General features: G+C 41.4%; 1 protein-coding gene across 1 annotated transcript; it reads left to right on the top strand.

Annotated features, from left to right (window-relative positions):
• The first annotated feature begins 26,625 nt into the window (after positions 1 to 26,625).
• Positions 26,626 to 135,693, top strand: PHEX (phosphate regulating endopeptidase X-linked). The gene is made up of 22 exons (XM_075720467.1): positions 26,626 to 26,737; positions 30,521 to 30,589; positions 33,491 to 33,652; positions 49,849 to 49,935; positions 51,008 to 51,234; positions 54,492 to 54,560; positions 58,965 to 59,081; positions 64,368 to 64,451; positions 64,753 to 64,898; positions 71,041 to 71,134; positions 75,836 to 75,964; positions 79,542 to 79,643; positions 99,357 to 99,434; positions 101,078 to 101,181; positions 109,108 to 109,166; positions 120,635 to 120,689; positions 123,918 to 123,985; positions 126,050 to 126,180; positions 129,201 to 129,266; positions 129,359 to 129,463; positions 131,860 to 131,936; positions 135,591 to 135,693. The coding sequence occupies exons 1-22, from the start codon at positions 26,626 to 26,628 to the stop codon at positions 135,691 to 135,693; spliced, it is 2,244 nt and encodes a 747-aa protein (XP_075576582.1).
• Positions 135,694 to 260,864: the final 125,171 nt, after the last annotated feature.

Raw genomic sequence — 260,864 nt, 5'->3', positions numbered from 1 at the left:
TTTTTTTTTGTTTTCCACCAGATTTCTTTATCTGTGGTGCTTTTTAAGAATGGAGGGGGGTTTGTTTGATTTTTTTTTTAAATGAACGCTGCAGTGCTTCCATATAGAGAAAAAGGGTATAACTGAAAAAAAAGAGGGGGGGGGGGAAATCTTCTGAAAGGATATCCCAAATCCTTCATTGCAAAGAGAAGAAAGCTAGTAGTCTTAAATTTTTATTTACTATAGTTTCATTCATCATTGCTGTAATCTCTTCTGCAGAAGAATCTTTGTCCTTTCACCTCATGGAATTCTTTAGCTGCTGCTGTATTGATTATTTGGATTTTGGTATGGATTTAACAGTAGGCTATAGAGGCACTTTGAACTCTATTAGCATGGAAATTAAAGCTGGTTTTCCATCCCACCACAGTGCAAGAAATTGAGTGTAGTGAGGTTCTTGTGGGCATATACTCCTCAACCTTATGGGAAGCACTAGGTTCATGGAGAAAGAAAGGTCCCTTTAGAGGGTAAAGAGTTATGGGTGTGATTTAGATTCATGTGCACCAGTATTGAATGTATTGAGGCAAGTATGTATACTTCAGTAGGGTAAGTCCTGGTCATATTGCCACAGATTGACCGTGTTGTGTGGGGCTCTTACTGAATTAGATTTACTTGCAGTGTAAAAATCAGTGGAAGCTAGGTTGCATTGTAGTTTTGCTCTGAAAGATAAAAGTATTTTTCTTTTAACTGTTTCTCATGTTGTCACAAGAGTTATATTTTTGAAAGAATGTGCTATGTACTGACTAAAACTTTGCTTTCAGTGTTTAAAAGATCCCACTTGAAAGGAGGTTGGAAGGATGTAACCATTCTGTGAATTTCTGTACATTTCCAAGGTAGAAAAAAAGGTGCAGTATTTCCATAAACACTCTAATCCTGAACCATAATGATGGTTTTTTCCTTCAACACCTAGTATCAACATTTTCTTAGTTTTTTTGGAGGGGGTTGATTTCTTCCAGACACACTGTTAATGAAAACAAAACAAACAAAAAAGGCACTTCTAAGATCTGTATTCTTAAATAATATGTAAAGAAGAATTCTACTGTCCCCCACATACATCAACTGTTCATGAAAGCTGAGTATCACAGAATAGTTGGGGTTGGAAGGGACCTCTGGAGATCATGTAGTCCAACCTCCCTGCTAAAGCAGGTTCACCTAGAGCAAGTTGCACAGGATCTGTCCAGGCAGGTTTTGAGTATCTCCAGAGAAGCAGACTCTACAACCAATCTGGGGATCCTGTTCCAGTGCTCTGTCACCTTCAAAGTAAAGAAGTTTTTCCTCATATTCAGGTGGAACTTCCTGTGTTTCAGTTTGTGCCCGTTGCCCCTTATCCTGTCACTGAGTACTACAGGAAAGAGTCTGGCCCTATCCTCCTGACACCCACCCTTAAGATATCTGTAAATGTTGATAAGATCCCCTCTCACTCTCCTCTGCTCCAGGCTAAACAGATGCAGCTTTCTCGGCCTTTCCTCATAAGAGAGATGCTCCAGTCCCCTAATCACCTTCATAGCCCTCCACTGGACTCTCTCTAGTAGTTCCTTTTCTTTCTTGAACTGGGGAACCCAGAACTGGACACAGTACTCCAGATGTGGTCTTACCAGGGCAGAGTAGAGGGGGAGGATCTCCTCCCTCGACCTGCTGGCCACACTCTTCCTAATGTGCCCCAGGATACCATTGGCCTTCTTGGCCACAAGGGCACATTGCTGGCTTATGGTTGACTTGTCCAACAGGACTCCCAGGTCCTTCTCTGCAGAGCTGCTTTCCAGCAGGCCAACCCCTAACCTGTACTGGTGCGTGGGGTTATTTCTCCCTAGGTGCAGGACCTTACACTTGCCTTTGGTGAACTTCATTAGGTTCCTCTCTGCCCAACTCTCTAGCCTGTTGAGGTCTCACTGAAAGGCAGCACAGCCTTCTGGTGTATCAGCTGCTCCACCCAGTTTTGTATCATCAGCAAACTTGCTGAGGGTGCGCTCTGTCCCTTCATCCAGGTCATCGATGAATAAGCTGAACAAGACTGTACCCAGTACTGACCCCTGGGGAGCACCACTAGCTACAGGCCTCCAACTAGACTCTGTGCTGCTGATCACAACCCTCTGAGCTCTGCTGTTCGGCCAGTTCCCAATCCATCTCACTGTCTGCTCATCTAACCCACACTTCCTGAGCTTACCCAAAAGGATGTCGTGGGAGATGGTGTCAAAAGCCTTGCTGAAGTCAAGGTAGACAACATCCACTGCTCTCCCGTCATCTGCCCAGCCAGTCATGCCATCACAGAAGGCTAGTGGATTGGTCAAGCATGATTTCCCCTTGGTGAACCCATGTTGACTACTCCTGATAAGCATGTGGAGGAAAAGAATGTTAGAGATGGCATCCAGAATGAGCTGTTCCATCACCTTTCCAGGGATGGAGGTGAGGCTGACTGGCCTGTAGTTTCCAGAGTCCTCCTTCCCGCCCTTTTTGAAGATTGGAGTGACATTGGCTTTCTTCCAGTCCTCAGACACCTCTTCTGTTCTCCATGACCTTTCAAAGATGATGGAGAGTGGCTTAATAATAACATCCAGAGTGATACTGGAAAACATGCAAAAATTTGCTCTTCATTTGCTGTATAATTATTTTTGTATTGTACAGTTGTGCTGTTAAAATGCTTTCAGTTTGCAGAGCCAATAGAAGTGTTCTTCAGTCTGTTGTTTTAAATTATTACAGTTAATGTCCTTTAATATACAGGGGGCACAGTTCTTCCATGGCCTACAGCTTGTGCATCCCTAAATACTCTCAAAGAGCAGAGCCTCCCTCTACACAGGAGGAGAGGAAACTGTCTTGCATTTCCCTGATTGTTTTAGCTCTGTATACATCCCAGAAAATACCTTGATATTATTGCCTATGACCTAGTAGTGACCCTTCATTTATGATAACAGGAGTGCAGTCAGTATATTGTATAGCTGCAAATGAATGCAGATGTTCTATAAACAGCGTGTATCCTTAACTTTGCAAGCATGAATATTCCCATTAATTCTTAGTGTGATTACTCATGTAGGTGAAATTAAGCACACAGGCATTCACTGGAACAGGGCTTACAGCATATATGTTCCTGAGTGAGCTTGATAGATATAAAAATCAGTCACAACAAGTGGGGGTGGTTGTTTTTTAGCGAAGAAACTTGTGAACTGGAAAGTGACTTAATATGCTTGCTGGCTTGCTGTAGCAAGCTTTTCTTTAGTGTTGCTGCACAAAGCTGCCTGAGCACAGGGATGTTGGGTGTGCAGGGATGTTCTGTCATCGGCTCCTGGAATGACCAGGGGACCTGAATTATATGTTGATAGGTGAGAGGCAGCAGTGCTCACAAATCTTTCCTTTTCAACTGATACAGTATGAAGAGAATTGGAGGATTTTTTTTTTTTCTTTAAACTTTTTTTTAATGTAGGCTTTTTTTAAAGTGATAGATGCAGTATAAAACAATTCAGCAAACACTGAACATTATATTTCTTAAGTTGCTGAATTGATTCTGAGCAAATATATACACACCGTCGGTCTTCATTTATTTGTTGCTGCAGTGTAGATTTTTTTTTAAAAAGGAAAACAAGTCTCTGTGTTAGAATTTTCAAATGCAAACTGCTATAGCTGATCAGTTTTCTATGTTTAAGGCCAGTTGGGAAAAAGCTATGATTGCTGCACTATGCAAGCAGTTCCCAAGATGTGGTTAACATTAGGGTTTTCTTAACTGTTCTTTACACTAAATGCTGCTTCCACCTAGAAATGTGATTTAAATATTTTAAAACTTGATTGATAGTAGTTTGTGCAGAGAGAAGACTGCTGGCATTGTATCTACTGCATCAGTGCAGTGCACGTGTTAAAATAAAGGTACGCTATTATTACTTGTGTGTTTGAATTGTTAAACACATCATGCATGCAGTGTTAAAATGAGAGAATTGATGGGTATGATGTACCACTGTACCTCTTTTTTTCTTTTCCTTGTCACCTAGCAAACATAAAGGTACTTAATGGTCCTTTTATTGAGTATCTTTTCTGTCTTTCTCAGATTAATAAATTCAGTTATTTTCCATATAATATATGCTCAGATAAGATAGCCTGTAGTATGGAACAGCACATGTTTGTGATGATGTTTGTGATGAGGAGGATCACTTGAGGCTTCAGTGATCTTTGCCTAGAAAGAATTAATTTTCTGTAGAATACTGTAGATGTGAATTCTTTGGAGATCTGTAAGTTTGAGTCTGCTGAAGTGGCAAGCTGGCTTTGGGTGGCAGTGTGACTCGTGTGGCATAGAGAAAAGGCAGGCTTAGGAGGAATAAGAGGCATTAAGCATGATGCAAGCTTTGGCACAGAAGTTTAAGCAAGAGGGAGAAGGGCATGAACAGGATGGGCACATTGAAGAAGTTACCCTGGGGTGTGATTCAGAAAAATCACTGATGTCAAAGTAGTATGTGACTTCTAAAAGAGATTATAGAGTGATTTACATGAATTCCAGCTAACTGGAAAGGAGAAGTATTTACATCTGTCTTAAGTACAGTGATAACAAAGGGCTTGGTAGTTGGGAAGAAGAAGGGGGAAGGCTTAACTTTTTGAGAAAAAAGTCTCACATACAGACTTTGAGGGTAAGATAAAGAGTAATTTTAAAGAGCCTACATGCATGACAGGGAAGATAGGTATCTCTTGCTTTATTTTCACTGTTTAGAGTTTGAGGTGTTGACAGCTTGCTGGAAGGAACAAGGCGAGGGGACAAGTGAGAAGAGTACTCAATTTCTTATTTTAATTTAGGAATAGGAGACTGCAGATGATGTTGCCTGCGGGTAATAGGAGGAAGCTGACAAACCTTGCCCAGAGAGAAAAAAGCAGTAGCTGTAATCATTAAAGGAGATGCTGAAGGAGCAAGTGAGAGGACTCGCAAAGGAAGTAAATGCAGGAGTGATTAATAATAACTTTGAGCAACATAGAAGTGCCTTTTTGAAATGTGGGATGCTTTAGGAAGCAAGGAGTTAGAAATGTGGAATGGGAATGGTGGAAGGATGTGAAGTGAAGAAGTTCATACAGTGGTCATACATTTTAGTGAACTTGAGCTTCAGGGGTAGCAATGGAGAAAGTAGAAAGGAAGGAAAGAGCAGCATGAAATGTGCTTAATAATTGGAAGCATGATAACAAGTACTCCTGTGCAGTGTCAAGGGAAGAGAGGATGCAGGAGCAAGAGCAGTTAAGGTGGGAAGGAACTAGGGGAACAAGCCAGGAGGAGGAACCAGAAGCAGGACAGCATAACAGATGTGGTGGGGTTTTGGGGACCACATCTGGCCATGCAAAAAAGGAGTGCCAGTTGCACTGCCTAGCTTGTGTTCTGTAGGTATAGGAGGGAGAATGAAGACAGATTGGAAATGTTTGGGGTTTTTTGGTTTGGTTTTTTTTTTACTGAGTAATGATTGGAAGATAGCTCCTAAGTATTTTAGGAGGAAAAGAACTTTGCTGGAAATTAAATGAAGACCAAAAGGAAACTATTCCGATTAAGGAGTGTTTAGGGTAGACAGATTACCTAAGCAAATAAATACAATACATGAAGCCCAAAGGAAAGGGAACTGTGGGATTTAACTGTCATCGGTTGTCATTGTGAGCATGGAAGAGTGGAAGGCAGAAGCATATGAGTGGCATCTCTGCTGTCTTCAGCTCATGGAATTGGTAAAACTGGTCAGAACTGGCAAATGTATGAAAACAAAACAAAAAAACCACCTGCACTGCTACAGCCATTATAGGGTTTTTCATCTGCCTTCAAAATGCCATGACAACTTTATTGTATGTTGCTTGAGAGGATAATGAGTTTCATGACCTCAGTGATGAATGCACAACACATTGTGTGCCATATTGCCTGTGCAGCACTATTAGTATGATTTTCTTTGAAAGACCCAAAGACAAAAGTATTTTACTGATGTATAATGGAAACATCTTGGTGTGAGTAGTCTTTGTATACACAAGGACAAGTGGCAATGGAATTTTAAAACAGTAGTTATAATAGATGAGAATAGCAAAGGTGAGTATGTACAGCTATGTCAAGCTTTTTTTTTGTTCTGGTAGCTGCTAATGTTATCTAACACTACCCTATTTAATTTTTCTTTAATTATCAAAACTGATGGGTTTGGGTTTGGTTTTTTTGTTGTTTGGTGGGGTTTGTTTTTTTTTTTTTTTAATTATTTTATTCCATGCTTTGTCCAAATTCTGCTCTTAAGCTTCACACTGGGACATCCTGGAAAATTACTTCCTAATGATTGGCATTTCTTGTAACACTTGAGTGTTTTGATGATGTTTTATAACCACTGGTTAGTTATTTGGGGTAGAAGGATGACTGAGTTTTTTTTCAGGCAACAAGTTTTTGATAGTTCATTGTTTAAAACCCCAGTGAAGACTGATAGAATAATTAAAGGAACATGCATTGACTTCTATTTTTAAAAAGGATAGCATCCTTTTTGAAATTTTTACCTGTGTCCTGTAGTAAAAAAGTTTCTACTACCATTATAAAATTCTTACCATATATATAACAGTTAAATACTAGGGAAAGGGAAGATACCTGCTCACAATTTCTGGAATTGGTTTTCAGATGGCCATGTGCCTTAAGTTATAGTCAAGAAGCACTTCAAGGCTACTTCTTTGGGATCTTGACCTTCCACATGGTGAAGCCCTGTGTGCCTTTACCTCTGTGGTGGCTGGGATCAGATGCCACACCTCTGGCTATTTGAAATGAAGAAATGGTTGAGCATACCTAAGACTGCAGCAGATACTAGGCAGTGCGAAGGAAAGCAAAGACAATCTCTCCAGCCTCTACATGCTGACACATGAACAGAGTAAGCTACACCAAAAACACGGAGTATGGGTAGCTTGTAGTAACATGGAGTAACACGTAGGTAACGTGCATGTGCTCTGCTGTTCAGGAACCGCACCTAGCAGAACTGTTGCCTCCAGCAATGGTTGTTGATTTGCTAGCCTTGAGCTTTGGGCAAGTCTTTGTCGTGTTGATTGTTTATCTTTGCAGATACAAAGTGAGCTCAGGGAAGACATCCACATCTCCTGGAGACCCGATAATCTTAAATACATAGGTGGCATGCTGTGTATTCATTATGCACGTTTTTTGTTGTCCCAGACACTGTATGTGGTGTGAGCTAGGAACTGCTGAAGGTACCTCAAAAGCAGAAAGGCTGACCCAAGGTAGCCCAAAACCTTACAGTGCATGGGAGATGGGGTTAGCAGGTGGTGGACTGCAGCACAGTGCCAGATACCAAACCACTTGCTCATCCGATCACATACACTGACTTTTGCATCAAAACCGTCCAGGCTGTCACTTGCCTGTCTAATAGCGCATGTTACATTCTAGCACCCCCCCTTCATCTGTACCAGTTCTGACAAAAATTACCTTGCCTTAACATAGAGGTGCCTTACAGCCAGTGTAGAGCCCTGACCGTATATGAGATATGGAGAGCTTGCTTCTAAGTACGATCCAAAGCCATCAGCATGTAGAATGGGAAGTCACCGTGTTTCTCTATCACAACCTGTGTGCGTGCCGTTGGGCCCTTTTGCTGCATTGTGTGGCAGGCTTGCTGTGGGTGCTGTTTGCACCTGGGTGGTAAGGCCAGAGTAGTCTGGGAGTGCTGGATAAAACAGTTGGGCCAGCTCAGCTGTGAGGTGCAGTGCTCACCCAGAAGCCTCCCTCCTAGGAGTGCCAGGTGAATTGCACAGAAGACATGGGAGACAAAGCTGTAGAAGAGGGAGAGGGACAAAAATGAGACTGGTAAGTGGGTAAGCCACTGTTCTAACCACAAAGGCAATCTGCAGCCCACAGCCTGTTTATGGGTTCCCTGCTGGTAGGGGGTGGGTGAGACAGTGGACACTGGTCACCTCGATTCTTCTGGAGGACCATGTGCAAGCTGCAGGAACACCTTCCTGGAACACCTTCAACCTGAAAAAAAAAAAAAAAAATTGTGATACTTTAAATGTGAGTGACTAGGAAGACAATAAACAGGGCAAGAGAGGAATTCAGTGCTGTTCAAGGTAAGTAGAGAAAGTGACAGCCTCACTAAAGCTGAAGAGTCCCAACTGTTTTTAAGTTGCTGACTGCTTAGCCTGGACATGTGAAAATATTGACGAGTTGGAAGTTTTATCCCTAATAATGAGGTTGGTTGTTCTTTTGAGCTAAATCTAAAGAGTTGAACTGCTGTCAAAGCCTTTCTTATGTAGTGTGTATCTTTAGTCTATGGGTCATGCTAGAACTATTTTAAGAGCTTGCTCACAAGACAGACCTAACTACTAGGTTTGCTGAGACTAGAAGGTATAGTCTCCCTCGTCCCCTGTCTTTCTGAACTTCTATTTCTAGATGTGCTGCAAATGCACATGAATATGCAGAGATGTATGAAAATTTAATTAGCCATAACTTCTCAAAGATCAAAAATAGTTCAGACTTTCTTGACTGAATGGAGTGTGTTCTAAAATCTACTCAACCCAGTTTGCTTAACGCTACAGCTTGTGTGAAGGGGTTGCTGCAAAGGCATTTCTTCTGGTAGCTGTGCCATGTAAATGGTCCCAGCTATCTTCCCTACACTCCCCCCTCTTCATTCTCACCCTGCATTAGCTCCTCTGCTGTGAGAGTTGCAGCTCTCCTGTGGCCATGTGGCAAACTGATTAGGCTAAACAAGAGCCAGCAGAGACATTAAAGGGGGATGGGGAGCCGACCTCACTTCAGCTATGCTGCTGAAATGAATGGATGAAAAAGCAATCTGTGTTTAAAATGAACCTGTCTGGTTCATCGTGTTGCCAGACAAGCAGTTGTGCTGGCAGACCTGAGTGGTGTGCAGGCATGGGAACAGGTGATGGGGGGAAGCAAGTCAGAGGAAGGTGTAGGATAAGGGAAAAACGTTAAAAGTGAAGGCTGTAGTATCATTGTTTATACCTGCTTTAGAAATACAGGAGATGAATTAAGGGAGTTACCCCTTGATTTTTTTTCTTGTTACTGTTTTTCTCTAATTGCATCTACTGAACCATTTATGGGTCTCCCCTCCAACTTGAGATATCTTATGATTCCATGATTTCAATCATGCAGAAGTTTCAAATAGTTAGAATTTTTTAGGAGCAGCTAAAAAGTGATCCAGCAGAAACCACATGCCGCTTTGGTCTAATGGAAATTAAGAGCTTTATCTCTGTCAATACTCTGCATGTAGCTTTTTTAGGGGTGTGTGGTGTTTTTCAATTATTTGTTGCCATTCATACCTTCAGACACAGTAAAATACATTTTATGTCATGCCAATCAAAATGCATTTTAATAGCCTTAAATGTTTCATAGTGCTTCCAGATTCATGCAATAGTGGATGCGTTTCGTTCAGTATTTTATGTAACTTAAAATAGTGCTTTATCGTTGCTTTTATCCCCCAACAGAGTGAAGAAAAATAGATGGTTAAAATAAAAACGGCAAGCCATAAACGGTTTTATGAAATGAAGTTGAAAACAAGTGATTCCTCTTAAGCGCATGTTTTCCAAAGGCAGAGGCTGCAATGCCTTAAGAAAATGCAGTGACAGCATCACATATGAGAGCTTGGATGGGACTCCGAGTTTACCAGTGACCCAGAAGGAAATGAGCTGTGTTTGCATCATTCCTGATAACCTGTTCTGGTGCTCCGAAAGGAGTGAGTAGTTGACTGTAAAGGGAATGAATTAACTCTGGTGAAGGCCAGCAGCTGGGTGGAAAGCTGGAATGTGACACTGCCTTTTCTCAGACTGCTTTTCTAGGGTAAGATTTGGTACCAGATAAAGTGAGGAAGTGCCTGTGTAAGAGGAGCAGGTCTTAAGAGTCTAGGAGGTGTAAGAAAAACCTGTGAGGAAATGGAGGTCTTCAACTTAAAATAGTTGATAGCCTGGGCTACATCACCACATCCTGGCTGACTACAGCACAGCCTGGGATCCTGATCTCTGTTGCCCCTAACACACTGCGATACTCATCAAGTTCTTGTATCGGTGTTCTGTCCCTGGCCACCTTGATCGTGGGTGGGTGCAGGTTGTGCCCAGATGCGGAGTCGAGTCATATTTGGGAAGCCAGTAGGAAATTCTCTTGTGTCCAGATGTAGTCTGGATGCAAGTGCTTTCTCTCTGGCTTGGGAAGGTGGAAAATGCCCCTACAGGCTGTTATTTTCTCTCATTCATGGCCTTTGAAGCAGCAATCATACTCCTAGCTAACTTTTGGAAACATTGCCTGGCTGTGGAGTCTTGCCTGGGGAAAGCAGTTACTATTAGTATGTTCTGGCCAGTCTTGTTTCTGTTCATAGTCCAAAGTGCAAGATAACTTATGACTATCATTTTAAGTGCAAATTGCAAGATACTTATCATGACTATCACATTTTATTAGAAGTACAATCTTCATGAAAGTTTGACTTGGGTCAAACAAAAGTTGTAAAATTAATAACGAATTATTAATGAACATTTCAGTCAACCAGTTCAAGCAAGGAAGGGGCTGATGATGTTTCCAGTAATTTCAAAGAACTATGAGCAGAAACAGCATCAAACTGTTAAAGATCAGTGAATTCTTCAGCATCTTTTAGTGGACTAAGATTCTGTCATTTGCTTGAGAAGTGCATATTAAAGAAGCTAAGGAAACTTCTTCAGAAGAGTGTGATTCCTTCTGCAAGCTTTAGAAAAGGATTTGGTTTTGGTCAACATGATTTTTCCTCCCCTATAAGCATGCTTGATCATGACTGCTTTTGTTGTTGTTAGCTTGGCTAGCAGTAGTGCTAATTTCATTGCAGTTATTTAAAAATCTAGGAGTAGCTAGTTAGAGCCATACTGAGGCAATTCCATCAGAGGACCCCTAGTCCAGCTACTTGTTCTCAGGTTCTAGAAAAATTTTATTGGGAACAATACCACGTAGTGATCTAGCTTTTGGTATCTAACAAGTATTTTGGATGCATTTGACACAAAGCTCAGTACCAAAATCCTCATTCTGGTGACCGTTTTGCCTTTCACTTTTTCCTCAGGCACAGATAGACAGTGAGAGTGGATTGCCACTGACTTTTTCATCCTGCAGCCTCTCAGCAGCTGCAGCTTCACACCATTCTTTGACAGAGCTTCTTTTCAAATTTTCGTTATTTCATTTATACTTCTTTTGACCTGTGATAGCTAAGAAGGCAAAGTTGTGGGTGTCTTCAGCACTGTAACATCCCTGAGTCTTTTGATCCCCTTACAAGCTTCAAACGCCTTTTCTAATACTATTTTAACTTTACTGTTAAGTTTCTTTTCCATTTTTGGCTTTTACAAACAAAAGTATGAGTGTTTTTCTTAATTATTCTGCTCAGAGCAGAAACAATGTTTGATGTTTTTGCTTAAGCCGCTTTCAGATTTGTCCTCTCTTCATGCAAGTTTTTTGTGGCACTAGAAATTGAAACCAAGTAATCCAGAACACCTACTTTCCCGCGCCAGTGTATGCAGATAAGTCACAAAAGAAGAAAATTGCTACATGTTTTTCTTTGGTCCTAGATAAATCTTCTACCCAAGCACTGCAACAAGCTTTAGGCTAGTATGCTCTTCATTTCAAATGTAGTGAAAATCTGAAGCACTGACTTTGAGAAATATGTGAGTACAGCAAATAGTCCATGTGAGCGTCCACAAGTTTTACTCAAAGTTTTGCTTTGGTTTTAATCAGGTTTGGATATAAATCCGTAAAAATATAAGGCAGTGACAAAACAAATGTGTGTGTGTTTCATAGCCTTGTGTCAATATGAAAAAAAAATAAACACACAAAGCTTTATTTTAAATAGAGACGTTAGGAACTTCAGGGATGGGCTGTAAGAGACATAGCAATTTGGTTTGCAAAGATAATTATATTTAGTGCCTAACTGTTTGGTTCTTGAGGATTTCTGGGACTTCAGGAAAGCAAATGTTTGGTCTTGCCGATTCTGTCGTATGGGGCCTCATGTTGTGGTTTTAACCTGATCTGTCTCTGGTCTCTCCTTTCCAGAGAACTTGGTGATCAAATGTATTTAAACCCTCCTGAGATGCTGGTGTATGTCATTATTAGACATGGGCATAATCACTGGAATAGCACCAAGACTGGGACACGAACAGATGATACCAAGAAATACCTGTGCTGAACAAGAGAGACAAAGTGTCATGTCATTGTAGTTAAGGCATCATATTTAATGTGGGATTTTAGCTTTTAACTGTGTGCAAAGTTAATTGTAATCTCATTTTGAGATGAGAGAGAAGAAAAAGAATCCACTTGAGTAAAATGCATTCAAATAAAACTAACTTCAGGAAGATCCCGAGCTGGCTGTAGCAATACCCTGGAAGAACAGGGATTTTTTTTTTTAGCCAGCCTGTCCTCCTCTGAAAACAGGTTATGCAGTGGTGCTTTTCCTAGCTCTGTCTCCACTCCCTCCCACCCAGCCTTGCTCAGTAACCCTTGACCTTGTCAGCCAACTTCAACCGAATTTGACAGAGAGGATTTGAGCTCAAAGACATCAAGTTCTGACAACTTTTTGCCTGGGTGGAAAGATCTCATGTTTCTGCTACAAAGGCTTCACTGTCATTGTAGCCCTTGGTAGGCACAGGAGAATCTGTTGTGCAGAGGGATGTGACTGAACAGCCCTTGTGCGAAGAGAGCTTTCACCAGAGCTGGTACCTCACAGGACTGCTGAGCTCTACTGCCTTGGGTAGTAAAGCACGTGGAGGAGTTTTTGGTCTGCTTTTGCAGGTTTTCAACAAAGGTCAGCGCAAGCAAGTGAGCCGATACCCTCTTGCAGTGACAAGGAGCCCCTAGTTACCTGTTCTGCAGCTCCTTTGTGGAGCAATTGCTCTGCTCCTGGCTTCAGCTGTCTCTGAGCTCTGCTGCTTCTGAAGACAGATTTGTGCTTCTGTGCTAATACCTTGGAGATCCAAGTAGGAGAGTAGGCAGGAGCCTTGCTTTTGCAGAAGCAGTCATGCTTCTCAGACAGGAGGACACAGTTAGGGGGATCTCCTTGGTAGAGGCTGAAAGCAGCTGTGTGCAGGCCTGGTGGCTCTCCTCTTTTGATTTCAAATGTTAGTGAATATGTGTCTCATTACACACCTGAAAATTCATCCATGAGACACAAACTCATTGGAAACCAAGCTTCCTTGCTTCCACTGTTTATATAAATAGTCTTTGACAGATGTGAGTGAACATCTGGACAGAACAAAATAAGTGGGTAAAGCTCCAGTGGCCCTGATGCAATAGTTTAAAGAAACAACAGACAGTTGTGTCCTGTCTGGACCCCTGCACCCACTGCTGTGGCCATTGGAAATGTCACATTTCCCAGCAATGTTTTTTTCAGTGCCTTTTCACAGATCATATGAAAAAAGCAAAAAATTTACTCTGAGTTACTCCAGAGTATTTTATAGATTTCATAATCCCCAAGTAACGTGCCTTTCTACAGTCCATGTCAGCATGTACACCGGACACAGACTTCAGGTTTAATCTATACAGTGGGATGAGAGATGAGGAGTACGCACATGTGATGGTTATAGGTAAACACGCTCTTGTTATAGTGTGAATGTGGCCTTTTGAAGAAGTAGTGTTTTGTTTAGCTATAATTTGATCTGCTTCTTGAAGAAAAATTGCCAGAAGACCTAAAGCAGTTCTTTCTGCTTGAGAACATCTGCATTGTTTCATTAAAGTGCTTTTTCAAAAGCAGCTCTAAAAAAGCTGGCAAACTTGAGTGGTTTAACTTTAATCATTCCAGATGTTGGCTTTCATAGTGAGTTGCTGTTTGATTTTGATACAAGTACCTTTTGGTCAGAGAAAGCCATGTTTCCTGTAGCAGGTACAAGTTTTTCTTGGAGTAATGAGAGAGGCTTAGCCTACTTGGAATTAAAAAAGAGAAAAAAATTGATTTGGGGAATTAAGTGTTGGAGGACAAAGTTTCCTGCTTTGCAGGGTGTTCTCTCCACAGTTGCGGTTATAGTTAGTGGAAAAACTTGCCACCAGCAATGTTCAGAGCCCTGCAAGGCCTGTTGGCTCTGTGTTGGCTCGTAATTAATGATCCACATTCTCACAGCTGCACTGAGACCTTCTGTGATGTGGCTGTACCAGTGGAAAACAATGGAGTTAGTTATTTCCGGCTGTATCTGTCACATGAATAAAGGACCAGTTTGTGCCAGAGGGTGGTTGCTGTTGGCTGCAGCATGGAAATTTAGGGGTTTTTGTAGCCAAGAGAGTATCCTTTCTAAGATTCAGAGATCTGAGGACAAATGGTCAAGCTGTCTTCAGATGCAACATGTTGGGTTTTTCTCAAGCACATAGTGTGTACGTAAAGCCTACTTGGCCGATTCTGGCTACAACAGCTGCAGAGTTTGAAAAAAACAGCTCAAAGCCCTTGAAATGAAAAGAAATATGGCCTTTACTCTGACCCATGCTAATTAATCTCTTTCAATGAAGCCAGCATATACCTCTGAATACACCCTTAACTTCACAGGCTGTACTTCTGTGCTTTATCTGCTGAAGCCACTCAAGCTGTATCTGGTGGCTCTGCCTCCAGCAGTGTGGGAGTGGCTATATTCTTCCTTTTACCATGAGCTAAAAATGCTCAATAGGCCATAATCAAAGCTGTGATGCTTTGACTGTGAACTGCTTCTGTCAAGCTTAACTAATTCCTTTAAGGTAACCTGTCAGTTACCTCCCAGATAGGGCAAGTCTTTAATGTGCACCACAAGGACAGCATCTTCTGAGGAAATGTCTTCTGTAACTAATGTATTAGTGTAGCCTAATATGTTTTACATGTGTTATTGTGGTTTTTACACTTAAAACTGAACTGTTTTTTCTGTCTGCATTAAAAGTATCAGTAATTATTTTAATATATTTTGAAGTTACCTAAATGCAAGAAAGACAAAATGTTTTATAGTGCTGGAACTCATTACAAGCAGGCCTTTCAGCAAGCTTGCACTGAACGTGTGCTGACCTCAGGCTGTTTTGTTGTTCCAGATGTTCAGCAACACCTGCATAGCTGTGGTTTTGTCTGTTGCCAGTGAAAATTAGGCAAAACGTGGGGGTTTGTGTGTCTATTGAATAATCAAACCTCAAGAAATGGGAACTTCCTTGAACCAAACTGTGGTGGAAGAAGTTGGCATAGTACTATTGACTTTAGCTCTGATCAAGCACTCTTGCCTGACTCTGGCATAATCAACAGAAGTAAGAATTGTGTCTGCTTGTGAAGCAGCAAGGTAATAAGCATGCACTTGTATTTGCTAGTGGACTTTCATGTGCATGCATGCACACTTGCATATGCGGACAGATTTTTTTCTAGAAGCTGGGACACTTTTCCTGTAGTTCAGCCTGGATCATGTTCCAGAGAGTTTGTCAGCTCTTCTATATGGGTTTGGGTGGAAATGTTTGCTCATTGTCCTGGTATTGTTGTAAGTGCCAGAGTGATCCCATTGTTTGAGTGGAACCTTGATCAGAGGCAATTCTGAGTGAATGGAGATTTAGAGCATGCTGCATTTAATTATTACTTCTTTTTTTCCCGCCTGTGTCTGTTCAATGTTTTATGAATGTTTAACAGAGTCTGTGCACAGCCTCACGAAGTGCCGCTTTGGACTATAACAGCAGGAGTGCTGTTAGCAGTTCCAGCAGTAAGCATGGCCACGTATCGTGTACCTACCAACGAGCTGCTGGAGTTATGATGAGCAAGACAACCAAATCCCAGCACGCTCATCTGAAACACGTGTCAAATTCCACAAACTTCTGTTACTGATCAGCAGTATCAGAAGCTGATTCACATGTGCTCCATGCACTTTTTCAAATACTGCCAGAAATGGACCTCTGTAGCTGTTGCCTGCGGCTGTTTGTGTTTTAGCCCTAATTTCATAGTTCTGTACATGCAGGAGAAACCAAGATGGGTTACTGACTACAACCAGGTTCTACAGCCAGAGGGAAGGACACTTACACTATGCCACAATGTAAATAAGCCCACAAACCTGAGTGTAGAGAAGTCATTCTGTTGCTGGCAGCTGATTGTGGTTTTCTTGCCAGATTGATCATGTGCTACTTGGGGCTGACTCTCCAGAGGAGTCCTGTAGTTGGAGCTTGCTGGTTCTTCTTGGGATATCTCCATGCTCCCATAGCCATCACCTTTGCTTTGGCTAAGGTTCCTATTTGGGAGAGGAGACTGAATTGTCCAGTCTCTCCCTCTTATCTGCTTCTTTGTCTCTCTTTTCCCTCCTCCCCACAATCTTCCTAAGGGAAATTACCCATTGCTGCTTTCCACTGTTGAAAGCTGTTCTTGGTTTCTGGCCTGATGTTGTCCTAGAAAGTGATCATACCTTGAAAGTAAAATGCTGTTAGTGAAACACTAATAGAGCATGATATTCAATACATGCTAGGCTGTAGTACTTCCTTATGGAGCAAAACTTTAAAGTTATAAAGTGTGGGGGAATTTGAGTAGGGATGTGATCATTTAGTGTTGGCTAGGGGGATGTAAAGCTGATGGACAGCATGCATAGGTTTAATAATTGTTCAGCATTTGTACTGTCAGCGGTTCAATACTGACATAGAAGGAAAACCATCAGGCAATCAATAGCAAATGCTTGTCAAAGGGTCCTTTTGAGATTTACTCAGTGTTCGGATTGTGGGCAAAGTTGATTAAGTGTTGAGATCACAGCATGTCCATGCATTTTCTGTGTCAACACTTTGCCCTTTCAGCAGCCCCTTTGAGACTCCTAATGATTTCTGATATGAAGACTCAAATAGCACCAATGTCACTTAAATACCTTTTCAAACCTGTGCTGGTAAAAGACTTGTGCTGGGGATTGTTTATAACCAGGCATCTGCTCACACCCATGGAGTCATTCATGCATGAATGGGAGCTCTTGTACTGGGAAGTACATGGTCCTCCTGGTTCTGTGGCATCATTTCCCTCTTCTTCCTCAGCTGATGGATGTCACAAATTGTGGGTTAAATGTGAGACAAGTAGGCAGGTAAAAAGAAACAAATGCTTTTTTCCTGTTCTGTGCCAAGCAGAGATGAGAATGCCCTCCTGGAGCTTGCTGGCAAAGAGGGACAGGAATAAGAAATGAGGGCACTTTGTTTGCAAGACCCCAGCCAGGCTGTAGAGGGGGTTGAGTGAGGGGTTTCAGGACCTTCAAACTATAAGTCTTGTGGATGGAGTGGGTTTTCCCTTTATGCTCATCTGGGATCCAGGACAACTTGTGTGCAGGCGCTCACAGGGAAAAACAATTCCGTCTCCAAACTGATAACTTTGCCATCATGCACACCTTGTGACACATGCGTTTCTTCTCTCTACTTGTGCAGTTTTTTATCAGTGAGGGTGGAGGCTGAGACAAAAACTCCTAAACCCACATAGAATTAACTCAGACACGTAAGCTGTTGTTGGGAACATGAGCATGTGTCCTGGTTTCAGCTGGGATAGAGTTAATTTTCTTCCTAATAGCAGCCATAGTGCTGTGTTTTGGATTTAGTAGAAGAATGCTGATAACACGTTGATGTTGTAGTTGTTGCGAAGTACTACTTATACTAGTCAAGGACTTTTCAGCTTCCCATGCTCTGCCAGGTGCACAAGAAACTGTGAGGGGGCACAGCCAGAATAGTTGATCCAAAGTGACCAAAGGGCTATTCCATACCATATGACGTCATGCTCAGTACAGAAACTGGGCGGGGTTGGCTGGGGAGCAGCGATGGTTGCTTGGGAACTATCTGAGTATCGGTCAGCGGGTGGTGAGCAATTGCATTGTGCATCACTTGCTTTGTATATTATTATTGTTATTATCATTATTATATTGTTATTATTATCATTACTATTTTACTTTATTTCAATTCTTAAACTGTTCGCATCTCAACCCAGGAGTGTTTCTCACTCTTACTCCTCTGATTCTCTCCCCCATCCCATCGGGGTAGGGGGAGTGAGTGAGCAGCTGCGTGGTGCTTGGTTGCTGGCTGGGGCTAGACCACGACAGTCCTTTTTGGTGCCTAACATGGGGCACGAAGGGCTTGAGACAATAACAGATTAACCAGAGTGTATTCAGGAATCTGTTAACAGTTGTTGGTCATGATATTAGTTCATCTGATCTGTACCATGTTCTTTTCTTTGCTGCACATGTTAAAGCTTGGTGTTGGTTTGTGCAGTGTGCTGTGCTCTGCAGTGATTAATGATGTTTTGCTTGGGAGGTTCCTTATAAAAATCCTGACCTTGAGCATTGTTTGGTATCTGGGTTTCATACACGAGTCATTACTGTACTTCAGGTACCACCTCCTGGAGAGTTAGCAATTATACCTTTTCCTCAGAGAGGTTTGCTGTGGAGGAAATACAGAATAGCACCTTCACTATCTTCTTCTATAATGCTTCCTCCATCATTACAAAAAGTTTTCAGTATTTTGAACATCCCTGGGCAGTTAAGATACCTCTATTGATACTTCTTGGGAATATTGTTTCGGTTTTGACAAAGGTTAGTAAGCAACTTAAGAATATCATCCAGAGATCTGCCCCAAGGCTGGAGAGTTATGAGTGGCAGGGTGTGTGGGATAGTATGGGCAAGTACCTAGGGCAGTGGGCACCTCCAGTGTTTTGGAACTTCACCCCTGAACAAGTGCAGAATCCTGAAGAATTAGTAAAGTATTTGAAAAAAGTATGTTGTCACCCTGGCAACTCCAGAGAGACACAACTCATTGCAACATGCTGGGGGCTGGCCCATGCCTATCAAGCCCTGTTCAACACTATTCAGTACCCTCAAGGGAAAGAGAAGGTCTCTGGATCTGATGACAAAACAACAGGCACTGTGGCTACTCCAACCACAGCCATGGGCACTGCAGCTACTCCAACCCTGGTGACAGGCACCGTGGCTAAAACAGAACCAGCCCGTGCTGGTATCAGTTGCCCCTATACGGAAGAAAAAATACACAAGAAAATCAGGTCATTTAGTAAGGGGTGAAGATGAACCAGGGCCTTCACGAGAACCAGAGGAGGAAGAACCCATAAATGAGATGGTGACCACCCGATCCCTGTCCCTGAGTGAGCTGTGAGATATGCAAAAAGACTTCAGTCATCATCCAGGTGAGCACATCATCACCTGGCTGCTCCGATGCTGGGATAACAGGGCCAGTAGCCTGGATTTAGAGGGTAAGGAAGCCAAGCAGCTGGGATCCCTTTCTAGGGAAGAGGGCATTGACAAAGCAATTGGAAAAGGGGCAAAAATGCTCAGCCTCTGGAGGCGACTTCTGTCAAGCGTGAAGGAAAGGTATCCCTTCAAGGAGGATGTTATATAGTGCCCAAGCAAATGGACCACCGTAGAAAAGGGTATCCAGTACCTGAAGGAATTAGGCATGTTGCAGGTGATTTATAGTGACCTGAATGATGAGCAGTTACCCAAAGATCCAGATGAAGTCAGGTGCACATGACCCATGTGGCGGAAGGTGGTACAGAATGCACCAGCATTGTATGCCAACTCTTTGACAATACTGGCCTGGAAAGATGACGAGGCACCAATGGTGGATGAAGTGGCTAGCCAACTCCGGGAATACCAAGAAAGTATCTCTTCCTCCCTACAGGCCTGTGTCTCAGCTATGGAAAAACTGTCTGAAAAAATGTGCCGAGAGTTCCAACAACTCAGAGAGGCTATGTCCTACTCCCCACCTGTACGGACCAGTATCTCAGCCATTAGGAGTCAACATCCTTATGCTCAAGAGAGAGGATATAGAGGATACACACCACAGGGCACCCTGTTGTTTTACCTGCATGATCACGGAGAGGACATGAGGAATTGGGATGGAAAATCCACCTCAACCCTAGAGGCACGGGTGCGTGAATTGCAAGGAAAAACTATTACAAAAGGCGGTTCTCCCAGGAAAACTGCAGCTTCAGTTTCCAGTGAGCAGTTCCCCAGGCAGAGTAAGAGGGCTAATTTTACTTCTGATCTTAATCAAGGGACTTTTGATTCACATTTACAAGGATTGAACAATGAATTCTATGACCAGTGTTAGAGGGGCCCTGCCTCCAGCCAGGTGGAGGAAAGGGACAACCGGGTTCACTGGACTGTGTGGATTCAATGGCCTGGAACATCAGACCCATAGGAGTACAAGGCTCTAGTGGACACCGGTGCACAGTGTACCCTAATGCCATCAAACTATAGAGGGGCAGAACCCATTTGTATTTCTGGAGTGACAGGGGGATCCCAACAGCTAACTGGATTTGAGGCTGAAAGGAGCCTAACCGGGAACGAGTGGCGGAAGCACCCCATTGTGACTGGCCCAGACACTCCGTGCATCCTTGGCATAGACTACCTCAGGAGAGGGTATTTCAAGGACCCAAAAGGATACAAGTGGGCTTTTGGTATAGCTGCCTTAGAGATGGAGGAAGTTAAACAGCTGTCCACCTTGCCCAGTCTCTCAGAGGACCCTTCTGTTGTGGGGTTGCTGAGGGTCAGAGAATAACAGGTGCCGATCGCTACCACAACAGTGCACCAGCCACAATATCACACCAACCGAGACTCCCTGATTCGTTGACTGGAGAGCAAGGGAGTGATCAGCAAGACTCGCTCACCCTTTAACAGTCCCATATGGCCAGTGCAAAAGTCTAATGGGGAGTGGAGACTAACAGTGGACTATCGTGGCCTGAACAAAGTTACACCGCCACTGAGTGTTGCTGTGCCAGACATGCTAGAACTCCAATACGAACTGGAGTCAAAGGCAGCCAAGTGGTATGCCACAATTGATATTGCTAATGCATTTTTCTCAATACCTTTGGCAGCAGAGTGCAGGCCACAGTTTGCTTTCACTTGGCGGGGTGTTCAGTACACCTGGAATCGACTGCCCCAGGGGTGGAAGCACAGCCTCACCATTTGCCATGGACTGATCCAGACGGCTGAAGCTCCTGAATATGTGCAGTATATTGATGACACCATTGTGTGAGGCAACACAGCAGAAGTTGTTTTTGAGAAGGGAAAGAAAATAGTCCAAATCCTTCTGAAGGTTGGTTTTGCCATAAAACAAAGTAAGGTCAAGAGACCTGTGTAGGAGATCCAATTGTTAGGAATAAAATGGCAAGATGGATGTTGTCAGATCCCAATGGTTGTGATCAACAAAATAACAGCTATGTCCCCACCAACTAGCAGGAAGGAAACACAAGCTTTCTTAGGCATTGTGGATTTTTGGAGAATGCATATTCCAAATTACAGTCTGATCATAAGCCCTCTCTACCAAGTGACCCAGAAGAAGAACAATTTCAAATGGGGCCCTGAGCAACAACAAGCCTTTGAACACATTAAATGGGAGATAGTTCATGCAGTAGCCCTTGGGCCAGTCTGGGCAGGGCAGGATGTAGAAAATGTGGTCTACACCACAGCCGGGGAGAATGGCCCTACCTGGAGCCTCTGGCAGAAAGCACCAGGGGAGACTCGAGGTCGACCCCTAGGGTTTTGGAGTCGGGGATACAGAGGATCTGAAGCCTGCTATACTCCAACTTGAGAAAGAGATATTGGCAGCATATGAAGGGGTTTGAGCTGCTTCGGAAGTGGTTGGTACCAAAGCACAGCTCCTGCTGGCACCCCGACTGCCGGTGTTGGGCTGGATGTTCAAAGGGAGGGTCCCCTCTACACATCATGCAACTGATGCTACGTGGAGTAAGTGGGCAGCACTAATCACGCAACGGGCTCGAATAGGAAACCCCAGTTGCCCAGGAATCCTGGAAGTGATCATGGACTGGCCAGAAGGAAAAAACATTAGAATATCACCAGAGGAGGAGGTGACACGTGCTGAAGAGGCCCCACTGTATAATAAATTGCCAGAAAATAAAAAGCAATATGATCTGTTTACTGATGGGTCCTGTTGTCCTGTGGGAAAGCATCAGAGGTGGAAAGCTGCTGTATTGGAGTCCTATACGACAAGTCGCAGAAACTGCTGAAGGAGAAGGGGAGTCGAGTCAGTTTGCAGAAGTGAAAGCCATCCAGCTGGCTTTAGATATTGCTGAAAGAGAAAAGTGGCCAGTCCTTTATCTCTATACTGACTCATGGATGGTAGCAAATGCCCTGTGGGGGTGGTTGCAGCAATGGAAGCAGAGCAACTGGCAGCGTAGAGGCAAACCCATCTGGGCTGCCACATTGTGGCAAGATATTGCTGCCCGGGTAGAGAACCTGGTTGTAAAAGGACATCATGTAGATGCTCATGTACCCAAGAGTTGGGCCACTGAAGAACATCAAAGCAACCAGCAGGTGGATCAGGCTGCTAAGATTGAAGTGGCTCAGGTGGATCTGGACTGGCAACATAAGGGTGAATTATTTATAGCTCGGTGGGCCCATGATGCCTCAGGCCATCAAGGAAGAGATGCAAGATATAGATGGGCTTGTGATCGAGGGGTGGACTTAACTATGGATGGTATTGCACAGGTTATTCATGAATGTGAAACGTGCACTGCAATCAAGCAAGCCAAGTGGTTCAAGCCCCTCTGGTATAGTGAATGATGGCTAAAATATAAATATGGGGAAGCCTGGCAGATTGATTATATCACACTCCCACAAACCCGCCAAGGCAAGCGCTATGTGCTCACCATGGTGGAAGCAACCACTGGATGGCTGTAAACATATCCCATGCCCCATGCCACCACCGGGAACACCATCCTGGGCCTTGAAAAGCAAGTCTTGTGACAACATGGCACCCCAGAAAGAATCGAGTCAGACAACAGGACTCATTTCTGAAACAACCTCATAGACATCTGGGCCAAAGAGCATGGCATTGTGTAGGTGTACTGAGGGAGCTGGCAGAGGAGCTTGCCAAGACACTTTCCATCATCTATCAGCAGTCCTGGTTAACAGGGGAGGTCCCTGATGACTGGAGGCTTGCCAATGTGATGCCCATCTACAAGAAGGGCAGGAAGGAGGACCCAGGGAACTACAGACCTGTCAGCCTGACCTCAGTGCCAGGGAAGATTATGGAGAGGTTCATCTTGAGTGAACTCAACAGGCAAGTGCAGGTCAAGCAGGGGATCAGGCCCAGCCAGCATTGGTTCATGAAAGGCAGGTCCTGCTTGACCAACCTGATCTCCTTTTATGACCTGGTGACCTGCCTGGTAGATGATGGAAAGGCTGTGGATGTCATTTACCTGGACTTTAGCAAAGCTTTTGACACTGTCTCCCACAATATTCTCCTTGGGAAGCTGGCAGCTTATGGCTTGTATGGGCGTAGTCTTCGCTGGGTAAAAAACTGGTTGGGTGGCTGAGCCCAGAGAGTAGTTGTAAATGGAGTTAAGTCCAGTTGGCAGCCTGTCATGAGTGGTGTTCCCCAGGGCTCTGTTTTGGGGCCAGCCTTGTTTAATATCTTTATCGAAGATCTGGATGAGGGCATTGAGTGCACCCTCAGTAAGTTTGCAGATGACACCAAACTGGGTGGGAGTGTCGATCTGCTGGAGGGTAGGACGGCCCTGCAGAGGGACCTGGACAGGCTGGACTGATGGGCTGAGGCAAACTGTATGAGGTTCAACAAGGCCAAGTGCCGGGTCCTGCACTTGGGTCACAACAACCCCATGCAGTGCTACAGGCTTGGGGAAGAGTGGCTGGAAGCTGCCTGGCCGAAAAGGACCTGGGGGTGTTGGTAGATAGCCGGCTGAACATGAGCCAGCAGTGTTCCCAAGCAGCCAAGAAGGCCAACAGCATCCTGGCTTGTATCAGGAATAGTGTGGCTAGCAGGAGCAGGGAGATGATTGTCCCCCTGTACTCAGCGCTGGTGAGGCCGCACCTTGAATACTGTGTCCAGTTTTGGGCCCCTCACTGCAAGAAAGACATTGAGGTGCTGGAGCGTGTTCAGAGAAGGGCAACAAAGCTGGTGAAGGGTCTGGAGCACAGGAAAGGGTGGTCAAGAATTGGAAGAGGCTGCCCAGAGAGGTGGTGGAGTCACCATCCCTGGAAGTGTTCAAAAAACGGGTAGATGTGGCACTTCGGGACATGGTTTAGTCTAGTCTACCCTTGATTGACTTAGAGTAGACTTGGTAGCGTAGGTTAATGGTTGGACTGGATGATCTTAAAGGTCTTTTCCAACCTAAACGATTCTATGATTCTATGATCCCTTACCATGCACCAGCCTCCGGGAAAATTGAGCGATACAATGGATTGTTAAAGACTACCCTGAGAGCGATGGGTGGTGGGACATTCAAGCATTGGGATACACATTTAGCAAAAGCCACGTGGTTAGTCAACACCAGGGGATCTGCCAATCGAGCTGGCCCTGCCCAATCAAAACTTTTATGTACTGTAGAAGGAGATAAAATCCCTGCAGTGCGCATAAAAAATATGCTGGGGAAGACAGTCTGAGTGACTTCCCCCTCTGGCAAAGGCAAACCCATTCGTGGGATTGCTTTTGCTCAAGGACCTGGGTGCACTTGGTGGGTGATGCGAAAGGATGGGGAAGCCCAATGTGTACCTCAAGGGAATTTGATTTTGGGTGAAAATAGTCAATGAACTGAATTGTATGATATTAATTGCTACATAATACTGTATGTTATCTCTTAACTGTATGTTAATATAATAACATAGTATAATGTTAATGTAATAATATAGTATGTTAATGTTAAGTATATAATACTGTATGTTATGGTTGCTATATGCCACATCAATGATATTACAGTAAGAATTGCCCAGCTTAATGAAAATGAACTTTGATGAAACTGTGTTGGAATGAGAACTGGCTTCATCATGCAACAGTCCAACACCACATACCACCTCTCCTGCTCTGAAAGACTGGGATGATGGATGGAACCCAAAGTCATGGACTATATGAACTCAACGGACATTTTAGAGGGATGGCCCATAGACGAAGGGAATGATATCTATGTGTATATATCAAGATAGGGAAACTGGTGGTGATTCATTAGAACGCACTGGAAAGGGGTAGGACCTGTGCATGACGTAGGTGGTATAGAATAAGGGGTGGATACTGTCCTGGTTCTGGCTGGGACAGAGTTAATTTTCTTCCTAGTAGCTGGCACAGTGCTGTGGTTTGGATTTAGTATGAGAATAATGCTGATAACACGTTGATGTTTTAGTTGTTGCTAATTACTGCTTATGCTAGTCAAGGACTTTTCAGCTTCCCATGCTCTGCCAGGTGCACAAGAAACTGGGAGGGGGCACAGCCAGAATAGTTGATCCAAAGTGACCAAAGGGCTATTCCATACCATGTGACGTCATGCTCAGTATAGAAACTGGGGCGGGGGGGGGGGGTGGGGGGTTGGCTGGGGAGCAGCGATGGCTGCTTGGGAACTGTCTGAGTATCGGTCGGCGGGTGGAGAGCAATTGCATTGTGCATCACTTGCTTTGTATATTATTACGATTATTATCATTATTGTATTGTTATTATTATCATTACTATTTTACTTTATTTCAATTCTTAAACTGTTCTTATCTCAACCCAGGAGTGTTTCTCACTCTTACTCCTCCGATTCTCTCCCCCATCCCATCGGGGTAGGGCGAGTGAGCGAGCAGCTGCGTCGTGCTCGGTTGCTGGCTGGAGCTAAACCACAACAACATGGCACTGCCTCTCCCTGCATCCTTATGTTTTGCATGAGGGTCCAGCTCTGGAGGAAGTGAGAGCTCCTCAGAGGGCTGAATGTCACAGTCAGCTCAAAGAACTCACCCTGAAATGATTAATTTTATTACTTGATGGATGGGGAAACCTTGCCACCTGGAGAGAGGATGATCAAGTCTAAGCCAGAAACCGAGAAATCCACATAAATAAGGCTTTTTTTGTTTTTTTCATTCTCCACTGACTTGAAGTGCCAAATAGATACTTTCCACTAAGCTCATAGTAGTATTTGACCTGAAAGTACAGGATCATCTCCTAAGATTCATTGCATATCAGCAAGGACTGAAATATCTTGCCTGGGAGAAAAAACCCTAGCTTTAAAGCAGCACTCTTCTGTAGGTTGTGCTGATTATTGCTTTGTGCTGCATGACTGTGATTTTTGGCACACAGTGTCACATACCAAATTCCCAAAATAAAATGCTATATGATATTCTAAGAGCTCTTAGGAAGCTTTAAAAAGGGATTTGTCCCCTGAGTGGGTATCTCTTCTAGTGAACCCAAATGATGCAGCAGGAATGGTTTAAGAGGAGGAAAGCTTAGTCAGCAGATAATTAGTCTTTTTAAATAAGCGCGAGGGGAAAAAAGAAAACCTTCCATCAGTCTAGTGTTTGTAAAAGTTGTCAGTAATCCTGCTTTGATTGCAAAGGGTTTTACAGCTATATGTTTGAATAGCTAAAACATCTGTTCAGCAACGTTGTGAAATCCTCATGTTCGGCACCCCTGATAAGGGGCACTGCTGAGCGATTGGCTCATAGAGGCTCTACAGGCAGCAAGGGCTGTACATGCAGTGGTCACCACTTGCCTTTCCTCCTCCTGGTCAGCGGAAAACGTAGGAGACGGCTACTATTTTACGCATGATTTTCCTTTGAGAGGGGGAGAGCAGGAAGTGCCTAGGAAATGGTTCACGACAGAAACCTGGAGTTGTAAGTAGGAGAGAAGAGGAGGAGAGCTCATGGGTGCAGTCTGTGAACAGTTGAAATACTGATACCACAGCAGCAGAGGAAAACCAGACTTCTGAGAGACAGAGCGCATCCCAAGCTGTCCCGATGGAAGGAGAGACGGTACCCGAGGCCAGGAGAGCAGCCAGCAAAGCCACACGGATCGCCCTCGGCATCTTTGTGAGTGGCACCGTTGTGCTTGGAACCGTGCTTTTCTTGGGTAAGTAAAAAGGTTGAGGCTAACCTGAACGCAACCCCCCCCAGCCTGTCTGTTTGGTGCCGGTGTTTGTGCTGCACAGTGTGTTTTGGTGAAAATCTCGGTCTCTTCTTCTTTTCCCTCCTTTTTATATTTATCCTGAAATGGAAATGTGTCAGGAAAGGGATTTGTTGTGGGAACACTAGAGCTGGAAGATGCAACGTGAGCTCATGTAACTTTCCGAATACTGAATTTAAGTTTGGATACTCAATTGAATGTGTTCTAGCCAGAATTGGGTTCTTTCACAGAACAGGGAGAAATGGGTAGCATTATGCCTATCAGTAATGCTGGTTATGAACTAGCAGATTGTGACCAAGCAGGGAAGGGAAAGCAGTATTGTATCCTGTAAGAACCTGCAGAGACAAATCCTCTTTTGGAATAATTGAGCCTAACTTTTCATTTCTTTAGACCAACGCAGATTTCCCTGGACTGGAGGGAACTTAGAATCTAAGCATGTCTTGTGCTTCCCTCTGATCCTTTATGATCTTGTGATCTTGTTTGAAAGGTCTGCTTCATTTATAATTCATGACAGAGAAAATTATGCCAGGTTTTCTATAGAATATTTAAAGTACCAGGCTCGCATTCAGTTAGTGTTTTTCTGCTCTAGAGCAAATCCTACAAACATTTGCAGGCAAGCAATATTTGTGTATGTGAGTAATCCCACTGAATTCAACAAAATTCTTTATAAACATGAGCAGGATTGAATCTTCAACTTGTTAGCGCAAAATATTATTTCTAGGTAAAATGACTGTTTTTCACTGAAAGAATACAGTGTCAAACACCAGGGAGTAATGGAGAGACCTTAATTTTATTTTTGGCACTAGATTTTTTGTTTATTGCTTGTATGCTTTACCACCATAGCTTGTCAGAGATGGAAGTGCTGTATCCGTAGACCAGATGTGAAAATTCAAATATATTAGTTCTTAGAGATAGCTTTCTAAGTGTGTTGAGGCCTATTCCATAGCCAGAGATTCAGTGTCAAAATTTTCATTGGCATAACTGCTAAGAAAATAAAAATGCTGGCCTCGGGTCAACCAGGATGTTTTTAGGATTTGTTTGGAAATTGTCTGAAGTTTTCAACCAAAAGAATAAAGGAAAGTTGTTAAATTGTTTTGATTTAACATTTTGTCAATGCAATGTTTCCATGTTTCATTGTGACACTGTGTTTTGTTTATAAGTTTGAGTTTAACTCTTTTTTAGTTTTGTTAAACCGTAGAAAAGGAGACAATTATTTCTGGTCATGTGAAACACTTCAAGCACATCAAGACGACCTTTTTTCTTCAGTATTCTTTTAATCTGTAAAACTTGCTGTTTCTGGTAGACCTAAAATAATTTCCCTTCAATTTTCCAGCCTGAGGAGTGAAACGTAGCCTTCTCCTCCTTCTCTTGTTTTTTCTTCTCAGAGTTCCTACAACTCTAAGAAGAATCTGGGAGAATCACATATTTTTATTTACTGTAACTTGCTCGTACTGGCTGTAGCCATAGCATGACTTTGGCGGGGAGCTACCAGGGGAGTCACTTGGCATCATGCAGGGTCCTGCCTGCAGCTCTCTGGACAGTGGTGTGGGCTGTGGAAGGACAGGAGCCACCTCCTCCTTGGGGACCTGGGTCAGAACAAACAGAAGGAGATCGCTCTCCAGTTCCCTCGGGCAAGAAGTCAGGCAGCTTTGAACCTCAATTTGTTAGCCTCTCCTCCTGACTTGGTAGCCCTTTGGAGTTCTCGGATTATAGCAACATCTACATTATTTGCACCTGGGTATTTGTATGCCCTTTCCCCTTTCAGATTTTTTAGGGGAACTTAATTAGGGTGTATATTTGCTTAAGAATCTGGAAACAGGCTTATAAAAGAAGAAGCTGGGACACCGAGTGTTATAACCACAACTGTAGGTTATAATGTAATGGTTAGTTCTCTTAACAACAACAAAAAGGCAAGAGAACAAAACCAGGCAGTTTTTCAATCAAAATTAGCTGTTAATTAAAAGGGAAACGTTACTGCCTAAGATTTTTTTTTTAACTTCTTGTAATAATGAAGTTGTAAATGGAACAAAATCAGTTGAAATGGTATTTTGGTTTTTTATGAGTATCAAAATCACAAGGGCTACTTTACATTCTTTACTGATTCTTTTTCTTTGTCCCTCATTTTCCATCAAGTGCAAAAGAATTAAATGGTGCCTGGGATTTCCCCTCCTTTCTCTGTTTTGTTAAGGAAAAAAATCTAGCAAACTTTCAAGACATGGACAGGTTCTAAAAGGCTAACTTTGAAGTGGGGAAAAGGTGAGTTGGGAGGAGGGCAACACTTAATAGGCACATTATCCATCATTTGTATTTCATGTGGTTCAAAATCATACTCTGGAGACCTCCACTTCCCTATTTTGTACTGTTCTTCGATATTCCAATTACAATCTTTATATGCCTCAAAATCTCTTGTATTTCTTGGCTAATTTACAAAGGTGGTTGAGGTGCTGTGTTTCACTGAGTCAGTGCAAGCTTTGGTAAAGCTGTCCAGAAATAGTTTTACATTTTCAGTTTGTAAGAAAATTTGATTGAAATCCAGCTATTTCTGTCATTAACTCTCATTAAAGCTATGAGGTTGGAAGAGATGAAACAGCTTTATATTCAGTTCTAGCTTTAGGTTTTTTTATAGTAATATTTTCCTGTGCTGAAATACCATTTCACATTTTCCTATCCCTTTTGAACAACATATAACTATGGGAGAAATTGCCTTATAACTATCAGCACTGGTGAAGCTACAATACCTTAATATATTCCACTGTTGGGTTTTTTGTTTGCTTTTTTTTTTTGCTTTTTATTTTTGCCATGGACTGAGTTATTTATTAAGATAACAGACATAACGAGACATTTCTTTATGTCTACTGAGCACATCTACTGAGTCTTCTTTCATCTACCCCTTGGGATTCTCCCATCCTCATCCCAAGTATCAATTATCTGCATATTTGCTGCCTGACAGCAGTGTCTGAAATTAGCAATTCCTATGCTTAAGTTTCGGTGGCAGCTGTAATACACATTTTTAAAAGATGAGCAAAATTAACCGACAATTTCATAGTTCTTGTCAGCAAGGTTTTTGGAAGCAAATACAATTACAATACTTTTGGGAGCCAGTTGAGACAGAAACTATGCTGTGCCTTATAAACCACAGTTATCCCTGTGCCCATTGCTATCTGGTTTATTCCAGGCTGGAATAAGGGGACTCTCACAGTGTCCCATTGGTGCCGGGTCGTGCCGGTGGGACCAGGCAGTGCAACAGTGCTGCAGGAGGAGGTGCAGCAGGGCAGTGCGAGCCCTGCAGCTCAGGAGGAGCTGTGGAAACCCTGCAGAAGGTGGCTAGATAGCTCCATGTTGCATTGCCAGCTGTGAAAGGTGCACCTCTGGAGGATGATAGCAGCAAGGATTAATTGTTTGTATCGTGGTGGCACTTGCTGTCAGTGAGTAAGGCTGAAGTGTTGTTGCTCCAGGCATGGTGCAAATGTATACTGAGAGACAGCCCTTACTTCATGCTGCCTATGAGCAAAGACAGAGGAAGGAGAAAGCAGGCACAGGAGGGGAAAATTATTTGTTACGAGCTGCAGTATTTACTTAATATGCATTCTAACTGTTTTAAATCAATGTAGTCAGAGATACATTAAAGCCAGAGATTGCACTGACATTTGAATGATCAAGTACACAACACTTGGCTGCAATGGTCAAAATTCATTACAAATGATCTCACTACGGTTTTCCATTTTGCAGTTAGCCAAGGTCTTATAAAGTTTCATCCGAAGCAACAGTACTGTTTGACCTCAGAATGCATTGAAGCTGGTAAGCAACAATTTTATCCTCTCCATTATATCATGATTATAGTATGCTAATGAGATATTTATTCTGTTTAAATTTTTTTCATGATACATTTTACTCAGAAAGCTTCATTAATAATGGGGGGGAACCAAACTTTTAAAAACAGTCACTGTTTAAGTTGCTGCAGATCTGTTTATTTTCTACAATTAAAAATCATGTTTTAAATTGTTTTAACTCTATTCTACCCAGGTTAACTCAAAGTTTCCCATAGGGTTTGTTTTTTTAATAGGAAACAAAATGTTGGGTGACTTGACCTTCGGGTGTATTTTGTTGTTTCCTTCCCAGTAGCCAGAAAACTAGCAAGTAAATCGTTAAGCACAGCGATGCTTTAGGGCCAGGCCTTGCACAGACTTGCACAATTGTAATGTGGTGACTACGACTCAAAATCTGCAACTAATTCCATACTGGCAGGCTCTTTTCCCCACGCAGAGATACATGTGGTAACCCTTATAGAGCTGGGACATTGTCCTGGTTTCATCTGGGATAGAGTTAATTTTCTTCCTCGTAGCTGGCATAGTGCTGTGTTTTGGATTTAGGATGAGAATAACGCTGATAACACGCTGATGTTTCCGTTGTTGCTAAGCAGTGCTTATACCAGTCAAGGACTTTTCAGCTTCCCATGCTCTGCCAGGTGCACAAGAAGCTGGGAGGGGGCACAGCCAGGACACCTGACCCAAACTGGCCAAAGGGCTATTCCATACCATATGACGTCATGCTCAGTATAGAAACTGGGGGGGTGTGCTGGGGGGCAGCGATGGCTGCTTGGGAGCTGTCTGGGCATTGGTCAGTGGGTGGTGAGCAATTGCATTGTGCATCTCTTGTATATTCTATTATCATTATCATTATTATTATTATTTTCTCTTCCTCTTCTGTCCTATTAAACTGCCTTTATCTCAACCCATGGGTTTTACTTTTTCTTTTCTGATTCTCTCCCCCATCCCACCAGCAGGGCAGGGTGAGCGAGCAGCTGTGTGGTGCTTAGTTACTGACTCTGGTTAAACCACGACAGACATCTGTTAGTATTAAATGCGAGCTAAAGGGAAGGGGCTTGGTAGGATCTGAGACACACCCATTTTTCACTGGTCAGTTTTGACAGAGTTTTGTTCGCACTAAATCAATGAGAGTTTTATCATTGAGTGTAACGAGAGCAAAGATCAAGCAATAGTTACCACATCTGGAAAACTGCCCCTAGAGCTCTTTTACTTGAAACAAACTGGACATCGTGTGAACTTACAAGAGTACTTATTTCCATTCTGAACCATATTAAGCTGATACTGTGAGGTGTTGGGCTTGTGTTTGAAATCCTGACAAATTCTGTGGGGCTCCATAAATTGAAAAATTTGCAGATCTCAACATTTGCCATTCTGCTTCCGCTCTGCGCTGCACTGACAGTGCTGGGGGCTTCATCTTGAGCTTCAGAACAAAAATATGTTACTTAAGAAGTTTGAATCTGAATTAGATTTCTTCTTCTCACATGCACAGGAAATAACATGGATTTTTTGGTAAGCTCAGCAGAAGCTGGGATTTTGCACCAATGCCGACTTGGACACCTACATGATCTGACTGTTTTAGCTCAGAGTGCTCTGTGTAGTGACTACATAGTGTCTCAAGACCTGAGCCTTGTCTTGCTGAACAGCTTTTCAGGAGTAATAAAAAATTGCCAAGAACCAAAATGTCTTCTATGTAGTCAGTTTGAGAGTTTCTAATGTAAGAGAATTACAGCTGAGACATAGAAACATTATAGGAAGAGTTACTCAAAGTGGATGAAGAAGAGGTATTGGATGCTAGAAATAGTACCATAAAGTCTGTAAAAGTTACCAGATTTCCTGCTAGGATTTTTAATCTGTTACTTGGATAAGCCTCAAAACACATGGTCATTTAGCCAAAGAATATCCAGTATCCACATATTCCATGTTACTCAACCTGTGTAGATATAAGCTGCAATCACTATAATGCATAAAAGGGGTAATGGTTTTAAACTAAAAGATGGTAGATTTAGACTAGATATAAAGAAGAAATTTTTTACAATGAGGGTGGTGAAACACTGGAACAAGTTGCCCAGAGAGGTGGTAGATGCCCCATCCCTGGAAACATTCAAGGTCAGGTTGGACGGGGCTCTGAGCAACCTGATCTGGTTAAAGCTGTCCCTGCTCATTGCAGGGGGGGTTGGACCAGATGACCTCTAAAGGTCCCTTCCAACCCAAAGCATTCTATGATTCTATGATTAGATACTCAAAAGCTATTAAATCTCTGCCTTGTCAGACTGATCCTTCTCTTACCAGTCTCACCTGCAACAGCAACTGGTGAGGATGCAGTCACAAAATGAGCTGAAAAATACTACAATTATCTTTTCCAATGAATGGCAGATCAGAACTTGATTTGTTTTCTTGTGCCGCTATTCAGCTAAAGGTAAATAGTGCATAATTTCTGGAATGCTAATTACAATCTGTTTGATATGTATTGCTACTAAATTCCTCGGGCAATTAATTCTGTCATGGCAACAATGGACAGCCTGTCTTCAGATGTCTGGTTCCAGCAGTTCATGCTCCTGTAGTGCTGGGTTCAGTGGTCATTGCTGTACAGCACTCAAAAATGTTCATTGCAGATATTTTGTCTTTTTTTTCCTTCTCATGTAGGCACTGTTAGATACTAGTGCAGCTGGGTGGCATTCTTGCTGCTCTTTAGAAATGGCAGAGATCGGGGCACACATCAGCCCTAGAACAACAAGTCTTAGGTTGCAAGTGATGTCAGCATCACGTTGCAGAGACTGGTAAAATGTTAATCGTTGTTTCTGGACTGTGGCCTCATGTAATTCTCTGTTTAGGAAGAATTGTTCCACAAAATCTATGTGCTGTCTTTTTACAGCTGCTGGCATCCTAAGCAACATAAATCAATCCGTAGATCCGTGTGAGAACTTTTATCGATTTGCGTGTGATGGCTGGATATATAATCACCCTATTCCTGAAGACATGTCAAACTATGGTGTTTATCCTTGGCTGCGACACAATGTGGACCTCAAACTAAAGGGTAAGTATGTAATTTCTGAAAGTGTTTGGTTGGCTTGTCACTGTAGCTTGTTAATTGGCTGGTTTTGAAATTAATAAAAATGCCATGCTGCTTTCTGATCATTGGATAATATCCAACAGCCCAACTTGATGTTCTCTTTCAAGTAATTTTTTGTTTTTTTTATTGAAAATAACATTGAGAGATAGTGAATTATAACAGAAACAGAATTTGTGAGGAAGAATACAACTGCTGGAAACTCTACCAGTTAATAATGAAGGGATGAAAGGGCACTCCTTATACCAAAGGAAAAAGTGAGGGGATTTGAATTCTCCCCCCCTTGCAGTGGATGGGTAGACCAGAGTGCAGGAGCATGGCACGCACACTTAAGAATGTCCCAGATCCAGACAAACATCAGTCTAGGACAGCACTCTGTCTCTAACAGTGGCCAATAACAGGAAAAGAATATAATAAGGCAAAACCAGAGTGGTATTTTCTAGTATACTTACCTGGCTTTTGGCAGGAGGTAATTTACAGACTTCCGAGAGGGAGGTTGTTTGGGTATTGTGTTTCCTTCACGTTGTCATTCAAGCTGCCATTGAAGTATCTGAGCTATCATCAGTGAAACAGAAGGCTGCTTAAGATTGTGTGTCTGGAGGAAAAAATAGCCCTGGGGTGGAAACGTGTAGGAAGAGAGGTATTTTAATCTGCGTGTGACTTGACTTCACGCTATACTCTGCAGCAAGGCCACCTCATCAGGAAGCCATGCAGACCAACTGGGGAGAAAGGGTGATGATTATTGTTAGGTAGGAAAACCCTGCCAGATTCTTACAATCTTTGCTAAAAGCAAGTCATGCAAAAGAAGGGAGTTGTGCAAGACTTACTGTTGTTGCTGCGCTTGAGCACTGCACACCTTGAGCACATTATTGACCTATTAGTTGACATAAGAGCCTGCTTTGAGCTCACCACAGAACAAAGGCCAGTTTGAGGATGTTGGGATTAGATACAGCGTTTCTTTTTCTCTTAGATTTTGTACATATGTGCGTGTGTAGGCATCAAAGCCCTTCTCCACTTGCTTTCTTCAGTCATATCATATTCAATTTTCACATCGTTAAGTATTTTAAAAGCTGCATTCGGTTTCAGAATATGAGTTTGGAACTTCAGCACAGGATACGATCTGATGACTGCTGTTTTAAGTCTGCTGAAGATGCCACAACCAAAGGAAAAAAATATTGCAAGAGTCTGTTTTAAGTTATGCTTGCATTCTAATTGTTCTGCTGCCAGAATTGGGCTGTATTAGATAACTGTACATCCTGCATGAACCACAGCCACAAAGAAGCCAGTCCTAATTGAATATAGAGTAGCAAGCTGTGACTCTCATCCTTAATTTCCTCTTTTTACAGAGCCTAATGAAGGATGTCATGCTAAGCCACATTTTTATATGGTTTTCTTACTGCAGTCCCTTTAGAAGTTGCTAATCCATAGCTAGGAAAATACAGACAAAGAAAGAAATATCTAAGTGAGAAGTAATTGCTTAATGGAAACTCCATATCAAAAAAGGGGTGTAATGAAGAGCCTGATAACTACTTTAATAAGAGGCCTAATCTGCTCCTTGGCATGGTACAGACACAAAGATGTGAAATGTTGTGTGGTGTAGAAGAGTTGATTTAATATAACATTTGTCATCTCCTCCTTAACTTTGTACTTAATAAACTTTCCAAAATATATTCTTGGTAATTAAAAAAAGAAAAGGAAAAAAAAGTGTTGGATATCTGTGTTGGTAGCTGAAATAACAAGGCATAACTTCAGCCTCTAAGTATGTTTGTGTTTTAACTTGAGTTACTTCAATAAATTAGCTTGACACTGAGTCATTCATTTGTGGATGACCACAACCTTGCTATCAAAAGTTTTAGCAAGGTGAAGAACTCTTGCATACAGAGACATATATATGGCTGACTAGACCTTGGAAGCCAATTTAATCTCTCCTCCTTAAAAAACTCTTAGTGGAACTTTGTACTTCATTGTAAATGTCCCTATTTGACACTCAGTAGATTAAAAAAGCTCCAGTCTTTAAAGAGCTGATTATTACGCAAGTTCTATGTTCTGAAATATTTATTGTATTAAAGAAAACTATTAATCTTAAAGTGATAACATGGCTCGGCCAGAAAGCCACATTTTTCGTATTTGATATTCTTTGATGGTGTGATATAGACAGAAGTATTTATTCAGGCAATATATTAAAAAATTCTGTTTACCAGTCCCTGAATGTTCCCAAGCCTTAGGCAGAAAGGGAATTTGGGTATTTGTGCAAAGACCCGTGTATGGCCTTGGTTACACAAGGGTATCTTTGATCTTCTGGAAGCTTTATTTTTTGTTCAGGGGCAATTGCTACAGAAGATCTTCCAGTTACTAATGTGTAGCAAATGTAAGAATTAGTTTTGCCTTACCAAAAAGTGGTAGGTGTAGCTGCATAATGTACTGAACCCTGCATTAAGTGTTACCAGGTTTGAGAGCAAAGCTTTTTTTTTTATTTTTCTTCCTTTTTCTTTTTTTTGAGGTTGCAGACACACAAAAGCATACGACTTTGCAGGTGTCAGCTTCAAGAAAGGGTAGAACATTTTCTGTATCAGTGAAGGTTTTTGGTGCTTTAATGAGGAATTCCAAAGAGAGGAATGGCAAGGGGTCAATGGAAAATATCTGAGAACTACTGAGTGGTAGATTTTTTGCCTGCATATCTCTGGTTGATTGAAGGAACAGGACAGGAAACGTTCATTTTAAGGTTCTTCTAGATTTGTAAAACTTAATGGGATAGTTAAAAATCCTATTTTTTGTAAGATTTGGGTTTAGAATGGAGTAGGAATATATATTAAATATATATATATATTTATATAATGCTCCCATGGCTTTCTCTAGCTGTTTTAGGATGGATTCACACTAAAATTATATCACCATTTCCCCCTTAATTTCTTTTCCATCCTTTGTTTGAGGGTCACTTGGATTTCTTTTTCTGCTCTCAGAGGAATCCATAAACTACATGTGTAACTCACTTTGATCTCCTGGCTATACAAAATGGATAAAATCCCAGCCTGGTGAAACCAGTGGTAGGTCTTTCCTTGGACGTCAGCAACAGCAGGATTTCATGCGATGTGGAGGAATGTACAGAAGACAATTGTAGATAGCCAAAGATATGTCAAAAGCAGAGACTTGTGGTTTTGGTTATGACCCAGATCCAGGTAATGGACATCTAATATTTAGGTTAAAATGTCTTGGCTCTTTATAAAACTGTCCTGGGAAGGACTGAGGTACTCCTACTTCCAGTTAACCATCCCTGGCTGGACCAGACTGTCCCTTACTTGAAGCCAGCCTTTCATTTGCAGATACACTGCAGGCATGTTAATAAGTAGCTCTCATCAGTTAAGAACAAACACTTTTAGTGCTGATAGGCGTCTGAGAAAGCTCTTGGAGTCCTTCAAAATAGAAAAAATAGTTTGACTGTGGCACCTGTTGTATGAAGAAAAGCTATCTCAAATTGCAACTGTTTCAGCCTTATGTCAGGTCAAGATTGCAATGTCTCTGTGAGTTAATAAAAGCTTTTCACTTACCATAAAATTTCCTGCAAAGCTATTTGTGTTCCTGCTGAATTTTTCCATTTTGATTTGCAACGTTAATTAAAAGTTTAGGAGCACTATTGTCTTACCATTGAAAAATATAAGTGGCTTTTTGTGAATAATTCAGAACTGGAATTCTGAGGCAGGTAAATCAGTGCTTATTACCTGTGGTGAATGTTGATTGTGAACCAAGCAGTTTCTTTTCTTTTCTCTGAAGTCTGCAGAACAGTGATATACAGCTGGGTTTTTTGGTTTAGTTTTTTTTTTTTTTTTCCCCAAGTGACCATGCAGGAAGCAATAAATTAAAAAAAAAAACCTCCAAAACTATGCAAACATTCCTAAACCTCAGCACTGCAAAGGAGCTGATTTAAATTATGTGACTCATTTGTGAACATGTCTTCCAGGCCTTTTAAATTTAATTTATGTCTGTGGAAACTAGTTTACAGATTAAGTCTCCATACTGATCCTGGCCCAGTGAGGCACCTACCTTGGACTAATTTGCTCCACTAAGCTTTCTAGTAAGCCTATCTTCTGAATGCCAGTCAATTTAAAGTGAGACATTTCCAATGTGGCAAAGAGAAAGGACAGTCCTTTCAGACATTCACAGAAGTTGGTGTTGAGCGGCTGCTGTCAGTGTTGAGTGGCTGCTGCCAGGGTGTGCCACAGGGCTCTTTAGGGCTGGTTTCTCTTCTCCCACCCTCTGACAGGTGCTCAGTTGGGACCACTGGGATGGCTTGGATGTGGCACATGAAATCTGTAATGTAGCTGCTAACATTCATCCCTAGTTTTCTGCATTAGCTGACATGTCTTTTGTGATTTCTTCTTTCAGAGGTAGCTGGTTGAGAGCTGTCCCAAGTAAGAAGGAGAATACTAACAGTAATTTAAAAAAATCTCAGAGGGTTATTTGGGTTATTGCCTCTAATATCTTCTTGTTGATAGCTGCTTCTGGATAACAAGATAGCAGGAAAAAGCAACAGTGCTTAACACTGTTTTTTCTTGGTCTTTTCTACTAAAAATGGATCTCTCTTTAATGGTGTAGACATTTTTTTCCAGTGGTCCAGATCTTTGCTATAATTACTTATTCGTCTAATTGTAAGAAATAATATAAGTGGCACAAGTCAGGTAAATCTCTCTGGGCAACAAGTTAATAGCTTGTCGGTAAAATGAAGTACCTGAGTCAAAGGTGGAGAAGCCAGGACGTTTTCCAGGCTTTGTGGCTGCTTGAAATGAAACTTGTATTTGTAATGGGTGATTTTGGGAAACAGTGAGTACAGAAAGGACATAATTTTGGTTCCTAACTGAGGTTTCAAGGCGGCACAGTAACTGAGCCACAGGATTCCCACAGCATCTCCCTGGTCAGGAGACCAGAGCGGCATCCTCCTGTGAGCCCTGTGCTGGAACGGGAGTGGGGCTTATGGCATGCTGCTGTTCCACATGCAGCACAATAGCACCCCCGGATTTACAGTGAACCTCTGTTTTGGCTGTTGCCTGCAGAAGGATGATATATTCATATCTGCAGATATTGAATTTCAAAAATACGATACGACTGTACTTTGGACAGGTAATTTTGCAGAAAGAGAGTTCATACCTTGGAAGGCATAGCAATCTATGACATCTGATTTCCCATTTTCTGACTGACAAAAAAAAATTATGCAAGTACATGTTGAAAGTATTAATATAACGAAGTAAAGATTAATGCTGCCATTTAGTACGGAGCTCCACCTATATTGTAACAATTGGGGATCTTGCAATCCTCTAGTTTAAACGCAGTTTAAACTCTTGTGCCTAATGTTACAATGACATGTGTTATCCCCTACAGCATCATCATACTGGGAGGCTAGAGGGGTGGGGTAGGGGAAGGGGGAATATTGCTCAAAAGGTTAAGATTTATTATTGAAATTAGGTTTATGAACAGAGGCCCCCACATCCCCGTAAGATGATTTTAGATTTTGCTACAGTTTGTGTACAGTTAGTTGACTTTTGGAGGAACTCATATGATGTGCTTATCTTTTCATACACAAACTTAGAGAATTTACAAAATGCCGCAACTGGAAATGAACAACATTGTCATTTAGGAAACCTGCTGTATATTAGGGCACTGAACAGCATTAGGAAGCATTTATGTAAGCACAGCTGTTTGAATGCCATTTCCATGAGAACTTCCATATTGCTAAAATGGATATTCAAGAAAAGGATTGGGGAATTTCTTCTCAAAGGGTGAGGGGGAACCCTAAAATGTCAATATATTAGTTGGGTTTATTTGTGTAAATACAGCATCCTTTCATGAAATTGGTGTTTGGGAACATTTGTTTGATTTACTTGATCTATGTTCCTTAGGAATTAGAACCTTTATGAATTCATTAATTACTAAATCATCATTAATTCCTGCGGATGTGCATATTAGTTACATCCTCATTAATGCAAAATTAATTCATAATGATTAAACATGCTATCAGGATGTCAGAGAAACTAATAGTGATGGACTGATTATTTTCAAGATTCACTAGTCTAACCACGGTGAGATGGACACTGCCATCAAGAAATAGGCTGATGGACATTAATTGTATCAAGTATGAAAAACGTTTGCCTGAATTGATTAATGGTGTGTTGATCATCATTAAATGCCTTTTAAAAAACCCAACAAAACAACCAACCAACCAACCAACCCTCTCCCCGCAAACCCACAAAATAAAACAAGGGGTGGGGGAGATGTAGTATATCAAAACAGGGCAGGCCAAGATTAAGGCATCAGCTCCACAAGACAATTCTGAGGAATGAGCTCCTGGAGCTGCAGAATACACTGGTAATTTATATTTAAAAAAAAAAAAAAAAAAAAAAAAAAGAAAGGAAAAGAAAAGAAAAAAATGGTTAATGGTGTGAAAATATGGAAACTATTGTATTTAAGGCATATCTGTGGCTGTATAAGCCAACACATGGCCTTCCAAAAGGGACCAATAGCCCCATTCATTGGCACCCTGGATGCTTCTTCCTTTCAAAGAGGTGCGAATATACAATAAGGCAGGTAGTAGGACAATCTGAGCTGTGTCTAGTAGTCTGCATTATTGCATATTCCTGTGAGAACAAGGAGTGTGCCTTTATGGAGTGATTATTTTGAGTCCTTATGTACTCCAGTAAGATGATTCTGGTGACCTGATTATTTACAGTGGGGCACTGAGAGAAAAAAGGCAAGAAAGTATTAGAAGGCTGATTAAGGAGGGAACACAAAATACGTGAAAGTGGAAATAACACATGCTTTGGTAAAATTTAAATCTACATTATAAGCACCAGAAAAGTGTATTGACTTGCTATTTTATTTTATTTTAGACTCAAATGGAAAAGCTTTATTTAGGAAAGGATAGTTTTAAGCATAAGGAGAAAGATTTTTGCAAGCCTTTGATACTCATTTGTTTTTCCATATATATATTTAGCAAACAGTAGAGAAATCTGGACCATAATGCATTAGAAATTCAAAATAGGTGTTTATAAAATGCATTTAAATAATTTTTGTAGTGCATTACGCTCTGACTGCTTCCCTTCCAGTCCTCTGAAACTGACCAGTGTTTACAGCCAGCAAGAAAAAACAAAGGAAGAGGAGCTGTAATGTCAGTAAGGTGCTGGTATTTTTAAAAATTATTTAACTACAGTGGTGAGAAAATTTTTCATTGTTTGTCTTTTTAGCTGCGAGGGAGTGAAAATTACATCTTTAAACAGTGTATTTTCTTATTTTGGAATCCTGGAAACAAACTTCTATTTAAAACCCAATCATTTGCAGCTCACTTCTTGTAAAAAAGTCTGGTGGGGATGAGGACGCCAGATTGCACGTGTCAGACTGTGCACCAGCCACATGAACTAGCACAAAGCATTGCAGAACAATTAGCAGAACTGGTAGTTTACAAAAATAAATAAATTTATGTTGGTTCACATTTTAGGGAAGCATCAGAAAAACAAATGTTGCTGTCAATTGTTAATAGAGGAAATGTGTTGTACTGTACAGTAAAGTTGCATAGCAGGAGAAATTCTCAGAACTTGTCTTTTAAAGGCATAAAGGAATTTAATCAGGCCTTGAAATTATGTATTTGAAATTGGGTTACACTGGTGTCAGAAGAGAGCTGTAAGTAGGCTTCTGTGTCCTCCACTGAAGTTTCTCTCTGTGGTGTTTTCCAGGCAGGCAAGAACTTGTTCTGTTCTTCTCCTGAGGCTTCCAGATGCAAAGCAGCTCTGAAACAGAAGCTGAGCAGGTGCATTAGTGTGGGAGTCTGACCTAGGCTAATAAACCTGCTAAGAGGGATAAAGTTGTACTGAAACATTAAACGTTGTGTCCTACAGCAGGAGATGTCTATGTCTTTTTCAGGACAGTGCTCTGAGAGAACAGATTTAACTCTAAGAATAATCTTGGCTTGACTATACTTGTCTTGTTCCCAAGAAATATGTTCAGCTTTGAAATATGTCACTTAAGTCTGTCACTTCCTTTCAGAACATATATATATATTCTTCAACCTACCCTCTCTCCAGCTATAGGGGTCAGGTTTCCAAACTGATGAGAATAAAAAAAAATGTGTCAGATTTTCTTCTTTGATGATCTTGTAACCAGGACTGTTTATGTTGCAGTCTATTAAACTCATATTTTCATGTAGCAGGACAGGGACGTTACCATTGGTCAAATGATCACAACAGTCTGGTGTATAATTTTAGATGCTGTGGCCAGTGCTTTTATTTTGAGGTAGAACATTGTGCCCCTCGTAGGCCTTCATCCGTAAAACTTACCACTGCCAGCTCTCCTTCACTTCACTTCGGGCTCTGAAAAAAAGGAATTGGAAACCAGATACTCTAAATGAATGTCAGCTGACCCCAAACCATTCTGAAATAATCACTCTTGGAACATGTAAGCTTGCATTACTGTAATTAAGACTGTACATTTGCTAGCTGTGATTTCCGTAGCAGCAATGCGGTTCTGAAGTTTTTTTGTGTGCCCTTTGGTATCCTGGCTCCATGAACTGTACTGAACTTGACTTCTTAAATCCAGTGCACTGGGAGTTTGAAGAAAGGGCAGTGCCTTCATGACACAGTTGGAGTCCTTAGATACCCACAGTCGCACAAGTGCAGTTGGCTACTTGGGTTTTAGGGGTTATGGTTGCATTTCAGGAACTCTTTTGCCTCAGCTCTTTAGTGTGAAGAAACAAGGGGATTTAAGTGTTAGACATTCTTGATGAGGACTAGATTAATCATAATTATCTTATGGCTCAGGGACCTCAGGGAATGACATTCTGCACACAAGTGTTGTGTGTTTGGTTTGATTGCCAAACTCAAACCAAGGTTTGAGTAGGCTTTTCTCTACTTTTAAGCTGAAATTCCTCACAGGACATCCTTAAAACATCCTGCTGCTGGCATCAGAGGATCTACTGCAAATTTCTAAAAGATGACTTGGGGTTTGCACATAATAGTGCTAACCTAGGAAGGAAACAAAGCTTGTGACTGATAGCTGGAGATGGGTCAACAGCTCTTTTAATTATTCTCATCAGTTTAGAAACCTGACCCCTATAGCTGTAAAGCAGCATAGAGGGGAGGGTGAAGAACAGAGTCTTTATTGCTCAAGAACTGAAAGAGAAATCCACTTTCTCTGTCATCAGGTATTTGCAAAGAAACTCGCTTTCCACAAGCAGAGTTCCTGTATTTTGGTCTGAGAAACTGAAGCTCATAAACATGCAATATGGAGCAAATATCTGGTTGCTAGCTACTGCTAGCATGCTATTGTGTCAAGCTTTGATAGGGCCTTACTGTGGACATAATTGACAAGAGAGCATCTTCTGCCTTTGGCCCAGTGAATGAGTAGGCATGGGTTTCTGAGAAGCCCTTGGGCTGCTTTCTGGATCTGCTCCTGAAAACAATGCATTACAAATTGCTTTCAGTTGTAATACTGAGCATCATCTGGACAATGCTGAGCAACTCCCACTGTCACTGACATTGAAGGGACTGAGGGGCATTCACCGCCTCCAAAGGATCAAGCTCTTTGAGTGTTTGCATCAAGTTCATCAAGCTTTATGCTCATAAAGGAGCACTGTTCCAATCAATAGGACTCTGACATGGGTTAGATAAGGAGGAATTAATCCTCTGTGGCTCACTTTCTTTATCTGCAACAATGGATAATGGCTCTGTCTCCTTAGTCCCACATATCTAAGAGTGCTTTGAGATCCTTATCCTAAATGTACAGAGTGCAATGCCAGGAGTAACCATTAGATTATCTCCTATGACCTTTCTTGTATCACAGACAATTACATTACCCATGTAATGCAACTCAATAGCTTGCACGGGGGCAAAACATAATTCACATTGGGCTAAAGCTTATCTTCCAAAAAAGCATCAAGTCTTGAAGATGTTAAGGGGCAGAGAAGCCACTGTCTCCTCTGGTTGCTTGGCTCCAGTGGTTAATCACTGTCACTGCTGAATTTGTCTTCATCTTCGAACTGTTGGCTTCCTTTGTGCCTTTTTCCAATAGACTAAAGACCTTTTCAGCACCAAGCATTTTCTAATGGTGAAGTACTTTCATACTGCAATCCCATCACCCTTCCACTGTATTTTGTGAGACAAATCATGCTCCTTCACTCCATGGCTTTTTTCCCCAGCTTCTATTTCTCAAGTCACTCCACCCAAAGAAAAACCCAAATGCTTGTGATGTTTTTCTGTACCCGGTCCAGCTGTCCAACATTGTTTTTAAAATATGGACAGCCAAAGGGCAGGTAGTGTTCCAGTCTGTCTCACCAGCCTGTGTACAACAATAAGATCATCTCCCACTTTGATACTTGTCTGTTTTTGCAGTCCAAGACTGCTGTTTGCTCTAGCATTTCCCTGGGAGTTCATGCTGAATTACTTGTCTGCTTCTAGCTTTTCGCTCCTCTAGGGTTACAACTTTCCAGGAAATGGGATGTCCTCTTGGGGATCTTGTATAGCTTTTTTTGTTTAAAGTCTGAGCATATTCCCACTGGGATATTTGCCCATGCAGTTGTTTTTCTTCAAGATACAAAGCATTATAATATGTTTCAAATCATCATCAGATATCACCGTGCAAGTGCTTCAGTTTGCATTTTCCACATATAGCAAATGTTTGTAAAAGGATAAGGACAAAAATGAATGGAGAAAAAATGTTACTGTCTTTACTAGCACAATGTATTCTCTGGATCTAGGATTGGAAAGTGCAGAGAAAATTTACATTTTTCTCTCTAGAACAAGAAATAAGCTTAGTGAATCACATAATGTCTTTCAGGAAGGCAACTCAACTGTATACATAGAAAACTGTCTGATAGCATACAGAATATATACAATCTGCAGATCAGGACACTGATAAATTTAATCAATATTCCTAATCTGAATAAATAATATGCACCTTCTTTTTCCTGCAAATCTGGCTGTACAGTCTCTTTTTCATGCGCTCCAAGTCAGGAGACGGAAAGGTACAAGATTTCTTAGTGCCATAAATAAAATATGGTGGCTGAAAAACAAAGTGAAGCTGTGTAAGACAGTAGGCTGGAAAATCAACAAGGGCTAGAAATGGAAAGTAAGATTAAAGGTAACACTTAGCCACAAGACTATCCTTAGCAGCTTTAGAATAGTATGCAGTTAAATAAACACAGACACACTAGCAAAGCTTACTTTGTAAAGTGCCTTGCTCTCACTTTTAACGGCAGATGATTGCTATTTACTGTAGGGTAGTGAACCACACAGGAAGGCAGCCTTTTTTAGCCCTCTTGCCCTGGAAAAGCACCTTCTGAAGGCAACTCAATATAAATCTCCTTCCTTCCCTTTCCAACTCCAGCTCCCTGCCCCCACCCCGATGGCTTTTTTCCCCTGACTGTCCATCTGAGCATCTACAATTCAGACAACCGAGGTTCCTTGCCAGCTATGGCGTGTTTTTTGTTGGCAATGCTGAGTCTTTGTGTTCTGTACAAGAGCCAGGGAGAGTGGTGATGCAAACCTGCCTGACCTGGGCTGCCAGAAGTACAAGAACTTTGATTTGCAATGGGAACCTCCCTGCCCTCAGCCCATTGGTAGAAGAAAATGAATGATGAAGCAATTGGCAACCTCAGAAAGTTTAGGATATCATGAACACCTTTAGCCAATTTCTGACTGTGCGAGTGGTAGTTGCTTGATGAGATATGTTATTTCAGCACTGCAGAACAGAATTACCAATAGGTTTTGACACTTGCCATAACTATGTTTTATGTGAAGGGAGACATAAATCTTGTGTCTGGGCATGTGCATACAGAAACATGGCCAATGAGGTGTTGAGATCAGTAGTGCAGGACAATATCCCTTTTATCCTGAAAAGAATGACTTTGGAATTAATTTGAAAGTGAAGGAAACAAAAGACATGACTGAAGAAGAGCTGCTTTGCTAGAACAGCCATTCAAAAAATGTACCTTATATTTGGCTGGGGAAACATGATTGCAAGACTGTATATTCAAGGGGGCTTAAGCTACACTGGTTCACTTTGCTTGTCGTGGTGATTTTTGGCTAAGATATTCTGCTTTGCATTTGCAGCGGGCTAGTGATGTAAGCTAGTAGCAGCAATAAGTTTTTAAATTACGGTTGTTGTTAATAATGATCCTGTGCTCTTTCAGAGGGTTGTAAATCATCTTAATTGTGGTCTTTTTTTAATCTCTTCAGCTAGATTGCTGTTCCATCTCTAGCACTGTAATGTTTAACTGGGAGCTAAAAAATGAACTATTATTTCAAGGGTTTTTTCTTAATAATGTCGGAGTTCTATGTGTTTCCTATTGTGGTCAAAGCAGTTTGTTCCTGAAAAATTTTTTTTAAAGATGAAGCTAAAAGATGCTGATCAAAGATGGATAAAATTTCTTTCACAATCAGTGAATATGGAGAAGGTTATATTTTTTTGTCTATTGAAACTGTCTATAGATTCAAGTTGAATTCAGTTAATCTTTGGAGTCCTAAAATGGAAGATTACTTTAGGGAGTTGGAGCTTTTCATTTTGAAACAAGAAAACTGAGTTTTTTTTTTTTTTTTTTTTTTTTTTTTAAAAAAAAGAAGCAAGCTGCATGTAGGACAAACTCAATGTCCTTTTTTAGTGCTGAGTGAGCTGCTTTAGTCAAAATGCTGGTAACCTTGATCTCCCTAACTTGGCCACAGTTTTTAATACCAGCTGCTGGACTTTAAAAAAAAACTATTAGACTGAACTTCTCAGTGGATTGGACAAATACATACAATCTAAGGAGTGAGAGCAGGGCATTTGGAAAGGCAGGGTGGGGAACTAAAGAGCAGGTCTGTGGGTATCTCATCAGGCTGAACATTAACTGATCTGGGGTGGTCTTTCTCTTCCTATCCCTTGGAAGACCTCATAAGTTTTGCTTTCATTCTGGTGTCCAAACAAAAAATATCTGAAGCCATTAAAATTTTTCAAGGTGGAAAGACAGTCCTTCCAGCCAGCTATAGTTAAGAGTTGAATTTTGGCAGAGGGGTTGGATTTGCTCTCTGTGGGTCACCGTCTGGCATTTTCCTCAGTGTAAATGAAAGCCTGAAATGCCACATCACTTGTCAAGAGATGGAGCACTGTTCAGAGAGTGCCTCTCTGTGCTGGTGAGAGCGCAGGATAGCCCTGAGGCACGTCTGCTTAACTTGCAGAGGTCCTCAGAGAGCAGAGAGACTGACCTGCAGCCCTTCAAAATGCTGCGCTGCAGAGCTCAGTGCAGGAGGGTAGCTGTTGCAGCCTGCTACTATGGCCACACTACTCACAGTACCTGACATTTTTAATTTAAAGACAGCTTGATGTGTCTCCATTGATTTCAATCACAGCAGTGACTTTCTTTCCATGGACACAGCAACTTGTAGATAGACTAATTGACTACCCATAATTTTGATTAGTATGCATCGCTTTTTGCCTTTTCTTGCTCTTCTTCTTTAAGAAGAATTTAAATATTCAAGGACACGTAAAATCCATATATATTTGTGAGTTAAATAAGAAGAGAATTTCTAAACCTTGTATTTGGATTTTATATTAGCTAATGCAGAAACCAGCTGGATCTGACCAGTGCTCCAGGTTTGCGCTCCTAAATCTTTCTGGAAGCTTGAGGCTAAGGATGAGGAACCTCTATAGCCTAAAGAGCACTCACTCATGGATCACATCCCCCGTTTCAGTGTTCACAGGATTCAGCCATCTTATTAAGGTTTTCATGTTTGATCACTGGATTTTTCTGTCATCAGAAGCAAGAATTTTCTTCATAAATTAATTCTGCGCAAATTGGCAGCACCTACTCCACCTCATTCTTTGCAATAGTGGAGTGAGTGTTACAGCTTCGTTCTGTCCCGTAATGAGAGGGTTTGATGGGAAAACACCAGGTCTGACTTTAACAGGATTTTATGTATTCCTAGAGTTGATTTTATTTTATTGGATCTCTTCCTCTGTATCTCTCCTGAGTTTTACCTGGACTTTAGTCAGTGAATTTTATTAGCTTCAGAAATTCATAGCTGTGCAGCTCACTGGCAAGGAACAGAAGGTATTGCAATGGCTTTAATAGGGGTGTATTTTTTCATCCTTAGTTTTATGTAGGTTTCTTTTACAGTTTCTTTTAAAATGCCATTCTTAAAACATGAACAGGTCTGATTATTCTGCTAAGAACTGCACACTGGAGATATGTGTCAATGATTGGTATTATATTGTATTTAACAAGCTGAGAAATAATAACAATTTGAGGAGCTGAAACCAAAGCTATTGGGAATCCTGTCCAACAGTATTTTTAGGGAAAAGCTTATCCATAACTAAAAGGGAATGCTGTCATTACATTTCTCAAAGATCCAGACAAATGAGGCCTGGGGTTTTTTTTAAGGCGAAAAGTATTTGGAGGGAGAGAACAAGTGGTATTTGTTCATCACTACGGTATTATTTGACTAATAAACAGTTTGATGTCAGCAGTATGGTCCCCTGAGTGCTCATGTGAGCATAGGTGGGGAACATCTGAGAGGTGCAGTATGGCAGGATCTTCAAGGCTCTAGGGAAATCCTGGGAGATAAGTGTCTTTAAATCCTACCTCCAGCAGTGAGCTCCTAATATCGAGTGGAGCCACACCAACCCAGACCATTCTCAGCTACAGAACTTAGTGGTACCACCCAGCTGGACTCTTGCTTCCCATGAGAGGTGACACTGGAGAGAGGACTCTGGGGAGCTGCTGGAAAGGGCAGGGGCTGGAGAGTGAGCAGCTGCTGCCCGTTTGCAGGAGGGTGCTGCTCTTGGATGGCAGCACCACCACCTCTTCAGTACTCCGTGTCACCCCAGCCAGTACTGGCAGAGAAGAATAATGTTGCATTGACACCTGATTAAGCTCCATGTGGAAACGGTTTGGTTTTGCCATGGCTGGTGTTATGAAGTTCCAGTGGTCCTCTGTGGACTTTGGCAGGCCGCTGTGCCTCCTGGGTTGTGCTTTGTTACACCTTTTGTGTGGGGCATGCTTCTTAGCTCAGGCACAGCACCACACAGGGTCAATCTGCACTGTGCCATTCCTCATTTGAAACCCAGAGCACTGGGGAGTATGGCATAGAGAAGGCACCCTTGAATTTTTCAAGGCTTTTTAGCTCTGGCTGAGCATGCAGCAGGAGGCACTTGGGATGGTTCCAGCCAAGCCACTCTCTACAGTGGTCGCAGCAACAATAAGGTAATGCTGTGCAGGACCTGTTTGGGTCTTACAAAACCAGGTGAGGTCTGACAGTGTTTGCTAGCCCTGTTTCTGTGCTGTGCCCAAGTACTACCCTGCTTCTCTTGGCCGTGGAAATGCACATGCCGTGCTGCACCTGAGCTAATAGATCTTGCTGAAGTTAGCTGCCTCTGCATTTAGCCATAATATGTGTATCTGCAGCTGCATCATGGCTGATTTACAACTTGGATAAAATGGCTTGAGGCAGCTGAGAGTGGACTGCTGAAATTCAGATGCACTTTTCATGGTATTTCACTTCCATAACATAATGTGAGGAATGCAAGGAATGCAGAGAGATGACAGCTTAGAAAAGCTAGTTTGGCTTTCAGACACCAAGGGGGCTGACACCTGTAGCGTGAGGAGCTGCTATATAGAGCAGCTTTTCAAATAGCAGTTGGGCACTTGGTCTTCTGTGTCATTTACGAGACTGAGGTTGTGGGCATTTGGCAGACAATGGGGCAGTTCTCCACTGCTTTCTTTCAGCAGCAGCAGAGCTGGCAAATGTGAACGCCAGCAGTCTTGCTCCTTGCATCCTGTCACCTTCTTCGTTAGACCCCGATTTCACAACATACCAGCACCAGAGGCTGAGCCACTTGAAAGAACTCCCTGTCCTGTGCGCTGGTTCCCACCTTTGCCCCACGATTCCCTGTCCCTTCAGTTTGCTGAGGGTGGCTGTTTGTGAGGATGAGTAATAAACAGCATCTGTCAACTGGCTTTAAAACAGTTCTCTTAAAAATAAATACATAAAAATTCCTTCTTTGTTGGGGATTGAAAGAAATGCAATTATGTCTGTGTTACTGCTCAAGAAAATACATGTGGAACCTCATCCTTAATTAAACAAATGCTATGATTAAAGTAAGGGCTGAGAAAGGCAAACAGACTTTCCGACCTATTGAAAAATAATTCCTTTTTTCAGCATTGCTTGAGAAACCCGTCAGCAAAAGACGAGACAGTGAAGCTGTACAGAAGGCCAAGATCCTTTACGCATCCTGCATGAATGAGAGTAAGTGGCCTGATTTGAGGGGGACACATATGTGTTACTTGTGTTCATAAAGGCAGGCTTTTTTTGCTTTCTGCTGAGCTCTGTGAAGCTTTGTGTAGACACACGGGTTTCGCTGATTTGGATTCAGCTGAATGAAGAGGGTCTTCTACATATTTCTGAAGTTGGCTATTAAGACTGAGGTACACCAAGGCACAAGAAGTCAGTTTTACAGAGACCTCTGCTTGTCAGGGAACTGTGCAAAAGGATGCCAAAACTGTGCCCCAGGGGTGTGAGGGTAGTGCCTGGTAAATCAGAGGAGCCCTATGATGAAGTTCTCATACTGACACTTTCAAGAGCCTGTCGCTCAGTGCCTTCTACCTTTCTCTAAATACATTTAATCAAAACACTTCCACAGGGCTGGGCATAGAGCGCCATGGACTCTTTAGCTTTGAGTTATCTGGGTGTCAAGCAAGTTTGGATGGGGAGCACTATAGCTACCATTGCCGAGTGTTTTTCCTGAGCTTGTAAATGTTCTTGTAAAGTGATGTACACTAGGTTGGGACACATCACTACCTTTATGTAGCTGCACGGGTGAAAGATGAGTTGGGAGGGAGTGGACTTTGTCCTTCAAAGTGCCCTTTATCCTTTGGACTGTTTCAGACTTTATTTCCTGAACAGTTTTCTTCCAGCACGGCCTGAGACTGACTCTCAGCAACTGAGCCTGCCCCTCAGCCTTGGTACTGACATGCTGACCCCTCTAGTTTTCACTATGTACAATAACCCCTTCTCAGAACCAGTGAAGTTTCTGTGCTAGTTCCTAAGCGAGGAATGTTTTTTTTTTTAATTGGCTTAATTCCAGCTCTTTGCCTTTTTTGAAAGGAACTGATTTGCCTCTCTTATTCTTGATTCAGATAAACTGGGTTGGACTCCCATGCTTCTGTGCTCACAGGCAGAGCAGAGGCTTTGTGTTTCAGCTATTGTGTTTTGTCTTGCCTAGAAATCAATCAACGCCGATAAATCTTTGGGTCTCGTGTGGCTGCTGCTGGATTTGAATTGTCTGGAATGTAATTGTTGTCACACTTTGACATTTCAGATAAAATTGAAAAAGCCGACATGAAACCCCTGTTAAGTATACTGAGGCATTCACCTTTCCGCTGGCCTGTGCTGGAATCCAACATTGGACCTGAAGGGCTGTGGTCAGAAAGGAGGTTTAGCTTAGTCCAAGCCTTGGCAAGCCTTCGTGGTCAATACAGTAACTCTGTCTTCATCCGTTTATATGTGGCTGCTGATGACAAAATCTCCAATCAGTATATCCTGAAGGTACAATATAGCATATCTAATAGGTTGCTTTGTATGGTATTTTGTGGTCTCATGTTTTTAAAAACGTGTTTACATGCTAAATGTTTACACTTGATTATTGTTGCTATTATCTACTGACTTACAGATGTAAATAGGTGCCAATTTATGGGAGTGTAGAAGCCACTAGGAACCACATGCTATTGAAAAATATTTCTGTACAGGGTATTTTCTCCTTTCAAATGGCAAAAAAAGGTAAAATATCTTCCCCATGGACCAATGTCCAGGGTCTATGTGTGTGAAACAGAGAGAGGTGGATATGCAGTCCTGAGGGTGTTCTGGGTGCTGCTTATGACTCATCAGTTTAATGAAGAATGTTTTTTGTCTGTGAAGATGAAGAATGGTGCATCAGTAGCAGATATTTTGAACTTGAGCTACTTTTCTTGAGATGGAAACACATTATCTTGTGCTTATACAGCACCTTACAACACAGATGTATCCCAAACACTTCTAAACCTGAAATACAGAATTTACCTTTTTACTGAAATGCTGTTGCTTTTGGACCAAAACATTGCCAGTTTGTTAACAGTGCATGGCATTACACAACAGTTTAGTGAGAAAATGACCCAAGAAGTGTTGCCTTACTGTAGTCTGACAAAACTCCAGAGAGAATTGTAACTATTACTGTGAGCTGTCACCATGGCAAGACTGAGTGCCTGGGCCAAATGCATTGTTGTTGTTTAAGAAGTAGAGATGAGCAGCCAGAGTAAACCAGCCGTCCGCTGCTACAAGAAAATAGTTCATGAAGGCAAGAGAGAAGGGGCAAAGAAGGAAGCTATGATGCCATTCATCACAGCAAAATAGGATCTATGATCCTTACGTTGCTAGTACCTTGGCTAGCTGTAGGAATAGAGCCAAGAATACGTTGTATTTGGGGATCAAACAACAATTAACTGTGGTGGTATTGGAGTGGGTGTCAATTCTGAGTCAGTTCTTTAAAATGGCTTTTGACTGAGGCATTTAACTGGTATAAAATTGAAGGCTAACTTTTCCCCATCTCTAGGACATTTTCCTGACTAGTCAGCAGCAGATCAACAGTTTGCTGTATTAAAGATGTCATTCTGCTAAGATGCTGTTCAGATCCTGTCAGGATCGCTTTGGCTGGAGATTTGTTTAAAAGAACTGAAATGGTAGAACACAGGAGAGATATTTAGGTATCTCCTGTCATAATATTTCAGTCCAAGTCACCTGTCATTGAAGGCCTGGGCAGTTATATCCTTATTGCTGGTCTCTTGGAAATGAATTATACCTAGCAGTATGTTCACTCAGTATGCTTAGTACACCTTAGAATTAGGTATCTAAATAACTGAAGCACTACATACTACAAATAACCTATTATTCTGTAGGGTATTCTGTTGTTGTTAATTTGATTAAGAACTTGATCTGCAGAATGCAATAGCCAGTATTCTACTTTGTCTGTGTTTTAACAAATTCCCAGGGGTGCAGATGTACCATGGAGTATTTCAATCTGCTTGTGAAAAAGGCTCTTGCAAAATTCTTTTTGTTCAGCATTGCAAAACCATGAATGGATCAGAAAAAAAGTAGAAAACCAAATAAAACTTTGTTCAGCATTCAACATGATCTTTTTTTCTTGAGGGCTAACGAAGTTGATTAACTTTTTTGTTTATTTCTCATATTTGTGTTTTCTTGGTTTCAATGGGTTGTCAAATCTAACTCTGAAACCAGGAAAATCTGGATGAGCATTTCATGTGACAGTCGCATAACTGAGATAGCCCAAATCATCTGAAGTTAACTATTACCAGGACACACATATGCAAAGCATAAGAGTATATTCTTTTGGTTCAGTATGCTAAAAAAAAGAAGGTGATACTGTTTTTCGAAGAATCAGATTTGTGTTGAGCATCACAGCTACTCCCCTTTCAGTGTATGGTTTGTTTTATTTATTTATGGTATATTTTAAAGGTTGAGAATATCAGCCAGTAGAGAAAAAGATGACATTTATTCGTTCATTTTAGATTCTAAGTCATATTTATTTAGGTCATTTTTATAAATGTAGAAAATGTAAAATATAAATGGCATATGATTTAGATTAAAATAGACTTATGTGAAATTGTGTGAATAAACATAATCTCTCTTCACTAGACTTATCTTTTAAAAACAAATACAGCATCAAAATAATAATTTTAGAACATCAAAACTGTTGTTTCTGCTCCAATCAGTACCTTATTCAGAGTTTGGAAGCTGGTTAAATTATGTTTTCAGCTTCAGCTTCCATACCCTAACCTAACCTGATCATGTTGAAGTGTTTTGGGAAATCTCAGTTTCCAGTAGTAATTTTAAGATATATGCTGCGCTGTGAGTTTTGCCTGGTTAGGAACTTGAAACAGTATGCAAATACTCCCATGTAGTCATTTCACTCAAAAGACTAAGTGCAGATCTCAATGAATTTTCAGGACTGGTTTAGAAACTACCTTGAGGACCTTATTCCAATATTAGTGTAACTGTAGACCAACAAATTTGATCCATGTTTAGATCAAAAGGATAAGCGAAAGTCAAAGATCCACCTGGACCTACCAGACATATCTAGCTAATGTACTGGAGGCATAACAATTTTCTGTGCATGCATGCAATCATTTCTGTGGCTGGTATCCAGCTGTTTCAGTACATCTGTTCAAAAAACCAAATACAGCACTCACTGCTGGTCTAGGGTGAAGCTCAGAAGCATAACCTCAATTTCAGTCAAAGGCAGCTAACGATGCTTTCCAGATACCTGGCAGCTAACATGCTCCAGCACCTAATGAGCATTTGGTCCATACACTAGACTAGTGTTTGGCTCAAGCTGGCTGTTGTGCCTCTGAAATATGTATAGGATGAATGGTCGTCAGCACCAACTGTTTGTTCCTGTAGACCCAGTCCTATTGCATTGCCTACTGTTAATGGAGCCATAAACACATAAATCATGTAGGTGATTCTTTGCTGTACCAGGCGGCTCAGATATTGCGGGGGCTTCTGAGATCTGATCTGATCCCCAGATCACAGAATTGTGATTTAGGTAATGTCTGTCAGCACAGTATAGCATTCTTCTGTTGTCTTGAAATCCTGTGGAACTCAGGCCGGTGCAGTGTATTATGTATTAGATATTTACACACATCTATCATAATTGCCAGAAAAACATGAACATTTCCAAGGTTGCTTATAGGGCTACCTTTGAATTCTGATGAATTTACCTATTAAATGCTGCTTCTTGTTATTTTTAACAGCTTGACCAAGCAAGCCTCTCTCTTGCATCTCGAGAGGATTACCTAGAAAACACCACAGAAGCGAAATCTGTAAGTATTATTAACTGGAAATCAGAGTGACCATTTTCCCCCTCAGTTCTTTTCATTGTTGCTTTTATTTTGTTGAGCTCCAAACTGAGAAAGGGTTGTGGTTTGTATGGAACTGGATTTTTCAGGATATCTTCTATCAGAAAGCACCACCACTACAAGCATCACTACCACAAACACTCTTGCAAAGTTTTTCAAATGAAGATTTTTTTTTTTTTGTAAGATTTGGGGTGCCCCCTGCTTTTCTTCCCCCTCAGAAGGGGCCTCTGGAGTTCATCTTGTCCAACCCCTCTGCTCAGGCAGGGTTGATCTCTGAAGTATACTACTAGTGACTGGCCTCCAACTGGACTTTTTGCTGCTCATCACAACCCTCTGGACCTGGTCACTCAGCTCATTTTCAATCCACCTCACTGTGCACTTCTCTAACCCGTACTTTTTCAACTTGGTGAACAGCCACAACTGCTGTCCCCTCATCCACCAAGATATTAATGTAATTGTAGAAAGTTATCAGGCTGGTTAAGTATGATTTCCCCTTCATAAATCCATGCTCACTACTCCTGATGACCTTGTCCTTCATGTGTTTGGAAATAGATTCTGGGAGGATTTTCTCCATCACCTTCCCAGAGATTGATATGAGGCTGACCAGCTTGTAGTTCCCTGGATCTTCCTTCTTGCATTCCTTGAAGATAGGGGTGATACTTGGTCTCCCAATAGCTATGACCTTCCAAATATTATCCAGAGTGGACTTGCAGTGGTATCAGCCAGCTCCCTCAGCACTCATGAGTGCAATCTATCAGACCCCCTGTATTTACTTATGTCCACTTTGCACCCTGATCTGGTCCTCTTCCACTGAGGATAGGCCCTCCTTGCTCCGGACTTCCCCTCTGGTCTCAGGGGCCTGGGATTCCTGAAGGCCAGGTCTTACCAGTAAAGACGAGCAAAGTTGGCATTGAATGTCTTGGTCTTTTCAGTGTCATTTGTCACCCTGCTCCATTTAGCAGCAGACCCATGTTCCCTAGTCTTCCTTTTGCTCTTATATATTTGTAGAGTCTTCTCACTGGTCTTCCCATCCCTGCCAGATTCAACTTCAGGTTGGCCTTGGTTTTCCTAACCATATCCCTGAAAAACTTGTCAGCAACTCCATACTCCTGGGTCACCTGTCTGTGCTTCTACCTCTTATACACTTCCTTCTTATGTTTGAGTTTAGTTAGGAGCTCCTTGTACACACATGCAGGCCTCCTACCACCTTTGTTTGATTTCATGCTTGTCAGAATGGACCTTTCTTGAGCTTGGAGGAGCTAAGGTAGAGCTTCATGCATTCGCACTGGTCTCTCACATAAAGGTGAACTCCTCCTCCACCTTCCCAGCCTGTCCTTCCTAAAAATCCTGTATCCATATATTGCAGCTCTGCAGTTGTGCAAGCTATCCCACTATGTTTCCATGATCCCAGTGAGGCCATAGCCCTGTAACTCCACACAGACTTCTAACTCTTCCTGTTAGAAGAGGAAGCATTTTAGCATTTAGTATTTTAGGAAGAATGTTAGAATTCCCCATGCTGTGTGTATTAGTGTAAAGGTATTTCCAAGGGACACCCAGTCATGCTGATTCTTCAGGATAGCCTTGAGAGCTTTCCTTATAAGGCTGTCCTGCAGGCACTTCTTTCTTTACATACCTACCCTCAAAGGGGTTCCATTTCAGCTCTGTTTTGTTGATTGTTATGTCCCCTCTTTTCCCATCACCCTAGGCCCTTGCTTTGCCCACCCTACCTGCACCTTTCTAAGTTGTTTCTTGAGCAATCTCTCCCTCTGCCATTGTTTCTGGTTTAAAGTTCTCCTTATGATGTTGCCCAGCCTGTTGGCAAAGATAGTCTTGCCCTCTTTAGTCAAATAGATCCCGTCTCTTTCAAGCAGCTGTGAATTCTCAGTGAGCGTCCTGTGATCATAGAAACCAAATCTCTGCTGCTGATGTCAGCTGCGCAACCAGATGTTAACCCACAAGATCTGTCATGTCCTCCTCAGGCCCTTGGCCCTCACCAGCAGGATCAAGGAGAACACCACCTGGGCCACACGCCGTTGACATCTCTCCACAATAGCCCTGTAGTCATGCTTGATACTTCCCAGGTCACCCCTGGCAATAATATTGGTGCCTACCAGGAAGAGCAGCAGGGAATTGTGGTCAGAGGGCTAGATAAGCCTTGGTGGCCTCTTCATAACATCCTGAATGTCAGACCCCCAGCAAACAGCAAACCTCCCTAGATGACAAATCAGGTTAGCAGATGGGGGCCTCCATCCCCTGCAGCAGTGAGTCATTTACCACTGTCACTTTCTTCTTCCTTCTAGTGGTCCTGAGGGTCTCAGGCTCAGCCACAGTGCTCCAATTGATAGTACTCCTGGGTCCTCATCAGCCACAAGAGCAGTGGATTTGCAGCCTTCATTGTGATGGGAGTTCCCACTTTCCAGTTTCATAGGCACAGGCTCCTCCTGCTCTTCTGCTGCAGCTCAAGGTCCAGGCTTTTGAAGCTGCAGGGTCTCAGGGGAGGTCTGGTTGATCATTCTCATCTTCTCTGAGGATGTGTGATCTGCTGTCCTCTCACAGCTCTCTCACTTGGCAGGTCCTCAGCAACTGTGCAGCTCCTGCATGCTAGAAGACCATGTGCCCCGGCCTTAGTGAGAGGCCTCAGGCACTCCTGAGACTTGCAGAGCTGCATCCTTCCTTATGAAGCACCATCCAGGTCCAAGAGTCTGATAACAAAGAGACAGTTACACCAGCGGTGCCTGGGGATCATGTCCTGTGGCATGTGACCACTAAGGATAGCTATGCCAGACAAAGTTTGCTGGTCTTTTCTCTGTGAATTGCTGCATCTGTTGACAGCCTCTGGGAGCTGTGCTCTGGGCCCGGCTCTTATGTAGGTGCCTCTCTGGCACGGGCTCAAAGGGTGGTCAACCTTCCCTGATCAGGAGTCAGCTAGAAGAAAGGCTGTGGGCACCCTTTGATCAAGCACAGCTGCCAGAGTTAGCAGCTGGTGGTGCTACCCTCACCTTAGCTTTTACCTGACCTGGTGGCAGCAGGAGCCCTCAGGTCCCTCAGAGGGGACCCGGGAGTTCCCAGATCATGGACAAAGTGTCCAGAAGCTCAAGAACATCTCAACAAAGTGGAGACCAGAAGCTGCCATGTCTGCGGGCTGCCTCAGTGAGCTGCCCTCAATTAGGCCAGAAGGCTAAGCACATTTCAAGGGCCACTGCAGGTTATTATCAAGTTAACCTGAATTCATTTAATGAAGAGAAAAAGAGTTCCTCAACAGATTTCAAGTATTCATTTCCTCTTCCCCCCACCCCCTTTATGATTTCTCTGCTACAGTTTAGTTTCTTGCCACTTTTCTATGGACAACAGTCATGAACCAATGACGTTTATCAAAGGCTTTAATGTATCAATACTTAACAATGGCAGCACCATTTTCCCCTCACTCAATGAAGGCCTGTGGGCAGTATCCAGCACATGCAGCCCAAAGCTCAAAGAACACAACCCCCTGGGTTGTCATGGGGGACAAGTTATCGCTACTGACTAAGTTTTCACAGTGTTGCTTCCCTTTTGAGTTCCCTGAGAGGTTAGTAACTTTTTTAGCCCCATCTATCAGACTAGATAATGCCAGGACACAAAGAATTGTATTTACTGAAAGACTAAAGGTGGAAATGCACTAGGATATGTTTTCACTTTTGTTCGACTGTGGGCCAGTAGGAGTTAAAGAGCAAACTGATCCCTCCAAAATCTCTGAAAGATTATGCTGGGGGCGGGGAGGTAGCACAGAAGTCACTACAGTATCATTACATACAATGTATTTTTCTAACATTTGTGTATATACACTGAGACTAAAATGTGCTTTATTAGGATAGCCTGGGGAGAGCAGAGCAGAGCACTGTAGCAGGGACGTGTTGCAGTGCCATGGCAGGAACAGAGGAGAGAGCTCAGTGGAGTGTCCCTTTATCTCCCTATCTTCTCAGCCACTAAGCTTGCACTTGTATACAAGTACTTCTTCAGTCCTACACTGATTGCTGTATGAGTTGGTGTAAAATATTGGTGTACATTCATACATGTTGTCTAATCCCATTGTAAGAGCTGTAAGTGCTGTCAGTCTAATCCAGAAGTGTCATTTGCATTTCCTGACATTTATACTCCATGAACCACAGCAGGTATCTGTCTGTCATGCACAGTATGTTTACAGTGTTATTTCTCCTTTTTTTTCTTGATGACAGCAGGCATTCAAGGTAAGGCAAGCACAACTTTGGTTGCTAGGTCATGAAAATCCGAAGTATTATATTCTTTGCTATAGCTGGGCATTTCTGGTCTACTGCTACAGCTGTGCTCAAGAGCAAATCCCATGGTCATTTCACTCTTTTTGTTTCTTTACAGTACCGAGATGCCTTTTTGCAGTTCATGGTTGATACAGCAGTGCTTCTGGGTGCAAACGCTTCACGAGCCGAATCTGATATGAAGTCAGTTCTAAGACTGGAAGTTAAGATAGCTGAGGTAGGTAATCTAACATCACATTGAAGCTAGCTTTTACAAAAAAAAGCACAATCCTTTTTCAAAATGGAAAGCCATTATATCAACAGCCTTAGCAATAGTGTTTTTTGGAAGCAGAAGGAAAGGAACAGAACCTGATGAAGAAAGGATGAACAATATTCCTCCCTTAGTTAATTGTTAAACTGATTATTTTATTCTCGGGGAAAAAAACCTTAGCCAAATACTCTTGGTCCTTTAAATTGTTACTATGTCAACCACGCTCCCTAGAGGTAAGTTTGGGGGCGGCATGCCAATGTTTGAAGGACAGTGTGCTAGTGAAGTCCTTCAGTCTGCCATCTCAGTGGAGGTAGGGGATGGAGATCCATGCAACAGCAAAGACGCAAGGGTTATTGATGTGTTAGAAACAAAGGAAGCTCCTTAGAATGTAGGAATTAGGGCTTCTCCCCCCAAAAATGTGGCGGGATCAACAGCCCAACTGAAGTGCATCTACACCAATGCACTGGAAACCATTGTGCGGCTGGAAAACTATGATATAGTTGCAGTCATGGAAACATGGTTGGATGACTCACACAACTGGAGTGCTGCAATGGATGGCTATAAACTCTTCAGAAGGGATAGGCAAGGAAGGAGAGGTGGTAGGGCAGCCCTGTATGTTAGGGGATGTTTTGACTGTCTAGAGCTTAATGGTGGTGACAATAGGGTTGAGTGTTTATGAGTAAGAATCAGGGGTAAGGCCAACAAGGCAGATATCATGGTGAGAGTTTGTTATAGACCACCCTGTCAGGATGAAGAGGCAAATTAAATAATCTATAAACAGCTGGGAGAAGTCTCACAATCGCTAGCCCTGGTTCTTGTGGGGGACTTCAACTTACCAGATGTCTGCTGGAAATACAATACAGCAGAAAGGAAACAGTCTAGGAGGTTCCTGCAGCGTGTGGAAGATAACTTCCTGACACAGCTGGTGAGTGAGTCAACTATGGAAGGTGCCCTGCTGGACCTGTTGTTCGCAAACAGAGAAGGACTTGTGGGTGATGTGATGGTTGGAGGCCATCTTGGGCACAGCGATCATGAAATTATAGTTTTCAATTCTTGGAGAAGTAAGGAGGGGGGTTAGTAGAACTGCCACTTTGGACTTCCAGAAGGCAGACTTTGGCCTGTTTAGGAGCCTGATTGACAGAGTCCCTTGGGATGCAGTCCTGAAATCAGAGGAGTCCAGGAAGGCTGGATGTTCTTCAAGAAGGAAATCTTAAAGGTGCAGGAGCAGGCTGTCCCCATGTGCTGACAGACAAGCTGGCAAAGAATAAGACTGGCCTGGCTGAACAGAGAGCTTTGGCTGGAACTCAGGGGTTAAAAAAGAGAGTTTATGAACTTTGGAAGAAGGGGCAGGCAACTCAGGAGGACTACAAAGATGTTGTGAGTTTATGCAGGGAACAAATTAGAAGGGCCAAAGCCCAACTAGAACCTAATCTGGCTACTGCCATAAAAGACAATAAAAAATATTTCTAGAAATACATTAGCAACAAAAGGAGGGTGAAGGAGAATCTCCATCCTTTATTGGATGTGGGGGGAAACATAGTGACAAAGGTGGGTGACAAAGGAGGAAAAGGCTGAGGTACCTAATGCCTTCTTTGCCTCAGTCTTTAATAGTCAGACCAGTTGTTCTTGGGGTACCCAGCCCCCTGAGCTGGAAGGCAGGGATGGGGAGCAGAATGAAGCCCCCATAATCCAAGGGGAAATGGTTAGTGACCTGCTACACCACTTAGACACAAACAAGTCTCTGGGGCCGGATAGGATCCACTCAAGGGTACTGAGGGAGCTGGCGGAAGTGCTCACCAAGCCACTTTCAAACGTTTATCAGCAGTCCTGGCTAACCGGGGAGGTCCCAGTTGACTGGAAGTTAGCAAATGTGATGCCCATCAACAAGAAGGGACAGAAGGAGGATCCGGGGAACTACAGGCCTGTCAGTCTGACGTTGGTGCCGGGGAAGGTTGTGGAGCAGGTCATCTTCAGTGCCATCACACAGCACATACAGGACAACCAGGTCATCAGGCCCAGTCAGCATGGGTTTATGAAAGGCACGTCCTGCTTGACTAACCTGATCTCCTTCTATGACAAAGTGACCTGCTTAGTGGATGAGAAAAAGGCTGTGGTTGTTGTCTACCTGGACTTTAGTAAAAAGCCTTTGACACCATTTCCCACAGCATTCTCCTGGAGAAACTGGCTGTTCATGGCTTGGATGGGCATACTCTTTGCTAGGTTAAATGCTGGCTCAATGGCTGAGTCCAAAGAGTTGTGGTGAATGGAGTTAAATCCAGTTGGTGGCCAGTCACAAGTGGTGTTCCCCAGGGCTCAGTTTTGGGGCCAGTTCTGTTTAATATCTTTATCAGTGATCTGGATGAAGGGATCGAGTGCACCCTCAGTAAGTTTGCAGATGACACCAAATTGGGCAGGAGTGTTGATCTGCTTGAGGGTAGGAAGGCTCTCTTTTCCAAAGGAACAAGAGATAGGACAAGAGGAAATGGCCTCAAGTTGCACCAGGGGAGGTTTAGATTGTGTATTAGGAAAAAATTTCTTCACTGAAAGGGTTGTTAAGCATTGGAACAGGCTGCCCAGGGAAGCGGTTGAGTCACCATCTCTGCGGGTATTTAAAAGACATGCAGGTGCGGTGCTTAGGGCCATGGTTTAGTGGTGGACTTGGCAGCGTTAGGTTAACGGTTGGACTCGGTGATCTTAAAGGTCTTTTCCAACCTAAACGATTCTATGATTCTATAATTTTGAGGTTGGGCAGAATCTGAGTCCATGCTGTGCACCTGTGCTGTGAATACATTACCATGTATTTAAGAAGCAGACCGTGCTGATTCTCTGAGGAACAGTCTAAAAGCAGTGCAAGACTGAGGTAGGATTTTGGCGCTTGGTAGTGAGGGGGTGGTGGTTACAGTAGCACTACAGTTAGCTTCTGAGCTGCTTTCATGGGGCACCCTGGGAGACAGGATGAGAAATTCCATGAGTTTTAATTTAAGGCACCAACTGAATTTAGTAAAGCCAAGCAGATTTAAATCTAGTACTTGGTTCTGACCAATTTAGTTGGTGACATTTTTGCCCCTTTGTTGAGTTTAATTTATGCATTAGGACTGTTGCAGGTTGAAGGAGTGTTTCTGCTTCCCTGTATCCCTGTTTCAGTACAGCTACTGCAGGAATCCCACTCCTGGGAGCTGCAAGTCCACTATTGTTTCCACTTCTTCTAAAGCTAGAGAGAATAGTTAGCCTCAATGTTGGGAAACCAGCAAAAGTTAGGGCCTCAAAGCTGACACTGATTTGCAGGACTGCTAGCTGAGCTGAGTATTTCTTCATATTGCCAAGGAGAGAAGCTATCCCCTGTGAAATGCTGTTAACAGAGAAGCCTGTTGCATGAGACAGGTGATGCAGCAGATGACTTTTTGATGGGTTCTGCTTGCAGTCTACAGGAGGAAAGGCAGTGATGATTCTTAATGGTGTGCGTGTGCAGAATTGAGGGCCATCCATAACAGTAGTAAATCAGTGTTTTCATCTCTGCTGAAAGAGATGAAATTTTGTCAAACCTCTAAATAAAACCCAATATTCAGCTTCAGTTACCTAGCATGGATAGACTAATAAGTAGATACTTCTTTGTGACCCAGTAGACTTGAAAAAACAGAAAATGTTTCTTCTGTTTATCAGTGATGTGATAAGATGCATCGCTACCTCTGGTAGCTCTGATGCTTTACTTAATGAATGTCTTACAGAGCTTTAATCCTCAAGGTATATAGGTGAAGTTGCCATATAAGATGACATGGATCATGTTACAGCCCTTAGGATCAGTAATGCATACTGTTATGCAACAAGCCGTAATTGCTCATGGTTACCTAATTTCCCTTTAGTATGAATAATCCTCCTAAAATATATCCAAATATTAGGCATGAGTCCAGCAACATGGATTGTTGCATAATCTCTAATGAGCACAATGATTTATAGAAACATCTTACTATGATTTCAAAGGAGATAGTCCTGTTTGTTACTTAGGCTTTTACTGTATCCTATGTTCCTCTGCATTTGTTTTAAGTGAACATATATAACAGAGAACTTGTGTGCTCAGGAAGAGACAGCAAGAATAAAGGGAGGATACATTGGATATAGGAAGGAGCGGCATGCTTTGAGAAAGCTTGTTGTGTACAGGGAAGATTTCAATTAGGTTAGAATTACTGGAGGAAGAGGGAAAGTTTTGAAAGGAAGGGAGCAAACGGGTTCAAGAAGAGTTTAAAGATTTGTCAGAAAAATGAAATTTGCAGAACGGGAGAAGAAAGTGATTTTTTTTCTGTGTGGCTTGAGCAATAGTAAAACCGCAGACACTGGAGAATTATGGTTGGAGAACTGCCAGCTGCCTGGTTAGTCTGGCATCAATCTCTGTCCTCTTCAAACTGCACAGCATACAGCCTGTTGTATAGGATTTATGTTAAAGTGGGGCTGGAATTGTCGGTGGGAATTCTTGTTTCTCTTGAACACTGAGAAAATTTTGAGCTATATCTTGCGCTTTGTTTTTATGTTATGAACCATACTGCAATGTTGGAATCTGATTGTCCTTTGTCAGTTGTAAAAGGACTTGCTTTAGGATTTAGGATTTAGGATTTCTTTTTCCTTGGACTTTGACACTACAGAGGATCCTGAGGTCTGGCTCCTCTGGTCACCCAGATGAGAGACCTGGTTGGAGAATGCTTTAGTTCGTGTCTGGCCCATATACCCAGGTTTCCTGCTGTGGAAATGAGGGTGGTAAAATGAGGAGAAGCGTGTGTGTATCTGGCTCTTTCCTCAGATGGAGTCAGGCCATAGCAGGAACATGTTCAAATCCAAGAGATGAGATGTGCTTCCAGCATAACTATCTCAGATTTGACCTTTTAAACTATACATCAGGCTTCTGCCTGATGAATAAGTATTAATGGTCTAGGTGTGCTTTTCTCTTTTATGAATCAACATGCATTTCCTTAATATAATCAGAGCTAAAATTGGTCTAATATGTTCAAAGAAGACATACAGTTCATTAAATTCCCCAGTAATGATTTATACTGACAATGAACTGTGTTCCAATTCTCCTAGTTAAATGCCATCCTTAGAAAGGGAAGTTAATGCCATGAATGCTTGGAAAACAGGTGGTGAGATACTTCTGCACTGGGATTATGATGGACAGTAATGATGTAAGAGCAGGTCCCTTCAAGATAATCCTTGTTTTAATGTTTTTCGGTTTTGATTTTGTTTTTTTTTTTTTTTCCCCCCCCCCAGATCATGATTCCGTATGAAAATCGAACAAGTGAGGTGATGTACAATAAAATGAACATATCGGAGCTCAGTGCCATGATTCCACAGGTTGGTTGGAGTAACGGCAAAACTATTCTTTAATGTCTGACCTATATAGTTGCCTTTAGTGCACAGAGCAGCATGTTAAAGAAATATCATTAGGAATGTGTGTACTCAATTACAATATATGTTCCTTTAAATACTATTACGACTTTACTGAGGTTTGAAAACATGTGTAATGACAAAGTGCAATAGTTACTAAATTTTTAATCATAAAGCTTTGAAACCATTAGTCTCAAAGGTGCAACTTAGTTAATACATCATCTCTCTTCATAATCTGCTTTAACCAGCCTTCTCTTTGTCATTGCAGTTTGACTGGCTGGGATACATCAAGAAGGTGATTGACACCAGACTCTATCCTGAGCTCAAAGATATAGGTCCTTCAGAAAATGTGATTGTCCGCGTTCCCCAGTACTTCAAAGATTTATTCAGGATACTAGAAAATGAAAGGAAAAAGTAAGGATCCTATAATGGTTTCACCCACACTTATGAGGCGATATCAAATCCTGGGTTTTTCAGGTGTTTCAGATTTTCTTGGAATCAAGTCTTTAGGCAAAAGGTCTGTTTGGTTTTGTCTGAATGAGGATATAGATATTAGCTTGTGTGTAGCAGGAGAATTTGCAGTTTCAACACCTTTTTTTACAGAAAACACAGATTGCAGTAAAGCTGCTCTTTCCAGATGCGTTCAACATCTCTTAACTTGTATAGGGTCTTGTATCTTGTGAAATCATTTCCACCTGAAAAATGCAGGTAGCTCAGATTAAACATAGTAGATGTGCTTTGCACAGGGAAGCAAGACAGCTTTGGGCACTGTGATGAAAAAGTGTACGTGAAGATGACATCCTATTTTGAAACATCGTTACTGATGACATCTAAGTGATTTCTGTGGTAACTTGCTCTCTGGGCGTGTTGCTGAACTTTTAAAAAAATACTGTTAGGCTGTTGTCTCCAAAAATCATTCTTTGCTGATTGTACAGTATGGCCACAACTAAATTTACATTTCAGAAAAAAAGACTAATTCAGAAGTATTATTCTTTTATTGTTGCTCTATGTCTTCAGTGACAGAATGCTTACGTTATTTCGTAGTACCTGTAGAAATACCACCCAGATCAAACAATAAGAAAAATAAAAATGATTGATCTGGCCACAGATCGTCAAACATCCTTTAGTTATAAAATTCAGACAAATATCGTTAGTGAGCCACCAATCTTAATGTACTGAAGACAGTATTCTAAATGGTTTGGGCTGTCCATGCTTTGTATCTCAACGTTAGTTATGTCAGCGGGGATAAAGTGGTGACTTAGAGGATGCACATGTAACAAGACAACAGAGAATTAGTTATTCCCTGCGTACAAATACACTTACATGCAAATATATTCTGTAACTACAGATTAAACACCTGGAGACTTTTTCCACTAGGGTCTTATTCAGGGAAAATCTGAGCATTCAAGAGGAGTTAAGCCAGCCTATGTGTCATGGCAGAGGGAGGCTGGAGTAATAACCAGAAAGAATGGCAATGCCCATCTTCAGCAAAGCTCAAGACCAGCTTCCTGACCCCCACCGGTGAGGGGCATGGGCAAAAGCGGTGTCCGATTTCTGGTATATTCATGCTGCAAATCTTATAGCAGATAATGGGTTAGGCATTTTCTGCTCAGTCTTAGCCTAAGAAATTTGCATCATAAAATGTTAGAAATGGCAAATGGTCCTAAACTCAACCCAAGCAGACTTCAAATTATTGTACATAAAATCCATCCAAACAGTCACTGCATGATAACAAAGATCATGTTTGTCTATTAGATGATAATGTTCATTACTTAAAATGTCACAGTCTGCTCCAGAAGTAACCTTGTTATCTGGCCTGAGAAAATTAGGAGATCATCTTAATGCAAACTCCTAACAATGAAGTCTTAACATTTCCCTGTAGGGTGAATTCTGAAAGCTTAACAAGGATATTTTCTTTTAGGTAATCTCATTGTCATCATCATATTAAAAACTGCTCCCTTGGAGAACCTGCTGAACAATCTTGAATTGTGAAATGATTCACGTCGCAATGTTACTAGAAAATAGCACTTTGGCAGGTTGTAGAGTGAATTTAGTATACTAAGGCTGTTATTTACTTGACAACCCTGCTGCATATAATCAAGTTACTGTGTGGAGCTTGAAATATGTGCAGCAGCGTGGTTCAGAAGTCTGTCTGAAATTCCCAAGCCAGGGCACTGCTATGAGTCCAGCCCAGGAGCATGGCGCTCTGTAGCAAGCTGCCCAAGAAGCTGAGTTACTAGCCTGCAGGAGTTTCCATCAGCCCTGGGCTAGCTAGCCTAAGTCATGTCAGATGTTCAGTGCCAAAGTAAGTCACACCTTCTTTGTTGGAAGCCCTCAGGGATTCCTTCAGGTTTTAGTATACCAACTAGTTTTTAATGGAGTTGATATCTATTACCGGAAGAAGAGGTGTATTTTGAAAACATAGATGTAGCTGTGGTATAAATGAGATAATGGCAGAGCTCCAATACAGATGTGCCATATGAGGGGGGAGACGGGACTGTGCTGGCACCAGCTAGGAGCACCTTATATCCTTTCCTTGTTACCTGTGTGCTGGTTCTTAATGTGTGGACATAAATAGGATACAGCAAATTGTGTTCTTGTTGGAGATGTTTGCAGCTGTTGAAGGAAGCAGCTTTATTGTTCTCATGGATGTCAGAATGAATAACTGGTTTCCTTTGCCTTACTTTACCTCATCTTTGCAGTATGGGACAATTAATAGAGAAGTACTCTGTAATTCCTGCAGCATAAGAGGAATTTTATCTAGAGAGGGGTGGGGGCACTAGATCTCCTTTCTGGTCTTAGCCTGCCTCTGAAAAATTAGAGAGAGAAGTTACAATAATTTGACTTGAATTAGTGCCTCTAGCAATAGAGGCAGAAGTTTTTCAGTACTTATAATTTGATTCATGACTCAGTTCTGAATACAATTTTCAAATAGATCTCAAAATTTGTGAAAGGGATCTTCTTCTTAAAATGCCAGTTAATTTCTCCATCTTAATCATATTAAATCTATCCTCTTTAATTGCCACCATGTCTGTTGATTAAAATATTACAAACTCATGGAATTTTACATGAGCAGCCTACTTTATTCCCAGACAGGATACAGAGTTACTTAGTAGATATTCATAAGCACTGGTATAATTTTAACTGTCCCAGAAAACAAGCTCTCTACCACTTCCTTTGGGAGTGTGTATCACAATAAAGGTCATATTGGTTAAGAGCAAGCCTACACTTCTTTCTGTAACAGTTGTTCTGAAGTTAAAATAGGGGACTATGTACTGTACTCTTCTGAAAGGTTACAACAACAAATGCTCTGGTTTCATCAAAACAGCAAAGAAGATTTGTATGTTTTATATGTGTGTTGGATTTTGCTCCATGTGAAGAGGTTAACTTCTCTGAGCCTCAGTGAACTTACTTGTGAAATCGGGATGAAAACCACCCCAAGATATGCACTGGAGGCATTTCATAACCAAAAAAGTGTCAGTTTTTAAACGAAATTAAGATGACCAATTGATTTTAAGTTTGTATAGTTAGCCAAAAAGGTAAAATGATCATCCCACAAATAAGTAAACAAATTTAGATGAAATCTGATTTTGTTTTGGTTTTCAAAACAAACCAAAGAACACAGCCCCTCAAACAAACAACAACAAACACCCTCAATCTTTCCCTCCTGTTGCCCCCCTCTCCTCCCAAACTACCTCTGGGCTTTGAAGTGAAACCTTCCTGTTGTTTTATGCATGTATGCATCAGTGGATTCTAGAGTGATTACAATCAGGAATTATTACAGTCTCATCCAATGGCTTCGTTTTAGGATGTGTCAGCCTTCTTTTCCTTCCCAAATTAAAACAAACCTCAATTAATTGTGGGATATTTCCTGAAACTGACAGTTGCCTTCATTACTTATGCCTGATACAAAAGTTTTTGAATTCCCAATTTAGTGTCTCCTAATAAGTCACCTTTTTGAGACACATCCTTTACAAATTTCAATCTTTCATTCACTATCAGTTTGACAGAGGTTCCCCAGGACAAACACTGCTGGACGAGAACAAGAAACACACAGAAGGGAGAATTGATTTTTTTTGTTAGCAATTAGGTACTGAATTGTAACACATAATTGGTTTATGATAGCTATCTATTTAGCTGAGGTTTTTTACCTAAGACTTTTGATCAAAATTAAATCTTTAAACCTTTTAGTCTGTAGGACTTGCATAAATACTGTTTTAGATCCACAGAGTAGTTACTGCAGGAGCACGGATGCTATTCAGCTCTGTTGAAATACCTGAGGCAGATAGTTGTGAGGCTTGTGGAGTTTGAGTCATTTACAAACCAATGAGAGCTGAGCACTTTTAGGGTGCTTCCATTGCCATTGAGTGAGGAAATTCCACATTTTCAGGAACATGTTAAGGGGAAAATCTATACTTTCTGGTATTTCATAGGTTGGAGTGAATTTTTAATGACCCTAAGCATTATCTCAAAATGGTTTAATCATCTAAGCAGAGCTAACTGTTTTGGCTTTTGTAACATGTACTGTGCAATAAATGTACATTATTCATGCTAAAAAGTTCTTTCAGATATGTTTTACAATAATTGTGGGGATTTATGTGTACTTGTATGATATATCTGTATACTGAAAGAGGGAATATACCCAGTGTGAGAGATGAGGAGCATAAAAGGCAAGACTTATAAATCATAGCAATTCTCTACTTCCCTGTAGAAGTTGCCACTGGCCACAAAGACTAGTGATTATCAGGCCTTTGAGGTGACAGTTGGCTTGAGATTGCACCCTCAGGTTTTCCTGCGTGAAATGAGTTGACCATATTTCTGACCTATAAGCATATGCAGACTTAGCTGATGAGTAAAACAGGCTTTGCCGACGCTGTCATGGATGCACAACTGCCGAGCAGGTTCACGTGAGTATGCACACTTGTGCTACCTTCGGTTCAGCTGGAGCAGCCTGCAGGGACAGCCAAAGCCAGGGCCACTGCAGAGTGCCTGCTTTCCCTGGCCACTGACTGCTGTGCCTGACCAGGCTGCTCCCCAGTGCATGTCTCAGCCAGCCCGCGGAGAATGCACAGCCACCCATCTGCTCTTGGTGTAGTGTCCCATTTGGGTGTGTGCATGCTGCTGGAGTTACTGGGTTATCATTTGCTCAGTCACTAATAGACAATATGTAGCTATAACTTGCCTTAAACCTCTCCATTCTCACCTCTTTATGACCTCCCCAGCTGAGTGGCCAAGAGTGTAAGCTTCCAGCAGTAATGTATCTTGAGCTGGAGGCTTTGTGTGGGTGGACTGGAGCTTGGTTAGAGGCAAAACTCAAGTTATGGCTCAGGAAAATGCTGCTGTGAAGACAACATGCCCACAAAGTGTGTTTATAACCTCTTATGATTCAGAGGAGGGGACAGTATGGGATGTGTCCATGAATGAAGCTAATGGAGTGACACTGTAGCAACAGCTACGCTGCTTTACACCTATGGCAATGGGACATTGCAGAAATAGGATTTTTAGAGATGGGGGAGTTGTTCAGACGGTCCATAACAGCATCTTCGGTTGCAAAGGAGCAATTTTCCTCCCTAAGGAGAAGTCTATGGCCTGCCCGAAATCTTATGTATATCCTAGTGTGGAGCAAACAACATTTGGGTATCTATAGCTTTAGAACAATTAATATCCTTGAAAAATATGTCATGTATAAGGTAAGATGAGAATAATGGGTGTAGGCCATTATTGGACTTGTTTTGAGACTGCTTGAAGTTGAATCTTGTATTTAACAATGCACCTTTACTTCGTACAGCCACTGCTGAGCATGGAGAGAGCTCAATCTAGACTAGATAAATCCTCCAGTGAAGTGCTTGAAGTTTTAGAAAAGGGGCATGGATGTCAGGTCCCCTTGGAATTTTGAACAAGTTCTTCCTGGATCTCTCAGCCTCAGTTCTTACGAGATTCTTCTTACTGAGACTTCTCTTTTTTGGTGTTTCAATTATCTATCTGCAAAATAAGAGTGGTAATACTTTAATAACTCTGTGGGTAGTAAGAACGATTAAAAGCATATTGATAACTTCTAATGAAAGATACAAATATGAAATAATGATAGTATATATGGGATGGACTGTTATCTATTCTGTTTCATAGTTACAATTTATGTGCCCTACTAATGAGGGGAGATAACATTCACTTTGATTTACAAAAGAAAAAACAGTTATTTTCTATCTCTGGATAGAACTTTTATGCAACTATTATTATGACACGGTTCTTGCCACTTCTATGGAAAATGAAAACTGCCTTTTGAAAAAAGCATTACCTAAAAATGACATACTAAGAGATGGACTCATTATAAATATCCCCTGGAAGATAGTTATCATGGTGCAATTACATATTAACTGGCTGCAATCATACAGATTCTTCTGTGTAATAGTGATTTATCAATTTGGTCATCACTCATTAATTTTCAAGGTGAATTTTCCACCATTCAGTTGAAATGTTTGTAGAGATATTTATGTGAGTGCTTTGTGGTATATCACATGCATTCAGATGTCTGATAAAAATATGTCTGATTTAACAGGACTCTTGCCAACTATCTGGTGTGGAGGATGGTTTATTCAAGGTTATTTAACCTCAGTAGACGTTTTCAGTATCGGTGGCTTGAATTTTCTCGGGTAAGTTAGAGTTTTTATAGCATTTACAATGGTACTAGTGTTGATACTATTGGTTTCCCTTAGAGTTACATATATTTTGCAAAACATGAAATTTTTTTCTGTGATGGATAAATTTCTTGAATAAACTTTTTTGTTGAAGACTCCCTCTAAAACAATTAAAACATACATATTTTGGTATATGACACTAAGGAAAAATGTCTTTTAGAATATATTAATGAGTTTTTGAGACCTCCCCTTTAAAAACCTTAGTTTTCTTATGCAGAAACTTGAAAGCTGGAAAGCTTTTGAGTTACATGCCAGGGCTGTGATCTGTGCTATTCCTGCAGGCCAAACCTGTTTGGCCAAAATCTAAGCTTTTGAAAAAAACTACTGTTTACACATGTGTCACTCTGATGTTGGTGCCGGGGAAGGTTGTGGAGCAGATCATCTTCAGTGCCATCACACGGCACATACAGGACAACCAGGTCATCAGGCCCAGTCAGCATGGGTTTATGAAAGGCACGTCCTGCTTGACTAACCTGATCTCCTTCTATGACAAAGTGACCTGCTTAGTGGATGAGAAAAAGGCTGTGGTTGTTGTCTACCTGGACTTTAGTAAAAAGCCTTTGACACCATTTCCCACAGCATTCTCCTGGAGAAACTGGCTGTTCATGGCTTGGATGGGCATACTCTTTGCTAGGTTAAATGCTGGCTCGATGGCTGAGTCCAAAGAGTTGTGGTGAATGGAGTTAAATCCAGTTGGTGGCCAGTCACAAGTGGTGTTCCCCAGGGCTCAGTTTTGGGGCCAGTTCTGTTTAATATCTTTATCAGTGATCTGGATGAAGGGATCGAGTGCACCCTCAGTAAGTTTGCAGATGACACCAAATTGGGCAGGAGTGTTGATCTACCTGAGGGCAGGAAGGCTCTACAGAGGGATCTGGACAGGCTGGACCAATGCACCAAGGCCAGTTGTATGAGGTTCAACAAGGCCAAGTGCTGGGTCCTGCAGCTGGGTCACAACAACCCCATGCAATGCTACAGGCTTGGGGAAGAGTGGCTGGAAAGCTGCCTGGAGGAAAAGGACCTGGGGGTGTTGGTCAACAGCTGGCTGAACATGAGCCAGCAGTGTGCCCAGGTGGCCAAGAAGGCCAACAGCATCCTGGCTTGTGTCAGGAATAGTGTGGCCAGCAAGAGCAGGGAGGTGATCATTGCCCTGTATTCGCCATTTGGTGAGGCTGCACCTCGAATACTGAGTTCAGTTTTGGGTCCCTCAACTACAAGAAAGACGTTGAGGTGCTGGAGCGTGTCCAGAGAAGGGCAATGAAACTGGTGAAGGGTCTGGAGAACAAGTCTTATGAGGAGCGGCTGAGGGAACTGGGGTTGTTTAGCCTGGAGAAGAGGAGGCTGAGGTAACACCTTATCGCTCTCTACAACTACCTGAAAGGAGGTTGTAGTGAGGTGGGTGTAGGTCTCTTCTCCCAGGTAACAAGCAATAGGACAAGAGGAAACAGCCTCAAGTTGCACCAGGGGAGATTTAGGTTGGATATTAGGAAAAGTATCTTCACTGAAAGGGTTGTTAAGCATTGGAACAGGCTGCCCAGAGAAGTGGTTGAGTCACCATCTTGTGCAGATATTTAAAAGACATGTAGGTGTGGTGCTTAGGGCCATGGTTTAGTGGTGGACTTGGCAGTGTTAGGTTAACTGTTGGACTCGGTGATCTTAAAGGTCTTTTCCAACCTAAACGATTCTATGATTCTAATATAGCTCTGATAAAACAAAAGTGTAAGATTTCAGGTTTTCTAAGCTTGTTCAAACCTGTCTCCATGCCCTAGTGCCAGTTTTACATGAGTTTTGACACATCCATACACCAGCCATTTCCACAGAGAAGCCAATCAGGTGCCTTCAGCTTGGGGTTGCAGAAGCCCCAGAAGACATTAGTCACTACCCAAAGCTGTTAGAGCAGAGCTAATTATCTATTAAGTAATATGGGCATTTATGTAAAACACATGTATTTGATTAAGTGAACCCTGAACAGAAAGCCACCCTAATAATCCTGTGGACAGTGTGAGGGGTCTTTGAGCAAACCAAGGATGAAACTGAAACTGAAAGGTGCTTTGTCTTGTTTCCAAGCCACTTCAGATGGTGAACTTTTTCTTTGTCATATAGCCAGGTACGTGAAGAAAACATTGAAAGACTAGTAAAAAGTCATGACCATGAGACAGATCAGTGACCCTTAAAACAAAGGATATCTTTTATTCATTCAGTCAGTCAGTCAGCCAGCCTCACCCATCACAAGCATAGTATTTTTTTCACCATGTTCTTGTTTTCTATTGGTGGCTTTTACATCTTACATGTAGAAATCTTGGCATCAAGACACTTAAACTCTTTGCAAAGAGAGGGAAGAAGACATGATGAAACTTAAAAAAACTTCAGGTTGAGAAATAGGACAAACCTGCTGACTCTAGAGAAAGTGCTTTGATTACCACATCAGCAACTATCAGCAGCTCCTCTGCAGTGGTGCTTTGAGTCCTAGCAAACATGCAGTGGCACCTGTGGAAGAGATCAGTTAATTGTGATGTGGAGCTCTGAATGGACTGGGAGGGCTTGAAACCTGCTGTTTATAGTCACTGTTACTACCTGCAGTACTCTATTTTAGAGTGGTACATTAATATTAGGAGGACCATTTTGAGGGAGTTCTAGTTGGCTGTTGTAACATAAATATCAGTAAACCAGATGTGAGATATAATCTATTCCTCTCAGCTCTATTTTTATTGGTCTCACAGCCTGTGCTGCCTTTCTGTCCTCCTTACAGTTAAGCCTCCCTCAAAATAATGATAATTATTATGTTGTAATAATCATATGTCACAGTCTAAAAGCCAGCTCTGTCTCCTGACTCTTTCTGTGGTTGATGTGTCGTCAGAGCTTTCGGAAGGAATTTGAAGCTCTGATGACTAATGCCATGACTCCCATTCTTCCTCTCTGCATCAGGAAAAAGCACCATTGTGGTTTTACTTGGACCCTGGAGAGAAATTTTCTTCTCTCTTTTTTTCCTCCTCCTCTTCTTTATTTTTTTTTTTCTTTTTTGAGTGCTGTGTTATATGAGGGTTGGATAATTTGGAAAAAGAAGGAGGTTTTTTCAAATTCAGCTCTATTTAGGAAACTATTACCTTATTATGTATTGGTTTGCCTAATGTGGTTTTCTTATAGAAGCAGTGTTCTCTCTGTCATTGAAAACCTATTAGCGAACATACAGTATTAATAAAAAGCGTTTGAAAATGCAATTCACTGGTGTATTTAAGTATGAGTCATTGATTAAGCTTAATTACAGATAATATGATGGAGAAAATCAATCTTTGAACTACCAAAATATCTGACCTTCAATAGCTGAGGGTTAAGCTACTCTGGAATTTTCCAGTGAAATCTTTTCCTCTTGGAAAACAACAAATCCAAACCCTTCAGCTTTGCTAGAAATTTAATCTTGGGCTCAAAGGAAGAGAAGACTGGGAAAAAGAAGAGGCTCAGAAACTGCTAGATCAGTGCTTAAGAGGCTTGTATAATCTGCGAGAGGCCAAAATCCTATCCTGCCTGACCTGGTCTGGTGTTGACTGTACTCTGCTTTTACACAGCTGACAGGTGTTAACTACTGGACTGGGATTTTGCTTATTCTCTGTGGAAAAGCTTAAGAAGTTCCTTAAGTGGAAAAGGAACTCTTTGAACCTTGAAAACAACAAATGTTTCTTAAATCAGGACTGCCATTGCTTGCGTGGACCCATCTTGTGGGTTTTTGTGTGTACTTTTTAAATTTTAAATTAACTTCTACTTTGATGAGAAAATGTAATGTTAACTGGGTAAGTGACCACGGTAAAAACATTCTTCCCATAGGAAACAAAAACCAAGGCAGCAATGTGCTTGAGCTCTGTTTTGCCTTGTTCATTAGTGTGTTGACCATTCTTGATTATTTATCTTTTGAAACTCATGTATATTGGTGCAGGGACATCACCAAAGCCTGGAACTGTGTATTTAACCACCAATCCTTTAATAAAATACACAAGCTATTCTACCAACATCTTTCTACCACAACATGGAACAAGATTTTTGGGGGACAAACATGTATTTAGTGTTCTTGATGGTTCAAACCTGTTTTCTCTTGAAAATACGCTGTTTGGGAAAGGGACTGAAAGCAACTATTTATTTTACATAGGCTGTGGTAAGAGTAGCTAGACAGGTAAATGGCAAAAAGGTGTGGACATGTACCTAACAAAGTTAGACTCGTTAGTTAGCACAGATAACTGCATGGCAGTGGAGGGCTCTGTAGGAGGTGTTTTATAAGGACTGATGTCATTTTCATGAGGATGATCTCCCTAGGCTTCTCACCTAGTCGGTGGAGAGAGAGAAACTTTTTCAGGAGATAGAGCAGAGATTTTCTAGAGGAAAGTGTCTCTCCACTTAATACAGAAAGGCTACCAAAGCCTAACCTCTCTAAGTCATTGCCATTGTACTGTTTCTAAGTTTAAAATCTTACAGCTATTTTGTGGGGTTCAAAAGTGTTCAAAAGTGCTATTTGTCATAGCACTTGAAAATAGAAGTAACTGTAAAGTATTGTTATTGTTTCCTTTTGGTAGCTCTTTGACAAATATGCTTTAGACTATACTGTACATGGATGCATACTTGTTCTCCTTAAACAGTATGATGTTATGACCTGCTACATGCACCTGCCCACAGGTCATCCATGGAACCACAACTTTGCTGCCCCAGTGGGAAAAATGTGTGGACCTTGTTGAAAGCGCGCTCCCTTACGCTGTGGGCAAGATGTTTGTGAACACTCATTTTCAAGAAGACAAGAAAGAGATGGTGAGTCTTTTGAGATCTCTGTCTAGAAACTTTTAATTAATGGCTTCCTCCTCACAAATTGTCTCTGATGTTAGGTTGAAGTTTAAAAAGAGACAAGATTTTTAAAAATGCTTTAATTGAATAAAAAAAAAAAAAAAGGCAAGGATAAAACAGAACAAATTGAAAGAAATGTCACCTTTCTGTCCATCTGGGCACTGCCCATTCTTTCTATATGCAGCCCTTCAGACAAATATGTAGCCAGATCAAAAACAGGCTGAGCAGCATTAATTTGCTTAACTAATGGCAGCCAGGCTGTGCAGGAACAACAGGGTGGGGCAGGGGGTATTGGTGAGAAATGGTTTAGTAGAGCTAGTGTAACTCTTTATAATAAAGTTTTTACTGACTAGTTAAAGATTAGCCAAGACTTCTCTGCTTCAGGACTACCCTTCTAAAGCTGACTGTTCTACACCTGTAGTCTAAGCAATAAGTGTAACTGATGTCTGGCCCAAATTAAGGGAAACTTAGAGCCATATACTGAGAGTTTATATTTGTGATTTGGATTTTTTTTTGCTCAACAGTGAAGGAAAGTATTCTTCCACACTGCTGAGTCCAGAGAATAGCTTTTAGCTGGACGTTCATCTTCATTTTAAAACTTCAAACATAACTACATTATCACTTCCCATAATAACATATTCAAATGATTAATTACTCTTCACAATAATTTATGACTTATTTTCAGTTCATATTTTTCTCATAGAGTTTTCCAATATCTGCTTTTCCAGGCATTGATTTTTCCAACAGTTATTAGTTTAAAATTAAATAATTTAGTCATTGAACTCAGCTCTTGGTGCAAGAGAGGCACAACCATTTAGGAAACACGTGAAAGAGCATCCTGCACTAGGAGCGACAGCTTTGTGATAGTCCTGTACAGCCCTGGCTCAGTAGCCTTTCTTTCACTTCATCTAGTTTGCGTGTTTGACTTTATCTAGTTTGACTGTTTTCTCAGGGAAGGACTCAATTTTAGACAGACCAACACTCTGATTTGTCTTGTCCAAATCTTTATGACAAGTATTTCCCTCTCAGGTTCTGCTTTTTTTTTTTTTTTTTTTTTTGCTACTTGCCTTCAGCTGGAGTTTACTCTCTGAGATCCAGCTTTTCAGTCCCCTGATCCTTGATCAAGTATTTAATGTGCTATTTGGCAATTTAGTGGCAAAAATATTTCTGGGATATTAAACAGTATGATCTCTGTGCAAGATAAGCAGGAAGAGAAGGACTATAAGAAATGTACACTTTATGGAGGGGATGAAAGTTTTTTCATGTTTGTGTATCTAAGGGAAAATTATGAGAAGCTGATAGAGTAGAGCATGGTTTTCTGTTGAAATGTGACCTAATTAAAATATTTCTTGGCATGCAAATTCCTTTCAGACCAAATCTTTAAAAACCTATCTGAATTCACAGTAGCATCCATAGTAAGAAACGCATATAAAATTTATACTGCACATCACAGGATTCAGACTTATAGTGAACTGCCCATGGAGATGAAAATTAAATGCAGGTGAAATTAGTTGCAGTCCACTTAGAAGTGTGCTTTTCAAGTTAATAATTTGTGGTGTTGCCATTTTCATTTTGCTGGTTTTCAGTTCTGTTTCTCTTTCTTAAGCAGTAAGAAAGCACTTGAGAAAAGCACTCTTATTTGTACAGATTTTTTTTTTCCCTGGCTCATGGCATATATCTGTCTATGATAAGCAAATCCTGAGTTATGGATAATATGGATTCTTTTCCCCCCATGTTTTGTCACTGATGTTTCATACCTTAGATGCTTCTCTCCTTTTATCAAGACAGACATTATTTGTGTCTAAATATAGCACTGTTTCTAACCCAGAGTGCCTGCAGTGTTTCTTACAGCTATGCCTGAGCAGTTTCGGTAATAACTTTGATAGCAGGAATAGGTTTCTCCCCCTGCCCCCTGCAGCTACAGCTGGTGCATAAAGCCTAAGTATACACCAGGGTCCAGCTGCAGAGCTTGAATTTGAACTTGTAACCTCCAAATACAGGGAGTTCACCTCATTAGTGCACTAAGTTAATTGAGTCAGTGCTCTGTCATCAATATCTTTAAGTTATCCTGTTCCCTGGGATGCAGTTTACTGTGAATATGGACTGTTTAGTCATATTTAATGCTAGACCTGTTCTTGTTGTCCCATATTGTCTCTAAAAATAAGAAAATGTTTTTTGAAAAGGGTAGGAAAAAATGAATAATCAAAGGAGCTTTGCTATGTTTTGTCTGCCTCCACTGCAAATAAAGAACAGTTCCAGATTAAAATATATATCTGATACATAAATGACAATTTAGCTAAAGGTAACATTACTTTCCAGGGTTTAGTCCCCACTTTTAAAGACATTTCAGAGCTATGAAATCTATAGAATAAAATTATATAAATCTCTGGTACTTGACATTTTCATTATTTTTAAATGTAACATAACTGATAACACAAAGATCCAATAAGTTTTCATGTAATGATTGTCTGTCATGTCTTGTGCTATCTCAGCTCTAGTTTGGTCTGTGCTAAAGGACTCAAGCAACACCTGGATCCCCTGAATTGCCTCACTCTCACAGTATTCTCAGTGGCTATCTGTCATGAGGTTCATCTGTTGATATAAATAGAAGCAGCTGATCGCTTAGACCTTTTTGGTCTGTGCTGCCAGAGGGATGCACAGGCAAGAGGACATTTTTGCTCTTTAGACCAATATAATGCATCTCTTAGACATTAGATTTCTTGTTTTCTGTCATTTCAGGGTTTTCTTAGTGTCCATACTCACTAAGCACTCCTATTATTATATTTTTTTACTTGCTTGTGATATGCTTGTGGCTTTGTATAAGTGTCTGAAGAAGCAGCCAAGCTAAAATGGTTGTGGGTTTTCCTAGCTTTGCACAGATGCAAGCTGTCACTGATGGTTCAAGACCACAGAAGCAGTTAAGGCTCCTCAGTGTTGTAAGCCATGGCCTCTATCCCTGCAGTAAGTAAAGGGTAGGAGTACTTCACAAATACAGCTAAATACAGACTAAATATTTGGATACTGCTTTGTATTTGGATCATGAGACTGTCAGTCCAAATTCAGTCCTTTGAAAGTATTAATAAGGCGTGTCTCAGTCTGACATAAACCAAACAAGGCTACAGATGCTCTCTCTGCAGAGAAGGCTTTATTTGTGCAAATGCCTTGCAGCCGGCTCCTTCTGCGTGGTCTAGTGATCTAGAACCAAAGTGTCAGAAATCTCCCCAGATCACTGTAAATCTCCCAGTATTTTCTATGATTTCAAGACAGACATTCTCACAATTGTGACATGAAAGGGTCAGCAATGCACAGGTTGTGTGGTACACCTGAAGGAAAAGAAAATGGCAAGAAACTTATTTTCAGAAGAAGCGTCTGAGGATTGGAGAAAGAAGAAATCAGCCTTCAAGAAAGAACAGCAGATACTGTCTGATTTGGAATCATTCATGGTCTAACCAAATCTATCATTCCTGCATGCACCAAGTCTTTTCTTATAATGATTCTGCCATGACATATTTTACTGGGGAGGGGTTTGCTACATGTTTTGCAGATGGAGGAGTTGATTGAAGGAATTCGCTGGGCTTTTATTGACATGTTGGAAAAGGAAAATGACTGGATGGACTCTGAAACAAAAAGAAAAGCTTATGAGAAGGTAACAAATATAAATGTTCAATGGGTAAAATCCTGTTATGGTGGAGACTTGACTTGAGTGAGAACAGAATGTCACAGACTGTACTTGTAGTTCCAGTTACTTACCCATCATTTTGTTTGTGAAGGGACACGTGCCACTTCTGTTTTGCTAGAATTTGAGCCGTCTGAGCTCCTGCTTCTCTGCTGAAGTTATTTTTCCTACCTTGTTCTTTCTCTCTTGCCTCCATCTTTCCCCATCTGGCTCTGGCTGATGTAGACTGTGAGCTCATTTCAGATTTGCCTGTACAGTGGCTTTTCTTCACAAGGTCTTCATCTTGATTGGAATGTCAGGGACACACCAACCTACAAACAGAAAACAGTGTCTAAAACATCTGGGACAGCTGAGGGTGTTTGGTGTGAAGATGGAGGATCCAGCCTAGAAGGGGATATGAGAATAGTCCAGGTCTTGTATCTTCTCCAATATCATGGTGGGAGGCCTACCTTGAAAGCCATCTTCCAGGAGTGCAATGACCATCCCAGCTGAACACCCATCTCCTGATAGAATAATGCCAGTTATGAAGTGTTATGATCAAGGATGGCATTACTGATCCTGATTACTTTCAGATGGAGTGACAATAAAATGCAGGAGGTAAAGGTGAAGGCAGGAGGAGGTACTCAAAGCTCCGTTTTCACTGTATTCCCACGTCTACAGCATGTGATATATGGAAAGGGAGCTTGTCCAAATGCAGAGCTCTGCCCCCAGAGCAGCAGTTGGAAGAGGCATAAACAAAGAGGAGTGGAGGGCAGTGTGTAGGACTATCTTTTTCTTTGTTGAGGCAATGGGATATCAGTGAATTAGTAAATACCCTCTTTGAATAAACTGACATGCTAGTGCAGCTGAACTGTTCCTGCTGGCTCCGCTTGAATAAAAATAGCGGTGTTTTGATTTAAAAACAAACACGGACTTCAAAGTTTTCTTGTAATTCTGATGAAAAGGCTGTTGAGACATTTTATCTTTGAAAAGTTTTAAATTCCATATACAGCCCATTTACATTTTATACAGCAGTGCTCTTCACAGATGTGCAAATGAAATAAAGCTGCATAAATGCACCAATAAACTCTATAGCAAGAGAACAATAGTAAGACACCATTTATTTCCTGCTAACCTGATAGTAAATGGACTGCAGTTATTACTTCTTACTGGCTGTTATGCTTGGTTTTTTACTAGATATACCCTTAGAAATATAATGATCTGTAATTTAGATATTTGATAAATTTGGTGCAAAGTAAGAGTAGGAAGACTTTTCTATTTCCCTAACAGAGAAATTTCTATATACCTTTACAGGCATATGCAAGTCTGATGTTGACTTTTCTAGCAAACAGTCTGCTTAACAATTTTGTTCAAAATTTGCTACCTGCCTTTCAGCAGAGAAACAATACAAGCATTGCTGCAAACTAATAAACTCCCTAAAAAGCTCTCCCTTTCCCAGTTTAGGGAGAGTTTTGTTCAGAAGGTAGGTTAGATCTTTTATAGATAGAGATGCCTGTTTCCCTCTGTTGACGTATTTAGGAAGGTTATGGCACTTTGTTCCCAGTTTTGGCACCTCATTTAAGTTTCTGAAGTTAATGGGGTGAGTCTGGGCTGAACAATGCATGACAAGCTAAATTCAAGCACAACAATAAAAATAGTATTACAAACTATAGTACTACAAATAGCAAATGGTATAAATCCATTCTCACTGACTTGAACAACAATTTTATAGTTTACTGACATAGGAACCAAGGTCAAGCTTGTTAAGACACAAGTGTTATGTAATGACTTAGAAACTGCAGCAACAATTATGTGCTAGGTCTTATGACTGTAAGTGTAAGACCAGAGTCACAGAAATGGCTACTTGGCTAGAAGGAAAGAGTCTAGAGAGACATTTTGATAGATTTCCAGACATGGAGTTCGTGCACATTTATTAAATACTATTTATTGCTAATGATAGATATTGGATTTGTCCTGGGACATTTGGATAGACATGTTTTTAATTCAAGAAATAGATTCATTGCATGTATGGTCAGATAATTCACTGGGGAAATCTAAGATTTATAATAAAATAGAACCTTCAAAATCTGATACTCTGTTCCAATTAATTCTCATGAGCCCAACACATTATGTTGTCACTTTTTTGACACTTACACTTTAATAAAGCAGCACAGACAACAGGAATTTTGGAGTGAGGATTGTTTGGTTGTTTAAAAAAAGAGGATTACTTTATTACTTTATTATATAGAACTGTAAAATTACATTTCTTCATCAATAAGTGTCACCCGCATCTGTGGGGATAGTGCAAGTGCCGTGGATTTCACAATTTAGGAAGGAGCTTAGTTTGTTCTTGAATTGAAGAGCAAGTTGTATCATCCTGGGGGTCTTCTCAGGTTTACTCTTCATTTTGGACCACTATCAAAATATAGACTAGCGTTATGACAGAGCGCAGTGGGATGCTGCAGGTACCTTCTTTCAGATGAAGGCCAGAAAGTGCTCTCTGCTTTGATCTTCTGTATAGGCAAACTGTAGTATTTTAGCCAATTATTCCTGGCCTGGCCTGATAACACATAAAACAACTGTTCTAGTTCTCTGTGGTTACTAACACCTCCATGGAATTTTTTTATTAGGGTAGGACATTCTGCTTGGAAATATATTTCAGTCCTTTGTGAGCATCTTCTGCTTGTTTCTATTTCCAGAACAAAAGATGGCACCTGCTTCATTATTAATCTGATATCCTTCTATGATAAAGGTCACCTGTCTAGTGGATGAAGGGAAGATGGTGGATGTAGTTTTTCTGGATTTTAGTAAGGCTTTTGATACTGTCCCTCACAGAATCCTTCAGGACAAGTTATGCAAATGTGAGATGAGCAGGTACATGGTGTGCTGAGTGAAGAACTGGCCGAACAGCAGGGCTTAAAGGGTTGTAGTGAACGGAGCTACATCTGGCTGGTGACCAGTCACCAGCGGTGCTCCTCAGGGCTCAATCCTATGGCCAGTTCTGTTCAATATTTCTATCAATGATCTGTATGCAGGAGTTGAACGCACCATTAGCAATTTTGCTGACTAAACTGGGAGGTGCTGTTGACTCTCTGAAGGGACGAGAGGTCTTGGAGAGGGATCTATGTAGATATCTATAGATATCTCTCGATATCTATCTAGATGTCAGAGCATTGGTTGATGATTAATGGGATGAAATTCAAGAAGAACTAATGCCAGATTCTGCCAGATTCTGGCTCAATATGAGTCAGCAGTGTGCCCTGGCAGCCAAGAGGGCAAACCGCATCCTGGGGTGCATCAAACACAGCATAACCAGCCAGTCAAAAGGGGCAATTATCTCACTGTATTTGACATTGATGCAGCCTCACCTTGAGTACTGTGTGCAGTTCTGGGCCCCACCATTTAAGAAGGATGTGAAGGTCTTTGAATATGTCCAGAGGAAGACAACAAAGGTGGTGAAAGGGCTTGAAGGTGTGTCTTATGAGGAGCAGCTAAGGACCTTAGGCTAGTCTAGTTTGGAGAAAAGGAGGCTGAGGGGCAACCTCATTGGTCTCTACACCTTTCTGGGGTGGGGAAGTGTAGAGGGAGGTGCTGATCTCTTCACCCTGGTATCCAGTGACAAGGATGTATGGGAATGGTTCAAAGCTGCCTCAGGGTAGGTTTAGACTGGATATTAGGAAACATTTCTTTACAGAGAGAGTGGTCAAACACCAGAACAGGCTTCCTAGAGAGGTGGTCAATGCCCCGTACCTGTCAGTGATTAAGAGGTGTTTGAACAAAGCCCTTAATAACATGCTTTAACTTTTGGTCAGCCCTGAAGTGGTCAGGAACTTGGACTAGATGATCGTTCTAGGTCCCTTCCAAGTGAAATATTCTATGTTCTATTCTACTATATTCTACTCTTATTGTCAATTAATTAAGGAAAAAAACTTATTAGTTAGGTAAAGAATGTCTTGGTCTTTTATGTTTTCATCAGTAGCTGTCACATTGTCCCTTATAGCAATGCAGAGTAGAGTTCCTGCCTGAATTTCTATGGCAGAACTGTATGCTGCATGGAAATGACTGCAATTCATATATTTTGCTATTCCTCTGTATTTTTAATCTCATTGCATTCTTGAATTCTTTGAATACTCTGGAAAGAAAGAAACTGTAGAAACCTGGTGGGTTTTGTTTACTGGACCTGCTCCATGTGATGCATTTAATTTGTCATTAGCCTTTTCTTTAACTTCAGGCATATTTGGGTCATTAACAAAATTTTTTACTCATTTCCTGAAAGAAGAATAAGATCAATGTCGGATGTGGATGTCTGGACTGTGAGCATGGAGAGACTTCCTAGAAAAACACTTCATCTTAGACTATTCTTTTGTTCCTTACGATGATTGTATCTTTAGATGACAACACTGTAATGCAAATGACTTGGCAGGCTTTAAAGAGAATTAGCTGCAAATCCTCTCTGTGATTTGGATACTGACTGTTTTTTGAGTTTTCTGCTGCCTGTTTTCTGACTGATGCCCACCCTTCTTCTGCACTTGGTTGAGGCCAAACTTGTATACCTTGCTGTCAGCCTGATGCTTTGCAATCAAAGGGACCATTGACCTCCGAAGGACTTACAAAAGGCCCTCTGGTAGAATCAATGCTTGAATTTTGCTTTAGGCAGCCTGTCAGCTCCATCTAATCACTGAAATGTTTCTCTGTCTGTGACTTTCTTTGTTCTGTTGTTTTAAGTTACTCAGAGGGGACACTACTAATTTGATGAGCCCAAACCATATTAAAAGGATCAAATCAACTAGTCCATGTGATGTAGGGAACAATTGTCTTGCAGCCTTGATTTCTGAGAATCACCCTTTTAGCCCTTATGTACTTTGGAGTTAAGGTTTGACTTTCCCTCTGTAACAAAACAGTGTAATGAGATAACATCTAATAATTTCCTTCTGTCCTCCCTCCATTCCTCTTTCTGTGATCGAAACATGGATTTAAACTAGACCATCTGAAAGCCAGTCTTGCAAAGAAAATTTTTAATCAGCGTTAGGTGACTAGGTCTGTCTTCACGTGCAGTTCTCACCTAGCTCTCTGGATGGAGCTCATGCTGCTTCCAAAGGAGCTCTGAGTTGGAGTGAAGCATTCGGCTCTGTGCTGTGATGCTCGATTTTCTGCCCTGTCCTTCCTCCTCTGCTCCGTGCAAACCTTGCTTTGTTGCTCTGTATTTGACTATCATCTGAAATGCGCTTCAGTTATGCCTGCTAATCTCTCGAATTTTCAATGGAGATCTCTGACTGAAAAAAAAAAAAAAAAGCAAGCAAAAGGTTCCTCTTCTTGCCCTTTTAGCCTCTTTTTTTGTAGGGTTCGTTAAATTTTGCCCTCATTGGAAGAACAGAGAAATTATATTCAAATGAGTGCAGCTCCAAGGGTGTGTCTGGCACCAGTCTTCAAGTATGTGGTCTGTGAGTTACAGAAGCTGCGTGGAAAGATCACTCGTCAGCTGCCCAGGCACCTGATGAGTTCTGGGCCACCTTGCAGCCCCTGAGAAGGATGGCAGATGAGGAGTGGGGGGAAAGAGGAGAGCCTTTTGTTTTCCTTACGATGAAGGTGCAGATTGCGGCCGGCTATGTCAGCCAAATGGTATTGACAGCTGTGTTTTGTAACGGTGGGCCACAGGGAAAAGGGAGAACCCGCAATTGAAACTCCATTGACATGACTTGTGTGACCAGGGCTCTGATCTTTAAAATGGTAATTTATTGCTGCTGCTCTTCAAAGGATAATTCAGTGGAAGATCATCACTGAGATGTAAAATTATTCCCTTTCCTGGGCAGGAGTTGTTATTTTATTAGTCACTTTTTTCCGTCCTGAAATGCCTTTTGTGCTTGGGTTTAACTGGAGGCTTGAAAAAGGGACTTTTACACAAAAGCCTGTTTTCTGAAAGTTTGCAGATCTCCTGTAAAATAGCCTGTATTGTAGGAAGGGTTTTTTTTCTTTTTTTTTTTGCTTTGCAATACTATTTTTAAAGCATGGATGATAAGCCAAAAAAAGCTTGTTTTTCCTCTAATAAGATTTTTCTGTAACATTATTAACCTCTTTAGGTCACGGAGCACAAATCCCAAGGTCACTGTGCAATCATTTTTTGCCTACTGAACTTGCCTGCTGCTTGGCGTTATTTCTCTCTAAGGAAGCTGTATACGCAACATTTGTTTTCTCCACATCTCTCTGAGTCTGAGGACTTGAGGCAAGAGGACCACAGGAAAATATAAGGACAGTGTCTAGCCATAGGTGTCTGTCTCAGGCAGTGTTAGGTACCTTTGTTAAGCCTACAGAGTTTGTTCTGCTGCTTCAGAGAGCTACAGCGAACCTCCCTAGATAACGCAGTATAATTTAGGCCAATAGCCCTTAGGAAATCAAGAGCCATCTGTATAAGCCCCGATTTAACAAAGTGTAGGTACTTTAAATGAGGTAGGTGTCCATGGGTTATCCCTCTGAAGCCATTCGCTGCTCAGCTGGAACTTACCGGCTGTATTCAGCCCTCCAGTCAATTAGCTGAGTCCCTGCCATCTTTCCCAGTTCTCTGTGGTCTCTCTCTCTTCACATTTGGGTGATTTCACTACGAACATGACAGCCATAGTGCTCAGACCAGGGGTCCAATGTCTGGCTCGGGCAGTGGCCAAACAGTAGCAGATGTTTAGAGATGAACAGAAGGACGGGGCAAGCATAAAGGGATACATTCCCGCTATCCTCTCCTGGCCTCTGACAGTCTGCAGCTCAGTTGCTTGCTGAGCCAGAAGTGGTGTCTTTGTATTTATTCATATTTTTCTGTTGTGATTTTGTCTAATAACTTTTTGAACTCACAATTTTTATCATGCACAGCTTCCCATGGCAATGAGTTCCACTGCCTCACTCTGCTCTGTATGAGAAAGCATCTCCTTTTGCTTGTCTGGAAAATGTCACCTTCTTCCCCTACATTCTTACAGTGGGGAAACCAGAGAATCAGCATGGTCTGTTCTTTTCTCATGCCCACTCCTGCTTACATATAACCCTGGCACAGCAATACATCCAGGGAGTATGGAGCCTCTTGCATTTGTTAAATAGACTGTCCAGGGCGTGCACTAGATACAGTTCTGAAAAATAACTTTTCATTAAGATCTGAGGCATACCCAGACAAAAAGGCCAGACACTACAGCTTCAGGAGCTGAAATTAATCTTGCTTAATGCCATGCTAATTTTTCACAAAGATGAAAAAGCATCCAATCTTGAGAATTGGCACCCAGCTCTGCAAAAAGAAAAAATACCTTTTGTGCCTTGTGGGGTCTGTGGACCCATCCTATGTAAAACAATGCAAAAATATGACAGAGAAACTAGCCCTGAGTCTCAACACCTCCCACATCTCTGGTGGGCTCTTGCTGGTATGAAGGCCAGCACAAGACCAACAGAACATCACTTCATAAAAGGGGGGGATAGAGTTTCAAAACTGAAGATCCCAAGACACCTTTTACTGGTTCTTTTAAGATGACTTTACATCTTTGTTTCAAGGATCTCAGAGAACTTCACAAAGTGTAAGACTGCTTCAGAACACTAAGAGAAGCTGCCAGACTTGCTTCAGAAGAACTATGAAAAGAGGGAAAAATTTCCAAAGGCTCTAATTGCATTTAGGCACTTCATTGCTGTTCAAAAGCCAATGGGGGTGACTGCTGACTTCTAAATGTACTGGTTTTACTAGAAAGTTTTATTCAGACCTTCTTGAAACAACCTTGTCATTTCTAAACCAGAAAGCATACTTCTGCTTAGTGCCAACTGAACCTTGGCCACACTTTTCCTTTGTGGAAGTGAACTTTCTGAAATTAGGGTAGTCTCTGTCTGGGCTAGTGCTTGGATGCAAAAATTTAAGGTCCTGCCTGTATTGTAGCAATTGCATCGCAGGGAGCAATGAGCAAGTCTCCTGATAAAGTTGAAACATGGGCTGGAGTTCAGAAGAGGCAGAGTCACATTTTAACTCTTTTCCTACATGTCTACAGTTCCCTTGGGCATTAAATGTACCACCAGCAGCTTATCTTCATGGTGTAACTCATCGTTATCCTACCCTGTGCATGGACATGTGAAGAGAAGGGGACAGCTCCATAGGAAGCAGGAAGTGAAGTAGATGCTATGCAGCTCGGAAATTATGTAGGGAATTTGAAAAGTTTGCTCTACTTACATAGTTTGGAATTTGGTCAGGACTTTGAGGCTACCATTCTCACACCATGCCTGAGATAGCTGATTGGAAAATGCCAATGTTTAGGATAACATTTTTGACCTGGAAAATACAGAGAATGCAAGGTACTTTCCTTCTAGTATAGAAGTGTTCCACACTGTCCTCTGAATAAAAATAGGTCTTCGCTTTCCATCAGATCAACAGCACTTTTTCTTTTCTTTTTTTTTTAAAAAGTAAAATGTTTATTGCCCATCATAAACTTTAATTTTTGAACTCAAAGAATAATCTCTCTCACATCCTGAATTTAATTTAACCTTCTCAGGAGGACTGGGCTTTCCTGTTCGGTAACCACAGGAAATGTTCTTCTCCATTGGCCAGAGTTGAAACTAATAGCCCTGGCATGTTTGCTTATCTCTTATCTCTGGGGTTAGATCTCTGCTGTCAGCTTGTTATCTGGCTGCTGCTACTGCTCACTTGGTTGTGCAGGGATGTCAGTTCCATTAATAACCTGAGCGCTGTGCAAACAGGTAGTGGAAAACAGGTGAAGGGAGAGGAAATTGTATTTAACCCCGATCTTGCAGCTGTCATTTTTCAGACTCCACCATGACTCCATAAGGCCAGAATGGGTGTGTGACATCAAAACACTTGTGACAAATCTCATGCTTCAAGTATGAGGGAGACAGATGGATGGACACACCTGCAGATGCTTAGGGCCTGGGGTGATCTGAAGCTTTTGTGGCAGAAGTGCAACATGAAAGCATTGGTATGCTCAAGGACAGATTCATTCTTCCAAAGAGCAGGAAGTCTTCTACTGTCCCTGGAAATCTCGGGCAGTTTCAGCTTCAACTTTCATTATCTGTGTTGTTTTGCCAAATAAAACTACCTTCTGTAGAGAAAAGTTACAAAGATATAGACCCCCAGCTCAACCGTAAAAGATATTGAGGTATGGGAGACCCATTCTCTGTACGGAGGAGGAGCCTACAAGGGTGTGCTCAGGTAGCTACTTGTATTCTCTCTTTATTTCCAGTGAATGTGCATTTCCTGGCTGTGGTATTCTCCATGTCCTGCATAAGCCTGCCTGAGCCACAGAGAGGAAGGCTGCCTGCTCACTGCAAGCAGCCAGGAAGCAGGGCAATGCAGGGCCATGGGCTGGGGCTCTGGCATGGACCCTCAGCTTTGGGCACCGAGCTGTCCAGGACCAGGAGCCTTAGCAGCACTTTAACTTGCTCAGGTATTGTACTAGTCAAGGAGGTCTGAAACAAAGTTGTGAAATATTTAAATGGCTTCAGGTACTGGTATTGCTGGAGTTTACTTTTAAAGGACCTTTAACACAAGGAGGTCATCAGACTCAGGAATTTGCTCCTTTAGTGGCCTTTCAGAAGCCAGGACACTGTGCCCAAGAATAAAGGCTTCCTCAGCTGCCCTCCTTTGTGAGGGAGCTGTGAGGTGTCTTGTGCTCAGTTTTCTGGGTAAGTGGTGAGTTCCATCAATGTGAAAATAAACACATATATAAATAATTTATTTAAAAATAAAAATATGTAAAGATTTGGAATAGAGAGGGATTTGGTCTTGAGTAGAAAGTAGAGCATTTCCTGTATATGTTTTTTCTGTGTTCTGCAGCCTGCGTTTTTGTCTATGTATGCATCTGCTTTCCCCCCATGTATTATAAGGCATGGACAACTGACAGGGACATGCTTACTGGTAAGCTGCTGGTTGGCGTCCCTGTTCAAGCAAAAGGAATTTCCCCCTAGAAAGAAAACCTGCAAGTCCTGAGCCAAGTAATGCTTTTGTTTATGTCCTCAGTCCCTATTTCAGTTTTAGAGTAGTGTAAGAATGAGTCTCTGCCATTGTCTGGTCTCAGCTGTATCTAGACAGTCTGAGGCTCACTTCTGGCTAGAAATGAAAAGAGAATTTGTCACATTCTATTCATTAAAAGTAAAAAAAATGCTCTGCAACCTTTGCTTAAGCAAAGGTAACCTTGAAAAAGTTAAATGAATATAAACTGATGCAAGCAGAGGCTGAGGTCAGAAGTTGTCCTTCTCTGGAACAGGTTATTCAGAGTTTTGCATAAAACTGCCAAAAGAAACTCTGTGGTAACTCAGCTGTGATGGGGAGAGAGGTTGCTTGCCCTTCCCTGGTCCCTGAGGCTGCCCCTCTCACAGAGTGTTACAGTGTTTGGTGCCTGAGATTTCTTCAGCACACCGGGATTTTGGGGTCCTTGGGGACTTTTATTTTGTCAGCGCAGTGGTTTTGGTTAAACCTGCTAGCTGCACTAAACCAGAGCTAAAACAAAAACAGCAGAAGAGATTTTACAGCAAGGTGGGTGTGCTTCCAGCAAGAAGTGGCATGACAGTGGGAGTATGGGTCAACTGATGAGGAGCTTTGGCGGTGAGCAGTGAAATGAGTCCAGGAAGGAGTTTCAACAAAAAATGCAACATAATAATTTCTGCAGCTCACTAGCATGCTAAAGGCCAGTTGAAGGTGGATTTTTCTTTGTGTCATTGCAAATCCTTAGAATTCTGGTGCAAAATTTGTTGGGTAAGGATATCTAGTGTAATTGCAAAAGACAGATAAAGAGAATTTTGAGTTGTGGGGAGGTTTTTGTTTGGTTGTTTGGGGTTTTTTTTGGTTTTGGTTTTTTGTTTTGAGAAACAATTGTATTGGAAAACATAGAGCATTGCCTGAAAATAAAGGCATGAGGAAGTGCAGCCTTCTAAAGTGCTAAGGATGTGTCTAAGCTTAACTCAGGTGCATGAGCTATCAGAGCTGTGTCAAAGGCAGCTTAGCAGCATATACCACAGGGCATATATATGCCAGCATGATACTAATGATGGTCTGTGCCTTCAGACCACAACACTTGCTTCTGGCTTTTTTGAAGTGCAGCTGGAGGAGCGCCTACCTGTCCGCACACACCCCAGCGCAGTCATGCCCTAAGTGATCCACAGGTACGTGTAGAGGGGAATCCAGTGGAGAAATCCCCATGCTGGAGTGGACCTGCCGCTGCTGGTGTGGTGATGTGATGCCATAGCTGGACCTAGTATGGGCTGAGTCAGTTTGCATATGTGTGCACCATCCTTCCTTCTGGTCTGCAGGCATGATCCCAGCTCCACTGAGAACCCAGAGGCCCTTAAAACTGGCTGAGGAGCTTTGGACAGTGATGGTTAGATGTTAAATATATCTTTCCCAGGTACTCAGTTGTGCTGGTCTGCTGTATAAGTGCATTTATGTGTCATATAATCACAGAGGAAGATTTTTGCTGTGCCATGAAGACATGTGTTTAATTTACAGAGCTGTGGTTCTGTTCATGAAAGACAGCAGTTATGTCTGTCATATATAATATTCTATGTATAAAATAATGGAATCTTGATAACTGTCATACAGTTCCATTACAAATGGAAAATGAAATTAAAATAAAATGGACAAAGGAATTCTTTTTCTTAGCAAAATTAAAGTGTTGCTGGCAGCAGAATGAATTTGGAACCAAGCTGGTAGGAGAAAATATAAGTAGGTCTATTATTTATAGGCTGCATTAAACTAAAGAGTTATGCTTGTGAAAATATCACAGCGAATTTGTATTTTTATATAAGTAAGAATATTTCAGGTTTTCTGTGATTTAGTTCAGTTTTGCTAAAAAAAAAATAATGCAGGATTAGTTTAAGCTGAAAAATTAATTCCAGTGAAATTACCATCACAGTGCTCAAACCAATGATTGAGTCTTTGTCTTCCAGAGAGTGAGAAGCAAAAGGGATTTAGGACAGGAAAGAGTGGCACCAATGTACATTGTTGCTTTTTCTGACTCTCTTCTGTGCATGGCAGTCCTACTAAACCTTTAGGTGCTTGCAGCTTTATGGTTAGTAATAATAATATTATCTTGATATCTAATGGATATTAAGGCTAAACATATAATCTCAACTAACAGTTTGCTTAGAAAATTTTTTGTCTCTTTTTCCCCTCCTTTTCCTAGGAAGGTAATGCATGGCCCCTTTGTAGGAAGGTCCCTTTATAGGTGTACTACATAGTATTTTCTTGTTGGGAAGTTTTGTTTGAGTGAGGCTTTGGTTTCAAAAGACGATTCAGAGAAAGGAGTAAACTGATGTAACACATAATCCATTTGCTGTTCCTTCTCCACTTTCCCACATTATGTGTTCCCAGCACTTATCTTGTGCTAGTTCCAGCACTGGCTGGGTCTCTCCATGTAGTGAGTGATTCAGCTCACTGATCTGGCAGCAAATCATCTGCAGAAAAACTTGGATAGATTTCTGCTACGTTAGTGAGCTAAGCAATTTCCCAGAAAGATGTGGCAAGGAGCTGAGGCAGCTCCTGGAGATTGTGGGTGCAGGCAGCATGGGCAGAAGTATGAACAGAGATGGGAGGAGCAAGGGAGAAGAGTGAGGACTAGGGCATTTTTTTTTTTTCATTTGGCAGCACAAAGCTGTGAAATGGACTCAGCTACTTCTGAAACCACAGTGTGTATTTAACTGACAACAATTTTATATGTACTTCATGGGTGTGATTATTCACATAAGTGACTTGATTTTTTTGTTGTTGGTTTTTTTAACCCCTGGGCTCAAGCTATTACAAGAATGGATCAATAGCTGTATTTTCCATCTTCATAGTTGATTGATGTAGAACATTTCAGAACAATTATTGAAATATGGAGGGGAAGGTTATGGTGCAGTGTGAGGTGGTGGTATGTGAAATATTATTAAATGAAAGTCTAGCTCTGAAAAATCTTGAAAAGTCTACACAGTTGTATTGTTGTGATATGCCAATGTAAAAGGAAAGTTAAAGTCAAAGTTTAAAAATAAATAGTTGGGTGATTAGCTATAGTCTGGAGTATGGATCATAGCCAGTTTACTGCAGATCAAGTACTCTTAAAAATTATCATTTCAGGCCAAATGTTTGTGTTTGAGTTGTCACTGCACTTTTGATTGCAGCTGATGATGTGCAAATCCCTGACATTTCATGTGGCCCCTGCATAGGAAATAAAACACATCATTAACATGGGCCCAGTCCATCTCCCACTCAGGTCAGTGGGTCACTTCCTACTGATATCTGTAAGACTGGGCTTTAGCCCTGTGATGGAACTTTTCTGTGTCTTATCAGGATCCATCACTTTATTTTCCTAGTTTTTCTATACGTAAAACCTAAATAGATGCAGTGGTATTTATGCAGCAATTTTACCAGATGGCTCTTGAATCATCTGTTTTCAATGAAAAATGAAAAGACCAGACACGTACATAAAGGCTGACTTAATCTTTGTAATTAAATGGAACATTACTTTGCCGTGAATGATTTTAGCTTTCAGAATGTATTTCATGCTAATTTTTCAGTGAACTGTAATTGTATTAATTTTTTATATTTTTAGAAGCTTGAAAATGATCTTCACAAAGTTTTTGTGAGTCAAGTTGTTACACAGAAGATCTGTGTCAGACTCATAAAACTTTGTCAGGGTGAGATACATGTTTTGTTTTGTTTTTTTACAGTAAGGACAATATGTCACTACTTGGTATTGCTAGCAGGCCTACAAAATATCCAGTCATACTCTGATGGGCAAAAAAGTTTCTCAGAAGGCTCACATGCCCAGTTTGGTTGCCAAGTGAGAATTTGTCTAGACTGGAAACTGGGATGCTTTGTAGCATTGAAAGGCACGTTTGTGGTCCTACATTGGCAAGTTGTTAAGTCAAGAGTGAAAGGTCATTTATTATTTTGTCTCTGTAGTAAACTGACTTGCAATGCTCTCATCGCGACACAAAGACACGCTGATGATAAAATCCTGACTGTGTTGAAGTCAGTGGGGAAACTTCCTTGTGTAATCAGCAGCAGAGGGAGTAGTCCCACTCCTGGTCCTCTGCCTTGGAGCCTGCTCTCTGGCTGCTGGGATAGAAAACAGTTATCGTGACGTTAAAGCATGCTGCTGCTCTGCATTACCCCCTGCAAGAGCCTCTTGCTTTCAATGGCAGGATTGGAAGCCTGCAGAGAGTTTTCTTAATTTACCTGACAGCCTAAGGCAGGCTGAGTACTTAACGATAGCTAGGGGAAATACCCCACTGCCCCTTTTCTTCCTGTACACGTGGTTATTTAATATGCAAACTAGAGATAGGAATTAAATGAGCCTTTAAACCATAAAAAGTTGTGCATGGTGCGTTTACAGCAGATTCATGTGCAGTTACCACATGGTTGGTTCCTGAACATTTGTCACATTTCATTTGCTTTCCCCCTGTGTGTGTGCATGCCTCCTGGAAGGCTGGTCTCTTAAACATAATTTTCATCTTATCAAGGGGAAAATACTGACTTCATTATCAAAGAGCAAGACAGTTGTAGAAGAGTTTTCCACTTTCTTGTGCTGTATGAATAAGGAGTCTTTGAATTGCTGTTAAATATTACTCAAGTGAACAGAAAAGATAGCCAAGGAAGCAAGAGACTTCCAACATGCAAATTTAGGAACCTGCTCTTAATACAATGCTTTCTAACTTGTCTGTTGTGTAAATAAATTGGGCTGTGTGCTGGTGTTGTGGTTTAACCCGGCAGGCAGCTAAACACCATATGGCTGTTCACTCACTCCCCCACAGTGGGATGGGGGAGGGAATCGGAAAAAAGGTAAAACTCGTGGGTTGAGATAAAGACAATTTAATAGGACAGAAAAGGAAGGGTAAAAAAAAAAAAAAAAATAAAAGAATATACAAAATAGGTGATGCACAGTGCAATTGCTCACCACCCACTCACTGGTGCCCAGCCAGTTCCCGAGCAGCAGCCATGCCCCCTGGCCAACTCCCGCCATTTTTTTTGTTCAGCATGACATCATATGGTGTGGAATACCCCTTGGGCTGCTTTGGGTTAGCTGTCCTGGCTGTACCCCCTCCTAGCTTCTTGTGCACCTCCAGCCTCCTCACTGGAAGGCAGTATGAGAAGCTGAAAAGTCCTTGGCTTAGTGTAAGCACTGCTCAGCAACAACTAAAACAACAGTGTGTTATCAACACTATTCTCACCCTAAATCCAAAACACAGCACTATGCCAGCTACTAGGAAGAAAATTAACTCTATCCCAGCTGAAACTGGGACAGCTAGACTCATCTGAACAGGCTTGGACCTGATGCAAAGGCTCTGGGAGAAATCCAAGTTGGAGGGATTCCCAGGGACCACAGAGGGCTTCTTGTGTCCTCTCATGGGTTTTCGTTTGGCTATAGGAAACAGTCCCCTCCACCAGGTGCCACATGTCCTTCACTGCCAGCATCAAGCAACCTATTGGTGTGCCACAGCCTTCTGGCCTGCCACTCACGCTTCTTTCCCTAAGTGCCTGCGTGGGCTGTATGGGCCTGGACCTCATCCCAGGCTGGAGTCAGGATGCTGGACGTGGCCCTTCAAAAAGAGAGATGCATTTTGTCCTTCAGATCAAGCAAGCTTATTCCTCTGTTCCTCCCACACCAGTATGTGTTACACAGTGGAGATAAGGTGGCCCTGGGCCACTAGCTTGGTAGGATCTCAGGGGAGCATGGCACATCTCTAAATTTTTGGCCATGTCATGCATACCATTAGGACCAATTTAAGACACATTCTTTTTCTGGGAGAAGCTGTATAGTGAGATGTGGATTGCACATGGCAACCTTGTACCAGTTTGCTCTCCATCAGCCCTTGCTCTAGATGTTCTCAAAAAGGGTCCTGAAGGATGTTGTTCTGTTGTGATTTTAGATGGTCCGGAAGCTTTGTAATGGTGTTTAAGCATGTACCTATGTTTTCTAACAACAAATTAACTTGGTGGTGTAGTAACAAAGTGTGTACTTTTCTGAATCTGTTAGCTTACATGACTGGTTGAACATTTAAGACGGCATTGGAATTATAGTGGTAGTAAGGTCTACACAGTGCTAGTAAGGTCTACCTTAGAGTTTAGTCATTACAGAGTATATAGCTGTCTGTGTGTCTTGCTCAGACTTCTAAAACACACAGACTGTGGTAAAAACTTCTAAGTAACAGATGCAAACCCCCCCATATTTCATATCTATCTATCTATCTATCTCTTACAAAATAAAGACTGCTTTAGCCATTGATAAAATATCAAAGTACTAGGAGCAGCATTACCTTTTGAATTTACTTTCAAAAAACTCTTTGAGACAAATTATTATTTCCTAGGGTTTTGTATAGGTTTTGTAACAAAATATTTCAGTAATGCCTGAACATTTTTTCCTTGTACATGGAAATCTTAAGCTCACATCAATTGTCAAAGACAAAAAGCAAGAGTATGTGTGACCTGACAAGTGAGCCCAGCTCTCCTGAGGTAGTCTGGTTGGGAGAACTCTTCCCATCTTCCTTTTCTAATGCATCAGGGCCATGACAAGACTAAAGGACTTAAGCATCACTAAAATATAAAATGAATGTTAAATATTAATTATATGATTACATATGACATTTTAAGATTATATATGATATTTAGGTCAACCTAAGTCAGACCGATTATTAAGGAGCCTGGAGGAATCATCCTCACCCTTGGAGATGTTTGGTTAAGGAATGGGGTCTAAAAGGGCCAAAACATGGCAGTTCCAAGCTGCCGCTCTCAGTGGGCTGCTGTGGAAGAAGAGACTGATGTGGCAGATATTTGTTTTAATGAGGGTGGTGACACACTGGAACAGGTTGTCCAGAGAGGTGGTAGATGCCCCATCCCTGGAAACATTCAAGGTCAGGTTGGATGGGGCTCTGAGCAACCTGATCTAGTTAAAGCTGTCCCTGCTCATTGCAGGGGGGGTTGGACCAGATGACCTTTTAAAGTCCCTTCCAACCCAAACTATTCTATGATTCTGTATTCCACAAAGACTCCAAGATGTCCATGCAGTGGAGATAGACATATTGTGGTCACAACCAGACAACTAGCACCATGGGTTCGAAGGCAGGGCCCATCTCTGCTTCTTTCAGCAAAGAAGCGCTGCCAGATCTAGGCTGGCTTCATACTTCTCTGCATTTACAGCCAGCGAGGTGTGAATTTATTTGCTTTTATTTGGAAGGCATTCTAGAAATTGAGTGTTTTTAAAGGATATAATATAGCTCAAAGCCAAAACTGTTCTTTTATGTACCAAAACATGATCAACATTTTTGATTGACATCGTACTGGCTAAGGCATTCTAGAAATTGAGTGTTTTTAAAGGATATAATGTAGCTCAAAGCCAAAACTGTTCTTTTATGTACCAAAACATGATCAACAACTTTTAATCGACATTGTACTGGCTAAATCATTGGTGAAATGACAGTGTACTTGACACAGTTAATCCTTACTTTGTCTTTAAAAGCCACTGTTTTTTGCAAAGTTGCACTATAAATTGTTTCTAAAGAGTTTAGTCTTCATCATGTAAGTTCGTTTTTAAATTAAATCTGTTTAATCAAAGTACTAAGGGGCTCAATTAAGTAGATTCAACACAGAGGCTACTGTAAGTGATTCAGATGGGTACTCCAGAACACATGCAGAACATTCAAGGTTAACTGAACTTGTTTAAGCAGCTGACTTAGTAAAAAGTAAAACTGATGAGTTTTGTACTTTGCTTTTTCCAGACTAATATAACAACTAGGATTGAAACATTTGAAATGGAAAATGGAAATTTTCCAGTTCCTTGCAAAGTTCAGTCAGCTGGACCTGACAACACCACCAGGAAAAAAAATAGACACTTTTGAATATAGAATCATAGAATATATACAAACTTTCAGATGAACTGTGCTCCCACCACTCCCTGCTTTTTATTTCCCCCCCCCCCCCCAGCATTTAAAATATCTTCAAAGGCTGCTCTGCCTTCTGGGAAAATGAGAAAACATTCTGCTGAGAGTTAATTTGGCTCATTTCATATTTCCTGTTCAGCATTTGTCTTCCATTGTTTTTTTTATCACTACGGATATTTGCATGACAATGGGATCTTTCTTGCTTAAGAGTTCATCTGCTCCTGCTGCTAATTTCCTACCTGAAGTTGTAATCTTCTGTTTGTGACATCTTAATTATCTCAACTGCAACTAATTGTGATGTCACAAATGGGGGATTATGACTTTGGGTTGGAAATGAGATTGAGAAATTGAAGGAGTTTGAAGAAGCAAAGAGGCCTTTCTTCTTGAAAAAATAAAAGAGGAGACAAAATAATTTTGGTTAAACAAAGGGAGTCCTCCATCAGCTTCCTTCTTATAGTTGTGAAATAGAGGTTTCTAATTCTTGCGGTCATAGGAGGCCCTGTTGTATTGAGACACTGTGGAGGGGAAGAAGGGGGCAAGGATTTCATTGTGGAGAAAGGGGAATCTTCCCCTGAACAGCCACCCCACGTAGCAAGAGGGAAGTAGAAGTCAGTGGGCCCTGAGAAAGGTCTGGGCTCTGCTCGCAGAGAGCAGAATGCAGGATTGGTATGGCTGCAGGTGGTTAAAGGCCAATCTATTTATTGCATTTCATGTCTTGCAATATTCACTTGAATTTAAACATTGGAGTTTGAAGAACAAATTTCCAGAAGAGGGGGGGGGAATTCCAAATACTTAAGGAGAAATTACATTCAGTATCCTGAAAACATACAAAGTGAAAGCTTTGTGTTACCCTAGTCCATCATGGCTTTAGATTTATTCTATGGACTTGTCATATTCCACTTCTTGATATGTAGCCTTATCCTTTTGTATCCTTCTGCTTTGCTTCTGGAGACACGTTGTTTCCACAGAGATTCTGGGTGGCTGGGCAGCCTGCTGGTGTTTTTGTGAGGACATTACTAAGGCTGTTTATATACTTATGCCATGATTTACGAAGTGGGAGTACTCACCTACAGCTGTTATCACTTCACACCAGAATGTTTACACAGATTGCACATAAACACTGGGACCAAGTCACGACTGAAAGAGGAAAAAACCCAAAGTTAATGAAAGTGAAATGTCTTATTTTAACACCTTTCCTGATGTTAGGGAAAGTGCATAGACTGCAAAGTAGAGGGATGAAAGTGGAGAATGAAACAAAGATTAGCCACGTGGTTTTCGGAAATACATTGTCCTTCAGAAAAGTGTGCACCCATCCTCAGGTGTAAATGGAAGTGACCCTCAGTGGAAATATGCCAGTCTGCACTTGCTGGGACACAGGTTCATCTGTATCTGTGTATCAAATCTTTTTTAACGGTTGGATGTGTACCAGCTACTGTGCCATAGCAAAACAGGCCATTTCCTGCCATCTTTTGGAAAACGTTGTAAAAACAGGCATTTGGCCATCTGATTAACACAAAAACCAGTAGGGAAAATCAGCTGTTAAGATTTTGCGCTCAAACACATTGCTGTAAGTCTGCAAAAGCTCTGCAGGTGACAACAGACCCACTGTGATAATCTGACAACAGAACCTGGACCCTCCATTTTGTGATGCAAAGCTCATGTGTGACACCAAGTTTACCTTGTAAGCAAGTTGGTTTGAAGTTAAATTAGGATGCCTTCAGGGAGGCACAATAATACAAAGTGGAAATAGAATGGGAAAAAAAAATAAAAGGCCATATGCTGAGAAATGGTTATATCTGCTAATACTTTTTTTCCCTTTTTTTCTTTTCAAAGGCAAAAACAGTTATGGCAAAAGTGGGTTACCCTCAGTTTATAATGAATGACACATATATTAATGAAGACATCAAAACGGTAAGTGTCAGACTTGCAGCTTTCTTCTTTTACTTATTGCAGCCATTCTTTGCTCTGTTTTAGTGCTGCTGAGAATCAAAGCTCTTCTTTTGTTTGGCATGCATCTGGAGTTCTGCTTGCCTGGTTATTTTTAGATGTTGAATTAAGTATGCTAGCTCCCATGTCTAAATTTTCAATGCCAGTGTGTCTAAGCGAGATGACCATGAGGCCTGCTGGGAGTAAAATTTGCCTGGGAACAAAGAACCCTCCTGCTATTAAGCATTTTAAAGGTTAAATATACGCTGGCATAAATTTTGCATTCAGCTATAGAAATGAAACAAAACAAAAAAAAAACATTTCTCCTCAAAGTAACAGTCTTCAAAAATACTAATGCATTTTTCCTCAGAATATCACAATTTATGGTGCCTTATATAGGCTGTCCCCACCTCTCCAGGCTATGAATTTATTTATGCTTGTTGGTTACAATCGTGCCTAGAGGTCCTAACCAATGTATAAGCTTACCATGCTGGCTGCTGGACAAGGACACTGTGGGGAGGACTCCTTCCTGACCCAGTATCTGCTCAGCCTAACTAAAGCAGGAAGGCAGATGATGAAGATAATATATTTTACCATTTTCCAAAGGGGTAACTGTGGCACGCATGTGATTAATTGTATAACTGAAAGTCACAGGCAAAATAGAATCACAAAATTAATCCTGAACTGGCAAAATACAAGAGTGATAGTCGTCTTTGCCAGAGAATGTGAAAGAACACTAAAGAGAGGCATAATTTATTGAGAAAACTTTGAAGAACTAACTCTGCAAGCCTCTTCCTTGTTCCTGGAAAGAGTAGGGTGGGATGGTGCTGTGAAGGCAGTGTAATGAGATGGAGGATGTGACCAAATTACCACTCAGTGTATGGAATTCCTTGCCCAGATAAGTGGTAATGTCTAGTGAAAAACACTTGTTAATCACGGTTGCAAAACCATAGTTTAAATCTGAAGTATAACTTCCTCAAAAGCTGTAGAATTGCTTGAAACTGGTGACAGGGATATCAGCTGGATTTATAAAATATTAACATCCCTTTTTCTTGCATGGTTAGTTGTGTGTGTGTGTGTGTGTGAGGGTTATTAGATTTGGAGGCTTATGGAAGCATGGAGCCTTATGTCTTTAAGCATTTAATGCGAGAAACAGTAAGAAAGCAGTGGCAGAACCCTTGGAAGGTACAGAGTACAAAGTATTTGTAATAAAGTGCAAAAGAAACTGAAAAAAGGGGCTTTGTTACATTTTTGAAAGTGGTTTTAAAATGCACTTTTAAAAATGAAAGTAGACCTACTTCTTTGTATAAAAGAGTCTGCCTGGATAACAGCCTTAGAAACATGCAGTCTGCAATTCATCGTTGGGTACTGATTTCCTCAGTTGTTCTCTGCACAGGGAAGAGCTTTTTCAATGTTCTAGTCCCTTGTGTTGATTTGTTCAGACACTGTTTTTTTAACTAAGCTCACAAAGTATTTATTCTTCCTACCAAGTGTGAAAACTTCACTTGCTTTGACAATGGCTAAAAAATTAGGTGATTATCTCATTTAAAATAAAAGTTGTGCTAGTTTTATGTCAGCTTTTGTTTCCTTGGACATGCTTTAAAAATGTCTGTGCTTTATCTATACAGCTGAAGTTTACTGAAAGTGACTATTTCAGCAATGTGTTGCAAACTCGCAAATATGCAGCCCAATCTGATTTCTACTGGCTTAGAAAAGAAGTTCCAAAAACAGAGTGAGTAGACAAAAGGCAAATTTACATAATCTTCTAACGATATTTTATTTTCTATTATTTAATTTATACAATTTATGTTTTAATAAAATTACATATAACGCACATATGATACAAAAAGCCTATGGGCAAACCCCCCCGTTATTCAGAAACTCCTGTGGATATTTTTTTTGGTAAGCTCTAGGTATTCCCTGCACAGTAGTCATATGCTTGCAGCTTAAACTTAATTTAATGAAAAAAGGGGTAATTGAATCTCAATTAAAAATGGATTATGTCTCTTGGTCACAGTTAGAATTTGGAATGGTACAGCAGGGATTTATGAAATAAATTTTCTAAGAATGGAACTATCAGTAAGAGATAATGTTATTATTAGTAATAGCAATCAGCATTGTTAGTTTCCTGCTGTTGATAGCAGTGATATGGAATAAAACATAATTTAATTTACATATGTTATTTTTATTTATTTGTAAACATGAGAGTGCAGACTGTGTCACATACTGTCATAAAATACATGAGAGAATCAGTCTCTTCTCTTACTGGTGGGTAATCAAATCCTTAAAATGCAAATTAAAACCTAAACAGAACTTAATTAGTCTAATCATGCTACTTAAAAAATGACTCCTTCTACACAGAGACTTTGAAATTGGTGGTGCTGCTTAGCTCCTGTGGTGGTATTTCCTTAGGGCCCCAGAAATTCCTACTCAAACTGAACCATACCTTGTTTCGGTGGTGGCTCTGTGTTGTCTGTGAGGCAGATAGAGGATGTCAGCAGGACAGGCACAGGCTGTTCCTGGTTAGTGTGTTGTAATTTGGCCCCATATCTTTGAGGGGTCGTTTATAGCTTAATTTTAATTGTGAATTTTACCTTCTCGTCACTCCTTTCTCTCACGTTGCAATGGTTAATGCCAGGGGATGATTTTATGGGCTTTCCTGCAGCCCTGGATGCCAGGGCTAGATGATGACAGTATATTCTATCCAGACCAACAGTTTTCATGAGAGCAGTGAAATAACACTTGCCTCTCTATAGCAAAGGTGATCAGCAACCTCTTCCTCATGAACAGCATTAGGGCAGCACTAACGCAGACCATGCAGATTCTTGGCATAATGGGAAATCTCCCCCGTAAGGAAATTAATTGGCAGGTAATCCCTGACTGTATGCCTCAAGGGCTGTAATCTGAGAACTGTCACATGGGTAAGCTTAAAAAATGAAGGTTTTACCCGATTGCCCACTACAAGACTGAACCCTTTCTCATGCTTGTCTTTACCACCTTATTTCAAGGACTACTTAGCAGCAGCCCCCTCATCACCTTTGTCTTGCTCTTCTTGTCGTCCCACAGGACACACTCTAGCCTGGGAGATCCCAGTTTGGTTTTTCAGTCTCTTTCCTTTGTCAGCACAGCTATATGCTCTGCCTTCTGCAGAGCTAGGGGTAACACCCACCTGAGCCTTCAGTCATGATTATTCCTGCTGGGAGATTATTCTGCCTTTGCACCTGCTCAGCAATAGAAAAGGGATCTGAAAGTGGTGTCACACTGTCCACTTTTGCTGTGTCTGCTGAGGGGTACCAAGGCACAGAGAGTCATTGGCACCTCCAGTAATTTTTTAAAAATTTATTATAATAAATCAATAACTCCCACCCACCAGTCTGAGGCATGTCAAATCTGGCCCTAAAAATATCAGCACTTGCCACATTTTAACTAGCAGACTCCACTGCTTTCTGATGCATTTACTTCTATTTTTTCTTTCTTTCTTTTCTTTTTCTATTTTTGCTTTTTTAAGCTTTTATATATTTCATAGAACTTGGTCTACACTGAAGCGTGGCACTGTTAATAGAGAATTACCCTTGGGGTTTTGTTTCTGTTTGCTTCATTTCTTTTTTTCCCTAGTTCAGTAGCTTTTAGCATAATATTTATATTTAGAGATAGACATTATAAGATGGTCCAAGTTGTGGACTGCTAAATGAAAAAACGAGTGTTTAAGGAAATAAGTTACCATCTAGTAAAGTTATATTAACCCTAAAAGGTAAAACACTATATTCATTTAGCAGACAGTCCAGTTTCTCAGCAACATTATTTCAAACTGGACTCACTTTCCTCAGCATAGCCAACTAAATGGAAAATCAAAATGATGGTGCTAATAACGCCAAGTTCACAGGATCAATCCCTGCTTACTGCAGGGGGGTTGGGCTCGATGATCTCTCAAGGTCCCTTCCAACCCAAAGCATTCTATGATTCTATGATTCTAGGGTTCACTCAAAGCACCAGGGAAACACCATCAGGGGACAGACAGAGGAGCTGGCAGGTACAAGACCAAAGGAGTTTGATAAAGCAAGGGGGAATGTGGATATCAAAGTGGAAATTCACCAGTTTTGTAATCTAAAAAGAGGAAAAAATATCCCCCTAAGCAGGAGTAATTATCAAAATTCTTTGTCCTCTGTTCTGCTCCCTCTCTAGCAGTTATTTGCCTTAGAGGAAAAAGGAGCATGGAGGAAGTCAGGCAAGGCACTGCTCAGGGTATGGATGGGGGGATGTACCCAGCCCAGCTGGTACCAAGAAGCTGTGACAAAGCACCAGGGTGCCAGAGCTGCCTGCTTTGCAGGTCCTGGGACCAGGCTCTCCCACGGGCACCGCAGCTGCGGGAGGTGCAACTTGCTGTCCTCAACACCTGCTTTGGATGCCAGCTGCAATCCTAACAGCTGGCTGGGGAGATGGCTGTTGTCTTCACAGCTGGCTCTATTAAACAAGAGAAAAAGTGCTCAGGTATCAGGAGAGAGACGTACGAAAGGGATTTGTGGCAAGAGCTGAGGAATATGATGCATGAAACAGTGCAGGTTGGGTCAAGAGGGCTGAATGGAGGAGGCGAGGCTGGAAGCGGGGAGTGCGGGAGGAAGGGGACCAGGCATGAAGACAGTTACAAAAATCTAGGTGAGACACAACTAGAGCAGAGGGAAGTGAAAAGCAGGGCATGGGGAAGTGATGGCCATGTGGAAAGGAGAGAGACAAAGGAGAATCAGGGTTTTAGTGCTGTTTGCTTACCCATTCATGGAGCCATATGCTTTCATACATACATATATACATACACGTGTGTGTATACATGTATGCATATATAAAGACATACCCACCCCTTTTTAACAGTGGTTGAATCTATGCTTCTTAATGCTGATATCATACTTGCAAATAGCAGGGGATCAGAGGACTTCTCGGGCATATCACTTCATTATTATTAAATCTTTCTCCTTTGAAGTCAGGACATCTCCTCTATGACTTTTAGACCTGGCTAAATCTTTCTTCACTTTTCACTCAACTTTCAGTACTGGAGATGTAGGCATCTAGTAGCCCTATAAAAGGACACAGAAGACATGTACTATGAGAATATTTCTGGGTCTCCTCCAGGACCTATTCCAGTTTCTTCACCACAGGGGAGGGCAGCTCTGAGAGGTGCTGGGTTGGATGCCACTAAAGACAGTGCAAAAGCTCTTTCTGCAAAAAAGGAAAAACAGCGATGAAAGACACTAGGCAGGCTGTTGTCTGTTGGAGAATGCTGCTGGAAAAATTTCTTCATGGAAAGAGTGGTCAAGCATTGGAACAGGCTGCCCAGAGAGGTGGTGGAGTCACCATCCCTGGAGGTGTTCAAAAAACATGTAGACATGGCACTTTGGGACATGGTTTAGTGGGCATGGTGGTGTTGGGTTGATGGTTGGACTGATGATCTTAGAGGTCCTTTCCAACCTTAATAATTTCTAGTTTTTCCTTTCATGAAAAAATAATCCAGCCACCAAGCCACGAAACATGGAATTACTACCCTACCCTTAATTGGTTTAGTGGTGGACTTGGTAGTGTTAGGTTAATGGTTGGACTGGATGATCCTAAAGGTCTTTTCCAACCTAAATAATTCTATGATTCTGTGGAGAGCTCAGAAATCCTGTGGGTGGACCTGCCCTGGAGAGGCTGGAAAGGAGCCTCCTGGAGCCTTTTCCTGGTCTTTGAACCTCATTTTAAGCAGTGATGTGTCACTGGAGGCTGGGCCCAGCCTTACCTTCCCAGTTTCTTGCCCAGCCCCAGGGGAGGCAGATGGCAGCCTGGCCTGGGAGGCTAATGCTCTGTTTCTACACGGGAAAATGTGTAAAACAGACTAACAATGAGAAAAGGAAATACACATTTGAATTCACCTTGAAGATTGCCTTCCCTTTAGAAGTTTTTCTTTATAGCCTTTCTTGGGAAAAGATTTTCCAGATTTCAGCTTCATTAGCAACTTTGTATGGCCTTTCACTTCTAAACAGCTTAAGTACATTATACATTCACAAGTTCATTTTCTTTACTTATATGATTTTTTTTTTTTTTTTTAATTCTTACTTGGGACATTGAACACTAAATTCTGCTCCACCTGAGTGATTTTTTTTCAACTCAAAGAGTTGAGAGAACAAATTGCATTCAGTTCATGCTTTGCAGAGAATTAAATAAATTAATACAATTTTCTCTGTATTGTAAGTGTTCCCAGTCACCCCTCTTCATGACTGGCAATGTAGCACACTATACTCTTAACTCAGAAAGGAAGATATCATAGAAAAAACTGTAGCCTAAAGATACACAAACCTAGGAGAGTATCTGCCCCACTTACTAGCCCAGTGCGGGTTTCAGATTTTATTTCTATAAGAGAAATCTCAAACTTACAAGTGTCAAGTCCGCAGCATTAGGTTTTGTGTGCTGCAGTAATTGGCAGGTAATGTTACAGGACATCATTCAAAGCTGTCCCTTCTTCACATGCTAATAATAAATGGAAACAGTATAAACAATTCTAGATTTTTTTTAATTTAGTTTGTAATTAATAAGAGCTTAGAGTTTGTTATGCCCTTCTGTTTTTTTCTATCCTTCTGCTAATAGATCAAATGCACTGAAATTGTAACCAGACCTGCAAATGCCCAGGCAACCTGACTTCAAACAGGAATGAGAGAGCTATTTCTAAATTTGCTTCATCTTAAAATTTAACAGCAACAGCTATTTATTACAGACCTTCATATAGTAATTTAATGTCTAAGGTCTGTCACTGAAGGTTCAGTCATTCCAAGGAGTTCCCTGAAAGAGGATGGCAGATAAGAGGTGAAGTTGTTCTGCTAGTCTGAATGAAAGCAGTCTTAGTTATTTCTGCTCTTTCATGGAAAATGCTTCCTAACTCTTTTTGAGAGTGGCTCAGAATGGTACAACAAAATGCTGGAGTGTAAATATGCTCCTTGCTGAGTGTCTAAACATCAAATGTGAAATTCAGCATTGCTTGTCACTAGAGAACTCTTGTTCTTCCTGACTCCCCGGTACGGCTAAGTCTCATCTTCCTAGCTGCTTAAAAACAAACCTCATACGGGGTCATCCTTGAGGCCTCGTTATAAAAGAGTGACTTGGAAAGAATTTAGTTCAGTTTTACAGTGAGAAAATCAAGGCTGCTATCAGTCTTTGGATCATACTAAGCTCAGGAAACAGGATGGGCTCTGTTATTGCAGTGGTAGATCGTGAGGAAAGAAGCAGTCTCAGGATGGCGATCTTGTGATGAGTCTTAGCAGCTAGTCTACAAGCTACGAGTCTATGATTACATAGGTGTGAAAGCATGGCCAGCAGTAGTGTGATGTCGTCCCTCGGTAGCTGCAGACCAAATGGCAGCAGCATTTGCAGTTGCTCTTGGGCAGAGTGAGGTGTTGCTGTGGTGACAAGTACGTGCATCACTGGTTAGCTCCTCACCTAATAAAAATGGGTGCAAACTTGTACTGTTAGAGAGGTGTTGCTTGTCAGTGAAGAGCCCTTTAACCACTGCTTGTGGTGGTTCCTATCTTGAACTAGCTGCGGTGAGCCCCTGGGGCTGCAGCAGCAAAGAGGATGGGGAGAGGAGCAAAGCACATTAGTCTGTTTTGAACTATCTGTTATCTGTCTCAGGCCCTTGATCCTGAGACTGGAAATGAGAGGCCCTGTAAGACACTCGCTCTAAGAAGGATTTGCAAAAATGGAGGATTTGTTGTTCCTGAAGCCTTTTTCATGCTTAAAAGTTGCTGTTTGAGAGAACAGAAAGGCCGTTGTAAGTAGAACAAGCCAATAGGGTGAGGTGGAAGTCACAACGCTACATGTCTTTGTTCAAACTTACAGTAAAATCTAAATTAAAGTGTTGAGCGTTTCAGATGGGTCTCTTTCAGATGGGTTCTCTCCTTGTCAAAAAAGGGACAGAGTCCTCCAAAGCTATGGCTAAGCCTAGAGAGCAGGTCCCACTGCACAAGTGGCTATCTTACATCTTTCAAAACAGTTTAGCTGATTGCTGCTGTGAACAAACATGAAATTGAAATGTAGTTAATTAAGACCCCCTAATTTTTTCTTTATCCCCTCACCATAAGGATTCTTTCTTCAATTTTCCATTATCTCACTACATTACCTCTAACATTTAATCTCTTTATTATAGAGGAAACAGAAAACACACCAGAAAACAACCTCCCTCTGCTCCTCCCCTCCAGAATCTCCTAGTAAACAAAACAGGGAGAGTTATCTGTGGCAATTAGAGCCTATAATGTGATAGATGGATAAGATATTTATGTGACATCACCCTTTGCTTTCATTGGTTAGTTTTTCTGGTTGCTGCACTGTAAAATAAGCTGCTCAGCTTTGAAGATGAGAGAAGCAGATAAATTTATTGATAAAAGACAGAATGCTGCCATTCTAAAACTCTCCCCTTTGTTGCATGGTTTACATGAGGACATCAGTTGCCAGCAAAACAGTCAGGATCTGCAGATAACTCATTCATTTGATGGTGCTATTTTAAGGCACAGATTGTGTACGTGAATGTCACTGACATCACATACTTTCCATGTTCTGATAGATCTTCCTTTGTCTTACTCTTTGTTTTGCAGCTCCCATCTCTTCTCTTTGAAAGAAATTCTCCAAAGCAATTGCATTGCATTCATTTGGCTTTACAAAACTTCCTAGTAATGCATAGTTAAATACATCAGGATGTTCCTGTTTGGACATTTACTAGAATTGCTTCTAATTTATTATGAATTAATGAGTAATTCTTATCATCTTTATTACTTTTAACACAGTTCTTCCTTATAAAACCATAAAATGAAATCCTGGACTCACTGAACTCAGAGTTTCAACTGAGGGAATTTGCATGTTGCTGATACTAGTTGAGATTTTCTACTCATATGGGTGAAACCACTCTCAATATAGATGAGCTTAGGCTAAGAAAATTCATAAATCCTATTTGCTATTCAAATCTCGGTTTCCCTCCAGCATGTATGAGAAATCTAACTGTGAGAATAAATGCTAATATTCCTTTTTAAATTTGTTTTGCCTTGCAAGAGGTCCATTTGTTTATGAGCACGCTGATAGCCACGTTCATTGTGTAGGGTAAAGAACGTGAAGCTGTTTATTTTGAATTTAGGTTCCCAGAAAGCCCCTGCCCATGTTGCTGACATCATCCTAATTGTTCAAGTAGTTGTTCAGCAAAGCATCTGAAGCCACTTCACTTGTTTCAAAATGCTCTCCTCTAATTTCAAGAGGGAGTTTCTCCACACATGGTTGAAAGACAGCTAAGAGAGTTTTCACAGCTGCCATCAGTGTTCCAGCCTCTGTTGGGTGAACTTCAGTTTGTCAGCATGGAAGACCTCACTAGCACAATAGTCACTTAGAAATAAAACAGATTAGGCAATAGGAAGCTTAACAATTGCTCCTGTTGAACATTCATTGACTGTATGCACTTAAAGCCATTAAACAATAGATTTCAATGTTCTAGAAAGTGTAGGTAGCATGTATTGAAGTGGAAAAATACTTAAACTTTTACATATCCTAGGTCTTTCACATTTTTGCTTCCTTCCACCGGGTTCACTTTTTACCTTTGCTCATTCTATTCATAAAGACATGTAAGTGTACTGACAGATGATTTCTTTTGCTCTTACTACAGGTGGTTTACAAGCCCAACTACTGTAAATGCTTTTTATAGTGCATCTACCAACCAGATCAGTGAGTATCTGACTTCTGAGCTTCCTTATAAAGTGCCTGTTTGGGAAATGTATGTATCAAGCTTCAGATAATATCTGTACAGTTTGTGTGTTTGCTATTGAAAATCAAGAGCTCAAACCTGGTAATTCAGCTGTGAGACATTTTAAGTGAGAGGATAGTTCTGGAAAAGCAAGGGCTCCCACAAACTTGAATTACTGTTGCTTAACATGTTATCCCATGTCAGCTGAGTTGCAGTGACCGCTTGCGTGTGTACTCTGTCCATTGCAAATGTTAGCTTAAATCACTTTTTTTTAAAGCCTGATGTTTCTGTCTTCTGTTTTCTGTAGCAAAATAGCTCCATAAACATCCAGTAACCCTTTAAGTGATAGCAACTCAGTCCTCCAGTATTAAAAAATACGTATCGATAAACGTGACTAGAGGAGACTGTAATATAGACCAGAAAACCTAAGAAGTGGTGTCCAGAGGGTTTGTTCAATACCTTCAAGGACAAGGAATAGTATCTGCAGTTAACTTAACATTCTTACCTGTATAGTTTGATGAAATTATCTTGTATGTACAGTACAACCTGTCTTATGCTAATTTTAGTTACTGGTTGTTTTTCAAGAGCGTAAATCCTGGTTTGGAAGCATATGAGGTAAAAGAGCTGAGCTTTTCAAAGATGTGTGTGGATTTGGATGTTCATGCCCATTTGCTTTAATGGGACTTTGCATAGAAAATATCTAACGGGCTTTAAAAGTCTATACCAGTCTTTCTGTGTACAACAGTGTTATCTTTACCCTGGCACTTCGCTCTTATTAGCTTTGCAAGTTAAATCAGCCTTCTTGTTCTGTGCCATCAGGGTCTGGAAGGCAGCTGCTGTAACCTCTGTGGTCTTGAACCCTAAGGACAGGTGTGTCAAAAATCGCTGAGTGACTCCCCCTTTTTCTCCTGAATCCCTTTTAGTGGCGGAGAGAAGTAGTTTTTGAAAAGAGCAAAATGAATGTATCACACTGAAGAGGTTACAGCAGAGGACTGGCAATGTGGGTCTACTGGTATCTGCCGCTACTGATTTCTGTAAACAATTTTTGCCTTCAAACCACTCACTTAAATTCTCTTTTGTCTAAGTGAGCTCATTTGTAAAGTGTGTGTGGTAATTAGGCAGTTCTTTTGATTAAAATTAGTTCTAGGCCTAGACCACTTTACCTTAATTAGAAGGCTGCCATCACTAAGTAGCCACATTTTTGTTGATCATCCAAGGGAGCACTTGAGGCAGACTTCCCGAAGCTGATCACGGCTCTGAGGTACATATGAAGCATGACAGCTGCTGTTCCTGCTGAACTAAGCACTGGCCACCACTGCTGCTTCAGATATCGTGTGAACAGAGAGGAAGCCCAGTCAGCACAAAATGAGAACCATCGCTGTTATGTCATCTTTAATATTGGGTCCTTTCAAGTTTCAGCAGTGTTCAGCTCTCTCAGCCTCTCTGCCATGGCACATTAGAGAAAGCTGTAACAAGAGGCTGGAGTCACTGAAGCTAAATTTCACACTCGCTGTGTCTAACAGTGTCATGAAACAGAGAGCTGTCAAACAAGCAATCAGTCGTGGGTGTAGAGGCAATTGTATTTTCCATCATAACTGCTGACCTTCTAGTGCTGCTGGTATCTGACCTTGAAGTTTGGATAGTGCTGCTCACTGTCCTTTTAGGACTGTTCCTAAGAGGAAAAGAATTTAGGTGGCTCTTTCTGAAGAAAACCTTCTACTCCCTGAGAGAGAGGTACAAATGTAATCGTGCCCTAAAAATGATATGCAATAGAAGGGAAGATTCACAGAAAGGCACAGTACAAATGGTCTTCCACTGCTGGTCAGTGTGATTTGCAGGGGAAGAGGCCTTTGTGAAATGTGTGGGGAACATGCCCAGGTTTGAAGTTGCTGATAAGTATTTGTCACATCACAACTGAGTTCCCATTAATGCTGCCGGGAAAGAACTGCACTGAGGGAGACTGAAGTTTGTGAGCATATGCATATTCATATTGCGTGATGTATCTGCTGGGCATATCTCACACCCAGTGGTTAGTACCTTACTGCTTTGCAGCTATGTTTTCAGTAATAATCCATAGAAAGTTCTGTAAGGGCTGGTGATATGCTACAAAAACTGTGGCCTTTTTAAAGGCCCAGTTAACAGAAAACAAGTTCCGCAAAAGAGAGTAATTTCAGAATAGGAAATAAGCATGAACTTTAGCAAGTTAAATGTAAAGAATATATAGCAAGTACATAGTAAGTCCACAAAGACTTTGAGGACCAACTTTCTAAGAGCATAAGAACTAATATTAAAACCTTTTTCCAAATACACACTCTAAGGCATAAAAATGATAATTCTTTGCATTGGAAGAGTTTGGGAAGTTCTTATCCTGGAGCTTTTTCTTACGGGAGGTAGGTCCCAGGAAGAGTTTCAAATTTAGTGTCAATAGAAGGTACTTCAGAAGAAATTCATAAAATGAACTGTGGCAAATATAAGGACCAGATAATATTCTCTCAGGTAAGTCAAAGGAACTCAGACAAGAAATTGCCAGACAACCAGCTTATCACTTACAGTGGCCTTAGCACAGGAAGAATAGGTGTGGCAAGTATCAAATCCTTTTTTTCAGAAGAGAATCCGGAGGGATCTGCATAAAAAGTCATTCTAGCACCTCTATGAAGAAAACTGGTTGTGACCGCAACATGAATGAATAAGTATATGGTATAATGACGAAGAGTCAGGGTTTAGGTGTTTTTGTTGTGGGTTTTTTTTTTTTTTTAGGAAAAAATAATGCTTTCTTAGTCTATCAGAGTTTTTTTTTGAAATTCAAACAAGTATGCTTTATATACTATGTTTTTTTCCATAGAACACTTTTGATGAGATTCTTTCCCGATGCTATTAACTGGAAGTTGTCATAGGACAAGAAAGAATGTCATTTCATAAATTAATTAGTGATTAGACATAAGAAAAGGAGGTAGGAACAAATTACTTCTTCCAGAATAGTTGGAGGGGTGCGTTATGAGAATCTGTGCTGGTCACTGTATTAGCAGATGATCTGAAAAAGAGGGCGCTCTGTTCTGAACAAAAGAACAGACAGATACAAACTTGCTCCAGGAGGACTGGTCTCTCTGCTGCTGATTGCTGGAAGGTAGAAAGATATACTAGTAGAAAAATTACCTCACAGATAGGTGCCTGATGCTCTTTCCCTACACATCTACTGGCCACTGCTGGAAATAAGAGAATGAACCAGATAGGCTCTTCATCTGCTTGAGTGCCCCTGCTCTTCAGTGAGCAAACTAGATTTTAGTGTGTTCAAGGCCCATCTATTTTTGCTCTTGGTAACCGAGTTTACTAAGAAGGAGAATCTGAGAAATGAGAATTTTAAAATGCATAATAACAATTGTTTCTGGAAAGTAGCTTGTACATTAACTGGAAAATACTTGGTTCCAAAGTTGATTCTAAAAATTAAGACTGTCCAGCTTGGAAATGGAAATGTACTGTGTGATGTTATCAGCATAACCTCAGCAACTCCAAACTTGATTAGTCACTGAAGGCTTTGTGAAAGAGTTTAGAGAAAAAGCAGCATCAGTGCCTTGAACCATGGGTTCTGAAAAAAGTTATCATCAGGTACCTGCAGAAGTGGAGGAGAACGTGGAGTTCCTGATCACTTCTGAACTTTAGGAATATGCTTTTGTTTTCTGTACTCAGAGCACAGGGACGTCTCTGACACACCTGATGGAATGATTATAAATTCTTCTGTCTCTATGGTCTTTATCACTGACATAAACATGAAACAAGAAATCACTGCAATCTCCATACAAGTCCATGCAATCTTCATATACAGGCAAGCTGTTAGTGTTTTTAACTTGACTTCTTTACTCAGTTACTTGAAAGAAAAAGTCTTTCCTCACTAAAAGTGAAAATGAATAGCGAGTAGAAACTAGATGATTTAGAAAATTATTAAATTTGGGAGAATAAGACAAAACTTGCATATGCAGTAGACTGTAACAAATTTTGCTGCATTTTAGTGCAAACATCCTTATGTTTACTATTGCTTCATTTAATTTTCATTACTAAATTATTGATAACTTGAATGGCCAACAATTCTATTAATATCACCAAAAGAGAAATAAGTAGATATATCAAGGTAAAATGTGCTGCAAAGAGCAGAGTTATAAAATATGGTACATATAATTTATCTTATTATTATACAAGTTCACTCCTAATGTCCTCTGTACATGAGTTCTATTTATTTCCTCTTTTTCCATAATTCAAAGTGTCTTAGATTAACAACCATGCCTGTTTCTAATGGTTGTTAATAATTTTTCAGTTCTAGTTTGAATCATTTTTCAATTTTCTTTGTATTTGCTAGTCAATTTCCCCTCAATTATACGTACTTAACAAAGACAACAGGTACATGTCATAGCCTTTAGATTCTAAAAAAGTATCTAAGCACACTTCACATAATCTAAGCAGCATGAATACTATTTTTTTAATTATCATCATTGGAGCACAAAAACGCTTTCCCAAAGACTCTTTATTTTAATGAGCTGTAGAGCAATCAACAAATACATGCTGAAAATAGATATAAGTGATGATCAAAGTATGCTAGCATAATTCTGTTGATGAAAAGGTTTTATTTCATTACAACACTAAAATATTGGCCCTTGAATATGTTAAGAAGGGAACTGCTCATTAGACATTTGGTGTATTTAATTGTCTTTCCAAGTGTAAATATGTATGTCTCTAGAATATATAAAAAAAAGTAACATTTGTGGGTTGTGAACAGTAATGAAAGGGAGATTTGCAGTGAACTGAGGCAAATATAAGCAACGCACTCATGAGGTGTAAGCTTGAATAGATGTATTGGACAATTAACTACTGTTGATACTATCTCTGTAAGTTTATATCCATGCTTCTTCTAAGTCATTTGTGCTTGTACTGCAGTTCTCTAGTGAAAGTCAAGAGGCCTCTTTAGAGAGCAGCTTCATTACATGTTACAGGAAGAAGATACAATCTAAAATAGAATTTTAAAATTACATTTGAATTAGCATTAATAGAAAAAAAACAGAGATGGGAGCTCATATTAACCAGTAATTATCTTTATAAAAAGTGGCATGCAGATATTGATGCTGGCATCTTGCTGATACTGTGAGTTGCAAGGGAGAACTCTTATCTTGCCAGGAGCCAGGGAAGTGCTGGCAAACAACACATGGTGCTGAGGCAGGGGGAGGATGAGGGGACTGTGCATAGGGGTACTTTCTCTTCCTTTAAGAACTGGACTAATTGAAAGGCTATTGATGAAGTAGTTTCAAGTGTGCCATTAGTTTCCAGGAGGTTAATGAACATAACAGATTTGGACTGAGCACTTTCTAAGCCCTGTTATTAAGTAAGCTTTAAGTGTTCTTAAGTAAGCCCTCATTTTCAATTTTCCCTATTTACTAATGACTGGTATTCTCTCTTACTTAACTACGGTCACAAGTGAGATGATGCATGATCCTTACATGCATTTTTTTATTTCTTCATCCTAAAATTTTTACCAATAAAAGTATAAAATAGGAGGTTCTTTGTTCTTTTCTTTTTTTCTGGGGAATCTAGTGAGTTGTTTCCTTTAGAAAATAAAGATTAAAGTTTCTTGTAAAAACAGGTATTTTCACATGTTTCCTAGTCCCTTACCATACAGCATTCCTTGGCCCCTCACAAACCATCAGGTGTTTCTCCTCACATTGCCCCACTGAGTTTGGGGAATGATGGGTTCTCTCTTTTTCATGAGCAGCAAAGATCCTCTTGTCAGGTGAAGCAGAAACTGAGCCAAGAATTGAACCAAAGGTTGCTGAGTTCTCTGCTTAAAGACCGTCACTTCTCTTTATCTGTGAATGAATTTATTCACTACTCCTCAGAAAGTTAAGCTTTGTACTCATGCAAGACATGGAACAGTTACTGTGCCTTACACAATTTATGTTTTCTGTCCTCTTTGTCCACAGGATAAAACTTGAAATTAAGCATAAGATTCAGGTCCATGTTATGGCAGAGAGTTTGATCCTAACCATCTATGTGTAGGTGTTCAAAGCTGTCTGGGATGCTCTACAGCATCCAATATGTTTCCTCATGTCTGGCATACCTGAGAACTTGAAGAAGACCTTTGCCCATTAAGACTGGCAGCTAGAGCCCAAGCAGGACATGCAAAGTCACCTCAAAAGGCACTGGGAAGAGATTCAGTTGTCCAAAAAGAAATCTGTGGAACCATTTTAAAGAAATGTATACTGACCTTTGTGCTGTGTTTAGATAACTAACCAACACCCTAGTCAACTTCATGTTCAATCCCTTATGTGAATTCAATATCCTTTGTTTACTGACCAGCAGTTAGTGTTCTGCTTATATCTTATCCCTTTAAAACTCTCCATCTGAATTGATTCAATGACACCTCAAAAACAAGTTACAGCTTTTAAACACATTTGAGAATTGCCAGTACAAAAATCGGCAGAGTACCCTGTATATCACACAATTTATCACAGCTGTCTCCCATATCCACTATTTATACACTGGATTCACTAGCCTGTCAGAAGTTGCTTTAAACAAACCAACTAATAATTGGAAATTGTAAATGCACTGACTTGGAATAAGGCTTTACTAGATCTTGTCTTGCTCAGTTAAAAATATCATGCAATATAACAGAATAATGCAATTGAACTGTAGAATTTGAATTAATATTTAGATTTGAACTCCAAATTTCCTCATGATTTGGTGAGCCATCTCATGTGTTTCTAGTTTACTTCATCCATAATTAGTCTGCATCATTTCAGTGAACTATCAGATGAAGTGTGATTGCTTGTGTCTCCTCGGTGAAGTAACAATATTACACTGAGTCTTAGGTCGTTCATCTGCAAAATGTGTATAATACCATAAAGGTATTAGCTGGTATATGGATTCATTAATGGCAGTAAAGCCCCTGTAAAAGTGTGTGTGTGGGAAAGTTTCAAATTTGTAATGCATTCTAAGAAGCTTTATAGCACCTTGCTGCGGAGAGAGGCTGAAAATTGATATAATGGATAAAATGAAGGTAGAAGCCTTCAATGAAGTTAAAAGTAGTCCTATGCAGGCAAAGAGTGCTGTCAGACCTTCAAGATCAGCATAAACTCAGGATGAAATATTTGAAGGAAGCCAGATATACTCTACTGCTTGAAATGCCCCTGTGTTCCAGAGCAGGAAGGTGAGTATGAGGAAAGTTCAGCAAAGAGTCACTGTTCAAGGGTCAAGACACAGGGGTTAGGAAGCCTAAACCCTATCTGGAGATGAATCTGGTGAGGGGTGTGAAGGGCAACAAGAAATGTTTCTTCAAGTGTAGCAGCAACAGAAGAAAGTCTAGGGAAAATATGGTTCCACTGCTGAATGAGGGCAGGGGACCTGGTGACAAATGACATGGAAAAAGCCACAGTACTCAATGCCTTCATTGTCTCAGTCTTTACTGGTAAAGCTGGCTTTCAGGAATGTCAGGCCCTTAAGACCAGAGGGGAAGTCTGGAGCAAGGAGGCTTATCCTCAGTGAAGGAGGAGGTTAGGGAATATTTAAACAGGCTGGGCAAGACTCAAATCCATGGGCTCTGACAGGGTGCACCTACGATTGCTGAAGGAGCTGGCTGACCTCATTGTGAGGCCACTCCTGATTATCTTTGAAAGGTTGTGGTGATTGGGGGAGGTTCCTGAGGACTGGAAAAAAGGAAATGTCACTCCTATCTTCAAGAAGGAAGATCCAGGGAACAACAAGCTTGTCAGCCCCACATCAGTCCCTGTGTACATGATGGAGTAAATCCTGGAAACAGTTTCCTTGACCAGCCTTCTATGATGAGATGACTAGCTTGGTGAATGAGGGGAGAGCCGTGAATGTGATTCATCTTGATTTTACCAAGCTTTTTGGCACTGTCTCCCATAATATTCCCAAATACAAACTGCTGAAGAATGGGCTAGACAAGTGGATAGTCAGGTGGACTGAAAACTGGTTGAACTTAAGCTTAAAGGGCTGTGATCAGAACTGCTGGGCTCTAAAGTGCTGTGATCAGTGGCAAAGTCCATCTGGAGGATGATCTAGCTTGGCTGTCCCTCCTTGCCACCTGTAAGACGCATGGATGTAGGGTATCAGTGCTATTCTGTGACAGCTTGAACTCAGCTGTCCACAGACCTCCAGTGCTCTTGTGACATGTGACACCAGTGCCTCTCTCAGAAAGATGCTGCAAGTCTTGTGACATTGCTCCAAAAGTAGGTAGGTTGTAAGAAGGTAGGCAGGGCAGATTCTGCAAGTGCAGGTCCTGCATATGGCAGATGGGTTTGTGTGGGGTCTGTAACAAGACAACACAGTTTTCTTACCATATGCTGTTGGTGAGTAATGGCCTCAAGTGTAGGCTCCAAGCCTGCACTAGCAATAAAGTGTATGGAGAGAGAGCCTTTCAGCCCATATCCCTCTTCTGGGGCTGTATAGAGGGAGAAAGCATGAAAAGATGCACTACAGGCTGAATTTATGGTGAAACGTTAGCTTAAAGTACCTTCCCAGTATTGGTATCCACTCTTTCAGATGTGAAACTCTCTGACATCTGGCTGACTTACTCCTCCAGATCCGTGCTTTGCTTGCTTGAACTCTAGTGGCATATAAATAATCACATTAGTATTTATTGCTTCTACAGCCTACTATGAGCTCTCTGAGTTTTGTTATTAATTCTTTTAGGTACAATATGCCAAGCAAGCAAGAAACAGACTTCACAAGGAAATTGCCTAAATTGAGGGATTCAAAACAGCACAAAATAAGAAACTGTCAGGTGATCTATCTCCTGTTATAATTTCAAGGAGATTCTAGGTCTAGGACTTTGTTATCCTTGTTCCCTCCAAGGATGATCCGGTTGCTTCTTGCCTGAGGGACACATTGCATACAGAGGGATGCCCTGTGCTGCCAACTCCCAATCTGCTCCTTCTAGTGTTGCAACAGTGGAAAAGCACCCTCCCCCATTTAGTGTTACTAATCTCTGGAGAACAGGACACCTTTTCTTTACTAGCTGCCCAAGAATCACTTTCAAATCTAGATTTTTTTTTTTTCTTTAAAAAAGAAAAAAAAATTCTATTGTAGGTAATACATTCCAGTTCCCTGAGTTTTTCTTAAATGTGTGTTACATTCTAGTGGCTTCTGACTCTGCTTTGGCCTGAAAATACTTCCTAAGCTTCCTTTAGTGCAGTGAAACTACAAAGGTGTTTCACACAGCTGCCCAGAAGCAGAAACCACTCCTTAACAAGCTCTATGGTCAGGCATGTCTTACCTAAAATGGATCCTGACTTTGAGTAAAATAATTATCAACCTGATATATGGATTCAGGATGGGAGCTTCTTCCTGTTAATTCACATGACTTGTTCAGTGAAAATTTTATCTCATGGCTTAACTCACTTCTGACTGTGTTTCAGCAATGTCCTATGAAGACACCTTTATATTATATTTCTTAGATGGATGAGCCTGAGTGAAGATTTGCACTTAGTTTGCTGTAAATAATGTATATTACCCCTACCTGGCATACAGACAAGTGCAAATTCACTACACAAGTCTATACCTGGACAAAATAATTGCAGGTCCTTACAAGATCTTGATAGCCTCTTGGTGTGGTGACAGGCACACAGGATTGTGTGATCCCTAAACATGATTTGTGGGGTGACTGTTCTACCTTGGTTCATACCTTCTTCAGTATGGGCTCATTTGTTCATTTCGGCCACAGTTCCTCTCATCTGCTGTTGGGGGAGAGGATCATTCAAGGTTAGTGGACCCTAGTGATTCCTTCATTAAATGGTCTCTTTGTCATGTCCAAAAAGCTTTCCTGAGGTTCAATATCTGGAAGGAAAACCAGGCAATATAGTTCAGACTAGATTTACAACTCTTAAAACCAGCTCTTAACTTAGTGTACTAACAAGCAATTTTCATCAGGTTGCGTGAGTGTACCATTGCTGTGAGATATTTAAAAACACACATAGTAAATACTCTTCTGTGGGCGCTGGGAGGCAAAGAGAGTTAGATCAGGAAAACTTTGTCCTTGACATAAGTACAATTGTGTTTTGTAGCAGTGGAAAAGCAAATGATAACATGCTTGAAACAACAAAACAACATCTGGAGAAGTAAGAGAAAAAAACAATCAGAAGATAATTTTGAAAACCACACTTTTTGTAAGCTAATTACAAATAGGTAGTCAAGGCAACCAGGGAGGAGCAGAAAAAAGTACATGGGCAGGCCAGGAGGACATGCCACCTGCCACATCATTTGACATGAATTACACTCAGCATACTGTCTTTAAAGACTTTGTAAGGAAAGGACAAAAATCCTGCCTGACAATTTATCTCAGATAAAAAGAAATACATGACCTATCTATTAACAAAAAAACTGAATAGGGTAAGAATCAAGTGAACGTGTTTTTTGTTTTGATCTGAGTGGCCAGGTGATTTCTTGAAGAGAGACCCATAAGCTGAAGCAGAGATTCCTGGGAAAGCAAGCAAATCACCCAAGGAAACTGGTTCTTCCTTGACAAGGCAATGTCCATGTAGGGTAACCTTCAAAGTAGGTGTATGCCCATGCTTTATAGATGAGAATTCCTGACATGAAGACATCAAATTCCACTTTTGGGCCTGGAAGGATGAACACTTTTCACCAGCATATAAAAACTTTGACCGTAGGTGTCTGTTTTATTTAGCAGTTCTTTGGGCTGTTAAACTGTTACCATGTTCAGCTCCACTGTCTTCAGAATCATGGCACTGAAATGCCATCCAGAAATTAGAAATAGACCTGTGACTGAATTTGAGGAACAATTTTGGTTCCTGTGTGCAACATCAGTAGATCATCACTCACTAGAGTATCTCCATTGACAGGTTTTTGGCAACTAGTTAGTCTTCCAGAAGCAGCCAGATAATTCCTGTAGCTAGACAGACTCTACAGCTCTCCTTTACCAAAGTGCCTAAGTATGTTCATTTACCTTTGATTTTCATAGACTATAGAATTAGGCTTACATTTTATGGCTTTCATATGTGTCTTGCTGCACTGAAACCTCACTAAGCTACCACTTTCCGAATTCTTGTGTATTTTACCTATATATTGTCTGTTGATCTGTCAACACATCTGAGGGAAATCCAATAGTTTTCTTCACAGGAAACACTAGGTGTTTTTTCACAGGAACACATGTGCTTAGACACACAGATATATGTGTAGCCATGGAAGAAAATAAAGTCCTTGCAGTGCAGCATCTTGTTGCTGTTGTGGTCCTGAAGGAGGGAGGATCTCTGCTTCTTCTCAAAGATCCTCTCTACTCCATTCTGAAACTACCACCTGAGCAAAAGCTTCTTTAGCAAAACCTTCCAAAACTAAACAGAAAAGGTCATAAAATCCAAACCTTTGGGCCCTGTGACAGTTATTCAGCTGTACTGAATGAGGGACCTCACTATTATTGTTTTTGCTTTTGCAGGATTCCCAGCAGGAGAACTACAAAAGCCTTTCTTTTGGGGAACAGAGTATCCTAGGTAAGTACTGCACCAGGGAATCTCATACACCTGGAAATGAGGAATAACAGAGAAAGGTATTGGAAATACATATAGACAAAGAGGAGGGCATGGAGAAGAAGGCTACACTGCTGAAGGTGACCAACAGGTAGTGCACAGGAATACTGTGTTGTCCTTCTGTAGGGAAAGCTTGGCCCCTGGGTTGTGTGTTCTTCCCTGCTGCACCCTGCTTTTACTATTGAAAAAACAGACTTTGAAAACTACTCCTTTGTGCGATAACTCTTCTTACCCTTGGGAGCTGTATGTGTTGCTGTTGTCTTAAACTGATGACTGATTTCTCACAGGAATTGCTAATTAAGTGCACCTGAGTGGAAGTGTTTCAGTGCAATAGCATGCAGATGCAGCAGTGTGCACATGGCAGGTATTAAAAGGAATTGTAAATCAGGTAACTAAAACTTCCTGAACAGAACTGAATACCCTGAGAAGCCATTTATTACCAGTTTACTGTTCATTTTCTGCTACTATCTAAGATTAACTGTGGGCCTTCGCCTACGCCTGTTGAGGTGCGTGAGAATATCTCCATGTGCATAAGTGATTAGCTGAGCAGGCCCATGTGCTACTGTAGCTGAGAAAGAGTAATTGTGGGTCATATATTTAATTTTGAAAAATCACTGCTTTTGTGCAGTTCAATAACTTTCTATTTTAGGGCAGGTTAAGACCATGAAAAGTTTCTGATGGCAGTTTCTGAAAGTTATTTTGCAGTTATATAAAGCCAGTTACTGGTCAAACATATCATTAATAAATCTTTGTTAAAAAAAATCAAACTTTCAGAACATTTTGGATTTGCTGTCTTCCAATCTGGATGTGTCCTTGTAAACAGGAAGTTTGGCAATCTATGTGGAGAGACACATTCAATTTAGGAACAAATGAATTTGCATTCAGAGAGAATTCTTATGAGCCAGGTGACTTTCTAAGTGGTAATTGGGGATAGAAGAAAGTCCTTTCTTGTTAAGGTGAATTTATTTTCTGCTGTGGTTATTGCAGACCTGTTTCCAGCTTTGCTTTCTGAAAAGATTTCTCTGTACCCTGACCTTCTGCCGTAGCGATAAAATTGTGGTTCTTTCAAAGAATTGTACTTTGCTCATTTCTCTTCTTTAAAGGTTACCTTAGCTTAAATTGGTTTTGCTTGAGTACGTATCAAAATGAAATTTAGTAAACAAATGTAGCTGGTTTATATCAGACAACAGATTTCTTTTGTCCTTGAAATATTCTGGAACTGTTTTCTGTCTGCTTAAAAGAAACAGTGTATGGCACTGGAACAGAAAAATCATCAAAAAGTCATCAGCACTTGCTGGAAAATGGATTTAGCAAATATTTAACATTTAGTGGCGTTTTAGTGTCCAGTTCCAGCATAACCATTATCAACCAGTGGCATCTGTTTGTGTAAGGGGAAGCTAAGTTAGCACACAAAATAAAATACCATTCAAATGCCATCATTCATAGTTTTGAGTCTTCAGTGCCAGATATATTGAAATAGAGACCTCAAACTACCTGAGTAGGTAGCTTTTTTACAGTCCACTGAGCCTCCCCAGTCCCAGAAATCTCCCCGCTAATATGGTACCTGTTGGGCTGCACCTAATCCCCTCCATCCCTGTCCAGCTGTACAACCAGAAGTGAAGGGCATGAACAGAGCTGGGAGCATTTCTGGCAAAAATGTTGTTGAACTGGACAAGATGCTGAAGGGGGTTCACAGAAGCAAAGGCCAAAATTGACCTGAAACTTCACCCCATGTTTTGGAGCTAGGGAAAGCCCTAGGAGTGCCCGGGCACCAACCTGTTCTTTGTCCCTGCCACTCGTGGTGACTAAGAACCTTAGAGGAAAAATAAGATGTATTTAGTAATAGGGCTTATTGGTTCTTCTTGACCTCTTTACATGTTTTGTGCCATTCTTTTTATACTTCTCCAGCTGCAAATGATCCTGTATAACCCCTTTACTTCAGATGTGGAAAACAAGTTTGATATAGTACATTTAGTATGGATAATTATCACTGTGTGCTACACAAGATTACAAATTTGTCACACAAAAGGACGATACTTCCATTGGTGAAATGTGTAATTTTAACCAGCATTTTTTAGTGAAGGTTTGTGATAGTATTTGGGGGAAAAAAAAAAAAACAACCAGTAGGGAAGATTTTTATCATATGCAAATTACCTTGCAGTAAAGAAAAAAACAAAGTGAAGGATTGTCATGGGAGCAGTGGGAATTAAATCATATAATACTTTTTGGGCATGACTGAGATAAGCAATTAGTGTGCTATGGATCATTAGGTCCAGTAATAACATGTTACTTTGAAACCCTCTGCCTTTCTCCTATTTCAATACAATGTGTTAGAAATACTATAAGCTGCTTTGAAGTGTGGCATCTTAATAACTGAAATAATTAAAATCACAAAGAACAACTTAACAAATGAAAGATGTATTTAGTACATCACTTTCCTGCTGCAATATCCACTGCATTTGATATAAAAAATCCCTGAACCTTTCCCAGTGCCATCCCTGTTTCTCCCAGATGCATGGTTATTTGGATATAATGAGGAAAAAATAATTAATTGTCAATCAGGAATACAAAATATTTCATTCTATTAGGATTCTCAGGTACATTAGATCTGAGTGTAGATCATGTCCTATTCCTGTGCAGGTGCAAGGAAATTTTATGACCTCTCTTTTTAAAATGGAAAGGAGATCTGCTTAATGCTTTACAAACTAGAGTCAGTCATTTGCAAGTCTGTTGCATGCCAGTGAAGAATGATTGGAGCTGGCATTACAGAAGACCATTTCAGCCTTTGATCTATTCTTTTTTCATGATGATGCTAAGAGAATAATTTCACCTATAACTTTGTCCTGTTCTCAGTTAGAATACACCCAATGCAGTCAGCTGAAGGAGACATTTTGGAGCCCATATGATGCTAATAAGAGATTTGGTTAGAAGAGTGAACCATCATGATGCTTTTTAAAGTTTTATATAAAACTTGGGTTTTTTTAAAACAAGTAAGAGTTTAATGTTCAGACTTTGGACAACTTTAAGTCAAAAGCGTGCAGGTCTGATTTTTAGTGCCATTCCACACCCCACCACCAGCTAAATAAATAATGATCTTTCCTGAGGTAGAAATCTGTTTGATTCTTCTGTCTTCTGTCTTTGATGCTCATGAGTGTGGACACTTTCTGAGGAAACTGTTTCTTTGTGTTACAGGTCATTAAGCTACGGTGCCATAGGAGTAATTGTTGGTCATGAGTTTACTCACGGATTTGATAGCAATGGTGAGTATTTGTCCATATGTTGATAACTTTATATTTTTTTTAACAGAGTTGACAGATTAGAAAGCTGAATTGTATATGCTTTACCTTTTAATTGTTTTGTTTTTTAACAATGCTGAATTGTGTGAAAAAAAGTATAAAGTTGTATTTTTTTATTTATTTACATGCAATCTTTCTTGTCTGAACCGGATTTTTTTTGGTAAGGAATACCACAAGTTTGACACTTCCTGATCATTTTGAATAGAAACTAAATCAACAAAAGATTCAGAAAAACCTGGTTGGGGGGAGTGGGAAGGGCAAAGGGATAACTTCTGAGTGATAAAAATTACTTCCAAGAAAACTTTTCATTTCAGTTTTTACTTTTTCCAGAAGACAATTACGTACAAATACTAAAAGATGATACTGGAACAAAAGTGGAACAGAAAATGTATTGCAAAATATTAAAAGAAAAAAAAAAAAAAGAGAAAGAAGAAATGGTCTGAAAAAGTCAAACTAACCTGACTAACCTGAAAACCTGGGTGGAGTGGGTCATTACCACTGTCTAACTTTGGCTATCTCAGTAAAGTGCTTTTTAAAATCAGGCTCCTGAGAGAGAAACACAAACTTCTTCCTCCAGGGAGCAATTCTGAGTGTCTGACTGACATCCCACTGTGACTCATTGTCTGGAGAATCCTCTTTCCACTGAAAATACGGGGAGTTTAAGGAACAGCAGGCTTCTAGCTCACTGCCTAACTGAAGCTATGTTGCTTATGTTGCATTACTTTGAATACCTTTTAAAAAATAAAAGGAAACCCCTGTATCCTGTTGGCGCTGCTCCACAACATTTTGCATAAGCAAACACTCCTGAATAGTGGAATGTTTCTTTATAAACTCCCATCTGCCTTACCACTTCCATATCATACAGATTATGGTGTAGCAAGTACACCCACACTTGAGTATATAGTTTGATTTGATAAAGTTGGCTTCTGGAATGGACCTTCATTTGAGTTAATCGTTAAGGCATGGTTAAGAGGCGCTGCTACAGAGGATATTACAGCACTTGAGTACTGGCTGATTTTTTCATCCTGCAGTGTGATGTGGAGGACCTGGACTTAGTCTTCAGTGCTGAGCCAATGTTCCTAAAAGTCTGGCAGTCAGGTCTTATATAGCCTTTTGTTGTGGAAAGATAGACACAAGACATGTTAGGACTTTTTTGAGAGCAAGTTTAGGTGCCCATGTGGATGCAGCTTTGCTCTGTGATTTGATTCTTCATTATGGCTGCAGGAAAGAGAGGTAGAGAGCAGCCAGTAGACATGATACCAAGTACTGAAGATATTTTCTTTCATCTTTTTATTTCTTTATTTTTTCCCTGTCTGTTGTCCTGTTCAAGATGACAAATTCCCTAGAGATGTCTTTATTTCTATATTTGGAAGGTAAGAGCCTGGGCAAGAGATAGTTGTCTGGTTAGGGAAGCAAACTTAGGTTCCTCTCTGACCAGCTGGAGACATGATGGAGATTAGATATTCTCCTACAAATGAGAGGGAGCAGGGACCTGAGGCTGAATCTTCCATCAGCCATTGCTGTAACCGTCAGCCTGGGGAATAGGATGTATGTATTCTCCTTCTTCCATGAATAGGGTTCAAATGTTCTGGTTTTGCTCCAAGGCAAAAAACGAAAACTTCAGAAGTTTCTGTGAAATGGATTTTTTTTCAAGTGTATAATTAATTAATAATAACTCAGTTATCGTCCAGTTTGCAGAATCAAAGACATATGGGCTGAGGTTGAAAAATACAATTATACTTACAAGAAATCTCATATGTCTCTTGCATTATGTAATTATAAAATGTACTATAGCACTCATTAGTCATTACTGTTTTTTTCTGAAAATGGATATTGTGACAATAAGTAGAATGTCAGTTTGTCACCACTGACTTGAGTGGGATCAAGATTTTGCGCATCAATCTTATCCATTTTGTACACACACTTGCATGAGTACATTTACCTCTCATTTCTGTGCAGATTCCAGAACTGAAAAAGTATGGGGTTTTCTTCTACAAAAACATTTGTTCTCTTTCTTTCTTTTTTAAGGTCGGAAATATGACAAAAATGGAAATTTAGACCCTTGGTGGACAACTGACTCTGAAGAAAAATTTAAAGAGAAAACAAAATGCATGATTAATCAATACAGCAATTACTACTGGAAAAGAGCTGGCTTACATGTATGTAAAACACCAGTGATTGAAAGCAGTAGTGCTTTAAGGTTGGGGTTTTTTGGTTGTTTTTTTTTTTTAAGTTTTTTTTTTATTGGGATATTAGGCTACCAGCTTCATTTCTCACAACAAATCTTTTTTTTTGGAGTGAATAATTGTGATAAAAATTGTCTGTCAGATTTGATTAGTCCAGTCAAATACCACTATCCACAGCCTGGTGACAGGGTTAAACTACTTCTTCTCATCACATCATATTGGAATCAGAGGAAGAAGATGAAGCCACTCAGCAGGGCCTATCTAATTACTCTGAGCATGTTAAATGTCTTCTGAAGATATGTTCCATAATGAAAACTGAGCAGCCACTCTTTTTAAAAAGAAGACTATAATAGCATGTTTTATAGATTCCTTTAGCAATTCCGCCTGTTATTTATTACAGCTATAAAATGGATGCATAAACCCTACTTTATTTCACATTCATTCAACTCTTTCTATTTCTTCCACGTATGCACGCAGACCCAATTTGTATCTCAAATGAAGGAAGTATGATAGCAGTAGCTCATAGAAAAGGACTGAGAAAGAAAGTGCAAAGGAATGGTTTCTGTTTCATTGTCTATCAGAGTTATGGGCTTGCCTGAAAATTTGAACATTATGTAAGTGTCCAAAATGAAGGATAAATAAGACAAATCCCAGACCTTCCGAAATCAATAGCTAAAATTCCAGTAATGTTGGCTGGGACACGATTTGAATCTTAATTTTCAGGAAAAAACACATGCCCCACCCCCTACTCAATTCTACCACCTCTACTTACATTTTAGAATCAGAAATACAATTACAACTTGGCCTTTCAAAGAATAGAAAGGTCACACTGAATGCTTAGCAATAATTTTAGCACCTTCCCCAGGCTGTTTGTATTAGTCTCAGAGATAACAAGGCCATGCTGTAGTCCAGTCTGAAGTCCAACAACTCAGAGCTGAAGTACTTCATATGAGCTAATTTACAAATAAAAATTCTCAGGCTCATTGTCGAATATCTGTAGGACAAAAACTGTCAATACAAAAATGCCACTTAAAGAAGGTCATTAAAACCTTTCCCAAGGCTGTGACTGAGCCCTTCCCATGCTCCTGCCATTGGCTTGGCCATCCCCCTTACCTTCTACAGTGTCTCTTGAGATGGGGTAGATCTGAATTTCCCTCCAGTGTAGTTATTGCCTTTGGAGTCCGTGGATGGGCTTACTAGAGAGATCCTGTTACCCACAGCTTTGTCATCTGTAGGGCTTTTTCCTCCTATTTCCGTGGGATAAACTAAAGCACTTTTCAGATGATACAAGAAGAATCTTGGTATTTTCTGCCATATTTTATAGCTTCTGTATGAAGAGCTATGCATACAGAGAGCTTTTTTTTGCCTGCCATTTACATCAATATTTGTATATTCTGCAGGTTTTTCATCCCTGTATGAATATTTTACATGGATCAAGAAACCTATTTACTCTTCTTCTTTCTCATTCAGTTTACAATAAAAATATCTCCAGAAAAGAAGCATAATGAAAGAGACAAATGGATGTAGAAATAGCTTCAGAGTGCAGTAATCACATAAAATCATCTGATCAAATAAAGGGCTTATCATGGTCCCTGAGCCCTGTCATGAACTGTCTGTACAGAGTAGTCTCAGAAACCTGACCTGAGATCAGCAGAAAAACTTCTTCTACTTATTAAAATGACCTGTAGCCCAAATGCCACTGCTTTGTTACTCTCATCTTATGCTCTAAATCAGTCTACTTTACAAGCCCATTTCAAGAAAAATGTGTGAGTAGGTAGACCAGAAAAAAAGCCAGCTGATGTGTGTGCATGTTCCCTGGTGTCCCACCATCTTTCCTCCTAAAAACCTCTCTCCTACCTCCATCTCCAGCCTCTTGAGGGGAGGGAGGGCTGGAAGGAAAGGGGTGCACTTTCCTCTACTGCTCCCATTTCTCCTTTGTTACACCCTTGGGTGTATCTTGCATCAAGCAAGATACCTTGGGTTCAGTCAGGGTGCTCATCTGTACTGAGTGATGGGGCTGTGCACACCTAGCTGGGTATCCCCTAGGTCCTTTTACCTCTTCTCCCCCATTTTCCCTGCTTTTACCATCCTGAAACTAAGGTGGGTCCTGACTCCAACCCTCCTATACTCATCCCTGCGACATGGGAGAGCCTGTTATCTGAGGATTTGCAGGACAGCATTGACCTTGAGAGGTCTCCTCAAAAATGTGCTTAATTACCTTGCTCATTCGAGGCATAGTAGATAGTAAAACTGCTTAATTACAAATACAGTTTGATAACACTAAGACCCTGGTAGGTTAGGTGATCAGAGATAATGCTGCTCTTGCAGAAATGAGGGTTTCTTCATAATGATATTGCACTTGGTAATACCAGGAGACTGGCTTTTTCAAAAAGTTTAGATAGCACTGCTTCTCACAATATATTCTTGTTGCTATTGCTCTTGCTCTTGGAATCAATACTGGGGAAACATGTCGTCAATCTTCTTTGCAGATATTTTTAGAGCACTGAATATACTATCAATTTCAATTCTGTCTCTGACAGTTATTTTTAATTACGCTGTATTATGTTATGACTTAAAAGTTGTTTTATCATCCCAGTAGTGTATAAAGAGTTATGTAGAGAAACAGATATAACCTTTTAGATAAAAGTTTAAGAAAGGGGCTACTGGATCTCACATGTAACCAGAGCAAAACAGTCTTCAGGGGAAAATTATTGATGTTCAGATCAAAGATCAGGGACTGGATTCTTGAGTGCATTTTATCTACTACATTTTGTGCTACAGAGATCTAGTACCAGAGCCAGGATAACTCATCACAGAGAATTGTTTACTGACAGTTTTCACATTGAAACCCAGTTTTCTTAACCAGAGATATGATGGTTGAAATTGGCTGAGGTCATTCTTGCCTTGTGTTATTTTTTCCCCTGTTCCTTGAAGTTGATCAAGAAGGAAGTTCAGAAATGGGTCAAATGACTGATGTTCTTTCATTCTGCCAGGTGAAAGGCAAGAGGACTTTGGCAGAAAACATTGCAGATAATGGAGGTTTGCGAGAGGCTTTCAGGGTAAGTAGATGAAAAATATCTGAAACATAGCATTATTTTAAAAAGAAAAAAAAGAAAAAGCTCTAAGGCACTTTGAATCTCTTTCTTATCAGGCGTACAGGAGATGGATTGCAGAAAAGAGGGGAGGGGAAGAAGAGCCCTTACTGCCAGGCCTTGAGTTCACACACAACCAGCTTTTCTTTCTGAGTTATGCTCATGTGAGTAGTACAAATGTGTTTCAAGTCCCTATTAACCTGCACAATGTACAGTGCAGAGATGAGACTGCTTCTTTTCAACAGTCTACACCAGCCAAACCCAAACTTTTAAGGGTATAAGCAGAGACTTCTTCTCCCATGACTGTTATTTCTTTTCTCTTTCTTTGCCCTCATCTATCTAGTCATGGTTCCAGAACTGCTGAAATTATTCTTGGTTTTGCACAGTGTTGTCATGGCAGCTCTCTTTCTTCTTGCTGCTTACCTCCACTGCAAGGCTCTTCTTGCACATTATTGACTCCTTAACCTCTTTCTGTTTTAGCTTCCCGGTTTTCTGGTGCTTGTCATATGCAGCAGCTCCTGACTGCTTCCACCACAGACTCCTGTTGGAAATGTAGCATCACTATTTGTTACTGAGTATGTTGGTCAAGGAAACTAAGCAGCAGTGAAGAAAATCTTATTTTTTCCCATCTTTGTTTGCTGTACACTAAATATGGTGTAGTAAAACTTTGATAGGGGATGTGAAGTTTTTTTATAAAAACCTGTAGAACAAGGGAGAGAATGAGAAATTATTTATTTGGTTAAGAGAGTTGGGACAAACTCCCTATATGAGGAGTAAAAGTTGGGCTATAAAACTTTGTGCACCAGTTGAAGGAATGATTCATCTAAAACTGAAGAAACAGAACCCAATGCAACCAATGCAACCAACCCTGGCTGAAAATCATTGCTCTGCCAAGAGTCAGTGTAGTAGTGTATGGCTTTATGGCCACTTAAGTTTGACAATATTGACCAATGAAAAGACTCCAGTTCTGTCATTTATGCTGAGCTGAGTTTTACACTGTGTCAGTTTTTCTCCAGGAAAACTTTGAAGCCACTGGAAGATCTGGAGGTCTTACAGGACTGCTGCAGGCATTGTACGTCCAGTGGACTCTCTGAGGGGAGGCACATGCACAGTGAGAATAGTGTATGCCAGGTACCCTTGAGCTCAGCTTGTTTCCACAGAGCTTAAGACACTCAACAGACTCACTCAAACTGCAAGGGCTGTCTTCAACCAGACAAAATTGCATTGAAGTTCACATATCCTATGGGCAGCCTGTCTGTGCTGGTTTTGCCTGGGATAGAGTTAATTTTCTTCATAGTAGCCAGTATGGGTCTATGTTTTGGATTTGTGCTGGAAACAGTGTTGATAACACAGGGATGTTTTAGTTACTGCTGAGCAGTGCTTACACAGAGCCAAGGCCTTTTCTGCTTCTCACCCCACCCCACCAGTGAGCAGGCTGGGGGTGCACGAGGAGTTGGGAGGGGACACAGCTGGGACAGCTGACCCCAACTGACCAAAGGGATATTCCACACCATATGACGTCATGCTCAGCACATAAAGCTGGGGAAAGAAGAAGGAAGCGGGGGAAGTTCCGAGTGATGGTGTTTGTCTTCCCAAGTAACTGTTACACGTGATGGAGCCCTGCTTTCCTGGAGATGGCTGAACACCTGCCTGCCGATGGGAAGCAGTGAATGAATTCCTTGTGCTGCTTTGCTTGCGTGCGCAGCTTTTGCTTTACCTATTAAACTGTCTTTATCTCAATCTATGAGTTTTCTCACTTTTACCCTTCTGATTCTCTCCCCCATCCCACTGGCAGGGAGTGAGCGAGTGGCTGTGTGGTGCTTAGTTGCTGGCTGGGGTTAAACCACGACACTGGCTTAAAGGATTTTGTCGATAAGAAACATTCAAGACAGGGGCTTAGGTAAGGTAGGGGCTGCTTAAATGAGATTTTTCATGCAGTGGATACTGTATAAGAGGGATTATTTAATTGTGCAAATATTCTCTCTACCCTGTTTTGTGGTCAGTTACAACTGGGTCAAGTATTGTATTAGGAATAGTGAATTTGGGACCACTGATGGAAACTTGAAAAATGTGTAATTTCAAAAGAAACTGACATTCCAACATGGAACAAATGTATCAGATAATATAGCTGCAATTCTAGGGATGATAAGCATCATTACATGTACCTTTTATACACATTACATAGCTTCGAGACCAAGAAGTATGCTTGGTAATTATTAAGGCATGAGATGCTGTAGCACAAGCTGCAAAGCAAGCTACAATTATAGAGAACCTCAAAAAAAGAATGAGTAAAGTGGCTATGATTAGACGATGGGAATGAGTGGGTGGAGAATAACAGTGGGTGGAGACTGGATCCATTAAGGGGTTTGAAAAACAAGAGAATATACTAACAGAAAACTGCAAGTTAGCAAAGGCGAAACAAAATAGGAGTTTGTGGTGTCTTTCTATTTCATGCATTCTGTAAGTAATAGGCATCTTAAGAACAGTGACATTACATTCTACTTTACTTCCAAAGTCATCCCAGACAACGTGCCTATTTCTGCTTTTTATCTTTTATTAGGTAAGATGTAACTCCTTTAGACCAGAATCTGCGAGAGAGCAAATATATATTGGAGCTCACAGCCCTCCTCAGTTCAGGTAGTGCAAATAATGTATTTACTCGGTATACATACAGAATCAATCACTGTAGCAGACAAGTGCAGAAATTTAGCATGTTAAGAGGGGTTTAAGAGCAAACACAAAATCGGACTGTGCTCTTTGGCTTAGATTGAAATGGAACTGTTTTTATTAGCTTACCTTTCACTATTACAAATGCTCTTCTGCAAAAATGAGGGGCTTTTATCTACCTTCAAAAGCAGCTGAACCAGAACACATTCTGATCCCTGTGATGTTCTATAATCATAGCCTGAGTATCTAAAATGTCTAATCTATCACTTCTTTTCTATGCAATTGTACTTTAGAAAACAATGACTATTAGGAGGGTCCTTGACTTAATCTGCCTAAGTTAATTAAAAGCTTTAAAGTGAGTATCTTGAATTATATTGATAATGCAAAGCAAAACACGCCCTCTAAGTTCAGCTCAAGACTGAACTCTTAGTTGCCCTTCAAGAGACACTTTGCTTGAAGGAGCTGTGGTAGCCCAGCTGTAGCGTCGTGTCTGTGTCCTTGCCCAAAGGGCTTCCCACAGGCTTTCCTAACCACAGACACTCCTGAACCTCAAGAAGGAAAGGCTGGAAAAGGAGGAAGGTTTAAAGACTTCGTAAGAATTAGGAAGCCAGAGTTTATTTCTCTGCTTCTCCACAGAGTTTGTGTGACCAAAAGCAAGTCGTTTTCTGTTGGGATTCATGTTGGTTGTATTTACTTAACTAAGAATTGTGTGTTTGTCCTCAGTCAAATGCTACATTACCTCTGTGTTTGGGGAAAGGGTGTTAACTCCACCAGCTGATTCATAACGGAGGTGTCTCCAATACATGGGATTAGTTGCCTTCTGGAGATTCCTACTGCTTTCTGTTGACTAAAGAGGGAGCTGGGATCCCACCTTCTCCACAGCTAAATTTAGGCGATATGAGCCCCACTTTGCCTCAGTTCTCTCTTAGTAAAGTAAAAATAGCAACACTGCCTTCACAGGGGAGTTGTGAGGTTGCTTCATAGGTACTTTGACATATTCCCTTGACACGGCCATGCCAAAGCTGAAGATACAAACATGGCATGCATAACACACCTTGGGCTACTTATAACCAGAATGGGTTAAGAAATAATGGAACTGGAAACACGATGACACAAATTAAATGTAAGCTAGCATTGCAGACATTTATGCTTGTTCTTGGTAGACTTCTGTACTCTGCATTGAAACCTGCACTACTGTACCTTTGCAATACCTGTTACACCAGCTAGCTAGGGTAAAACTACTGCAGTATGCAAATCGGCATGCCTTTTAACGATTGAAAGTACATCATGACAATGAGGACAGGAGTATCAGGCCCATCTTTAGCCTACAGAGCAACATATTTTTAGAATTCCTACTCTTGTTAAGATTTTGGTAAAATAGCCATCTCTTGCCTTTTAAAGTCCTCAGATTTATTTACCTATATGTATATTTATATATTCTGAATCATTACATAGATACATTTTCATGAGATGGTGCAAATTACAAAACATACCAGGAAGCCTGTGGATAGAGAATTCATGAAGAAAACTCATGAAGGAATCAGGCTAAGAAAGAAAATTCCAGAGAAGATTAGAAGAATTTGGGGTCTAGAAAATACAGACAAAATGTTTTCCTAGTTTTTGTGTGAGATACTCAGAACAGGCTTCTGTTTCAGACCTGAACAGAAACTGTGGTGCTTGTCTCTTCTTGGAAATCATATCAACTGGGCTAACAAAGTGTACTATTTCCCCCAACTTTGCTTCATTTATGTCCCAAGACCATTATAACAGCATTACAGCTAGTTTCAACATTGACAGCTCTTGCTATCCAAAAAGCCCAAACAGCCCTTTTTTAAGTAATTATAAAAAATAACTATAAAAGATGATAGAAATGAGCAACACGTATCCTGAGCATAGGTGTGTGCATCTGAGCTAGTCACCCCAGGTTCTCTTCACAGTCAAAAAAGAATAGGCATTTTGAAATTGTACATGTATATATATGTAAATATATATATATATATGTAATCCTGCTGTAAGCAATAAATTTGGATTGCTTAGACTCTGCAGGTACATCTTTCTATTGACAGCCAAGGGAGCCCAGGGTGATCCGTTCAGGGGAAGGTGTCTCTAATGTAGTTCAGTGGGATGAAGTCCAGACAGCCCACTCTGATTCCACAGTTAATGTGTGGCAATATCAAACCATGGGTAGAAAAGTCACATGCATGGACACAAAAAGATCTTTTGCTGGCTAGATTCTGGTTTTATTTATTTTTAATTGGCAGATTTTCAGTATTAGCATGTGTCTTCACTATTTTTGAATGACGATTTCAGAGTGAAATCCCTGGCATGGCAGGCAGAACTCCCACCAACTTCAGCAGCAGTTCTGCATGACCAGCTTTTGCTGTTCTGGTCCCGGAATATGTATTCGCAATGTTTTTACAGTAAAGCTGTGTATCTTTTTTGAAGCCTAACATAATTTTGCAATTCTCCCTATAAAACTGACCTTTAGACATTTTTGCACCAGCTCACTGCTAATTTTCTTACCCACAGAAAGTGTAATCAATGTAATAAGAATGTTTTCCACCATGCTGAGCTACGCTGAGAAGCTGATTGTCTGCAATGGAGAAAAATGCCTTCCCACTGCATAAGAAAGAGAGTGGAAAGGCATACAATTAATATCTCAGTAGATACTTTTCTGCTTTTAACTCAGGATGCTGTTTACTTTAATACAATTGAAAATTTCAGGTTAGTAAATTCCAAGATACTTAAAAGCATCGGAAAAATCAGCAAACACCACAATCCCAATCTAGCAATGGTAAAATAATAATTTCTGACAGCATGAAATAATACAGACATGAAAGCAGGAGCCAAGGATGGCTGCATACAAAGAGCGAGCTCTTCCCCTATGCCTGAAGGTGCCAGTCTGGGATGCAGACACATCGTCCAGCTTGTGTGAGGCAGGGGTGTGCTGCTCTTTCAGTACCCACCACCTGTGGTGGAAGCCAGAGAGCTTGGGAGCTGCTCAGGGCAGAAGCCTCAGAAAGTCTATTTCCAAACTGCCAAAAGAGCTGAGATGCTCACTGGTGTAAAGCTGAGCTGGCCAGTAAGAGAGGCTCTGCCTGCCCCCGCCCCCCACCAGCTTCAGGCTGCAAAGTCCCAGGGAGCCAGCGTGTGTGGGCGTGTGTATGTGGGTGGGCAGAGGGTGTTGTGACTCGAAGCCGGCTGGCCTGAGCCAAATCAAATCACTTCCAGCACAACAACATGCCTACATGCTCCTGCCTGCTGGACTGCAGCAGTTTGGCAGCTGCTGGAAGAAGAATTCCACCATGCATGGCTATCGCTGATCCACCTTTGCTGCCAAGGGTTGGATTAGAAAATGGTTCTAAATGACATAGTATCCACAAAAGGCAATTGGTTTTGGCTGAGTTTCTAGCAAAGTAAGATGCTTCTCAAAGCACTGAATGAAACAAGATTGTCTTCACATTAACTTTAAATGGGAGTTCTTCTGAACTTTTTGGTTTTATTTGTGGAAAAATGATATGGGAAGCCTGAGAATTCAACCTGCAGTGAGCACACTGAAACACTTACAGGCCTGTAGTATTTAACAGAAGGCAATCTGCATGTCGATCACTTTTCTCTTTGCAGAGTTATTGGTGCCATGAGCAACTTTGAAGAGTTCCGTAAAGCTTTCAATTGCCCAACAAACACGACGATGAACCGAGGGGCAGAATCCTGCCGGCTGTGGTAGATGTCCCTTCCAGGTCTTCTGTCGAGAGAGGTCTGCAATGTGAACTGCCGCACCTGAGCTCAAGCCCACTGCTAGAGTTTCAGAATAATGTTCTGCAATCTGGAGAGGTGTTACTTCAAATCATCTTTCTTATCCATGCTGATAACATGCATGGATCTAATCACTCTCTATCCAGAGCATAGAAACTTTTGAAATAGGAGGAGAGGATAGGTTTTCTTTACTAATAATTAAAAAAAGGAACTCCTTTTATCCATAAAGCTACTCCTGTTAATCTGCAGTTGCATTGCTGTTGATCAGTAACTGCCATTATCAATTCTAATTCCTGATTTATAGTTGAGCAAGAGGTAAATGCTAAAAATCCAGTTTTAATCTATTGCTCTGCAGGGGTATTATGCAGAATGCTCCCACACAAAATTCATTCTTTCTGGATGAAGAAATTCATGAGACCTACTATAAAGCCATCTCTGATCTGCTGTGTGATACAGCATTTTCGTAACTTAAACTGTTGCTGCCCAGCATGCCATAAATGATGTTGCATGATGTAAAGACACAAGACTTTATACAAATTCGGTTTAATATGTCAGATTAGTGCCTCAGGTTTTGGAACAGTTTCAAGCTGAGAAAGCACCTCATGGTTTCCATCTGCTAGGACTAAACAGAAAGGATACTTGTCAGATCCTGGCCTTTTCTAATTTTAGAACAGCTTATGATAAAAATCAATGTATGGTGAAAATCGGAGGCTTGCAGGGGGAATTACCAGCACCATGATGCTCAGAAATATTACAGCACTTATTCCTTTTTACAGTGTGGGCAGGTTTTTTTTTCCCAAGGGGTGATTTTTACCTTGTGCTGAAGATAGCTTCACCTACATTTATTTTTAAGCCTGAAATACTATACCAGTTTTAAGTTAGGGATTTCTTAGTGTCTGGGTCTTACAGAGGAATGTAAGTAGTGTGCATGTTTGTCCTCATATTCTGGACAGGGCAGGGTGACTTGTGATTTTAAGGAAAGAAGACTATGTGACTGAAAAACAGAGTACCAGCAGCATTTGACTTGTCTGGATAAAAAGAGAAATTCAGGAGTAGAGGACTTTTAAATATGTGCAGGCCAGTTGAGTTTTTCACTTGATATCTAACAATATTCATAAAAAACTTTTTATTGCAGCAGAAAAACTTTAACACATCACTATTACTAAGGGCGGAAAAGCCAAAACAGCCCTTTCTTCCCCCATGGAAAGATAGATATTTAACTGGTATTTATTTATACCTTATGCATTAATTCATTTTTACGTGTTGGAATTGTTTCAAATGGAGAGAGAGTTTCTTTAAACTGATTTAATTACTGCAAATCTATATAAGTCTCTATGTGTATATACTTTTTTATATATATGCAAAAAATACATAAATTCTTCTATTTGCTTACATTTTATTTTATCAGTATAGAAATGTTAGTAGGATAAACTTTTTTTACAAGGATTGGTCAAATATTTTCCAACAGTCAAGGAGGAGGAAGGTTCAACTGAAGCTAAGTTTTTGCAAATGGGGTTAGTTTCCTATGTTTCTTTGTAAAGAAGGGGGACATCATGGAAACATAATTTATGGAAGGAGACAGGCCCTCAAGCTACCTTCCAGAGAGAAGGAAGCTGAGACTCCTGAACTCAAGGCACTGTTGCCACTTCTTAGAAACAAAATATTATGTTTTGGGACCAGGACTTTCTTTTTTCAATTTTTCCCTGAAAAAGTCAAAGTTTTCTTAAGAGGAAAAGCACTTTTGCTTCCTTCAAGCCAGCTCTATTCCTGAGTTCCATGGATTATAGTTTGTCATTTGAATTGCCACTACTAAATTCTTTTCCTGGAGATATTTTTCACTTAAACATTTTAGATGGCAATATTTTCTTAGAGACTTTCTTCAAACAAGCAGGTATGGATCTTGAGCAAAGTGATACTGTTTGTCTACTAATGGGAAAGTTCCTTAGCAGATTGAGTACTGTACTGAATTCATTCCTGTGCTTATATGGGCACTGACATGACTTGATGTTCGCTGCTTTGGATCAACAGCACTAAGTTCAGGGGTGACACCCTGGCCCCATTAAAGGTAGTACCAATACGGTCGTTGTCCTCAGAAAAGTCAGGACAAAAACTCAAACACTTATCTGAACTTTCTAAATTACTGGACTATGCAAAGCCGGTTTCATGACAGTCAGCTTTGAGTTTTCCAATTTTATCTCTCAGGTCAGAGGTGCATTTGCAAGAGCTCCTCTCTCATGGCTATTTTCCAGTGGGGTAGATTCTGTCATTTTGTGGTTTATGGGATTGTTTCTCTGTACTGGATAGTGATTTCTTCTGAACTGCCTGATATTCACTGCCTTAAATGCCACTCTTGCTGCTCCTTGCTAGGCTCAGCTCTTTCATGTTTAATACCAAGGATTTTTGAACTGGGGTATACATATTCCCAACAGCACAGGAACCACTGCAAAACTGTCTAATCCTTGCTAGGGCACCTCTTGCAGCAGGCAGGGGGCCAGGTCCTAGGCTGGGGGCATAGAGGGGAGCTGGAGGGTTTGGGGGTGATGCACTAGGAGGGAGGAAGAGAAGGCATGGCCAGATTTTTGGACTCTGGATTTAGCAGTTGAGAGGGGGCCTACACACTGTCATGAAAGCCAGAAGCCCTTGCTGCTGACCAGCACATTCATCGGTAGTATCCAAGTTTGAGGAATCCTTGCTGTTGGCTCGGGTTTTCAGTGCCTTGGGCTTAGGTCTTGCATACGTTGACATGAGGATCCTGGCCTGCCTTGTTTGCCCACTTTTTACCTCAAACCAAACAGCTGGTAATGCAATTTACAGTTCATGTTGGAGTCAGCTATTTGGGTACCAGTTGGTAAACAAAGCAGAAGGTAATTAAATGCATTCTTAAAACTTGGTCACCAAAGACAGCTAAAGCATAGTGATGGTTTGTGAGGTCTTGTCCCGTTGCCTCTGTTTTATGAGACTCCCTGGCCCTGCTTTGTTTTCACATTGTGCCTCCTGGGTCTAGGCTAGCAATGCCTTGCTGTGTTGCTATCAGGCTCACCTACTACATCTATGCAAACAGATCCTTCATCATATATATTTTTCTCTCAGAGCTTTTAAATTTTTTTTTGGTTTTTAAATTGCCAGTAATTGCGTCAACACTCCTTTTCCTTTAAGCATATTGTGAAATGTTCCTTCCTGTTGGCTTGGTAATCTCTTCCAGTGATCAGGTGGGGAAGGATCACCTATGAACAAAACATTTTTACCTGTGCAAATTTGGAGATACTTTTCTACTGTGTAGACATAAAGAAACAACCCCTACTCCTGTCCCACATCCCCTTCTTTGGGTCCTGAAAATATGTAGACCTTCTTTTTATAGCCAAACCCTGAAAACACTAAAACACCACCTTATACACTGTGGGTATTGCTGCTGATTGCATTGTAAAAGAGTTAGCTTTACACACGAGTAACTCTCTGAAAAGGCAGCTGTGCTATTCACCTGCGTAAACTGCTTAGGTATATAAATAATGTCCAAGCTGGGTCTGGATGCCGAAGAACCAAAAAACCCAGTTGCATTATAAAGCTCTGCCTCATGTCCTGTGCAGGGGGACTTCAGCATTCTTTAAGTAGGTACACTATTATCACACTAAATGTTTGAATTATTTATAAAATAATCAGGTGTGTTTATGTATAACTTTTCATTGGTTATTATTCAACAAATTACATACTTAGAAGTATATCTCATAGCAATGCTATATATATACGTCTCCAAAGAAATATTTAATGCCTGACAACTCAAGAGGCAGAACTATAGTGAGTTAAAAGGTCTTTTGTGTTTATGTCTTTTTAATCTGGATTTTTATTTTGTTAGTCAGTCTATTGTACTTTTAAATTTTTCTTATTGCATAATATGTTGATTGACTTTTTAAAGACAATTGTGTTAGCCAATAAAAGCCAAAGTGATGAAGAATTTTCCTATGCTTGCAGTATGGCAAAAGCTGCTTGGCCTGTCACTGTCCAATTCTACAATGTTACTTTTGTAATATATAGTCTTTATAAAATGTAATAAAGAGCATAATGGCATGGTCCCAGGTTCTCAAGGCTACTGTTACTGCTTCACAGCCTAAGAAGGACCTCCTCTCTCAAACTCATCTAGTCATCTTCAGCCAGAGTTTATTAAACTCCTCCTGCCCCCACTAATCTGCTGGAGGCAATTAAAATGAGCATAGGACAAGCTACTGTAGGTGAGGGCTGGATGCTGCAGAAATTGCAGAAGGGCAGGTGGCAGAACTATCCCAACCAGAAGCCGCTAGAGCATAAGAAGGAGTGGGAGAAGATCCACCTGCCTGTCAGCCTCACTCTTCTCCTCTTGCCCCAGTCTGTTCCTGTCCCAGCCCACCCTTTGTAGCCTCACCCATTTTTCAATTGCTTTTAAGCATTTTCCAGAAGTGTTTCCAACAGGATAAACTTAGCGCCATGCCTGAGTTTGAACTGCAGCTCAGCGACAGCAATTCCCAGCCGGCACAAAGGAGTGGTTTTGCTGCCTTCCCACCTCAAGGCAGCATGATGCCTGTGAGCAGTGAGGAGCAATTGTACCCCTTGGGGACGACGGCTGAAGTTGGACTTGACGCATCTTTTGAATGATGCTCTATGGCGACACAGCCTCTCAAAGCCTATAGGTTTGTGCAGGCAACTCTCCACACAGCTCTTGGGTTTGGGCTGGAAGGGGGATTTTATCTTTGAAAGCCTGCATCAGTTCCGTCACCTACTTTACTGTGCAGCTTTATCAACATTTCTACGGGCAAAAGCAAAGGTTTGCGTGGAGCCAGATGAATGAACAAAGCAAAGGTTGGGGTTGGAGCATGAAACCAGCCTCGGTAGAAGGAAAATGTTTTGCTTAACTCTCACAAGGTTTGCTGAGCTTGCTGGCATCTTGGAAAGATGCTTTAACAATGGCTGTAGATTGCCCTGAGGAATTCAGGGTTTATCTGCTACAGCAAGAGCCTGCTTCACTAATCAGACAATTTAATCCATTTGAAATGTAATATATATTAAAAAAGAAAAGAAATTAAAGATTCCCGAGGGATTCCCCAACACAGTGTTATGTTTTATTAAACATAACATCAAAGTTGGAAGTTATTGAGAATCAAGATAATGTGTTACACTAATTTGTGATCAAAGAGATATAACTTTAATCATCCATAAACACCACAGCTGAAACAGCTTTACATACATGATTAGACACATACACAGACGTATATGTTAACTGTGGGTGTGAACTTAGACACAGGTTTTTAAAAATGTATCTAAAAATTTTATCACATCCATATCTTCTGTTTGAACTGGTGAACAAGTGACCTGTTTAACAAAGATTGGGGAAAGGCTTCAAAAGGCATTTTAAAACTTTTTCTACCACAAAGTTTATTTAACATAACATGTTGCTGTGAGCAATGACAGTGTTGGTTGTTTTATATGGACAATACATGCTCCCCTTCTAAAATGAGTACAGGAATCTGAAAAACTCTGAGGTCACATCCTCTTACTTCAACACTAAGAAAGTATTTGGGTAAAACCAGTAAAAGAAATTATATTCTGAAATACAGCAATTACAGCAAAATGCATATGTGAATATATGCCATGGCATGCAATTAAAAAAAAAAAAAATGCTCTTGTAGTACATGCAATTGCCCAACTGGGCCAAAAGAATGGTTCGACTTGCCACATCATTTCTGCTGGGAGAAAAACCTGAGCACAGGAGACCTGTCTGCCTTTGTAACTCACTGGGAAGCGTGTGAGTATTAAAGCTCAGTCCTTTGTGGGGGTCCCAGCACTGAGCCTGCTCAGAGCTTGCCCTGTTGGCCAGTGGGCTGGACGGTCTATCTGCCTTTTCTAGGGTGTCCAGAACCCCCAGAAGGCTCTGTCTGCAATTCTGCTACTGACTCCTAGTTTTATGCATCCTTTTTCCCTTTCCCCCACACATATGTAACAGGAATATAAATTAGCCGATCTCCATATCATGGCATTTTAAAGGAAAACAATGGTGTCTTTATAGGTCCATGCTGCAAAACAATGCAGTGCCACTGCATCTTAAAAACACTGGCATGTTTTGTGGAATAGGGCTGCTCTTAAATCAGACACTTAACGCATATGCTTTCATGTCATTCTGCTAGAACGGGACCTCAGTGGTTTGCAGAGGAAAGAGGAGAGTAACATACAGAGTGACCTCTGAATAGGATGATAAAGAGAAATTAGAAACTCTTCTTTAGTGTTGTAAATCATTAAAAGATTTTACAAAGCATTAGTGCAAGTACTGCTATAAAAGGTAATATATATATATGGGCACAGCACAGGAAGTCTGTAAGTCTGTGCTATGTAAGTATATATAAAAATGTCAGAAATATGAATTATTTTTAAATAAACAGAGTCTCAGAGTAAAACCCTGACCTCACTGACTTTATTGGGTGATTAACATCTGTGGGCCAGCATTTTACTCCATCTGGATAACTGCATGTAGATTTTGCTGATTTAAAACTATTTGGGACACATGTTTTCTTCTAGCGAGAAAAAAAAATTCTAGCCTTTGGGATTTTCAAAAGCTGCCCTGTCCTCCGTCATTTGCATAGGACTGACTCTGTTTACTCTTACCTAGCAGGTATTGCATTTTCATCTTTTTAAAAACTTCAGGAGTTTCTTCATCACTGTTTCAGAATTGCAAAGTAGTTTTTTCAACTTGACTTTCCCAGATAAGGCTCTATTAACCGTTAAAGTAAACACGGTATGTCCTCTTGAACTAAGTGTAGGCTTATTTATGCCACTGAGGCATTTTTGTCTCCATGATGAGGCAGAAAAGCTTCCTGTTACCAGAGTGACAGGGAAACCTGGTGGTGCTCTTGGCAGGGATAGTGCTGCCCAGGCACGGGGTGGCCGGGGAGGAGGTGTGTGGGCCACTGCAGGCAGGAAAAAGTCGCTTGGCGAGAAGGCAGTGAATGCTTTCCCTGTGCACCTTGCACTACTTCCAAGACATTTAAATGGTACTGCCTAGCAAAACAAAGACATCTGTTGTCCTGACCAAGAAATTAAATTTCTTATGAAAATCAAAAAGGTGGGAAAACTCAAGCCATCATACTGACTGAGGCCAGTAATAAAAGCACCCATGTCTTGCTTGTGCATGCTCCAGCAGTGTTATAGCCATGAGCATCTGCAGAACTGCCTCTACCTGCAGGTGTGTCTTTCCCTTCATTTTGAGATGATGCAAAAGGCTGGATGGGCTGAGCAAGGAACAACCCCACCACCACCATGGGGAGAGCTGTGCAGAAGGAGGGCTCGGTAAGAAACAGGGCACCTCCCATGCTGCTCAGACAGGGATCACCAGCAGCTCCAGGACCAGTTCCTGCTTCAGCAGTGGATGCAATGCACCTCCTTGCAGAGTCAGGTTTAACCCCATTTGGTTAAACCTCCTTCTTCCTCAAGGAAGCCTGCCTGTGAAAAAACAAATGAAATGGGGAGGGCGAAGGGACTGGGGACAGAGAGATCTGGCTTAGCAGTTGAGCACACCTTGGTTCACACAAGCGCTAGTGCAACGACTGGCGCAAGAGATCCTTTCCAATATTAATGATTTCTAGTTTTTACTTTCATTAAAAATAATCCAGCCACCAGGCCAGGAAACACAAAATTGCTACTCTACCCTTAACTGGTTTAGTGGTGGACTTGGTAATGTTAGGTTAATGGTTGGACTGGATGATCTTAAAGGTCTTTTCCAACCTAAGCGATTCTATGATTCTATGTTTCTATTCTAAGCACAGGTGTGCCACCTAACCAGCTGCCAGGGTTCATGTGTTTCTCCTCCCTCTCCACCATTTCACAGTCAGATGCCAGGCCCCTGCTTGCCTGTTGTCACCATCAGCTCGTTGGCAGCAGTGGCAGCCCGGCCAGAGCTGGGCCCTGCCAACAGGGAGGGGGTGTGCAGTGTGTGTATATGTAATGTGCATACGTGAAGTGTGCATATGTGTGGTGCATATGTGCAGCATGCGTACGTGCAGCGTGCAGCATGCATACCTGCAGTGCGCATGTGCGTGTGCACTGTGTGTATGTACATTGCATGTGTGCAGTGTGCATCCGTGCAGCGTGCATCTGCAGTGCGCTCTGTCTCCAGCCTGCTCACCAGCTTCTCCTGATCTGCTCACCATCCTGCAGCTAGGCAAAACAAGACCAAGCTGGAGCGGGAAGGAAGCAGCGTGGCCCCTTCCCAAGCCATCCCAGATGGGCTAATCCACTGGAAGGCATAGCTTGCAGCAGCAGCACGTAGCAGCACTACCTGGTCCCAGCCTGAGACGGTGGGAATGGTCAGGTCATCTTAGAGATAGTATAGGAACATTTCTCCTCCTAGCCTGGGCTGAAGTAAGATGTCATGGTTTATGATATTCAACCTAATAATTATTATTTTAGCTCTTCAGCATGTGATAGAAGAGCAAAATATGGAGCCTTCCTTTAGTGAACACTTTCATTAGTTCAGCTGGGTTTTCCTTTGTTTCTGCAGTCAGTTCAGCAACAGCCGGCAGTTCAGACCTGCTAGCACAGTACTCCTTGCAAGAACAACATGTGTTCAGGCAATCACTGTGTCTGTATTCAGCATGCTTATTTGGCTTTGTTTTAATAAATCCAGTAATAGGCTTTCAGAGGCAATGAAGGGAAAAGAATAACTTGAAAACAAAGCTGTTGAAAAGAATACAATGCACACACAGTAGAGAAGAGTGTGATTTTGGAGGTCTGTGCAGCTGTTTTATTTCTTTAGAGGATTTTAATCAACCTGATTACACAGGGAAGCAAAGGGATTTTTAAAACAGTGTGGTGATAATCAGCCTGAAGAGAAAACAAAGGGGTGTTTTCCCTCTCCAGTATCCCTCAGTTTTATTTTCTCCCTTTCATGTGATTTTACAAATAAAAGTGCCACATTAGCTTATTTTAATTAAAAAACTATCCATGCTGGACTTTTGCTAGGGAAGCAATTTCAGTCTTTTCCCACTATATCATTTAATCAAAAATACCCTAAATGCTTTCAAGATTGCCATGGCTGCACCAATCTGATTGCCATCAATGTAATGGCTTTCCCAGTGGAATGGAATAAACATGTAATTGGACATGAGCCCATCCTTTCAAGGGGGATTAGCAGCTCTGCTGCAGTCTCCCCCTAAATTTCAGGGTCTGACGTTCTTGTCTTGCTCCTTGTGTACTTACTGTCACTGCTGCAAAGCAACTCTCCAGTGCCATCTTTTGAGCTGGGCTATACAGGTGCAGCACAGGGAAGGAGCGTGGAGCTGCACTGCTGCGAAAGTCTTCCTCTCTGCATTATCAGGAGCAACTGGTGGCTGGCTAAACCTGGGGGGGGGTGACCTTGAAAAAGAGAAGTGTGTGCATGTGTGTGGGGTGGGAGTTTGCCACTTGTCACTCCTAAAGGCTTTCAGATGGATTTGTCCAACATCTTGCTCCTACCTACATTCTCTCCCGGACAGCGTGCATGTCAGGGCCCAAAAGCAAAGCACCAGCAGCATTTTCCCTGCCTCAGCAGCCACCTTCTGTATATCCCGCCTGGAGGTCTGTGGCTTGGCTCCTCTCCTATCCTCCAGCCCTGCATCATGCATTACCCCACTGGCTGGCTCGCACAGCACCTGCTGCAGACTGCCTGCAAGCAAGGCCTTCCACCATGGTGCAAGGCAGGGTGACCTCCCCATGGTGCACCAGAGGAGTAAACAGCCTTCAGGCACACCCCTGTGAGCAAAGGATCACAGAAACCTTGAGAGAAGTGGGGCTTCATGTGCTGCCTTGGGCTGCCCAGGACCAGCCTTGCTTTCTGCCTGCTTTTATAGGTGTAGGAATACTGACCATAAACACAGAGAAATAGATGCCTTCTGTCTGGAATCCAGAGCCGTCCCTGTAGATACCATTTTTGCTCTGCTCTGTGTTAGATGGAGAACTGTAGTTTGAAGTTTAACATTGTCTTTTCTGCCAATAATAATGGTTCCCTAATTTATTTCCTGCTCTCCTAGGTTACCCTGTGTTCAGCTGGAAGTGAGGGGGATTGTTCTCAGCAGGACTCATCTCTGTCTTACCTGCTTCCCAAGTCTGAGCACTTGTGCTCTTCACAGCAAATGGTCTCTTCTAGGAGGTGTAAATGGTCCAGCTCTGATGGGAAGTTGAACATTCATTTTAAAAGATTTCAAATTACTTTAAGTGTCTCTATTAAAAAAAAAATTGCCAGGGGGAATTGGAGAGAGAAGTGGCATTTGCTAATGGATCAAATTGGATGCCAGTCTAAAACCTGTTCCTTTGTTCAACTACAAAGTATGGCCTTAATGGAGGAATTAATGTGGAAAATTCTGTGGCCTGCCTTATTCAAATGCTCAGACTTGATATTCATAATGGTCCCTTATGGCCTTAAAATCAATGAACCAAAGAATAATTCCTGTCATGCCTTTTCTTATCCTTTGGGGAATCATTTTGTTTATGAAATTCTATGCATCTGAAAAATCAGTTTTTCTTTTTTCTACAGAGAAGAACATTTCCACCAAAATGACTTGGAGCTAGGCATTTTTAGAAAATTAAGTGCTTTTCTTAGCCCTCCCCCTGTGTCAAAACTTTTCAGAGCCCACCATTTAGTGGACTGGTGTTTCAATGTTATTCAAGTGCTTACATTGCCAAAAGCACAGGGAGTTCCCAAAGAGCAATGCGTAACTTGGGTAGAGGCAGACCTGCATCAGCACGGAGACCACAGGCATACTGTTCATTTTCTGCCATACCCTGTACCACAGCTGGGTCTCTGGCAGCAGATTGCAGCACCAAAGCACCTATTAACCAGCTGGCAGTTCAGAGGAAGTGCGCAAGGGATGTTTTAGCCGACGAGAGGTGATTTCACACATGAAGATATGGGCTTACGAAAATGGCTTATCTGGGTTTGATGCCTGCTGTGGAAAATGTTTATTTTAAGACATCTCCAGATCAGTTGGGTGGATGGGTGTTATATCAGTCAACAGCTCAGGATACAATGACAGATCAGGTGGAATTGAAGGTGACAGGTCTCTGTCCAGGTCCTTCTCTTGGGGTGATTGAGTGAAATGCACAGTGTAGGAAATCAAGATGATAACAGTCATATCATCCTAGAAGAGTATTTCATAGGGGCAATGGAGAACAGTGCAAGAGATGATGTATAAATGGACAGCTTCAAAGCAATGCACTGTTTTGCCATTTTAAGTTGGAATAGAACTGGAGACCTGCTGCCTCAGGCCCCTACCATGGAAAGAGCAGTGTGCCTGAAGGCAGGGGCTAAAGAAGGAGCCCGGCTGGCTCTGGGCATTAATACAGTAAGTAGCAGACATAAATGTGTCACTAGGTGTGTGCTTTGTTTTAGTGGAAAATGAAGTGAAACTGGAACTCTTCCCTTATGCATCACTGCAAAAAGTTAAAAAGAAAAAGAGATAAAACATTTGCTATCAAAAGCAAGAGGAGATAATTTTGGCAAGATAGCTGATATCAGTTCTTCTCTTAGCTTTACAGTGACAACCTCTGTCTGGAAAGTCACTTGAAAAAAGGAAGCAGTCCAGGCAGCACCTCCTTTGATGGTCACTGTTTTCTTTTCCTGCCATCTTCACACCTGATGTATTTCATGAGAAAAATGTCACAAATTTCTGGTAGCGAAGACAGTGAGTATGCTGAACCCGCTATAAGCTACAGCATAGGTCACAGGAAATATGAAGATTCATGCCTGGCAGCAAACTAAAATCTTTAAATGAAAGATCAGGAACACATTGTATCTCCTCCTCGGGTTTTCATATTTACATGTTGGAAACATTGTCATCTTTCATTGTGAAGACAAATGGGAATATAACCCTTATTGTTTTCCAAAAATTTGTTTGCACCAAGATTCTTCTAGGAAGGCCGTAGGGAGTAAGGATTTGAAGGACACAGTGCTTTGTCCCCTGAGTGTGTGCTCAACCATAGATTTTAAATTTTTTTTTCCAGAGCTGTCTTTCATCTTTCCAAAAAATGATGTCTCACACTTGACAGAAGTGGTAACACTCTCAATCATCTGAATCCAATTCCGGGCAGCTTAATTAATAAAGTGCTTATCTTAATGCCCTATGGGGAAAAACCAGAAGTTTTCCAAGTGAAAATAGATATAATGTGTTGGCAGAATGTTAAAATACAACTGGTAATTAATGTGTATTGTGAGATAAAAAATATAGAGCAAGAGTCAGAGTCTGGGAAAGGATTTGAGATGCACAGTAAGAAAAGAGAACAATGAATTTTCTCTCTCTCTGACATCTCTTATAAGATGAATTTCCTATGAGCTGTTTTCTTTGAGGATTTGAAATCTTCCATGGAGGGTTGACATCTGGAAATTATCCCTTTCCATCTGGGTGCTGCTTCCAAGTCTTGAAAGATTTAGATGCATTTGGCTAGTTCCCCTGTGTAAATGGCTCCAGTGAGTTCTTCCTTAGAGTTTTTCTTCCTACCAATGGGGTGAATTTAACTAATTTACTGTAATATGAGAAAACATAGAGATATCAGAAGAGCAGCTGGAGTTTAAATTAGCAAGGGATGTGAAGGGCAAGAAGAGCTTCTATAACAGAACTGCAAAAGGAAAACTAAAGGAACTGTGAGCCTGCTGCTAGATACAGCTAGAGATCAAGGGGAAAAGAGCATGGAAAAGGCCAAGATAGTTGGTACCTTTTTGCTTTTTTTGCTACTGAAGACACCTTCAGACATCTCATGCCCTTGAACCTGGTTTCAGAGTCTGGGGGAGTGCAGCAATATCCAGAGGAGAGGAAGATAGAATAAGGGAACACTCAAGCAAGTTGGACATGTACAAGCCAGCTGGACCAGATGGGATGTCTCTAGGAGCACCAGGGGAGTGGGTCAACATCACCGTGTGGATGCTCTATAGCAGCTTTGGAAGGGCATGACAAATTTTCTGGAGCAAGTTCTCTTGGAGGTCCTGCCCAGGTGCTTGAATATCAAAAAGGTGATCGGAAACAGCCAGTATGGAGGTACCAGCAGCATATTGTGCCTGATGAAACCGATTGCCTTCTGTGATGAGATAGATGACTCTCAATGAGGAAGGGTAGTAGCTGTTGTATATTTTGACTTTGGCAAAGTCTTTGGTGTGGTTTCCCATAGCATCCTGGTAGCCAAATGTGTGAGATACGGTTTGGCTAGGTGGACAATAAGCAATAAGGTGAATGGAAAATTGTCTGGACTACCAGTCTTAAAGGATTGTAATCAATAGTACAATGTGCATCTAGTTGGTGGTTGCTAGTGATGGTCTTCAGGGACTGATACTTGGGACAGGACTGTTTAATGTATTTTTTAACTCTCTGGATGATGGGACAGTGTACACTCTCAGAAAGTTCATGGCTGACACCAAGCTGGGTTCAGGGAGATCTTGCTAGACTGAAGCAATGCATTGATAGGACCCTCATGAAGTTCAACCTGCAACAGTATGGGCTGGGGACTGAGTGGTTAATAGGAGACCTTGCAGAAAAGGAGCTAGGGGTCTTGGTTTTACAAGTTGAATATCAGTGAGCAGTGTGTCCTTGTGGCAAAAGCGTACCATTTTAGCAAAAACATAGCCAGCAGGTCCAGGGAAGTGACTATTCCCCTCTATTTGTCACTTGTGAGGCTGCATTGAAAGTTCTGCATCCAATTTTGGGCCCCCCACTACAAGAAAAATACAGACTTTCTGGAGCAAGCCCAACTCCAATCACCAAGATGGTCATGGTTTTGGAGCACATGACATAAAAGAAAGACTGGGAGAACTGGGTTTTTCTAGCCTGGAGCAGACAAGGTGAAGGGGAGATCTTATTGCTGTCCACAACTATCTAATGAGAGAGCGTAGAGAAGACAGAGCCAAACTCTGCTCAGAGGGGTGCAGTGATAAGAGGCAACAGACAGAAATAGTTATAAGGAAAATTGTAAATAAATAGTAGGAAAAAAATTCTTCAGTGTGAGGGAGGTCAAACATTGGCACAGATGCCCAGGGAGGTTGTGGAGTCTCCATCCCAGGAAATACTCAAACCTTGACTGGAGGCAACCTAGGCAACTTGCTCTAGCTGGTCCTGTTTTGTGTGGGAAGTCAACTGGAGACTGCCAGATGTCTCTTCCAACCTGAATTACTCTGTGAGTCTCTGACAGTGTTAGTCCTATAACAGGAACACTGTGTGAAACTAGAAGGTGGTGGATTAGAGACCACCATCAGAGCAACAGTTTTGATTAGTCAATTTAGGTATGGGGTTGCTGACAACTTTTTAGATGCAAGCGTATGTGCAAGAGCACTTTGGAATTTGTTTGATGAGGCGAGCCAGTCTTGCAAGAGGTAGGGGAAGGAACTGATGCAGGGGCCAAACACAATGACTGTAATGCTATTAAAAGCCTTATGGAGAATTCTTAATAGTTACATGCTTGTGAATGTTGTGCACATAAAATTACGAGTGAGCAATATGAGCACCCTTCATTAGGGAGATCAGCATTTCATGGTTGATAACTGTTCCCAGAGTGAGCTGGACCAAAATGCCCTATAAAATGCTCCAGAGCTTTGAAAGAAGTTCAGCTCTAGACCTAACCAATATCTTTGAGAAAGAGGAGGTGGCGCTTTCAGCTGTGCTCTTGTATGAATAGTTCTTCCCCAAAAAAATAGGAAGGTGAACAACCTTAAAAGATAGTTTACTTAGTGAAGTTGATCTTTAGAGTTGTTATTTGAAGTACAATGATTTTTAAGCTGACTCTGAATAAATAGTTTGTGTGGCTATTTATTGTGAGCTGACTATAGTCAGTGGCTTGTTTACCATAGCTTTAGCTCAGACATTTGGCTATCCGGCATGACACCCAGCCTGTGCTCAGTGACCTGAATTTATGGTGCTGATCCTCTTCTTTGGTAGGAGGCTCTAATTAGTACTGCGTTTCTCCACAAAATGCTTTTTCTTTAATTGCAGAATAAAATTAATTAATACTGGGCACTCATTTTCATGATCACAAGTAATATCTCAACATATTCTTAGTTATTATCTAGATAATGTCTGCCAGCATCATGTTACAGGCTAGTTTTTTAAGTAAACAGATTTGCTGCAACTTACAAAATTCTTTTTTGAGGGAGGGAGCTAATGCACTCTGGCTCTTATTACATACCTAATAACTGCAAAGGACATAGCTACCTGACTTCAGGATTTTCATTAATAAAACTGCTATTCTCAAAATTCTCAAAGGGCTGTGTCAAATGTCATCCTAGAATGCTTCTCCACAAGCTCACAATACTGTTTCTGCCTTTGCTGACATATATTGATCCTAAGTTCTCACGACAGAGATAATGGCTTTGCTAATGGCACAGTAAGTATCACAATTTACATCAGCTATAAATCATCAAGCATCTCAAGAGTATACAATCTACCATGAATGAGCTGAGCCATAAATTGTGACCCTGTTACATTTATGCCAGTCCAGCAAACCTATATCACCTATCTCTCTCCAGCCCCTACATTTCAAAGTGCTACAGGGAAAAAAAAAAAAAAAAAAGATGACAACAGGTAACTCTAGTAATTTATTTCCAGACATGTAACAACACATGTAAGAAAGGTCAGCTAGTAAACTCCTTGGGGTTGTTGGCAAAATAAAGTAAAATTGACACAAACTTAAAAAAAGGGGGAGACGCAAATTCATTTATCTACCCCCTGGCTTTCAAATACACCTGTGGTCTCATCGTTTAGGAAGAAAGACATGAAGCCCAGTGAGCCATGCACATGGACAATGCATTAAGCTGGACTTTTTGTCCTTCATCATGAGCAGGTGGGGTTGTCTTCAGAAGTCATGTGGCATTTTCCCAGCCTGCTGTGGAGCAGATCTTCATGGGCAGCCAAGGAGCTTATTTAAATGATGTTCTCTCTGCTCCCTGCCAGAAAGATGAGCAGTATCAGTTTTACCTAACTGCTTTTAAAAATTTAAGCTGTCATACTTCAAGATGCAAGGACATGACTGAATCTAGGGAGCAACCCTTGGCCAGTTTTCCACTAATGTCTGTCCTGACTGCCTTGTGTTTTATCTATGCCTGGCATTGACAAACACAGTAGTTGTAAAAGGCTTCAGTAAAAGGAAAATATTGAGGTAGGGAAGGAAATTAACAAAGAGTTTAGCCTCAAGATGTTCTCTGCTAGATATTTTCCTGGCATTCTTTCTGCTGGGGCAGTGCTACTTTGGGACTCGGGACTGTCTTTGTGATGCGCTCTGCCATGTGGGCTTTTAAATTAGTAGGTGTCTGGTCAGACTCTCCATTTGTCTCTCACATGAGCACTAGTAGTTGTGAACAGTGCACTTGTCAGGGTTTCTCTTTAGACTTTGCAAAGCTGTGCCTAAACTGTTTAGTACTTAGCCTATATTACATCCAAGAAGTCACATAGGGCTCTTGTACCTTTTAGCTTGGGGGAAAAAAGATCAGTCTGCTGGATGGTTTATCGGCATTGCAAAAATGAATCACTCTCTTTTGTGGGTTTATGTAAAGACTTGGTGGAATTAGCAATCATAGAATAATTTAGGTTGGAAAAGACCTTTAAGATCACCAAATCCAACCATTAGCCTAACACTACCAAGTCCACCACTAAACCAATTAAGGGTAGAGTAATAATTAATTTCATGTTTCCTGGCTTGGTGGCTGGATTATTTTTTTAATGAAAGTAAAATCTAGGAATTCCTAAGGTTGGAAAGGACCTCTAAGATCATCAGTCCAACTGTCAACACACCACCACCATGCCTACTAAACCATGTCCCAAAGTGACACGTCTACACGTTTTTTGAACACAGTGCAAGCCTAGTTCAAATGTTTTGCTGACCAGAAGCAGTAGTAGAACAAAGCCTGACTGTTTGCATGAGTCACAAAAACATTTGACATGAATAACAAGAAGGGACTCTACAGGATAGTCGGTTGTGGTACTGCCTTTTAGTGTAGCTTGAATTGCAAGCTGGTTCTATGGAGAGTATTTTTAAATGTTGTGATATCATTCTTAGACAAGGAAAACCCAACAGATCACCCCATCTGTGCTGCAGAAAGGTCTTCAGCTAATTGTAGAGGATACTCATTTCAATTATCAGGCTATAGTATGCATACTGCTAACACTAACCTTGATATGAACTGAACTAAGATATTTTGTAGAATAGGTGTTTACAAATAGCAATTACATCTCTTGGTCATTGCAAATTTCTCATATTATTAAGAAATATTTCTAATGGAAGTTGTGGCTGTTAGCATAGACTATGCATGTGAAAAATTTGCACATAATAACACAGATACAAATTAAATTGTTGAGTCGTGAAACAATTGGCTAATTTTGTGCAATGTCCTTTGCTGAGGCCCAGGAAAACCATGAGAACCCCTGTGCTAAACCAAGTTACCCTGATTTCCACAAAGTCATCCTAAGATCATTTGCTATTCTGACCAGACAGGTGAAAGCTGAAGTATGGGATTTTCTTATTTCAGACAATGCAGGAAGTTGAGTAAAGATACTATTCTGAAGACAATGGTAAGCAGAAACCCAATTAACTTTCACATTGGACCTGTGCAGTCATTTGTTTGGTATTAAAGACATTTCATAGGAGTTTTTTTTCTAAATATTCCCACGTAAAACCTGCTGTTGAGGAAAGGTTTCTTGGAAACAGAACGATTACTAGCTAGAATGCCTCCAAATTCACAACTCATTCTTCTGTGGGTGAGAGCGGGTGATAAAGAAGTATGTCATGACAGAGTTGTCTGCCCTGCTGTGTATGTTCCATTTTAGAGTAATAACTCATTTTCTTCATAAGTGAATAATATATGATCTTTAATACTTGAATAGTCCCTCAAACTGTAAAGTACACTGTCAAATGTTTTACTCTTAAATAATGCTATAATTAGTACATGTTTCATTACAAAGTTTCTCAAGAGCTTTCCTATTCCTTTTCCTAAGGAGTACTCAATCAAATCGAGCTATTCTGGGGCTGGAACTTGAGAACTGCCATGTGATAAGATTGTGAGGCAGTGTGCTTGCAGTGGAATGGGAGTATCCTAGCTCCATAGAAAGCCATTGTTAATTAAGTAGAACTGGTCTCTTCACAAAATGCTTTGAATCAAAATCTATGAATCATTATACAGATTTATTTTCTTCTAAAAGCCTGATCATTTGGAAAAAAAACTAAAGCATTTTTTTCAGCAAGATTGTTTTAAGTAAAGGCTATATTTCAATAAAACTTTTTAACAAAGAAAAAACAAACAGTTTTTGTAATAATTGCCACCTCTGTTTTATCTTCAAAGTCACATATTTTACTTTGGGTCTTTACCCACAGACTGCTATGATAAATAATAGATGGTATACTATTTGTTAAATGCTATTTTTCTGTTCTTTCTATTTCAGCAAATCCTGCCCTTTTCTAATGTTAGGAAATCTCCATGGTTGGCATCTAAAATATTTCTCAGCATAAAAAAAAAAATCTTCACTTTCCTTTATTCACTTGGTCTTGACTAAAGTTATGGGTGCATTTCAGCTGAAAAGAAATTAATACCAGGATTGGGACTCCCTTGATATCACTGCAAAGGTCTGTGGGTGGGAGGAGGGAAGAAGAGAAAGGGATGATTGCCTCTATAAATAGAATATTTTCTGCACATCACTGATCGTGCACAGATGTCTGTCAATGACAGAGATGCTGCTTCAGAAATTACTTAAACAGCTGCATTCCAGGCAGAGAGGAGACAATTAACAAATGGATTTGGGTTGCAGAAACATTTAGTTTGGTGACAGATGTTTGGATACAATCTTACTTTTTATTTATGGAATAAATGCTTTTAATCTGATTCCCTTTTATTATTTGTTGGAAGAACATAAGAAATTATTCTCTAGGTGAAAATGTTTATATCACAATTTAAGAGTCATTAATTTATTATTTTACTAGGAGAAAGTAGATACCTTTGAAGTACTATTTGACTAACCACAGACCTTGTCTCTGGGTGAAGGACAAGCACGATGTTTGATGAAGGAATATACAAAATCTGAGACACAGGGGCTCCTTTCCATGAAGAGTACAGACCTTTGCATGGAGCACTTCTCTAGGAGTGTGTTGGTCCACTCCTTCCAAATGTCCCTTACAGGGATGTATACTCAATTTTTCAAGTTTCCGTGCCTAAAGTAAATTTCTTTCTGGAAGTCACTGGTAAATTAACAAATCTTAAATTGTTATATAAACACTTTTGCCTAGAAAATAATTCCTTACAGAATAATAAACTACTGGATTTCCCAGGGGAACAAGGGCCAAATTCAGTATCAAGGACTATGCACAAGATCAGATTAGGTAACCTTCTGGTGCCTCCTAGTCATAAAATCTATGCATCCTTAACAATTCACTGGCTGACTTTCAGACTCTGATAATGAATGCCATCATGTATTTACTGTTTCAATCAAGTAGTTCAGAAATACCCCAGATCAGGATTTATACCGCTTGGTAGTTCCCCCTCATTCTACCAGTGACTGAAAGAAACCTGGAAAACTCCTAAAGGGACTAGGATTGAGCTACTTATTTTTGCAGTTATTTGCCTGAAACCTTTTCCTTTTTTTGACTTGCTTTGCCTAATAATCTATGCATTTGTTCCAGATCAGTTGGCATTAACACAGCGGGGGTGAAGGAGACAAGGCATGGGGAACTGGAAAGATATTCCAGGGAGTGTGGGGAGCGAGGCAAGCACAATGGGAAGGAACCCGTCTGCTGTGATTTGAGATGTGTGGTACATGTTAGCATGGAACAAAATACATGCAGGGAGCTAATGGAGTTGGTGTAGTCTCTCAGAGGAGTTAGTTTAAGCACATTGGATATTTTAACTACCTTTTTTAAAGCCTGAAATCATTTGGTTCTAATTTCTGAGCAGGGACTTGCAGCCCACACAGCAGCGGGTCTTGGTAATTATTAATTATATGTTTTTCCTCTGTTCTGTATGACCTTGTTTGTAAAAGCTGTGTGGTAAAGCGAGAATATTAAGAGGTTTATGGGCCCTGGCATGCCACCTAGCTGGAAAAGAAGAAAAGATTTAAAGAACAAATGGATAATCCAAATTATAACCTTGAATTCGCACCTTTTCAGAAGGCACTGCAATCTGGAGTGCACTCTTCCAATGCACACGACAACCGAAAGAGCAAGTAGGTGATTTTTCTGGTTTAGGTACAAATAAAATTCATACACAGTCCCTTCTGACAGTCTGATCTAAAATGGCAGCAGTCTGCAAAGGCAGACGGCAAACCGCCCATGCAGGGAATTCTAGCTTGAAAATCTGCATTATCACTAGCTGTAGAGACCCAGACACCGTGGCTTTGGCCCAAGTATTAGAGTGTATTACAAAAAGGAAAGACTCAGGTACCAAATTAAATCTGAAGAGGAGAAGCTTTGGTATGAAGTTTTTGTCTCTATTTTGTCTGCATCACATTGTAAGGAGTTGCACTACCCTCCTACTACAAGATCACTGTGTTCCTCTCTGAATGTGTATGTTAATCTAAACATCCAGCCTTCTGTAAATGTGAATGGTTAGATTGGTTTTTATGTTGTACTTACTTAAAGAAATGCTGCCATCTGATCTTTCTCTAGTTGCCCAACTCCTGCAGAAATAATTTTTTTCCCATTAGAAATAATGAAGTAACCTGACTTGCAACAGGAGAAAAATGTCCTGGAAACCCTGAAAGCAGCCTGTTTGCCCAGTTACAAAAATAAAAAGTATCATTGAACCTGGATTTCAAAACACTGAAGAGGTACATATTACTTTTGCCTTCTCCGAAAAATCAATTGGCCTTCAAGCCTTGATGCACACACAGAAGAAAACATATTTCCTTATTACATATGTTTTGGTTTTCTTCCACAGGTTTGGAACATAACGTCATTCTCTGCATGGCAGCTCGTACAGTAAGTGAATTACTACTGTGATGTTGGGAAGAGGGCCTGAAGAGGTTCACACACTATAAAACCAGTGTCTGCCCACACTTTATTTTTAATGTTATCGCACAACACAAGCAGAGAATACCTCAAATTAAGTTAGAAATCTCAAACCTTTTTTCTCCTGCTCTTTTGACTAACAATGTAATGTGTTTCTCAGCTCTTTAAATTGCAGAAAGTGGTCTCACTAGAATAGCAAACTTCTGTGATAAAGATTTATGTACAATTATGACTAGTAAGAGAGGAAAAAGAAAAGCAATTTCATGAAAGCATAGATGTCTGCTGCAAAAGGAGGTAGATTGGCTGGGAAAGTTAGGACAAGAATATGACACCCTTTCTCATCTGAATAATATTTTAAACACAAGTGGCGTCTGTGAAGTCACTGCTCGCAGTGTGATGAGCGCTGCAAAGAGGTCACAGTTGGCTCTCGGAGCTGCTTGGAAAATGGAAGAAATGATGCATTCTGCTGTCAACTTGCCTTGTCTTTGCCCTCTCCAGATTTGTTTCATCTATCACTTGTGCCTTTTTTCTGAATCCATAGCTGCATTCTCTCTGAGATGAAGAACTGCCTTTTTACCTGACTGGAGTCTCTAGCTGTCAATGTACATGGGAGCAATGTATATGTATAAAAAGACAACAGTGGCTCAGCTCCTCCTGGTGAGGACTAGAAGCTGAAAACTGGTTAGCAGAACCCCTGATGCTCAGATTAAGTGCTGCCAAAACCAGCTGTCTGGGTAAGAGTTGAAATAGATTGTACCTGGGCCATTAATTTCATTTCACAATAATGTAGCTAGCTAATGTGAGAAAGTAAATGTTGGGTAAGAATGCTGTGGGAAGCTAAGAGACCATTACCATGCCCATCCGCTGTCAGTCAGCTGTGAGGCATCAACCCCAGATACAACTCCTGCAGCTTATGAGCACATTGAGGGCAAAAGCAGAAGCACAGGAGGAAAATCTGGCACCAAGGAAAAGCAACAGAGTCTTGACACTAACTTTGGTGTCAGCCATGGTTTGGCCCTCAGTCCTCAGAAGAGCAACAGTTATTATTGCAGTCTGTATGGATAGGCTTTAGAGAGTAGGAAATCTCAGGGAGAGCCATTTTCCAGGTGGAAAAAATCTGTCCACAACACAAAATTAGGTCTGAGTGTGTGTATTTCTGGGTCAGTTCCTGGGGACTTGCAGAGATGAGGTTGCTTTCCCCTTCATAGTGGTTTATAGGAACACAGACCACCTGGAGCATCAGGTCTGTTCTTCTACTGCTTTATTCTCAGTGCCCAGCCATCACTCCTTTCCTTAACAGCTACTCATAAGACTCCAGTGATTCACAGTTTCTTGTCTCCCTCTCAATTTGGTTAGATTATCATTTAGAAGCCTGGATGCAATTTAGGCAAAAGAAATTACAATCAATGTACCATTACTTTATTTGTAATCCCTGCTCCCGATGTTACATTTCCAATTAAATATTCTGATAAAATGCATAAGTGCTAGAAATGTTAGCACAGGACTATGTAAACAAAACAGCTGGCACAAAGGAAGATTCATCCTGCTACAGTCTGTTATCATATGGATTTTGCTCGATTAAATTGAGCATGCGGTGAGACCTCTGTCCACATTGATGAAAGAAAATTCCTCAGCAAAGGGAAAACACCAAGGAACAAATGCAACATATAACAACCTCTTTACACAGTGTGCACTTCTGACTGTAGTCACCTGGACTCAGATGGATTTTGAACAGTGTGCCCTATTTTTTTATAGTTCTGTTGTATGTTAGGGAGATTACTGGTGCTTTTAATCTTGTGATTTTTACAGCAGTATTGTACAGAATCACATACCTGTCACCTGACAGTATAAAAACACATAGAGTTAAGATGATAAGATATTTTCTTAACGTTCTCTTCAGGTCCTGAAACTGCAGTGCTTTAGTGATTTTTTTTTTGTTTTTTTACTAAAATTAACGTATTTCTTACATTGTAGTGCTAGAGTGCCTATAACTACAGCTGTCCATAATAGTCATCTGTGGCAGAGGAATAAGGGTTATTCAGCTTTGATGTATGATTCAGCCATGAGAACTTGGATATCTGTTAACCACATTGATGCCAATGAAAGTCTACTTTTAAAATAAGCCATTTACATCAGTGAAGAAAAATGGCAGTGTAGTGAGAGCATATTTTCTGGGACAACAAGACCCTATTAGGTCTGGTTAGGCTCAGCTATAGCCTTCCTATGGTATTATGAGCCAGATAGCGAATCCCTCAATGCCTCTGTTCCTCAGCTATATAATAAAGGTGATAAATCTTTGCCTAACTATTCCTTTTTTCTAGTCTCTTCAAGGCACATTCTGCGTGGTGTAGGACCATCTTACAGTGTATTGTTTTTATAGCATTAGTATGTTCAAACACCAAACATAGGCTAAAGCTTCTGGTTTTGTTGTTTTTACTATAGTAAAATAAACCCTATTTTAGATTTAGCAGGGGTTTCAACACAGAATATAGCTGCTAAGTGAGCCATCTATTTAGAGTTACTTTTGGATTAATATACATCAGGTTTTAAATAATTCCAGCATTCAAATGAACTGTGATGGTATCTTGCACATGAAGGGTAAAACATTCAAGATTTACCTTTCTAAGGTTGCTTGCCTGGCTAGAGCATTTTAGCACATGGTCTCTGTTGCATTAATTTTGGCTATGCAAAGCATGTAATGTGTTGGTTTTTCTTTGCCAAAAAGAGAGACATTCCATTTCTAAGCAGAGAAAGAAGATGCTATTGCTGTGAATTGCATGACATCGCTTAGCCTCACTTGTGTTTAGCACCATTTGCCACCCCACTGGAACTGGGATTGTGGAGGGGATTTTCCTCTGCTAGTGTGTTACAGGGGGACATGCTGGGTGAGGGGTAGCTGTTTTGCAGTGTTAAAACATCCAAAGAAGAAGTAAGGCAGAAAGTGGAAATGCATAAAAGTGTGAATTGAGGGGAATTAAGAGTGAGCAGCAGTGCAGCCTGTCCCACTGCAGGGCCGTGGCAGTGGCAGGGGGTAAGTAGTGAGAGGCATCAGCAGGAAGATGCAGGGAGGTGCAATGGCCCCAAGTGGGATTCAGCCATCACCACAGCATGAGGGACTGTGCAACACAGGGAGCTTATGAAAACGCTTTGACCTGCTTACTTTACACAGATAACATGTTTTGGAAGTGTCACATTGCCTGCAATCTTCCAGAGCCTTTCAGATATCTTCACAACCAGCTCCGCTGTTTGTTTTCCTTGACTGCTTTTCTTCCACACTTTCCTACTCCACTGCTCAATCAGATACTCCATCAGGGATTTGTGCCACAGGAAAGGGTAGCCTGATTGTGTTGTCTGTTGGCGTATTGTATTAAATGCCTCCATGCTCTGAGCTTCTCTGGGACAGGCAGGCTCATGGTGCATCTTGCTGAAAGCAGTGGAGGGGATGGGAGAGGCTTTCACACCTGCAGGTGTCCTGGAGACATACGTGGACACAGGCAGGGCCTCTGCAGTTCTTTCAGCAGGACGGAGGGATGGGCAGGATGGATATTCAGTTCCCAGCTTTAGTAAATTAGCTTTTATTAAGCCAGAATGTTTTCTAGTTTTGTAGATCTTTTTATTTTGGCCTGTCTGTTTGTGTATTAACTTGGAAGATTCAACAAATTCCAGTCCGTGCTTGTAAGGTGTGAATCACCATGCTGTCCCTGGACCTTAACCTTCTTTCTTGCAGCTAATAAAAGAAGACCTTTTTGTTCTCTACAGGAGCACAAGCATATTCTATTCAGGCAGCATATTGCTTCTTTTCCTTTCCTTCTGCAGCTGTTTTGTAAAAGACAAGATGCCTTTGCAGCATGCCACAGGGAGGCATATTTTCTTCCTAGATTCAGTTTTAACCTACACGATCCAAGCAACAAATGCCGTGTTTTGTATAGTCATGGGGAAATGGCTATAATGAATGATCAATTCCAAGAATCAAACTATTGCTCCCATTTGCAAATTATCAATAAAAGGCCTGGGTTTTAATGATTTGTTACTCATTCCAAAATAATTAATCAGGGAAGAGACTGTAAATTAGTCACAGCAGCTTCACCAAGAAGGTGTGGAAGCAGATGGCGGGGAGTTTTACAGGCAGGGAGAGGGGAGTCCAAGAGCCTTCAGGAGGATCAAGTCAACAGCCTTGGCAGGGTGGTGCCCAGCCGCATCAGGCTTGGTGCCCAGCTGCTGGCAGCTAGCCACCGGGGAAATGGCAGAGCCAGTGAGTTTTAAATCCTACCTGTGAGGCGGTCTGCACAGGGCAGTGGGGTGACCTTGCCACACATCCAGTGACGAAGAACCTGCAAGCACTTTTTGGTAGAGAGAGGAGAGGAGAATAGCATGCCCGCTCTCCTGGTGCTTGCATGGTGACTTAATTACCGTGTTGCCATCAGGCTACCTTTTGCATGTGCCTTCAGACCTAATTACTCCGGATTTCCTTGCTGCACAGGGTTCAATGTGCCCAGTGCATTGGGAAATGCCTGTCCCAGAGCCTGCCCATGGGATCTGCACTCTCCTGAAGAAGCAGTCTGACTTTCCCTGGAAAGTTCATGATCCAACAGAGTATCTAAAATGTGCTCCTCTGCCTCCTCCTACTTTAAATGCAAGCAGCAGTGTGTCACTGTACTTTGCCATAAACCCAAAAATGTCCATGCATTTTATGTTTGCTCTAAAAATGCCTTACAGATCAATACTTACAGTGGGGTCTGGTGGGAAGCCATCTTCTGCCTGGATGTCCATCAGGGTTAGCATCGTTTCAGGCCCATTCAAGCCTGCTAGAAATACCTAGGAATACTGTAAATCTTATGTACATGATTTTTCATCAGAGTGGTAGCTTTCCTCTTTGGGTCTTGCTCTTCTTCACCATAGAGTAGCTTTTGAGTTCAAGATAGATCTTGGGCTTGGAAGCCCCTAAGAGTTGTATTTTGGTGATTTGAGTCATCCCACAGGACATGGGGCAGCTGTGGGCTGGCTGCTGGTACCATGTTGCACAGTCTCAGCTGAGCACAGGTGCTTAGAAGTGGTGGGGACCACAAGGGCTGTGTAGCGGAGGTGAGGCTTTTGGTGCAGAAACCTTCCTGATGGATAAGGCTTGTCACTTCTGGGCAAGTTCCCTTGAAGCATCTCTTTAGCTTTTCCCTGGGTTTTAAAGGTTTTAAGGTTATTCACATGACCAAGATCAAGCTGCTGGTACCATGTCTCTGCTGAATATTGCTGTGCACTCCTGCAGATAAATACCTGACTCGTCCAGCTGGGTAGGTTATCCCTCCATGTCTAATCTGTCACAAAAGATTTGTGTTTGAAAACAAAATTTAGGGTTTTTTTATTTTATTTTTTATTGCGGTAAATCTGTCAAAGGGAAGCAGCTGGAGCAGAGCTCTACACCCTGAGGGAAAAGAAGAAAAAGTGTTGTTTTGGTGGGAAACTCAGCTAAATCATTTAAATTAGGAATTACCGACACTGCGGGTGTTGGAGGTGCAAATTGAACACCTACCTGTCTGAAAAAAGAGACTGGGAAAAGTCAGAGAAGTTGTGCAAAAAAGATCATAACACTCTCTCTTCTCTGGTGCTTGCTAACCTAATAAGATTTTCCTCATCAAAATACCATGCAGTGCTATGAGGAAATGGTCAATTTACTGTGTAACTGTAGGGCTGGAGTCTGAAGAGGCAGTGGATAAAATATATCAGAGAAGGAAGTCGAGGCTCAAGTTTCAGATCACATAATTTGAATCTTCTGCGGCCTCATAGCTGCAAAACTTCAGACTCACACAACAGCAACATCTGTTCCAGCGGTGAGCAAGCACTACCTTGCTTGTCCAAGGACACTGAGAAGGCTCCAGGCTGGAGTACATCCATGTGGGAGTGCAGAGATAGCCTGACCCAGTGCATTAGCCAGACCTGATGTCTTTCCTGACATCAGGTACCAAGGGGTCTGTCCATCCACCTCTTAACTCACAAGATGAAATCAAATGATGTTGTGAAGTACCACACAGATTAATTCAGAAGAGATGAGCGTGAAAGCACTGAGCATCTTGCAACAATGTTCATGCTAGAGGCTGAGCAAAGCCTGGCCCACTGTGTCTCTCCCTGCAGGTGCAGGGAAGGGCAAGGCTCTGTGGCTGCTCGCTGGACAGTGAGGTGGGGAAGCTGGGGGGCTGGTGGCGAGGGGGTGCTGGGATGCCTGAGCTGCTGAGAGGGGTGCCCTCATTTCACACCAGGATCTTTGACCACTGCATTCAGGTACACGGGTATCTCTAATTTCCCAGCTTCTCCAACAGACATCTTCTGGGGGACCCATGCAGCATCCTTTGGGTTGCTTCATGCAATGGCCAAAGCACTCAGGTACCTGCTGCGGCTGGGGTTGGTATAGTTTTACTTCTGGATTATACTGACCTAGACAAAAGGAAGACAGTGATACTGGTAAATAGCATTAGCCAGACATTTTCAGAAATTATTCTCTAGCCCCAGACACTGAGAAAGGGGGAGGGCAAAGGTATGCCCCCCAAGCCACATCTGTGCCAGGTGGGAGGGCAAGGTGGCTTCAGGGAGCTGCTCCCGCTTGCACACAGCGGGGCACGCACCCGCAGTCGCTGTTTCTGCCACTGCTGGGAGCAGCTGCGCAAGAGAAGCATGAGAGCCCTTGCTGCAGCAACAGGAGCTGCCCCACAGAAATGGGAGACCCGAGCTCAGCTCCCCTCACTATGTCCCTAGCTAATGCAAAGGGTGGAGGGGGTTACTTCAATTGCCCAAGCAATTTCTTGATGTTACATCAATTCAGGACCTTTACTCCTGTTGAGAGCTGCTTTACTGCATAAGGAGGCCCCTGGAAGGCAACCAAACTGTTTCTAAAGACAGACATGAAAGTCTGAACAAATTGGTGGAGACGGTGGTACAAAATTATGCTGCATTTCACTGCAGAAGACTGTTTTTCACTCCTGAGCAAAGACCAAAGACTTGAGTTGTCAGGGGACTCCACTGCAACACTTTCCATCAAAGTTAAATTCACAGCTTAGAGTGAGACATTCACCTTCCCCAAGTAATGAACTAGAGACATCAGCAAGGGCTTCATCAGAGGCAGCACCCTAACAGGAAATACAAAAAGGTGGATGTAAAATCCTTGTGTGTGAAATGGCAATATTGATTGTACAGACCGGATGTGAGGGAGCACACAGGCAGTATGACTGAACAAGTGTATACATTCTTCACTGTTTATGATAATTAAAGTTTGAAGGGCAAAGTGTGTGTTAGATGTAATTTGCTGCATTGATCTCAAAGCTCTTTACATAAAGAGTATTTATACATTACAGAAAACTGTTGCTCACTTCTGCACGTGCAACCCTGGTTGATAGTGGGAGCTCTGCAAGTGTATCCTGAGTGAACATGACACACCTTTGAACTCCGATCCCATGCATGCCAGCCAGGTTAACCTAGGAAATGTGAGATTATTATAACCCCCCAAATAAGTTTGCTGTAATTACTCCAAGGCAATAAACAATTTTTATGAACAGAACACAAGACATTAAACATTTCATTAATGACAGCTTCACATTTCTTTGAAGTCATTATGACTAGAGAAACATAATGTAATATTGCCCTGCATTATGAAATTCCTTAGATTTCAGTTTCTCCTCCACTCGTTACAAAACCAAATCTAATTTTTTTTTTTTTCTCCTATAAATATACCCTATCCAGTGCAGTACCTCCAAGGCACACATTTCATTTTTATTAGCCAGGCAGTGTGAGTCATGCTATTAATCGGTATCAGTAGCAACAGATCACCAGACTGTCCTTTGCTGCACAGCCTATATTTAGAAAGGGAATGAGACTGCCACTGGGTTATATAATGATGCAGCTATTTATAGCTCTCCATTATACCTAGAGAGCACCGTCCGGCCAGCCGAGCTGTGAGCAGCCAGGCTGACAGAGGAGTGATTATAGGTTCGGCATCCTCCCTACCTTTCCCCCAGACACATTTGCAATTTTGTCTACCTGCCATTATTTCTGTTTATTCCGCCTGCAGTAAAAGTACCTTTGAAATCCTATGTGTTCAGCCAGAAAACATTTTAGAACCTGCTATTGCTTGTGGAAAGGTAAACAGTCACAATGCCAGCAAAATAACTACATTTTCATTTACCTTCCTTTCTGGTTGCATGAACCTAGCCAAATGTAGCTGCCTTAAAAAACACCCATTTTTCTACTAGCACTGCCCTAAAATTCTCAGATTCTGAGGTTTTTCCACTTTTTTCTTTTTTCATACCAATTTTTGGTGGCTACCAGTAGAAAAAGCAATGTAAGACAGATGACTTATTGTTGGGCCTGAGCAAACATAAGGATGGGGGAGGCAAACATTTGTGTTGGAGGTAGAAATGTGGTTTCTGCTGTATGTAGCATGTCTCACAACAAAATACTGGTTAGGTCCTGCACAGCAGTTAGTTCAGCTGAAATACAGTTTCAGACAAGTAGTTACAAAGCAGATATTAACAGTTTAAGGTTAGCTACATAAAAAAGGCTCAGGGCACAGTCTCCATGCTTGCACACCTGAGGCATTTCAGACTTTGGGTGTTCATTTGTTAATTGTCTAGAACTGTACATTTACTTTTAGAGTAATAAATAGACTAGATTGCTGCCCTGGCCTCTTGGTGCCCACATCACCCCAAACAGCAGGCTCAGCCTTGGCTGGAACTGCTGAAGCAATGCAGTTAGCTCACACTGAAGCACAGCATCATCCCACAGTAGTGTGTTGGCTGTGGGAGAGCGTAAGACTTTGCAGCTAGTACAAAACTGGGAGGAGTGGCTGATGCACCAGAGGGTCGTGCTGCCATCCAGAGGGACCTCCACAGGCTGGAGAAATGGGCTGACAGGAACCTCGTGAAGTTCAGCCAGGAGAAGTGCCAAGTCCTGCACCTGGGGAGGAACAATCCCAGGCAAAAGTACACGCCGGGGGCCGGCTGGCTCAGAAGCAGCTTTGTAGAGAAGGATGAGGGGGGTCCTGGCAGACACCAGGTTGGACATGAGCCAGCAGTGTGCCCTAGCCACAAAGAAGGACAACAACACCCTGCGCTGCATTAGGCGGAGTGTCACCAGCAGGCCAAGGGAGGTGACTCAGCCCTGGTGAGACACATCTGGAGTGCAGGGGGTTGAACTTGACCATCTCCAGAACTGCCTTCCCACCTCAGCCTGCCTGGAGGCCTGGGAAGGCTGTTCTTCAACTGCAGGATCCTTACCTCGCAAACAGGACTATGTTAGCATGGGGCAGTGAGTGCCAGGCAGCCTACTTGCTGGAGGAATCCATGTCATCCAAGTGTGGTACCTGGGTTCTTTGTGGGATACGATATGACAGAAAGGATCCATGGGACCTAAAGTGTCAAGAGAAGAGCTACCAAAGGTAGTCTATACAGGACATGGATGACCATGGATATTAAAAATTGCTTCTTTGTGGTTTTTGGTTGCTGTCAAATGCCTACCTCCAAGAGGGATGCAAAACATATTCTAGAGTTGTGCAGCTTTTCCTTCAGAAAAGTGTCAGGTGCTTGTCCTGCTGTGTAATAACTCAGCAGTTAAAGCTCTCCACCAGGCTGTGGGAGATTTGGATCTGTCCCTTCCTCTGCTCCAAGGGATTTATAGCCCTGGGGTGGGAGTGAGGGCTGTTCAGGGTCTTGTTGGTTGCAGTCCAATTGCACTCAAATACTCAGGAGAGACCAGTGTCAAGATATTGTAGTGGCTAAAAGTAATCAGCTCTTAGATTGGAAGTCAGATGTGTTTTCTTCCAGCTCCCTGATTCTCCATGGATTTGTTTCTCTCCCAGCCCATGGGGTTCATGCACCTGAGTGGAGCACAGGGAATGCCAGTGTGGTAAGTCCAGGGGTGTTCGTGCTGTTGAGTATAACTGTGCTTATTGGGGTTTAAAGTCCAGCTGCTGCATTTTAGCTGCTGTGTGCAGGTTGGGTTACATGGTGCCAGGTGTTGGGGCAAGGCAAGTGGTGAATACGCCAAGGTCTGAGTCTGGCAGCAAGTGCACTGATGTCTAGTAAGATGAGAACTTTTCTCTTTCTCCTTTTCTCTTTTTGTTTTTCCCTTCCTTTTTTATCTCCCTCTCTTCCCTCATCAGGGTATTAAATGGGTCTCTTTTAACTCTACTCAGACACCCTAATGTTCACAGAGCTGGCAAGAGCAGGATACCCTTGGAAGCTCCATCAAAGCTGGTTGAAATTTGCTACTGGCTCAACAGGTTTCAGACAAATACAGATACAGGCACACTCAGTGCAATAACACAAACCTCAAGAAACCAGGATTAAAAATGTTTCCTTGTAACATCAAAATGGTTTATCTTATAGTACCTATGCCTGGGGTTTTTGCTAGATTTGCAGAACCCTGTCATCACATTGTGTCAGGCTGCTGTCTAGAGCAAGTACAATAGTTGCAGCTTATATCATCATGTGCTTTTTAAAGTGCTTAAAATATTAACCACATACATCAGTCTCTTCATTGCAATTGTAAGCAGATTGTTTCTGCAAATTGAGATAGGTAGTGGTACAAAAATTAGTGAAATGGTGCACATTTCGTTCCTGGCCAGGGTTGCAATTCTCTCAGGCCCTGGGATTTGTTAAATTCCCTCTTCCCTTTTTGCTTGTACATGCAATGCATACATAAGTATCACAAGAGAATTACAATATAAAGAGGGGCACCATCAATCTGATGGCCATTAAAATATGGTCACTGACCAAATCCCTTAATATACTGAGTTACTGCAGTTGGCTTTAGAATACACTTTGGAGAGGATTAACTGCAAAGTGTGTTAAACCAAGGGCATATCTCTCATTCTCAGCTGCCACAAATGGGATGTAAGTTTTGCATACAGAAGGAAGGAGAAGGTTTTTAACAGCTGGAGATGCTTATCTTTCCTTACCACAGGGAAGGCTGGACAAGATGCTGCCTGCCACCTTTCCAGGCTGACATTATCTACACATCAGCGAAGCTGCTGAATGTCAGTCTGTGATAACCGGGGAGCACTTGCTTCCATATGCAGAGGAGATTGCCACCACAGAACAGCAGCAGATAATGCTTTTAGAAGCAGGGCAGGGGAAGGAAGGCAGAAAGCATGCATTCAGAATATGCAATGTTCTCACAAATTAGTTTGAGGACTGTTTATTAAAACATGCAATAAAATTACAAATGCCTATGTAAACTAGAAATCATTATCCATCAAATTTTATTAATCCATTGATATTTAACTTACTCTGACCCTTTTGTTAATATATGGAGCTTGATTTATTGTGGCAGCTATTGAATAGTAATAAAATACCTTTTCTCCCACAATGAGGACAGGTCAAAATGCTGTGGAAGACAGGAGTTGTTGCTGAAATTAGTCAGCTTTTTAATGTCCTGAAAGCAACTGAGGTGGACCTGTCCTGGCTGGAGGTGTCACAAGCCCTAGCTGTGCAGCCACTGAGGAGGGGGTGGATGCCATTTTTTCAGCACTTGACACACCTATAAAAGCTATCTTTGGGGCCCAGAATGATGCACTGTTTGGAGAAGAAGCTTTTCCAGATCCTATAGAGAGGTTTTCAGAATGTAATAATTTAAATATTTGAATATCCCCACAGGTTATTGTTTTGGTGTAAAGTTACTCCATGGACCCTGTTTGCATGTTGTGCTGTATTTATAACAGCAGGCATCTCGTCCTCCTATGGACTAGGGCACTCTGCTCATGCTTCTTGGTTGGGGAACCCCTTCACCAGCAAATATATGTCTTCTCTATCCTGGCACTCTCTTCAAAAAAGGATGCTTATGCAGCAAAGAGTGGTCTCAGTTTTTCCTCTTCACTGTGTAACTGTGAATGTGAGACTCATGAAACTAGGTTGCAGTGAGGCCAGGAAAGGAGTAGCCTCCAAAACTTCTTTTTCTGCCACAGTGTAATGAAGCTAGGGATACTAATGACACAGTGTAAGAGCAGGCAAGTGGGAACTGAGCTCTCTAGCCCTGTGATTTACTCAGACAGTCTCCTGGGGAGAAAAAGAGTCAGACATTGCTTCCAGTTACAGCGACTGATGATGCATCTTTGCAATTCATAACTGTCCTTCTCCTCTGCAAAACAAACAAACAAAGAAACAAACAAACCCTCAAAAAACCCAAGCCCCACAATCCAGGATAAGAAACCAGATCCTTTTTTCCATGGCAGTGCTCACCACATTCACCTACTGTAAGGACCTTTCTGTTCCATGACCTTTCCACATTTGGCTGTGCGTGGCAACCTCTTTGGAGAAGAAGAGCACTTTCAGCAGCCACACCAGCTGGGTCCAGCTGGTCCAGGAGACTACACCTCATTCAGCTGTATACCTACCGTCTGCAGAGGACATCCTCTCTGTTCCCATGTGAATGGAGCACGTACACTCCAGAGGTGAGTAGGAATTTGGATGCATTACTATGTTTAGAGTGAGATTCAGCTCTGATTTAACACATCAAAATGTAGCTGTCTACATAAGAAGCTGGCAGTCATGCTCCCATTATGGTCAGTGGACCATACTGTCAATACAGTTAATTGAGCCAGGACAACTATTGACCAGACCAAATGTTGGCACCTGTTGCAGGTGAACCCACTTGACCCTGCCAGCTGGACTCAGCAGGGGCAAGGTTCAGTTGCTTAAATGCAGCATTATTCCATGCTATGTTTTGCCTCCCTCCAGGAGGCTGAGGTCCTCCCTAGGCCCCGCATAACATCAGCCAGCCCTGTGTGGTTGTTTTGGCTGCTCTTTGGTGTCTCAGATGGCACCAGGAGGTGATACTGAGGAGCTGAACTGGAACCTGACTCCCCACTGCTTACAGTCAGGGTCTGGACATGTTGTTCACAACTTGACACTTAACATACCACACTTAGCTTTAGGTATCACACCTTGCCAGCAAGATCTCACTGCTAGTGTTTCCCACAGGCAAACTCTTGGCAACTTCCCTCTCACACTGCAGGTTTTTGGCTCCTGGTGTCCTCAGCTGGCCAGACATGACACCTAGATCCCAGCTGTCCCTGAACTCCAGGTTTTGGCTTTAGCTCTCAGAGCTAGCAGCAAGAGAAAAAAACAAGCTTCAGCTCTTCATGAGAGTAGAGCTTGAAGTGTGGGGCACACAGGGATGAATGGGGCAGTGCACAAGGTGTGGCGGAAGAGGTCTCATTGTTGATTAAGCAGACCTCTTGGCAGACTTGCTTTTCTTTAATCACTGTCAAATGTGTTCTAGTGAAATGTCTACAAATGATCCTCAAACGTATAAACGATTTTTTTTGTTGAATAGACACACAGCTAGTAAAATAGTGATTGCTCATTCTTGCTTAAGTGCTGGCAGGAGCTTGAGTAGTTGGGAATAGCTGTTATAAAAGGTTTGAGGTCAGGATCCTCTGAGGTTTTAAAACATGTCTCCAAGTTTTTAACTAGTTTTAGTATGCTGTCTCTCCCTGCCCTCAACTGGTGGGCTTTGTATTTCAGGATCCTGCTGTGCATAAAAGATGTGCATTACCTAAAGGAAGATAAAAGTGCCCTGTAGCAGATATATTGCTTTTCAAAGCAAATTGGTTTCACTATATTTGGAAGCCCATATGTGCTGAAAAAAATCCTTTGACTGAGAAGAGTTACCCAAAGCCCATAAAATATACGCACAGTAAATGTTCATGAGCTCAAACCAGGGAGTTGTTTGGTTGAACTGCAGGAGACATAACACAACTGTAGAACATTGTTTTCTCCTTTCCTTCACTTTTTGCTCATTACTATGCAAAGCCAGTGCTATCTAATGGTAGAAAAAACATTTCTGGCTATGTCCCTTCTGAGGTATTTACAAAACTGGTACAATGCAAATTAAGTAAATTCTGAGGCTTCCCTCAGCTCTTCAGTTAACTGGTTTTAAAGACTCATGTTATACTGCAGAGCTGATTCAGAAGTAGCACGTCCTTGTCAGGCACTCAGTTTGGGGCACTCGTTGGGTACATACCTATGTGCCACATTTTGCTTGAATTAGGAGACCAAGGAGAGTCCAAGGACAACCCTGGGCTACTGAGCTTCAGACAACTAACCAAAAAGCTGGACCCTGGTTCCACTGATGAGCTCTTGGATCCCCCACGGTGAAAGCATTTCCCAGAGCTGTAGCTGTGTGGGTGTCTGTGCTTTACTTCTCCGGGATTAGGAGATAGGCAAGGGCTGAGTTACCCGGGGAGTAGGAGGGCTCCCCAAGACCCCTGCCTGAGTTGTCATGCTCTGTGCATCACAGCCTGGGGAGAAACTGCCCTCCTTCTCTGAGATGCAGAGGAAGACAGAGCGCCTTGTATTTGGGAGACAGAGAAATGAGGGGGTGTGACTTCTCAAGGGAGATTTCTTAAAGATAAAATCTTTACAAGGCATATCAGGACTGCTTCTTTGAAGAGGCAAGGAGCTAGTTTGTGAGCCACGCAATATAATGATGAGGCGACATCCCATCTTCAGCCCACATTTTCTCCTGCCTCCAGAAGCATTCTAGTTGTTCTGTACACTGCTCCTTGACTGAGAAAATGAGACACAACACCTTTCTCCCCAGCTTCTGGGATAATCTCTTGCTGATACCACTCTGGCCAGGTTTCCCAAGGAAAACTCAGCTCCTTGTGCCCTGCCCTTACTTGTCCCTGTCCCTCTGAATCATTGCCTGAGGTGCTGAGGCAAGCTCTCCTCCCGTGCAGTCCAAACAGGGCTTTCTTACCAGCAAGCTACAGCTGAAGCTGTTCAGCTTTCCTTTCTCATTTCATCTGGAGCTGGGTAGGGACAAATACAGGTGAGCTGACAGATCTGAGTAGCTCCTGGGAAGAGGAAAGTTGAACAAGCTGCAGGTGAGTGGTAATATTTGGCTTTGCAGGACTGCAGTAGGCAGAGTAAATAAGAGTACTGCCCCAGAGGGGTAAGTAGAACCTGGGATGGCTGGGGAGGTTTAGCTGTCACAACCATCTGCCTTGCCTCTCTCCTGGAAGCTGCCTCCCCAGCTGAATGATTCATGAACCACCTCAATTTACAGCTTGACATAGTCACAGGAATTAAAATTAATGTGCGCTGGCTTTGATGTTTTAAGCTGTAAGTACAGCATTGCAGGGACAGATACATGTCCCAGGCAGGGTGTGCCTGATACCAGCCTCTGCAAAGAGTGTAAGACGGGTCCTGAGAAGAAGAAACCACCAGCCTTCCTAGTGCCACCCATGCCAAATATGTGCCAATAACTTTAACACCCCCAAGCTAATTTTCCTGTGCCAAAGTGTGAGAGAAACCATTCTGTGACCAAGTCTCAAGACAGTGACCATAACCTATTTAAAAAGCTGCATTTGGGAGCTCTGTATCCTAAGCGACCTTTCTTGAAGATTGAGTGCACTCATACTAAACCCTACATTCGAGCCCAAAGCAGAAATGGAATAAAACTATGCATCTGCATCCATTTGCTGCCTTTGCTCACTTTTTAAGAATGTTCTTCCACCTCTCCAAATATAATTTTTTTTTCTCAAAAAATGGTGATTGTGGGAAATGTCTTTAGATTATTCGATTCAAAACTTGCTCCCTCAGCAAGACTTGAACATTGTTTCTGCTTCTTTCTGGAAAGTTTTAAGAACCTGAGCTGCAAATGTATCTAAATATAATACCTCTAACAGGCAGTTTTCGCTCACTCAGCCAGCTTTGCATATCTCTGGTTTCATGCAAGCATCATGGCTTTTAATCATGCTTACTGAGAGGAATGAACAACTATCCTCATCACTTCCCTGCTATCTGAGATGATCTTGGGTTAAATTTTAGGCTTTTACTGGCCTAAAGATCTGTACAGCAGAATCGGGGATGACATGCATGAGCTGAAGTAGGTGTATCTCTTCAAAATCTGCACTGGATTTGATCTGCCAGGTATGCCTTGGCTGGTTGATGCTAAACGAATCAAGTTTGTTCCTTTCCAGTGTACATGGGTGACCTCAAAACTTTAAAAGGCATTGGGAGGGCAGCCTGGGGGATTTCCTAGGACTGGGAGATCAACTAGGCAGTCTCAAACTACACTGAGCCAAAGAGAGAGGACAAAAGATGACTTAAGAACTCCAAAAACCTCAAAAAGTAATAAAAGCACCAATCTTTCTTTGACAAGTTATAAAGATAACAACAAACAAACAAACAAACAAAACCCAAAAGAAATTCTTCAGTGAATTGCATTTAGACCCAGCGAGTGTTGTAAAGGATTCAAGGAGAGATTCAGGTCCCACTGTACTGTTTTCCTTCCTCGTCCTCCTCCTCGTCCTCCTCCTTCTCCTGTTCCCTCCTCTCCCCGCTCCCCAGACACACACACTATATCCTCTGCAAGCCAAGTGTGAAATAGCTGCCTTCATTCATGTGTGACCTTCATCAATGCTCCAGGAGTGTGGAGGGGAGGGATTTTTTCCTCCTGATTGTTGAATGCATAGGGTCATAAGCAAGACCCATAAAGACAACTGTATCATCTCATATTCTGTGTGTGAGACTCACAAGTTCCCTCATGTAAGTACTCAGAATTGTGTCGTCAGTGCTTCTGGGTTGCATGGATCTACTCTGCTCTAGAGCCAGTTGCATAATTTTACAGTGATGGTAAATGCTGCTAGGCTGGGGGAGCCAGAACAGAAAATCCCCTGGGGATTGCTGATGACCAGCACCTTTCCCTGTGCAGCTCATGTTCTCCCATGGCTTGTTCAGGATAAAGTAGACAAGAAGGAATCCCCATCTCCCCATTATAAAATAACAATCTCAATTTAGTGTCATGTCCATGTCTGAACCATCTAAAATGAGCCACCTATTTTATTCTTTTGTATGCTTCTGGTGTACACTTGCTGTGATTGTGAGGAGAGGGTTACTTCTTGCTTAGGAGGATTTTTCTAAAAAGAAAGTGGCGGTGGCTCCTCTCCTGTTACCTACTGCTGCTCCCCGCAACGTGAGCTTTGCTAATATAAGCCAAATCTTGCAGTGACAGGGAGCTGAAGCAGCCCAATACCACATATATGAAACTGAAAAGTAAATGGAAAATGCAGCTTTGCTTTTATCAGCCTGCAGGCAGCTGGATCTTTTTTGTCTCGGCTAGCAGAAGAACCCCACCTCTCTTCTCCTGCAATAGATCTGGAGGCTAAGAATAGACATGGTGAGTTCCTCTGACAGGCTTTAGTGCTGTCCCTTGAGAAAAAACAGGCAATCAACGGTCCGTCAAGTTAAGAATCTGAGGAGAGAAAGACAGCCCAGGAAGCACAGGACCAGCGTATTGACTAACTGCCTTGTTCACCATTCATTCATTCATTCACCTGTTGCTGGAGAGGTTTTGATTTTCTCTCCCGTGCTTGATTACATCAGTGTGCAATGCTTCCTTCGCTACTTCCTTCCTTCCTCCTCCTCAAAAAAGGAAAGAAAAATTAAGTTTAAAGACATGCTTATCAAGGAGAAAGGGTTGAATTAGCTTACAAAAATGTAAATTTCATGGTGCCCTAGAGACAGATACGGTGAAAAGGAGAGCACTTCAATAGTAGCACTTAGCATTTGTGCAGTGCTCTATGCATTCGAAGTGTGTTACTTTTACCTCTGTGATCAGCACGAGCCTCCTGCAACAGATCTTGGAGACTATCGTCACCTCCATCTAGGGCTGCTGATGTGGATTTTGTGGCTAGTTTAAATAAGAAGACTAGTTATGGTTTATTCAATTGTGGAACAACTAGATCTAATAGTGGATGCTAATTTTCATAGGAATGATTATGAGCCTATGGAGCACTTTGTCAGCCGTCCTGTCTGAAAAGCAGTGTATAAAGACCAGCTTGTGGCTCTTCTTAAATACCAGTGGCTACTTTGTCTTCTTCTTCACCTGCAAAGTGGCCACCACATTTTTGAAGAATAATAAATGAAATTGCTTGACTTCACAAGAGCAAGGTGAGAATGGTCAGTAGTCTGCTTTTCCATAGGAATGTTGCCTAGGAAACATCATCCTGTGGTAGCTGTATGTTTAGTAAGGACATATTAAGTTTGTCTCTAAGGAAGCACAGCAATAAAATGCTTCTAAAAGGAAGGGAAGGAAGGGAGAAAAATCCCCCACCCTCCAGCCCATCTTTGTTCTCCTGGCAGTTAAAGCATGTCACTTACTAACAGCTAGAGCTGCTACAGGACCTTGGGATGTTCCTGGCCCTCACTACTAGACTAATGGCTAAATTAAGGTTATCCAAACTTCTCTTTGTCTTTGGTGCAGCTCTAGAGGCACCTGACACATGTGGAGTAAGGCTATGATGGACCTACCTGTGCCACAGTGGGGGCACAGTGACTGGAGATCTGAGGATGGCACTCACCCTGCTCCGAAACGTCTGCATAGATATACCCCTAATCCTCAAAACACTTTTCTGAGACAGAGAGATAGCATCATTAAAGAATGAGAGGGGAAAGAATCATATAGTAATGAAGATCCTGTCAATACCAAGATAGCAAGGGGACAAGAGAAGAGAGGAGAATAAAAGCTTTAGGGGAAACAGGACAGCCCCTGGAAGGGAGGGAAGCAAACCTCACTCTTCCAAAGGAACAAGAGCTGTAATTAAAAGCATACAGAAAACAAAGCACAGCAGTTTGAAAACATGTTGAAGTCGAGGTGATATTGTCAATAAGGAGGAGATAAACCACCTTTTGTTCTTTCACAAGAGCTGTCAGAAAGCTACCTGGTGAATCAGCAAACAATTTTCATTATGAGAAAACCTGAGAAAAAAAAAAAAAAAAGGTTTTGTACAAAAACCCAGGGAAAACTGGAACTAGTGAATGAAGGACTTCAAGCTGAAAATAACTGGATGTCAAATCTAGCTAAAAATCTAGTGGTATGCATAATGCCAGGTACGATATTGATTTCCTGGAAAGAGATGGTCAAGGACAGGTGACTCTCATAATTTCAGAATAAATGCCCTTTTCCATCCAGCACTGCAATCACTGTAGCATCTCTGCATTTCCCATGAGTGCAAACACAATAATGCTATAAAGTGCATTTCTCTTTGCTGCTCAGAGGTCCTCTTTTTATTTGCTTGTTCATTTTTTTTAGGTGTAATAGTTGTACATACAAGTAATAGAAGATGAAAGATTGAGGTACTATTTAGAAAAATTGAGGCTCAGAAGTGAAGTTTTTAAATCCCAGGATCCATATTTTTGTTCACTCCTTTGCTGTAAATCCCAAAGACTTGGGCATCTTCTAGCACTATGTATTCTGCAGCCATGCAAATAGTGTCTGCTGGTTGACACTTTCATGGGAATTTTACTTTGTGGCTTGCCAAGGAAGACATTTTCAAGCAGCTAAAGCCAGTCCAATAGAAACATTCACAACACCTCTTAGAAATTTAAAAAAAACAAAGCCAGAAGAGACTACCTGCTTTCCGTCTTTTTTCACAGCAGGATCTTGGGTCTTTCATGGTCAATTTGTCTAACCTACTCTTTACAGATTTCAAGCAGTGGAATGATTAGCTATCCTTTTCATCAGGAAACATTACCCTATGTCTATCCTAAATTTCCCTTGCTGCTCATCAAGCTCACTGCTGCTTGTCCTAGCCCTGTTAGGGATGGCAAAAAAAAATCTTTTTTGCTTTTTTTCTATATCTTGATCATACAGCCAAAAATAATTATCAACTCTCTTTTTCAACTTTCTCTTTTTTGAAAAAAATAAACCCAAGCATCTCATGTACAGCATTCACATCCAGTGCTCAGTAAATTCTCCCAAGAAAGCCCACAGGTTTACTGCTCTGTGGTGGATATCCGTCACACTAACTCCAGCCAAGACCTTTCCAGTGCTAAATAGAATAGGGAGATTATTCATCCAGCTGTGTGAGTTTATGTATCTATCATCTCCTGAGTCTGATCCTGTCTTTTCCCTGCAGGAGGGCAAAGCTCTTTGACTGCAGCAGGTAATCACTGGAAGTATTCTAATTGAAGGTGCACTGCTTTGGGGTTATGCTCCTTGGGATCTCTGTATTGGTATCAGAGCTAAAATCCAGCTGGAGCTTTCTCTGCACTAGAACTAGGGTCCTCTTCCAAGGCCAGTGATTGCTCCTGTCAGACTGTATCATTTGCCTGAATACAAATGCAAGTGACTGTATGACGTTATGAACTTGTCCTATAATTGCTCCTACTAGTCCAAGAGTCTTGACCTCTTGGACTTCAGAGGGATGCTTGGATTTTTTTTAAAACTATTTTTGCCATCATTATAATTTCACACTGTGGTTCTGGGTATATTAGGCAGTCAGAGATGATCTTCAGGCTGTGGACTGACTTAATGAGTGGCATAGATGCTCTGAGGTAGTGAAGTCTCTAGAGGAGGTTTCTTCAAGTGATTCTACCTTCCCACTTGCACAACTCACATCTGAACCCACTGTGGGAAGCAGAGATCCACCAGTACCTATTAAGGCTAAAATAAAGACGGAAACTGCAATATGAATAGTCCATGTTATCCATATTGGCAGATATGGCCCCTTGCAGGGAACTCCCTTTCACTTCCATACTCAGTCTTTGCAATAAAGACACGGTTGAATGTGTACCTTTCTGGATTGCCTGGAAGGTCCTGAACCACCTGTGCTGGTTTTGCCTGGGATAGAGTTAATTTTCTTCATAGTAGCTGGTATGGGATTATGTTCTGGATTTGTGCTGAAAACAGTGTTGATGACACAGGGATGTTTTAGTTACTGCTGAGCAGGGCTCACACAGAGCCAAGGCCTTTTCTGCTTCTCACCCCACCCCACCAGCGAGCAGTCTGGGGGTGCACAAGGAGTTGGGAGGGGACACAGCTGGGACAGCTGACCCCAACTGACCAAAGGGATATTCCACACCATATGACGTCATGCTCAGCATATAAAGCTGGGGAAAGAAGAAGGAAGCGGGGGAAGTTCTGAGTGATGGCGTTTGTCTTCCCAAGTAACTGTTACACGTGATGGAGCCCTGCTTTCCTGGAGATGGCTGAACACCTGCCTGCCGATGGGAAGTAGTGAATGAATTCCATGTTTTGCTTTGCTTGTTGTGCAGCTTTTACTTTACCTATTAAACTGTCTTTATCTCAGCCCATGAGTTTTCTCATGTTTACTCTTCTGATTCTCTCCCTCATCCCACTGGCAGGGAGTAAGTGAGTGGCTGTGTGGTGCTTAGTTGCTGGCCGGGGTTAAACCACAACACCATCGCAGGAACAAATGGACTGTCTACATATATGGGCAATGAGTTTATCTGTAAGTAGCACAGGCATCATTGCAGAGTTGTTTGTGCTTGTGTCATTTGACTTTCAGCAGTTACTATCCAAATGCAGTGACAGTGGGAATTCCCTTTCTAGGGAAGAACTTAAAAAAGGAGCTCTCAAAGAGCCCCTTGCAGAGACTCTGCTGGTTTAAACTGGCACAGAGCCACCCTAGCAACTGCGTTATTGATAGTGGTAATGAGGTTTCTCTTTTGTTTCATTCTGTAACTTCACACAAGGTGTCGTAGAACAGTATGGGAGCCATGCTTGCAGCAAAAGTATAAGCTTTTATCAGGTCACCTCTCCTTTCCTATAATACCTCTGTCAGGCTAAGCAGCATTTTGCCATGCTCTCTTTGGAAGGACGTTTGTCACCTGGCTCTCCCAATTCCAAAAGTTTCTCTTGTGACTCAATGTCTTGCCTTGCATCTAGTGATGTTTCTTGTCATACAAATTGGCACACCCAGTTTAACCTGCCATTGCTGCCAAAGTGCCGTCTTCATAGTTACTCCATTTGTTCACTTTCTACACAAAACAAATTGATCATTCAAAATATCATTCATATATTCATTTCCCGAGCATGTGCAGGGTGTACAGATCAGCTGCAAAATGCTCTTCTGACATCAGCTTGCCATTTTTGCCCAAAGAAGAGTTACATATTACATGACACATAGACACACATCTAGTAACACCTCTAGAGCAGGGAATGAGGAACTCTTCCCTTGTTGCAGACCTAAAAAGACCTTTTGTGGGCTACAGACTAACACATACTACAGTGATGTGAGAATCGACGTGCTGGGTAAGACCAAAACACCCTCCAGCTCTTTCTGAATATGCCCAAGAAAAGGTTGTAAGAAATGAGAAATACACTGTGAGGATTTTACAGGATGTATTCTCTCAGCTTCCATCAACCCCTGGTTTAGGGAAAATAGCAATAAATAGCAAATGTGCAGAAGACAGTAATAAGGGGCAAACCAGGGGACATGGAGGGGTACACAAAACAAAAGTAACATGGTGCAGGTCATTTGGAATGAAGACATAGGCTGCATCCAGCCTTTGGGAAGATAAGTTTTCACCCTTGTAATAGACAGTAAAATCATGTTTGAATGAAACAACTTACTAGGGAGATGTTAGCAGCTGAAGGGCAAATCCCTTTGACTTTTACTGTCTCCTCTGGCTGGCTACTACAGACCTGACAGAGGGATGGGAACTGTGGATTACTGGTAGCAAAGGTTCTCGAGGAGGGGCTGAGCTTTGTCAGATTTAGTGCATAAGAACAGATGTAATGAGCAATGAGTTTCTGTCATCCTGTGGATGCACATGTGAAGGGAAGGGGGAGAAAGAGAAAGGGAGAAAAGTGAGGTTAGCAGTTGACACGAACCTGCGTGACTCTACTGGCTTTGACAGAGCTCTGGTGGAGCTCTCCTGAGTTACCCTGCCTGTGTCACCCACCTATGTAAGAAGCAGGGTTAGTGACTGAGGCTGTAGAAAGAGATAAAATAACTTTACGTGGATAATTGTACAGACTGATAGCTATAACTGCTGTTTTCTGACAGGGAAGGAGACCCATGCATCTGCCAGTTGATTCAGGGGGATTACCATCAACTATATATGAGGTCTGACCTTAGGATGTGGTAGGATGCTGGCTTAAATGGAGCTCTGCCAAGAGTATTAAATGGCAAACAAACAGAAGCAGTCATAAATTGAGGTTGGAAATTTTGTTCAGATTAGAATGAAGGATCTAAGCTGTTTATCTGAAGTAGAAATCCTGACTGGCTTCCTTCTGAATTCCCAGTATTCTGTGACCTCAGGGTGTTGAGATATGTAACAACTGAAAATGATGGGGCAATGTATCATCTGAAATTGTCTGAACATGAGGAAAAGTATCAATCCACAGTGAAATTCATTCATTCACAGGGATGTGTGTTGAATTAACTTGTTTTATTCTGCTTTTTATAGACAAAGCTGCCATTTATTGATCAGAAAGAAGCATATCACCCTGTTACTCCTTGACATCCCATAAATCCAGGACACTCAACTATTTCTGCATTAACAAGAACATGTTGAAGAAATATTCCAAAATAAGACTTTTTGGATGATTTCCCAAAAGCTCCAAATACAACCATAATGTTCTTCAAGTTATCATAAGCATTGATTTCACCTTAATTTTAAATGGGCACACTATGACAGTAAAACATTTTAACTTTACTTGTTCAATAGCAATATTTTTCTACAAAACTATCTAATTAGCTTGTGTGTTTTCCGTTTTCTGCTTTAATGGTGATACATGGCATTTCTTTCAGGCCAAAATTAACATCATCACAGAATTATGCTGAAGAAACCACTATTTTAACTTTGAACTTAACTAATTTCTTCTCAATGAAGATGTAACATATTTCTTTCTGAGATATTGGGTCATATCCTCAAGGAAAATCACATGCACTGAGTTTAAGGGAGGAAAATGCTAACAGCTTTAATGTTCCCATAGTCAATTTGACAGGGGCAAATAATTCATTTTTCATGGGAAAAGGTTGGGTTTGGAGTAAATCTTTGTTTCTGAGTGATGATAAATGAAAGGCTGATGTGATGATCATACTTGATCCTGTTTGGGGAAAATGATGATGCATCTGTCTATTTGATGGATTCACATAGCTGGCAATACAGAATCCTGGGAATACTAGTGTAATTTTTTTTTTTTTCCAGAAATCTTTGCCAGTAAACAATTCTTCATTGTGAGAATGATATATCAAAATTAATCAGGAATGCGTGGGAGTACATGTGTGTTTATATGTGTGTATGAAAGACCAATTTTGGATTTAAAAAAAAGGCAAATTACTAACAGACTATAAATCCTGTACTGGTTAAAATTGAATTCTAGGTCCTTTGACTGCAAGATTGCAAAAAGTGATCAACAGACTGCCTTGAGAAGCATCTCAAAGCCAGAGTTTTCTGCATCCCATGGTGGGGACCATGTTATGCTGTGGTCTGGTGTGGCAAACCAAAAAACCAAGGAATGCAGAAGTCATCACAGTCACCCTAGGCTATTCATACTGATTTAAAATTTGAAATACTTTAATCTGTCCCTTCAGATTCAAGTAGGCTGTGGGTTATGAAAGATGGGGGAACTAGAAGTGTTAGGAAGTTAAAGGGGTTTTGGCAAAAATAAAATTTGCAGAAAGATAAAGTGGTTGAAGCTTCTTAAGCAAATCTCTGTATGTTTTGATGAAAACTGCAGTGAAATCATTAACATTGGTAATTAAATTGTCACTTTTAGATTTCAGGATTAATAGTTGATGGAGATGAATGGGAAGAGTTACACCTCTCAGGTTTTTTGATCCAGGCTTTTCAAGATTTCTCTCATAGCCACAAAAGTTAACACTTACTTCCATGAGCAGCAGCAGTAATATGGCCTGGATTCCTCAGCCTTGCATCTGCAGTCAAATGCTCTTTGTATTTAATAGGTTCTGAGAGTGGAATGAGGCTTTGCGTGTTTGGAGGCAACTGGAGCCCTCCAAGTATGCCTCTCTAGTTTGGCTCCTCTGCTACCTGGTCAGCAGGTGGTGGATACTGCAGCCTTTTCAGCCATGGGGTCATTTACAGCATCTCTCTCTTTGAGGCAGCCACTGATTTTTCAGAAAATTGGTAGAAATACATCATTTTTTATATGGTTGTCCTTACGTTAAATTTGGATATTGTCCCAAGTCTAAAATCTGTTAGGATCAAGTAGATAGGTATTTAATGTACTTAAATACACACAAGAAACTTTGTTTTCTTGGAAAGCAGGGTAAATTACAGACCGGGTCTTCAGATAGCATCAATACATGCATATGGCATTTTGTTCCAGCTGAGGGTGAGAGCTGTATCTGTTCCCTGCTGAAGGCTTTGACACTAGATTATAAAGCCATCACTGCCAGACAAGGGCAGCCCTGCCATGGGAACAGTGGAGTGCATGCCAGCTTTCTAACCTTTGATAACACCTTTCTGAGCCTGGGGTACTTTTCAGAGTTTTGTTTGGGATTCAAGGTTGTAAAACTCCTTCTCCCTTGGTGCACCTGCTGCTTAGTGGTTGTCCTGTTATTTCAGTTTACTACCAACTTTTTGCTTACCCAGCACCCTTTTTTCTATAAAACCTATGGAACAAATCAGCTAATTGGGAAAGAACTGACTACTGTACTGACTCATGCCCATCAATATTTCTGTTAACAAACTTGTGGAGAACAAGTATTACTGCTGATGGTACACAAAGGAACAAAATAACTCTGCTTCATATACAGACTAGCAGCTAACTAACAGAAGTGGCAATGGGGACAAAACAAGATACTTCCATTTGCAAATTCACTCAGCTAATGCAGAGTACTTATAAAGAAAGAATGCCATTTTAAAGCTACTTCTTAAGCACTAGCAGAATTCAAGCAAAAAATCTTCATACAATTCACTGCAAAATCCTTCCACAAGCTAATAGGGCATCATTGGGTCAGTGTAAAGATCTATTACTTGAGCTTTCTACACCTATTCAGTCACTGTGAAGAGAAGGTGAAAAAGCAAAGTAAAGAGCAAGAGGGAACTGCACAGGCAGTGGAAGAAGGGACAAGTATCCTGGGAAGAGTACAGGGAAGCTGCCCAGTTGTGTAGGTGTGGGCTCAGGAAGGCCAAGGCGCAGCTGGAGCTGAATTTGGCAAGGGATGTAAAGAGTAACAAGAAGGGCTTCTACCTTCTGGTCAACCAGAAAAGGAAGGTTAAAGAAAATGTACCCTCCGTGATGAACAAGAATGGTGACCTAGTATCAACAGACGAGCAGAAAGCGGAGGTGCTCAACACCTTCTTTGCATCAGTCTTCACCGGCAGCCTCTCTCCTCACCCCTCCCAAGTCGATGGACTGCAGGTTGGGGACCAGGGGGATAAAGTCCCTCCCACCGTAAGGGAAGATCAGGTTTGAAACCACCTGAGGAACCTCAATGTACACAAGCCTATGGGACCTGATGAGATGCATCCCAGAGTCCTGAGGAAATTGGCTGATGTAGTTGCCAAGCCACTCTCCATGATATTTGAAAAGTCATGGCAGTCAGGGGAAGTCCCTGGTGACTGGAAGAAGGGGAATGTTGTGCCCATTTTTAAAAAGGGAAGAAAGGAGGACCCTGGGAACTACCGACCTGTCAGCCTGACCTCTTTGCTGGGGAGATCATGGAACAGATCCTGCTAGAAGCTATGCTAAAGCACATGGAAGACAGGGAGGTGATTTGAGACAGCCAGCATGGCTTCACCAAGGGCAAGGCCTGCCTGACCAACCGAGTGGCTTTCTATGAAGGAGTGACTGCATCAGTGGACGAGGGAAAAGCACTGGATGTCATCTATCTGGATTTCTGTAAAGCATTCAACACAGTCCCCCACAACATCCTTCTCTCTAAATTGGAGAGGTATGGTTTTGATGGGTGGACTGTTCGATGGATGAGAAATTAGTTGGATGGTTACATCCAGAGGGTAGTGGTCAACAGCTCAATGTCCAGATGACAAGTGGGGTCCCTCAGGGGTCTGTACTGGGACCAGTGCTGTTTGCACATCTTCAGCAATTATATAGACAGTGGGATCGAGTGCACCCTCAGCAAGTTTGCAGATGACACCAAGCTGAGTGGTGCAGCTGACATGCCTGAGGGATAGGATGCCATCCAGAGGGACCTGGACAAGTTGGAGAGGTGGGCCTGTGTGAACCTCATGAGGTTCAACAAGGCCAAGTGCAAGGTCCTGCACCTGGCACGGGGCAACCCCCAGTATCAATACAGGCTGGGGGATGAAGGGATTGAGAGCATCCCTGCAGAGAAGGACTTGTGGGTACTGGTGGATGAAAAGCTGGACATGAGCCGGCAATGTGCGCTTGCAGCCCAGAAAGCCAACCGTATCCTGGGCTGCATCAAAAGCAGTGTAGCCAGCAGGTCAAGGGAGGTGATTCTGCCCCTCTACTCTGCTCTGGTGAGACTCCACCTGGAGTACTGCGTCCAGCTCTGGAGCCCTCAGCACAAGAAGGACATCGACCTGTTGGAGTGGGTCCAGAGGAGGGCTACCAAAATGATCCGAAGGCTGGAGCACCTCTCCTATGAGGCCAGGCTGAGAGAGTTGGGGTTGTTCAGCCTGGAGAAGAGAAGGCTGCAAGGAGACCTTATTGCAACCTTCCAGTACTTAAAGGGGGCCTATGGGAAAGATGGGGTCAGACATTTTAGTAGGGCCTGTAGCAATAGCACAAGGAGCAATGGTTTTAAACTAAAAGAGGGTAGATTCAGTCTAGATATAAAGAAGATATTTTTCAATGAGGGTGGTGAAACACTGGACCAGGTTGCCCAGAGAGGTGGTAGATGCTCCATCCCTGGAAGTGTTCAAGGCCAGGTTGGATGGGGCTCTGAGCAACCTGATGTAGTTGACGATGTCCCTGCTCACTGCAGGGGGGTTGGACCAAATGACCCTCAAAGTTCCCTTCCAGCCCAAACCATTCTATGAGTCGACAGTTTTATGACCTCTGTCTTGCCTTCTAGATCATGGAAGTGAAATTTCTTCACTTTTAGATATGCATACCCAAAGAAGGAATGAAGTAATGCAATATTCAGAGCAGCAACACTTAACATTTAAGCCTCGTTGAATTCACAGCTGCTGCTCTAGGTATCTGGTCTTACACACATCAGGCAAGAGGGCTAGGTTTCATAGCAGCTGGTATGCTGTGGGGGAAACTGCCTTTCCTGGTTAGCAGAAAAGACAGGAACAGGATTTTCTATGTTTTGTCCCTCAGGGATAGGTTTAGAGTCACCTTAGGTGAACCAGAGAGTGCCTGTTACCAGTTGGGAGGCTGAATATTTGTATCCTCTTTTTTATAGTTTTCCTTTTTTAAAGACCGAGGTGGTGGCAGTCCTTTCTGGCAGTGGCTGGAGACCATCCTGAGCAGCACTGGGCTGCTTGGTGTTCAGCCCTGCTACTGGCTAAATGTCCCTCCTGGGTGGGAGAAGGGAAGGTAGGAAAGGGAGAGAAAAGGACTCCACTGCTGTTAATTTAATGTCTAGTTGCCATTAATGCCTACGTAGAGCATAGAAATCATAGAAATCATAGAATCATCTAGGTTGGAAAAGACCTTTAAGATCATCCAGTCCAACCATTAACCTACACTACCAAGCCCACTCTAGACTAATCAAGGGTAGACCAGACTAAACCATATCCCGAAGTGCCACATCTACCCGTTTTTTAAATGCCTCCAGGGATGGTGACTCCACCACCTCTCTGGGCAGCCTGTTCCAATGCCTGACCACCCTTTCCGTAAAGAAATTTTTCCTAATTTCCAGTCTAAACCTCCCCTGGCGCAGCTTAAGCCCATTTCCTCTTGTCCTATCGCTAGCTACTTGGGAGAAGAGACCAACACCCACCTCACTACAACCTCCTTTCAGGTAGTTGTAGAGAGCGATAAGGTCTCCCCTCAGCCTCCTCTTCTCCAGGCTAAACAACCCCAGTTCCCTCAGCCGCTCCTCATAAGACTTGTTCTCCAGACCCTTCACCAGCTTCGTTGCCCGCCTCTGAACACGCTCCAGCACCTCAATGTCTTTCTTGTAGTGAGGGGCCCAAAACTGGACACAGTATTCCAGGTGCGGCCTCACCAGCGCCGAGTACAGGGGGACAATCACCTCCCTGCTCCTGCTGGCCACAGCATTCCTGATACAAGCCAGGATGCTGTTGGCCTTCTTGGCCACCTGGGCACACTGCTGGCTCATGTTCAGCCGGCTATCTACCAACACCCCCAGATCCTTTTCGGCTAGGCAGCTTTCCAGCCACTCCTCCCCAAGCCTGTAGCGTTGCATGGGGTTGTTGTGACCGAAGTGCAGGACCCGGCACTTGGCCTTGTTGAACCTCATACAGTTGGCCACGGCCCATCGATCCAGCCTGTCCAGGTCCCTCTGCAGGGCCATCCTACCCTCGAGCAGATCGACACTCCCACCCAATTTGGTGTCGTCTGCAAACTTACTGAGGGTGCACTCGATCCCCTCATCCAGATCATTGATAAAGATATTGAACAAGACTGGCCCTAAAACAGAGCCCTGGGGAACACCGCTCGTGACCGGCCGCCAACTGGACTTAACTCCATTTACCACTACTCTCTGGGCTCGGCCACCCAACCAGTTCTTTACCCAGCGAAGAGTATGCCTGTCTAAGCCGTGAGCTGCCAGCTTCCCGAGGAGGATATTATGCGAGACGGTGTCAAAAGCTTTGTTAAAGTCCAGGTAGATGACATCCACAGCCTTTCCATCATCTACCAGGTGGGTCACCAGGTCATAGAAGGAGATCAGGTTGGTCAAGCAGGACCTGCCTTTTGTGAACCCATGCTGGCTGGGTCTGATCCCCTGGTTGACCTGTACTTGCCTGTGGAGTTCGCTCAAGATGAACCTCTCCATAATCTTCCCCGGCACTGAGGTCAGGCTGACAGGCCTGTAGTTCCCCGGGTCCTCCTTCCGGCCCTTCTTGTAGATGGGCGTCACATTGGCAAGCCTCCAGTCATCAGGGACCTCCCCTGTTAACCAGGACTGTTGATAGATGATGGAAAGTGGCTTGGCAAGCTCCTCTGCCAGCTCCCTCAGTACTCTTGGGTGGATCCCATCCGGCCCCATAGACTTGTGAGTGTCCAGGTGGCATAGCAGGTCATTAACTGCTTCCTCCTGGACTATGTGGGCTCCATTCTGGTCCCTATCCCTATCCTCTTGCTCAAGGGCCTGAGTACCCTGGGGATGACCGGTCTGGCTGTTGAACACAGAGGCAAAGAAGGCGTTAAGTACTTCAGCCTTTTCCTTGTCCTCGGTGACAATGTTCCCCCCCACATCCAGCAAAGAATGGAGATCCTCCTTGGCTCTCCTTTTATTGCTGATGTACTTATAAAAGCATTTTTTATTGTCTTTTACAGCACTGGCCAGATTGAGTTCTAGCTGGGCTTTTGCCTTTCTAATTTCCTCCCTGCAGGACCTAACAAGATCCCTGTACTCCTCCTGAGCTGCCCGCCCCTTCTGCCAAAGGCGGTAGACTCTCCTTTTTTCCCTGAGTCCCCGCAAAAGCTCCCTATTCAGCCAGGCCGGTCGATTTCCCCTCCGGTTGGTCTTACGACACACGGGGACAGCCCGCTCCTGCGCCCTTAAGACTTCCTTCTTGAAGAGGGCCCAGCCTTCCTGGACCCCTTTGCCCTTCAGGACCGCCTCCCAAGGGACTTTCCCAACCAGGGTCCTGAAGAGGGCAAAGTCTGCCCTCCGGAAGTCCATAGTAATAGTTTTGCTGCCCCTCCGCTTAGCATCACCCAAAATTGAGAACTTTATCATGTCGTGGTCGCTAAGCCCGAGACGGCCTCCGACCTCGACATTTCCCACAAGCCCTTCTCTGTTGGTAAACAGCAGGTCAAGCGGGGCACCTCCCCTGGTAGGCTCGCTTACCAGCTGCATTAGAAAGTTATCCCCCACATGCTCTAGGAACTTCCAAGACTGCTGCCTCTCTGCTGTGTGGTATTTCCAGCAGATGTCTGGCAAGTTGAAGTCCCCCATGAGAACAAGGGCTAGCGATTGCGACACTTCTGCCAGCCGCTTATAGAATGCCTCATCTACCTCTACCTCCTGGTTGGGTGGTCTATAGCAGACTCCCAACAGGACATCCGCCTTTCCAGCAGCGAGGGCTTTTCCTCCCACAGGGAGATTTTGGCAGGCATACCTATTTTGTGCCTATGGATGGGATGTCAGGTTATGTCAGGGACCAGCCCAGTGTTTTTAGGACTTGACTAGCTGTGTGTTTGCATTCACACTGTAGAAATTTAGGATTAGGTGGGAATTTCTGGAGTGCCAAAATGTTAGATAAAGGAAGTGAAATGTTTCTGAAAAGCTTATTTCAGTAGCCTGACAAACTCTGTTATTGTTAAATACATTGACTATGGTCTGTCTTTTATTGTCTACTAACGGTCGCTCCATGTGAATTAGAATTGCATAAGAGTCCCATATTCATAGAATCATGGAATCATAGAACAGTTTAGGTTGGAAAAGACCTTTAAGATCATCCAGTCCAACCACTAACCTAACATTACCAAGTATTCATATGTTTTTGTCCTGGTTTTGGCTGGGATAGAGTTAATTTTCTTCCTAGTAGCTGGCCTAGTGCTGTGTTTTGGATTTAGGATGAGAATAATGTTGATAACACACTGATGTTTTAGTTGTTGCTAAGTACTGCTTGTGCTAGTCAAGGACTTTTCAGCTTCCCATGCTCTGCCAGGTACACAAGAAACTGGGAGGGGCCACAGCCAAGATAGCTGATCCAAACTGACCAAAGGGCTATTCCATACCATATGACATCATGCTCAGTATAGAAACTGGAGGGAGTTAGCCAGGGGGCAGTGATTGCTGCTCAGGGACTGGCTGGGCATTGGTCCGTGGGTGGTGAGCAATTGCATCATTTGGTTTTTCTCCCTGGGTTTTGTTTCTCTCTCTCATTGTTCTCCTTTTCATTACAATTTTTTTAATTACTACTACTATTATTATTATTATTTTATTTTAATTATTAAACTGTTTTTATCTTAACCCACAAGTTTTCTTAGTTTCACCCTTCTGATTCACTCCCCAAACCCACTGGCTAGTGTGGTGCTTGGTTGCCAACAGGGGCTAAACCACAACAGTTTTCAGATAGTTTTAGATGTCATATGGGTGGCTACATTATTCCTATTAACTTGAAAGAAATATAAAAATAAGAAACCTTTATCCTCACACATGAGATGCTATTAATTAGGTCAGATATAATCTATTGGCGAATGAGATCCTTTGGAGTTTGGACATAGCTTCTGTTTTATTCAGAGCTTTAGCCACTCACTTCAATGTATTAAATACAGGTGATTACTGTGATGATATAGGCCTAGGAGTGTCCCCGTAACCTGATCAATTCCAGCAGACAGTCTGGAGTACACCACACCATGATCACTGCCCCATAAAAATGGAACCCAAACATTGCAGAGTGTCATGAAAATACCTGGTTTTATGAATGAGAGGTTTGATCAGACTGTGATTGGTTGCAATCCGAATCAACAATTTTTATTAAATGAGGAATTTTGTAATGGAAAATCAAGTGACAGAAATTTGCAATATACCTCCTTTTCTTCCTTGGGGTTTTACCTAACATTTTTAATCATGCTTGTGGACTATATTCAGCAATAATTCATTATGGACCTGATCCAAAGGCCGTTTAAGTCAATGAAGGCAATCCCATGTAATTCAGAGACGACCATTCACTGCAAAGTGCTTTGGATCAACCCCAGCAGCTATAAAGTCTGTGCTGGAAAAGCTCATCCCCAGACTGTATAGCAGTTCTATATCAGCGTGACCAGCAAATTAATACTGGAAATTTTAGTTTCTTTCCTCTACTTTGACTAAGACTATCATGTAAATTTTCCCATCTGTGCTTCATTAGATATGTTAAGATGAGCAGCTGTGATCCCCAGGGTTGACTCTGGGGTATCATAATAACCACATCTAATGGTCTGCTAAGTGGCAAAAGGAGTCAATCCTCCTTTACTCCTTTCAGGCTGCACCTGGAAGGCTGGCACGGCTATAGAATTTTTTTTTTTTTTTTTCCCGTTAAATAAACCACATACATTCACAGAGACCATTAAAATGGTACTACTGTGGGTGTTTACAGGATACAAGATGATGTAGAGCTCCTGAAGGTCCTCCACAGGAATTTAAGGCAAATAACCAAAAAAGAAATGTGAATGCTACCCATGTCTTGTTTCAGTGTGCATTCAGATTCTTCACAATAAGAACTAAATTTACAGAGAGGCTTCCCTATGATTTCTACTTCAGCACACAAAGCTTTTTCACTCTGAGTTGTATATAGAGTATGGATTGTAAATGTACAAATCCAGCTGTGCTCCATTTTTATAAGGCATGTAAGAGTTTGTGTCTACATAAAGTATTAACACAAACCTGTGTGAAAAACCTGCACTGTCAAGTGAACCACACATACAAGTAGAAATCATGTTTTGAATCCATGGGTCCTGTAAAAAGCCACCTTTTTAAAATGGATTCTTTTCAACTTGCCATTACTTTGAAGAGCATCTACACAGCACCTGTAGTCTGTAAAGTTTAATGCCAAAAAAACTTGCAGCCTGCCTTTTTTACCCCCGGCTTTCTTGCAGTTAATGAGTGGATTTTGTCTTGAATACATCTTTTCTTCATCTGATAACTTATCTACTGTAATCTTTCAAATTCCCTAAATGAAGTAGCACCATTTCCCAAAGGGTGAGATAGGATGCTTATGGCCAGATCAGCCTGTCATTTCCACGCAGCCTTGCAGAGAGATTGGTGCGGGAGTGATGGGCAGCAGGGAGCGGTGCAGGGAAACCCTACCAGTCCAGAAGAGCACACATACGTTTTCCACTTCAGTGATGCAGAATGATTCTTGGGAGCAACAAAAAGCTGTATTTGGGGGAAAAAAAAAAAAATCCTCAACTTACAATTTTGTATAGAACAGTTTAACAAAAAAACATTTCTCTTTACCCTGCTGAAGAAAATACTCTATTTCAATTTACTTTATGAGGAAATCAGCATTTAAATACCGCAGTGAAAATTCTTTTGTATATCTTATTTGTCAACCAAAGTTTTGAAATCAACTTGGGTTTTTTCCAGGCTGTTTATTGAGAAGAAAGCCTCAACAAATCCTGTAACAATTGCCATTATTGATCTAGATTCTGCTTTTTATAACCTCTCTAAAAATAAGCTAATTGAAGAAACCATTTTTATTTTAAAGAAACCATTAGTACAAAATGTGTTAAATCATAAGAAGAATGTAGTTTACTTTTATTTGACTTTTTATTTTTACATTTTTTCCAGGCACTATGGCTATGCCAGAGATTTAACAGCAAAAGGGAGAAATGTTATTGTGAAAGATGTGATCTGGAACATCACTAACCCACGTACCATGGCCTATGCCTTAGTAATGTTTGGTTGAAGCAATGAGGAGACTTAAAATAATGAGCAAAAGTAGGAGTGTTATAGGATAGCTGGCTCATTTTCTCACAGCCTTATTTTTTATTACTCTGACAATTACTTTGTAAGCAAAAAGTTTAAATAACCGTGTTAATTGCATTGATTAGTGCTTGCTACAGCATTTCCCACTAATGATCAGATCTGTCCTAGGCTGTCTCACCAGTGCTTTACAGACAGCTCTGTTCACAGGAAGGTGTTTCATACTATTGAATTGTTACTTGTCAGAAGAGAGCTCTGATGCCCTTCTACCAATAACTTCCCCTATTCTACAGGGAGATCTGTCTGTGCTATGCCTGCACCTAAGTCCACCCCTCAAGGTAAGCTTCGAAGGAATCAGGGATGGGTTTAAACCTCAATCAGGCTCACACTCAAGGTTACATGCTTTCTGGTGGACCAGAACATCCTTGAGTCCACAAAAATGCAGATTTGGTTTATATACTTTCAGGCCAGGGAGCACCTGCTGATTTTACATGTACCATTACAGTCCTGGATGAAGACACAGGACGAGCTCAGCTGACTGTGGGAGATCCCCCTGCCCTGAGGCTGCAGAGAGCAATGATAAATGTTTCCATGTGGGACACAGTAAAGCAAGTGGTGACACCATTCCCTGAGATCAGCAGTCAGCCACAACAGCATCCTGTGGCACAATTTATGCAGTATGTTGGGTAGATTTAGCAAAAAACACTTCAGTATCACGATGGTACCTCTGGTACTAAACCTGAAGGCTATGAGGCATTTGAAGCTAGTCCAACGGCTGAGTCCACCCCCATGTCACATTTTCTTATTATGGCATTTTTTGCATGAGTTATTCACTTGATTCAGGGTGAATTAAGATGATGCCTCTGAGCTGTGGGCACCTGCCATGTGAGGCAGTGCTTCACCACAGCCTCACACATGGTTTATGCAAACACGATCAGGATTTCTGAAGGGAAAGTGACTTCCTCCATTAGCTACAAAGGATTTCAGGGTTGGCTTTTTAGATGCATAAAGGTTAGGTTTACTCAGCTCTTCTTTGTGTCATTTCATTGGATAGCAAAAAAAAAAAAAAAAAAACCAAACCAAAAAAACAACTTGGATGAAATGCTATAGCCAATAAATATTTAAACCAATAGAAATGTCCAGCAAGTGAAAACAAAAAGGCTAGCCTAGGCTGAAAATAAGCCCTCTGCTCCTTTCCCCACCATAGTGCTGCACACTAGTCCTTGCTGAATTGCCTTTTTGATATTTCCACATCTTTTATTCTTCACCACCATCTCTACTCTATTTCCCCTTATCTGCACATCATGACTAATTCATCGTTGGCTGCATTTGCATTCCTCCAGCAAGAGGTCAAGCCCTTAGTCTGCTCCTTGGGGCAGAAAGGTTTATCTTTCTTTGGATAGGAGATACATACACACATTTTTTCTCCAAAGAGAGAATAAATAGACAACAGAACCTTTAAAGGAGTACTGCATTTAGAGGACAACTCCTGACTAATTTGGGTTTTAACTCAAAAAAAAAGTATGATAAACCTGAAATATATTTTCAAAACATTTTACTATGATTATGAGGGGCTTCTGCTTTCATTGTAATGGATCTAAATGGAATTCACATATGACCCTTGAGAGAAGAGATTGTCACCTACTGTGTGGTTATTCACCAGCCTGCCCAGTAAAGCCCAGAACACCCATTTAAATATCATTGTAAGAGATCAGTTGGTTTCAGAGGAGAGAGGAACTCAGCTGAATAGCAAGCTGTAAGGACCAAATTACAGTCCAGGCAGTGGAGGAGAGCTATGAGGGGCAAATGACATTCTTTGTGCAGCTGTACATGTTGCCTGGTGAGCTATGTGATACAAAAGACATGTCTCCTTCTTTTTAGTTTGTTCTCAGTAAGATAGTCTATAGTTTTGCAGATCTTGATATGTTCCTGCAACATAAAATTTAATAAAAATAAAAAAAAAATTGTTTTTGTGTTACAGAACTTCAGGGTAGTTTTACATAATATGGCTCAGCATTGTAAATTTCACTGCAAAACTAACATTTTGGACTGATTCCTACTTCAGTGCTAAAGGAGAGTAAGGTACTTAAGAATTTTACATATAAATATTAGGTTTAGAAATCTCTTCCCTTAAAAGGACTTCTACAGTGCTGGGGCTGTTTATTTCCTTCTAGGTATATACAGCTATGGATTCTCTCCAAAGACCTGGTACCAACTGTGGATAGTTCCTTTCCTGCACAAAACCCAGCAGCAAAGAGGAGATACTGGTGGTTAGAGATTTCACCTAAGGAAATGGAGTTTCATCTCATCTGTGAAATATACAGAATCCAGTCTTAACTCCAGAGAAGTTAGAGGGATTTGGGCCTGGGTATCCCACATCCCAGTGTTAATTGGTCTCTGACCATGAACCATGAGCCACTGGGCAGAGAGAAAACCTGACTAACCTGTATTTCCAGTAAGGCCCCATGCCGCAGTTGCTCCAAAACAACTATCACTAAAGAAAGCCTTGCTTATAAACCATCTCCTGGGAGATGTATATTTGTTGCATGCATGGAAAGTGGAAGACATTTATGCTGGTGGGAAATGTCCCTACCTGAGCCCATGGGATGGCTGACTAGGATGTAATTCCAGTCTAAATTTGGGCTTTTCTAAATTTTTCAGTTTGATAACCAAATAACTTTTTAGTTGTTTTCTTGTGTAACTAACCCTTGCATTCTCCATAGTCCAGCACTATTTAAGATGGCAGAAAGAATAAGCAGAAGCTAATCAGTAACATTGGAGGCCAGAGCACACAGTTAGCAGGTAAACACAAGCCTGGGAGGACTGCAGTGGAAGGACAGTTCAGGTACTGAGATGTTTTACTCAGTGTCTAGGGGCCAAATTGACAAATATCCATTTTCACAGACCTCTAATATTGCCAGTGAGTCATATTTTCTGTGCATGCATGACTGGACAGTGTAGCTCAGACACAGAAGGGGATGGACAAGTCCTTGAATTGTTGGACCCCCTGTGAATGAGTTATGTGAGTGAAATACATGTGCTTACCAGATCTGCTACAGAGCAATAAGCAGTCACCACTGGATCCTGCCCACACAGTAAATTCGGTTTTCTGAAACTGTCAGACTAAACTGCAGATGTGCGGTGAAGGAATCCAGGATGGCCAACCAGAGTCATTACAGGGTAACTGCCCAGCCTACTGTATGTCCACAAACTCCAGAAAAATATAAGAAATTATACATGTAGACAAAATTGCCATGTGAAAAAAAAAAAGAGACATGAAATGAAATGAAATGAAATGAAATGAAATGAAATTAAATTAAATTAAATTAAATAAAAAAAAAGAATGAATTAACAAAACCCCAAATTAATGAAAAAATGATCAGGCAATAATGAAGGCATTGGCCTATGAGCTCTCAAAAATAGGACCTCATTGTAAGAGCAATACTGCCAAAATCTGAAGCATTCAAAAAGTGCAATTAGACTTTAACAATTCTGAGTTTAGGTTTAAAATCCTGAAAATTAACAATAGCATTAAGATTTATTTCTTTCCTGCTGGGAGTCTGAGCTCATAGGATGCATGCAAGTCATGTTTCTTAATTGTTGTCCCTCACAAGCTCAACCTGGTGTGAGCCAGAAACCTTTTTCGTTGGCAGACAATGTCCCCTTATCATCCGTCACTCAGTTCCAAGAACCAGAAATTAAGAAATGCATTAATCAACTCCAGATTAAGAGTTCTGGAAATGCATCAGCAGACAAATGAGGATCCACAATGCTGGCATCAGGTGTGAAAGGGAAAACAGGGGAATAGTCTCTGGGCTGGCTGGGAGAGAGTCAGGAGGGAGCTGGCCTTCGGATCTCTGTTTTGTGAGGTCAGGCAGAGCTCTTATTTCTCATGGTTTAGCATGCTTCATCTAGAGGACTACAGTTTCAATTTTTACCTGTGCCTTTGCCTCCTTTCCTCTGCTTTAGACTCTGGGTACATCCCACATAATATTGTGTTACTCCACAGCCATTCAGTAGATCTGAATGTAGTTATGCGGCGGTGGAAGTCTCACAAAGTGCTCCCATATTACCTAAAATTACATTTTCTGTAATCTAGGATGAAAGGAGAGACTTCCCCCAAATTATCTTCACTTTTGATAAAACACCTTACAGCTTTCAGAAAGGTGCAGAATAGTCCAAAATTCACAGCCAGTTCAAAATCAGAGACCATTAATAAATACCTGTTCTGAGATTGATTTCCCAGAACAGCTAAGAGAGTGACTGTTCCTCCTGGATATTCATGCACAAGGAAATTCTCAAAAGATAGAGAAAGAGATTGGCAAATCGCTGAAGAAGGAAAGGATATGAGCAGATTAAATTTGAACTACCCACCTACAACTTTGAAACAATAACAATATGAGTCCTGGATGTGGCTTCCTCATCCTAATGTGGGGACCCAGAAGCCAAGCTGACTTGTTTCTGAAGGATGCAGTTTAATTTTTTTTTTGCAACTAAGTGCCACTGACTAATGAAAATACATCAGCACAATACTTGCAGGTTATTGTTCCATGTGGCTGTACTTCTTAGCTGGGAATTTGTAAGCAGGTCATGACTGAAAGCAATATGAATGCACTCAGCTATTCAAATATTCAAAATACATCATGCTATATTTATTGGAAACAAAGTCTGACAAGATTATATGTATACTAGGAACTGATAATGAAACATTGCATTGCTTTGGCACTGGCAGTGTCAGCAACAGAGAAATTACAAACCTTAAATATTTATATAGTAAAATGAAATGCAGCTATTAATGCTTCCAAGAAGCATGCACTGCAGTGCTCTGCATAGACATGAAGAATAGAGTTTTGGAATATCTCTAACAGGCCGATTTATCATTTTTACAGAATAGCTCCATGTCTGTGGAAACACGGTCTTAAGGAAATTAGAAAAAGAGTTGCAAAGAACCAACGATGTCTGAACACAAAAAATGGATCTTCCTGAGGGCTTAAATACACAATGGAAAAATGAATGTCGTAAGTAATCCATTTTTCTGTATTGCTGATTTATTTATGTTGATTTAAAGACAGTAAGTACACATATTTCTTTAAAATGCTTTGGAAGCCAACAGTATTTATGGTCCTTCAAAAGATTATACACCTATTTTCTTTTCATTAGTTTAATTCTTGGAAAAACTACCCCTTCAATGTTTATTATTTTTGGTGTGAGAAGATTGAGTAATAAACAGAACAGCCCTTAATCATGGAATTAATGGTGCTTAATCCCAGTTACCTTTTTGTTGTCGTTGCTGGAAGAAATCCTGAAGTCCTGTGTATAGCATGAAAAAGGAACCCTGGGACCGATGTATATGCAGTGATCCTCAGGCCTTCAAAGTTTTAGCCAAGCCTAGAAGGTTATTGGAAAGTGAAGGGACTTGTATTTAGCTTCACAACCTCTGAGCAGAATTTAGTCTGTCATTAAATCCCTGCCCTTTATTCAGCTATCAGCTTCAAGACTTGAAAAAATACAGACTTTTTTTCCTATACAGGCATGGAAATGCTAATGCTGAACTTAGTCCCTGTGGCATTACATGCAAAGAAACATGACTTCAGGTTAATAGAACTGTAGAGTGGTCAAATTGCATATTTTGCTTCTTATCCTACAAATAATGTGGCAGCTTGCTTTGGTTTATCTTGGTGGATGATGGCCATTTGCAGTTCTGAGTGTGGATGCTCCTTAGAAGATGAAATAGTCATTTTGTGTTTCCTCAAAGTTGCTGTGCAGCAAGGGAAATATCATAGTACAAAAAAAAAATTGAAATAGTATTAGAAATACAGTTCTAGAACATTTGGCTGATTCCAAATTTTAGACTTAACCTCCCCTTAGTTTTCACATTTGAACCCAGTTTACAGATATTTTACAGCCTGGATCTATCTCTACTGTCTGCTCTTCTACAATCCAAGCGATCCACTTGATTAAACTAAGCATCAAGCAGAGAAATCCAGGGGATTCAGATGACTTTATGGTCAGAAAATACCACAGTACTCAAACTGAAAAGTTGCAGTAATTGTTTCCATTGCACAAAAGGGCATAAGTCTTGTCCTCTAACCTTAGTAAATGGGGAGGCCCAGATAAAAGAAAAAATATATTTGTTACACATATTCTTCATATCTAAATGACTCTGGGAAATATTGTGGTAGAACTGGTCATGAATATTTTAGTGCCTTTTGTGAATTTGCAGTCAAACACCTGTTCCATTTTAAGAAAAATCTTTCTTGGTTGAATGTACCCCAGCAGGTTTGCATGATCCTGGACTGGGGTTTCCTTTTTGTCATTAAACTGAAATACTAAATTACAATTTACAAGTAAATTTGCAGTCTATAGTGATATCAATATATCATCTGATACATATAAGCATTTCCAGAGCTCAGGGAAACAGCTCTCTGCACTCTCAAAGGTATGAATGTTTCAAATACAAACAAGAGTGTCAGCAACAGCATTGTAACCCTACTACCTAATGGTCAGTAGTAAGAGGAAGTGGAAGGGTATTTCACATCCCATGTTTCACATCCCAGCTAAATCCAATACAAGCAATGGAGTATTCATGCATATTTTAACACTTGCCATCACTCTGTGGAGAATTTAGAGTTTATTAAGTAATGATTCATTGCAAGAAAAGCTATGGTATTTCATATCAGATGTTGTCTTTCTCCAGAATTTTTCTATATTTTTCGGTTTTTTGGGGGGGGAGGGGGATGACACACAAACGAACCCGTGTTCAAACTGGATCAGGACATTTTCCAAGGAAAAAAAAAAAATTTAGCATAAGAATAATCTTAAACCCTAGGCAATATTTATTCTGAAAGCTTATTTCAAAATAGCACTGCATATATGTATGTACTAAAGCAAATTATATTTGCTTATCCTTTACTTTGATGATGAAAATGAATAGATTACTAACATGTTGTTCATCAATCAGAGAAAAAAAATATTGTAATCAATATAAAGGGATAAGGAGAGTTTTATAGGTCAATTTATTATACAGTGTCATAACTTTGACAGGTATAATGAATGTTGTTTTACTTTACTGCCCAATGCCATGGATGAATACACACAAAAAGGGCAAGGAATACAAAATTTGAGATGAATATTCATTACCCTCCTGATACTTTAGAAATATATCTATCTTATGACACACCTCTCGCATTTCTCTTTACTGTTAAAGAGCTGAGTTCTCTCTCTCTCTCTGGTTTTATAAGGATTAAAAGTATCCTCATTACCTGGTGTTGGTAGCTTTATTGTGGCATTACAATATTTACAGCATCTGATGGCTATAATTTTATGTTGTGCAGAGGGCGATCACTTTCTGTTCTGCTGAGCTTGTTTGGCAAAACGTGATGCTTTAACCCAATTTTGATGCAGTCAACAGAGAGGAAAAAACCACACATACAGCAATGCTTGTCTAAGGAGTTGAACAGACCTGCATGGTAATGACATTGAAGCACTTCCTTGCCGTAATGTGTACTGTGCTTTTCCTCAGGGAGTGATTTCAGTTCCATACAGAGATTTTCTAAACCCTTGCTTACTAGGGTGGTTGGCTTAAGCTTGCTTCCAGGCTATGATTGTAACAACACTCCGCAAACACAAAAATCCCTCAAATAGAGAGTAACATTTTCTAGAGATCTTGAGTGACTGTGGAACATTTTAAAATGGCTTAGTCACTTTGAGCTAAATTTTTAATGACATTTATGGAGCTCTGTGACAGCTCTTAGTCAAAGTATTCGACAACAATCTGCTGCATTTGCTGTTTCAGCTCCCATTGCTTCTGCTTACGACACATACCTTTGCTTTCCCTAACCAGCAGCTACCAGGGGCAGTTTTCTTGGCCCTCATTTTTCAACCAAATCTAACAAAGCTGACAATGAGCAGTAAACATTTATGTAACATCAGATTTCAAATTCATTAAGAGCACAAGGTTTCTAACTGAGCTTTTTACAAATAGCCTGAGAGCTCTTCAGGAACACTGCCTGCACATCTCTTGGAGATGTCCCACCCTGCTCCAGTTGGGCAGAGGCAGAGCCATTTGTGCTGCAGTTCCACAAACCAAACTCATCTACATTAGTTTGCTGTGGGTTTGGTTGGTTTTGGTTTGGGTTTTGGGTTTTGTTTTTTTTTTATTTGACACCCATAAGGAAAATAATGGCTTCAATCTCTTTACCCCCTTTGTTTTGGGAGCTGGAGGAAGTCAAGCATTCCCCTTTACTCGACACCCATCACCATTTGCTACATCAAAGGTAGCAAACAAAGTGCCACAAGGAACCATTCTGGAATAGCGTGGTAGTTTTTAAGCACAGATTACTGTTAGAGGTACACATTGCCTCATTTTTTTTTTTTTTTAACAATGCGAGGTTTCAAAGCAAACTGATGAATTCTATGTCTCTTTCTGTAAATCCATGCCTCATCTTGCCTGGGTTTTCATCTATTTACTTTCCTCTGCGATGTTCAGCATGAGAGCATCTTTGGTGTTGTACAAATGCAAGCCCATTTTACTCTTGGTTGTTGTGCAAAGGAACAAGGCAGAGACAGCTAATACCGAGGTGAAGGCCTCCAGAGTGGAGGCTTATCCCGGGGCACCCGTGCTAAGGCAGCAAAAGCGCAGGGAGAGAGAGGGCACCCCAGCCCCCGCCCCTAGAGTGGGAAAGAGCGGGAAAGGGCGAGCTGCTGACGAGCAGCAGCTCTGACTCAGCGTGGGTGGAGACAAGGGTGACGGCAGCCAAACCCCTTCACACACCAAAGCAGTACCCAGGGAACGCGAGGGACCGGGAGTGCAGCGAACAGGATGGGCAAACAGGGCATGGCGCGGCAGAAGGGCGTGGCGCAGCAATTCGCACAGGCGGGGCGCTCGGGGAAGGCCAAGTCCCCCTCCTAGCTCAGGAGGCAGGTTCAGTAAGTTCAGTTGGTGAGAGGGAGCCTAGGCACGGCCATGGTGCCCACCCGGCGGAAGGCTGTATCCTCTGCACCAGCCAGAAAGGCTGTATCTACCCAGACTGAGCTTCCAGGGAAACCCGCAGCCGTCCAGGTCTCCAGCTGCAGGGAGTGCCACCAGCTTGCTCTGGGAACAGATGGCAGTGGAGGGAACAGCTGTGTGCACTGTGACCAGGTGGACTATCTACTCGGCCTGGTGGCAGAGCTAAGAGAGGAAGTAGACAGGCTATGGAGCATCAGGGAGTCTGAGCAGGAGGTAGACTGGTGGAACCACACTCTGACCTCCCAGAAACCTGACCAGGGACAGCCTCCAGAGAAAACTTGTGACCAAAGGGAGCCAGTATCCTTCCCCCACCAGGATGTAGGTAGGGCCTTAGAGGGAAGCAGCGAGTGGAAACAAGTCCACAATCGGGGCGGCAAGCAAACCCTTTTTTTTCCCACCATGACTCCCCAGGTGCCTATGCACAATAGGTATGAGGCTCTAGATGTGGGTGACTAGTCAGTGGAGGATGTGGGTGTTGATCCATCACCACTAGAGGAGTCACCAAGACCACAAAGACCTACCCCCCATATTACTACCATCTCCACAAGGAAGAAAAGATGGGTCATAGCTGTAGGAGATTCCCTTCTGAGGGGAACAGAGGGTCCAATATACTGGGTGGACCCTCCTCATAGGGAAGTCTGCTGCCTCCCAGGACCCCAGGTCAGAGATATCACCAGGAGACTTCCCAGCCTGGTATGGCCCTCAGACTACTACCCGTTACTGCTCTTCCACGTGGGTGGTGACGAAGTTGCAGTGCGCAGCCCAAGGGTGATTAAAAGAGACTTCAGGGCCTTGGGACGGTTGGTGAGGGAATCTGGGGCACAGGTTATCTTTTCCTCCCTCCTTCCAGTTGTGGGAGGTGACATTGGTAGGAACAGGCGGATCCAATCTCTTAATACATGGCTCCATGGCTGGTGCCACCATCACAACTTTGTTTTTTTTGACAATGGGATGGCCTACACGGGCACCAGGCTCGCTGGTGTCAAATGGGAGCCACCTTTCTCAAAGGGGAAAGAGGGTCTTTTCTCAGGAGCTTGCAGGACTCATTGACAGGGCTTTAAACTAGATGTGAAGGGGGAGGGGGAACATACCAGGCTTGCCTGTGACAAGCTGTGGGATGGTACGCAACGATTAGAGGGATGGGGTGCTACTATGAGCCCTCAGCCTGTTGCCCAGAGGCATGCTGGGGACGCTGCAGCACGGTTGAAGTCTTGCGGAGATGAGCTGGGGGCTCCTGAGATAGTAGGACCTAACAAGGAAACCTCCGTGAAACACCTCAAGGGAAACAAGGGATGTTCTACTAAGAAGGCGACATGGCCAACAGCCCAGATGAAATGCCTCTACATGAATGCACACAGCATGGGGGACAAACAGGAGGAGTTGGAAGCTGCTGTGCTACTAGAAAGCTACAACCTGATTGCCATAACTGAAACTTGGTGGGATCAATCCCATGACTGGAATGTGGCTATCGATGGCTACAGGCTGTTCAGAAGGGACAGGCAAGGAAGGAGGGGTGGAGGCGTTGTCCTCTACGTAAAGAAATCAATACAGTGTGAAGAGCTGTCCCTGAAGAACAGCCATGAACAGGTCGAAAGCTTATGGGTAAGAATCAGAGACAGAGGCAACAAAGGGAACCTTGTGGTTGGTGTCTACTACAGGCCGCCTGCTCAAGGGGAGCCTACTGATGAAGCCTTCTTCCTCCAGCTCCAGGAGGCTTCACACTTGCTGACTCTCATCCTGCTGGGGGACTTCAACCACCCCGACATTTGCTGGAAAAGCAACACAGTGAGCTGTAGGCGATCCAAGAGATTCCTGGAATGCATTGAGGGTAACTTCCTAAGCCAGGTAATAGACACCCCTAACTGAGGGGATGCAATACTGGACCTGATGGTCACCAATGCAAGTGAGCTTATCAGTGATGTCAAGACTGGAGGCAGTCGGGGCTGCAGTGATCATGCGTTGGTGGAGTTCACGCTCCTGAGGGACATGGGTAAAGCAAGGAGTACAGTCAGGACCCTAAATTTTAGAAAAGAAAACTTCCAGCTCTTCAAGGAGTTAGTCAGAAAGACCCCCTGGGAAATGGTCCTCAGGGACAGGGGAACAGAACAGAGCTGGCAGATCTTTAGGGACACCTTCCATAGAGCAGAAGAGCTCTCAGTCCCTAAGTGTAAGAAATCAGGCAATCAGGCAATCAAGACATGCTGGACAAACTAAAGAGCAAGAGGGAACTGCACAGGCAGTGAAAGAAGGGACAAGTATCCTGGGAAGAGTACAGGGAAGCTGCCCAGTTGTGTAGGTGTGGGCTCAGGAAGGCCAAGGCGCAGCTGGAGCTGAATTTGGCAAGGGATGTAAAGAGTAACAAGAAGGGCTTCTACCTTCTGGTCAACCAGAAAAGGAAGGTTAAAGAAAATGTACCCTCCGTGATGAACAAGAATGGTGACCTAGTATCAACAGACGAGCAGAAAGCGGAGGTGCTCAACACCTTCTTTGCATCAGTCTTCACCGGCAGCCTCTCTCCTCACCCCTCCCAAGTCGATGGACTGCAGGTTGGGGACCAGGGGGATAAAGTCCCTCCCACCGTAAGGGAAGATCAGGTTTGAAACCACCTGAGGAACCTCAATGTACACAAGCCTATGGGACCTGATGAGATGCATCCCAGAGTCCTGAGGAAATTGGCTGATGTAGTTGCCAAGCCACTCTCCATGATATTTGAAAAGTCATGGCAGTCAGGGGAAGTCCCTGGTGACTGGAAGAAGGGGAATGTTGTGCCCATTTTTAAAAAGGGAAGAAAGGAGGACCCTGGGAACTACCGACCTGTCAGCCTGACCTCTTTGCTGGGGAGATCATGGAACAGATCCTGCTAGAAGCTATGCTAAAGCACATGGAAGACAGGGAGGTGATTTGAGACAGCCAGCATGGCTTCACCAAGGGCAAGGCCTGCCTGACCAACCGAGTGGCTTTCTATGAAGGAGTGACTGCATCAGTGGACGAGGGAAAAGCACTGGATGTCATCTATCTGGATTTCTGTAAAGCATTCGACACAGTCCCCCACAACATCCTTCTCTCTAAACTGGGGTGTTACAGGTTTGATGGGTGGACTGTTTGATGGACAAGGAATTGGTTGGATGGTCACATCCAGAGGGTCGTGGTCAACGGCTCGATGTCCACATGGAGACCGGTAACAAGTGGGGTCCCTCAGGGGTCTGTACTGGGACCAGTGCTGTTTAACATCTTCAGCAATTATATAGACAGTGGGATCGAGTGCACCCTCAGCAAGTTTGCAGATGACACCAAGCTGAGTGGTGCAGCTGACACACCAGGAGGATGAGATGCCATCCAGAGGGACCTGGACAAGTTGGAGAGGTGGGCCTGTGTGAACCTCATGAGGTTCAACAAGGCCAAGTGCAAGGTCCTGCACCTGGCACGGGGCAACCCCCCGGTATCAATACAGGCTGGGGGATGAAGGGATTGAGAGCAGTCCTGCGGAGAAGGACTTGTGGGTACTGGTGGATGAAAAGCTGGACATGAGCCGGCAATGTGTGCTTGCAGCCCAGAAAGCCAACCGTATCCTGGGCTGCATCAAAAGCAGCGTAGCCAGCAGGTTGAGGGAGGTGATTTTGCCCCTCTACTCTGCTGTGGTGAGACCCCTCCTGGAGTACTGCATCCAGCTCTGGAGCCCTCAGCACAAGAAGGACATCGACCTGTTGGAGCGGGTCCAGAGGAGGGCCACCAAAATGATCCGAGGGCTGGAGCACCTCTCCTACAAGGACAGGCTGAGAGAGTTGGGGCTGTTCAGCCTAGAGAAGAGAAGGCTGCAAGGAGACCTTATTGCGACCTTCCAGTACTTAAAGGGGGCCTATAGGAAGGATGGGGGCAATCTTTTTAGCAAGGCCTGTTGTGACAGGACAAGGAGTAATGGTTTGAATCTAAAGAAGAATACATTTAGACTGGACATAAGGAAGAAATTTTTTACAATGAGGGCAGTCAAGCACAACGGGTTGCCCAGAGAGGTAGTGGAGGCCCCACCCCTAGAAACATTCAAGGTCAGGTTGGACGGGGCTCTGAGCAACCTGATCTGGTTAAAGCTGTCCCTGCTCACTGCAGGGGGGTTGGACCAAATGACCCTTAAAGTTCCCTTCCAACCCAAACCATTCTATGATTCTATGATTTTATGATTCTATGAAATTAGCAGCCCAGATTGTGCTATGAATGACCCTTACATTTCAAACATCTTCACCAGATCTATCACCTGTCTTGTATACTTTGGACACACAAGAGAACACAGAGATTATCCAAGTCTCTCAGCTTAACTTGTTGGCTATTTGTATTTATTTTGTTTATAATCTTCTGTCCCTAAAACTCATTACAATTCAATAAGGGCTGCTTCTTTCTGCTTGATCATGTTATTCCTTTTCTTTCCGCCAATAGTATTCTGTGAAGAGAGCTCTAAATGCAAGATTCATCTAAAAAGAAAGATGAATCAAACCTTTCAGCGTGAGCACCTTTATTTCACTCCTGTTAAAAGGGCTTAGATAATTTTCATTCTTTCTCTCTCCTTGAAACCTCAGACTAGCTTTCACTAGTACTTACTTATGATTCATATAATTCAGAAATTGGTTGTGATCTGTTGTACTGCTTCAGTTAAAATAATTTCTGCCTACTGAAGAAGCAGGAGGCTGTGTGCAGAAAGAAATCTGCAGATATGCAGGCAGATGCTTCTATTAGATAATGTTTTCATTTATAGAGTTTACATTTTCATCACAGTTGTTGGTTAATGAATCATTTGGAAACCAGACCTACTTTGCTTGAATCGATACCATTGTCGTAAATATCCACCTACTAATTGAGCCAGTAATTTTCAGTGGATGCATCCCTCATGACTGATTTGCTTTGCATGCTGAGGCTAGTTATCTATGTTAAATGCAGTGGCTTCCTTTTTATGAGTAAAAGATCGAAATGCTTTAAACAGAACAGTAAAGAATAATGAACTTCAAGTATCAGATTTGGATCAATACCTGCAATTTGGTAAATTAGACAACTGAGGCATACTTACTACCCCATGACAGTGGTACAAATACTTGTGATTAATCAATAGTTTAAGCCTTTTTAGTCAGAGAGAGATGGGGTCTTATTCATGAGGATATGCACACATTGATTCTTTCATCATTTACCACATCTGATAGGTTTAAACTGTAAAGTTATAATAAAGAAAGAAACTAGTTTCTCACAGGACCTCTGTCTCATTCAGTGGATTAAAATAGACTGTGCTCACTTATGGGCAGTTATTCAGCATTTTGTCTTCCTTTTATTGTTTACTGTATATTCCACACCATATTTATTGCACACAATACAGTCTTACTTTCAAGACAGATTTAATTGTGTCCTCAGAGCTTTTCTATGGCTTTGATTCCTAGTTTTGCAGCCCCATAGATGTTTCCGTGGGCTCTCAACTCTTCTTTATGGAAGATTTCCATCTATGTGGACCTAGAATACCAAGAGATACAAATCATCCTGTAGAACTGACTTCTGCTTATAATTATTTCCCAATCCATTAATGTTTGTGCCATCTGAAAACAGTACTAGCAATGATTCGTATTTTCTTCTGTGTCATAGATGAGCATATTAAACAGCACTGAGCTAAAAATAGATCTCTGGGTGATTTGACTGATAACAATCCTTTCAGATGGTGATTTTTTTTTGGTTAATCCTGTAATTTGAGATGTATCATTCAGTCAGTTTACAATCCATTTATGAAGGGTTACATTTTATTTCACATAATGCTATTATTGTAAGCAAATATTAGGTCAAATGCTTTTAGAAATCTGCTGATATCTATCCCTTCTACCAATTAAGAACTCCATCTGACAGAGAGTTTTTGGAAAAGTATTGCCTTTGAAAAACAAATTATAAGCTACAATTTTTATTGAGATTCTTGTCAAAGTGATGACATAGGCATGACTGAAAAACACCCTCAAGAAAATTTAAAGTGTAAAAGGCATGAAAATGAAGTTCAAAAGCTACTGAAGTATTTAGTTTTATTTCTCTCCATCCCCCAAAAAAGTTATTTTCTAGAGCCGTCTTCCCAGAAAAGCAGACATTTTATGTTCTTTCTGCAACCAGGTACAAAGGAGGATTTATGATCAATTCTGAGAAATTTTATGAAAAAACCAAAGTATCCATGACAAAAAAGGGAATTGTGCCACAAAAGATCAAACAAGAAAAGGTAACTGATCTACTCAATTAAGCGTTAACAGACCTGATCAACAAAGTCCTTTGCAAGCATCCTATGAGTGTTATTGGTTGCTGGGGCTCACCTAGTTTATCAAGAACTGGCTCAGATAAAGGAAGATATTTGCAGTCTCCTAAGCTATTCTGAGATGCCATTTGCTTAGTTTTTCTGACATGAATATACACAGTATGCCTTGAGTGATTTCTGTCTGGAACTGCATATCAAGGTGAACATTGCTTGAACCTCAACTCTGGGTTGCTTAAGATCCTGAAGACTGTGGTGCCTCATCTCAGCCTTGAGAAGGAGTGGGAAGTCTTTACTATATTACAGAAACAGTGTCTGTCTGCCTGCTCCTGAGACTTCAGCTCTTACCCTTATCTTCCTGTCTCCCATGCCAAGGAAAACCCTACCACTCCTACCTTTCAAAGAGTGGCCATACCAGACTCCTTGGAAAGGCACATAAAGGGGAGCAGTAACAGCACACTGCTGTTTTATGGGACATGCAATAGGAGGCTTGGAGAAGCGATTGCTTCTTCTGCATTGGTTTATGCGCCTGCTATATCCTACAGGCACTTGTGCTGCTTCAGGGGCATCACCAACTGTAACGGGAACACAGTAAAAATTATGATATCCTCTTCAATCTGATTTGTAGTGGCTACATCCAATTCTATTTAATTTGAAGATTTTATCTGAGGGTTTTCTTGCTATCCAGAAACTCAAGGAGCAGAAAATGGCTTACCATTAATTATGAATATCTGTGAGAAACAGAAATTCAATGACAAATTGTGCTGACAAACCCCGCCTGATGCCTGGCATGCATAGGTCATGCTTATTTTGTTCCCACAGAGTGATTTGTCTGTCATACTGCTATCAGCTGCTTTTATGATCACTTTGGTTTTATATTATTTTCGATTAGCTCATGTTTTAGATCATTAGTTCAACAAATAACCTGTAGCCCAGTGATAGATAATCTGTGTTGAGTGAGCATCATTCAACCAAGTCCTGACAATTGTCACTGATTTAGTTTCTAATGCTCATTTAAAACACTTTAAAGAAGTTAAATGAACATGAAAATTGTTCTCAGTTTCATATTTTGTATATCCATCATCTATTAGACAGCCACTCTGAGCTCCATCATTCTCATCAATCATATTGTGCAAGTTATTTGTATTACATAAAGAGATAAATATACTTTCATTCTTCAAGTGCTATTGTACTTGTTATCCTTCCTTGTATGCACAGCTAATGACCATAGGAATAGGATACTACCAATTTCTGTTTAAAAATTGACCTTTGAATGCCATTAATTTATTGATTTTTAAGTTTCCATACAATTTAATGTTGCACAAATGGGTTTTAAATCACCTACTGACCTATGCTTCTCTTCAAAATTCTCCAAAATTTTGGGAAAGAATTGGGTTTGGGGCAGTTGAGTCTTAATGGAAAGACATCGTTTGGGTATTGCTTAAAAGTGCTAAGGCAAAGAACAATGTTCTCCATCAGCACTGATGGCCTATAGATGAAAATCAGCTGATGGTTACACTGGAGAAATAGTTATCTTATGGAAGTTAAAAAAATCTGAGTAGGTATGCACAGGCTATTGTAGTTTTATGCTCTACAGTTTCTTATCAAAACTGAGAGGAAAAAACAGGATGAATATTGAGGTGGGGGGAGATATTCAAAGGTTGCTTGACACTAAGGTCCATGTCCTGATTATAGAATCATAGAACCATTTAGGTTAGAAAAGACCTTTAAGATCATCAAGTCCAACTGTTAACCTAACACTGCCAAGTCCACCAAGAAACCAGGTCCTTAAGTGCCACACCTACATGTCTTTTAAATGTCACCATCCAGGGATGGTGACTCAATCACTTCTATGGGCAGTCTGTTCCAATGCTTGATAACCCTTTCTGTGAAGAATTTTTTCCTAATATCCAATCTAAACCTCCCCTGGTGCAACTTCAGGCCATTTCCTTTTGTCCTATCACTTGTTACTTGGGAAAAGAGACCGACACCCACCTCACTACAACCTCCTTTCAGGTAGTTGTAGAGAGCGATAAGGTCTCCCCTCAGCCTCCTTTTCTCCAGGCTAAACAGCCCCTGTCCTCTCAGCCGCTCCTCATAAGACTTGTTCTTCACACCCTTCACCAGCTTCATTGCTGTTCTTTGGATGTGCTCCAGCACCTCAATGTCTTTCTTGTAGTGAGGGGCCCAAAACTGGACATAGTATTCCAGGTGCAGCCTCACCAATGGCAAGTACAGGGTGACGATCACTTCCCTGCTCCTGCTGGCCACACTATTCCTGATACAGGCCAGGATGCTGTTGGCCTTCTTGGCCACCTGGGCACACTGCTGGCTCATGTTCAGCCAGCTGTCTACCAACACCCCCAGGTCCTTTTCTGCTGGGCAGCTTTCCAGCCACTCTTCCCCAAGCCTGTAGCATTGCATGGGGTTGTTGTGACCCAAGAGTAGGACCTGGCACTTAGCCTTGTTGAATGTCATACAACTGGCCTTGGCCCATCAATCCAGCCTGTCCAGATGATCCCTGTCTGCTCTGTACATACAGGTACAGTTTTCCTTGAATAGTGTTGGTTTTCCCATTTGAATAGCTCTGTGGAGCTGGACACAAAAGGCAGTGTTCAAGAGAGTTAGCCATCTTCAAGTTACACAGGGCATATGTATCTACACAGAATATAGGTATAATACAATAAAAATATACAGAATAGATATAATAGATACAGTACACATACATATTCCACAGGTACATCCACGTGCTGCATGGATATATGGTCCCACACCCAGTGCTAGACGCCATCTAGGTCTGTGAGCATCTTTAAAGCAAAATCAAGGGCAAAGGCAGCTGATAACTTCAGGCTACTAGGGATGCTCATGTGGCAAGCTACAGCAGAGAGGAGGTATGAAAAGCACTGCTTCTTAGTTCTTGGCTTACTGCCTTTCATCTGAGACATGATTATCTATTTTGATAGTGTAGACAGGCTTAGGGTATGGTTGCACATCAGCTTAGGGCACAACCTGGCATATGTTAGTAGGCATGCCATGAATGAGTGTAGAATTGACAGATCATTCACTCAACCATTTAAAGAGCCCTGAGTTCATGTCAAGAGACTGATGGAGAAGATGTAACTGATGGTAAGAGATCACTACTTTGTATGGTTAGCTATCATGCTATGCCATTCCCAGAACTGTGCTGTAGTCCAGAAGATAAAATAATGGTTTGCAGACCTAAGACTGAGGTAGTCCAGCCCAATAGACATATACTGCAACAGAGGGTCTAATCACCTCACGCACAGCTGCACAGTTGCAGTACTGTTTTCTGGTAAGTCTTGTTTTAGACAGTAAAGAACAGTTTCTGTTTACCAAACTGTAGGCCCTAATCCATTGACCGTAGACAGTCCAAACAGATGGATGGATGAATGGATGGATGAATGGATGGATGGATGGATGGATGGATGGAGAGCAAGTCAAAGTCTGGCACGACACTTAAGTGTATTAAAATGGGATGTATCAGGACCGTGGAATATTCTGATGTTATTACTAGCGAGCTTGTACTTTTGGGAAAAGAAGAAAATCTCTCAGAAGGAAAACAACCCCCTCCCCTCCAAAACAGAACAAAGAAATTTTGATGTCATTGTAGTCATTGTCTCCAGGCAATTTTATTGCGTTTTCCTACATATTTTCCTAATGGTGCTTGTTCATGCAAGCTAACACTGTATTTTCAAGAGAGTGGCATAATATTGAGTTGCATATTATGGAAGTCTTAAAAAGTTGCATCTTAAGAACAGTATACATACTGAAGTTTCTTTTATTTGAAAGCTGGACTTCTTACAGCAGTTATTTCTAAGTCTTGCCTTAAAATGTATGAATTATGCATAAATAGCAGATTCATACAAATTTGGCTTGAATAATCTTTGTTCTCCTAAACCTGTCCAGCCAATTTAGTGGCTTTTCAGTGCTAAAAGACAAAAAAGCTGTCTTCCTTCCCAGTTTCTTTCCATTGTTTTTTACTGTCGCTGACAGTGGAAGACAAGCCGTAGAGACGGCAAATCTCCCTGTGAGGCATGTTTAGTTTAAGATGTATTTCTTTTGCAAGAAGGATGACACAGAAAAACATCTTCTGAGAGACATTTGAAGAAGGAAACAAACAATCCTGTTGTAAATCACCAAAGGCAAGTACATTTTTTGAAAACTCCATGGGAGAAGCAATACATACATGCAAAAACTTCTTGTTGAACTCCAAGCTCAACAGCATTCTCTGCTCCTGCTCAAAAAGATGACAAGGGCATGCCTCAAATTCATACATACTTAGAAAGTGAATGTGCTGAGGTAAAACAGTTTTCTTTTTCTGAGGGGAGGAAATCTTTTGTGTGTGTTTTGAACGTTCAAGGGGTACCAGTCATGATATCGATTATTATCAGCCAATAAATCCACTTGTTCCTCCTCAGCAAAAGGATGGAGAACTATTCTGACAGAGGGAATGCTTCAATGTAATGAAAAAATGCTTGAATTACCAACCTCCTGGCCATTGCAGCATATGGGAGGCTTTGCTTGGAAACTAGCTAATTTAGTCATACTAACATGACTATATAGTCATAAATTAAGTCAATGTTCACAGGTTAAATATCAAATTGTGCATATATATATATATATCATATTTAGCAACACCCAGACTAAGAAAGAATGGTCATGCCTTTTTAGGCAGAATAGTCATAATGTCCAAGTATGTTGAAATAAAACAATTACATTTATATTTAGAACCATAGAATCATAGAATGCTTTGGGTTGGAAGGGAACTTTAGAGATCATTTGGTCCAACCCCCCTGCAGTGAGCAGGGACAGCTTTAACCAGATCAGGTTGCTCAGAGCCCCATCCAACCTGACCTTGAATGTTGCCAGGGATGGGGCCTCTACCACCTCTCTGGGCAACCCGTTCCAGTGCTTCACCACCCTCATTGTAAAAAATTTCTTCCTTATGTCCAGTCTAAATGTATTCTTCTTTAGATTCAAACCATTACTCCTTGTCCTGTCACAACAGGCCTTGCTAAAAAGATTGCCCCCATCCTTCCTATAGGCCCCCTTTAAGTACTGGAAGGTCGCAATAAGGTCTCCTTGCAGCCTTCTCTTCTCTAGGCTGAACAGCCCCAACTCTCTCAGCCTGTCCTTGTAGGAGAGGTGCTCCAGCCCTCGGATCATTTTGGTGGCCCTCCTCTGGACCCGCTCCAACAGGTCGATGTCCTTCTTGTGCTGAGGGCTCCAGAGCTGGATGCAGTACTCCAGGAGGGGTCTCACCACAGCAGAGTAGAGGGGCAAAATCACCTCCCTCAACCTGCTGGCTACGCTGCTTTTGATGCAGCCCAGGATACGGTTGGCTTTCTGGGCTGCAAGCACACATTGCCGGCTCATGTCCAGCTTTTCATCCACCAGTACCCACAAGTCCTTCTCCGCAGGACTGCTCTCAATCCCTTCATCCCCCAGCCTGTATTGATACCGGGGGGTTGCCCCGTGCCAGGTGCAGGACCTTGCACTTGGCCTTGTTGAACCTCATGAGGTTCACACAGGCCCACCTCTCCAACTTGTCCAGGTCCCTCTGGATGGCATCTCATCCTCCTGGTGTGTCAGCTGCACCACTCAGCTTGGTGTCATCTGCAAACTTGCTGAGGGTGCACTCGATCCCACTGTCTATATAATTGCTGAAGATGTTAAACAGCACTGGTCCCAGTACAGACCCCTGAGGGACCCCACTTGTTACCGGTCTCCATGTGGACATCGAGCCGTTGACCACGACCCTCTGGATGTGACCATCCAACCAATTCCTTGTCCATCAAACAGTCCACCCATCAAACCTGTAACACCCCAGTTTAGAGAGAAGGATGTTGTGGGGGACTGTGTCGAATGCTTTACAGAAATCCAGATAGATGACATCCAGTGCTTTTCCCTCGTCCACTGATGCAGTCACTCCTTCATAGAAAGCCACTCGGTTGGTCAGGCAGGCCTTGCCCTTGGTGAAGCCATGCTGGCTGTCTCAAATCACCTCCCTGTCTTCCATGTGCTTTAGCATAGCTTCTAGCAGGATCTGTTCCATGATCTCCCCAGCAAAGAGGTCAGGCTGACAGGTCGGTAGTTCCCAGGGTCCTCCTTTCTTCCCTTTTTAAAAATGGGCACAACATTCCCCTTCTTCCAGTCACCAGGGACTTCCCCTGACTGCCATGACTTTTCAAATATCATGGAGAGTGGCTTGGCAACTACATCAGCCAATTTCCTCAGGACTCTGGGATGCATCTCATCAGGTCCCATAGGCTTGTGTACATTGAGGTTCCTCAGGTGGTTTCAAACCTGATCTTCCCTTACGGTGGGAGGGGCTTTACCCCCCTGGTCCCCATCTTTCGGTCCATTGATTCGGGAGGGGTGAGGAGAGAAGTTGCTGGTGAAGACCGAGGCAAAGAAGTTGTTGAGTACCTCATCCTTCTCCTTGTCCGTTGATACAACGTTAGACATCTAACGATAGAACTTTTGCAGAAATGGCATAATGCGTTCTGCTCCCACTGGCAAAATCTGGCTGAAGAGAAGAGTGCAGAGCAAATTCAACACACTATATCAACCAGTTTTCAAATTATATTCTGTTTTATGCCTTAATTAGATGCCTAAACACCAACATCTACAATGAATATTTTCAATTTTTCTATTGTGTGTCAAGAAATTCAGCTTTTCCTTGTGAAATCAAGCACAGTGATATTTTCCTCTTTAAAAAAAAAATATATAGACAAGTGATGCTTGCCAAATGCTAGGTACAAGGCCCTTTCCAAAAGAAAACAAACTGATATCCTGGCAAGTGTCATTCTTCTTCTCACAGAAAACACTAAAGCAAACTTTTCTGGTTTATCCAGTCCTGATACAAGAGCTGTGAAATGCTGCACATCCTACCTTGATTTAAGTCACATGTAGATTTAAAAAATATTTGGTAATATTTTTTCTGTTACCAAAAGTAATATGCAGCAAGATAACTCAAATCCACATCTTCAAACTGATTCCGATCTCACACTGAATTTGTATCAGTGGAGCACCATTGGTATCAATTATATTACTTCCCTGGTTTATACTGATACCAATTCAATCAGGAAGACTCACGATAAGTAGGTTGTGAATGACTGGATGTCATGCACTCTCCCTTTTGCTTTTGGCTAGAGATACTAAATCAATTTTCTAAAGTGCCATATATCTTTATAACTGTGGATTTTTGTCTCCATTAGCTCCAATTATTCTTGTTTGTCTGCCTGTCATTTTTCAGGAATGCTTCACAAACATTATTGCCGTGGCAAATTACCATTGCTCTTTCTTGGCTACCAAATTAGAGTAAATGCTTATAGGGTTGTTATATGGTGGTACTGTGATAAAATCTGAATGTTAACATAGGCAGGGAGATACTGTGCCAGGAAGGTAATTGCAGACTTAAACTGGAGTTCAGAGCATATCAGAACACCTAGGGAAGTGTTTCCTCTGCCCTGGGGCCATCAAAACTGAAAGCTTCTGGGAGGCTGACTGGATTCATGGGCAAGAGATAAATGAATAAAAATATAAAGTTACCTGCTGTCTTCTTCATATTTGACTGAAAAAAAAGTGACAGAGAGTAAGCCAAGAGTGGAGAATAAGAGCCTTTGGATAAAACTATTGCAGAGACATACTCACTGGTCATCACTTTCTCAGTCCTACGTGGTCTTTACTGGTATCAGTTGATTGACTCATTGCTGCCTATTGATTTTGACTTTGCAAAATTTTTTCTGACTCATTATTCCAGCTGACTGTTGTTCCTTTTCGTCTGCCCAGTGTGTCTCCTCATGCTGAATACTTTTGTTTCACTTCTGCTTGTGCTCACACCTTCCTGTAATGTTAGTTGAATTTGTGAGGGATCTTTGTCATGAGGGAAGCTCATGACAAAAGAGGTGGATCTCTTTTGCCATGCAATGCATGTAATACCCTTTCTGCTTTTGGCACTTGGATAACACCCTCAGAGTCGTGATGTTGGATGGGCACTTTGTAGCTTCTGAAGTCAACATCAGAAGAAATACCACTGTGGGCCTTCCCAGCTCTCAGGGACCAGAGCTGACCATATCACAGGCTGGCTGCTGCTCTGCACCTGGCTTGGAGAGGCTGCTAAGCAGTCATGGCCAGTCTGGCACATTTTTTGGAGGTTGCAATACCAGTATTTGGTATTCTGCTAGAGACTTGCTAGAGTCCATTTTTTTTGCTTCTTCTAGAGATTCATCTGCTAGACTAGAGAATAAATCTGCAGAGTTTCCAACTCTTCTTGTAAAAAGCGCGAGGCACCAGGAGAACAGTCCTTTACCTAGCAGGAAGGCTTCTCACTACATGGTGCACTTAGTGCTCCAGAAGATTTGGAAAGCACAAAAGAAAATGTGTAGACACTGACCCTTTTCCAGATTGGTCCTCAAATGCAGAGAGCTGCAGGCAAGCCACAGGGAGGGCTGTGCTGAAGCCCGTGTGAGCTGATCGCCAGTCTCAAGCACAAGTGCTCTAAGCAGGCACACAGCACTGCTACCAAGACCAGGGCTTTGTGCTGAACAGTGTAGCAGGGAGGGACTTGTCTGGCAATGGAGGAGTTGTTTGGTGGTGCTTAGCTGGTCTGGTTACTCCTGAAAGCTGCAGTGAGTGGTAACTCTCATGTGGGCCAGGACCTGCCGCTAGACTGACACCCACACTTCTGGGTATAAGACTTAGACTTTTTCTGCCTTGGGTAGAGAAAGCAGAATGGTAAAACTGGCAGAAGAGCTAACTTTTTGCTGTTTGAAGACTCCAAAATTCATAAACTATCTGACAGGAATAAAACCAAATACTGCATAGCAGTGCTTAAAAAATAGGGGGAAAAGAACACTTTACACTTACCACCTTGAAGCAGACAGGGGTCCCATTCTCTGACAAGGTGTTCACATTTAATAGCTGCCCTGGAACTCGGTGCACCCCCCTCATAAAAACACCTACCAACTTCAGTTCCCTATCTGGGCTGTGGGAATGAATAATTCCCCCTCTTTCCTCAGTTTCATGTGCCAGCCAAAGGAGCTTATGAAAGAGAATAAATACATGAACATTCAAGCGTACAAAAGAGAATAGAAGATTAATTATCACAGAGGCAGCCGTAGCTTCATATAGCTCAAGTTGCAGAAGCCCTCAGATGAAACCCTGCGAGTCTGCTGCCAGATTCTTGTGTATGTTAAATAGTCGCAGTGGGATTTCCAGGCTCACCCCAAGTGTGATTACCTGGCACATGTACCATTTTTTTGCATGCCTGCTTAATGATGATACCCAGGCCCTTCAGCCTGCAAGGCCCAAATATGTGTGTCTCATCACTACAAAGAGGAACAAGCACAAACAAATGAAAGATTCATGCTGGGAACCTGAACAGCTGCAGGGTGTCCTCCTTGGTATAAATGACATTTCTGGTAATTCTACTTGCAGCGGGTTTTATTTTTGATGTAAAGGCTATACCTTCCACCCAGAATCTGTTTTGACAGAGGGAGGTGCAATATCTCCATGTTTCCCTCAGGGGCATCGCTTTATCACCATACAGAAAACAATTTTTATTGTGTCAGGTCTAAGGCCATTTGCACTACATTTAAGAAACACTTGAAGCAAAAGAATTTGAGATATTAAAAATATAAAATAGAGGACAACCCCCAAGCGCGAGGAGCAGATAGTGGCCTGTGTGATGAATTGCAGAGCCAGGGGATGTTGGTTAAATCTCTGATGGCTCCAGGCCTGCCTACATCTGGTCAGTTCCTCGGACTTACTGCTCAGTGGGCTCTACATGACCTATCAAGTTAACATGTGGGATGAGTAGCTCTTAGCTGTGGGACAAGCATGCAGCTGTCTCATACAGGCCCTAGCCAAGACCTTTGTGGGCATAACAAATGATGAGCCAAAACTATTTTTTGTGACATTCCCCCTGCAGATTTCCCCTGCATCCTTCTAACAGAGGCTTTGAGGCTTGCTGCAGGTGGATGAAACCTCAGAGAATAGTCCTCAGGGCTGCAGTTCCCTCAAGATCCACATAACACAACAGCCTCTGGAAGTATGTCCCCTTCCTTCAGGGAAACATGGAAATGGGTATCACCTGCACCATGCTCCTCGGGGCTTCCAGCATGAGAGGTTCTCACTTCAGAAGGAGCCCCTGCAAAGGAGTTAGTTGATATGGCTCCTGGCACTTGTCAGAGTTTACGAGGGTGGTGCTTTCTATTGCAGCTGAACGAAAACTGCAACTGTAATTTACTTAGCTTTCCCAGAAGGGCTTCTAATGTGCAGGAAAGAAGAAGGGCCTGTAGGCAGTTGAGGTGGACAGCAAAAAGGAAAGGATAATTCTAGTAAATGTCTCCTGTTTGTAAACACATAACTCAGACCTGAAGCTCATTTCCAGGTCTTCCATAATTCAGAAAAATCCTTGGATTGGAGACTTAGAGCTAAGACAAATGCCATGCACTTAAGTATTTTTGGTATACAAGATGAAGAATGCTCTACAGATAAAGCACTTCAGTGGAAAAACAGGGCATTTGAGAAAACAGAAATGCAAAGGAAATATTGGAGGGTACACTCTTTAACCTCCCTGTAAAAGCAGGAAAAGAACTACTATCTAATTTCCATCCAATTTGTTTTAATTCAAACACTAAATAAAACCCATTGATTTGTGGTTCAGGTAGCCCATTTGTTCTTCCTTAAAGCAGTCACTTTAGAAACCGTTTTATAAAAAAGTCTAATGGTTACAACTTTCTGAACCCTTGCGGCTTTTGATTTATTAGTAATCTTGGCTGTGCAATAGGAAGTATATTCCATCTGTATTTAATGACCTCAGGTGCCTGCTGTGATAAAAACTACAGCAAAAATTCAGTGCCACCCATTCATGCCTAATATTTGCACAAATTGTCTTTGCCTAGAAAGGAAATGCTCTTTTATTTTGTTTTGTGCTTCTCTAACTTCTTCAGGAAATGAGGATCACTGGCTTTTCTGGCAGCACTGATTAAATAAGCAGGTTTGTGGAAAATTACACAGCATCTTACGTTTTAATCCAGTTGCATGAAACTATAGTCCTGTGGTGATCCCCAGCATGGGTCTGCTGTTTTGTAAGAGCAGAAAGTGGCAGAGCTGATCTGCTAGAGGCACTATATATGATAATTGCATACAGGTTAAGTGTTTTGCAAATTAGCAGTGCTTCATCATCCACTTTGGTTTTTCTGCCCGTTCAGGTTGGCATACAGAGTGTGCTGAAGGTGACTTGTCTAATCTGCAGCAGCTGGAACATGCTGCCATCCCCATGCAATCATTTCCTGTCATTTTCAAATGAAGCTTATGAACAACGGCTGTTGTTCCGTCAGAAGTGACACATGGCACCATGGATTTTGTCAAGGAGCAACTTAATTTCTGCTGATGCATTTCGTATGTACTAAGATCCCAAGGAAGTCATGTTTCCTGCCTGTCAGTAGTCAGTGCAGAGCAATGAGAGGCCCTCTTTTTCACCCATGGAAAACAGATCGTGAAGGTTCAAGGACAAAATATTCAGGTGTTATTCTGGCCCTCCCTGCCTCCCATTTGGCTCTGGATTCATGCAAGAGTTGAGGTCTGCTGAGAGCTACTCCTGCCTTGTATGCCAGTGGTACGACTGTTTGTAAGCAGACCTTAAACTCATGATGGCATTTAAGCATGAGACTTCATGTAGGTGCCACTGGCACCCCGTCACCCTCAAGGCTCCTCATTTCCTTGCCCTTCAGATAGCTAAAACCCTTGGTGCCATCTTTGCTCTGAGTAATGACCTCTATCACCCTATATTTCTGCTGTCAGGGCAGGCAGACCATGGGAACCCTGGCCATGCAGCGGGGCTCAGCACTGAGCTCAGACTTAAAGCCCAAAAGCATTCCCTGAGTGTTTTTCTGTGTCTGCTGGGCCCAGGGCCCTGCCTGGTGTCCACGGTCTTAGTGAGCTCAGCCTAGCAAGGGAGGAGGGGATGGGAAAAATATGTCGGTGCTTTGTACAGACTGACTTGTCCTTTGAGGTGGAGCTGAGGATGAGTTATCTTCCCAGCCATCTGTGGAGTGGGACTTCCACCTGCATCTCTGAGGAGAGCATCCAGCTACAGGGCCAGTGTGCTCCTGCAGAAACAGCAAAATGCACCAGTGTAGTCAGGGGTGCACATCCATCGCAAGAAGCACAACCACTTTGCAGACCCAGTCCCCTGTTTCCCATTGACCAGCCTTCTTTTTGTAAATGTTTCTTACTATTGGTACATCCCAGCATGCCAACTTTCTGGTAAATTCATTCATTACTTAGTGAGTGAGGGTTTTTTTTTCTTTTCCATCTCAAAATGAAATAGCAAGTCTCTCTATACATGCTCAAAATTGAATAATAAAGAGAATCCAGAGAGAATAGGACTGAAAAATGTCAGGCGCACTCTCAGTATGCCATTGTTAAAGTGCAGGATAAAGGATCCTGATGAAGGAAATGCTGCTTGTTGATGTCAAGAGGACATCCATCCCCCATCTCTGTATCCTGGTTTCTGTGGTAGAAACATGGTCACCTGAACGAAAGGGATGTCCCGGCATGAGCAAGTCTTAGGCTAGACAAGCAGAACTTACTATATGCCACTGTTTACCTCTGCCCTATAATTTGGATATAATCTAGAGAGTGTCTTCTTTTCCAATACGTAATTTACTCTTTCTTCCCATTTTTCTTATATCTGGACCTGATTTCATATTTTTACTTTTCCTAATTTATTTTTTTGTTTTAGCAAATGAAAAATGAGAGGAAGTATTCTCCAGGAATACCTAAGAAAACCTAGCATTAATTCCTAAAATAGAAATTAACACCCAAGGATTTGATTTCTATTGATCACAGGTGAAGTATTTTAGAGTACCTTAATTTTAATTTTATTCCTATTTATCTGGATACTATAACTATAAATTTCAAAAGTCTTTAGCAATTCTACTTGGGGTCAAAATTTCAAAATCATGCAGTGTGTCAGGTTACAGGAAAGCGCAGATGATCCACTTCCCCACAAATTACCAAGTGATCACACAGCTGTCAGAAAATTTGTTTCTTACAGCATTAGCTCTGTGATATAGAATAATTTGCATTTTTAGCTAATTGGTTTCCCCCCATGTAAAGGAGTCATAGCAGTGATTTTGAAAGATGTGTCCTGTTGGCATACTCTTCTTACTAGCACCACAACTTTCCAGCTCTGCTATGCCTGTCTCCCTCCTCATGTCTTTTGTCCTTGCAGAATCATGTGAGGATCAAGTAATAGTGAAGGTACATAGAGAAATTCATGCTCTGATTCAAAGCAATTGGTAGGCACAAACTCAGGGACATGCACTCAATGACCTCTTGATGCTAGATGCCTTCAGAAAACAAGGGAATGGCTTTCCTTCACTTCTTTTCCATGGTCTGGTAAGAATGATGTGCCCATAGTGAGCTGGAAAAGGTAATCTGTTGGACTGAAATGGAGACAAGCATTATGGGTCTGTCTCTGCATCCATTTCCTTCTTCCTTCCAGGGAACAACACTGATTTAGCAGAGGAAATCCCATGCTGAAGAAACTCCCCTCCACCAGGCTGATTTTTGGATATCAACAAGAAGACATAGGCCACATGGCAAGCTGGCGCAGCCCAGCTGTACCTGAGCTGGTGCAGATTCATCTAGTTTGGGTGCTACCAACAGGCACACTTCTGCAGCCAGGGCCCTGGGCTGCTTGGGTTGCCAAAGAAGCAGCGCAGCACTGCCATAGCTTGTACCCAGCTGACATATAAAATTGCCACTGATGGCTGTGCTGCACTATGTAACATAACTGCATAACTCCTTGCCCTAGGAGTGATCACGTCCAAATAGACTTGAGACACAGTGACAGACCGATACAAAGAATATTGCTGTCTGTGCTGGACTTGTTCTGTTGTTGAAGGCAGAGGGATTGTATTTTTTTTATTCTGTGCTGTCAGTCCAGCACCTTTAATTAGTACAAAAAATCTCTTTGAGGTAGAAAATGGAGGGGGTTAAAAAAAGGTAATCACTTCTGCCAGCAAAGGGATCTCAGTTTTCTCTATAAGATTTAACTCAAAGTCACCTTCTCTTAGAGGAACCCTGTATGCTTGTTTCCTTTTCCCTTTCCCCCTTTTTTTCTGAAAAGGCAGATTTTTGAATTTTAGGCACAGTGTTTTAAACCTTCCTCAGAAGACACAGGTTCATTTCCACAACAGTTTCAGCTGTTGTTTGGCAGCTCCCTTGTCTGTCTTCTTGCTGGCTTTGAGTCACCATTGCTTGCAACTGCCATAACTGTTTACTGCTTTTAGTACAGCAAGATCCCACCCCCTTTTCCCTCCTGCCACTTACATTGTCATGTATAGAAATCTGTAGACTGGAAACCTGAAATCTGTATGTCGACTGGCAGGAATAACTATGACTCTTTTAAGACAGGACTAGTTACTAGCTGGGCTTTGCTGCAGAGGCTACACCTCCTCATGGTTCTGCTGGATGCCCTTTGGGGTAACCAGCTTAGCCCCTGCCCCAGTGTTGAGTTGTGGTTACTTCCTCCAGCCCTCCAGCCCTATAGACTGGCTTCACCAGCCACTCAATAGTTCTCCTCTAGGTGAAAAAAAAATTCGGCAATTGATCATGTAGATCATTGCCCTGTGCCCATGGATGATGTTAAGTGGAGTCAGGCAGGTGTTTGGGGGGTGGCATGCCTGGCTTTTGACTGCCCCCTACATTATGATTATGTATGACGTTGACTTGTGTTGTGACACAGTGTTCACAGGCACCATAGGCCGTGGCAGACCAGAGGAAGAAGAAATGGATTTTGCAGGAATGGAGTTTCTAAACTGGCAATACGTTGGATTGAAACCATGTCATCCTTCCTCTGGGAGTGACTGATTGGCCAGGTTACAGGCAGCTGAGACACTTGGGGTTGTGCTGCCTGAAGAAGAGAAGGCTCCAGGGAGACCTTATTGCAGCCTTTCAGTACTTCCAGGAAGGTACTTCAAGTAGTACTTCAAGAAAGTACTTCCTACTATAGGAAAGATGGGGACAATCTTTTTAGCAAGGCCTGTTGTGACAGGACAAGGAGTAATGGTTTGAATCTAAAGAAGAATACATTTAGACTGGACATAAGGAAGAAATTTTTTACAATGAGGGCGGTCAAGCACTGGAACAGGTTGCCCAGAGTGGTAGTGGAGGGCCCATCCCTGGAAATATTCAAGGTCAGGTTGGATGGGGCTCTGAGCAACCTGCTCTTGTTAAAGCTGTCCCTGCTCACTGCAGGAGGGGTGGGCTAGATGACCTCTAAAGGTCCCTTCCAACCCAAAGCATTTTATGATTCTATAATTCTATGATTCTATGATTCTACGATTCTATTGCCCTGGACCCCTATCTCAGCTGCTGGGCCTGGGGCCAGGGCGATCTCCAGTCAGTCATGCTCTAGTTGTGGAGGCCCCAGACAGGAATTCAATGTCTCCATCTTGTGGTAACAGCACAGGAAGAATCTTGGAACTGGTGGAACACCCAGAGGCCCGACAGAAGAATGTGGCTGGGCTCTTCTTGGAGAGCTCTGTTAATGCTGGTGGACATTGCCCATATATTTGTGAGCTCCATGGACTACTGTATTACTTGCTTTGACTGTAAATAAAATATATTTGTGGGGTTGTTCCTGACCTGGGAAGGAGGCCCATATGAAGCTTGTAAGAAGGATTGTACATAGGACGTGAAAAGGTAATCATATAGCCATGATTTCAATCTGCCAACATTAACATACAGGCCTTACTCAGGTGGATGGACCACCTTATCTAACCCAGAAAAGGAACATGTTTGTAAATTATCTGTGTTCAGTATTAAAAGAATGAACCAGGATGCTATAAATGCCAGAGCTGCAACCAAAAGTTAGCTGAGATATTTGAGTAACTATATATCTCAGTCCAATAGACCTTCACAGGTGAGCAGAATCCTATTTCTCTCAGCAGCCTTCTTTGGGGCTTTATGTGAATCGCTCACTGAAAGAGCAGCTGGGCTGAGGAGTCACAGTTTGGGTTCTGAACAGCACCTTGAGGTGTTTCTCTCCTGACTACTGAAATCTACCTCCATCCTTCCCCAGGTCTCCCTACCACAGCTGTGCTGAGAATTACCTCTATGCACTGATAGGAAAACCCATACAGTGGCCCTTTTATCTGACATTTTCTTGGATCTTTAGAGTGTACTTCAGTGAGCTAATATGAGATATGTGCTCTCTGTAGGTACCTAAGGTAACAGAAAAGAGATTATGTTAAGTGCTTAGTAAGAGGCATTTTCCATTTGCAACACTCAACTTCATTTAGCTGTAGTGCATGAAAAAATTGACCCACGTGGGTCTTAATCTAGCCATTTAATTGTACCCCTGAAGTGTCAGTGTGATGAGCATCACAGATTTTGGCACTGTTGACATTTCTTTTAAGCAGATGACAGTTTGAAAGGATGGTAGCATATCCTTTTATCGCTGCATCAGATAAATATGTTACTGAGTGATGGCAACAGCTTTACACATTGGCAAGTGACAGAAAAGAAAGTGGTGGAGAAAAGGCACAAAAGGCAAGACAAATTAAAATAAACAAAGAAGCATAACACATACAAGTGTTCTTAAAGCCTCTCTGATGAATTCACACTGTGAATAACTGGTGCAGCTGACCAACAATCGTCAGTGAGAAAAAGACAAGACCCTTAAACGTTCATCAGAAATGTCTTTAAAATAATGGATCTTGGACATGTGCAGTGGTAAAGTTGAAAGGAGACAAAGACCTTTGGTAAAACACAAGAAGCGTGGCTGTGACAGCACAGGCTCCAATGTTCCAAATGATGTCCTCTCATACACCAATTCTTTTAGTAAAGCATTTTGTTTGTTGGCCTGAGAGTCTTTGCCCTTTTGGCAACCCAGTATAGTGCTTCTGAAGTAGCAAGACCTATGAATTTTCCGGAAATGGACTTTTTTCGTGGTCAGAAGCATTATTTTCCTAAAGTGGGCTGTGGCAGAAGAGGACAGGAACGGATAAGGAAAAGCTCTGGATGAGGATCACCGGGAGTATAGAAAACATGAAACCTGTGATTTTAAAGGGCTTGGGTTGCTGTGGGGAATTTCCAAATGAACATTTTTCTGAAAATCCGTAAGATTTTCAGGAACATATTGTGACATTGACAATATGTTTTCTCATACCCCCAAATTATCTGAATAGCTAGCACCTAGCAAGTAACTCAGATGAGACTGCAAAGCATGGAAGACACAGGCACCTATTGAGTCACCTGAAATCAGGCAGCTGAATTTCCATATTTATCAACCTAGATAACCAAAATATGCTGCCAGCTCAGGAAGATCTTTGTACTGAGAATCCATTGTAGCGTTTCATATCTCAGGTTCTGTAATTGCTGATTGCTTCCTCATTGTGTACTTTCAGGGCACGAAAAACAGAGTTTAAATGCAGATAATGCTAATTCAATCACATGCAGGCACCTGTCTAGCATATGTACGTTAGCTTATCACTGGCTATCAACTAGCTGTCAGATAACTTGGCAGAGTGAGAAAATCCATTACCAATGTAGCAATAGGCTTCCATAAAGCATTAAAATGGGACTCTAGAAACAGTTCATGTGAAAAATGCTGTCTGCATCTAAGAGAGCTTTTGGTCTCTTTGTAGGAAATTGGTTTGAGGAAGTGATAAGTCTAAGGACACACTTACTGCAAAAATAAAATTATTTCCTCACCCTATTTGTGACTATTTTATTTCCCTTACCCCCCCAAAAAGCCCCTCATACTCCCTTTGGAGAGAAACAGGAATGCAAACAGCATTGATCTGTAAGGTATGTAATGGGAGGGGATCTTTCTTCTGTCTTGCCACAAAGAATGAAACATACAAGTTTTAGGGAACCTAATTATGTCACTGAGAAAACATTGAGATAATGATATGAATGTTTTCTTCAAGGTAACGTGATTTTTGTGAGAGCATTCTTTTATTTAAAAAATATTACAGAACTCAACGCTGGACTATTTTTAAAATGATAGATTAAAGAGAAAAATTGCAATTAAATATTATTCTGGTTGCTTTGCCACAAAGGGAAAAAAGGCCAAATGTCAATTTGAAATTAAACTCATATAGAAGCTGAGTAAACAATAAAGGGATGTATCACTAAGTAAATTATAGTAGTTTGAGATATCCTGATTATCTTTTGCTTATTGTTGTTAAACCACTAGGCAAATGTAACTCTTAGTCATACTGCGTTTCATGTGTTTCATACTTTTGAAGGACCAAAGCTGGTGAGTTCTGAATCTTATTCTAACAAGGAACAAAAGCCCTTTGCAAGTTACTACAACCTTCTTTTTTGTGTTAGGAGTTAAACCATAGGCAGAGTATGTAGGGACATACACCTTTGTATGGAGTTTAGGAGCAATAATAAAAAAGACCTAAAGTTCATGTTGAAACAAAGTCTTGAGTACTAGAGGGTTTTAATTTTTTTTCTGTCTTTTTTTTTAATAATTATTTTTTGTGGACTGTTAAAAACCTTAAAATGGAGGTACAATTCTCCGGATAGTATATTTAAATCTGTTCACCATATGTGTGATTCTTTTTGTTTCCTTTCAGAGATATATAGTGCTCACTCTCACAGAGCTCCATAGACCACCAGTACCAACCCTTTCAAAGAGCTCCCTATAGCCTTCCTCCTCAACTTTTCCAGATTCTCTTAGCCAGAGGCACATATTTTTTTTCTGCATTCCTATTTTTTTTTTTTTATGGCGGATACATTCAGATACATTTTTCATTTTCTCTTGCATAGAGTTACAGTTTGAGACCCTAAGGGATTCCAAGAAAAATGCAAAAATAGCCTGAGAAGGAAGTTTCCAGGCAGTCTTTCCTCAGTCTGAGTAGAAACAGCAAGATTTTCAGCTCATTCTTCTACCCTTTCAAAGTCTTCATTTATTCAGAAGTGTTTTAGAGACAGAATCTGGATTTTCAAATTAGCTTTTCATTCCTGCCTTTGAACAAAACCTGTCCATCAGTGGATTCAAGTGTAAAAAGTGGACTCGGGGCGGGGTGGGGGGGTGGACAAAATCTTTTGAAGTTTTGATGTAATTATTGCTTGTTCCACTGCCTGCTGGTAGAGCAGGAAACTGGACCCGCAGCCCAACTTTTCTCATGGTCTCAGCACCTCCCTGCTATTTGCAGGCACTGCTGTGACTGCTTCCATTCCTCCTCATCTCCTCTCCAGCTGCCCTTTAACACCACTCTACCAGATACTGCATTGTCCAGTTGAATCCTTACTTACTATTTCATCTGGCATATTTTTTTACCAAATTCTCCAAAAAACCTAACTTCAGGCTTTGTCTCCCTGGGTATCCTATCCTTATCTGTGCTGAACACCTTCCCAGTACACATTCCCGGCTTACAAAGACCTTTCAGGCTTGAATTAATCCTTTCCTCTGTCTGGGTTTGCACTGCACACTCTCCTCACAGTGTACCTTAGGAAGCTTTTCTTTTCTGCCTTGATTTACTGCTGAGGGGCACAATGTTTAGAGAGGAAGAAGGAGACCTGTAAGGAAGCATCACTGATCTAAATATGTTTTTAGGCATGGATCAGAGCATTTAATGAAGGCAAATCATGAGAGACAGAAAGAGCAGGAATCATCAGTCAAATAAACTGAAAAAGCTAAAGAAAGTACTTTGTAAAGGCATACACATCTGCCTTTCTCCTTAAGCTCTTCCTTCTACATAGAACAGATGGCCCGATCTCAAAAATAAACATAAAAAATAAAGAGAATTGCAAGAGCTGTGAAGGCAAATCCCCTTCTTCACAAATGTATGAAGAGCTGGAAGTCAGAGAGGGTGAGGCAGAAGGAACCATGGAGGGCAGCACAGGCAGCATGGTGACAAATGAGGTGGCGCTTGCTGGATGCCAAAATGATTCCCCTGTCACAGTGCTTGCCAGGGATCGGGAGGGAAATGTGCCCAAAACAGGTGTTTCCTTGGGACAGGAAACGAAACATTAATGAAAATATTGGAAATACCTGAACATCAGAAAAAAAAGTGTATCTGGGGGGAGGAAAGTTGAACAGAAGCTGCTCCTGCCCTGAATTTCCTTCAACTCAAACTCTGACAGAGGCTGTGATAGCAGCGTGACTTCTGTGTGCCGCATGAACACAGAGACAGCATGCAGGGGTTTGTGCTCTAAATTAAACACAGGAAAAAACAGGTCATTTTTATTCTTATAATACTATTACAGCTACTACAACTACTGATAAAATAATAATTAAACAGGTCCATCCCAGTCTGATGATCACCAGATGATTTTGAAAGGAGCCATTTTTAAACCAGATCAGTCTCCTGCATGTGTAAAGTAATAAAACCACTCAATAATAAAAGATGTGGGATAACTTCACTTATTATCTGCTGCCCAGAAAAATCCAAATGTGATCACTGCCTTGAATTCAAACATGGAAAATTGCTAAAATGCCAAAAAGAAATGGGACTTTGCCTAATGATTGAAAGTTTTAGTCCTTCCTCCAAATAAGTGAGTCTGGTGGTATTAGTGTAATATGCTTCATATCCTTTGAAAAATAAACATTTCTGTTTTAAATACAATATAAATGAGCTTGGACATTAAAATAATTCTTCTTTGACTTCAAATCGGATGGATTGGCCATATCTGAACATCACTGCTGCTTAATTTAAGATGATATATCAGCCAGGCATTTTCATTTTTCATGTGGGAAGGTGTGTTTATGAATAAGACCTTTCATCTCAGGGGCAGCAGTTTCAATGTTTTGAAAACTAGTAGAGGTCTGTTTAAATGGTGTCTTGCACACTGCTCAGGCTGGGTGCCCTGAGAACATGTAAATTCATCTTATTTATGATAAATGGACCCAAGAATAGTAATACTTCCAGTTTTTTCCTCCTGCAACTCTTCATGCCAGGATACATAATGAAGTATTTAAGTTTTAGTCCAAGTGTTTCTTGGATGCTTTGATAACACCGAGGAAGGTGTGCATTTGATTGACATCTTTCAAAATATTCCTGGCCTGTCATTTTCATCTCATAGCCTCTAAAGGAGGTATGCATCATACAGACAACATGCAGGGAAATTTTTCCTCCCCAGTTACAAAACCAAAAGCTATCCTGAATAGTGCTGTGGGAAACGTATCCTGGAGATATTTCTAGCCTCATCTGTTCCAGATTTTTGACAGTATATACAAAATTGCTGCTACTTTGGCCACCAGGAACTGAAGCACAGTGGTGGGTAGGTTCTACCTGCCTTCCTTGAGGGGTACCTTTGAAGCATGTGATAGCATTGAGCCCAGCGCAAATATAGCAACCAGGGCCACTTTCATTCCAAAAGACATCCTACATTTTACACACTGGTGTGGAAGTCAGAGCACTACCTAAGAAAATGAAGTACCTTGATCCCAAACCCTCCCCAGGCTGAGGGTATCTCCCAGAGGATGCTCTGCACCACTAAGCTACAGCCCAAGCTGTGGTGAGGAGAGGTGCAATTTCTATTTTATCAAATGACTGTTGCATCTGATGGAAAGAGACAATCCTAGGCTCATCTGCTCCTGGACAAGGGGACTTACCATTAGGATACAGCTGTACAGGGGGTGCCACAGGGGCAGTCAGGTGCCCAAAGCCCAGCTGTGCTACAGGCTGAAAGCACGTGGAAGGCTTTTCTCATGAAGCAGAAGTGAACTCACACATTTTGGGAGACTCTCAACAACACTGACTCCAGTAACATACCAATACTCAGCACTGACATAAGAAGCAAATGAATCACTTATTCCTGTGGTTCTCAAATACACCCTCTCTGTTTGAAACAGGTGCGGGAGTTGTTGACCAACAATTCAAAAGTGCATTCAGAAAACACAATTGCAATGTAGATACCTTAGGAGAGTAGAGTAGAAAGTAACCTTAGAGAGTCTTAATCAGCAGGCAGCTTTGCAACTGGGAAAAGCTGACAGGCAGCTTTGAAGTATATTCTCTCCCAAGGCTGGGGAAAGCCTCTTGCAAAGAGTCTGTATCCAGGGTTATTCTTATTTTAGTGAGGAAGGGATCTCCCATCTTTCTTCTGTGCTCATAGTAGGCCCCTGCATGTAAAACATTGAAGCTGTGGCTCTACTGCAAAGTAACTGCAAAGTTGTTAAGGATTTTAGGCAGCCTCTTTCAGCAGTCTCCTTAAGAGGAGCATACAAAGCTCAGCTAAAGACGAAATGCCATAAAACATACAATAAAGACTTCACTTTCTGTAATGTGCAGGGAGTAGTGATGAGATACTAGTCCAAGGGACTCTATATCAAGTTAGGGCTGTGCTGAGAAACAAAATTGCTGCTGTCAGTTATTTGCAGTTAAAGCAAAAGTACAGCAGGGGGAAATATCAAACGCTTTTACAGTGCCCTAATGACCATGATTCAAGAGCATTATTTACGTTCGGCAAAAAACCACAGTGTGAATCTAACAAGGTAAAGCACATCCGCTGCCACCAGTCACCACAGGATTTTGCCAGCTGACCTGCCTGCCTTTGGGGAGGCCCAAAAGCAAAGCTCAGGGCATGATGATCTCCATGCCTGTAAGCAGCACCGAGCTGCCCTGTTAAGCTCTGTACTGCGTTGGTGCCTCTGCATCTCGGCTGTAGCAGCATTCAGCTGCCTTCAGCTGGCCCTCTCCTGTCTCCTTCCTAGGTGGCACAACTCTGCCCCTGCCCGGTCAAGTGGAGGGTGTAGGGAAGGAAACCTGTGGGTAAGCTCACCTTCAAGTCTTGCCCAACATAAAGAATGGGCTCCTTTGCAGATTTGTGCACTTAAAACTGAAAAAGCCATAGAAACCTCTACTAATATCTCTAAGATCAATACTGTCAGAGTCCTGTGCATTGCAAGATTGTACTATTTACTAGGAAGTCTTGTAAGCCTCTAAAAGGAGTTAAATCTCCTTCTATGACCTGGTGACCCACCTGGTAGATGATGGAAAGGCTGTGGATGTCATCTACCTGGACTTTAGCAAAGCTTTTGACACCGTCTCGCATAATATCCTCCTCGGGAAGCTGGCAGCTCACGGCTTGGACAGGCATACTCTTCGCTGGGTAAAGAACTGGTTGGGTGGCCGAGCCCAGAGAGTTGTGGTAAATGGTGTTAAGTCCAGTTGGCAGCCAGTCACGAGCGGTGTTCCCCAGGGCTCTGTTTTAGGGCCAGCCTTGTTCAATATCTTTATCAATGATCTGGATGAGGGGATCGAGTGTGCCCTCAGTAAGTTTGCAGACGACACCAAATTGGGTGGGAGTGTTGATCTGCTGGAGGGTAGGATGGCCCTGCAGAGGGACCTGGACAGGCTGGATCGATGGGCCGTGGCCAACTGTATGAGGTTCAACAAGGCCAAGTGCCGGGTCCTGCACTTCGGTCACAACAACCCCATGCAACGCTACAGGCTTGGGGAGGAGTGGCTGGAAAGCTGCCTAGCCGAAAAGGATCTGGGGGTGTTGGTAGATAGCCGGCTGAACATGAGCCAGCAGTGTGCCCAGGTGGCCAAGAAGGCCAACAGCATCCTGGCTTGTATCAGGAATGCTGTGGCCAGCAGGAGCAGGGAGGTGATTGTCCCCCTGTACTCAGTGCTGGTGAGGCCACACCTGGAATACTGTGTCCAGTTTTGGGACCCTTAATACAAGAAAGACATTGAGGTGCTGGAGCATGTTCAGAGATGGCCAACAAAGCTGGTGAAGGGTCTAGAGCACAGGCCTTATGAGGAGCGGCTGAGGGAACTGGGGTTGTTTAGCCTGGAGAAGAGGAGGCTGAGGGGAGACCTTATCGCTCTCTACAACTACCTGAAAGGAGGTAGTAGTGAGGTGGGTGTTGGTCTCTTCTCCCAAGTAGCTAGCGATAGGACGAGAAGAAATGGGCTCAAGCTGCGCCAGGGGAGGTTTAGGCTGGAAATTAGGAAAAATTTATTTACAGAAAGGGTGGTCGAGCATTGGAACAGGCTGCCCAGAGAGGTGGTGGAGTCACCATCCCTGGAAGTGTTCAAAAAACGGGTAGATGTGGCACTTCGGGATATGGTTTAGTCTAGTCTACCCTTGATTGGTTTAGGTGGGCTTGGTAGTGTAGATTAATGGTTGGACTGGATGATCTTAAAGGTCTTTTCCAACCTAGACGATTCTATGATTCTATGAAATAAGCTTTTTCACCATCAAGATACAGAAATTTGCCCCTCTTTCAATGACTGGTTTATTATAACCTCATATATTTAGTTGCCAGTAGCTGCAAGTGCTCCAGCAGAAAACAGAAGATGGATGTAAAAAACTAGCCCAAACAATTTTATATTATTTTTAATTTCCACAAACAGGAACTGATTAAATTAGACTGTTAGATTTTGCTTCTAGCAGCTAAACAATCTCATAATGGCTGGAGAACTATTGAAATGTACTTCAGTCACTGAATTGGTACATGATTTCATTTTCCCATACATTCAAAAACTACATAATTATCAGAATTTCTTCTCAAAAAGGTTCGGAAGACTGCTGATACATTTAGAAGTGTATATTCTTCTATACTTCTGGGTTTTTTTCCTTTCTAGTATGGATGAAGATTCTTTTTGACCTTCTAAATTGTAAACTTTTATGTCTATAGATCATGTTAATTTGAATTCTAATTTAGATAGAACTCCTTTAATGACTGTAGTCATTTTATGTATGAGTTGCATTTACAGAGTACAAGGAGACAGTACATGGCAATTTTCTTTTAATTTTTTTCAGTATCCTAAAATGTGGAAGGATTATAAGAATCCACCAGGCTTGGATCAGGGTTAAGTATCCCTTCAGGCTTGGTATTTCAGATTGGCTTTCTACTAATGTTATACCCATAATGTAGAGTTTAATTATTTTACTCAATGAGATATTCAGAAGATTTTCACTTTTATGGAGCTGCAAAAGCTGTAGATACAGTTAATTAATAGTACAACAATCAACCAGTCTTTAAGTCTGGGTCAGATTTCTCTTATATAAACATAGTCCTGCAAAATCCCTACATGAAATCTGTGTAGTGGCCTGGACTGTCTTCATAGCTACTAAGAGGAGAGAAGGTAATTAATCTGTCCTCAGACCCTGAAGCTAGGTACTGCCTTATGGAGGTCCATCTCCCTGGCTAGGCAGGGAGCAGAGCTCCCTGGTTTAGCCCAGGTGCCTCAATTTTAGGTAGCTGAAGTTAGGTAAGAAGGACTTACACCTCCATCTCTTGGGATTAATGCAGCAGCTTTTGCAGGGTACAGAGTATTCTCTTTATTTTGGTCATATCTAGTCATGTTAGGTCTTATGAGAACTATACACAGCTAAACCTTCAGAAAAGAGCATCAATCACATGACACAAATTTAATTCATGAGAATTCAAAGTAAAGGATACAATTTTGATTTATGCTTCTTGCATTTTCTTGAACTGTGTCTGTCTTCTCTGTGGAAGACTGCTTCAAGATGTTGCTTTTACAGATCATATACCTATAAAGGCAGGAATAGGCATACTAGTAGGGGTGCCATTCCTACTGGCAATATGTCCCAAATACGCATACTAGTAGGGGTGCCATTCCTATTGGTAATATGTCCCGTTTAAACAGTTCAAGGAGAAGGAGTATTCTAAACTGGTGCTATAACTTTTTTCAAGGTTCGTGTCATACAGTTAAAGAAGTGTATTTGAAGAGATTTATAGATGACATGCGTTCCCAATATGTGTATGGTATATCATTGTATTCTTAGTTTATTTATCTTTATTAAAAGTCATAACTCAGTAACATTGCAATCCAAATTTTTTATTCTCAAACAGTAATACCTTAAAAGTACAGATCATTTCTTGAAACTTGGTCCCTTGGGACTACAAAATAGTGACACCCCAAAGGAGTCAGGACTGAAAAACTTGTCCTAGTTTTTTTGTGGTTATATCAGGTTATATACAAAAGCAAATTTAATCATAGAGCTTTTCTAAGTATTTCAAATGGTTATTTCAAATGTGTGTTTCAGAGAGAAATTTTGAATGTAGGATCCCATGAGGCCTGTAGCAGTAAGACCATTAAGTATCTGTGTATAATATGTGAAAAGATCAAAGGGTAAGATGAAAAGAATAAAATATGGCCATGTTTGATGCTCATGCAGTCTGCCAAATATTACAAATTGAAAATGAGGATTGATCTGAAATATAATGTTTGAGAGTTTTTCCTACACATTAGCAAGAGTCTACCTTTTAATGAATTAGATATGAAGTTTTATAGTGTTTCAAGTTCATTGCTAATTTTCCTTTCCTTTCAAGACACTTAGGACATGTTCTTCATTTGTAAGTAATAAAAAATTTCAGGTAATTTTTTCTTGCTTCAAACAACCACCTACTATTCCAGCTGCAGACTTATCATTCAGTTCCTAAATTGTGTTCTGTAGCAGAATCATTTGCCTTATCTTTAAATAAAACTCTATTCAGAGGATATAGCCTGGAAAAATTATGTCTTATTCCTGAAACTGTTGTTATACTGTAATCAATTAAGATCTTAATGTGTAGGCTTTTTAGCTAGTTTTGACAGAGAAAAAAACATTTAGAATTCAGATTGTGGTTTTGGTAACTGTAGCATCAACTGTGAAATTAAAATCAAGGGTTTTTTTAATAATTCAGGGGGTAGGGGGGGGATGAGAGAAATTGCAGTCCTAAAAAAGTCAAAGCATGTAATCAGAACTAGTAAAATATTCTATTCTGTTTTATGACATCTCAACTCCAATCAAACAAACAGAGCCAGAATGAACTGGAGACTTGATTGACTGCTTAAAGGAAAAGCTGTCAGTTTGATTACAGGCAAGTGAACAGATGCATTACTAAATGTAAACTGTATTTAATTTTATTATGCAAGCAGCTTTAATAACAAGTCACAAATAAGTTATGCAAACTGAAATACTGGGTGCAACTGCATACAGATTTCTGACATTGAGTGGGGCCTGTAGGTCATAGCTGTTTTCAATTGAAGTTTTCTAAATCTATTAGGAAGCAAAAGGTAATTAAAAATGAGAAAGTATCAAAGAAAAAAACCCCACACTACATTATTTAAAAAAAAATTGTAGAAACTTCAAGTGGGTTGGTAACAATGGATTCTTGCAGTGCTGGTAAGAAATGCCCTTACAGTGCTTCTATTGAAATATTTGCAGAATTTCTCTGCTATCTTTTTGCTCTGGTTTAATTTCCCATGTCTAGATTTTTTTGAAATTCAAAATGACTCATGAAGTGCGGTGGATGTTTGACACTAAGCTTGTGCAGGTTTCTTGGAGGACTACTCACAGAAGGAAGGAAGCCATGTACAATTTCCCCTCACCTTGCTGCCCAGGGGTGATAGTTCAAACCAGACTCAGCTGAGGACTTCAGCCTGGTGTTATGCCACACCAGAAAATGCCAGGCTATCCAGCTGGTGTAAGTCCAAAGGTGGACTTTGCAGCAGTGGCAATAGTTTTGCATTGCTGCATGTTGAGGGGAGGTCAGACTTGAGCTGGGTTCTCCCACACCCTGTGGGACCCCAGTCTGCCAAGCTGGAGAGCCCATCTCTCACTCCTTATTTCTTCCTCCTGACCCAGCCAGCAATGCAGATTGTTACAGATCTGGAGCTGCTCCAGTACAGCACAACTGAGAGAAACACAGAATTACGGCATCTGATGTGTGTCAGACAAAACCCAGGACGTGAAACAGAGATGGGGCAGATGGGCAGGGGTGGCTGCTACAGGACATGGCATGAATCGAGTGGGAAAACAGCATGGTTCTCTTTCTGAGGACTTGTTCCCAGTGCAGAGGAAGAAGAAAGAAATGTTGGAGGGATTGTAGGTTTCACCCAGGGAGCCCATAGTAAAACACCACAGTCCTGAAGCAGTAGATGGTACATTCTCACAGCAACGATATTGTGTCCAACACAAAGCAATTCTGTTGCAGGCTTTGTTGTGTTGGCTTTAAAAAAATTTTTAGTCACTGGAGGGAAAGCTGGCAAAGCCTGGAGATCAGTGATCACAATCTGATTACATTCAGTGTGGAAGAACAGAGAATAAAGGTTAGTTTTCTCAAGCTGAGGGAAATTATGAGAAGAAGTTATTATTTTCTGCTTGGCAGTCTCATTTTTCTGGCTTCTCAGAGGACTCTTTAGAAACATATTAGATGATTAAAAAGCCATGGATGTACAGCTGAAAAGATGTCATGTTTTGTTAAAAGCTCCTTTTAGATCAGTAGCAAAATGAAGATGAAGATGCTAAGTTAAGCAACAAATGTTGCAAAGAGGAAAGGGAGGACCAGACAGCAGTCAGTGTAAACCCAATGTAAGATTTTGGAGCACAGAAAAATGAGAATGGAAGTCAAAAAGGAAGAACTATGGAAAAAATATGATTGGGTGGCAGTGTCGATGATATGGAATTAAAACAACAATTTAGGAGCAAAAGGAATCTTCGTGATACTAAATATACCTGCTATAAGACAGAAGATTATAGCACAGCTAGTAATGAAGGAAAATAGTAGAGTTTTCAATAAATAATAATTATTTTTTGTTTGGAAGGAATTGATGAAGAAAGGAGAAGATGTGTTTATTATTCAAAAGGGACTACAAAAAAAGATGTTATTTTCATCTGCCAGCTATTTTTAAACTATCTGGCCTGAGTAACCATTAGAGAGTAACCATCAAAGAGCTAGGCAAGGAGACCTCTGACTGATGTACATACCTTCATTACTGTTAACTTGTAATGCTTAATAAAATTCCCACAGTAAGTGTTTATACCTGACCAGCAGCCTGTTGCGGACAGCTGTAAACCCTAGTTATTCAGACTTCAACCTCAGGCAAATATAAAAATGAATTAATAACAATCAGAACAATGGAAGTCACTCGACATAATTTGATTGCAACAAGACTTGTCAAAACAAACCTAATTTCATTCTTCAGTGAGGTTACTTGCTGGCTGATTGCTGTACTGTATATACATAATAGTTGTGATGGATGTATTTTTGATTTTTTATCATCACACACACACATACCCCGCAGTTGAGAAATTGGCACTATACAATATCAATAACCTTACACTAAACTGTTTTAAGATCTCAAAGGGCAATCCATGAGGGCATCTCTTAAGTGGTTTTCACCAAAATTAGTGCTAAGTGATACTCTTCATTGTTTCTATTTGTGTTCTAGAAGCAAATATAAAATCATTCCTAATACAATTTGGCTGGTTTAAGCCTACATACAGGAATGCATCTAATGATGTCTACAGCGATGAGGCCAGGGCACCAACAGAGAATGGTCTCAATAGACGGTAAGTTGAGTCCAAATCATTTTAACAGAGCCAAAAGAAAAGCTATATGTTTAGGAACATGGGATGCAGGCCATGCAAAGAGACTAAGACCCTCTGTCCCAGTACGAGGAACTTTGAAAAAGAGTTAAGTATCTTAAATGAGAAACTGAATATTACTACAGAAGGTAACAGTTCTGATGCCTACATTTTAAAAAGAAAGTCAAATTATTGGGGACCACAAAAATTATTAAAAAGATTTAAAATTATTAGGGTAAATTAAATCAAATTTAATTTAATTAAAAATGATTAAAATTTCTTACAGTGAAAAATTAAGAGATCTGTTTAGCTTGTCAAAGAGAGGACTGAGAAATGACGAGTTGAGTGCCTTCCTGCGGAAAGATACAAAAGGACTCTTAACTCTAGCAAAGATCAGCACATCAAGAGGCAATGGTTGAATATTGAGGCCAGCCACAGTCAGTTGAGAAATAAGGCACAAACTTCTATCAATGACAGTCCTCGACCACTGGAGCAAGACATTAGAGGAATAAATTTGATAACCACAAGTCAGGATTAAGTGGTTTTTGGGAAGCTGTGCTTCAATTAACTAAGAGTAACTGTTCTTCAGGCAGGGTCAATGAGGCCAATATCAAGCCTTTGTGTGCAGATAGTCAGACTGCTTGTTCAAAGGTTCCCTTCTAATCTTAAGCACTAAAGTCTGGCAAGACAAAAGATACGTGTCAGAAGGATAAATGGTGAAAGTAGGTATTAGAGGACGTTTAAAGCATGTAAATTATAGAGATGATACTGGGAATTACCCCATCTTGGGTAAATACCAGTATAATCTTGATTCTGCAAATCTCTTAAGGATGGTTTTGACTTTATGCAGGTGTTTAAGTCCTCCATGTTTCACTAGAATTTAAGCATCTGTTTAAAGTTAAACTGTAAATTCAGGATTAGCTCAATCAAAGTTTAACCTAAATATCTAAGGATGCAAAATTTCCCTTTTGAATACTGGAGTGCACCTTCTGCCCAATTTATCATTTGACACTGATTATGACTGATTTTTACTGTCTTTAAGGAAAGAACAACCAGACTGAATCCCATGTTTACAGCAATTTAAACCTCTCTGTAACAAAGAAATGATTAAAACAGAGGTTTGGCAAAGCAGTCAAACAAGACAAGTATAATGGCAAGAGGTCAGACTTGGAAGAGAGGTTTTGTGAACTTACTTGAATCTCTGTAGCATGAAGGAGCATGAGAAAACCTGAAAAACAGTACTTAAAATCATGCTATTTTAATTCATCCCACAATATATACAATGGGTGTTGTGGCAGAGCCATAGATATGTCTTTCTGTCTGTATGAGGCACATTTGGTCTTTGATAAAACCAAAATACAGCTTTCCAAATCCCTCCATCTTCAGTCTTTTTCTATATCTTGAAACTGAGCCTTAGTAGGATATTTTAATGAATGACAATGGAGAGCACTGGTTTATACTGGTTGTGCCTCTACCCTTTTCTTGCAGAAACACATGGTAAGAATTTCAGAAGTTTCTCCCTTTGGCCTCCAGAGGTATCAAGACCTTTACCTTGGAGTCCAGTGTGTGGAGAGCAAGGGTGGCTGGAAAATACCACTCCTAGCTTCAGTGGCTTATCAGTCGTGTTATGGACTAGGATGAAAAGTGAGAAGTTATTCCTAAAATATACTATATAAAAGAAAAAGAAAAAGAAAAAGAAAAAGAAAAAGAAAAAGAAAAAGAAAAAGAAAAAGAAAAAGAAAAAGAAAAAGAAAAAGAAAAAGAAAAAGAAAAAGAAAAAGAAAAAGAAAAAGAAAAAAGAAAAGGAGGAAAAGAAAAGGAGGAAAAGAAGAAGAAAATGAAGAAGAAGATGAAGAAGATGAAGAAAGAGAAAAGGAAAGGGGAAGAGAAAGAGAAAGAGAAAGAGAAAGAGAAAGAGAAAGAGAAAGAGAAAGAGAAAGAGAAAGAGAAAGAGAAAGAGAAAGAGAAAGAGAAAGAGAAAGAAAGAGAAAGAGAAAGAGGAAGAGAAAGAAAGAGAAAGAGAAAGAGAAACCTAACCAATCAATTACAGTCTTTTAATCTGTGATAAAGATTTTTCAGTCATCTTATTTCCAAAGTGGTCCCCAAAGGTGTGTAGGAAATGCTCTTCAATGGCCTGGCACAACACAGAGTTGTCTTTGACCATGCAGGAATCAAATTGAGATCTCAAGCAGCCAGGCAGAAAAGTCCAGATGTTTGGTAGAACATTATTTCACTCATTTGGAGTCTAAATGACAGGCTGTGCAAGTTAGATAACTTATCTGCCCCAGTGCTCAGTGCTGGAGGAGAAGACGTGAACACACCTGTACCTGCATCACCGTGTAGGCAGCCTTGTTACTCCTGCTGCCTCCTCCCTGTCCAAGCTGACACATGGAGCTGGGTTGTGCTGGAGAGGCTGGGGGATGCTCTAGCCCCTTCCCTGCGACGGGGAGGACAGATTTTGGCAATGGGTCGTAAGTAGCAGTCTGGAATCAATAATTACTGGACTCAGTAAAGTCTAACTGTTCTAGCTGTTTGCGAAGTTAATATGTGTCTAAAGTACCGATTTGCCTCTGAGACTGCCTCAATCTCTTTGGAAAACTGCCAGAATATACTCAGATAGTACATTGCTTTTATTCTTAATTAAGAAATTCCAAGGAAGTATTTAACCTGGGATCTCAAAATGTGATGTAAAAGTAGTTAATGAAAATGAAAATCCAGTCTGAATCTGTAGAGAAATCAGTAAAGCTTTTACGTAAAAGGATCCAGTGGAATGTATCTTTATGGTATTGAAATCTTTGAGGGACTATACAATGGCAAATGAAATTCAGGCTACTAAGCTAGTTATAAATCTTTCAGTGTTCCTCACAATGTCTTCCCTAGTTTTGTTACTTAAATTCTTTCTGCATAATCCCTAGTTATCATTCACAAACTGCCTCACTCTTCAACCTTACTAATAATATCATTCCAAGGGTGTCACTAGACCATGTTTCCTCTTCATCCAGACATATTTCTCAAGTTAATAAAATCAAAGGAGTGCTGAAAAAAGCCCCCAGATGTGATATGATAATGTAGAGCAGGGTTAATTTCTGGAACTGGAAAGAGACTTGCAGAGAACTAGAGTATCCTGGAGAAAGTACTTTCATTTTTTTACAACTTTGCTGTACTTCTACCATCCTATGGCTTCTACTGCTTCTTAATAACATCACCTAAGATTTTTTAACAGATTTTGAAAAATAATGGGCATGATTTCTAGAATAACAATTTCTATTAAGGGATTGCAGGATGTAAAATAGAGTGATATTACCTTAAGATTATTACATATATTTCTTTCAATGTATTTGTCAGCTTCAATTTTTCTTTTCATTTCAAATTTCTGCGATTTAATTATCAGGGAGTCTGTCACAGAATGCAGAAAACCCCAGGGTTATGCTAACTATTGGATTTCTTTTGCACATGAGAGATAAAAGTCAGGGCTGTTTAGATGGAAAGAAATCCCAATAATGTAGAGACAACAAGGAATGTCTTATACTTCTATGATGGTGCATTTATTCTTGTCAAATTTGTGAGAACACATTAGCATATCTTCAATTTAGATGACAACTTTTCTTGGTTACTTTTACAGACAATTTAATCTGCTCTCAAACTTCAGAAGTGCTTTAAAAGTCTTGTGTTGTGGTCCTGTGATCCACCTTCCAACATTGATTTCTCTCCTGGGGAAGCTGCAGTGCTTCAAAACCCTGGGACTCCTTTCCATGGCACACCTCGCTGATGTGAAAGGCAGACTGAACTCCTAACCACACTGTGCTAAGGGTGTCCTAGAAATGCCATGTTAATACAAAAGTCATCCACTGAAACCACTACTGAAATGTGATTTATAACTGTGTTTCTGTTTCTAGGGGTTTTCCAGACTACCCTGATTCTTTCTGGTCTTCAGTTTTCAGACACTTGACAATCATTTTGCCAAGGTTTACATAAAAGCAAAGGCTAAAAATGCAAAAATAATTAGCTTCCAAGATTTTGTCTCTAGAATGGACTCACAGGACCTTTAACAATAGAGAACAGATTTTCACTCACTCTCATCACATTGATGTGGAAACCCACTGAGGGAGTCCAGAGACATCAGGAGCCTGGCTCTTCTCATGGGTTTCCCAGTATGACTGCTAGAGAGAGGTACAGTGTGCCCTTTGATAGGCCTACATGGCCAGTGACTAGCAGGAAAACAAAATAAAAATAATAGCAATGGGATAACTGAAGTAATAAGTAATAGCATGTACTAAGAGGAAAAGGTGTACTCATAGCTTCATCTAGTCTTCATTAGTTCTTTAGGACTTGAAGGGGCTGAATTTGACACAGTAGAATAGGCACAAGAACTTACTTCTTTTTCCTCAATTGCAATAGCTTTAATTGTTTTAATGTTACCACTGCTATGAATCTCAACAGGCTGTCAAATTATTAGAAAGCTAGAAAACTGACTGCTGAGAGGATGAGCTTAAAGCAATATGGAATGGATGCAAATTTAGTGTGCTTGAGAATTGAAAACAAGCCGTATGGTGTGTCTGTGCTGTCTACTGTTGCAGGATTATTTTCAATGATTAACACACTTGGTTAATTACCAAGAAGAACTCTGTGCCTAAGTACTGCAGTTAACACTCCTTACTTCTATGAAATTGGAAATTGCCAATACAGAGAAGTTATTTTTATGCTCAACCAAAATACACATTCCAAGTCACATACTTTGTATGAGTAGATCACGATTTCAAAAGTGACCTTGAATTTTGGATAGCTCCTTTTCTTTTGGAAACTGAAGACCATAACCTGAGTCAAATGAGCAACTTGAAATAAGTTTAAGAGGCTTCGTGTTCAGAATGCTGGCTCTTTTGACTCTCAGACAGGGAAGGATCTTTGCACTTGTAAGAATTTAACTTATCATCATTTGACAAAAAGATTTAGATCTTGGATGGTGGATTATACTCATCTTCCAAATAAACACCTATGTTTCATGTTTATACCACAACAATAGTCTAGAGAATATCATGATAACATAATTAGGTTTTTCTTCTTTCTCTTCAAATAAACTTTGAGTCTCTGATGTCTGATGTAATTTTTAATATTATTTTTAGTAGAACTGCACAATCAAAACTATCAGATGAAGAAATTCCACATAAACACAGCCTAACTTTTGACAGCTGCCAGTCATAAGGTCTCTGAGAGAAACATTTTTATATATGTGTCATTTACTCATTGAAATTAATGGGAAGAGGCACACAATGATACCTTAGTATCTGCTAATTAAATTGATCTCTTTGCCTTTTTGTGAAGGATCAATACTTTTTGCAATTCAGATGTAAATCAGGGACCTGATTAACAAGCTTGTTACCTGCATAACAAGCAATAGCACAAGAGGAAATGGCCTCAGGTTGTGCCAGGGGAGGTTTAGATTGCATATTAGGAAAAATTTCTTCACCAAAAGAGTTGTCTAGCACTGGAGCAGGCTGCCCAGGGAAGTGGTAGAGTTACCACCCCTGGAAGTAGAATCATAGAATCATAGAATCATAGAATGCTTTGGGTTGGAAGAGACCTTGAGAGATCATCGAGCCCAACCCCCCTGCAGTAAGCAGGGATTGAACCTGTGAACTTGGCGTTATTAGCACCATGTTCTAACCAACAGAGCTAACCCGGCTGGTAAGTATTTAAAAGACATGTAGATGTGGCACTTAGAGATGTGGTTTAGTGGTGGACTTGGCAGTGTTAGGTTTACGGTTGGACTCCATGAACTTACAGGTCTTTTCTGAGCTAAATTATTCTATTATCACCAATATCAATAAGCAAATCCTGGCTAGCTATGCTTTGCTTGGCTTGTGTGGTACTCAACAACACAAAAAAAAAGTGAGAATAAACACAATGACACTACTACTATATAAAAGGGACACATATATTATATTTAACTTGTTCCTTTCCCAGTTTTCAGTCTTTGGCATATTTACTTGCTGAAAAAGTAAAAGCTTTCTCTTTAAAAAAATTATGTGACAAACTACTTCCAGATCAATGGCTCCAAGTACCTATTCCTCTTTGGAAAACCATAAAACAGAGACGGGAGAAATTCTGGAAGACTTGCAGTTCACCTTGTTATTAACTCCAAGCACAGTAATGGCACTAAACCTGCATGTCCTGGGTGACAGTACACAACAGCAGACAGGGAAAGCCACTGAAATATTTGAGAAGCGGAATTTGATTTTGTAATATGCCAGTGATATGGTGGCATTCTCTCCTATAAATCAGTAACAAAATCAAAATTAACTGCTACAGGTATAGATGCAGTGATGATGCAATTTGTTAAACAGTGTGTGTATTCAGTATACATTATCTGATATGAAACTGAAATTTCTCATTTGCATGTTGTTATGTTTTTGTAACAGGCCTGGGTGATTGGTGAACACAGAGGATGAAACCTATGCCTCTTTTCAGAATTAATGCATGTGGAATATATAATCACTTTAATAATATAGGAAATTTTGAGGACTATGGTATTAATTTATGCTGAAAGCAGTGGCTCCACTGGAATTCAGATGAGTCACTTTCTTGGGAAAACACAAAGAAACTTTCTTTGAAGTTTTTATTCTTCACATTCAATTTCTTCACTTGGGAAGGGGGGTTAAGACCTCAGCCAGTGCAGCTATCAGAGTGCCTATCTTAGAATCATAGAATTATAGAATGCTTTGGGTTGGAAGGGACCTTTAGAGGTCATCTAGCCCAACCCCCCTGCAATGAGCAGGGACAGCTTTAACCAGATCAGGGTGCTCAGAGCCCCGTTCAACCTGACCTTGAATGTTTCCAGGGATGGGGCCTCCACTACCCCTGAAATACTCTTGTACAACATACTCTTGTTCCTGATATGTAGGATTTCTGTAATGTTCAAGTTACTGCAGTTTATTCATTGACTATAACCTCTCAATGAGTTAAGAAGGTGACCTGCACATAAAACTTTGTGTAGTTCTATTGTTAAGAGTCTGGTATTTTTCAAAACTGCTAAAATCAAATAGAAGAGTAACTAACATTGTTAAAGGGAGCGCTGTGCATAAATGATATCCCACTGGAACTGATAGATAAGATGTAAAACATCCTGCAGAATTCTGTATTCTTAATTTCAAATCTTGGTGTATTTTCTTGGAGATAGTACTGACAAGCACAGAAAATACATGCACATTAGAATTGAAAAGGTGTGCATCATGAACAATAAACTCCATCAGCACAATTTACCACAGTATCCTGGGTTGACAGTTTAAGAACTCAGTAAAATACTCTGACAGGTTAAATAAGTGGTAACGGTGTCATTATAGCTGTGATGGTCCAAGAATGCAAGTGAGGAAAATGTTCAGGCATCAGTACACACATTATCATAGCTGTTGGAAACAGCAGTATAATTTCTCACCCCAGAGGAAAGTCCTCTCTGGGCAGAGGTCTCTTCTCACTGGTGAGGTGGGGACCACAAGTGGTCTGCAAACAGCAATCACAGCAGCACCTGAAGGCCTGGCTCTGCACTTTTTGGTAACTTGGTTTGAGGGCTGATCTGTGGAGGTAATTGTGTCAGCCCATGGGAGCTTGATAAGTGCTAGGTTATTGTTGCTTATTTTCATTGCAGTGTGTAGAAGGCTGGTGCTGGTATAAGAGGAAAGAGAGGCTTTATGTTGAAGTCAATGAGTGAAACCAGACCTTCAGTCCTGGCAATCAGGAGGTCACCTATATGCTCCAGGAATCCAGCAGTTACTAATTAATTGAATAACATAATTAAGTTAAACTTAGAACAAGTGTTTTCCACACTACTTAGTTGAAAGATTTCTGCTTCTATTTCAGACTGCAAGGAGATCATTTGTGCTAGAAAGCTGGATTAATATCACTTCTGTTTACAAACATTTTTAACCTGCTTTATAGCTATGTTAAAATAATTCTTGCTGGTATGTTTGTGCATTTGGTTTGTTTTCCTAGTACCTGTGTTTCTTCCTGACGATTTCTGCACTCACAGAATTGCGTACTCCAAAACACAGAGGAAATAACCAACACAATGAAGAGTTTGTTTAAACTATCATGTCAAAGGAGTATGTAGCTAAGACCTCTTTAGGCAAGACATTCATACAGTCAGTTCAGCAAGTACAAAACAGTAACTCCATCACCATGATCAAAGGGTTCTCATGAAGTCTCTGCTCAAGTGAATACAATACTGGGAAATAAGAACCATTTCTTGAAAAAAAGTCACTTTTAAACAGAGAAAATTCGTTGTGTGTGTACTTGTAAATGAATTATGCCTGTCTTTTTAGGTGCTTATAGAGCCTTCATCTCTAGAAGGGGTAATGTAATTAAAGTTAACCTGTGACCAAAAGCTGAAAATGTACTTTTGGATGGAAAGATAAAACAATCATCTGTAATGTACAATATATTGAACTGGATAACGGCATTTTCTTCAAAGCTCAAGGACACCTCAACATCTATAATTGGAAGGGCTCTCAAAGGGCATAGACAGATTCTTTCAATTGAGATAGGTGACAATTCTTTTAAAACATCCCCAACATGAAAGTCTGAATTCTTTTTAACCCTTTAAGGAAAGTTTAAGACAAGTACAGCCAGTTCTGCTTTTGACTTCACGATCTCAAAGCAGATATACATCTGTGAAAAGTCAAATGGTGCTGCCAATAGCTGTATTTGGCTTTTAAGCTGTAATTTTGAAGTCTGGTGCCAACTGAAGGAGGTTTCCAACCTTAGTTTATTGAGGTGTCGGAGCTTTTACAATCTTTCTGGAATTATTTCCTCTCTGTTCTTGAGTGTGCCAATAAAGATCGCCTGCCTTTTTTTTTTTTTTTCCAAACTGAAATACAATCCCCTCATATCATAAAACTGATGGACTACAACAGAGGCTAATCCTGACCTCGGAGGAGGCAGCTTACAGAAGGAAACACCCACTGTCCTGGTTTCGGCTGGGATAGAGTTAATTTTCTTCCTAGGAGCAGGCATAGTGCTATGTTTTGGATTTAGTAGGAGAAGAATGTTGATAACACGCTGATGTTTTTAGTTGTTGCTAAGTACTGCTTATGCTAGTCAAGGACTTTTTCAGCTTCCCATGCTCTGCCAGGTACACAAGAAACTGGAAGAGGGCACAGCCAGAAGAGTTGATCCAAACTGACCAAAGGGCTATTCCATACCATATGACGTCATGCTCAGTATATAAACTAGGGGGGGTTGGCCGGGGAGCAGCGATCACTGCTTGGGAACTGTCTGGGTATCAGTCGGTGGGTGGTGAGCAATTGCATTGTGCATCACTTGCTTTCTATATTATTATTATTGTTACTATCATTATTATATTGTTATTATTATCATTACTATTTTACTTTATTTCAATTATTAAACTGTTCTTATCTCAACCCAGGAGTGTTTCTCACTCTTACTCCTCCAATTCTCTCCCCCATCCCATCGGGGTAGGGGGAGTGAGCGAGTGGCTGCGTGGTGCTTAGTTGCTGGCTGGGGCTAAACCACGACACCCACTTATTTAGAGAAGGGCCCAAGAGGGGCTGTGTCTCCCATCTAAACATTAAAGGGTGAGTGATGGACATCAAGGTTTGAATCCTGTGCATAACAAGCAATATTTGATTGTCATATATTTTTCTCCTTTCCTTAAATATTTTAAGCTTCTCCTGCATCTGGATAATTGAGATTCCCAAGGCAATACCACCCTGTATGATTCAGATACTGGAAGTATCTGTGAGCTTGTAATGGGAACTGCATCTTCATGCAATAAAGTGAAATAGCAGGACTTTTAAAAGATCATGATTTTGATTATTGAAGTATTATCCCAGTATTGTCTGCAGTACAGCCACTGTGGTACAAGAAATAAATTCATCAGCTCTAAAGGGCATGTTATGCTAGCAGGTGAATCTGAACCAAATTCTTGCAAAAACACACAGTGAAGTCCTACCTCACTTTCTGGCAGCAGACAGATTTTAAAGCATAAAATACATAGAACTGTTTTAATATTAAACTGTTGCTACGCTTTTAATAATTAGACTGATGCTATGAACTTAACAATATAATAATGTGTGTTGACTTTATATATTAGTCCTTTTTGAAGCTTGTACATTATGCTGCAGCATACTGATGGGACACAGGCGATTTTGGCTAGCATCCAGGAGACTGCAAACTTCAAAATACGTTCTTAGTACAAATCAATATGAAGTAGATTCTGTCTAGAATGGTAGAGATTCTAGAGTGGTAGTGTTGTAGCTCCAATGGTCTGAGAGTGTACATGAAGCAAGGCTTCTGGGGAAGAAGTAAAACTAGTCCTTGGGAAAAGCAGGCAGGCTTTTGGCACAACAGCCATTCTTTTGGGAACACCGGTTCCTCTTCAAGTCTGAAATAGAAGCAACAGCCCAGTTGCTATGAAAAGGCTGACAGCAATTGCTCTAAGTTTAGTTTAATTCCATCAACCAATTAGACAAATCTGAAAGGAAACGCAATTGGTACCTGGGGAATGGAGCAGGATTTTAGCAAGGAAAGAAGTGATAAGGTCATTGTCTCCCGTGGGAAAGAGAAAGAAGACGACCACTGTTTATCACCTATGGAACATGCAGACATAGATCGAAATAAATTGAATTCTAGCAATTATCAGAACATGCCAATATTAAACTCTACCAAATAGAAATCATTTGAATTGGCATGTGATTAACAAACAAACAGTTTTATCTGTGTGGTGCAAGAAGCTGGTGAGAAAAAAAATCATTTGAGGGTCATATTGAATACTGAAGACATGATTAAGGTAACTGTGAAGTGAACTAATCTTTCTAAAGTTATTTTTTTCCCAGGAAGAGTTAGAAATCCTGCATGTGGGACACTACAAGGGGATCCCCACACTCTAGGGGGATTGCTAAATCTCTCTGTTCTTTTGCAACCAGTTGTAGGGACAGATGGGATTAGCCTTCAGTATCCAAGGTATTAAAAATATCTCTTTTTGTCTACACCCATGCTATAAGGACAAAATTTAATTATCCTCATCAGCCAGAAACCCAACTGGATTTCAGCCACATCAATTCAAATGTCTGCCCAGGTGTTAGGGTGATGCAAACTTTCTGCAGCTCGGTGCCAGACGGTGAGGAGGGAGCACTCACTCTCAGTCAGATCACCCCAGACCCAGGGGATTTCACATGGCATTTGCTGCTGTGCTCAAAGTTGCAAATGACAGTCTGCAGGTGATGTGCAGAAAGCATGTTTCCTCTGAAGCCCCTAAAATAAGGATGATAATCTCTGATGGGTCCTGGGACTCTATCACAGAGTGGACATGGGTTGGTAACATACTAAACAGCTGTACTAAAATTCATCAGATCTTGACTGCTGGACTTCGGCTTACACCAGCTTAAGACACTTTTTGAACATAGACCTCCTGCATTAAGTTGAGATTCACAACAACAATACAAAGGCTGGATGTTTTTACAAATAGGTTTGAAATTACCTGACAGTAATGAAAGGGGTAGAAAAAAGGTAACAATACAAAATGAGTTTTTTTATTCCAAGGAGCAAAAGTAAGGTAATAATAAAAACACTGTTCAGTTTTGCACGCAGGTCTTCTTTTCACTCACAGACAAAATTCTTTAGAGAAGGAAATATGAATAATACAATGAAAAACGTATTAGGCCACTTTTTAAAGTCAGTTTTAACTGCAGCAATATCATCTTTAATAGTAGAAATAGCCTGAACTCTGAGGATGGGTAATATGATCAATCTTTTGCTCAAAGTAATTAGATAAATTAAAAAAGAGAGGTGATTAAAGGCACATGTGAATTAGTCATAAGACTCTCGAAGAACATTCCTTGTCTGTGCTGCAAAGCAACAAAGCATTTTTATGGGAGTGAAATAACACCGAGTCCCACGATGTCACATGAAGAGGAACTTTAATTAGCAGTTAGGATGTCTCCTAGTCCAACAAGACAAACTGGTCATGGTCATTACAGGTGGGGTGGACAAACTACTGGAGAGAAGAAACAGCTCATGCCTTGCCAGCGATTTACACAACTATTTGCTAGCAGACTCTGAATTCATGAGGGTTTTTTTTCTGCATGCTGGAAAGGTTATAAACAACTCCAGTGCAAACACAGCCCTGACAAATTTATTCTGAAAAGTAGTGGGCTTAATGGGCTAACAGTGGCATCAGGTCATATCCCTAACCGTGGCAGAGTTGACTGTCTGCAGCCTCTTCCATTATCCATCTGTCAAAAAAGTAGGAGTCCTCAGTTGCTTGAGAGACAGATACAAAGCTGCTAATTTCACCAGTGGTAGCAACAAGCAGTGGAAGGACTTTTTCTGGAACCTTTCTGAGCACTTCACTGCCTTACTTTGCCTTAATGCTATGCTCAATCCCACATGATGTTTCAGCTTTGTGAAGCCTGCAGAAAGAGCTAAGACACAGAGGACCATGCTTGTTATAAGAAGGTTTAGAGAAGCATTAAAAACTGGACCTGAGCAAGTTTTTTTCAGAGACTGACCATTTAGCCAGATCTTGGCCCACCACAGTGTACCCACTGGCTGTTAAATGGTCAGAGAAGAGGGACTAACAATGCCTCTACCATCATAATCCTGGGACCTTGTTCAAGGAAAGGTCCATGGGCAGGAGCAGAGGCCAGGAGGCTCCGACCTCAAACCTCTGTGTCATCCAAGCAGGCTGTGTGCCAGGAGCAGAGAGAGGTTGAAAGCTGCTTCTTGCTGCTGACGGGAGTCTTGCCAGGAATGACAAGTGAATATGTAGAAGCAGCTTTCAAGGAGGATGCCGATGAATGGGTCTGAATACCAATGATTTCCAGGGCTAGTGACTCACTCCAAGTGATGGGCATCCTGGCGTGAAGAGATGTGGCACTAACCCCGAGAAACCAGTGACTGCCTGTGGGACTGAGCACTTGGTTTGTATTTATGCGGCAGCTGAAATCACTGTGCTGAGGATAACCACGCCGTTTGTTTCGGTTGACTTGTTAAAGCAATCTTCTGTTACTAACCGCACTCCCGAGTGGTCACGGGAACCCAGTGCCACCGTGTGGCACATTGGCCAGGAAGCCACGCTGGTGACTCCCCTGGATACGTGCCAGATGCACAGAGGTCCCTGCTGTTCTGCCACTGTATACGGGGGAGGAAGGGAAGGTCGCCCTGGCTTCCCTCTTCTCCTGCCAGCTCCCCTCTACCAAAATGAATCTGAATTTCCAGTGGCAGCTGGACCCACACCCTCTGTCCATTTGGTCCTGCCAAGGTGCACCCCTATCCTCACCAGACCCTATAGATCCTGATGTGGCCTCCAGAGAGACAGATGTGTTACAATGCGCTCTCCTGGCAGAGGGTAATGAGTAGCATTTCCCTAGAGGCAGCACAGCTCGAATGTTAGCCCTTTGTTAGTCTTTAGCACACTGCCCAAAAGCAGCAGAAACCACTTAAGTGTTACTTATTGTCCTGGGTTTGGCTGGGATAGAGTTAATTTTCTTCCTAGTAGCTGGCGTAGTGCTGTGTTTTGGATTTAGGATGAGAATAATGTTGATAACGCACTGATGTTTTAGTTGTTGCTGAGCAGTGCTTACCCTAAGTCAAGGACTTCTCAGCTTCTCATACTGCCTTGCCAGTGAGGAGTCTGGAGGTGCACAAGCTGGGAGGGGACACAACCAGGACAGCTGACCCGAAGTGGCCAAAGGGGTATTCCATACCATATAGCGTCATGCTGAACAAAAAACTGGGGGGGAGTTGGATGGAGGGGCGAGACCACTGCTCGGGAACTGGCTGGGCATCAGTCAGTGGGTGGTGAGCAATTGCATTATGCATCAGTTTTTTTGTATATTCTTTTATCATAATTATTATTTTCCTTTCCTTTTTTGTCCTATTAAATTGTCTTTATCTCAACCCACGAGTTTTACCTTTTTTCCAATTCTCTCCCCCATCCCACTGCGGGGGGAGTGAGCAAACGGCTGTGTGGTGTTTAGCTGCCTGCCAGGTTAAACCACGACACTTATTCTTCCTAAATTCGTTCTTAGAAACAACTGAGGAATTATTGGTTAAATATTTCAAAAAACCCTACCTAAGGCAGAGGCAAGCATGGCAAATTTCAGCTTGAGCAATTCTGTGTAGCGATAAACCAATGAAAATAGGGCTAATGGCAAATATTAAGCAACCTTAGCCACAGGCAGTTTACTAGCTCCAGTAGTAATATGTGGTGTTCTTTCTATAAATACTGCATTGAAGTGCTCTATCTCTCGCTGATTTTTTTCAGCTAGCAGCAAAACCCGAAGCCAACTTTTCTGTATGCACAACCCTAATTGAAAGCAAAGTAAATTAAATGAATTCTAAGCAGTACCAATAATAGCTACTAGTTATTTTGCAGTAAAAATACCAATATTTTATCAGTTTTTAATAACTATGTTTTCCTGCTGTTTGCAATTGCAAGAAACTTCTTCAGTAACAGCACAGTATTTCCCATGTAATTATTCAGCAGGCTCCAAATGAGCAATATGTAAAAAACATGCTAAGCAAAATTACTGAAATGTAATTGTGCTGCAGAGAAACAGATATAAAGGAGGGGCTATTTCAATTTCCCTTTAGTGACTTTGCGTTAATCTCACTCCTGGTGAAACTCTTTTGCAAAAGTTTCAATTCAATAATTTTCACCGTCAGTGACAAATGGAAAGGAAGATATAATGGTGGATAGCATCAAACAATTTCTAGGGAATATATTATATGCATTTAGCCTCTTTTATAGTTATTATTTATAAAAATAATTTGTAATATTTTGAGCCTATCCATTACCTGAAAAAAATATTTAAACCATTTACACAAAACCCCTGCATCTCTGGATGCAAGTATCCTGAATTTGCAACTAGACTTGTTAGGTAAATTATGATCAGATAATAAGTTTATCTAGAATAGTTCTATTCAAATATTTTTGGGAAAGCTAAAGTTTTATAAAAAAATGAAAAGCTGATTCTTCAGCTGGCCTATATTCTTACTCCAGTGTCTGGATTAATGGTACTCTTCATATGCCCTTAAGTTTTATGAGATTTCTCAACTAAAAATCACAAGAATTAGCAACAGTTTCCTCATGCAGCTATCCAGGAACAAAATTCCTAGGTTTCATTTGTGGAAAAAACAAAGAAAGCATTGCTGCTGTTGAGCCTGCACTGATGTGTTCCCAGCTGGGGCCACTGAGCTGCTCACTCAGAGCTCTCCCTTCACAGAAGACCAGAAGGGCTTATAGCACAGGAGATGCTTTCAATGTGTGGCCTGGTTGGGAAAGGGGTCTTTCTTCTCCAGTGATTCAGGAGTTTGTAATATCAGAATCACCATCCTGAGGGATATTCAAATCTGTCTTTTTCTTTAACACTGTAGTGAGAAGAGTTTCTTTCTTTGCTGCTGAACAGAAATACAGAGGAAAAAAAATGAGCGTTGAAAGGTTTTGTGTTGACAGAGTATTTCCCAAGTTGAAAAAAAAAAAAGATTTATTCTGTTTTTTTGAATATTCCTCAAACACTAGTTAAATGTCAGTTCAGCCCCAAACTGTATTTCTCCTTCATGGAACCCTGCTCTATTCAGAAGTCAAATGATCTTATTGTCTCTCCTGGTGAGCTCAGACCACGTGAGAGAATGGAGACTTATGCAACTCCCGTGCGGTAACATGCTGATGGAGAAACAGCTTTTTATACCAAAATCATTCTTACAGAACTTGTCCATCCAATTCTAATTAGAAGTAGGAAAATTTTAATGAAACAAAACCATGAATATTTTAAAGACAATAGCCTGCTGGTAAAGTATTTCAATTCAGCTCTTCTGCTTCTCATTTTTTGCCTACCCTCCAGCCTTTGCCAGTGCCTCTCAGGGGACTCAGAGATGCACAAATAATTGCAGTCTTCCCTCCAAGCATTGGCAATGATTTCCTCTCAGCCAGCTGTGGTCAAAAGACTTGCTGGGGAGAAAAGCTCCTTCTTGCAGAACAGTATTTGTGAGGTCTTGCCAGAACAACTAGACTTATCCCTCACCACTCCATAGTCACTGGCATGGATTTCTAGTGAGCCATTGCTGCCAAAATAATCCTAAATGGCAGTTTGCATCTACAGCTATACAAGGTATTTTCACTTCAGTGACAATACCATAGTTTTGCCCCTAATTTTATTGGTCATTTCCGTGGTAAATACTATGCAGTATAGTTAGAGTTTGCAAGCATGATCAAATGTCATTTTCATAGGTGATATTAATATTTAAGGCTGAAACTCTAAGTACACACGCATGTTAGACACCTCAAGGCACAGATAGCGGCTGGGGAGATTTATTAACTTGGCTCAATATGGTAGGTGGCTAACTTCCACAGAAATTACACAAGTTAGGTACTTAGACTGTTTAGCTGCTTTGATACACACTCCTCAATGTGTACCTACATTGGCAGATCTCCAGATACCTTTAAAACCCACTCCACTGAAGCATAAATCTCCTTACAACCACTTGAACTTTGTTTGTGCGAGGACTACCTCCTGAAGGATATGTAGGCATCTCTCTGCTCCCTCACCCCTTGAAAGCCATGTGGAATTATATATGTCTCTTTCTGTAGCCTTCAGAGTCTGGGTTCTTGCACATGAATCAGATCAGAAATCGGAGCTTCTTTATTAGAGTATATCTGGATTTTTTCAGTTTAAGAAAGCAGACTACAAAAATTACTCTAGTATTCTGACATACTAGCAGAAAATTAGCTGGAATGTACAGAAATATGTAGTTATAAATAAAAGCCAATGAAGAAAAAAATACTATTAAACACCAAAGTGATCATGAGCAGTAACTGTTACTTGCTTTAGGCTCTTTTAACATCATTTTCCTTTTCTAGTTTCCATCCATTAATTTAAAACAAGTGTGCTTTTTCTCCACTTGAGTTTTTTTTAGTTCTAATGGTTGTCATGGTTATCACAAGGAAAACTTAAATGTAAGGAATGCACAAAACTGATTTTTAGTGCTTCATTCTGGAATATACTTAAAACTATTGAAGCCTGTGGACAATAGGTCTGGTTAATGAAAGCTCTCTGCTCACTCACATTTCATGGATTTGTTCACATGGACAGCTAAGAGCCTAACAGTTAGGGCACATTCCTGGGAGATGGAAACCTGCATCTGGCCCTTACACTGGCTACGTGTTTTACACCAAAGAGTCATTGTGGGTTGCAGCCCAACAAACAAAAGAGGAGAGATAATCCTGGGAACAGGCACAAGAGCCTAGGACTCTCCTCCTCGGTTAGTACTTGTACCAGGCACTTCCTTACAGAGGGGACAATTTCTTTCTTCTGCCTCCTTCAGTTGTGCCTATTTTCCATTCAACATAGCTTAAAGCTTGAAGAGGAGAGTGTTATAGATCCAGCTAGGGGGGAGCCAGATACTTGACTCAGGTGCCTAAAATACAGGCAGCCAGGATTTCTCTCCACTGGCCTTCAAAAAGTGACCAGCTGTCCCTCTGCTTAAACTTGAGAACCTGAACATTTACTTTATGAGGATTCCTTCACAAGACACCTGTAATTTAGGTGCAAGCTTCACCTGCATCTCTTTTAAGATTTGGCCTTAACTGGTGGTCCCAGCTGCCCCTATGCAGACCCTGCTAGAGGTGCTTTCCTCTCCTCCTCCTCCCTTGCCTGCCTCCATGTTTGCCCCATAGCCCTCCATGCCTGCACTCAAGGGCAGCACAGGCAGCAGCAGGACTTCCGGAGGTCTTATGTTGCCATGGGGAACAAGCCAACTCAAATCACCCCCACCGTGGGATCCCCTGTTAGACTCCTTGCAGCTCTCCAACCTCATCCCCGATTGCTGTCTTTGCTTTTATTTTTTGTTACAAAAACCATTAAGCTGGGAACACTGAAATCCCTGCTGAGCCTTTTGCTTTTCCAGAACTGCCATATACAGCCTGGCACAGCTGTAATGAGAGTTTCAGAAACACAAAATCAAGCCAATGTAGTAAATTCCCATTGAAAGTGATCACTGGCATCTATAAAGTTTAACATTATTCTCTGTCCACTATGAAATCTCTTGGCAGAAATGATGTAAACTTGTCTTCACTAAATACATTAGTGGAGATGGGGGATAACCCTTGTTAATAAATAGACTGTAAATACTCCATAGTCTGCCTGCATCTGAAAAGAACAGAGGACATGGAAAACTAAAGGAAAAGGAAGAGGAAAGGAAAAGGAAGAAAAAGAGAAAAAGGGTTTTCCTGTTCTAATCAGGATTTTTTTCTCTCTCAAGCCCGAAGTAGAGACTGTACAACTACAAAATCATTTTCCATGCATCTTGCTGGAGGGGGCATCAGATGAATTCCAACTTTTAAACCAAACTAAAGGTTTGTGCAGGCAAGACCTTCAAGATTCTATGTGTGGACTCAGCGGTTGCCCTATTGGCTTTTATGTGATCTTGGCCAAGTCACTTAACTTTGTATTTCAGTCTCTCTTGTGCTCTGGCAGTCATAACTAAAGCCAATTGGGTCTTGGAACTATGCTTATTCATAGCATAATTTGAAGATTGCTCAAGAATTATTATTTTGCTTATCTTGCTTTTGGGGAAGTTAGAGATAAAGGAGAATTTTCCACTGGGAAAAAATCCAACATACAGGCTCAGACCAAGCTGACATTAACCAATCTGCTAGTAAAGCTTCAGCTCAATTTATGGGAATATAAATTCCCCAAGTCCCTTGGGACTCCTGTGGATCCTGTTTCCCCAGGAGAGGACACGTCTGGAGACACAGTGCATGGGCCACGGCAGTCAGTCTGAGGAGTCGTCTGATTCACAGAGGTGGCCCAAGCACAGGCAGAGGCTCCAGGGTACTGCAGAAGGTGTCACTGAGGCCAGTGAAGGGATTCATATGATCATTTCCATTGGAAGTGTAAAGATGAAACTTTCAGAACTCACACAATTTACATGTCTTTCGAATTTTTCATGCTGATTTGATTTTCTAGCCCAAAGAAAAAGCAACAAGGAAACATCTGATTTCCCAGAAAGACAGTTTTTTCTTTTTCTCCTAATTTTCTCTCATATCACTTGTTTCCTGTCTCCTTGTCCTACAGCTGCAAAACTTTGTGCTAGCTTACAAGTTTTCTAAGGAATGCCCTAATCCTGCATGTTATAGTAGTGCTTTCCTCTTCGCTACAGCTTAGAGAAACTATGCCAAAATAAAAGGGAAAAGAAGGGAAGAAAAAAAAAAAAAGAAAATTGAAATTAAGTATTGAGCCAATCTCAAAAGGGAGAATGAGATGCATTAAACTTAATAAAAATCCAGGTGTAAGGAACAAGCATATACTGCCTTGATTGAAACCCAGAAACATTCTAATTGTTACAAAATGCTAATAGCAAAACCACTGGTTCCTTAAGTGAACATTTTACTAAATCACAGGCATTTAATTTCCTCTCATGCATTTCAATAGCATGCATTGCCTGAAAATAAAGCACTAAAAGAAATGTGAAGATTCTGTTTACCAAAAAAAAAGATTTGTTGTGACAATTAGGGTCTTTTCAAAATGATATTTTAAAATATTATCCACCAGCTAAGCACAGAGAAAGCATATAATTTGGCACTAATTTGCCTCTAGCTCAAAATAGAGGGCACATTTCAGCAAATTGTCTTGAGTAACCTTAGCGAGGGAATATAAAGGAGCTCGTCGTATGACTAAGGGGATGGAAAGATCTGGCACTTTGGAAATCTCAGAGATGCAATATCCATATATTTCTAATCAGAGCAACTTCATTAGTGCACTTTTGAAAGAACTGTAACTGATTAACTGATAATTAACCAGTGGAATTGATTTTGATTTCAGACCATCAGCCCACACATTGTTAGGGCCATTTGACCTAGGGACAGATAACTTCCCTTCAATTTGGAAAAGCAGAATTGTGGAACAAATGAAATGTTTTGCCTAGAATGACTCTGGAAGGTTTAGGTTAGTTATCTATGTTTGTTACGACCTTCATGAATTAGAAACCTTTTTGATTTAATTTTATTCCTCTGACTGTGCACTTGCAATATCTCTGGTCTTTCTGCTAAAACACCCCACTGGCCCTCAAGGTAAACTCAATTCCCAGCCTGCCTACAAATTTTCTCTGGACAAATCATGCTCACTAAAGGGCAACATAATTTCTTATCTTTCTTTCCTACTGAAAAAGATGTGGTAGTAACCCTCCCCCATAGAGCCATTAGGCCTTGGGAGCTGTTCAGACACCATAATGACAGACACCACCTTTTTATTAAGGCTAAGTATTAAGTATTCAGCTAATGGGACTTTTCAATGAGTTCAGTACAGGCATGGGTTGACATTCACTGTTTGCTAACCAGTCTTCCACCTCCTCTGTCCACAAAACCTTAAAGATTGAGCTGGTCCTGTTTTATTAAGAAAATTGAGTTATTAATGTATGGGGAAATGTATGCCCTGAGAATATTGGTACAGACAACATGAACACTGACAGCTTATGAAGTTTTTGAGGAATCAAGTCTGTATTTGGGCTGAAACTGCAGGTCCACAGAAATGAATGGCCAAATTCCCCAAAAAATTCAAAAGAGCAACTTTTTCATCTCAGAGGTCAAATTCAGTGCTTCAATGAATTTAGAAAATTCATTGAAGGTACACAAACTATTACAAATTATTCCCCTATAAGTGGAAGTTCAGCTCTTAATATTTTTACAAACCTAATTCAAATAACAATTTTAGCAGACCTACACCAACAACTGGAAAACAGAACAATAATTGGTTTAGTGTGGACTTGGTAATGTTAGGTTAATGGTTAGACTGGATGATCTTAAAGGCCTTTTCCAACCTAAATGATTCTATGATTCTGTGATTCTATAAGACTAGGTACTTTGCTTTATCATAAGATGGGCAATAAATATAGCCTTGTGAACTGTGTAAGCCAGCCCAATAGAAGTGTTGCTGTGCAGAGAAGACTGGTAAAACTCTAGCAAAAGCATAGGAAAGATAAACATGAAACAGTACAGACATCTCAGCTGTGCAAGTCTTTTAGCAGCATAGCTTATATTTCAGCAATATAAAAATATATTCAATCAAATCTACAGAAAACTAGTTTATGAAGAAATGCTGTGTTGTGTTCTGACTGTTCTTCAGCTGAGTACTTTGCTTCATAGGTCACTTACACACACACGAGACAATTGTTTTTGTTCAACCTTTACCCAACTCTTTCCCATCCATTATAATAAGAAAAAAAAATCAACTTCCCTCTTTTAGATTTATGGAAGTTTTTTTCATCTCCTGCATAAGAATTGATCTGATCAGTGATGGCAGGCTGCTTCAAGGACACTGATACACGTGTGACATCCACAGAAACCATCCCCATTTCCTGGAAGCCTGGCATCATTTCCTTCAGTCCTCTTCATTCCCACTCTACCATTTCCTCATGCTTTCTCACGAATGTGGGTATTTCAAGCATCTTGCTGAAGGACAAATTTTATAGATCTAGATTTATCTTAATTTTCTGTAAACAGTCATTCCCATGGGCTGTGTTTGCTGCTCTGCTGGGCTATGTCATCTCACAGCAGGCCCTGAAGTGCTTCAGCTCCATTAGAAAGAGTTCAGTCATGCGCAGGATTCGGGGATGAAATATTTGCTGAAGTCTCTCCTACTCCTTCACAAAAAAAAAAAAAACCAACCCCAAAAAAACACCACAGTGTCTGATCATCTGCTTGCACAGCCCTATCATCAGCTATTTTAGGACAGTGTCATTCACCTAAAGCAACCTCTCAACCCCACATCTGTTGGGCAAATTTGGCTGCCCAAACATTTCTCTACATGATTCTGAATATTACATTCATATTATAAGTAAAATTCTTTCATTTCACATTGACCTTTATATTTTGACTTCTATTCACCTTAAGTTCAAAACTGCTCCTTGGTTCTGGTAAGGAATTGCTTTTTCATAACAACACCCTGAGGCACACTGAAGTAACAAGGAAATTCAACCCAGCATGCTCGTCTCTGCATTCCTTGCTTGCCAACAGAAGTCAACAAAGTGCTGCTGCTGGGAGGCCAGCTGAGATAAACCACCTATAGCAATGTCCAAATTTAGGGTAGTGCTGGAGTCTATGGGCTGCAATGTTTTTCTAAATGTCCTCGAGCACCCAGAGTTTTGTGATGGTTATCTGAAGGCTGTAGGTTCATCTGGCATTCTCAGAGCATCATGGTTGCTCTTCTCTCCATGGGTGACCCACCCTAGCAAGGAACCTTTGCTTTCAAAGCATCAAGATCTCAGGCTCATGTACTGGGCAAAGCAGTAACAATTTTGTTGGCCTAGCCTGACAGACAGTGCCATGAACTTGCCTGGTAAATCCTTTTATGATGCATGGTCCACAAAGAGATAACAGATGAGAATTTTTCTAAGAGATTAACTTCCCAGAAAGAATATATACACTTTGCTCTGTGTATTTTTCAGGCCAACAAGGAATGAAAATTAAATCAAAGTTTTATTAATTCCCATTCTTCCTACAAAAAAAACCCAAACCAAACCACCAACCAACCAAAAAAAAAAAAACCAAAAACACCCAAACCCACAGAAAAAAGATCAGGAGAGTAAACTTCTTATACAAATAATTTCATAAATATAAAAGATTATATTTGTGCTTAGCAAATACCCAATACTATGGAGTAGGTACATTTACACACTAAAGAGGAATCCTATCTGTGTTTAGGGTCCAGAGAGGATCTAGTAACTGTGCACTGTTGACGAAAGAATGAAAGAATCTGAGAATAAAATTAATATATCTAAAGTGGGAAATGAGATTTAGGTGTGAAAGTCAAAGCCACAGACTTGCCCTTTTAAGCAAACTGCATTTGTGGGAAAAAATACATCCAAATACTTCACACAGAATTCAGTGGGTTTCTACAGGTATACATGGGGACCTGCTTACATGAACTCCAGTGAGGAACATGAACACAGAATAATAGGAATAATAGTTTTCTATTCTTAGTACTAAATCACTAATAGTGAGCGAAATCAGTGCAGTGCAATTTCTTTTTCAAATACGATTCAGTGGTGTCAACAAACACCATTCCAAATTCATCATGAATTTTTCTGCCCAAGGCTGCATAGGGGAGGATGACACTTATTTTAATTCCATGTAGAATTCTTAAAAACACCATTTTAATTACATGATTCAGAAATACTCAATTTTGGAGCAATTATTTTTTCCAGTGCTTCAGAATAATGTTTCAAATTCCCAACAGAAAGCCCCCATAAAAATGTAGGTGTCCCACTGTATATGGCATCAGTAAAAGTCTATGGTCTAACAGCCTCCATGCTCTCTTCAACAGAAGCTCTCTGGGTTTAGTTGCCCTAGAAATTGTCTTTATTTGCAACTCTCCAACACAGGCATGTCAATAGGTAGACCTCCCTCATCTGGCACATAATTCCTGAGTAACATTAATGGAGAAGGCATCAGCAAACATAATTCTGCTCTCCCAGCCTCTGCTTAGCCCTCCAACACCATGAAATGAGCCATTCAGGATTTTTGCTCTTCCTCTGGCTCCTCTGGTCCCTCCTGTTGGGACATGTCAGGAGGATGTACATTTGTAGATCCTTGGCTTCCTCAGGGAATTGCCACTTGGGAACTTCCAGTTCTCGCCAAGGGGCTCCCACAAAGATCCCCACACTGTAGCTCTTGGGAAAGCCCAGCTAGTACTAAAACCCCAGTAGATTACTTCCTTCAACAGTTTTTGAAGGTATCTGACTTCCTTACCGGCTTTTTTTCCGCTTCTGTCTTTATTAACTTCACCTTCTAATTAGGTCCCGTGAAGATGCATCTCCTCATTTTACTCAAAAGGTCCATTGACCCTCTGGCATACTGTTATAACCCAGTAACCTGTGAGTATAGTAATTAGGACATTATAAAACATTAAGTTGATCTGTACATGTTTCACATGCAGAGGAAGAGTCGTGTGCTGCATTGCAAAGAGAACTGGCTGAAGCAAGACAAGACCAAAGTGAAGCACAAATAAATATTTTTAAAAAGAAAGTGGGGATTATTCATGGGAAGAAGAGATTGATTGGAGGAACAAACTTCAAGGAGAGATCAGGGTAGCACCGAATTTGCTTCAAGAAAGCTCCAGGAGCAGGAGGTAATAAAAAGCAAGCAAAAGACAGGAGAGGGAAGGGCAGCAATCACTCATTGACTTTTGTAACACATTCCTACTCCATCAGATTAACTGTAACAGAGCACGTGACAAGAAACTAGTCAAGAATCAGTCTTGTCACATGCTGCTTCTAGTGTGACCCATGACATGAAGATGGACCCAAACTGTCTTCAATACATTCATACAAACAGTCATATAACTCCACAAGGATATTCGTGCAAATTTAAGAGGCACAACTTAACCATCAAGAAAATCACAGCACCTTTCCTGGTGTTTTTCTTGTGAAGACAACTGGCTCATTTTATTCTTATTTACTATTACATTGTCTTTCAGTCAATAAAAGAAGTAGAATATGTCAAAATGTCTGACAACACCAAACACCAACAGAGCGATGAAACTGCAGATACAAGCCAGTGCTATACATCACTGTGAGTACAAAGTAGGATTTCAAGCTCTTGTTTCAGACATCCCTGAAAGTAATGGTTTATGAACCACATCCTCAGCTTTTTAATCAATACAGATATACTGCCTTCAACAGGAGTACAGTGCTAAATATACATGTACTAATGCACAACATGACACACTAAACCAAGTATATCATGCTTAGACCTATGTCAAAGCAAAAAATGCATTAAGCATGTAGATGGAACTGTACCTGATTGTACCAATGGAGAATGTAGCTCATTAAATTGATAGATTTAATGACAAGATTGTTAACAGTACAGAGATAACTGCAAAATCCTCTGGATCATCCTGGATTATCTCTTCAGCTTTTCCTCTTACATAATTTTTAATTTCCTTGGCAGTTAATCCTGTTATAGAGGAGGTTTTGAGCAAACACTTTAATTTTTGCATTTTCTAAGTGGTATATGATGCGAACTGATTTCCATGATATCATTTTTCCCTTGTGCCCCTTTGCCGATTAAGCTCTGCAATAATATTATGTAATGGAGCCCACACATCACCCTTCCCTCTTTTATAAAACAGTCACATCACACCACGTACTTTCTCAAGCACCTCAGAAAAATGCCTTGCTGGTTATAAAACCCACACACCTTTCTTTTCTTTTTCATTTTTTTTTCTTTACACAGAGATCCTGATCTGCTTCTGAAACATCAGTTATTCATCTGTGTAGCAGCCTGAAAAAATAGGCAATGTTAGTCTGGCTTGTAAATCCTGAATAAGCGATGTTAATGATTACAGT

This window comes from Pelecanus crispus, chromosome 1, assembly GCF_030463565.1.
Source record: "Pelecanus crispus isolate bPelCri1 chromosome 1, bPelCri1.pri, whole genome shotgun sequence".
NCBI classification, from domain to species: domain Eukaryota; kingdom Metazoa; phylum Chordata; class Aves; order Pelecaniformes; family Pelecanidae; genus Pelecanus; species Pelecanus crispus.
This window is presented reverse-complemented; position numbering and strand designations above follow the sequence as displayed.

Excerpts from the sequence above, each read along its gene's own strand:
- PHEX (XM_075720467.1), top strand. The coding sequence starts at position 26,626 with ATGGAAGGAGAGACGGTACCCGAGGCCAGGAGAGCAGCCAGCAAAGCC. Across the intron at positions 64,452-64,752 it reads TCAGTGCCATGATTCCACAG|TTTGACTGGCTGGGATACAT; the intron begins GTTGGTTGGAGT and ends TTGTCATTGCAG. Across the intron at positions 131,937-135,590 it reads CACAGCCCTCCTCAGTTCAG|AGTTATTGGTGCCATGAGCA; the intron begins GTAGTGCAAATA and ends TTCTCTTTGCAG.